This window comes from Lampetra fluviatilis, chromosome 3, assembly GCF_964198595.1.
Source record: "Lampetra fluviatilis chromosome 3, kcLamFluv1.1, whole genome shotgun sequence".
Classification (NCBI taxonomy): Eukaryota; Metazoa; Chordata; class Hyperoartia; order Petromyzontiformes; family Petromyzontidae; genus Lampetra; species Lampetra fluviatilis.
In genome coordinates this window covers 20525865-20772566 of record NC_136277.1, presented here as the reverse complement: position 1 = coordinate 20772566, position 246702 = coordinate 20525865, and the positions used below count along the sequence as shown (strand labels likewise).

Sequence of the window (246702 nt, the reverse complement as noted above, 5' to 3'; positions counted from 1 at the left end):
GTAGAAGCGTGTCAAAATCATTCCTGCCAGCCTTGGGCTGGGATGGCACGCAATGCGCTGCTCGCTAATGACGCATTAGAGAGCTGCTGCTGCTGCTCCTGTTGCTGGTGCTGCTGCTGTTGCTGCTGCTGCTGGTGCTGCTGCTGTTGCTGCTGCTGGTGCTGATGGTGCTGTTGCTGCTGCTGATGGTGTTGTTGCTGCTGTTGTTGCTGTTGCTGCTACTGGTGTAGTTGCTGCTGGTGCTGATGGTGTTGCTTCTGGTACTGCTGATGCTGCTGGTGCTGATGGTGCTGCTGCTGTTGATGCTGCTATTGATGCTGCTGCTGGTGTTGCTGGTGTTGCTGCTGATGCTGATGATGCTGTTGCTGTTGCCGCTGATGATGATGATGCTGTTGCTGCTGCTGCTGTTGCTGCTGTTGTTGCTGCTGATGTTGATGCTGTTGATGCTGCTGGTGTTGCTGATGCTGATGCTGCTGTTGCTGATGGTGTTGCTGATGCTGCTGGTGTTTTTGCTGCGGGTGTTGCTGATGGTGTTGCTGCTGCTGATGCTGCTGCTGGTGTACCTGATGCTGCTGCTGATGCTGCTGCTGGTGTTGCTGCTGCTGGTGTTGCTGCTGCTGATGCTGCTGGTGTTGCTGCTGCTGATGCTGCTGGTGCTGCTGCTGCTGGTGCAAGTTTCAGAATGAGGTGCTGGATGTGTGGCAGGTGCGACGACGGCCCCTCATTGTCCACCGCGGCGTCCGTACGACCCAAGCGGTGGAGTTGCCACTCTCTGATGTCCGCGCAGAGCTCGGGGTCACCGTCCTCACTCAATGTGTGAGACGTCCAGTTCCGAAGGCACTGTTTGTTTTAATTGTGTCCAATTAAACGAGTCTTTGTATTTTATGTATAACTTAATAGGTCGTACGTTCCAATTATTTATTCCAGCCCCGCACTCCCTCTGCTTCGTCAACTATTGCCTTTTTGTTGTAACCTCTAATTCATGGGGGGGGGGGGGGGAGTTTTGCAATAAGTGATCACACCTCCTGTGCTGTTCCTAATATCTGAAACTGATTTCACTTTTGCCATCGTTCCAATTCTCTCCAAGTATGTAAATCTAAGATCTATCCTTTGTAGCATGCTATTTAAATCAACCCTTCGTCTTGCATGCTCATACGTATTGCCCTGCTCTCTGTCGCCGTGGTGGCTATGCACGTGGCCTGCAATCCAGTGGTGGATCGCACAGATGTTGTCATGCTCCCTTCCCGTGGGTATCGAGGGCACATACCCCGGTTCGCCAGGAGAAGGCGGTGCAGCAACTGTGGACTCCACCTGTTCCGTCTGAATGGGGATCGAGTGTCTCCCCTCTCCCCACCGCACACGTGGTTTTTTTTGCACGGTGCTCCGGTATCCTCCCACGCGTGTAGAAACACTCACCGATTGGCTGGACTGCAGAGCTTGGGCAATTGTTGGCGCCAGCTCACTGCGTGGCACCCTTGCAGCTTGGCCTGTGGTTCCTCATCAATCGTGAGATGCAAGTTGCATGAACAACGCTATACAAATATAAATATTACTGGTATTAACGACATTAGTTCACTGCTTTGCCCTCTATGCATTATCTGGGTCACACATGTAGAACTTTTAAGCTGTCCATTATGTTTTGACCTATGTAAACTGCTATTTTATTGGACTGTATTACTGGTCGTGGATGTTTATTTTGACCGGGTTACAGGAATGTTGGATGTACCATGCACTTCTCCATTAAAATGCGCGAGGACAATCAAATAATAATTTATTTTCGGCATTTAATCCTTGCACTGCCACGGTTTGCAGCATTAAAAAAACACTTACTGGAGCTGGATGGGTGGCCTAGGAGCCGTCCAATGGCGATGTTGATATACAGAGACAGGATTAAAATACGAGCGTTTGCGTATGATTTTAAAAAGGTAAAAGGTCCAACTTTGAAAGTACTCGCCCATGCCACTGCTGGTGGAAGGGCCTCCACCAGAGACAGCACTAGAGGGTGTTTTTGGCCTACTCTTCCACGCTGGATAGGCATCTCGGAAGAGCGATACTTTATCCCGCACCTCCGATTAGCACAATTGGCTACGTACGGTGCAATAGAAGTTCAACATGCACGGATGGGAGTGCCCACACTTTACCCCACTATCGATCGCTACCGCGAGGTAGAGAGAGGAAAGGGTTGGGTCAGGGTGTCTAAGACATTTTCTCAATGTAAATCCTATTTAAACAAACTGCCATTGTATTCCACATTAAAATAATAGATGTTGGAGCTGGCTGGCTCAGGGAGAGTATAATGACTGCTCAGTACTGATGATTAAAGCAGAATGTGTTGTTTATTGTAACGAATCGATACTCTCAACCCATTCCGTAATGATTGCATGGGAAGCCACCTTCGTTGGAAATGCAACAACAGTCTGCGACTGCGTCTCAAGATGCTGGACAAAGTGGTAACACGTGCACATTGGAGAGCGTTTGAAGATGGAGTGGGGAGGTTTGAGGTTTTGAGAATGAAAAGTCAGGTGGAGTTTTAAAGGGAGATGAGATGCAATCATGGAGAAACTGCCACGTTTTTGTGGAAACTAAATGTGTTTTGTTCACGACAATCATAACGCAAAGGACGCCCTACATGTTTTCATTCGTCACATCGATACACGATGTTGTTAATCTTGTACAATGGCTCAGCGCGTCACTAAATGATCAGAGTTGTGCCAGGACGATGCTTGGATGGGCGACCACGCTGCAAAACAGGTTGCCATCGGAGGCGGCGGTGGAGGTAGCGTGCTCCTCGGTAGTAAGGCAGAGGGGCAGCGAGCAACATGTACGGTTGTACTATACCTCTATGCTCCACCAACACGCACTGACCAGCGTGGCAAAGTGTGGACAAAGAACCCCCACAAACCGCACATCACGGGGAGGCCCTCATTCAGCGGTGGATTGACGAACGACCTGTACTTATACCGTACGTGTACACTGCAGTACATGAGTACAGCACTGTACGATTATAGGCCTGACGGGCCAGTGGTAGACATGCAGTAGTTATTCGTTTGGTGGAAGGGAGGATATCTGAGCAGAGTTTGCACATTTACTGTGGCTGTTGCAGCCCCAAAGAGTCGATAAAGCACCGCACTTCTCACACCATTGTAGATGTTGTGGGAAGTTGTACAAGTTCATGCCAATAATTTGGAGGAACGAAACCCCTAAGTTCACTCAAAACACGAGTTAGGCCGAGATGATGAGATTTGTTATTAATATTGTTTTTGTTACACTTATTTTGCTCGTAGTAATATCTATTTGCTGTGTATTGTAATTTTAAAGGAGGGTGTGTTTTGATTTCTGAAATACGCGTAAAAATACACGATAAAAAATCATACGGAGACATTGAACTACCAAACCGCGCACACTTTCACGCGCCGAATTCTTCCATATTGCATTTGGCATAAACTTGGGCTACGATTTTGTTTTAATGTTCGGTGCATGATGTGTATCACTCTCTTCTTTTTAACACGACTCCTCATTCAGCTCGCAAGCATATTTGAAACGTAACCGTATGCGTGTTGCATGCGTGTACCTGTATGTGTGTGTTACATGCGTTGCTGTTCGACAAGTCGCAGTTTTCAAAATCTCACCTGAAAGTTGTATATTGTTTTTTAAACAACGCTAATGTTGCTGTAAATAGTAGGTTACTTTGTTCCCCCAACGACATTTGCAGCGAGCTTCACAACCAGTCACGGTTTCCATGAAATCCTGTGGTCCGCGAGAGGAGGGGCGATTTAATATCCAATTTAAAGTATCATTTTATTCTCCTTATTTTGTCGCTATTCTTTTCGGTGATGTTTAAGATGTTTGTTTTGCAACAGAGATGTTGAGTTCAGAATTCAAATGTGCAAAATTTTCACGTTTTGGCCTTGAACAATGACATGGCATACAGTTGACCTACTCTTCTTAACAATGCCACTGAATCGAAACAGCCACTCTGCGGTTAACGATGCATTTCATAGATTTAACATACAACATTCACAACATTACTTAATATCTAATAGTTATTAAGCTTTGAATGCAGTTTTTTTAGCAATATTTTTTTTTTATCCAAATTGAAACCGATGGAATATATAAATAGTGCACATATCATTTATGTGAACTAATTCTATATTCAGGTCTTTTGTTTTCTTTCCAACGATTTACATGAATAGACTTTGTTTATTATTGTTATTACAAAATCTCTATATACTATAATCTGGGCTTTGATGACACGTAGACATGCGTTAATTATAATGCCTTGTGATACGGATTAACACCCTAGTATTGTCATAGTTAAATTTTCCAAGTCATTATTGAATTGAGTATAACTTATATATTTAATATTATTACAGCATTTATATTACAACCTTTAAAAAAGTGGTTCTTGTTTCTGGGATTGAAGCTAAATTATACGTAGGGCAAACATAATTTTCTGATTTTCGTTGGTTATAAAACCAATTAAATAGTAATAGACTTCTTCAATGCTATCATCAATGATCGTCGTCATCGCCACCATTAATCGGGATATAACAAATCAATGACTGTTATGTAAGTTCTCGTTTGCTACGGCACTTTCATTTTTCACATGCAAATATGAAACGATGTATTTCTTCAATGTCTCGTTTTGAACTGCGTGAGGTGAAGTCTCCTAATAATGCAGCAGTGGTTTTCAAACTTTACAATGTGGTCAAAGAAATTGGATTCAACAACACGCAAAGGTTGCACTCGCAAACAACTGGGATGCACAACTCCCATCATGGCTTGCTATGTTATGTCACCGCCACATTCATTGCATGTACATCAGCTCAGAAGAACTGAACTTGTGGCCCGTAATATTGTTTTTAGGCCACCAAATCGAAACATGGAAAATGTGGCCATCCCAGCAGGCTGCAGTGAAACAGTTACAACTATAGGCCTGCTTTGTCATCATTCGAACTGAGTATCGCATCTTCTTGAATCTTCACTGCTGCGTTATCTGGGAGCCCATATATGGCAATGGCTACCTTTATACAATGTGGACCCTATTAGCATTTTCATGAAGGCAACAGTACTTCAACACCCTCTGTCAATGATGAGAAAATCCATCACAACAGGAGTTGGCTTGGTAGGCCCCAAAGAGTTTATTGGGTTTGAGTTTACTGAAAAAAGCTTAAATGATTCCTACATTTAGGTACATCAATAGTGTTTATATATAGAGTGATTATTTTAAGTAAACCTTTCTCAGCATCTCGGCAAAAATCACAAACGGACATGACAGCAAAGTCTGAATAAATCACGACTTATTGACCTCACGGTGACATTAGTCGTGTCTCAAGCATGAGGGCAGCAGAGATTGTCCCAACAGGGGTAGATCGATGGGGCAGATCTTGATTCCATCAGCCCAAGCCCTCCAGTTAATGCTTGGACATTGCTACAAAAGTCCAGCATTGCCTCGGTCTTGTCAGCTCCTTGTCATCTCTTGTTCAAGCCGCATGTGACTTGCGTGTGGCTCGATAATAGAATGGGTCAGTTTTTCTTTTACCCCTAGAGATAATTCTTGTACGGTAGCTCAAAACCAACAACATAATTACATATGTACGAGCTTTTAATAACAAAAAAACCTCACCATATAACCTTTAACATACTGTTTGGGCAATCTAGATTTCAATCTAGATTTGAAGTTTTCGTGACTGCAGGGATCCATACTGTTTGGGCAAGTTCTGTTAGAGAGCACCTATTAAGGCTGGCATGGCACACGTAGCTATGGGCGGCCAGCACCATGGCTGGTCGTCTTAGTATTCTTAGGTTTTTTCGGTAAAGTCACGTAGGTAAAAACATTAAAATAAATAAAAGTCAAATAAAATAAAAATAAAAATCACGACGTTTCGGAGGCTACACAAGCTTCAGTCTTCAGGTGGAACCGTCACAGCCACGACAGCTGTATCAAGTAAATGAGAGATTGCAGGAGCTACCACTCCGTTTATATAATCGTTGGAGAGGGGGGAAGGGCCAAGTACAGCACACTTTTTATTCATATGGTAGGGTGGTCGTCTTAGTTTCACCGGTCCTGCTATTTATATACCACACTCCAGGTAGTTACGTAAGGCTGAGTCGACCGAGGGGAGGTCTAGGACCAGCTCAAATATTCAACGCTGTTACTGGCCACGAGTGGGAATCGATCTCGGGTCGCCAGGGTTCGTAGCGGAGCGCACACTAACCACTACACTACCATTCTCCACATGTGCTTTAAGATGAAGGTTTACTGCTGGGAGAAAGCTCATCACTTTCAACAGAATGTGTTGCAGTATTGAAAGGGAGCCAAGGCAGAAGCAAGAGAGGAACTCGTAAATGGGAAGACACCTGGGAAGCTTGAAAGTAATTAATGGTTTTAAAAAAACACTTGTCTTCACATTGTGCAGATTGAAAACCACTGGATGAATAGGTCCTTTCTAACCCTATCCATTCTAGGGGTTATGATTTGTCTGTTGGATAAATGTAGCTGCTACAATTGTGTCCCACAAGTGTTGTCACACCATATGAGAGTGTATGTAACCACCACTTTGTTATGGTAAGAATTGCCTTGAATGGGTTGAGTGATGTCAGTTAATAAATGAATGAACATTTAATTGGGAGCATGTCAAGATTACTTTACATTTTAAGACCCTAAGAGCGTGTTTGACACGATGCTGCTGCTTAACCATTTTGACTTAAAACTTTCGTGACTGCAGAATTCATATTCTTTGGTTCTTTCGGTAAAGTCATGTAGATAGAAAAATAATCATAAAAATAATAAATAAAGTGAATAAATTTTTAAATACAACACTAATGTAGACTGTAGCCTGGTTCTTAATCAGAGTGAGTGTGCTGGCAATTTATAATGTAGACTGTAGCCTGGTTATTAAGCTGGGTGAGTGTACTGGCAGTACGCTCACTCAGTTCAATAACCATTGCTACAGTCTACATCATAGACTGCCAGTACACTCACCAAACTTAAGAACCAGGCTACAGTCTACATTAGTGATTTTTATTTTATTTTTTATCATTTTTATTCACTTTATTATTATTATTCTATCTACGTGACTTTACCGAAAGAAAAAAGTATATATCTTCTTGGTTCTTTGATACACTACCAAGCTAGTGTCTCATTCTTCACCTGAAGACGGCTGCTTGCGTTGTAGCCGAAACGTCGTGAGAATTATTTCATTTTATTATGTTTTATTTTTATTATTTTATTACTTCCCTTCTACGTGACTTTACCGAAAGAACCAAGAAGATGAATCCCTGCAGTCACGAAAGCTTTAAATCGAAAAAAGTATATACTTAACTAATTGAATGCAATGGGACAACCATACAGTATTTTGAAATGTGTAAATAGACTTCCTTATAAATGTGTGATAATGTTAATGACGGTAATATTGATAATGATAGTTGAAAATGTCTTATTCGAGATAGTCAGGATTCATATGATTCAATGGGGTGCTGTACACATTAATCAATTGTCTTGGGACATTGGATGAATGGCTCATTTGAACATAAAACTGAACTACTAAAAAAACTAAAACTACTGTTACTTTACTAGGTAAGGCCCACTGAACTATGTAGTTCTTTGTCAGAAACGACCTGGCCACTAATGATAGCTCCACGGAGTGGCTTATCGCGTGGACATTTATAGCAGCCAAATACTCTCGCCAAATTCTCTCAACCAGTGTTCTTCATGTGTTCTTCATTGCAAGGCCCTGGCGGCCACTGGTGGCCTTGAGTGCGGCCCCCGACAAAACACAAATGGATTTTCCAATTTCCGAAGAAATTAAGTTGAACATCGCCATCGGGAACGTCCCTGAAAAAATGAACATTCTTGAATGGTTGATCCCACCCCCATCCATCGGTGCAAGCCCTCCAATCAACAACATCTTGCCGTGCCAGTTCAGAAGTTTGGCACGCGGAGCAAAAAATGAGTAATATAAAAAAAAACATTTAAAACACGCTTTAATTAAATGTACCCTACTAGTAATAGCAGAACTCCACGACTCCAGGAAGTGGCCCCAAAGCTTGCCATAACGTAAGTGACCGTGGTGATTTACAGCCAACGTCAGTTGAGCGTGGACAATTAGACCGAAGCCGAAACATAACATATAAAACATAACGTTTAAAGATATATATTTTTTATTTTGTATGATACAATACAGTATCGTCATCAGTATGACATAAGTATACCAAGTCTGCGGTCGATACCACATTGGGAAGTGGGTTACAATTGAGTTACAAGATTTAAGGATACAACGACGACGACGACAACAACAACAGACAGCGTGAGTTCATAGAAAGCGTGTAGTCATAACGCGGACCGCCTCAACACACCCTCTGCGCACAGCTTTCCTACGCGGCAGCGGTCGTGGTGTGATTTTTTTAATCCTTTATATTAAGTTCACTTGCTCGCTTGCTTGCGCGCTTACGACCGTGCAAATCTTTCGGTCGTTTTTTAACCCACTTCCCGTGATCCAATCGAGCTGACATTTTGCACACAGACTCGTTGTGCGTGACAATTTATTTTCGTGAAATTTTTTTTCCATAACTTTACACTTTTTAGGAAATTTTTTTTATATGTAATTACCAATTGCTTAATGGTGGCAGGCAATCATCTGACCCATAGGTGGCAGCCATCTCAAGCCAGAGGACGAGAGGACTCTAGCCGCCACGCATATAAAGGATTTATAGTGAAAAACTTTGTTTTTACGGGTTAATTTTTTGTCGGAATAATTGTGGCTCGGGCGTGAGCACGAGGCACTCCTGCGACGCGAACACGACGAGGAGAAGAGAGCTGCCCCGGTTATTAGCCTGATTAGCAAGTTACATTGTCAGCCCGATTGTTTCCAAGCAACAACCCCCATTTTCTCGGCGCCGAAGATCGGTTTTTTTGTCCTAATGAATGGCTTTAATTAGAAAAAAATGCACAAATGCCGCTCGCGTTCAGGTGCGCGTGGATGTCCCCTCCGAGATGGTGTCGCGTGGCTCACCGGCTTGTGTCAATCGCCTAGATAACTGATTCAATGATTGGTAATAATAATAATGTATACTTTCTTGCGCGTATGTGTTAAACTACGTGCCTCGCCTTTAAACAAGGAATTAGAAAAGCTTGAGCAAGATGTGCAGTGCTACATCGCATCGTGACTTCCATTGAATCCCGCTGTGCTTACGATGATATATACTGTACTGTATGTAGCTAACCTATAAACAATGGCTGGTTTCTTTTTTTAGTCAAAAATTCGTCTTTAGCTCAGCAAAGAACCCGTTTGTGAAAAATGTCCCATCGTGTTTCAAAATCTCATTTTCAAACTCAACCTTTTAAAACATGAATTTGGGTTGTTTGAAACAACAACAACCGACACTACATGAGCGAGCAATGGTACAATGTTCACGGATGTTCTTAGTGTGGTCACACAACCCCGTTGACTAACACGGAGTTAAGAGACCTTCATCCAGCAGTGGATTGTAACGGGGTTATAAATGCAATCCGCTTGCACTGACCATGTTTGTTTAATCTTCATCGTGGGGAATAACGCTCCCCGAATTTAATTTCATAATTCAGCCGCTCATCCCAGCACGCAATCGCACAATGGGACAGTGCATGGTTGACTGCCTCATTCACCCAGATTCTCAGTCACAATGGGGTGCCGGGTACACATGCCGATAACACTCATCGGGGACACCAATCTGGCATTCCACAAACATCTAGAACAAACCCGTGCGTGCGCATAACTCACAGATAATAATAACATCATCGCCGCCCACATTACACGAGGGAGGGGTGGATGAGGTCAAACCTACCCCTCATCTGAGTGGGGGGAGCGGGAGAAGAGATGGAAGGCGATTGTCCGGGCGAGGTGAAAGGGAAAGGCAGAAAGGGGTTATGGGAAAAGCACGGCAGGTGACCAGAGCATTTGCCAATCAACTCTCTCTACGTGTGTGCTGCTCTGTTAAATAAACACCCAAAAATAACAACCACGCGTCTGGAATTTCTCTACACTATAGTAAAATAATTGGCCATGAGTATATTTTATGTTAATTCGTCCTCAATTAGCAAGTCGTGGTGACTTTTAAATCCAGACTCGGCTTTCGCAGGACACTCCACGGATTTCCCACATACCATGTACAAATCACAGTTAATTGAGATATTTGGAGGTACAGTACATTATTTTCCTCCAAATTGAACTGGAGACATTTGGAAGCTTATGGTGAGTTTTACATCACGAACATACATTACAGGTACCACTGTTAACTGTGAAATGTCAAAGGAATATTACATTAAAACATTCTTAAAGGACAAATATTTAAATGTATTATTATCAGCAGTAATGTATCCCTCTTTAACTTGCACTGACCAGCGTAGTGAAGTATGACAACAACAAAAACAACCCCACGACCAGCACGACACGGAGAGGCTCTCGTCCATTGGAGGATTTAAAATGGCTGGGAACATTATTTCTTTATTTCATCCACATAGACCAAGGATCAGCAACCAAAATAACAAGAATATTTTTTTTTCGAATTCGGTAACAAAAAAACCCCCTCAATATTTCAACGGCCGCAATGCAAGTGGTGAATTTCGAGACACGGTGGTCTCCTTAATAAAATAACTTCACGAAAGCGGCTCCCGAGCTGCAGGTGACCACGGGCAAATGAAAATAATTCATCGCGACCGTGGTCTGGCTCATTTGTCGGATCGTAGCGATGGCTGTCACTCGCCAACCCGAGGGCCTTGCCCTGGGCGGTGCGTTACCCAGGCTGACCTTGGCAATCACGCTTAAGCCGAGGCTAAACTTGGACATCAGCTCAAGAGGATTTTAACGGTATGTCCTGTCTCGCTTGATCCTCCAGAACACCCACTCGCTGTCCCTGTCTCACCGTCACGCATGTGGGGGGGGAGGGGGGGCTCACTGGAACAGCCTTATATAAGTTTATCCCATACAAGCAAAATAAGTTACGGGGTTCGCTGGAGTGGATTTCTGCTGCAGATATCGGCGTTTCATTCTACAGAAAAAAAACGAAAAGTAAGGCATCTGAAGACAATACAGCATCATGACAGTCAACAACAATGCACTTCATTTACCTGCTTAATACCTTGTCATTTCTCATGAAAGCCTGGCTGAGTCTCGAGAAAAAAATTCAAGAGGGTCCTCCATTGTGATGTTTGGCCAATTCCATAAATGGGCATGTAGCTGCATCTGGAAATAAATCAAGATCACCCGGAGAAAGTCCACATAAAGGGTACGGATGTGGATAACATTCACAGCTCTGCACAGATAGATTCAATAATTCACTGTTGCACTACAATGTTCCGGCTGACTCAGAGCCCAAACCTAAAACACCTGAAAACCAAAACCAAGCTCAACATTGCTTTGCTAACAAGATCTGGTACACGCAGAGCAATTACAGTACAGTACTGTACATTTGTTTTACTTTACAAAAAAACACCTCTCAGGGTGCCTAACATGATGCACATCCTTCAAACCTTGTTCCCACGGCACAACTGCCGATCACGCAAATGCACCCGGGCGCTGCATTCACCCACCACGGAGCGCGCACACTTTCATCTTGTGAGGATTCGACAGCGTAATGGTTGAGGCTGAAGTTTGCCATGGAAGACGGCTCCACAATGTTGGAACACATTTTGGACAAGGGCGATGTCACCCAGCTTGGTGTGACTGCCAGGAGCTGATAGAGTTCGTTGATGGCGGTGCCGAGATGGTTTGTGTGCCACAAGTTCGGCGAGCTCGAGTGAAGGCACACACGCACACAGCCCTGTTATAGTCCATCGCGGTAGGTCGGCAGATCGCGCGTGGTGTTGCGTAGTGTGGCTACTCACCACCTACGTGACTTTACCGAAAAAACCTAAGAATATATACTCACCACCTTTCGATTTAAAGCTTTCGTGACTGCAGGGATTCATCTTCTTGGTTCTTTCGGTAAAGGCACGTAGAAGGGAAGTAATAAAATAAAATAAAAATTGTCATTATTTTAATATTTTATTTTATTATATTATTTTATCATGTTTTATTTTTATTATTTTATTACTTTCCTTCTACGCGACTTTATAGAAAGAACCAAGAAGATGTACTCCCAACCTCTTTCAAGACGTCTGGCCAGCGTAGAAGAGTAGGCCAAACTAGTCTCTTAGAGGGGCTGTCTAGCGCTACCTCTAGTGGAGGTCTTTCCTCTGGCAGGGGCGTCAGCAAGCAACGGCAGGGCTGCACCTTTGCCTTTCAGAAAGTATTGATTCATTTTATACAATTGAACAAGAGCATCGCACGTCCTGTTACTCTCTTTGCCAGAGATACACCCATCACGACGGAGCACAGCGACCCCCCAACCGATGCTTTTTCAGGTGGCGTTGCAGAATTTACGACAGCTTCGGCTGTTGGAACAATGGTTTTGAATTAAAGTCCTGGAAAGCAATCTGCCCTAAATTATATCAACTGCAGAACCAACAAGCTCCCCCCCCCGTAATAAAAAAAAAACAGATTGCTTTTCACAGACCCCAGCACAAACAAACTGCATAACATCTCCAGTAACTGTGATGATTGCTTTAGTCACATTAATTCCCCAAAACAAAATAGGGTTTGCCTTTTATAATCGCAAAAGCCGACAACACAATGCAGCCAACATCCAATAAAAAAATCTCTTTTCATTCAACAGCCTCGGTATAATCAAGCACAACCAGTCCCCCGATTAAGGACATGCTGCCCAGAACCAGAGCCAGCTCAGCTTTCGCCAGCGTCTGCCGGACACCCACACAGAGCCAACAACGCCAGCAGTGACCTTTGAACTAGTCCTGCCCCCCCACCCACCCCACTCACCAAATCTTATATACCAAGTATGGTGAAGCCTGGTCAAACAACTCCCTATAACCACGACTGACACAGCATTGTGTCAGTCATGGATGAAGGCCTGCCCGTGTCTTTCGGTCATGGTGGGTTTGTATTTTAAACATTTAACCGACAAGGTGATTGAGAGATGGGGTGGTGATGGGATTTTTGGTGAAGTAGGGGTTAGAGGTGGGTGGCAGGAGGAAGAGGACCGCGGCTGGCGTGAGGTGGGTGTAGGAGTGGGCCCTGCACCAACAAATGATCCTTATGGCGGTACCTCGGGGTACCAAATAATACAAAATGTCCGAGACAATGAAATATTTTATTTCTGGGACACTTTTTTTTCCAGGAGTGTACTTCACTCCGCGACTGGGGTACCACTCAATCCGAAATCAGTGCCACTCCGCGATGTCTAAACGCAGCGAGAACTATTGCGCTGAAACCCTGAACGCTCGCGGTACGCACCGTAGTGGTGCATCGTGTACAGCTCGTTGAGATGAGTCGATTGCCGCATCGCCGACCATCAACAGACTAACAAGGACTGCATCAAGGACATTATGCGAGAGCCGGGGTTCTATGGTTCTCTGGGGTACCGCCATAAGGTTCAAATGTCCCTTTCGCGAGTTCACTCCCCTCTGTAACAGACTGTAGGGGCAAGTGCTGTTATCGAGCACCTATGAAGGCCGGCACGGCACACGTGGGGATGGGTGGCCAGCACCGATCCCACACCAAGGGACCAATCAGTTTCAAGGACAATGCATATATTATCATAGTGTGTTTTTTGTTTGCATTTTGACTGCAAGTATCGTGGTTAATGCAGACATGAATCCTCGTAAAAAGGTTTCAGTTTTGTTGCCAGACAAAAAAGGGGAAAAGCCTTAAGACTAGGCCAGTGCTGGTGGCATGAAACGTGCAGCTCAGGTGGACTGACTTCGATTGCAACTGCTGTGGTTGGTGGATCACGCCAGCTTGTGAAAATCCGAAGGCCGTTAGGATTGTGAGGTGGCCGTAAGCTAGTAGTGCCGAAAGTGGATCATTTCCGATTGCATTGTCTCGCGAAAATTAGGAGGAATCAGCAGCTATAATCCGCAAACTTCCGTGCATCATAGTTTTTACGACCCTCCAAAAAAAATTCAAAAGTCCACAGAAACCCGGTGGATTGTAGGGGTTTCGCCAGTTGCCACGAACCTTTGGGCGGCGCGGGGATGGTTGGGATGGGGCACCGCAAATTGTTTTAATTGCAAATTATTGAAGTTCTTCTAGATTAAATCTTGACTTAAAGCTTTCGTGACTGCAGGAATTCAGATTCTTTGGGTCTTTCGGTAAAGTCACGTACATAGAACAATAAAATACTAAAAATGAAAATAAAATAATTACTTTTTTCACTTTAGTTTAATTGTATTATTTTATTGTTCTATCTACGTGACTTTACCGAAAGACCCAAATAATATTTTTCCATATTGTTATTACGCGTTGCATTTTGTAAACACTGAATAGCAACCACATTTTATTGGTCGGTCTCTAAATAGTGACATTCAAAGAGAGAACGGATTGAGATCTCATACATTGTTGTGTTTACAAAATGTCATTACTGTGCCGTGACGGGTGGGATCTGTGACCCCTCTGACAAGATGTTTGCCGGGGATGAGGGCTGTTTGACTTTGGTGATGCCCTTACACAACGTCTCCAACCGGCCTGGCTCGCCGCCACAACACACCGATCATAGTCACCGGTCGAAAGAGATTTAGCGAATCTGGAGGCGCCTCAAATGTCTTGGTAAAAATATTACAAGCAACGCAGGGCCTTGAAATGTCACGGAGAGTAATGCAAACATCAAACAGCGATGGTGTGTTCGTGCGCGCATGTCTGTGTACAGCACACATTTTCAATCCATTTCTGGGTGAGGGCTCCCTACGCCGTGTAGACCGTGATGGATATATGAGCATACTTCACCACACTGGTCAGTGCACGTTGGTGGGGGGGGGGGGCAGAGCAGCAATGGATGTTTCTGCAACTCCCCTTCACTGCCCGCACTAACGACTACACCTGTCTTTAGCACGTGCTGCTCACCAATCTTTGCATGTATGTTGAACTTCTTTCGCACCGTATGTAGCTAACCGTGCTAATCTAAGCACTTTCCAGGCTGAAGCCTGCTTTTAGCTTTTCACATCTGATGAGATCGGACGTATTCCAGGCGAATGTGGTCTTCGGATCAACACTGATGGTCGGAAATGACCTTGTCAATGCAACCCAGCAGGTGATGCCTGGAGACGCCTTGTTACGTGCCGAAGGGTGGATAGCATGAGCGCAATTAGGATCGAAGCACCGATTTGTGTAGGTCTGCAACCACTGCGCATATACCAAAATCCGCTTTGTTACGTGCCGAAGGGTGGATAGCATGAGCGCAATTAGGATCGAAGCACCGATTTGTGTAGGTCTGCAACCACTGCGCATATACCAAAATCCGCTTTGTTACGTGCCGAAGGGTGGATAGCATGAGCGCAATTAGGATCGAAGCACCGAGTTGTGTAGGTCTGCAACTACTGCGCATATACCAGAATCCGCTTTGGTATCCTTCTCTTTGGTTCGTCATCAGGTGATGACGGACGCTTGTGTTGCGCCCGAAACGTCGTGATTTATTTTCTACCTACGTGACTTTACCGAAAGAACCAAAGAGTATGGATTCCCGCAGTCACGAAAGCTTCAAATCAAAACAGAATCCTTCTCTTGAGATACAGGTAAATAGAATACTTTCGCCGTATATCGTCAGTGTGGAATTGTTTCATATCAAAGCAGGAATTTACTTGAATGTCATTGTGTCTTGTTTAGTACAGGAGCCTAAAGCTATGTACAACACTGTGAATCAATGTCAATTGGAAGTGGGAAAGGAGGTAATGGCTCTCTAACGGCTTTGTTCATGCTTACTTCCAGTCGCAGGCCCCTCCACTAGAGGGACCCCTAGACAGAGGGTACAGTATTTGGCCTCCTCTTTCACGCCGGCTACACATCTTGGAAGAGGAGGGCGGGAGTAACCCACACTTCACACCCCCACCACATGCGACCTGCACGATGTGACGAAGTGTGGTGAACCCACGAGCACTGCTGGGTGGGCAGAGGCCCTGGGAGACCTGCCACTTCTTTCAACCGCAGCGTCACGAGGTCAAACCGGCGGCCTCTGGGTACGCAAGTTCAGTTCGCCAACCGTCACACCACGGTGGCATCCAGCATTGAAGAGAAGTCGATTGAAGTAACGTCAGAATCGGTTCTTCAATGAGGCCAGGGATGTAAACAAAATACATTTTTAAAAAACGTGCCCATTGCTTCAAATGCCACTCCGCCCGCCGCGAGATTTAATCTGATGGGCGACCTCTGGATTGCAAGCCCAGAGTGCTAATCACTTTGCCATGGCAGTGTCCTGGGAGGGTGAACGGCCAGGATGCAATTTTTTACCTCGTTCCCACTACCCCCTCGTTCTCCCCCTCCCCTCGCCTCAATCTGGTGTTGTCTCGTCAAGGCGCATAAACCATCACGCGAACCTCCGCTCATCCTCACAGCCACAGCAGCAGCGGCATTTGGCTGGCTATTGATCAAAGATGGTCATCGCATCGCGCGCTTTCAGATGCACTACTGCGGCCGTCTGGAACGCTCTTCTGTCCGATATTAGGAAGCCACTGGAGCTATGCACTTTTACATCTACATTGAGAACTCATTTTTGTAGAACTGCATTTTGCGTTTAGTTTGTTGTCCTTTCCCCGCACCTCCAATTAGAGCGGTCGGCTATGTACGATGCAAAAGAAGTTTAACATATATATACATACACACAAAATCTGTTGATTTTAAATTCAACAACTGATGTTGTTTGTCATGCTTCTGGTTTGTTTACCATATTGTTTCGAAAATTTTAGCGTGTGTAATGGTTCATATGAAAAGCCCAAACCTAAAAGCATTACAATAGATACATGGCCTGGATTTCAGAGGCATTTTAAATCAAGATTGACCTCTGATGAAGATAAACAATTAGATATTTTCGAGATTACAATCGTACCAAGTTAAATTCCTAGACATTACGCATAAAGGCAGACAGTTAGAGTGCTTCATCACTTTATTATATAACAGTGATGCACTGTTGTTGCATGATGCAAATGTTTTTTTTTACAATCACATTTTACATTTTTGTTGGACAAAGAAGCAGTTGAGCAAAAAAAAAACAAGGTAATTTCCCTGCCAGACAATTTGCTTCAAACCACGGAAAATATTCTCTTCAAGGAGATGAGTGCAAAATGTAAATGCATTTTTAGATAATAATAATAATAATAATTGTATTCACTGTATTCTATGGTTTCATTCGGTAAAGTCACGTAGATAGAAAAAATAATAACCGCTGGTGTTGCGATATCGAAACGTCGTGATATTTTTTTTTAAAAAATATTCATTTTATTTGCATTATTTTTATAAATAAAAAATAAAAATAATACAAATATCACGACGTTTGGATGGCTGATAATGGAAATCAGAATCAGAATATCTATTTCAGAATCAGAAGATGTATTTATCCTGGATGAATCCGATGAACTATAAAGCTCTTTTTCACATATGTCCAGTAGATGACTATTATGAGTGTAACCCCAAATTTTCCCCGCTTTTTCTTTTCACCGATCACAGGATGTGTATTACGCACATGAATATGAAAGTTTAACATATTACAAACACTTCTATGTAATTAACACAAATAAGAAAAACAAATAAATTAGAAAAAGCATTGCCCCCTCGTCCTAGACTGGAACATTCTCGAACATTCTCATGTCAAGACAACAAAGCAGTCCATTAAGAAGTGTTAATTTGTTGAATTATCAAACAATTGTGATGCTCAAGAGCATTAAAGAGGTATTGGTTAAAGTTATTTAACTCTGTGCAATCTAAGGCGAAAATTTCACAAGCCGTCAAACATTATCCAATTTTAATTGCGTTTTAATGTTTTTTTTTCTGGCGGTCATTGTGGCTATGTGCCATAATTGGCCGTGTCTGTAGCAGTTGCAATCTCGCAAACAGCGACAAGGTTACGACGCAAAATGCACGAGACCAAGGTTCTCTGCAAACCTCCCGGCTACCATCAAAGGTTTGTACACGAAGCCATACAAATATACAAACACAGACATAATTTCAACCGTGATGATGGGTACAAACTTAGTAATCATTGGAAAGATGTTATCAACCACGCAAAAAAGACTTAATCACAAATTTTTTGGACCATCTTATCTGACAGGCACTATTTTACTGTACTTTACCGAGTGTTAACATCCCCAGTTATTTTAACAGTACTCTCTTCATTGTTCAGCCAGCATTGGTATAAACATGGGCATTTTCGTTCTTTTGTCTATCATGTGTATCAGACCCCCCTCCCCCTCTCTCTCCATTGTGTTGGCGTGTGCAGTAATTGGCCGCTTGCGCACAAGCGCTTCCACGTCCGTCCCCCACCCGTTTGGCCTCGCCCCCCCCCCGCCCCCCCCCTCCCTCCCGATACGTTCCATTCATTGGCTACCATAGTCTGATGAGCTCCCCCTAAGTTTGTACCCATCATCATTTTCGTTCTTTTGTCTATCATGTGTATTAGACCTCCCCTCCTCCTCTCGGCCCATTGTGTTGGCGGGTGCAGTGGCTGGCCGCTTGCGCACAATCGCTCCATTGTGTTGGCGTGTGCAGTAATTGGCCGCTTGCGCACAAGCGCTTCCACGTCCATCGCCCACCCTTTTGGCCTCGCCCCCCCTCCCTCCCGATACGTTCCTTTCATTGGCTACCATAGTCTGATGAGCTCCCCCCTCCCTCTCCCTCCCCCCTCAACTCGCTTTTAAGGTATTACATCTTGAATCATTGCCTCACTTGATACAGCTAATCTGGCTGTGACGGTCCCACCTGATGACGGAGACTTGTGTTGCCTCCGAAACGTCGTGATTTTTGTTTTTATTTTACTTTCTACGTGACTTTACCGAAAAAACCTAAGAAGATGATTCCTTGCAGTCACGAAAGCTTCAAATCTAGAATTAATGCACGTGCTTGTGTGTTTGTGGTGATTAAACGCGTGTTGAATGTGCAGTTCATCATTCTACCACGAGAGGACGCTGTGGCGCACATGATCTCGATATACAAAGACAAAGATCCCCCGTATAGCCTTAACAGGCTGTAGGGGCAAGTGCTGTTAGCGAGCACCTATGAAGGCCGGAACGGTACACGAGGGGGTGGGTGGCCAGCACCACGCCCGACCGCCTTTGTCTCCCCAGTGGCAATGTTTACACACCGCACCAGGTACTCATTTGAGGCTGAGTCGACCTAGGGGAGGCCCGGGACCGGTTCAGATAATCGTCACTGGTGTTGGCCGTGAGCGGGAATCGAACCCGTGTCGCCGGGTTCATAGCGCAGCGTAGCGCTAACCACTACACTATCGCTCCCCAGACTTTCGTGAATGCAGGAATTCTCGATATACACACACTGACACACATACAAAACAAACTTACAACATTCGTCAATAACACCGTGGCATTAAATGGATGGACATATGATAGGCGACGTTTCGGGCAATGCCCCGTCTTCACAACAAATAAATAGAGAGACGGAGTGAATAATAGTTGGGAGACTGCTCTTGTACACCAACGGGACTGACAAGAATGAATATACTCTTGATTTAAAGCTTTCCTTGCTGTGTTTTTCACACCTGATGATGATTGCTTGTTAAATTTCGATTTAAAGCTTTCGTGACTGCAGGGATTCATCTTCTTGGTTCTTTCGGTAAAGTCACGTAGAAGGGAAGTAATAAAATAATAAAAATAAAACATAATAAAATAATTCTCACGACGTTTCGGCCACAACGCAAGCAGCCATCCTCAGGTGAAGACCAGGTCTGTCGGGGAGACAGCGTCATTCATTCAGACGCTGTCTCCCCGACAGACCTGGTCTTCACCTGAGGACGGCTGCTTGCGTTGTGGCCGAAACGTCGTGAGAATTATTTTATTATGTTTTATTTTTATTATTTTATTACTTCCCTTCTACGTGACTTTACCGAAATATCCAAGAAGATGATTGCTTGTGTTGCAGTCGAAACGTCGTGATAATTTTTAAAAATATTTTTATTATTTTATTGTTTCCCTTCTACGTGACTTTACCGAAAAAACAGATAATATAAAAATGAATATACTCGTTAATGCAATCTCGTACGTACAAATCGGCGGCATTGATGCAGATTCAACTCTTGACTTAAAGCTTTCGTGACTGCAGGAATTCATATTGTTAGGGTCTTACGGTAAAGTCACGTACATAGGTTCAAAGAAAATAACAAAAAAACGACGACCTTTAGATCGCAACACAAGCGGCCCTGATGACGACCGCTTGTGTCGCGATCGAAACGTCGTCGTTTTTTTTGTTATTTTCTTTGAACCCATCCACGTGACTTTAACGAAAGACCCGAGGAATAACGCAGATTCGACTGTTGGCGTTCAGCACTGAGAATGCAATTGTCACGTGCGTCGACTTTCCACATCTACCAACAACGCCACGTCAAGGGGCCGTCCATAAATGACGTCATGCACCTAGGGCGGGGGGGAGGGTCAGACATTTGTGACGATGTGTGACGAGAAGGGGGTGAGTTTGAGAAATGTAACGTCACATAGAAATGCGCAACTATAAATAAATATATAACTGTTATAACAACACTACTTGATATAACAACACTCCTACAACATCAGAGTGCAGCGCCACATTAAATACGCACTACAATGACAATAGTTTCAAGCGATTTAAAGCATGTTTTATTTTAAAAATGGAAATATGGTTTTGGGGAGGGAGGGGGGCAGAGCTTTGTGACGTCATATATGAGGGGGGGGTCTGACTTTTTGTGACGCCGTGTGACGAGGGGGGGGGGTCAAAAATCGTCCAAAATCGCGTGACGTCGTTTATGGACGGCCCCCAAGGCTGTCCTCTATTAAAAACATTACGTGCATTTGTCTTCAAGTCATATGAAGTCACCGTTCCGCGGGTCACTTACAACTCGCCATAGCTATGATTCAGAGAGCTTCTTCACAGCTCGTCGGATTGCCCGAGTCTCGTTCAGGAGTCTCATTCTGATGTCAACCAACGGTGGCTGTGGTTGTCGTTTGAGACCGGACACCAATGAACGGCGTCAATCGTTAAACAAATCCGATGCGGTGATGTGGCAATTTTAAATATTCTAGATTTGAAGCTTTCGTGACTGCAAGGATTCGTATTGTTAGGTTTTTTCGGTAAAGTCACGTAGGTAAAAAATTAAAATTAATAAAAGTAAAATAAATTAAAATATTGGCGAAACTACACATGCCCCATTCAGTCAAATGTTTTGCTGATCAAATTCTAAAGCAAAGTCACTCGATTCGGAAAAAAAAACACAAAACCGTTCCGTTTAATTCGAGTGTCAGAATCATTCGCCGCTACGGCTGTCCACTGCCCTCTAGCGGTCACAGCGTTCAACGTCAGAAAGAGATTCCAAGGCAGCCTCCTCGCTCGTGCGGGGGCAGTCATGTTGCGCAGCTGTAGGATGAGCGAGGCGGTACACGTGTCGTAAGACTGGGGGCCGTCCATAAATGACGTCACGCGATTTTGGACGATTTCTGACCCCCCCTCCCCCCCTTCGTCACACGGCGTCACAAAAAGTCAGACCCCCCCCCCCCCTTAAATATGACGTCACAAAGCTCTGCCCCCCACCCCCCCAAAATAAAACATGCTTCAAATCGCTTGAACTATTGTTATTGTAGTGCGTATTTAATGTGGCGCTGCACTCTGATTTTGTAGGAGAAAACATTTATTAAAAAGACTATTTAATTAAGTAGAACGTGTTGTCTATATTTATTTAAAGTTGCGCATTTTGATGTGACGTCACATTTCTCACCCCCCCCCCTCGTCACACATCGTCACAAATGTCTGACCCCCCACCCCCCCTAGGTGCGTGACGTCATTTATGGACGGCCCCTTGAGTTTGTTTTTTATTGTAGGCCAATGCAGAAATATCACAAATCCACTTGTGAATGTGTGGGTGAATATGTGTCACTTGCGCGGCACGAAGCCAAGATTCGCCCGCTCTTTTCTCGCCCAGACTGGGAGACATCCAGTCCCGAAGCTCTGGCCGCACAAAGCTGGTCAACGTCTCTCAGCCACCAGAAGGATTTGCTTCCGTTGGGCAAAACAGGATTGATGCGGCCTAATGAATTGATGAGACGGTCAGCTGCCGGGGGGTGTATTGTGCCAACGTGCATTGCGTGCGCCTCATCGGATCGTGCCGATCAAGTAAGGGGCCGTCCATAAATGACGTCACGCGATTTTGGCCGATTTCTGACCTCCCCCCCTCGTCACACGGCGTCACAAAAAGTCAGACCACCCTCAAATATGACGTCACAAAGCTCCCCCCCCAAAACCATATTTCCATTTTGAAAATTAAACATGCTTCAAATCGCTTTAAACTATTGTCATTGTAGTGCGTATTTAATGTGGCGCTGCACTCTGGTCTTGTAGGAGAAAACATTTATTTAAAATGAGGCGTTGGAAAGCTGAAATTTAGCATAAAATGTACTTGAAAATATTCAACGTTTAACTAAAACTGCAGATGTTCAGAATATTACATTGAAATTCTCTTATAATTATAAAATATTAAAAGTAATTATAACTATAAAAACAATACTTTAAACTTTGTGGTAGAACGAAGCAAAATGGAGAGTACAATTATAACAATCACATATTCATTTCACAGAATGAAAAGCCCTGATAGAATCATTAGAATCAAAATGTTTAATAAGAATCATTACAAAATTTACTAAATTTATGCTTCTACATTCTCCCATGGAGAAGCAAAATGCTCCTTCATGGAATAAAAAAGGTGACCTTAGTAAATTTAAATTATCAAATAGTTAATCATGAAAATTAATCAAAATTTGTGTTCTACCAATTCTATTTAATTAACATTTATTTAAAGTTGCGCATTTTGATGTGACGTCACATTTCTCAAACCCCTCCTCGTCACACATCGGTCCAGGCTGTGAGGATATTTAAATGAACAAACATTGCATTTATACGGTATTCCATTCTTGCGTATGAAGGCGAAATGTTCAGGAACTCAAAGCCAATCTGGAGGTCTTGCGAGCCACGAGAGGGCTTCAAGGAGAGGGTTTGTGTTGTCTTCATATTCCTCCTCCACTCAAGGAGAGCAGACTCCAGTTGCTTACTCGATCATCAATTGTTCGGGCTGCATGGCCGCAGTTGCGCTCTGGCTTGTCGTTTAATGTTCCATTCGTGAAGGAGATGTTTGGCATCGGCTTCTTCCTGGTTCTTCCAACGTCTTCGAGGAATGGCCAAAGCCACGTTGTGCGATGTTTGGGTCTTGAATGACCGGGGTATGTTTATTGTGGACGTCCGCTTTGTTCCACTCCGTTCGTCAGCGTTCTTCCGCATCTGGATGAGACTCGAGTCATTGCTACAGATTGTAAAGCCATTGCTACAGGTGGCTGATGCATTAAATCACAAATGAGAAATAAGGCAAAGCTCACCTGCGCGTCGGTGGCCTTTAGTCATTGTATTTGTCGCTGGTGCTGGCCATGAGTAGGAACTGAACTCGTGTTGCCGGGTTCTCAGCGCAGCACGCTAACACACCACCAACTAGCACGGCTGGCCTATGTACGGTGCGAAATAAGTTCAACATACGTACACACTGCGCCACCGCTCCCCACAATATATATAAGCTAGTGAGATACAGTACTGTATGTAAGTATACATAAGTACAATATATTATATGGCACACTGCTCTGGCCGTGATATCCAGTGTGAGATCCGATTGAACCGCTGCCAGTTGGAAGGTAAGAGGGTTTTTGCTACCATGGCTGGCAAGCTGCCACTGCTTGCGATGGTGGTAAGGGATACATTGCCCGTCTAATGAGTTCTGTTTGGCAAGTTGCCCACACAATACATCGGGTTTGACGCTGTTGCCATGAGAGCGTCCGCAACGCATAAGACTTGGGAGCTGCGAGGTTTGACAGTGTTACAACGTCATCGTCACTTTATTTTCTTCTTGGTTCTTTCGGTAAAGTCACGTAGAAGGGAAGTAATAAAATAATAAAAATAAAACATAATAAAATAATTCTCACGACGTTTCGGCCACAACGCAAGCAGCCGTCCTCAGGTGAAGACCAGGTCTGTCGGGGAGACGGCGTCTGAATGAATGACGCTGTCTCCCCGAAAGACCTGGTCTTCACCTGAGGACGGCTGCTTGCGTTGTGGCCGAAACGTCGTGAGAATTATTTTATTATGTTTTATTTGTATTATTTTATTACTTCCCTTCTACGTGACTTTACCGAAAGAACCAAGAAGATGAATCCCTGCAGTCACGAAAGCTTTAAATCGAAAAGTCATCGTCACTATTAGCCATCGCGTGTTCTGTTCTTGCGTATGATGGCGAATTTGTTCCGGAGATGAATGCCAATGACGAGATCTGCTAGCCACGAGAGGGTTGCAGGAGGGAGAGTTTGTGCAGTTTTGCTATTCCTCCATCGCACCTCCGACTAGCGCGGTCGACTACATACGCTGGGGAAATGTTCAACGTAATTCGTTGGAGGAGCAAACAAACGTCAGTGGCTTACTAGATGGTCTATAGTTTGGGTCGCATGGTCACTCGCGCCCTGTGGCCTGTCTTCAATGTTTACACTTACGGGAGATGCGCGCATCGGCCTGTCGCTGTTCTGAAGCTGTTGATGGTTACACCGGTGTGGGTCTCGAATGAGGTGTTGATTTCTGGATGACTGCGCTTGTTCAACGTTGTCCGCCAGCGTTCTTCTGGATCTGGGCAGACTCCGTAACGGTGACAGTGGCAGCAGCGCCAACTCAGAAGGGAGATGGGCACGAGTCGTCAGTGGCGGGGGGACATTGCTGAGGTGTTGTTTCATGGCTATCCCGGTTGTCGCGAGCAAGAAGACATGTTAACTCATCTTCTTGGTTCTTTCGGTAAAGTCACGTAGAATGGAAATAATAAAATAATAAAAATAAAACATAATAAAATAATTCTCACAACGTTTCGGCCACAACGCAAGCAGCCGCCCTCAGGTGAAGAACAGGTCTGTCGGGAAGACAGCGTCTGTCTGACAGAGTGGCCGAAACATCGTGAGAATTGTATTTTATACTGGTAGGAACGAAGTGGACCAGACCACCAATAGATTATATCGTCCGTCCGTCCGTGTATCAACATCGCCCCCTACTGCAAACACTTGGCATGACCCTGTCCGACAAGATGGCCGCCCGCTCCCCCTGCGATCTGTGAATTAAACAAGATGGCCGTCGCTTCCGGCGCCTCACGGCGAAACTTTTTGATCGACTGACTATGGGCGAACTCATTTATTCTGGTGGGTGAACAGTGGCGGGGAGGGGTGGAGGAGGAATTGATGATAAAAACAAACTTGCACCATCGTTACAGCTGCCGCGACGAGAGATGTGGGAGGAGAAGCGGCGACCGCTGCCTTGCAGGTGAGAGGTGCGTGTGTGTGTGTGCGCGTGTGTGCGCGTGCGTGCGTGTGTGTATGTGTGTGTGCGTGTGTATGCGCGTGTGTGCGCGTGCGTGTATGTGTGTGCGTGTGTATGCGCGTGTGTGTGCGTGTGTGTTTGCGTGCGTGCGCGTGTGTATGCGCGTGTGTGTGCGTGTCTGTGTGTGCGTGCGTGTGTGTGTATATGTGTGACTGTGTGCGTGTGTGTGCGTGCGTGTGTGCGTGTCCGGCCCACTCGAGCGGCGTGATGAATGGGCGCTATTGGGCTTCGGATCGTTATTCACGGCGAACTGGAAGCGTAGCAACACAACTTCATTGCGTGTGCGTGCGTGCACGTGTGTGCGTGTGTGCGGTGTGTGTGCGTGTGTGTGTGCGTGTGTACGTGTATGTGCGTGTGTGCGCGTATGTGCGTGTGTGTGCGCGTGTGTGTGCGGTCGATATCCCTGTACCGGTATTAGTATTATTCCTACCAGCCCACCCCGCAGGGTCCTGTTTATGTTTTATTTGTATTATTTTATTATTTCCATTCTACGTGACTTTACCGAAAGAACCAAGAAGATGAATCCCTGCAGTCACGAAAGCTTTAAATCGAAACATGTTAACTCGTTCGCCGTTTGCACCTTCTCTGCAGAATATTTGGTGGCAGAATATTCGCCAGAACAGGAAGGCAAGGCGATTGGCAGCTGTTTCTGTGTTCTGGTTATCGCATTTGCACGCAACTGCTGCTGCATATACACCCCGTAGGAAAGAATGCCCCCCCCCCTCATGCCGTTGCAATCCCACAAGGGCCAGCGATGCCACAATCCATCTCACAGCCCTGCCCATGCCTTGCCCCCTAAGCGTCGCAGTGGTCATCTTTCAACTCTGACCTATCGCTAGCTGCAGCCCCTTCTCCACCTCCGGGGGTGTCTGCCCCCCCCTCTACTCCCCGCCCAATCTCTAATCAATTATATTTGATGGTGTCAAGCCACGTTCTCATTGTTGGGTGTCCAGCACGTGAGTCGATCTTATCAATTACATCCGTTTTGCATTTGACTCCGACTCTGCATGTTCAATCTTAACATATGAGTTGCTAGGTGAATCCTACATAGTATTATCATAATAATAAAAATATGATGTGAGGAATGTGGCTTAACGGTGTGGGCTAAAGCAACGTTATTTACAAAATGAATTTCGGTCATGAATTCGGTTCGGGCAACTGGATCGTATTCGCTATTGTCGGCATCGGATGACCATGAATAATGTACGGGGATAAAATATTTATCCGAGTTGGCGAGACACAAACAGAAATGCTTAAAATTATAAAAGGCTAGAACAATGAAAGTGTACCCATTGAAAACAAGTGATTGATATGATGATTACAGTATTAATGACACTCCATATGGCAACAACTGTAATCTACGTGCGCGAATCGTGCCTTCATTGCATTTCATAGCAACTCAAAGCGGTGTAAATATTAAGAAATAGCATGCATCGTCATTATAAATATACTTTTTTATTCAATAGATCGTAGAATAATTTAACCAAATTTAATTCCAAACAAAACTGTGACATCCCGTATTTTAATTGGTCTGTGGTAAACGTGGCTTTCAAATGTTTCGAATGCAGATCTTCTGTAGCTGTTTGACCACGGCACAGGTAAAATAAGAGGATGTAAAAATTGAATGCAACTGCGAAAATCACACTCGTAAACGTGAACATATTAAACATTGGACACGTTTGTACACAACAAACCAATGCATTGTTCAAAAACCAACACAACTCGACATTTACCACGCACAACTCACACGAACAATTATTTCAAAGCCCCATGTTGCCCAAAGTCAAGAGCGCTTATCTAGTCGCCATCATTACAATCATATTCATCTCTCCCATCGGAATTGCCATTGTCTAAAAATCTTGAGCAAACTATTTAATTACAGCATTTAAATAAAGTTATGAAAAGCACTCTCCTCAATGAAGACTACATAAACACATGTTGTTATGATCACTCATTCCAATTTACGAGGCACTAAATACACGAATAACAAGAGTAAAATATATTGCATTTGTGAATTCCATGTCTTGTTTTTAGATTAATCGAACGTTCGTGGTAGTGCAATACCACGGGACAATCTTTAAAAACATTGACAGATAAAATAATTTTTTTTAAATCTGTCGATAGACACCTTCACGAAGCTGCACCACGAGCAGCATATTAATTTTGGCACACCAGCATTACCAAACAATATTTTGGAATATAAATATTTTAAATGTAGTCAATGAATGTTTAAAAATGCCAGGAACTCCAATTTGCAGTGTTATAAATGCATAATATTTGACAAGCGCTGCTTTCGCGACAGTGTTGATGAGGATGAACTTACAGTTGGACACACTACACAATAACTATACTTACTGTAATTTGTGTACATTCAACTTGAAATTAATAGTTGCGCCAAAAGTCAGCGAAGGCGTTGAGGTGAAGGAATGTAACACATGCATTACTTCATAAAATGTCTAATGCATCAAAACGTTGGCTTTTTAATCCTTCATTACTGCCGATGGAAAACATTCCATCAAAATGTTATGCTGCAAATAATTGCGGACCACTCCGACAATTTACACAGTAACCCGTCAGGCTGATGATGGCCTATGACACGCGACCTAGATTAATTCAAAGAGTTGCATGTACTGCACGTAAGCGTGTACAAATAGTGTAAAATGTATCTCGTACGGTGTATATACAATTAACCTCGTATATACGTATACATTGCCACGTACCCTGATATTGTTTGCAAAACAAAGTAATTCCCTCTGATTATAGTTCTCCGACGTGTTATGCGGTTGCGTCTCGTGTTATTCGGCACGATGTTCGACGCTTCAGGAGCTGTGAGCTTCTTCAGGACGTGGAGCGAAACGTCGGACACCATGTCGAAACTAACGGGCGGCACAACCCGGACACACGGCGGAAGAGCCGTACAGTCCAACCGCGGAAAACCTACACAGTGGTTTCCGCTTACTCTCAATATGGCCACGTCCTGGCAGACTCGGCCCCCGCTAGCAGGATTTCCCATTAGCCTGGCCAGCCTCCAGGGCGATGTATGGGACACCAAACTCCCACGAGCGCTTGGGCCAGTAGCAGACGCGAGGCTTGAGGTGCGGCACCTCCGTCACAGCTTCAAAGTAAGAGAAGAGCACGCAGCAGTAAGTGCTGGAGATGGCGATCATCACGTGCCTGTAGAGACGAGGAGGAGGAGGGGGAGAGTGAGAGAGAAAGAGGGGATGTGAGCCGGGTGAGCTGGCAGCCGTGGGGTCACGTGCATCCCCGGAGTATGCTGGACAGCAACATGAAGAGCAGATACAGTCAAACTCCTCTTATCTGTGGCCCTATTACCCTTAAATTATATTATACCGTGGTGGATTTAGGATTTGCGGAAACGCTTGTTATCCATGCCCACATTCTACCAACGTATTGACGATTATTATAATCTGCATTTTTTCTCCCATCCAGCATCGTGATATGGATAAAAATCGACCAGGATTTGTTTTTACATATTATCCACGGTTAATGTGGTGATATTTTTCAGATGTGTGCAGAACATTTATGGAGAGCATTGCAGAGAGTATGATCTAGATTAGGATCCGTATTGTTCAGCCTACAGATAAGAGGAGTTCGATTGTATTCCCATTTCTCTATTATCAATAGGAGCAGTTTCAGGCTGCTTTTATTTGAAATACGATGTATTACCAATCGACGGCCCCAAACGATAAATGCATTTTTATACTTTTTCTTAAACTATCAGACAATTGCACGTATCTTTATCATCTTTATCTCATGATCCCGTGATAAGATTGCGATCCTGTGATGCAACAATCCATCCAGTTACTTCGGACCAGCTTATTTCATTGCTCAGCAGTGGCTGTCCACTCGGACCCGTTACATCCCATGAATGGGTGCCACGGTGGCGAGATGTTAACTCCCTCGCCGGGTATACAAGAGGTCGTGGAGTTTGATCCCGACCCTGACACCCTGTATATTTGGAGTTTACATGTTCTCCCCATGGTCGCATGGATTTTTCTCTGGGTCCTCCGGGTTTTCCCTCCACATTTTATAAACATGCACTTAAAGTATTTGGCTGCTATACATTTCTGCGTGATAAGCCACTCCGTTGAGCTATCATTTACGGCCAGGCCGCTTCTGAAAAAGAGCTACGTAGCTCAGTGGCCCTTGACTGGAAAAACAAAATCAGTTGAGTTTTCAGTTTAGATAACCAGTGCGTCATTATTCTTGACTATCGACCCGACCAGTCATCGTCGCACGAGAGAATACTGCCGTGGCGGGGTGCTCGTAGACATAGTAGACGTCTCACCAGATGCTGTGCAGGTACGGGAAGCCCAGGCCCTGCCAGAAGGAGCACTGGAAGCGGTCGCTGATCCAGCAGGCGATGGCCAGGCTCCAAAGGACGACGAGCATCAAGGACAGCCGCAGGACATCGCGATTGGCACACCTGCCAATGGCCGAAAGGGTCACTTGACTAAAAGAGCTCGCGTAGTACGGCGTCTGGAGATGGCTGTTGCTCATCACTGCTGACCCGCTTTAGTGTCATGTGCCCAACGGCAATGTCTTTAGCTCGAACTCCCTCCACTCTGTCCAATCTTGAACTGTCATTTCACTGTACCCCATTCCATTCGAGTAGGATTGCGACCTGTCCTCATTTTCGTCCAGGATAGTCCTCTTTTTGAGGCAGCTGTCCGGGGAAATCTGTGAGTCTTCCCAGAATGGTAAACGTTAAACGTTTTTCGCTTTTGGCAGTCGCTGATTGCTATCTCAATACATTTTGTTCAATGTTTTATATACGGCTTCGTTTTCGATAGCAGCAGCATAAATAGCCCAGCACACCACAGCACATGACAATCAGATGGCTAAGCTAATCATCCCTCTGGAGATGGTAAAATGAATAACACTTTGTGGGAAGTCAACAGCGGATGTCCTATAGTTTGGCTCACCCCCTATATGCCATGCGAAGGTGGCATTGAAACCACTGTCTCAGGGTTTTAGAGAGGAGATGAACAACTCACCATGCTAACTTCAAATAGGGGAAGCGCTTAAGATTATTTTAAGCGTCATTGACCCTTTCCCGGTTTAAATGAGTGCTAACTACAGATGTAACAGATGTGTTTTACTACATCATAGTTTGGATTGACCACAGGGTCAGAACACCGAGCCGGCACTGCTGAGCTCCCGGGTTCGAATTTGGCTTTCAGACAATCGCGTGATTAAACTGATGATTTGAGTACAGTGAGCTAATGGTATCCAATGACTGCACACACAAAAAATCATCATCGAATTTGGATTTAACTTAATTTGGCTTATTCCGGCTCCGATAATAAAAAAAAATTATTTTGAAGAGGTGAACACACTGTGCAAGGGATATCAAAGGTGTAGTATCCCTGGTTTGGACAAATTATCCTATTGAAGTTCATCTGGAAGGAGTTCCCTGATATAAAATTCCAGGGCTGTCCTCTGACACAGGGTAGTGTGCACTGCTATCTGCACGAGTTCCAAGTGGAAACGTCTTCGTTTCATGAAGTGGCACCTACATCACAATTGAAACATAATTGATAAGTAAATATAGTTTGGGGAAAGCTTGTTTAAAGTAATTAGCTCTTACAAGCGGCCTCTATACAACATATATTGTATCACTAATTATCGACCATGAGCAGATACACACTGTGTTTTAATAATAACTGTCAATTTGATTTAATTAGGATGGCATCTGTTGCAGATCATAACATTGTCAGCATCAGTAATTGGTCATTATAACATGATTCATTATTTGAACACTTACTTCGTTTATGCATTTTTGCAATGGACCACCTTTAATTCCAATACAGCACAATTGGCATATTTGATGCTGCAAACTCTTATTTTCCATTTTTATTAAAGTATAAATGTAAAGTATAATCAGTTCATCTGTCATTATTAAGCTTCTCGCATTATAACAATTTATTATTTAATTTACAACCATTACAGCTGAAGAGGATCTCTGGATTAGCAATGTTGATTGTCGAGTCTACTGTATAACGGAATGCTGTTGCTTGAACAATGCATATTATTAAAATATTTGAGTGTCACATTTAAATGTATTCTGGAATTTTTTTTTAATAAATGGAATATACTTTGAGAGCTGTCAAACCTCCCGCAGTGGCTTTAGTTCTTACGCAAAAAAATTAAATCTGGAAACATCAAAGCCACGGCAATTTAGACAATGGCCCCTGCTAACACAATGGCTAATGTTTTGAAAAATTAACGTCACAGAATCCTTACCATCAACAGAATATCCAATTTGCAACATTCCCAGGGCGCTGCACTCAGCAAATGGGGCTGTCATCAACCGTCAAATCGGGCCGGCTTTTCAGCCGCAAAACAACGTGGGGCGCGGTGCTGCATCGTGCTGGAGTTCTCGCTGGGCTGAGGGGGTAGGTGTGTGTGTGGTGTGGGTGGGTGGGTGGTGGTGGGAGCGCACCTCTTCATCTCTGTGACCATAACGTAGATGATCTGCAGGGCGATGCTGTTGAGCGCGTAGGCGTTGATGGTGGGCCGCAGGAAGGAGAGCACGGAGCAGGCCAAGGCGCCAACGAACACGAGCACTCCGAAGTGAAACCTGCACGAGAGGTCACACGCGCCACGACGATTGAGCCCGACTTGGCATTGGCCACCCACCAGAGGTCGCAACCGGGTACCCGATACCCGTACCCTACCCGATACCCGGCTACCCGTACCCGGCCAGGTACGGGTAGCCGTTTGCGACCCTGGTGCGGCCGGGTACGGGTACGGGTAGGCCGTGAGTCACCGGTGAGTAACCGTTTGTCACTCATTTCGGGTAGGATACGGGTACGGGTACCCGTACCCGGCCGGGTATGGGTAGCCGTTTGCGACCCTGGTGTGGCCGGGTACGGGTATAGGTAGGCCGTGAGTCACTGGTGAGTAACCGTTTGTCACTCATTTCGGGTAGGGTACGGGTAGGGAACGGGTACCCGTACCTGGCCGGGTACGGGTACCCATTTGCGACCCTGGTGCGGCCGGGTACGGGTAAGATATCAAAACCCGTTTGCGACCTCTGCCACCCACCCTCTCGTGTGCCGTGCCGGCCTTCAAAGGTGCTCTCTAACAGCACTTGCGCCAAACAGTCTGTTAAGGCTACACGGGGGATCTTTGTTTTTTTGTCTTGTCTCCTCGTGTGTTCGTACGGTTATATCATCTGTGCGGCTCGTTTAGTCGTCTGGACAAAACATTGAGACGAGTCAACTATTGTGTAATTCAACTAGAAACTTGTTGTGAAATGGTATAGTTTAATACATCCATGGAGCGCGTCCACGTTACAGAATGATGTGCTTCCTACGACCGACCGTGGCGATTATAGTAAGCATTTACAAACACATTTGGGGGGGGGGAATTTGTTTTGCTGCGAAAATCAGATTGAACAAACAAATGGTTCTGCTTCGAATTCATGCCCGAGGGAGTCAAGTTCCCTGCTCCTCCCCGCCCAGAGACTCCATCTGTCCACTGCACGTTTCCTGCATTCTCATTCATTGCACACCAGCATGTGTCTACCCCTCGACTCAAACGTTTAAAGCAATGCATTTTTAAAAGAGATATTAAAAAAAAAACATTAGGATTAGCATGGTGAACAAAAGTTGGTCAGTTGTTATTTTCTGATCTGGGTGAAATGTCATAGGTCACCATCAATACCATCGGTCCCCCAGTTCCTTCCAGTCAGAATGACGAAACTCTGCCCGATAAAACTCATGCAAGAGGGCGTTGCGAATAATACGAACTCAAAGATGCACGCGAGAGGTTTATTATGACGCGATTCTAAATAATTAAACGACTGCGTACAATTCAGCCTTGTAAATTCTGGTGGGGGGGGGGATGGAGTGGGGCTTAGCTCCCCCATTGCTGAATGCTCAGCACCACCTCTGCATTATCAAGAACAAGTCAAACATGTAGGCACCCTCGTATACGCGGGAGGGGAGAGCCAGAGGAGAATGTATGATCGACGAAAGCAGGTCGCATCGTTGCGATACGATCTGCTTTGTAGCACACTAAGCTATATATCTTTTTCAGAAGCGACCTGGCCACAAATGATAGCTCAACGAAGTGGCTTATCACGTGGAAAAGTAGAGCAGCCAAAATACTCTAAACGCACGTTTATAAATGTGGAGGAAAAACCCGGAGGCCCCGAAGAAAAATCCACGCGACCACGGGTTAGAGACACGGATCGAACCCACGACCTCCTGTATAGCAGGCGAGGTAGTTAACATCTCATAGCCACCGTGGCAACCCAGAAACGTAGCTAATGTGCAGTGCTGGGACCACTAAAGTGCCAGAAATGCGCCCGATCCTGTCGGACGTGGGTCACTAGGGCAGGGAGTACATCCCCGATGTTCTGCCTCGTTCGACGGGTGGCCAAGCTCGAAGCGAGTGTCATTGTGAGCAGCAGAGGGCAGCAGCAGCATCTATACAGGATTCATCTTCTTGGTTCGTTCGGTAAAGTCACGTAGAAGGGAAATAATAAAATAATAAAAATAAAACCATAAAATAATTCTCACGACGTTTCGGCCAAGACAGACCTGTTTCTCACCTGAGGACGGCTGCTTGCGTTGTGGCCGAAACGTCGTGAGAATTGTATTTTATTATGTTTAATTTGTATTATTTTATTATTTCCCTTCTACGTGATGACTTTACCGAAAGAACCAAGAAGATGAATCCCTGCAGTCACGAAAGCTTTAAATCGCAATCTATACAGGAGTTCTACTCTGACGCACACCGCGGGACACCCCTTGCCAATGAGGCGTGGTTGTTGTTGTTGTTGTTCCACAGCAAGGGATTTTACAAGTGAAAAACATTTCCGGAAATGAGCGATATAACCCCCGTTCACAAAGCTGCGCTGACCAGCGTCGAGTAAGTTATGGGGCCGTCCATAAATGACGTCACGCACCTGGGGGGGGGCGGTCAGACATTTGTGACGATGTGTGACGAGGGGGGGGGGGGTGAGAAATGTGACGTCACATCAAAATGCGCAACTTTAAATAAATATAGACAACACGTTCTACTTAATTAAATAGACTTTTTAATAAATGTTTTCTCCTACAACATCAGAGTGCAGCGGCGCATTAAATACGCACTACAATGACAATAGTTTAAAGAGATTTGAAGCATGTTTTATTTGTTTTGGGGGGGGGGGGCAGAGCTTTGTGACGTCATATTTGAGGGGGGGTCTGACTTTTTGTGACGCCGTGTGACGAAGGGGGGGGGAGGGCAAAAATCGTCCAAAATTCGCGTGACGTCATTTATGGACGGCCCCTACGGCCAGCGTAGGTGAGGCTGTTGTCGTTTGACCGAACGTCACCGTGCTGTTCAGTTCGGGTCGGCGAAGGTGGCACGCGCATCGGGGATGAGTGGGGTTTGCTTCGCTTCACCTGTGCTGCCGAGAATATGGCCGCACAACCCCCAATACGAGAACCTGTTTGTGGTGGTCACCACCCACCATCCAAGCAACATCCAGGCTCAAGCCTGCTCCGATTCTGAGATCTGACAAGCGCTGGTACAGTCTGGGTGATTTGGTCAAAAGCACAGCAACAGCAAATGAACTTGAATTACGAGTTAGTGTTGTGGATATAGCAAACTTATTTTGAAACGTAATTTGAAAATGCTGTCTCGTTACAACTCTTTCTATACATATATCCAAGTTTACCCCATGCCTGCGCTGCGTTTTGAGATGCGGTTATGGTACGGTGAATTATAGATAAAAATTGTATCGTTGTTGAACCGTCTCAAGTCATGAGTCGCAATTGGTGTCTGTGCATATCACGTTCTCTTTATTTTGCAACTGCTGCAATCGTAAAAAAAAAACTTTTTAAAAGTGTGAGTGCATGTTGATGAAGGTAATATTTGGGTGTTTGAGTCTAGGATTGTCCCACGAGTGAAAGGTATTAAAGAAACCTGTTATACCGGTCATTTCGTGTAGCACTGGGGTGTGTTTGTGTCACGAAGGCATTTCTTACGCCTGATGCCATTAGGGGCCGTTCATCAATGACGTCACGCGATTTTGGACAATTTTTGACCCCCCCCCCCCTCGTCACACGGCATCACAAAAAGTCAGACCCCCCTTCGAATGACGTCACAAAGCTCTGCCCCCCCCCCCCCAAAAAAAAACATGCTTCAAATCGCTTTAAACTATTGTCATTGTAGTGCGTATTTAATGTGCCGCTGCACTCTGATGTTGTGGGAGAAAACATTTATTTAAAAGTATATTTAATTAAGTAGAACGTGTTGTCCATATTTACTTAAAGTTGCGCATTTTGATGTGACGTCACATTTCTCAACCCCCCCCCCCTCGTCACACATCGTCACAAATGTCTGACCCCCCCCCCCCCCCAGGTGCGTGACATCATTTATGGACGGCCCCAAACACAACACAGCGTTGCAGCAAATTCACTTCAAATTACTTTGGCAGTTTCCTATTAAACACAAATTTGGGGCGATTTTGAAGAATACCGAATGTGATGTTTAAATTCATTTCCCATGTGGTCTGCAGTAGAAAGGCACATTGTATGATCCGCGGTGTGTGAGGAGCGGTGGTGGAGCGGTTAGCGCGCTGCGCTGTGAACCTGGCGACACGGGTTCGATTCCCGCTCATGGCCCAACAACCCAGTGACGATTATCTGAACCGGTCCCGGGCCTCCCCTAGGTGGACTCAGTCTCAAATGAGTACCTGGTACGATGTGTAAACATCGTCACTAGGGAGACAAAGGCGGCCGGGCGTGGTGTTGGCCACCCATCCCCTCGTGTGCTGTGCCGGCCTTCATAGGTGCTCGCTAACAGCACTTGCTAAATGGAGGATCTTTGTCTTTGTTATCACGGTGAAACGTGTACCCCTCCCAGGGACCATCTGTGCCGGTTAAAAAAAATTAAGGCTGGCCTGCCTACGATGCATCGTGGGTTTAACCTGCAGGCTGGATTATGTGAGGAGCTCACAAATCCTTGAACGATCTGGACATATTCAAGGCTGCATTGGCTGGGTCGTGTAGCCCGCATGCCCAGCTACCGCATGCCCAAGCAGCTTCTGTTTGGCCGGCATGACACGGGCTGGAAAAGAGATGGCCTGATGCGGTACAGAAGTATGTGGAGCAAAGTGGACTTGTCGATGACTGATACCAGCGGTGTCAACATCGGCCTCTATGGAGGAGGCAATCACCCTCCAACAACAACAGAGGGCAAAGGCGTAAATTCTCACAATAACGAGCGGGAGTGCCAGGCAGCAAGTTGGCACAGTAGGGGGCACAGTAGAGGGCACAGCTGGTAGTACATCTGTCAGCCATCTCAGTCAGTCAACCCATGGCACCCGGTTCTGTCCAGTGACCTCCTGTCAGCCTTCGACCCTTCATGCTGCCTCAGAGTGCACCTGGCCTGGCACAGGCGTCGTGGTGACATCACTTGGTGGCGAATGGCGGCTCTTGTTGTTTTCACGGTCTACACTTAGCTCGATCACGCTGGAAACAGGTGAAAGTCACAATGATGCTGCCATGGTGCAATGGGATTGCTGATTGATCAGATTCGATCTCCTGGCACGGCAGTTTCAACAATGGGTAGCAGCGTGGCGGGTCGCGTGTAGTTAGGGTTTATGTGAGAATACTCCTACTACCACCAAGATGCCTCCTTCTAGTGGCGGCCTTTCCGCAAGTAGTAGTGCTATCAAGCAATTGCAGGGCTGCACCTTTACCTTTTCACGTAGCTATTTGTGAATTTGCACTATTGGGGGGCGTGATTTATTAATCCTGAAACTAGTTTTCCGATACAAATTAAAAGTTAAACTAATTATTTGGCGATTAAATTATTCGGTCGCTGCATTGCCAGTGGTGCACAAGCGCAATCAACAACGAAAAAACTCAACACACAACAATACTTGAAATGAAATTATATAATATCTTATTTTTCTCCGTACACACGTTTCCAATGAAGAGGAGCCGTTACCTGAAACGTCACCTATTATGTATTTGTTCGCTTTTAAGGCCACAAAGTATTCTCGATGACCGTGATCCCCCTCGCTGCTCCCACGTGAAATGTGGCGGTCGACATATCTGCTGGTGGGCCTGAGCCAGTGACAGAAACTCCATGTTCCTATGATACGAGGCCAAGTCCACATTACAGATCTGGCACCATGACAAACAGTTGGGGCACCCTTGCTGTGGAGTGAAACCAGTAACCCTCGTGGCAAGTTGTGTGTGATTGATGTGTGGTGACCCATGCGTGTGAGATTACCAGAGGTGTGGACTCGAGTCATGTGACTTGGACTCGAGTCAGACTCGAGTCATGAATTTGATGACTTGCGACTCGACTTGGACTTGCATAACAATGACTTTGTCCCACCTCTGGAGATTACGCAACAAGACACAGTTACATGGCGATGGCCCGGTCATGGTTTGGAGATCAGGCCACTGAGCTGGCACCGTAGAAATCATGGCTTTTGAAGGCGTGAAGCCGCCCACGATTAAACTGGGTTCCCTAGTGAAGTCAGTTGTCAGTTCACGGTGTCAGCCCAGTCAGCAGTGACTGCAGAAACTGTCAAATCGAATGTAGTCTTAAACGTACCATTTGGATCAGTTTAACACGTATGCTTTCGCTACCAATATTATCCATAATAAAGGGTTTTTTGGGTTAGACACATTTATATTTACGCAATCTAACCCAAACAAAACCTTATTATGGATAATATTTATATACATTCCAGCTCAGAGAATGAAAAATATCCATCTGATCGTTATGTAATTATCAACGTCATCGAGGAGAGTAAGGGCAAAATGCAAACCCGGCTGCGTACAGGATAAAGAAGGCAACTCTAAGGATTCTTCCAAGTTCCGTGGGAAAGAAAACCTCTTGGGCAGCCATTCTCCGACACACGGGGTCGTACTGCTTCTCTGTGATCATTCCGAATGGCATCTTCACTTCATGGCGCGACGCCACGCAGCACAATTGGAATAAATAGGGGGGAGAGAATTTCCCAAATCAAAATGAAAGAAACAAAATATAGTTGCATGCTCAACATATTCTTCCTGTAACCTAATTCACTTGCTCGGCTTTACACGTTACATCAATTAAACTGTGAGCTAATCTATTTTTTATTTTACCAGCTGTGGCACACTGAGCTACTTAGCTCTTTTTCATTAAGCGATCTGGCCACAAATGATAGCTCAGCGAAGTCGTCTAATCACTCTCAGCTCGTGTTTCAAATATGTGAAGGGAAAAAACCCGGAGGGCACGGAGAAAAATCCACGCGACCACGGGGAGAACACGCAAACTCCAAATATACAGCAGGCGTCAGGGTCGGGTTCCAGCCCACGACCTCCTGCATACCAGGGGAGGGAGATAATATCACCGTGGTACCAAAAACAACCTTGCTGACCTCACCTGCACTGAGTTATTTGGTTTTGGTCATGAGATAATGTGGAAAGGCAAGATTATAGACTCTTACTGTTAAGGATTTTTTTTATGCGTAATGCAAAGTCAACGAGAGCCACATGTTTTAAGATATTTCACATTCCTATAAAGCATTGTTGACTTTCAAATATTGATCCTGGTCTAGCCAGCAAGGCTGCCTTCTGTGTGAAAGCTCAAATCGCGTTAATCATTGTTTCTGCCATGATCATATTTACTTTAATAAATACTTAAGGAGTGAACCTTAGGGGAAATTAAATAAATAATGGGACGATACACCGCCTTCACATATCTGTCCGTTCACGTCCTTTTGTTTTTTTACACATCCCATTCGCCCCACGGCCTTCCGGGAGTGCATAACTACAGCAAGAACATACACACACTTCGGGAAATTGTCGTTTCAAATGTTAGATTTGTGATTATCTGTTTTGATGTCTTAGACTTGAGTGAGAATATGAACCTTATGGCGGGACCCCGGGGTCCCGAATCAACGGAAGTCAAAATCGTAAATAACAAATGTTTTTTTGGCGACTCCGTCCCACCGCGCACATCAACGCCGCGACCCACCTGGCGCGGATAATTCTGTTGCCGTGTCGTCCAAGCGCAGCAGCGAGGATGAATGCGCAGAAGAAACAAAACTTTGAAAGTTTGACTAGCGCATCGTGTAGAGCTCGTCGAGAGGAATAGATTGCCGTGTCGTTCGCCTTCAACAGACGTAAAATGACGTCGCAACGCAGTTTATGCGAGTCCCGCCATAAGGTTCATATACCGATCCACGAATTTGAGCGGTGAAATTAAACCAGAAGCAGGTGTTGGGTGGATTTGTTACATTGCAGGATCATGAGAGATGGTAGCAGATTTGGGAAGCCTTCATCAACCAGTGGATAGAGCTTGGCTGGTGATAATGACGATGGGCCCTGCCCAAAACTGACTTGAACATGGACATGGTGACCTGTCTACAGTGGGTGTGGCAAACGGAGATGTATGGCAATTAAAATAAAATAAGCACTGTATATGTTGACTTATGATGGGGTCTACTTCAATTTTTGCCTGGGTCGCCATTTAAAAGACCTTTCAGCTTAATAGGCCTTACCTGAAATAAACTGACTGACTTGGAAAACAAGGAAGCAGTGAATTCTGTAGTTGGTTATACAGTACGTGATATGTTATCTACAAATATCCCAACATGAGCTTGCTCGGCCTGCAATGATTCATAGCTTCATGGATTAGAATTGATTCTTGCACTTAATATACACACGTAAAATTGTGCAGCGTGTCATACTCAACTCTTTAAGATTCATATGTATTACATGTTAATGATGGAAACAAGAGATCGCAAACAAGACGCAACACACGACACGGTGATCGGAATCAGGGAGCGCGCTAACCACTACCACGGCTCGACCCCAATAATAATAATTTAGTCTCCTTAAATACCAACTCCATTCCCCTACCGCCGTAGGGCAGCGAGCCCGAACGCCCCCGCACCGATCAATCCCTAATTTTGAGGGTGTGTTGCGGCGAGTTCGTGACACGTGAGGGGTTCCCCCCTCTTTTTGAAATCTACTTCGGGTTTCTAGAATGTCAATTTAAAAAAATGTGTAAACAAAAAACAAGAAATGCAAACTCCAAAGTGACAGGCGACAGTGACGAAACGGGTGAACATCGTGCACGACCTCTCGCTGGGAAATGTGCAAACTTCCCCGGACATTTGACCAAGTGTGCAGCCTCTAGCGACTTCCCCGTCACGGTTGGCGCACCTGTTCCTGTTGAGCACTGTGGGGAAGAGCCTCTTGGGGAACCAGAGCACGTAGGCGGTGGCGAGCACCCACAGGATAGACAGCTCGTCAAGCAGCTGCCCCACGTAGCTCAGCGTCCAGTGGAAGTAGATGGAGCAAGCGCCTGCCGCAGGAGAGGACAACATCAAAGGAATGCCCTCGCAAAATGTGCCGACATTTTCACACGTCCCGATTAGCACGGTTGGCTACGTACAGTGCAAAAGAAGTTCAACACGCATACATAGGCCACGGTGGCGGGAGGTCGTGGGTTCGATCCCGACCCCGACGACTCGATATTTGGAGTTTGCGTGTTCTCCCCGTTGTCGTGGGGATTTTTCCTCTGGGTGCTCCGGTTTTTCCTCCACATTTAGAAACATGCGTTTGTAGTATTTGAGTGCTATAAATGTCTACATGATAAGCCACTTGGTTGGGCTATCATTAGTGTTTGTAGTATTTGAGTGGTATAAATGTCTACATGATAAGCCACTTGGTTGGGCTATCATTAGTGGCCAGGTCGCTTCTGAAAACAACTAATAGCTCGGTGAGCCTGACCTGGTAAAGTTACATTTTTAAAATAGTTTACTTTTGTACGTACATGCACGCGGGAACACTTTGCTCCTTCGCATCCGTGCCTTTACCGTAATCCGCAAGGCGCGTCTTTCTATTTTCAAGTTCACATAAAAAAGAAACAACACGTTTACAGCACCTTCCCTGTCCATCGTGTTTGGAGAACCTGGGCGCTGGAGACACGAGTGGGCAGGTGTTACGCCTGTTTCTCCACCTGCGGGCGCCGTGTTTTCAAGTAGACCAATGATTTATTGCTCTGGGACATTGTTGTTTTGTGAAAGGCGCTATTTTAAATAAATTGACTATTATTATTATTCAGAAAACAAAAGTAGCCCTCCCAACGCTAGCTGCTGTTATGTGCAAGGCTCAGGATTTGGGGACGGGGTGTTTGTCTACGTGCTGCGTCACAAAATACCAAAAAAAAATTGAGAATTACTAAACTCTGGCGACTCTAATCTCTATTACAAAACAAATTATGCGTGAGGTTAAATGGGATTGAATTGACTTATGGACCCAGACTAGTAAAGGGCTCGCCACTAACAAATAAATATACAATGGTCTCGTTGCCTGCTACAAATACATTACAACAAGAATGTATAGAAGTTCGTATCGGCAACATCATCACTGACTGGAATTTCAGTTTGTAGCGGATGGCACAAACATTTAAGTTTCACGATACAGTGCATCTGTTTTAGAAGCCATTCCATTTTACACAGTGCCCATTTTGCACTCGTGAAAATCTAGGATATACAGAGATGCACGTTTATAAATGTACTTACTTCAGAATAAGTACGTGTGATTATAATGCTATGCTTTCGACTGCCTGTTGAGGAAGTGTTATATCTGATCAGACCTCTAACTCGAATCGCAAACCTTTGCCAACTTGTATTGGCCAGGTAAACCTTGACAACCTGTACTGCTGGCCAGGTAAACATTTGACAACCTGTATTGGCCAGGAAAACCTAAAACACCAGTTTTGTACATTAATCAGGACAACCCGCATGACAAAGATAGTATGGAGGGCATCATCCAACAGTGGATGACCAAACGGTTGTACATTATTATTATCAGTGGCAAATTATTTTTGCCCAAAAGGCAGAAAGAGAAGAAACCTTTACAAAATTAACTTCGGGAATGTGGGACTGACAGTGGTGCCATGACTGAGTGCTTCAATGATCTTCAATCGAAGGTCATCAGACCATCAGAAATAAAGGTAATCCATCACTGATATATATCTACAGCAAGGTGATATCTCATTGAGACAATTATTATCTAGTTCAAGAGAAAGCTAACATTTTTAGTATACTAGAGGCAAAGCAGCACCCAGCACTATATTGCAAAGGTAACAGCCAATCCATTAAACTTGATTTGGAGCTTTCGTGACTGCAGCAATTACTCTTTGGTTCTTTCGGTAAAGTCACGTAGAAAGAAAATAAATGAAATAATAAATACGGCGTTTCGATTGCAAATAAATAATAGAATACGAGGTTTCGACTGCGATCGAAACTTCGTATTCTATTATTTAATTTATTTTCTTTCTACGTGACTTTACCGAAAGAACTAAAGAGTAGCCAATCCATTGTTTTCTGCAGACTCGTAGATTTGTTTTTAATTTCCACAAACACCACAAGCACACCCGTCAACCCCTTTATCAGTGGCCCTACCTTGTTACAGACCAATTCAGACCTCATTGGTCACCGCGTGCCCCTTACCAATCTCAACGTTCATCCTACAAAGTCCCATCACGAGGGAGAAACACAGACAAAACCAAAAATGTGTTGCCCGTATTGAAACGGCCGTACGCCGTGTGGATCTGAAAACTTAATTTCCCTCGACAAAAATACGGGTAAACCGTATTGGTTGGTAGATATCCACAAGACACTCGGGGTGAGAGAAAATTGGATGAAAATTTCAGTCAGATGTTTTGAGAAATCAGCAAATGTTCAGGTGACATAAAAGTTCCGGTTCTTTTGTCAACTAGGTAAAAGCGGTGCACATTCATGAAGTTCTCCCCTCTTCTCGTGGCAGCCACAGCCTGATGGTGCATGTGCGAGGGTGAGCTTACCAATGGGCCTACCACCTCTGGGTTGCACCCTGGGCCTAAAGCGGGCTGTCTGTGGGTCTCACCCCCTCCGATCCACACGTTCAAGGACCAAAAGCATCACACAGAAGCCCAATCGACAAAACACCGAGTGGCAGCATTCATCGCTGCGCTTTGCTCATCGACGAATGAACACGATGCGGTGGCTTATTTTAAAGCTATGGTATTAGCAGGATAAGAAGACTGAAATTGTGAACGTTAAGTTAACACGCCAAAAAGCGGTTGCGATATTTCTCTGCGCGCAAAGCAGACTTTGAAGACCACTTGCCAAATTTAAGCGAAGGGCAATTCAGGTTCTCAGCAACGTTAGGCCTGCGTACAGAGAATATATAAATAACCTCTGAAATGAAATGTAATATATCCTCGAACAACAAATGTGCGTGTGGTTTTTAGAGATTGATTACTCGTATAACAATAGAACTCCGCGTTCACATCCACCTGCCATTCAGACGTCGCCAGTGCGGCTGGTGTGGCATAAGGGTTGGTTCAGGTACTGAGGGGCCTAAATTACTTCCACTGGAGACTCCCTGTTAAATCCTTCACTGTCAGCGTAACCGTGCCATCCACCTTTTCTGTATGACCCACACTGACATCCTGTTAACAGCCCATGCTCACATGCCCTGCGGTGCTGACGTCTAGAAAATTGCATTTCAGAAACAGTTTTTTTTCTTCTTCCTTTACAGCAACAAGGCTGATTGACGGGGTAGGGTAGGGACTTTCAAAAGAATGTTTTTCACTTGAATTAAATCAACTTCGATTCTATTCTCGCGTGTGGGAATATGTACAGCAGATAAACGCCAATGTCGAGGTCTGATAGCCACGAGAGGGCTTTAGGAGAGAGAGGTCGTGTGGTTTTGCTATTCCTCCTCCGTTGAAGAAGCGTACACTAACAGTGGATTACTATACGGTCCATAGTTTGGGTTTCATGGCCAATATTGCACTGCGAAATCTTAACTCCCTCGCTTGATATGCAGGAGGTCGTGGGTTCGATCCTGACCCTGATGCTTGTATATTTGGAGTTTGCACGTCTCTCTCCCCGTGGTCGCGTGGATTTAGTCAATGTCCCTCATGGCACACGAAGGGCCATTGCTAGGAATGTCGCCTATTATACATTAAAGGCAGCGTTATTGATGAAAGTGTTCATTTTTGGGGGTATTTGCGCTTGTGCACCATTGCCAATGAAGGATCAGCAAATAATTTGTTGAACTTGGTAAACAGCCGTGTAGATTTCGAGTGTACAGGTGGGGCCCATAGGCTGGAGTGGCCTAGATGATGAGCATCTAAGGGGGGCGGAGGAAGAATTTGACAGGGGTTCCATTTGGTTACGGCGCCACGGTGGCGAGACATTAACTGCCTTGCATGATGTACAGGAGGTCGTGGGTTCGATCCCGACCCTGATGCTTGTATATTTGGAGTTTGCATGTCTCTTTTCGGAGGAACATCGCCTCTGACTGGCGAATACAAAATGTGCTACGGTAAATGATTATTACGACTTGCAATAATAAACAGTCCACATACCAATTTATTCCTAAGAGTCTACGGTGTCCTTTAACACAGAGGTTTCGGGACGAACAATCCATCCGCCCTATATAATGGCAAATGCGCTCAGATTTGAAGGACCTGAATAAAAGCTCTGTCTCTATTTTTAGGACAGATTACCCGCAGCTGACACATCACCGCAGCTGGGCGTGATCATTATCCTGAATTCGAGGACTGATGTTACCTGATTTTCGTGCTGCAAGCTGACTCTTGCCCTGCCTTGTCTAATCCAGGCAGGCTAATGGACCACAGAAGCCTGGATACAAATAAATGCACTCCGAACCGGAGCGTGCGTTAGTGCGCGGTCTTCAGTTTGGGCATTCAGTTCGGTGACAAAAGGCTGTCAGAGCAACCAACCTCTGGCGAGCGCGTGCGCATTTCCGACAGATTCACGGTCGTCACAGGTGTAGCCCTCGGTTTTGTTTCACAAACAACGCTTGGTCCCGGGGTCTGTCATGCTTACATTCACACGAAGTGAAATGTGATGACGTATTGCTGACGATGTATTACGAAGCCTTGAACAGTACGTGAATTGTAGAATTTAATTCGATGTACTTTGGCCAGTGAAGAACCATTTGAGATCCACTGCATCTTAAGCAACAATGTAGTTGAACCACGTAATAATAATAAATGTCCTTTGATTATCTACTGCTGGATGAAGGCCTTCCCACACCATGTCTGTCATGGAGGTTCAAGGGCCATACTTCACCACGCTGGTCCGTGTGGAAAGGGTGGCCGAAAACTACTGCGCACTCATTTCTGCACCCACGCTCCCTCAAATGTTGTCCGCATATTTAATCCACATATTCATTAATATCAAACTGACGCATATTGGATTTCGCTGGAACTAATTTACATGTTTTTGGCATTTTAGCACAGGCGTCTGAGATGGATGCTGGGGGATTTCGTGGCAAGACAGAATGAGCAAATTGCATAATTCTGGAAAAGAACACAGCAGGTGAATATTGCATTTTTGATTTGGCAAAAACGGTTCGGCTGGGTGGGGCGTGTGTGCAGGATGAGGAGAGGGACAATTGTCGAGAAGCATCGGAGTGGTCTCCACGAGCTCTACAACCAAGGGGGGGGGGGGTGGCTGGACCGAAGACCAGACGTGATCAAAACCCAAGCACGTCGGCATTAGCGACTGCTACAAATTAAATTGAAGCAATAATCGTGAATCGTCTGTATCGCTCGCGCTTTTCAATTTTGACTGGTGTCACAGCAATGATGGGCATGGGCCCCTGGTGCAAGTAATAGAATGTGTCCCTCCCTGTCCAAGATCTCCCCTCCTCGTAGCCCGGCGCTTGGACCCCTTCCTCTGGTCCGTGGGCCTCGGTGCAGCTGCACCGCCTTCACACTCGACAGCGACGCCACCGATTTAACATTTTTTTATTTTTTGCATGGCTATGGATGGTTGTTTCACACGCACGTGCACGCAAAAAGAAAACCATGAAAACCCGAAAATGAAAACGCACACTCGCCGCTGGCCCTCCTTACCGACAACCATCATGAGCAGCCAGACGGCGTGGACGGCGGGGCCGCGCTGGCGCCCGTAAGGTGCGAACAGGTAGTGCATGAGCGGCGGCAGCAGGAAGAAGGCCACATTGCTCACCTGCAGCGCGAACAGAGAGAAGAGCATTTCAGGTGATTATTATTATTGTTACACGGCAGATTGCTGTAACCCACACTCACTGCATGTCATGCAAAAGCCAAAGTGATTTGTTCCTGAAATAGACATTAAGGTGGTGTTCAACTCCTCTTTAGAGCCCTAAGCCAGTGGTGGAAATTCTTTGGCAAGCGCAGGGTCTTTCCATAATATGAAGTATCATTACAGTCTCGCATAGGGGAATATAAAGCCAGCAAAGGTACGATCGGGGATGCCGTGCTTGTTCATCCATAGAATGGCAAGGCGAGTCCTGGAGCAGGGGTCGATAGAGAAGCAGGCTGTGTGCTCAATGAGTTTGGATGGGGGCTTTTATCGTGAGCCTCTGAGCTACCATAACCCTCACTCCAACCAGAACCCTAACTCTATACCTTAGACCGGTGAGTCCCAAAATATGGTCTGCAGACCACTGCTGCTCCACAAGGCCATGAATGAGAAGTTGCCCGTGGAATAGTTTCAGATAAATTATTTTTAACAATTTTTATTTTATTTTATCAGGCAAGGCCCACTGACCCATATAGATATTTTCCAGAAGTTACCTGGAAACAAATGCTAGCCCAACGAAGTGGGTTACCACGTGGACATTTGTATCAGCCAAATACTCTAAATGCACGTTGATCCTAAATGTGGAGGGCAAAACTTGGGGACCCAGAAAAACATCCACATGACCACGGAGAGAACACGCAAACTCCAAATATACAGGCATCGGGGTCGGGATCGAACCCACGACCTCCTGTATACCAGGCGACAGAGTTCATATCTCGCCACCTCGTGTCGCCGGAAATGATATCTTTCACAAAATAACATTTTTGTTATTTCATGGTGGGCCACAAATCTTCTTCAAGGCCCTTGAGCAAAACATATAGGTCTGATTCAAGATTAAAGTATTTTATTTGGGCATGAATTGTTGTTAAGCTTATATGCCGTGTGTGTGCAAAAACCAGCACACAACGAAAATAATAACAAACTCATGATAATATATACTTGTGGTTAATTATTCCTTCGGAGTATTGGCGGCTGAGCATATTTTCCCTTATCTGCACTTATGCATTTGCTCAGTCAAAACCACAAGGTCAGCAAGTATGGGCCACAAACATTTATAAGCATGGTGTCCTATGACTGACCAGAGGTAACTATGACAAAAACACAGTCACAATGTGTAAGGGAAGAAAGGAGTTACGAGATCATTGACAGTAAAGATTACAGCGTAAGTACGTGAGTTTAATCCCTAAAGTATGGTAAGATAAGCATAAAACTAATTTGGAGCCCTGTTTCCTGATGATAAAAAAAAACTGATAAAACAATGATTCACAGAGCTTGTTGAGCTTGTGTTAGGGGAGTGCAGTGGTGGTACAGCTTTACAGCTTCAGGGATGATTTAAGGGGTGGTTCAGAGATGGTCCAGCAGAAGAGTTCGTGCTATCTTACCTGGGTAGAGGAAAGGTGAGCTACAATGTAAACACTAAGACTCCACAGTGCACGTTAAGGATATGTTCATGACGGAAACGTCAAGTGGTGTTTACTTTTCATTTACCATCCAATTCTCAAAATATTTTTGACCGTCCCTAGTTACAGCAACGTGAAAACTCCTCTTATCCGTGCCCACGCGGAGGATATACTCCGCGGATCCTATTATCTGCGGGGGGGTTGGAGGTAGGTCCATCCGTGTGTTTCCACTGCGAGAATAAATCACGGACAAATGCGGATAATAGCATTGTTATTGTCACTTCACTCGTCCTATGCTCAGCAAAGTGTCGCGGTCACTGGGAGACGCTGGGACACTGCATCGCGAGAGCGCGAGCCGGGACGGTGCGCTGAGCAGCCCGAGTTGCGCACAGCGGCGTGGGGAGCCGTGCGGCGCGCTCCTCTGGGCTCGCGAGCACAGCCCGTGGCCAGGGCAGCGCCACCCGGGTCCTCGGGCCAGAGGTCGCAAACGGGTTTTGATTCCTTACCTGTACCCGGCCGCACCAGAGTCGCAAATGGGTACCCGCACCCGTACCCTGCCCGAAATGAGTGACAAACGGTTACTCACCAGTGACTCACGGCCTACCCGTACCCGGCCGCACCAGGGTCGCAAATGGGTACCCGTTCCCTAACCGTACCCGTACCCTACCCGAAATGAGTGACAAACGGTTACTCACCGGTGACTCACGGCCTACCCGTACCCGTACCCGGCCGCACCAGGGTCGCAAACGGCTACCCGTACCCGGCCGGGTAGCCGGGTATCGGGTAGGGTACGGGTATCGGGTAGGGTAAGGGTATCGGGTACCCGGTTGCCACCTCTGCCTCGGGCTCAGCGGCCCTTTGCCACGGCAGCAGCAGCAGCACCTGCGAACCCCGCGCTTTCCACGACCCCGCGCTCAGGATGAACGGATTTTCCCCAGACCACTGCGGTCCCGTTGGATAAACAGGAGTTGTCGGTAACACTGTGTAACACAAAAAAAATGTTCCTGGGTACTAAGTGTTATTTTCTAATAGCTTATGCCTCAAAAGTACAGAAATGGCTATTAGTCCCCACAAACTTTGCTTTTGTGACCAGGACAGTGATATTTTGAAATTTACCTATTTTCAATGAGAAAACGTGTGCTTTTGTGTCTTTCGTTCACGTAAAGTCCTGTTTACAAAAGCAAAGTTTCCCGGGGAATAATAGCAATTTTCTATACTTTTGACGCACAAGAAATTAGAAAATAACACTTACTACCCAGGAACAAAAATCGTGTTACGTAGTGTCATTAATCAGTGTAGTTCTACCGGACACACTCACACACGGCTTTGCATGCGCGCTTTGTTTTTACCCACGGGATATATTGCACATCGCTGTGCTACGTTATGCACGTATGTCGTCACGTACGTCACGGCGTTGTGCGTGATAGTGGCGGTCGTGTGAGAGGCGGATAGTCCAACCGCGCGATACGATTTGTTACAGCGCCTGTTGCTCAATAGCAGCAGCTTTCATCCTGCACATTGCGACAGAACTACGTCATGCCCAGCACGTGTTTGTTTGTGGCCACGTGCTGTGCTGATAGCACTGGGATTGTCAATCTCTAAGGGTGACTCGCAGCCGGTACTGACTGTATAGGTAACTTCCTGTGCCCTCAATCAGATTACATCTATCAGCTGCCGAAGACCCCAGTGCCACACTAAATGAGAGTTCACGACACAGAAAAAAGACAAAGGGCCCACTTATAGCCCTAACAGATGTTTTTGGGCAAGTGCTGTTAGCGGTACACGAGGGGGGTGGGTGGCCAGCACCACAACACAGCAATAACCATAATAAAACCACACGGCTAAAGTTGACGGCCAGGTGAGGGAAATTGCAATCTTGATCATCCAAATGTGTTTTCTCAAGTTAAGGTTAAAACCTGGATATTTTAAACCATAATCAGTGCTTATTGAGTCATGTGGATCTCAACGACACTCTCCGATCTGCACCTGTTGCTAAGCTTTGCCCGTCAGCTTCACGTCTCAACTCGTGTGCAGACATAGCGAACATAAAACTGAACACAATCGTCAATAACGCTGTGGCATGAAAAGTAAAAACATTAAATAGGCAATGGCGCTAATAGTACACGAAGGGCCATTGCTCAGAATGTCACCGATTCTACATTTTTGTTCCTTTTAAGGCAGCGTTATTGATGAATTTGTTCATTTGGGGGGGGGGGGTATTTGCACTTGTGCACCATTGCCAACGAAGGATCACCAAATAATGTGTTGCACTTGGTAAACAGCCGTGTGGCTTTCGAGTGTACAGGTGGGGCCCATGGGCTGGAGTGGCCTAGATGCTGAATTTGACAGGGGCCCCCCATTTCATTACGGCACTGCGGTGGTGAGACGTTAACTACCTCGCCTGATATACAGGAGGTCGTGGGTTCGATCCCGACCCTGACGCTTGCATATTTGGAGTTTGCAGGTCTCTCTGCCCGTGGTTGCGTGGATTTATCTCCGGGTCCTCCGGTTCTTCCCTCCACGTTTAGAAACACGCGTTTAGAGTATTTGGCTGCTATCAATTCCCACGTGATAAGCCGCTTCGTTGAGATATCATTTGTGGCCAGGTCGCTTTTGAAAAAGAGCTACATAGTTCAGAGGGCCTTGCCTGGTAAAATAAAAAAAAGTATAAATAGTATTCCTTGCACGAGGGCCCATGCCAGGCATGCTATTCCATTGGTTTAAACAACACAAAGCGAGTGATACAGATAAATTCACCTTGATTCATTTACTTTGTTACGCAGAAATATCTATTTCCAATGGCTTTATTTTTGACAACAGTAGTTTAGCCTAGAGGTCAGCAAAGCATGCCACTCAGCTGTTTTTCCTTTGGCTGATGGCTTAATTACTGATCTAACAGGAAATGAGAATTGTGCGGCCGTACAGGTGCCAGCATTTCCAGCTCAAATATAGAGGAATATGGAGCACGTACACATAATAAGTGGCGAATGTATATTATTTACGTATGTCTGGGGAAGCTTATGCTTCATCGTTTAAGCGAATGCGAAGAACGGGAAAAAGAGTACGGGAGGCCCCATTCCATTGCTTGCACCAGGGTCTATTCCAACCACGCTACGGGTACTGAGGTTGACCTCAGTGTGCACCAGGCACTGTGTATATCGGACGCTGTCAACCTGTTAGCTGACAGACATGGAAATGTATCAGTTGAGAGCTATTGCATTTGTGGCCTGTTTGTTCCAAGGGTGTGTTACAGCCCTATCCCAATCCAGATTGACGTCTCTGTTGAGCCTTGACAACAGGGCTAGCAAAAGCGGTTGATCAAGTTATTACTAATGGTGTTCAGTATATGTCAAGCCAATTGCCTGGTGTGGTCATTCTGGAAACGCCGGCCTGACCGAATGTTCGGTTTAATTATGCAGCCCTGGCAAGTGAGTGATGGGTTGAATGCCGCCGTACATCAGCGAGACACTTAATCCAGCTGAAATGTCGCATGCTGTCATTTGTGGAGATGAGATGTATGTGTGGTGTGTTGGTTACATTAAGCCATTGCAGCATCAGCCAACAACTAATAGAGGCCTTGGTATGCCACTGCCTCCGTCACTTAAAATTATCTTCTCCCCAGACGCCATGGGGAAGGGAGGGTGGCAGCGATAAGGCAGAGTATGAAGAAATTGGTTTCCACCTGCTTGCATTTGACTCTTTATTTATTGCACGTCGTGATCAAATACTTATTGACTCTGTGCCACAAAGATGAACTGCAATCACAATAAATGTACAGCCCTCTGTCAAGCAACCGCTGGATGAAAGCCTCCCCGTACGCCGTGCGGTTGAATAACTCATACTTACGCACATGGTGAATGTGCCAAGCTGACAAGCAATTACGAACTGTCCTGTACGTCAAGAACAGATGGAGCTCCAGCATAACTTTCCCAAACCAAACTGCACGCTTCTCTTGCCTTCACGTCGCTGTGCATAGCGATAACATCGGCCGCTGTGAAAGCTGGATGACGTGCGAATGTTCACTCTGCCCATGAGTTCATAATTGGATGTTACAGGGACACCTAACACGTCGTTCCAAGCACCTCGTGAACACTGCAAATCCCGTGATGCACTTTCTTTGTCCAACACACTTGACTGCGTGAAGCCCAATGGAGCTACGACATCGATTCGCTCGGCACAGTGCCCAAGCAATACACGGCTGACCCAGTTTTGTTCAAAGTGATGCATCGTAAATGTTACGATCAGTTCTCAATCCGCCGCGAGATGAAGGCCTTCTCACATTCGTCATGGGGGGCAGGGAGGGGGGTGTTGAACGATACTGCGTCATGCGGGTCAGTGCAGGTTGGTGAAGCGTTCTTCATGTTGGTGAAGCGTTCTTCATGATGGTAAAGCGTTCTTCATGATGGTGAAGCGTTCTTCATGTTGGTGAAGCGTTCTTCATGATGGTGAAGTGTTCTTAATGATGGTGAAGTGTTCTTCATGATGGTGAAATGTTCTTCAGGCTGATGAAGCGTTCTTCATGTTGGTGAAGCGCCCTTCAGGTTGATGGAGAATTTTTCATGTTGGTGAAGAGTTCTTCATGTTGGTGAAGCGTTGTTCAGGTTAGTGAAGCGTTCTTCATGTTGGTGAAGCGTTGTTCAGGTTGGTGAAGCGTTGTTCATGTTGGTGAAGCGTTCTTTATGTTGGTGAAGATTTCTTCATGTTGGTGAAGAGTTCTTCATGTTGGTGAAGTGGCCGTCACTCGCCACTGACGTTCGCCATGGACGGAAATCAAAGTCGAGTCGCCGGGTTCACAACGGAGCGCATGAACCACTGCGCCACCACTCCCCACCCCCTTATACATTTGTGGAAATTACGTGAATAATTAATGTGAAGTCGGCTCAGTATGAAATGTTTTGTTTTGTTTACCCGGCAAGGCCCACTGAGCTGTTTGCTGTAGCTCTTTTTTCATAAGCGACCTGGCCACAACGAAGTGGCTTTTCATCACGTGGAAATCTATAACAGCCAAACACTCGAAACGCATGTTTCTAAATGCGGAGGGGAAAACCGGAGGATCCCGAGAAAAGTCCACACGACCACGGGGAGAACATGCAAACTCCAAATATCCAGGCGTCAGGGTCGGGATCGAACCAACGAGCCAAACTCACGTGTTTTGGTGGAATCGGTTCGCGAATAAGGTGACCAAGTATTACGAGTAGTGTCAAGGGATTTTTGTTGCACAGCGGTTCTTCTTCTTTTGTTTGGCTGACGTAGATGCAGCTGCGATTCACTTTCAGGTGGTGAAGTCAGATAACCGCGTCAGGAGCGGCGGAATGTGTCGCGGTGCAATTGCACGGGCAGTTTGTGGGTGTTTTGTAAGTCTGGGAATTTTCTGATTCATCTTATTTATAGCCCGTGTGCTTTCAAGCAACATTAAGTGCCACCGACATGCCATTGTGGACAGCGTTATGAACCTGAAAACCTGAGTTCAATTCCCGGCCACGGCTAAAGTCAGTGGCGCATGATATCTCAACGGTCCTGGCCATCCCACCCACTGCTCTTTGCCAACCTGCATTGATCGGGGTGGTGAAGCATGGTCAAAGAATGACTTTGACTGACATGGTGTGAGGAGGCCTTCATTCAGATGAGGATCTGACAAACAGAGTGGAACAATGTGGCCGTCCAGAATTATCACAATATTCGAGTCCCAAACATACACCTCCTGACGTTGACATTCCCTGAAGACACTGATGTACACCAGTGACCACGTCTGAACATCAACAGGCTGACGTGCACATATCCTTCACGAATGGGATATTAAAGACAAGCCACGTGTTTGCCATAGTGGCCATAAAATAAATCACTGTGGTCTGCACCCCTTCAACGGAGGGACAGCAAAACTAGACGAACTGTCTCCTGAAGCCCTCTCGTGGCTTATATACCTCGATTCATATTCTTGGGTTTTTTCGGTAAAGTCACGTAGGTAAAAAAATGTAAATTAATAAAAGTAAAATAAAAAATAAAATAAAAATCACGACGTTTCGGAGGCAACACAAGCTTCCGTCTTCAGGTGGCACGCTTGCTGTATCAAATGAGAAATTTATCATTTGATACAGCAAGCGTGCTGTGACGGTTCCACCTGAAGACGGAAGCTTGTGTTGCCTCCGAAACGTCGTGATCTTTATTTTATTTTACTTTTATTAATTTTAATTTTTTACCTACGTGAATTTACCGAAAAAAACCCCTAAGAATATGAATCCTTGCAGTCACGAAAGCTTCAAATCTAGAATTAGATACCTCGACTTTGGGATTTAGCCCCTGAACATATTGCCACACGCAAGAATAGAACTGACAAAGTTGTAATTGCGAGAGTTGGTATTAACAAACCGTTGCCCTCTCACTTCAGTGAAATTGTAAAAAGGCTAGGAGACAAAGATAGGACACCGCATAGATACCCCATTATGAAATGCACTCTTTGATTTGTGTTTTAAAGCAATAGTTGGAGATGCAACCTTGTAATCCGGTAGGTACTGTATTTGCACTTGACCAGATTTGTCTAACTTTATCGATAACGGTCACACTGGGGTTGTGTCTTACTTTACAGAGCATGTTACAGTCTGGACGAATATGGTAGACAGTATATATTAGAACGAGAAATGCTTGCCGAGTAGTTTGTATGTGTCATTTCCGCAGCATGCTATCGGCTGTAAAGAGGACGCTAAAGATCCTGTGACATCGCTCGCAATATTAGGCTTTCGTGTGCCAGTGTCATAGCCCCAGATACCATCATGCAAGTTTGACCTGTAATTTAACTGTATCATACAAAAACATGATGCCCCTGACGGATTCCTATGTGTGTATGCTTACACATATTCCCTGACTGGGCGAAAATTCCCACCAGGATTTCACTTGGTTAATAAAGGACACGTACTGTACAGATAGAGGACCTATCCGAAGGAGACCTGGCCTTATATGAATGCATCAAAACATAAAACAATTCAACGATGCAGAAAAAAAATATTACATTATAAATACCTTAAAGTTAACGCATTAACATGAGTTATTAAATGGACCGTGTGGGCAACAACTTGGGTGCCTGCATTTTGTTTGTATAACAAATTACCATTATTAATTGCCAACAAGGACGTGGACAACAACAAAGCAAAGCATTGTGCAAATGAGCCGAGCTAGATTCATGATGAGAATAACGCTGAGAGACACGGAGAGGAAAACATGGATCAGAGAATACATTTCAAGTTGTAGACATAATATTGACTATGAAGAAAAGTGGGATTTTGGCAGAAGGGATGATCAATGGTCAAGACGGACGATAGAACGGAAGCCAAAGGGATGAACACGTTTGAGAGGATGACCATTGCAGAGATGGAGTGGTGAGATAAACCATGTGCAGGCGACAGATAAATGTGTTGCCTCACCAGATCACGAGGGATTGATACCTTGGATGTAGGCCTCCATCCAGTAGTTGCTAGCTCATGGTTGATGATTAATTGCCAAATAGTTACTCTTAAGGCCAAATAGTTACTCTTAAATTTACTCTTAAATTTAGAAACGTGATCAGATGGCGTGGATGCAGAATGAATGGTACTGCAATACAAATAATCGCTGTTGTAAGATTACGTGTGCAGTACTGTAGGCAGGAGGCCGATCCTCAGAAACTCATGTGGCTACAGCTATACATAACTCCACTAAGTTGTCGTGCCCCACACTTACCTTCTCAACAGGTGATTGGATACCGTGAGAACGAAGGTCCCATGCCTTACTGATGCAAGTGTTAAAAACATGTAATACGTGTATTGAGATGGATTGCTGGGAAACGTGATGAGGCTTTTGAAATAAAGTCTCGTTTTCCCTTGGGTAATCTCACCCTGTCATTTTAGGATCATTGAAACGAAGTACTGTGCTGTACAGTATCCCGATTCTGCTGATGAGACCCACAATGTTGATGTCTATATTTATGCTTTAATCCACAATGCACCACGACAGCACGTGATGAGTTTGCGTGCGGCATTATATTTTTGTTGCGTTCCACAGGGCCCCCATAGTTTATATGGGGCGCTCTTGCCACTAACATCGGGTACTCGAGCAACACGTGTTTAATAAGCCTGGCTGCTGATGAGACCGAGCAGGTGAAAACTGGTCACCTGCTTGAAAATATTTGTCTGGAAAGCCCAACATGGGCCGATGAACATTTCTATACCCTTTTTCTTCTTGGTTCTTTCGGTAAAGTCACGTAGAATGGAAATAATAAAAATAAAACATAATAAAATAATTCTCACGACGTGTCGGCCACAACGCAAGCAGCCGTCCTCAGGTGAAGAACAGGTCTGTCGATAAGACAGACTCTGGAGAACAGGTCTGTCGATAAGACAGAGTCTGTCTTATCGACAGACCTGAGGACGGCTGCTTGCGTTGTGGCCGAAACGTCGTGAGAATTATTTTATTATGTTTTATTTTTATTATTTTATTATTGCCATTCTACGTGACTTTACCGAAAGAACCAAGAAGATGAATCCCTGCAGTCACGAAAGCTTTTAATCGAAATTTCTATACCCGTACGGTTTCTGCATTTACTGCATTTGTAGAGACACCGATATGGTATGTGCAGAAACTGCATTTGTAGAGACACCGATACGATATGTGTGCGCATGTTGTTTCCTGCCGGCGCTGCATCGGGCTTAGTCGCTTTGTGGAGTCACAGTGGGAGGAGAGGGGAGGTGGGTGGGTGGGGGGTGAAGAGCACGCGGCGGTAATTGATGTGAAACACGACACAGCTGATAAAACAGCGGAGGCGCTGAAGCTCCCTCGCCCCCCCCCCCCGGGTGCACACGGGATATCTCGTGTCGTCTCTTAGCAAACTCTGCAATCTCCGTGGCAGCGGAGAAGCCCCCCCCCCCAATTTAAGGACACGGGTTGGGATTACCCTGCAGGGCCAGTAATAACAAGCTGGCCACAATCATCACCGGCGCCGCTGCTGCTGCTGCTGCCTATTGACACCTGCGAGCATCAGCACGCATGCCGTGCCAGTGCGACGCTGCGTTGGTTGGAAGGTGGCTCAGGCAAGAATGAATAACAAATGAAAATACAACAACAAACGATCGGCACATTCGTCAATAACACCGTGGTCCCTAAACAGGGAACGCGAGCAGATAATCGGTGACGTTTTTAGGGGAGCCTTCTACGCAGCGCAGACGAACTCAGTACTGGGAGCGACAGAGACTCCCCCGCTAAAAAAAACTAATTTGCAGCGGGGGACATTTCATGTCAATGTCTCGGCGTCTTTTGTGACAATCTCAACGAGCTCATCACGAGGCGCTATCCTCAACATCGCGGGGACTGAGAGACCCGCTGCCAGCCAGCGCTGTTCACAAGGCTCGCTCTTCGCTCTTCGACGAGCTGTCTTGTCGAGAAGTGGTGCGGTGGTGGTAGTGGGGGAGGGACGCAATCGCATTACCAAGCAGAGGTCGCAAACGGGTTTTGATTCCTTACCCGTACCCGGCCGCACCAGGGTCGCAAATGGGTACCCGTACCCGGCCGGGTACGGGTACCCGTTCCCTACCCGTACCCTACTCAAAATGAGTGACAAACGGTGACTCACCAGTGACTCACGGCCTACCCGTACCCGTACCCGGCCGCACCAGGGTAGCAAACGGCTACCCGTACCCGGCCGGGAACGGGTAGCCGGGTATCGGGTAGGGTACGGGTATCGGGTACCCGGTTGCGACCTCTGTCACAAAGCAATGTTTCGGGGACATAGCCACGTGAGAAAACCCTAGCTATAAATAGTCAGACGCTTCGGGCAATGGCCCTACCGCAGAGCAGAGCGACAACCTGTTTATATAACGCGCACGGACACAGTTTTTTTTTTTGCGCAGCTGTTTCACAGGCAACGCCGTCTGCGCAATGGGGTGGACAGGAGGCGCCTCTCTGAGCGGTAACAGCCGTGGCGACATTGGAAGGGTGAGCGGTGGCGCAGTGATTGGCGCACTGAACTTATCTCAAGCCGTCTCAACCTCCCCCCCCCTCTCTCTCTCTCCTGCCACGGTACTAATCCTACTTTCGATTCCCGGTCGAGACTAGGCGATATCTGAGAGGCAGGCAGCCCTGGCTAATACGAGCCCGTACGAAGGCGCGCACTGAACTGACCAGTTGCGTTGTTGCAACCTTGCTGACCCCCATGCCCCGACTGGACATCTGTGGAAAAGAGCTTCATAGCTCATCGGATTCCGCCAGGACAAATACACATGCTGCTGATAGCCCTGCGAGAGAGATAGAGAGAGGGGTGAGAGCGGCGGAGGGTAACATCTCGCCGCGATGTTAACTACCTCGCCTGGTCTACAGGAGGTCGTGGGTTTCGATCCCGACCCAGACACCTGCTGTATATTTGGAGTTTACGGTGTATTTCTCCCCGAGATGTTAACTCCCTCGCCTGGTCTGCAGGAGGTCGTGGGTTTCGATCCCGACCCAGACACCTGCTGTATATTTGAAGTTTGCGGTGTCTCTCTCCCGAGATGTTAACTATCTCGCCTGGTCTACAGGAGGTCGTGGGTTCGATCCCGACCCCGGCGCCTGCTGTATATTTGGAGTTTGCGGTGTCTCTCTCCCCGTGGTCGCGTGGATTTTTCTCCGGATCCTCCAGTGTTTCCCCTCCACAATTAGAATCAACATCGAGCGTTTAGATGTCCACGTTATGAGCCCACTTCGTTGATGTTATCATTTGTGGTGGCCAGGTCGCGTCCGAAAAAGAGCTCAGAGTTGAACTTCTTTCGCACCGCACGTAGCCAAACCATTGCTCATCGGAGGTGTCTCGCTTGGTTTAAAACGAACAAAAACGAGTTTCGAGTTTATTAGTTTAAAAATCAGGGGTGTGGAACCTTTTTTTCTGCCAAGGGCCATTTGGATACTGTATTTACAACTGAAAAATTATCCCGTTATATTTGCTCAAGCATTTAATTAACTCGCCCCAAATGCGATGGCTGGAACTGCTTCTCTTTGGGCGAGGCGTGTGATGTTAGCTGCTATTGATGATGTTGCTGCTACTCGCAACTGCTTTTCCAGGTTTGCTCCTCGATTTATTGAATTTCGAGTCCTGCCTGCGGTTGCCTTGGCAGGGCCACACCAAATGATTTCGCGGGCTGCCTTGTACGGCCCGCTGGTCGGACGTTCCCCACCCCTGGACTTTAAATAGTTGCTTGCGCGCGTGTCCGCGTGCGTGCGTATGCGCGCGCGCGTGCGTGCGTGTGCGTGTCCATGTGTGTGCGTGTGCGTGCGCGCGTGTGTGTGCGCGCGTGTGTCCGTGCGCGTGCGTGCGCGTGCGTGCGCGCGCGCGTGCGCGTGTGTGTATGTGTCCGCACTCACCGTGTTGTAGAACTCGGCAATGCTGTTCGAGTGTCGATAGTTGCCCTCGCACCAGTCGATCCCGGAGCTGTGCCGAGCGAACAAGCTGGGCATGTCCGCGCTCCTCCTTATCCTCGTCAACCTTCTGTCTATACAAACTCACAGCCGTAGGCGCAGCGGCAGCAGCAGCAGTAATAAGGACCCCGTTGGTATATAAACGGGGGGGGGGGGGGGGTGCACGCACCGCCGCGCGGTCATTCGCCACGTGCGGAGCTGTGACGACTGAAACTCTTCAAAGAGCGCACGCGCTTATATACAGCTCGCTCGCTCGCTCAGTCGCTCGCTCAGTCGCTCAGTCAGTCGCCTACTCACTCACCACCTACTCAGTCATCACTTACTCACCACTCATTCGCCTACTCACTCACCTACTCACTCGCCTACTCACTCACCTACTCACTCGCCTACTCACTCACCTACTCACTCGCCTACTCACTTGCCTACCCAGTCGCCACTCACTCGCCACTCACCACTCACTCACTCACCACTTACCACTCACTCACCACCTACTAACCACTTACTCACCGACTCACTCGCCACTCAATCACCAACTCACTCACCAACTCACTCACCTACTAACTCACCACTTACCTACTCACCACTCACCTACTCACTCGCCACTCACCACCTACTCACTCACACTCACCTACTCACTCACCTACTCACTCACTACTTACCTACTCACTCACATACTCACCACTTACTCACCCAATGCTGCTATGAGAAGTTGTGCGTCTCTGTACTATGACAGCACATATAAATGTTTTTTTTTTTAATAGGCTACCGATACTAATTCAATCACAACCTCCGTAAATCCACTGTTGGATGAAGTGCCTGGAATATATTCTTCATAATGATTGAAAATATAAACATGCTTAGGACATCATCACTGAAAATTAAATATCACATCGAGCAATACAACAGGTTGAAATAAATCCAACACTCCCGCAGTAATAATCATACACCAACGCTTCTTCAATTAAAAAAAAATCCTCTCCTGCAATTAAAACGTCAAATAATCTCCAATTGAACTGACACACATCTAACCCGAGGCTGCAGCATCAACAACAACAACAACAGCAGGGCTTTTTTTTAAAGCAGCTTCAACATTGGCGCCACGCATGTATCGAGCCAGTGTGGAGCTAACGACACCCTCCCACCCAGCGCACTTGCTCTGCTCACCGGGGCAGGCTGACGACTGCTGCTACTGCTGCTGCCGCTTTCTTCTCTGCCTCCCGCTGCTGCTGCTGTCGATGATGACGATGATGTAGTCATGGGCGTGGAGTGGGTGTGCATGCCGTGCCGGTGACAGGCACGCAGGAGAGAGAGAGTGGTGGTGGTAGGGGGAGAGTTGCCAGGTATGTTGTAACACCTGTTTAAAGCGGCGAGGCGGCGTTGCTAACGCGACCGGCGAGCGCGTTGGCCTCGCCAAAGCACAACGCAGCCGCAGCACCCTGACCCACCACCATTCCCCACCCAACCGATTGTCTGAGCCGACGAGCAATGATATCGCGATCAAAGCCGGGTGAGCCCTGCTGCCTTGCTCTAATGGGTCACCGTGGTAATAATTGTATACATTTCTTTTATATTACGGTTCCGAAGCACAGGGTCAAAAGCTAGCCCCTAAAAAAATAAAAAAAATCGGCAAGCAGCCAGCTAAACAAACAGCACTATTGAGAGTGTGATCGATGAGCTAAATGCGTTTCTTGAATTGGGAATGTCTGGCGGTCGATTACGTCTGTAATCCGTTAGAGTTTGAGGAGGTGTCATCCCCTCGGCTTGCCAGGAGCAAGGTGGGACTCCATCTGTTCCATTTTCATGGGCTTTCTCCGGATTTTTTCGGGTTCCTCCTATGTGTAATTGGCCTAGAACGCCTTAATATATAGAGGACTGCAGAGCTCTGGGGGTCATTTGGCGCCAAGGTTCCTTCTTGCGCCTCTCAGAAGACAAGTGGGAATTACACTGTGTAACATAATGTTTGTTCCTGGGTAGTAAGTGTCATTTCCTAATTGCTTATGCCTCAAACGTATAGAAAATGGCTATTATTCCACACAAACTTTGCTTTTGTGACCAGGACAGTGATATTTTGAAATTTTTCTATTTTCAATGAGAAAACGGGCCATTTTCTGTACTTTTGAGGCATAAGCAATTAGGAAATAACACTTACTACCCAGGAACAAAAAAAATGTGTTACAGTATAAAAAATATATACATTTTTTTAAATGACAATGTGTACACTGTATCTGCTTAATATTTTAAAGACTGGTAACCAGAAGTCGGGTTTGGCATCATCCTCCACGGGGGAGGAAGCGACTTTTACTTGCTCCACTGATGCTGAGCCGGCCCGCTGAGTAAAATCGATCAACCTCCGGCCATAATTTCTGGGAACAAAAATTCGTAAATGTTGGCTTTGTGATGTTTACATTTATAATGAATCATAGACTCGAATATGTTTTTGCCAAATGTCAGCTTTCAAGCCTTTTTGAAACGTAATTAGAATGGCCATCAGCTCGCTACTCAGTTGGTCACAATCGTTTATAGTCTAATTTACTCTGTTAGATGACTAAGATCAGATGCGATGTATAGGGCCCTGGCGATAAAGACACGGCGTCAAAAACAATTATAAACTGAATTTCAAAGGTAAAATATTACAGTGGCACACGTTTTTAATGTACGATTGTGGCGGGTACTTTGTGAACATGGCGTGATGCAGAGGTGATGATGGCACACCAGAGTTCGCAATCGGGTACCCGATACCCGCACCCTACCCGATACCCGGCTACCCGTACCCGGCCGGGTACGGGTACCCGTTTGCGACCCTGGTGCGGCCGGGTACGGGTAGGCCGTGAGTCACTGGTGAGTCACCGTTTGTCACTCATTTCCCAACGTCTTGTCTCTTCTCACAATTCAAGTTCCTAGAATCAACCCACCCGCGCCTGCAACATGGCTTCATCCCAGAGGTCGCAATCGGGTACCCGATACCCGTACCCTACCCGGCCGGGTACGGGCAGCCGGGTATCGGGTAGGGTACGGGTACCCGTTTGCGACCCTGGTGCGGCCGGGTACGGGTAAGGAATCAAAGCCCGTTTGCGACCTCTGTGGCACACACACAAAAAACCGACCACACGCACTGGGTTACATGCCTACATGTTCATGGCACGCATCCTGCACGCCACTTTCAGTCTATAGGACCCTGGGCAGTGGATGATACATACTGCAGTGGGGCAGGCTGTCTACATGAAAACAAGTGCTGCACTATCACGCACTGTATATGAATGGGGCTAATCGTGGTAACACGAGATGGCGTGTTACCACCTTAATTGCCTTTCTGCATAACTAAGCACACGTCCACGTTGTTGACGCAGTCAAGCCTGTGCGTGGTGTAGCAAATATTTAATTGCACGCAATTACAATGTCTAAAACAGCAGCCGAGGGAGCATCGTTTTAGATTTAGAAGGATGCAATGAATGTCGAAACATTTGTCCATCCACTGGCGGGATGAACGCCGCCCCACGCATTTGCTGTTGGTCATTGGATGGGGGGGGGGGTGTGCGGTGTGCTTGATTGAACACACAGCAATACCCCGACTTACGTCGCGGATTGCGTTTTCTGGAAAGTGCGACGGCCACTATGGAAACGACGTAAGTCCAAAGCGATTTACTGGGTCAGGTGGAGGCGAAGGCCGAGGCGACGGATACGAGCAAGGAGGGACGATGCTGCCAGGCGACTTCAGCGTGGGGTAGAAGGCGACGCGAGTCGGGCAGCGGTGTTACAAATAAAGTGACGGCGGATTTGCGAAGCGACGTAACAGGAGGAGACGTAAATGTGGGTGTTGTTGTCCTACATCACGCTGCTCTGTGTGCTGGTGAAGTGTTGGAGAGGGGGGGGGGGTGTCTTTGCTTCGCCTTATTAATATTTCATTACAAAGTTATTACATATTTTTAAGGCTCGAAAAATTCACGAGACGTTCCTTATTTATGCTACGTCGTAGACCACACGCTGGATGCTGAAAATCGCAGAAAAAAACCAGGCATCGTGCTCTCATCAACTTTCTTGACGTCAGAGAACTACCACTGAACAGGAGGAACTTTACCAAGCATGTAAAAAAAAACGTCGGAGGAAAATGCATCGTGATATGCATCGATGCCATTCAAATACAGGATGCAGAATCTGGTGGTGGCAGAAACGTTCTTGAAGATGGCATCGCAGCCTGCAAACAGTGTGAAGTGGGGAGCATCTGGGCCACGCGAGGCGTCATTTGTGCTGTTGCACAGTTAGCTAACACGTTGGGAAATGGTGCGGGGTCAGTGAACACAACAAGATTCATTTGGTGAGTGCAAGCCGGCTCTCCAGAATGCCGACACGCAACATCGAGAAGAACTTCCCAATGACAATCTTGTCCCAGACAAACACGAAACGGTGGTACGGGGACGTCTATCGTTCCGTTGACACCGACACGATCACTTGCAGGCAGGCGACACGTCAGCACGAGCCACGTGCAAGGGCAGACACTACGCGGTGCGATCGTCAAAGAAGCTCCGGACTTTTCGATTTAAAGCTTTCGTGACTGCAGGGATTCATCTTCTTGGTTCTTTCGGTAAAGTCACGCAGAAGGGAAATAATACAATAATAAAAATAAAACATGATAAAATAATTCTCACGACGTTTCGGCCACAACGCAAGCAGCCGTCCTCAGGTGAAGAACAGGTCTGTCGGAAAGACAACTTCGGACGCTGTCTTTCCAACAGCCCTGTTCTTCACCTGAGGACGGCTACTTGCGTTGTGGCCGAAACGTCGTGAGAATTGTATTTTATTATGTTTTATTTTATTACTTCCCTTCTACGTGGTGACTTTACCGAAAGAACCAAGAAGATGAAGCACCGGACTCTTCCAGCCACAGATCTTGCACCCGACGCTGGGCGACCAGGTGGCCCAGGCCTTGTCGAGTGCCGATCCGAGGACCTGGAAACCCCTGCAGGCTGTGGTCTGGTGCGCTCCGAGTCCCAGTGTGCTCATGAGGGGAATGCTTTCCCTGAAGCTCATTTTATCATTCAGCATTTTACCTGAATGTTATCTTTAAATTAGGATGTTTGCATTTCCCTTTAAGTGGACGGTGATATTACATTTCAAATAAAACCTTTAAACTTGTAGTTGACTCCTTGTCTTTTATTCCAGAAGCTTGCAGCCCCTTGCTTGTTCCCACACCTTCATACAGGCGCGACTCGTTTAACGAGCGAGATGCGTTCCGCAAAAATCGAAAACTCGTGAAACGACCATAGTTTTCCAATTCACTCCTCCCATGTTAAAAACTGAGCTACGTTTCAGCCCCAACATTTGACACTCTTGAACAATTTTTTTTATGTGAGAAATACAAATTATGATTTTAAAATAAAGTAATAAGGCCGGAATACACATGAAGAGCCACAGTGCAAATACAAAGATCCCCCGTAGAGCCTGAACAGACCGTTGGGGCAAGTGCTGTTAGCAAGAACTTATGAAGGCTGGCACGGTACACGAGGGGTGGGTGGCCGCCTATGTCTGCCGAGGGGCGATGTTCACACATCGCACTGGATATTCATTTGAGGCTGAGTCGACCTAGGGGACGCCCAGTACCGGTTCAGATAATAGTCGCTGGTGTTGGCCATGAGCGAGAATCGAACTCGGGTCACCGGGTTCGCGGTGCCGAGCGCGAATCGCCGCTCCACCACTGCTCCCCTCCCGCAATGCACCCCTTCGTGTCACCACGAGCCCCCCTTTCCGTACGCCACCAAACACGCGGGCAGTGCACAGGAGAGCCGCTAAAAACAAACAGCTGCGGACCAACGTGTGCCCCCTTCCACCATAGGACGCACATTTATCAGACTCTGCTCGATAAGTGAACACTTTTTCTTCTTGGTTATTTCGGTAAAGTCACGTAGAAAGGAAATAATAAAGTAATACAAATAAAACATAATAAAATAAAATTATATAATACAATAATATAATACTTTATTTTTTTATTACTATTTTATTATTTCCCTTCTACGTGACTTTACCGAAATAACCAAGACGATGAATCCCATCAGTCACGAAAGCTTTAAATCGAAATTTAAGTGAACACTTTGCTCGTATTGCGAACAAATGGGTCTAAACACGTGACGTGTTGCGCCACAGCACCCCCCAAACGGACGCTCAAGCCTCGGTGTTTACAACATCGCCGTACTTGATACAGCACAGTGGTGCAGGCTGGAATACGATTAGTTCCATGCAGAGGTGTGGACTCGAGTCATGTGACTTGGACTCGAGTCAGACTCGAGTCATGAATTTGATGACTTGCGACTCGACTTGGACTTGCATAACAATGACTTTGTCCCACCTATGAGATGTGGACTCGAGTCATGTGACTTGGACTCGAGTCAGACTCGAGTCATGAATTTGATGACTTGCGACTCGACTTGGACTTGCATAACAATGACTTTGTCCCACCTCTGGTTCCATGCACGAAAAATATGTCAAAAGCACTCGCCGTTTGTGCATTATGCAAAAACAATGAAGTGCATTTCCTGAACAAGTGCATTGTGGTCCTCTCGTCTTCGGTCACCGTAGAAAATGAATGAGCAAATGAGTCCAAATAATTGCGAAACCGGTCTACAATCGTCCATCTCCCTACCACCGCTGCCTGTCGGGTGGTCACATTTGTTCAATTTCCATTGTGTAATTACCGCGTGTGGTCCTGTGCAACATCAATCAACCTCCCTCCCATGCAATGGTCTGAAGGACGCAGCATTCAAGCTGCACGGTGGCAATATTTTCCCATTATTGTTGTGCGCCTCGCCCTTCTCCACCTGGGCGTGCTCGTCATGTCAGCGCCCTTGGTGGTAGCCTGGCGTCATTTTAATTACTAAATGTCATTAAAATGCCACTGAAACGTAACTGACATTGTGCCTTATGAAGTAATTAAGCGCCATAGGCTGCACCCAAAAAACATGTCCGTAACTGCTGAAATATCCTCAGCAGACACGGGAAATAGTTAACTGCAAAGCAGTCCAAAGGTGCTCTCCGTACCATGCCCTGTCACCCTGTTTATGGCACGTGCAAACATAGCCACGGTTTGAGAGTATATAATTTATGGAGAGATTATCTCCGCGGCAAACTGCCACTCGGTACACTCGTTTAGTGACATGGCACCAGATGAAGCAAACCTTGCATGTAATCGTATTGCCGATAGCATATAAATGGGGGTTGACGGATCACTAAAAGATTAGACAACCAGCCTTTACTCACTTTTCGCCCAAATTATTGATTACATGGACCGTATTGTACAGCTGGGCCCTCGGTTATTTTGTGAATTCCAAGTATTGCTGTGCAATCGCGTATACGTAGGTAAGCTAAATATTGACTTCTGAGTGCCATGTCATACGTAATCCATTGTTTCAGGGGTTCATTTGCGGGCTGGCCTGGCCTTAACCTCCCATATCGACCGCTTGTAAAAATAAATCCTCACACGCGTGCCTCGATTTGTGAAACATTCACAAGAAATATCCGTCCGTGGAAAAAGTGGCGGATTGCATGGGCCCTTGTTTCAGTGTTCGTGGTGTTTGCAACTCCGAAAGACCCCGTCCACCCATAATTTCAACAGCAAACGTATGCAATGCGTGTGGGTGCGAAGTGCAAGGGGGTGATGAACTTTATTCTGACAGCAGCAACATGAACGTGGAAAACGCAAGACATATGCCCGCACTGAACCCATCCCCCGGGGGATAACACGGCCATTAAATGTCAGCAATAAGCACGGAACGATGTGTTGATTCATCGAAAGATATGGATCCTGTTAGCTGTTATAAAAAAAAACTTAAAGAGAATAAACAACGTGCATCGAATTACATGAGAATTAAACATTTTCTGTGTTTTTTTATTGTGGAATGGGAGGTGCCACCATTAACCAAAACAAAAAACACAATTCTTCCATCGATTGCGACCATAAATCGTGACCTCGTTCCAGCCCAGTGAGCACGCATGTCCACTTCCATGTTTACACCGTACGCGACAAAACACTCGCATTCTTTAACAGGCAACTTTTACGAACGACAGTTTAAGAAGTCACGCCAAGCAAGAAGAATGTACGCGCAATTACTGTTTTGGCTTTATTAAAACTCAAGACAAAGCATTTCAAGTTATCAAACCCGCCACGTGTCGGTTCAAAAATGGACACGACAAGCTGTACAGAGAAGCCATCGCCAAGTGCAATTTGTACTGCAGTCACCATTGTATGTGATGCCTAGGGGATTCCATTCACTGTTTAAATCTCACCTTCAAGAGCGAAACTGCCCTCACCCCCCCCCCCCTAAGCATGACATATCAGGTAGAAAAACCAAGCACAGTTAGTGGAATGCAACAAAATAGTGGTCACATCTCCCTAAGCTCTACACAAGTTTAATCAACTGAATACGCGTGCGTACACACACACACGCGTCTATACATGCTACGTTACAAACGTACATTAGGTGAAATGCAGCAACAAATTCGATTGATAAATGTGTATTTGGTCCTGCTGTGCTACATAGAACTAAATGAACGTGTAACAATATGCTTTCCACTTATTGACAAATGTGAAAATCATTTGAGAGAACGGTTAACAAATGACCGAGCGAGAGATGGAAGACCAGCGCAGGTGGCTATGTGTTTGATTTCAGCAGAATTAAAGGAAAAAAACACAACTACATTTAACTTGCAAGCTTTATGCGCTGCTGAGAATGAAATTCACGTGTTTAAATAAAAATGCGGGCAGCCTGATTGCGGCATAATTGTAACACAAATAGCAAAACAGACAAATTAAGCGACAATAAAAATACTACTTCATGCTTCAGGTCGGTAAGAACCTCGCGCTCACATTGGGTATTGCTGCGGTACGAATATAACGTCTGGTCTACACAAGCTAATAAAACACGGGTGTTTCGGACTGTAACAAAATATAGCTTTATTCCTCACAAGGGTATTGCACTTTTCGCAAGTCTGAAGAAGCAATGAAAAGTCTCCTTTATGCCATCCTTAAGTCTTTTTAATAAGTGCCTTTGATGATCAACGGTCTGGTTCACATCAGTGCAACTATCAGACGCCAGTCAACATTGGCCCTGGGTCTTCACGCAGTTGCACGTCATTTAAACGATGCTCCTCCGAGTCACTCCATGGTGAGAAATATGAAGCATCAATCACTGCGCCCTTTATGATCTTCTGTATGTACACACATCAGCGGTCAACGTATGACGGATTCACTCCCGTTGCATCTCCCCCTGCGCCTCCACCCTTTCACTCTGACGCTGCACAATAGTGGTCTCGTGTGATATCGCTTTGCAGGTGAAATGTCAGTCTTCCACAGCACGACCAAGACGTGCAAATCCCTTTGCTAGCCACGTGGGAACAGGGGGCGTGCGCCAAGCTGTATTGCCGTGTTATATGGTCTGGTCTTAATAACGAGAAGTGGAGACACGTAACAACGTGCACGGGGGACCGTTGCCTAGCCAAGAGAAGCCTCCACTTACAACAGCCTCGAGTACACTCGCCGTCACATCCAGAACAGAAAAAACGGACTGTAATTGTTTTAATGATTTCCATCACCTGGATTATAGCGCGATCTCCATTGATCAACAGTGCTTCATTGCGAATTACGGAAAAGTTAATTGCTTGACAGGACATCTCCACTGCACCAAATAATGAGCGTGAATTAACAAACCCCACTGCACCTCTCCCCACCCTTGAGATTGTGGTAAGCATAGTCACACTTGCTAGGGATGGTACGTGTAGGAAGGGATATATGTCACTGCGTACACAGGGACTGACACAACAGAGGAAGCCAAATTAAGTGCACCGTGCCATTGAACAAGTGTCTGTTCGCAACGAGAATGTCAAGACAGCAGGGCCCACGTGGGAAATGTACCTGTAGCTTGAGAGATGGCCTTAAACAGAGGTGGGGGGGGGGGGTGTTCTGTGTTCAGAAAGTCATTTGTATCAATTCTCATCACAACAGCGCTGTCCATTAGCTCACGAACTGCTGTCTCAAGTACGCAGCAGTCTTCGTCTTACTAAAAGCATTGAACAATTATAGCAGCATAGACTTGTGTAAAATATTTCACTGTGCCGATGGAAAAAAATAAAAGAACATACTGTTGTTATCATGTCCAGAGTTGAGTCAATCTATAATGCAACCTAGACGAAGATGTTTCTCTCTTAATTTTAGAATTTTGTACAGATGATTTATCCACATTTAGTCATACAAAACATTTACAGAGATATTGTGTATTGCAATCGAAAAACTAACGTTCAAGTTACAATACATGACGTTAAATGCATATACTTAAAGAGTACAATTGTACCAATGTTGCATCTGAACTTCCGTGTGAAAAATAAAGTACCTTCTCTATACATGTGTCGTAGACTGGACAGTCGATCACTATTATAACATTGTGAATGAAACTACTATTTGAAACCAACGCTTTTTGTTAAAATGAAAATAAACCAAACATATAAGGCTGCTTGTGGTGATAAGTGTGCATCTTTAAATAGGTTAATGCAATAAGTACTTACGACACACTACCTTGGATGACCACATATAAATGATGACCTCCTTTTAATGTAGACAAATAAATTCTCAATTGCCAATGACAACCGATATAGTCATTAATAAACCATGACACGCTGCAGCATCCGCCAAATGCCTTTCAGCCACAATGACAACAGCATCGGCCAATTGTTTCTTGTACTCCCCATCCGTATCAAAGTAACATTACTCCCTTTGATAATTTACCTTCCCCAACGTAGGTTCTGTCCCACGCGTTCAACTAAACCAACGAAAATCAAAGTTTTCATTGCTAAAGCTCCAAATCTTCCACGGGCTCCAAAATATCACAACAATCTGTACAACTGTTTTTTTTATCTTGCACAGTTAGGGCAGGGTTTTAGATTTTTTTTTTATATGCAACACTAAGTTTTACTGCTATACAAGTGATCACTTTCTAAATAAAAAAAGATATTTCAATTGTACACCTCAAAGTGTAAGAGGGGTGGACCCACTCCTCACACCTCACACCTGGATCTCGAGACACGCTCACACAAAAACAAGTCTCTGGCGTAAATAAAACCCGAATGGACCGTAAATTATGCCAAGCCTTCGGGACAAGCTGGGTGGGCACATTTTGCCAAGTGATCACAATACAAGAATCACAGCTTTATGAACCAGTACCCGGGATGCACATGAAAATGCCATCATCCATTATCAAAGACTGATATAATTGGGCAGAAGTTGGACAACGCGCTTCTTTGATTTTGGACGTGATGTGAAAAGCTCGAGTGACCTTCAATAAAAGTGTTCTAAACAATTACACTCAATATGTTTGCAAACACCTGGGACTTTCTCAAATCTTGATCTGATGCGTGTGGCATCAGATCAAGATTTGGGCATATGGAGGGGTTCAGAGGGATGATCCTACTGAGTGTGTATGTATAGTTTTATTGACCGGGTTCAAACTGCTGTCTAATTATAATTATTTAAAAACACACTGCAGCTTTATGGACAATTTGCAATTCCTACTGGCATCCTCTGCAAATGTGAACGTCATAAAATGAGAAAGTTAACCTTCGAGGGACGTATCGCTTCTGCTAACCTGTGGAAACAATATATTTGTAGGTTATTTGTCCATGTGGCAGAGCCACATGAACACATTACATTTGATTAATTACCTGTAAGTTCTACGAGTTATAATATACTTGGTAAATCCACAGGGCTTTCTTTTTCTGCTGCTCAACACATCTCCCCTTTGCAAATATAGTGACAGTTCAAGTACCAAATCATTTTAAATGCCCCCACCGTGTGCGCTTGTGCAAGATGTGCTAGAAAGCTTGTTGACAAGGACACCAGCCCCGTGAACATATTCCTCATTTGTAAGTGACGAAGTAAGCAGGACCAACTAACACTAATGTGAATTCACCAACCCTACTCGGAACACACCTCTCTCTGTCGCACGTGTGCATGCACGAGCGCAGTGGATGGGTGCGTGCGAGCGCTCGCCGCGCTTGTCCTCTGCTAGAGTCGCAGTTCCCCGAAGGCCTGGCGGCACGAGGAAGCTGCGGCGCTGGGCGGCAGGTCGTAGTTCAGCAGCCGCCCTCCGTTGGTCGTGATGCGCTCGTGTTCCCGCCGGTACTCCTGATCGAAGACATCTGACGAGTAACAGGGCCACAGGCGATGACGGGAGTGAGCTCTTTGGCGAAGGGTATTGTAAAGGGGCACAAGCAAGCATATGGCCTATACAATATTCCCTCGTTATTCGCGAGGGATACGCTCCGGATATGCTCGTGAATACCACATTTTGCGGACACAATGATATTGGCCTACAAATATCATACACGCAATGTCTGCAGATGCTTCTAAAGCTTCGAGAAGTTATCTCTCTCCCTCGCTTTCTCGTTTCTCGATATAGTCGTGTAGAGTTCGAGATGCAATTTGCGGATAGCCTAAATCGTGGATAGCAAGTTCGTGAATAACGAGGGAACACTGTACCGACGTGTTAATTTGTATACCTGGCTGATAATCGCATACAGGGACGAAGCACCTGTGTCAAAGTTGAAAAAGTAAATTTGTATCCATGGGCATGGAGTAATGCTGCTAGCAGCCCTGAGGCTGTGATAGGAATGTTGCTTTCCTATTGTGGGGGTCCAGGCTGAGTAATTTTCTCTCCTCCATCCCACACATTTGCTCCACACATCACAACCTCCCAACATGCTGCCATGTTCCATCCAGTTTATTAGTAATCCTGCCGTAAAATTGCATTCATTATCCACATGCATCTAAACTGAAAGGCCAAAAGCTTCACGAGTGTAGTCCTCTGAGGCATTCAACAACAGACATCACATTCTGGCCCCAAACATCAGTCTCTAAACAGTAGCGTTGACCCCTCTCCCCTTCCAAAGTTGTTTGTAAATTCAACCTATAAAACAAACCAGCTCAAGAAAGCTTCAAGTATATTTACAAATAAATAAACTCACATATATATAGAAAAAAATGATATTAATAATTTATGACCGCAATAACAATGAAAGTGAAGAACTGGTATTTCAGAGTCGACTGGCTCTGTTTTCAGTACAGGGGTGTTGTCTGTATGCATGATTCCTGTCCAAAATAGCTGCCTAAACTGGTTACTTTTCTCTTCCCCAACTCAACGAAGCATGCATCACGGATTCTTAAGCCTCGGATGGAATGCATTTTTGTGTCAATAACCACAGAACGTGTGACAGGCCCACGGGGCAGCCTTGAAAGATGATATGACACACCGATATTTTTGTTTGTCTAAAAAAATCCTGACATTATTGGTGCTGCAAAATTATAAGTAAATACGCTGTGGATGTGAAAACATCCTCAAATATTGTAAAAAGCAAGGACAGGCCAGCTGGGTGATCAAACAAAGAGAATGTTACGTGACATATAACCGGCAGGCTTTACGACAGGTTGCAATGAAACATGTAAAAGGTGACAACATGGGATGACAGCAGAGGACATCTCCAACCGTTCGTGGCTCTTTTGCAAAAGCATCTCATTTGAAAAATGCAAATGTAACCTTTGTTCTCCCTGAGAATAATGCTGATGACATCTCATAATTTAAATTGTTCCGTGCAATTTAATTTATTAGTGGCCTGTAAACTACTGCATTTATGTTGTGCTGCGTGCGGCGTTTGAGCGCTCATTTCCAGACATGAAGTAACTGTTTACGCTTTTGGAGTACGGGTATTGCGCAGTGGCTGTAGTCCTTAGTTCATAATTTAATTATCTTAGAAGATAATTGACATTCAGGACTTGTGCAACGATATCAGCACACAAGGTACCCTGTAATTACGATGAGATTATGAATGTTCAATGAATGGATGGTGGTCTGTCTTAATTCCCTGTAGGAATTACCAGGTGCCAAGGAGAATGAGTCAACTTTTCTAGAGACGTAATCGTATGCGAGAAATGCTGAATTAGTATTCTTGAAATGACGAGTAAGAAACACTTGAGCACTTCTTTTCTGGGACATAAACGATTTTACTCTTTTAACTATATTGACTTGTCATGTGATACTTGGTGGCGAGATGTTTACTTCCTCGCCTGGTATGCAGGAGGTCGTGGGTTCGATCCCGACCCTGATGCCAGTATATCTGGAGTGCGCATGTTCTCCCCGTGGTCGTGTGAATTTTTCTCCAGGTCCTCCGGTTTTTCCCTCCAGAATTTGAATCAACATGCGTTTAAGAGTATTTGGCTGCAATAAATTTCCACATAAGCCAATTTGCTGAGCAATCATTTGTGGCCAGGTCGGTTCTGAAAAAGAGCTACATAGCTCAGTGGGCTTTACCTGGTGAAATAAAAATAGTAACAGTGTAGAAGTTTCTCATTGTACTACAAAGTTTGGTATCTACAAAGAAAAAAAAATACTTTGTAGTTGGTATCAGAAAATGCAGGGCATCACCTCTACGGGATCTCAAAAGACATTTCAATTGGACAATTTGAAAAACATTTTTTTTCTCAGGAATATAGGGGCCCGATAGAGATAAACCTATCTCTAACCAAAGCCTTGGTATTCCAAACAATCATTGAGATAACTGGATGTGTGCTGTCAGTATTGCCCAAGAGAAAGTGATTGATTTTGTCAGTGGGTAATCTGAGGTTCCATTCTCCTGCATCATTTTCAAAGAGGGTCAGAGGATTGAGTGTTCAATTGAAGGAGATTGGAAAAGTCCAGGATTTTAGCCCGATTGATGAACCCCGAGTCAATATTATTAATGATAAAAACCGTCAGCTATTACTATTTAGAATTCACGGCTTAAAATAAATATTCTCTGTCATTCAAGGGGCAAGGAATAGTCGACACAGCATGAAATGACAAAAGGTTAACTCGCCCTTTGATCAACCAACATTTAAGTTTATCAGATGTTTTTATATCCCGCAGCAAAGTAAAACTACATAGAAAAGCAAACCAGACCCACGAGCACACACACACGAATATACATGAGCACAATGCTGCAGGTTGGCATAACCACCGTTACTCACTTATGTCAACATTCTCAGCTCCCATGGACACCAGTGAGAAGAACAGCAGCTCTCGGTATAGGCTCCTGGATGAAGTAAAAGATCGCAAGTGTCACCGTCACAAAATAACAGGCAATAAATATAACAAAGCCATTCCGTACCTTGCAATCACTTTGACGGTTTGGCAAATGTAACAGTTACCCAATGCGAACTCCTGTATCGTGCACCACAAAGTATGAATGTACATTATACTAATAGGGATTTCCCCCTTTTTTCTGGCAACAAAACTGACACCTTCTGCAAGGAATCATGCTTACATTAACCACAATACTTGCAGTCAAATGTAAACAAAAAACAATACTCTGATAATTTATGCATTATCTTTGAAACTGATTGGTCCACACCAGAGACATGTACAAGATTAGTACATGTGTGTCTCGCTTAACGAGTGAGATACGTTCCGCGAAATATTGCTCGGCAAGCGAACACTCTTGAAATGATCATCGTTTTCCCATTAACTCCCACGTTAAAAGCTGAGAAATACGTTTCAGCCTCAAAATGTTCCATTCAGGAACAACTTTTTGAACATGAGAAATACAAATGACCGTATAATATTTTTTTTTATAAAGTAATAAAACATCAAATTTAACTTTTACCACAAATGAAAGAACCACAGTGGACGTTCCCCAGTATAGCCTATTATATCACCTCCTTACAGCCACATATGTTAAATAAACACTCACGATCAATCACACAGCCCTCTCCCGCTCTCTCCATCCCCCCAAAGACAAAGATCCCCGTGTAGCCTTAACATACTGTTGGGTCAAGTACTGTTAGCGAGCACCGATGAAGGCCGGTACAGCACACGAGGGGTGGTGGGTGGCCAGCACCAACGCCCGGCCACCTTTGACTCACGAGTGACGGCGTTTATACACCGCACCAGGTGCTCAAATGAGTCTGTGAGTCGTCCCAGGGAACGCCCAGGATCAGTTCAGTTTATCGTCACTGGTGTTGGCCGTGTGCGGGAATCGAACTCGGGTCGCCGGGTTCATAGTGCCGTGCGCTAACCGTTGCGCCACCGTTCCCCACGCCCACCCATCACAACAGTACCACCACGAGGACCCCCCCCACCCACCCCTCTCTGCAACCACCCCTATCGCGCGCTTACGCAACACAGGAGAGTGGTAAGCAAACAGCTGGGGGCAGTGGTGGTGCCCTCCTGGCTGATAGATCAGTCTCCACTCATTACGGGAACATTTGTGCGAACTGGGCCAAGTTAAAATTGCTCGTTATAGCGAATTATCGTAAAAATAACGCTCGCTAAGCGAGACACGCCCGTAATGGCTCTCAGCCTTCTGTGTAAACATTGCCGGATGATGGCTTCCACCCCTGTTTTGTCAGTCATAGAGGTAATTTGGTCCATACTTTACCACGCTGTTTAGTGAGGATTGGTGAAGGAGGGGGGGGGGGAGACCAGAACCGGTTTAAATATCACTCGCCACTTATATATTTATGTTGAAGGACATCTAACTACACGCAACAAAACATGTTAGTTGTGACCGGGAATAAAGCTGACGCGCCAACAACCGCTGCACCACTGCCCTGATGTATAGAACAAATATAACAATGAGTTGATAAAAATAACACTTAGGTTCCTTTTGCAAGCAGATGTAGCTTGCTGCAAAAGCTGTTGAAAGAAACACATGCTTATTGCCGCATTCTTCTGTTGTTGCTGAAAGTGCCAAGTAAACATTCCAACGGAGCTTCGAATACTAATTATAAAGATATTACTTATCGTTGCAAGTACTCACTGTAGCCAGCAAAGAGAATGTGGAGGAAGCAACTGAAAGTTTGTTTCGTTTGGCTGTGTGCCATAGAACACGCACACTATTAGCCATTGAACAGGTTCGTAGTAGGAATCACTGACATTGCACTAACAATGTGTCACACTCATGCCAATCTGTGACTCCAGGCTTAATGTGCAAAGGTACAAGACAATAACAGTTGTACGGTGTCAATTCTATCTTGGACTTCTGAACCAACAAAGCGTTGTGTGATCATATGTTTTGCAACTAAAACCAACCAACTGACCCAACAAACACTGTTGGATAAGACTATTTTGAACCTGGAAGACCATTTTGAACCTGGAAGAGCGATTATTTTAGGTGCGTAAGAGAATGCAGTGGAAACTGATAAAAGTGTGTTTGGCTTTGCGTCATCAACAAAGACAAAGACCCCCCATATAGCCTTAACAGACTTTTTGGGCAAAGTGCTGCTCAAGAGCACCTATAAAGGCAGGACGGTATGGCCAGCACCACGCCTGGCCGTCTTTGTCTCCCGAGTGATGTTTTTTATACACCACATCAGGTACTCATTTTGAGACCGGGTCGACATCGGGGATGCCCAGGACCGGTTGAGATACATCGTCACTGGTGTAAGCAGTGAGCGGGAATCCAACTCGGGTCGTCGTATTCAGAGTGCAGCGGCGCTAACCGCTACACTACCGCTGGAATTGCGCAATCAACACACAGACACCCACTACTAGTCACTCATCAGGTTCACACAGACAGGTCGACTGACAACGTCGGTAAACATCCACGCGTTCGCTGATCTGTGACTTGCCGCTCTGTTGTGTAAAGCTGCAAAACGTTAAGAGTAAGCAATTCCTTCAAATTGTGAAATTTTCTATTTAGAACTCTTGTGGGAACAGGTGTGCACGATCATATTTTCGCAACCTCGCCCAAACACCTGTGAGTCAACATTGGCTGCGAGAGCAAACAAGCAACGCCGCCCACCCCCCCGTCATTGGGAAACACTGGGGAAGCAAGGCAAGGCTACAAGGCCACTTGCATCGGCTGTCGCTGTGAATAGGAGTTGATTAACTTGGAGAGAGAGAGATGGGTGCATTTTTGGACGAGTAGTATTGTCACAGAATCCCCATGCATATCACTGGGAAATGCTGATGGTAGTGAAGAGGATGAAGACCGTGCCAATTGTCACAATCCGTTGTACGATGGGTATCCGTTATTCACAGCAGCAGCATTACACAAGCAGGCTCTGAATGATTTTATCTACAGGGCACATTTGTATACGTTCATAATTTCAGAATGACTTTTGTTAATTTTCACAACGTTAAAAAGGCAGGTATCTTTTTAGTTATGGTGGGCAGTGTGTTTCATTACATTGGTATTATTATCGCCCATTATATTCCAACTGTACCATTAGTCTAGTAATGAAGGGGGGGGACTGATTTCCCATGTTTGTTCGGGAACAATTCAAGAGGATGACACCACAGAACCACTGCCTGCGTCTTTACAATACAACTCGCGCTTGTGCAGTCACAACATGACAGCGTGAAAACATGTGGTTATACGTTCATGAGCTTGTTTGCCACAACCTTACAGAGTAATTTTTCATTTAACGTGCTAAGCCGAGTTTCATGCTTGTTTCGAGCCAATAACGTTATTTTTTTTATTCCGCATGAGACACAAATTCAGGTTGGCACACTGACAAAACCTGATGTGACTTGTGCAGCAGGTGAGCTTGCAGCAGCGCTGATGTGCGATAAGGTGTGAAACACACACAAAGTGCTCATTCGAAGTAGCACTGTCCATTGATTAAAAACGCATAAATCCAGCTATGCCTATTTAAAGACCATAGAAGTATTCAACTCCGATTAACACGGTTGGCTACGTACGGTGCCAAAGAAGTTCAACATACATACATACAACATAGTACGGATAAAGATGAAAATGTATTTTTGTGATCAATTATGCCTCCTAATGCCTCTCAATAACTATTGTAGCATTGGAAAATGTTAAGAATGCTCTGGAACAGACACGGGGTAAAGGTTTAGCAATAAGTTAATTTCTCTTTGCAGGACATGAGCAAGCTCGACTCAAATAATGTTCACTACAATGCAAAAGTAACACTAAAGAGCCCTGTACATGCCCCAGCTTTACACGAAGCTCCTTTCACCTGCAATGCTCTGTGTACCTTCTCATGCACAATATGTATGTATAACCTATTTGAATATATGCATGTATATTTAACTTCTGTTGCACCATACATAGCCAACCGTGCTGATCGAAGGTGTGGGGGGAGGAAAAAACACTCTAGACAAAAAGCAGTTCGAAATAAATTTAGTTTTTAAATTAGAATGTAAAGTGCATAGCTGCATTGGCTTTCAAATATCGGAAGGTAGAGCATTCCAGACTTAACTATTTCTTATTATACCAGGTAAGGCCCACTGAGCTATATAGCTCTTTTTCAGAAGTGACCTGGCCACAAATGATAGCTCAACGAAGTGGCTAATCACGTGGAAATTTATCACAGCCAAATACTCTAAACGCATGTTTCTAAATGTGGATAGAAAAACCGGAGGACCCAGAGAAAAATACACGTGAACACAGGGAGCGAGACGTGAAAACTGCAAACATACGGGCGTTAGGGTCAACATCGAACCCACGGCCTCCTCTACACCAGGCGAGGGAGTTCAAACATTTTTCGATTTAAAGCTTTCGTGACTGCAGAGATTCATCTTCTTGGTTCTTTCGGTAAAGTCACGTAGAAGGGAAATAATAAAATAATAAAAATAAAACAATTTAATAATTCTCACGACGTTTCGGCCACAACACAAGCAGCCGTCCTCTTCACCTGAGGACGGCTGCTTGCGTTGTGGCCGAAACGTCGTGAGAATTATTCTATTATGTTTAATTTGTATTATTTTATTACTTCCCTTCTACGTGACTTTACCGAAAGAACCAAGAAGATGAGTTCAAACATCTCGCCACCGGCCAATGGTAGCGCCTGCTTTCTGACCTGTGTCTGCGCAGGTTGCGGTTGCGGTGGCTCCAGGCGTCCAGCAGCTGGCAGATGGGGCTGTAGACGTCGTTGCCCTTGATGTGCTTCTCCATGCGCTCCAGGTCATTGCGGCTCAGCTTCAGCTTGCCGGGGTTTTGGCCCGCCTTGCCGGGCGAGGCATTGCCCGAGCCAGGGCCGGGGCTCGGAACGGGGGCCGAGGGGGGCTCGACGTCTGGGGCTGACGAACCTTCCGCAGACACTGCAGACGGAGAACGAGATAATGAAGAAAAAAAATTTCGCCAACTCATCTGAGCGAGTTTCTCGCTCAATCTCCCTCCCTCCAGCCATCCATACTGCTAATTCCCTTCCCCCAATTAAAGTTGAAAATCAAGAACTTCATCTTCTCCGCTGCCTACTGCTGACTGTCTCCTCTATACGAAGAGTTTTTAAAATATTTCTAGGAGTCCCCCTAGTGCACGCGACGTCTAGTTTGTACGGCGCCTTGAGTTGAATTTGCACTAAGACGCAATATGAAAAACTAAAAATTGCATCTCAATGAGAGTAAAAACACAGCATTGCTGATTTTGAAAGCAGCTATCGCCAATCCATATTGAAAAATGTGTGCTTCCACATAATCTGCCAAAATTCTAGATATGAGAATTACAATATCACTACAATATGATCAAGACAAATCTCAGAGTAAAGTGTGTGGGAAAATGTGTCCCGTTTGTGTAAAAATGGCACTTAAAATAAGCTTTTGTTTTTGGAGGTTCTGTGAAAATCTCTTGTGCAGCTGTTTTCGGACACACGAAGCCACACCACTGCGAGATTTCTGAATGGAATGTGTTTATCTTATGACACGATGACACAGGAGCACACTGGCAATACAATCTGGAAAAGACTAAAAATTCTTCCTTTAAAATCCCCTGCATACAATATAAACCAAATTAAATCTTACACTTCCATCAATAACATTGCACATATAGAGGTGTAGAGTTTGATGAGCGCATGCTGCATAACATGCAAAACCTCTCGGGACATGTAAACATTTCCGGCTACTTTGGCATCCTGAAGAGCGTTTAATTGCTACACTCTTGCTATTTTTGTTCATTTTAAAGATACATTTCACATATCAGACGTTTTTTTTTTCAAGAATATAGCCACTACACATCCATGCTTCAGTTGTAAAAAGATGAGAGCCTTATGTGAGCATATGATTAGGACAAAACAATGTAATTAGATTTGAAGAGGCTCAGATAAATATGCTACAATCTGCCTCATTTACTGCGGCCACGTCCAGAATTTCACTGCTCTTGCTTCACCGCTGTAAAGCGAGAGAACGTGATTCCTGCATCAAATAGAGGTAATAGAGGTGGTGTGGGTAACAACATTCTGGGGTTCGTATTGTTCTTTGGAAAACTTACTATTTGTAAATGTAAAAAATATATCTTTTTATTGAAGAAACACATTTGATTCAAAATAAATGAATTTTACTTGGAAGCAGATGAGTGTACGTGGAGAACCAAGTACAGTATCTTTTGGCAATGGTGACCTGACATAAAATGCATCATCATCGTTAGCCATGACCAATCCAGTCCGAGATGAAGGTCTGCCAAAGCTACCGCCAACTCGCACGAACCTGCTACCGCCACTCGAGCTCAACTAAAACAATTTTTTATTTCACTAGGTAAAGCACACTGAGCTATATGGCTCTTTTTCAGATGCGACTTGGCCACAAATATTAGCTCAACGAAGTGGCTTATCGTGTGGAAATTTAACGCACATTTCTAAATGTGGAGGGAAAAACCAGAGGACCTGGATGAGAATCCAAGTGACCACGGGGAAAGAGAGACACGCAGACTCCAAATATACAGGCGTCAGGGTAGGGATCGAACCCACGACCTCCTGCACACCAGGCGAGGTATTTAACATCTCGCCACCGTGGAACTGATTTCATCGCTCTACCTCTTCAGTGGACTCCTCGTTAAATGGATGCGGTACATCCCCTGGCTCGCACTCCATCATTAGTCTATCCCGTGGTCCATCATCCCTGGAATGATGGCCCACGGGATAGAACACATGAAGACAGAAAATAGACGGCATTGAAACTCAATTTGCTCAAGTGCCTGCGCTGACAGCAAGGGGGCTTTGGCAGTGGGAACAAACGCATTTCTCACCGAGGGTGTCCCACAGGACATAGAGCGGTTGCTCCAGGTCCTTGTGCAGCTTGCGGTTGTCCCAGAGCGTGTGCACCAGCACGCGCTTTCCCTCCCGCGGACCCCCGCTCTGCGGAGTCTGTGTGCAAAAAAACAAAGTGTCCCCCTGTAGACTTAACACACCGTTGGGGCAAGCGCAGTTAGCGAGTAGCATCTATGAAGGCCGGTACGGTAAACGAGGGGGTGGGTGGCCAGCGCCATGCCCAACCGCCTTTGTCTTCCTAGTGGGGATGTTTTTCCACACCGTACCAGGGTACCCACTTCAGCCTGAGTTGACCTAGGGGAGGCCCAGGACTGGTTTAGATAATCACCACCGGTGTTGGTGGCCGTGAGCGGGAATCAAACTCGTTTCAAAGGGTTCACGGCAAAGCATACTAACCGCTACACTTCTGCTCCACACACACACACCAGGGTCACCACGGGCCACTGTTAGGAAAGACATTCTCTGGCTTAGTCAAACTGTTGAGGTTTTAAAAAAAAGTGCCTTTAAAAGTGGAGGCGTGTAATTTCGTAAACTTGTGTTTGCGGATACTATAGTTTGCAGCCCTTCTCAATCGGGCTTTCAGTTTGCTCCTTTGAACTCTGCTAATATTTACGATGGCATCATTGTTTGAGCATCAGGGTGTGGTTCTTGTTTGCATGCAATTCGTTGTTTATATTAGCACATGTAAGCCAATGTCTGTACCTTGAATCCTATTTTTTCTCATGAAACCCATTTATTTCTATTGTCTATTACACTGGTCAACACACTTTTTCTGGCATAAGGTATTCCAACGGTTTTAAGGTAATTTTGGGGTGCTGATTCCAAATCTGGCATCAGTTTTTATCTATCACATTTTTGAGATATCAAATATTGCATTTTCAATAAAAACTGCAGAAGAAAAATATTAAATAAATGTGGATATTTACATAAAATGATATTATAAACACACTATCCTAAAAATACAGCACCATATTTTAACACTAAAGCAGTCACTGACTCGCAACAACTTGCAATCAAAAGTGACAGAGTTAATTTCGGGTAAAATCAATGAAAATGGGATATGCCGATAACATAAAAATGAGATGTGATAGAGCAAATCTGAGATCAGATTTGGAAGCAGCACCCTGAAATTAGTTTAAAACAGCTGCAAAAGTCCAGGCCAGAAAAAAATGTGTTTTTTTTGTTGACCAGTGTTATTTGAGGACTGCTTTGACAGGTTTGTTCACACCTGATTTATTTCATAACACGGTACATGAATTCATCTTTATTTATACAGAGCACACCTGCATTTTTCATTTTTATCTAACATTTAATCCCATTTCACATTTATTAGATTATATTCTTTATTTAATTTCAGACGATAGATTTTACAATGCATCCGTTGTTTTGTTGCAGTACTTATATTGGCTGCATTTTAAGTGGTCTTGCAATGCTAATTTGTTCAACTCATTACATATTCCACTAAACGATCAAGTTGTTTTCTCCCCCGTCAACCTCAATCAATAAATCCTGCATTGCAATGGGCATTCGCTTGCTAGTTCCCTCCGTAGATAACTACCTCGCTCCCGAGCTCACTATCTCACTCCCTATCTCGCTCACTAGCTCTCTCCCTAGCTAACTAGCTCGCTCCCTAGTTAACTAGCTCGATCACTAGCTAACAAGCTCGCCGACTTGACACACCTGTGCGCCGGAGTGGCCGAGCCGTGACAGCAGCAGTAGCGCGGGCAGGTGGCTGGGCAGCTTCAGTCGCTGGAAGTACCACAGCAGGTTCCAGAAGAGGATGGGATGCTGCTGCAACAACGCGACGGAGCACACCGTGCGATCGCCCTCATCCTCCATCAGCCGTTCCAGCTCCTTGCGCAGAACCATCGGGGAGAGGTATGGGACCGACAGGGGCCCTGTCGCGTCCGCTGCTGCAGTCGCTGCCGTGAGGCCCTCTTCACTCGAGCTGTCGGCCTGTGCGCCGGCACGAGAACAATGTTTCCAGCACGACTGGTGTCAATAAAGTACAATGATATTTTACAGACTTTTTGTCAATCCACTCCTGCACGACGGCCTCTCCATGCGACGCCAATCAAGGGGGTTGATTAATAAATGTATTCTCAGGTTGGAACTGAATTCAGTTTCTGGAGAATCTCCCAGAAGGTGTCACGAAACATTGGACATTATGTCAAACAACAGGTGGTACAACCCAACAACACATTAGATTTATGCAGTGTAACCGCAACAACCTTCACAGAAATACCACAGAAATTGTTTGACTTGTACATCATCCAGACTGGGGGTGGGGCTAGGACTGGTTCAAATATTACTCCCCACTAAAGTTGGCCGCGTTTGGGAATCGAACTCAGGTGGTCAGGTCCAGAGCTTCTGCATCACTGCTCCACGCCAATACAATTCCTACAAATAAAGCAGTGTCGTTTTAAAGGAAGCCCTGGGGGTCAAATATATACATCATTACTGCAACACAACAACACCGCAACACAACACCACCGCAGATGTGAGCATCACTAATGACCAGTGCCATAACTGGCCATGCAATTAAATGCACTGTTTAGCAACAGGGGCTGCTTGGATCACAGGGCCTGTAATCGGTTGTGATGTCTACGGTAACCATCTACAACCAAAGTCCGTCCCAGTTATACAAATATACATTTTAAGAAAAAAATTAGCCAAGTGATGATGCGAAAGCCAAATGGTGTGAAATAGTTGCATGCGCATCCGAAAGACTTCTCTACCGGTGGAATACGGATATTGTGCGACTGTGACGGGAAATTCCAAATGGTAGTGATGTGCAGCACTGAAATCTCTTTGAAACTTTAAGCCAGCTTGATCTATTCACAAGTTTAACTATTAAAGTACATGAGAAAGAACCCCTTGTGCTCTAAATATCCATAAGGGCAACATTTGTACGTAATTGTTTTTGTACCGCATAATTAAATCATGTTCAGCCAACTCCACCATCAGTGAAGCTCAAACATTCAGAAGAAAAAATAACCTGCCTTATTTCCAGACCACACAGGTTTTGCAAAAAATAGCTTTGAGTAACGTAATAATCAACTCTAATCAACACACATGATGATGTGCGATAAGCATGCATTGATCAAATATAACTCTGCAGTAGTAGACATGTAATTAAATGTACCGACATTAGCAAGTTTAAATAACAGGTTCAACCTTTCTCGAGGTGTCCTTGGCTAATAGGTGCAACCACGTGACTTCGCGAACAACTTTAAACCGGCTCCCCATCAAATCAAGATCGCAGTACAAAAATCTCTATCCCTTGCAACGAAGCTCTCTTTCAAGGTCTCCCGTCATCGCCCTCCACCCTGCTCCACCCAGCGACTACAGCAAACCGTCGCATCCTAGGGAGCACGTCGAATAATCTTCTCATTGTACCCAGAGCCAGTACCATCTTGGGCTGAGCGGCACTTCTCCGTAGCTGCACCAGCCATCTGGAACTCTCTCCCTTCGCACATTCGATGCATCAAAGCTTCATCCTCCATCAAGAAGCAGCTCAGAGCTTGCCTATTCAGGCTCTCACCTGTTCAGCCTCGCCTGTCCAGGCTCTCACTAATTCAGGCTCTCACCTCTTCCGGCTGGCTTACGAGAAACGCGCCTCAGAGTTCTCCATCGAAAAGTGCGTTCGATTTGGGAAATATGTGGGTGTTATAAATTGTGTGTATTATTATTCATACTAATGTTGACACGTGAACTGTGACTTACTACACACCGCTGTATGTATTTTTAACTTCTTTTTAACCGAACGTAGCCAACCATGCTAATCGGAGGTGCGGGGGAAGGACAACAAACTAAACACAAAAAGCAGTTTTAAAGAAATACGTTTTCAATCTATATTATTTAAAAGTGCATGGCTCCAGTGGCTTCCTAATATCGTAAGGAAAAGCGTTCCAGACGGCTGCAGAAGTGCATCTGAAAGCGCACTAGTCCCAAAGCCACTGCGGCAAGGGTGACCGGAGTTCACGTGATGGTTTATGCTCCTTGACGAGAGCAGCAAGGTATTGCGGTTGATTTGTGGCGAGCACTTTGTGTGTAATGAGTGCAACCTTAGAATGTATTTGTCCGCCGAAACAGGTCACAGAGTTGCTTCTGTAAAAAGCTATAAATCATTACAAAACACAGATCTATAATAAATGTTTATATATTATGAGGACGATGGAACAGAGCCAAGTAGGATATTAGGGCAATAAAGGGTTGCCATGGGGAAAATAAGGAAATGATAACCACGTAGATTGGTGGCTCAAAAAAACGATTCGTTGCACTTATGATCTGTGGTTATTGTGCACGCTTGCATGCAATGTGACATCCTAACTAATGAGCACTTTAAATTACAGGTATTATGCAGTCGTGTGGACAATTTCTTGCTTGTTTGAGTAACGAATGGCCCCCCTCTGGAAGGAGATGTAGAAATGTCAATGTGTATTATTTTTTTGTGTAAAGATCTCTAATTATATATTTATTCACATTAGACACCGAGTGGGGGTTAGTGGTTAAGGCCCTGCACATCCAAACTGGTCCTGGGCATCTCCCCCCACCTTCACCAACCCACACAGACCGGCGTGGTGAAGTATGGTCAAACAACACCATAACTGACACGTGAGGAGGCCTTCCTCCAAGGACTGTACATTAATATTGTTGTTTACTACATAGTGAACGGTGCTTTATACATAGGCTGTTTTCTTAATTATTCATATGAGAAATTATAGTATTTTTAATCACCCTATATTTCCAATGACGGCAATTTGATGTTAATAATATTTAAAAGACTTTCCACAGTAGCATTTCTCAAATATTTTCTATAATTGCTTGTTTACCTTTCAAGTTAACATTTACCGTATACGTTGACGTTACGTTAACATTTATTGCACAAAATTGTATTCATCATTTTTTCTATTGAAGTCATTGTTCATTGCAAACCTGGCATAAAATGACATTTTCACTGTTTATTGCTTTTTTTCAACTCATGTTATTGTACACAAGTATGTATGTTGACCTTTCGCGCCGTATGTCGCCAACCGTGCTAATCGCCCCCCCCGTAAGTAGCCAATCAATGTATCTATCCTCTCCGGTAATGTCGTAGCACAGAGTGAACAACAGAGTGAAGTTCACCCGATCAAGAGGAGCACAAATGCGAGAGAGATTTCTGCGTGCGAGTGTTCCGGCCCCACCATTCGTCTGTGGAAGATATTGGGCAGGCTGCCGGTGGGGACGGCGTGGATGTGCGCCAGGCCAGGTGCGGCGCTCTCCGTCTCCGGCTTGCCCTCGGTGAGCGGAGTGTTGGTGCTGGCGCTGCGGGTGAGCGTGGGGGTGACGGGCGGCATGAGCTCGTTGCCGCGAGGCGGTCCTGCACTGCCCGCTTGTTCCAGCTCCCACTCGCTACTGCTTCTGCAAGGTGGAAAACAGCCAAAACGAGGCACGCGGACGCAGCTGTGGCAATGGTTGTTTCCTACGGACGTTGATGAGCTGTCTTCAACCCGTGAGATAAAACCTCACAATGTACTATTGTGATGTAGTAATGTACGTGTGAATTTGTACGTAGCGTATAGAAGAAAGAAAAAAACATTAAAATGTCCAAAAGCAAAAATTACCATTTAATATTATAAATGAGAAAGGCAGTGGGGAAAATAAATAATGCGCTAAATGTCTTCTATAATCTGCAATAAATATGTTTAAGAAAATCTGAAGGTCACGACATTTAAGATGAAAGGCTGTTAACACAATGAATGGAAGATGGAACAAAATAAACGAACGTGATAAATTATTTTAAAAAGCCTCAACTCATAAAGGAAAGCAGACCAGACTAAAATTAGTTTAGAGCAGAAAAAAGGCAGTAAATGATGTGCAGCCTACAAATGAATGGGAGAATGCATTTAATTAGTGTATTCAGGGCAGACATGACAGCTGATACTGCACTTAATACAAATTCTAAATGATTGAATTTTATTAAAAGTTTGTGCGTTCAAGTGAGGCAAATCAATCGTAATTGGTTGTACCGGGAATTCAACAACTGCTCATGCACTACTGATTACGGATCTGGGCTAAGAGCGTGTTGCTCGAGGCCAGAGGTTGGCAACCCGCAGCTGCGGAGGAGCCCCATGCGGCTCTCTAGGGGCCCGCTTCATCACGTTATTTATTAAGGACCACCGTCTCTAGTATTCACATGCAATCGTTTGTTTTTTATACCGATTTCGAAACAAACGGCTCTTGTTACTTTGGTGGCCGGCCGACCCGTGCTCTGAAAGGACTGCCAAGTGAGTGCAAGGTCATCAGTCAGCAATGCACAGGGAGAAAACAACAGTGGCATCAGATCACCAGTGTTGTAAAGGCGACGTTCTAAATAAACCAAATATGTATGTTTATCTTAAAGAATGGAAGGGAAAAAAAAGAGAACGGCAGAGACTAACTATTTCTATTTTACCAAGACAGTCCCACTGAGCTATGTAGCTCTTTTTCAGAAATGACCTGGCCATAAATGACAGCTCAACGAAGTGGCTTATCATATGCAAATGTATACATTTATTTATGCATGTTTCTAAATGTGGAGGGGATAAAAATTGAGGACCCTGACAAAAAATCGACACGACCACGGGGAGAGAAACATGCAATCTCCAAATATACAAACAGACGTGAGGGTTGGGATCAAACCCACGACCTCCCGTATACGAGGTGAGGTAGTTAACATCTCGCCACACGTACTTCCCGCAGCTCCTGCGGTCGCTGATCTCTATGCTGAGACACGGCACGAAGGTGGAGTTGCAGAAGGGACAGGCCGTGTTCAGGTTGGAGTCGTCGGCTGTCCATCCGGCCATGATCTGCTCGTCGTACACCAGCCCCTCGCACGTGTGGCACTGCGAGCAGCTGGAGATGCGCACCTGGCGCCCAGACATCAGCAGTCGCGAAGATCATCACATAGACGGAGAGAGAGAGAGAGAGTAGGAAGAGATTGGGTTTACCGCGAAGGATTTCGTAGGTGTGCTGTGTACCTACTCCTAACGCGTTTTCAGGTTGTCATTGTGTGTTATGCATCTATGTTGTATGTATGTATATTGAACTTATTTCGCATCGTACGTGACCAACCATGCTAATCGGAGGTGCGGGGTAAGGACAAACTACGCACACAAAAAGCAATGCTAAAGGAATTAGTTTTCAATCTCGAGAATAGCTATCGTGGCTTCCTAATATCGGAAGGAAGAGCATTTCAGACGGCTGTAGAAGCGCACGATGCAGTCACCAGCATGGTGCCCAACAGCCGGAGGAGGATTAAGAAGAAAAAGAAGAATCTCTCAAGTGGTTTGTGGTTTCAAAATCACATTCACTGCGAGGGTTGTACAGTCTTTGGCCAGACTTTTGCTCTGCTGCTGCTAACTGCCGGCCAAGTCGCCCCTTGAAAAGGAGTTTCCTAGCTCAATGGGCTTTACTCAGGAAATACTCTTCAGTGTCTGAAATTACACGGATCTCACGTGATCTCGTCAGATCGCAGAAAATCAGCAATGTTGAGCCTGAAAAGTCATTGGATGGGGGATTCATCATGCATAAACAGGTGGTATAGGCTGTGGTTCTTCTTTGTGGGCAGCATAGAAGAGTGAAGCAAAATCCATCGTTGCACTGTACTTCTATGTTCTCTTGTTCATGCCTCCCGCCTTCACCAACCTGCACTGATCGGCGTGATGAAACGTGGTCAAATAACTGTCATAGCTTGCATAGTGTGGAATTGGATTGAGAAAGGGTGTTACATGTGGCAGAGCAGTCTGCTCACAATCGGAGGATTATAACGGTGGCCCATCATCTCAATGGAATCGTAAAGTGAGAAGCAATTTTTGAAGCCAACTAAATTTGTTCAATGGGGTAAATGGGCTTGGGCAGACAAGAATGAGAAGATGGTCCAAAATAATGACAGACTATCAGCCAGAGAATGGAACGCGTCCAAGAGGATCAATAGCGAGGAGATGGATGTAATAACATCATCTCGTGAGCAGTTGCTTGGTGAATTATTACTTTTCAGGATTGGAAAATATGGCTGCGGGTTGAAGAGGCCTTCATCGAGCAGTGGATTGGCCAGAGCTGAAAATGATGGAGCAAAATGGCCGCACCAAAGGAAAAGTTCGCCGATTTAAAGCTTTCGTGACTGCAGGGATTCATCTTCTTGGTTCTTTCGGTAAAGGCACGTAGAAGGGAAATAATAAAATAATACAAAAAATTCACATCATAAACTAATATAATAATATAAAATAAAATAAAAATATTATATATAACGAAATATTTTATTTTTTTATTATATTTTATTTTATTATTATTTTTTTATTTCCCTTCTACGTGACTTTACCGAAAGAACCAAGAAGAGAAATATTCACCGCTCGCTCTTAGTTTGGTCAACAAAAGATAAGCACCATCCTACGCATGTGTGAGCGGGAAGACTAGATGATGCTATAGGACTCACCTCAACGTCGGGCCTCTGGCTGATGCTGCAGCTGCTGGCATAGTGAGGGGACCCAGGCTCTGCCCTGTCCACAGTCAGAACCGGTATATTTCTGGTCGATGGAAAACTCCCTACAAGAACCGGCAAATACAGCACAGTGCGCATCATCGTGAGAAGTCATTTAATTTAAAAAGGCAGCCCTGGAATTACCTGCTTCAGCCACTGCTGCCGGAAGGGACTCTGCTAAAGGGAACTGCACAGAGGGTATTTTAGCCGACTCTTCCACGTCACGGATGATGAGAGAGTACCTGCACTTCACCCCACCACATGTGACCTGCCGATCAACTGTGGTGGTGCACATTTATACCGCTGGGTGGGCAGAGTGGTGGTGGGGGAGGGGGAGTGTTAAGAAACGTTCACCATTGTTTCAACTGCCGCAACAGGAGATCAAAGCAGAGACCTCTAGATTGCAAAACCAAAGTGTTAACGATTACACCGCGAAGACTTCCCTCGTGTTCTCATTATCATAACACACATCGATGTGCGATGAATACCAATATGTAGATGGTACCGATAAGAAACACACAATGAATATGAGAATAGCTGTTGCTTGGAACCAGCGGATGGATGGCATCCCGAGTGGCAGGGCGTGTGCATTGCGTGTGCATAGCGTGCGGGTGGGTATGGGATCACGAGTTGCCGTGTGCCAAGTGTCAGCTACCTGGTTGCTTAGTGCTGGGTGCTGCCAGCTATATATAGGTCATGTGGGTCATGAGCTTTATTGTTTAAACAAAGTGCTGATTGCTCATACAGTCTGTCACTAAGACCAAACCACAGGGGTCTACAAACGTGGCTGTCCATAATTTAAATGAGGGTGGCCATTTGCAGGTGTGTGTATAAGCACAAACCAAACAATTGCCTCACCTTCCTCATTAACACTTAGTCTTAAAAGAAAAAAATATACGACAGGTAGGTGTTTCAACAAAAACACTTATTATTCTTCTTCTGAGCAAATGAATGCCCTCCTTTCTACCTAAAGGCAAATTAAGGCAAAGGTAGAGGGGTTTTTTGTTGTTCAGTTATGCTGTTTTTCTACACCACCTAAACACCGCTGCCATTAACGAAATGTTTCATATTTTTCAAATGAGAAACAAAATTTAGGATGGTCAACAACGCCAAGTGTAACACCTCTACCCAGCACATTAGTTTGATCTTAAACGCTGAGCTACAATTTCTGAAAAATCGACAATGCTTGTTAGTTTAACCATTTCCCATTCCAATGCAGTGCATCTACGTCATAAGTTTTTCGAACGTCATCAGAACGAAACCGGAAGTAAAATGCAATTCAGGAGGGCGTGTGGCACAGTTTGGCGCCGGCTATCAGAGTGCGGCCGTGTCACTACACTTCTCAGCGGTGAGTACAATGTCTTTAAAAACAGCGGTGCTACGCCTCTCTAAATGAAATTAACGCTAACTGCTTGTGCGTTCCGAGATTCAACGGTGAACGGGACACCCACCCTGCAACTTGCAGATGTCTCGGAACCAGGAAAGGGTTCGTCACGTGCAGCTGTTTCAAGCCATGAAGGCATCACTCAGACCAGTTCATTTTACTTTCAGCTACCGCAGACTTCAGCGCAACAGCACCCCCTGCAGGCGGATGGGCGTGCGCGGGCGAAGAGCTTTGCGCTTTTGGTGGTGCCCGCACAAATCTCACCGATGCTGGAGGGAGCCCTGCCTCCGTCTGTGCTGGCCATGCTGGCCAGGCTGCTGCAGCTCTGGCCCAGTCCATTGGAGACGATCTGCGGAATGTTGGACCTGGATGCCTGGTCGCGAACCTCCTCCTCGTCCTCTGCCGCATCCGAGTCCGTCACGGAGCGCCGCTCAGAGCTGTCTGCTTCCTGCACACAAGTGGTGGAACACAGTCATATGTGTTCACAGTGTAAGTGGTGAAACACAGTCATACGTGTTCACAGTGTCTGCCTCCTGCACACAAGTGGTGAAACACAGTCATACGTGTTCAGTGTGTCTGCCTCCTGCACACAAGTGGTAAAACACAGTCATACGTGTTCAGTGTGTCTGCCTCCTGAACACAAGTGGTGAAACACAGTCATATGTGTTCACAGTGTCTGCTTCCAGCACACAAGTGGTGGAACACAATCATACGTGTTCACAGTGTAAGTGGTGAAACACAGTCATACGTGTTCACAGTGTAAGTGGTGAAACACAGTCATACGTGTTCACAGTGTCTGCCTCCTGCACACAAGTGGTGAAACACAGTCATACGTGTTCACAGTGTAAGTGGTGAAACACAGTCATACGTCATTGGAACCTCATTTGCCAGTAAAAAATATGATAATTGTTTTTTTACCCTTCTATCTGGCAACAAAACTGACACCTTTTTTTACAAGGAGTCATGTTTGCATAGACCACAATACCTGCAACCATAATGCAAACAAAAAACACAACTCTGATAATGTATGCACTGTCCTTGAAGTTGATTGGTCCACACCCGTGACAGCTTTCCTTAGAGCCTAGTCTCACATGGTGTTGGACCAGATGACGCCAAAAGGCGCACAACTCAAAGACAATGCACCTTCAGAGTATGAGAGCCATTGGAACCTCATTTGCTAGTAAAAAATATGATAATTGTTTTTTTTACCCTTCTATCTAATGGTAGCGGTTATTATTTTTAATGTATTAATTATTAGCAGGGAATTGTTATTTGCCCATCAGCCGCAACGAAAATTGTTGTATGCTTATGTTGGTGTTTGTTCCGATTTGTCCTGAAATGTACGAAACATCTCTTGCGATCCACCCATGGATCGCGATCCTCATATTGGCCACTGCTGATGATTGCATGTTTTTCCATTAATACATGAATATTTTAGGTTCGGGCATAAAGTGGATGGGTAACAATTGCTGGCTAATAAAATAAGAGACCCCCACAGTAACCTCTCACTGCAGGGGCAAGGGAACACTGTACAAAACATGAATGCAACATCATGGGACCTCCTTTGCCAGCACCAAAATATGAGAATAGGTTTTCCCCTTTTCTCTGGCAACAAAACACGTGTTAAGATGGTAAAACAAAACTGAAACCTTTAACAAGGAATCATGTCTGCATTATCCACAATACTTGTGGTCAGATTGCAAACAAAAAACGTACTCTAATAATATATGCATTGTCTTTGAAATTGATTGGTCCACACCAGAGACAGCTTTCTTTTGAGCCTAGTCTCATAACGGTGTTAGACCAGAGGACGCCAACATACTCTGATAATATATGCATTGTCTTTGAAACCAAAAGGTGTCCTCTGGTCTAACACCGTTTTGAGACTTGGCTCAAAAGAAAGCTATCTCTGGTGTGGACCAATCAGTTTCAAAGACAATGCATATATTACCAGAGTATGTTTTTTGTTTGCATTCTGACCACAAGTATTGTGGTTAATGCAGGCATGATTCCTTGTAAAAGGTTTCAGTTGGGTGTTTCAACATCTTAACACCCGTTTTGTTGCCAGAAAAAAGGGGAAACCCTATTCTCATAAACGCAATGCACCGTGGCGTAGCTGAAATGAAATAATGGACACTTTCATCACTTTCTGACTTGTGTTAGCAGCTCCCTATAGAGAATTTTGTGCACGTAACCGATGGAACATATTATTCGAAAGAAAAATATAAAATGGCAAATTATTTTATAAACTATTTAAAGTAAAGCAAAGGTGATGTTACGAGAATTGGCCATTTATTATAAAAATGGGCTCCCCTACACAGATTTCCATTTGAATGTTTAACCTGCACAAAGGAGGGTTAGAAAATTCCACTGAAACATAGATCAAACACTGTTCTAAGATTTTTTGCGAGGAATATATGGTATGCTAAACACAAATTTAGATTTCCATTTGTGACATCCAATTTCATTATCAAACAGGTGCTGGCGGTCCATGAGTTCAAAGGATATAATTAGTACGTGTAGTATTCGCGCAAGTCTTAAAGCGCAAGGCTACCGCAAAGGCACTAAAGAACAACGTAGTCTTTGGTATGGAGCACCTGAGCCATCATTTTAAGGGAAATGAGGAGGAATTCGAGGCCAGATGGTCCTCCCACCTTAAACAGCATCTGAAATAAGTTAGCAGATGGAGAGTCGGGGCTATAACCCCTGCAGATTAAACAGGAGCCAGACTCGGAGAGGTGGAAGGAAAACATGTGTGTTCAGGTCGCCTCGTGTGTTTTCTTTTCTTCATGTCAAGCGTGTTGTGGTTATATTCCTCTCTCCCCTGGGTCATCCCCTCCCCCTTACTTAAAAGAAGACGACCTTTAGCCCTCACAGTGGGACTCCACCTGGTTTGGGGCAGCAGGTCCCATTCCCCATCTGTCTATACCCTGACCTTGTATTACTGGTTTAGATCGTGTTGGTGTATACGTTGTGTACGCGCGTCACAACGCGATATAATGGGCCCATGTATCGCCTCAATAAAACAAGGAACAGCCTAGTCTGCCAGCTAGTGAGTTCAACATCATCAAGCAGATGTCTTCAGTTATCCCGATATTCTCACACAGGTGGGCTGCTCCTAACGTTAAATTGGTGTGCTGTTCCTCAAATATTTGAACATTACCAAAGGCACATTCTGTGCGTTTGATAATGTAAAAAAAAAATTATGAGAATATATTTACATTTCTGCTGTTGTCAGAGACACATCTGGGGAATTCCTTCCTGATCATTTATTTACGAGATTTTACTTTGTTTTAAACACATGCCAAGCTTGCTTAAGTAAGTGATCCGGTGAAATATGTGGACAAACTTTCTTCAAGAATTAATTCACAAATTAATAACGTTAACGATGAATAATGAAAACTGTGATGACAATGCAAGCATGAAGCTACTTTTTAAATAATTATTAACCCGATAATTATCCCAATTGGGCTATTAACATCACGTCCTGAGTTCGAGTATCCATGAACTTCATGTGTTTCCCCACATAAGCAGAAATTTTTCTGAGATCACTTAAAGTGATTTTTAAAAATCCACATTAGGGGGCACATATTCCTACATATCTCACAACAAACAAAAATGTTCATCGCATGGCAACCCAACCAATATTTATCATTTTCCAAAGCTGGAATTTAGCCAAATTAAGTGGGATTTGTCTTCTTCTAATCTCATGTGTTTTTTATGCATGTCATCATCAATGACCAACCTGCGACCATGAACTCACTATAGTTGAGAACCCAGCTTAAACCACAGGTGTCTGCCCGTATTCAAACACCCAGGACTGTCGGCACTGCATCAAGGCGCCATTGGACACGCATTTACGAAGAACTTGCCTTTCCGTCGTCCTTGGTCGGTGTGCCCAGGGTCCCGATCCTATTGTACAGCTTGCTGGCCACTCCGGCCATCCCACTGGCCGCCTGTTTGAGGGCGTCCAAGCGCGCTGTGCCCCACTGCGGCGTGCCGGGCAGGGAGCTCGCTCCGGCGCTGCCCGTCGCCGAGCAGGGCACAGACTGCAGACGTCCTCGCGACCCTTCCATGCTGGGAGGCAGCGTGTGCAGTGTGCGCGAGCGAGCCACCGCCGCCTGCGTTTCCGGGGAGCTCGGGGTCTGGTGGGAGAGGTACGGCATGCTGAGCCGCCGAAAGAGGCCGCGGCGAGCGCGAGAGTGTGCCGACGCCTTGCCGTCACTGCCGCTTTTCCCAGCCGACAGCTGAAGGTCGTGCAGGTCCTCCGTGAGCCTCCGCATGGCCTTAGGCAGCCGTGAGCGCCCATCGACGGACCTGTCCTCCTGTTCGGCCGCAAGCAGCGAGAGGGGGTCACAGCCCACGGAGACGCTCGTCCGCAGGACGGGCCGGGGCATTGAACTCGTCCGCTTGTGTCTCGTGTTCTCACGCCGGGAAAACTCCGCATCGGAACTGTCCACAGTTTCTGAACTTCCGCGCCAATTTTCTCCGCTGCCGCCGAGTCCTTTGTCATGGGAAGGGTGAATATTTTCACGATGAGTGCTTCCCGCTCGCTTGTCCTCAATGTCAGAATAAGAGCGGCTGAGTTTGAGGCTTTCTGTCCGGTTCTTGGTGGAGCTGGGTTTTTGATCTCGTTTCACTCCATTGCCAAGGTGTTTGTGTCCGTCCGTGCCCGGAACTGTGGGCTCTACAAACACAGAATCTTCTGCCACATGGCCGACATGTGTTGACAGCTCTGCAACTTCTACAATGTAAGAAAAAATGCGAGTTACAAATATGCTCAACATTAATGAGAATTCTGCAGAACAACCTAAAACATACCTATATTTTTATTATGCATTTAATTATCTAACGTCACGTTAAAACTTTTTGTAATCGACTGAATGCAATGGACTAACCAGTCTATGAACATTGTTCATCCCATATTACAACTGGCTCCTACCAGAAAAATGTGGAATTTTCCCAAATGGCTCAGGCCCTTTAACAGAGAGATGAGTATCACCATATTCCTTTTTGAGGATGGAAATTCTTTGACTACACCGATAAGGCACCTCTTGGTTATTGAATTTCATTTCGCAGTCTCTCTCCAAATATCCATCGTGTTTCTGACACTGCTGTTGTACTACATCAACAGCATTTAAACACAGCGCCAGAGGTGGCTCTTACCAGCGATGTCACCGACATATGTGATGGGCCTCTCCTTCGAGTTGGCCGGCAGTTGTCCAGACGGAGGGATGTCACCAGAACTCTCCGTACTGCCGTGGCTGCTGTTGTCCTGCCCGGCTTCGTCTTGAAATCCACAAACGGGGATCGTGGGGTCAATTGCAATGAGAAATGTACACAAACAGCCCTTTTTTGTCAATCCATTACTTAATGAGGGCCTCCTTACACCGTGCAGGGTCATGGAGGTTATTTATACCAAATGTAACCATGCTCAATCCTGGCTCAATCCTACTGTAATGACATAAATGGGTCGTTCAATGGCTACAGTGGGTGTACTATACACAAGGGCTCCCTAGGGGGCAGATTCCGGATGTCACGGAGGTCAGGTCAGGACATGACACTCTGGGTGAACCCGCGAGAGCACGTGACCGGACTAGGGGGCACGGGGGCCCCCAGAAGGGGGCGAGCGGGCCACGTGATGTGGACCCAGAGTCTTCGCGAAGGATCGAGATGGGGGCGTGACCAGAGGCAGAGCTCGGTTACGCCACAGGAATTATAAGCCGAGTCCCGAGAGGGAGCGTGGCTGTTCAACCCGGGAAGAAGTCGTCTTCTCCAATCTTCGCTCTTCAGTACGCAAAGACACGACGGCGTGTTGGCAGTTCTAGTTCAACCATAGAGAGAATCTGTTCAAGTGGTTAGGTGGTTCGAAACGGTGGCCACCACCTTACGTAGTTAACCTGTAATGTACATAGTCGCTCGGAATGTACATAGTTAACCTTGGAACGTTGAATAGTGTTGGTTGTGTTAGTGAATAAACGTGTTGCCTCCCAGTCTTGGTGTGCGCCTGATTAGAACCCACTACACTACCACTAGAATGGCAATGGCTGCATATTGAAACTAAAACTATTACTGAAACTATTTTTTATTTCACCAGGCAAGGTCGACTGAGCTACACAGCTTTTTTTAAGAAGCGGCTTGGCCACAAATGATAGCTCAATGAAGTGGCTTACCACATGGAAATGTATTGCAGCCAAATGGGTCCATCAGCACACAGCATGCTAGTCATCAGACTCATTAGAAAAATTATGCTGTTTACACTAAATGGTGACAACAGGGAGGGTGGAAGGCAGGAAAAGGGCCATGACATAATTTGTGACTTCATCAATTAGTTAAATCTGTTATCCTTCAGTGTCCCAACTGCATCCCCTTTATTAGGTTTCGTACCTTCAACATTCCATTGTATAAAAAATGTATTGCATGTGAGAGGTGGTATACGTGAGGCCTGTGAGACTGTCACACCAGTACGAAGTTTATTACCCAAGTCTGTGTGCGGTGTGAGCTATGGTTACTAAGAGCATGCTTTTAATAGTTATTTTCAATGTCATAGGAAGAGTCATCTTCTCTCCAAACTACTGGACACCTGTGAAAAATAACTTTATAGCTCATCGGATAACTCCAGAAGAAATATTCTGATTCTAACAAACCCATCTCCGTGACCCAGTGCAATCTGGTCTCCACGAGCCAGTACAATCTAGTTCCTGGCACAGTCATTCTGCTGGAACTGCTCTGCTACGTGACGTAAATGCCCTTCTTTCTCTCCTGAAACCGGGGATCATTCTACCTCCCTTCTGCTGTATTTGCCGATTGTGACAACGCAACACATTCATTAAAATTAACTAGACTTTGTCCCTGCAATGTGAGTTTGGAATGTATCACATGAAGCTAGGGATTTAAGGGTCACGCTAACCAAGGTTTCCTGCAGCAGCCGGTAACTCCCCTCCTTCTTCCTCAGCCCCAACAGGTTCTCGTCACAACACTGAACTGTCGCCATTACCCTGTCTCAACTACCCATCGACCAATGAACCCCCAAGAGTCTGACGTTTTCCGATGCAGCAGCTGTGAATAAAACCTAATACGTCATTGTTTCTCAAAGTTGATATTATAAAACTTGCCTGCCGTTAAAAATGCCCGTGGCAGATCACATGGCTGCTCTTAGTAGCTGTTGCATGCTCAATTAACGTCCAAAAATTGCCTGTCCACTCGAGTCTCTGCTAATGAGCTACAAATTATAGCACTGACTAAACAGGCAACCCTTGATTATATCGGCACAGGATTATTAGTAAGGTGCAACTAATAATTGAATCGTGCGTGTAGATTGTTTTCTCTCGCATGCCTGGTGAAATCTGCAACCCAGATAATCTGCCCACGGATAACCGAGAGTGAGCTTCTATTTAATCTCCTGGCATGGCAGATTGAATAAAGATCACGTTTTTTTACGTCCTCCCACCTTTACACGCAGAAGTGTAAATCGCTACACCACTGCTAGTCGATCGGCAGGTTCTTCGTCGTGAGATAAAGTGTTTGACTTGCATCCCACTGGGATTTGTGCACACAGCGTTGAAATGCGGTGTTTTTTCTGCAAGACTTTGCTGTTTTTTCCAGGATTTTTTCTGTTGCGCGTAGTCACTTTAAGATGTTTCTTGTTCATGTTTTTAATTTTGTTGCGGTTGCACCCGAGTCTAGAGCCCCATGGCTCACAGGGTTATACCTAATAAATTAAACTGAAACCTTTCAAGACGAGCAGTCATGTAGGTTATGCTGGGAGAGTAATCTAGAATCAGAATCTTTCGTCATCCTGGGGTCCAAATAAGCTCGAGAGGAGTTGTCTAAGAGATCACTCTCATGGAGGCCCTTCTACCATCATCGGCGTGAGCAAGCAATTGTATGCCTTTATTTCTACCTCGTATAATCTTGACACAAATGTAGTGTCCTAAACAGAGGATATTATTGTGCATTGTAAAAAGAGACATTCCCCAAAAGGTTCTCAACAAGTAATACATGGTAAAAAAAGTATAATGACCAACATCTGTGTTACAGCTGCCTACCAAATGAAAACATCTTCCAATGACCAGGCCAGTGACGGCGCTCGGCTCTACATGGGGAAGGCGCTCACCACAGACGCTGGAGAAGGACCGTCGGCGAGGGTGCTTGATGCCCTGGCGGAAGCACGCGACGGCGCGCACAACGTTGCGGAGGCGGACCCAGAGGCAGTACCCTCCGCGGTTGCCGCCTGGCCACGTGCTCTCCAACAAGGCCTGCAAGTGTAGGCCACGGTCAACAACACGACTCGGGAACCCAAAGCATCTTTTCCCAAACAATCGATATTGATAGCGGGATAAGTAATACTCTTTGGTCACTTTACCGAAAGAACCAAAGAGTAATTCCTGCAGTCACGAAAGCTTCAAATCAAGTAGGATAAGTATTATTTTCATAGGTTTTATTACAATGCAACGCGAGCACGATACAAAGCGTCAGTCACCGAAAGAAGTGGGGGGGGGGGGGAACAAAATAAATGCGAACAACAGCCCAAGTTCGACGCTACAGGGCCTAGCAAAAGGGGAAATAAATAGCGGGGTAGTTTTAAGCTGCTGTCGGAGCGGCGTCGCAGTAGTTTTCGCACTTCACAATTAATGAAGAGACTTGAGTTCGCCCTCCCCCCAAACTCCACCGCCCCCTTTTTACCCTTTAATTTTGTTCCTCTTCCCTTGCCTTCCCTTCCTCATGTAAAAAAAAATAAACTACGTTCCCGCTCGCAGTCCCTATGTGAGTGGGGCAGTGAACCCAATCTTCTCCCCTTCCCAGAACCCACGAGCACCGAGTTCGGACTTTGATCCGTGAAATTTCTGTACCAGCCCCCCCACCCCACCCCCATCTCTTGTTATGGTTCTCGCCTTTTACCGGCCTCTTGTCAAATATTAAAAAAAAAAGCATTTTAAAAAACGTGAGTTCGATTCCCGGCCGTGACTGACACCAATGCAATGGTATCTTAACCAGACCTGGCCATGGCTCCCTTTACCAACCGGCACTGAACAGCGCGGTCAAGTATGGTCAAAACACCCCCATGACCGATATGGTGTTGGGAGGCGTTCGTTCAGAAGTGGATTGAGAAAGGGCTGTAAAATTGCGATTTTTATTTCTTACTCTTACATTTCAATTGAAATCTAAGAATCGATGCTCTTGCTACCTTTACCATGCAGTTGCATTATTTCTCATGAAGCTTGAAATTCAGCACAGTTGTAGGCAACGTTTACATATCCTCATTACTCAAGTCAATCACGTTAAATAGTCCCCGTGTTAATGAGCCTCCTCCTTACCTTTCTAAAATGCCTTTACTTATTATTAATTTCATTTATTTTTGTGCACGGTTGCACTTTATTTTGCTCAGTCGGTTAGCTACGGAGGAGTTTCTTTTTTCTCATCCCTGTTGCTGTATGCCCCCCCCCGTGTACCAATCCTGTTCTGCTGTAATGTGCATTGATGCCTACTTCATTGAGGGCGATATTGGCACATACATTAAATATTGATCGACTGGTAACCCCTGCTAAGGCTCCAACTTCTTCCTAACATTAAGATTCGTATTTAATGCCCTTTTAACCACTCTCTTTTTTGTTCCTTACTGCCCATGTTTCTGCAGCATATAACAGCACCGTTCATATTTAGTTTCAGTCGGACTGGGTCAGGTAAGTGGAACAGTTACCTAACTGGAACTGGAACAGTTAGGTAACTGTAACAGAAACGTACTTATTCAGCAAGTGAAATAAGGTAAGTGAAACTACGAGTGACTGTATTAAGTATGAGTGACCGAAATAATATATAATTGCATTGTCATGTTTTATAGTTCAAGAGCAGCTTCGTTATCCAGAGAATTCAAGCCTTTATAATCCCGCTGGCAGGCTCGGAGACACCGCACCGCCGCGTAAATTACATACAGTGGAGTTTCTTCCTTCCCCAGTCACACAGCGAGCTGTCGCAAGACCCAGCTGTGGTCCCCTATCTTGCGCAGCCCCTGGCCACAGCAGGAGCTGTAGAGTTGCACCCACTGACACCGCGAGTGATCAAAGACGGGTATTTGCGTGGACGTGCTGCTCACGAGCAGTTGGTTCTGCACATCCATCAGCCTTCACTCCTCACCCCCAGGGCAGTATGGATGCCCCGCAGAGCGTCTAGCAGTCAAGTGTTGGCTGATTGTGCCCATGCAGACACCCAGTGCTATGCAACAGAGCAACTCAGTAACTATGCAAAGTGTTTGGACACGAATACCCTACGTGGAGTCACCCCAGCAAGTAGGGAGTTCCGTGAGCACACTTTAATTTTAATCTTCTCGTGGTGGCGTCAAGAGATTGAGGCTCCAACCCAGAGCCACTCCAAGAAAGACGGCCAGCTCTGAACTAAGCGTATACCCGGCTCTGGCATTGTGCACGTGAACAGCACTGGACACTGTCTTACCTGTGCTTGGCTGAAGTTGTCACATGCAGCAATAGTCCTCAATGCTAAAGAAGTAATTGTTCTGGCTAGAAAAGTCACAGGTTTGCGATACGGGACAAACGTCATTTGCATGCGCAAATCGATGATAAATGCACGGGAGGCAAATCGTAAATGAAGATGTTGAAAGGTTTGTGGGGGCATGCTTCGAGCACAGAGGCAAATCGTTCAATTACACCTGCAAAGAGCTGACCTTGTCATTCACGTATACTCAGGAACACTGACCCAAGAGGAGAAGCCTAATGCAGTGCACTTACGAGCGCAGCAGGAACACAATGCGGCGAGGTTCCCACCATGTCCCCCCCCCCGCCGCCCAACCGTAAGTATTCGACCTCGCACGGAGAAATTGAATCTGCAGCTTCGCCACCGAGCCCATTATGATCCCGGCCAACATGTGAACGCGCGCGATTGCCCCCACGGTTTAGAAACGGAATGGTCTTGCACAGCTGAATATCCCTGCAAAGCTCAGTGACTTTGCACCACATTATTGAAGCTACGCGTACATATTTGGACATCTGTGAAAAAATAGCTTCAGAGCTCATTGGTTCCCCGCAGTATAAATATTCTGATTCTGAAAGACGGCACATTTTACCAATACTATACATGCCGCGCCAACCTTTGGTCTAATTAAAAAAGCGTAGTCCTAACCACGAACCACCCACCAGGAAACAACGGTACAGCGTGCTTATGGCATATAATGATATCGAACACCTGAGCCATAAGCTCAAGGGAAAAAAGGGAGGAATTTGAGGTCAGATGGCCCCCCCCTTATGCAACACCTGAAATAAGTTAGCAAGATAAAGGGTCGGGAGACGGGGACTGATGCTAAGGGGCATAACCACTGCAGATTAGACATGAGATAGATTCGGAGGGGTGGAAAGAGAAAATGCTCATTTAGCAGGCTCTATGAAAAGCTGTCTCGGGTGTGGACCAATCAATTTCAAGGACAGTGCATACATTATCAGAGTTGTGTTTTTTTGGTTTGCATTCCGACCGCAGGTATTGTGGTCAATGCAAACATGACTCCTTGTAAAAAAGGTGTCAGTTTTGCTGCCAGACAAAATGGTAAAAAAAATATGATCATATTTTGCTACTGGCAAAGGAGGTTCCAATGGTGTAAATGCTTACCCCGAGCTCTCATACTCTGATGGTGCGTTGTCTTTGAGTTGTGCGCCTTTTGGCGTCATCTGGTCCAACACCATGTGAGACTAGGCTCTAAGAAAGCTGTCTCGGGTGTGGACCAATCAATTTCAAGGATAGTGCATACATTATTAGAGTTGTGTTTTTTTGTTTGCATTGCAGGTATTGTGGTCAATGCAAACATGACTCCTTGTAAAAAAAGGTGTCAGTTTTGTTGCCAGATGAAAGGGTAAAAAAACAATTATCATGCTCATTTAGGTCACCTTTTATGTTTTTCTTTCCTTTATGTCAGGTGTGTTTCAGTTATATCCTTCTCTCCCCTTGTCATGCCTTCACCCCTTACTTAAAAAAGCGACCCTATCCCCTCTCGGTGGGACCCTGTCTGGTTTGGTTTAGATTGATGGGTGTGTACGTGCGTCGCAACGTGATGTAACGGGCCCGCACATTGCCTCGGTAAAAATAACTATTAAAAAAGTCATTGTCCTGCCCTGTCAATCTATGTTTATGAAAGGGGAAGAGGGGTGGGTAACACTCAGTTGTCCTCAAATACCCACAAATGAAAAGTCACGAGGACCAAGCAATTGAGGCACCTCGTGATGTGGGACCTGAGCACTCAATCTGTCTGTATCGTGCCTTCCATGCCGGCAGGTGACCCGGAACATGGGCCAAGGAATAGAAATTGGTTTCGTAACCTCTCAAGGCAGCAAACCGCACGTACATGACCATGCCTTCCCTTCCACTGCACTATACAAAAAAATGTAGGGCAATCTTTACGGCGCTACATTGACACCATCGTAAGTAGCGACATGCTTTTAAAAACACAATTTTTTCAGTGCCCAGTTATTTTCAAATGTGATGTTTTTGAGAGAGATGTCGCCTATTACCTATTTAATGCATTTCTTATACCAATTTTTTACCAGGCTTTTCAAATGGTTTCTTACAAAACAGCTAAGGTGCACCGTTTCCCAGAGCAAGCGCTACATTTTTTTGAAGATGATAGAGTGAGATCAAATACTACGAAAATTCCGTGCGCATTAATCTCCACGCAAAACTACTGCATGTTTCATCTGCTCTAACCTTCCACATATGTACACCACCTAACCCACACTGTTTCGACTACTACCGATACCATAAACATTGCCAAAAGCCAGAGGTGTGGACTCGAGTCATGTGACTTGGACTCGAGTCAGACTCGAGTCATGAATTTGATGACTTGCGACTCGACTTGGACTTGCATAACAATGACTTTGTCCTACCTATGAGATGTGGACTCGAGTCATGTAACTTGGACTCGAGTCAGACTCGAGTCATGAATTTGATGACTTGCGACTCGACTTGGACTTGCATAACAATGACTTTGTCCCACCTCTGCCAAAAGCACATTTCGTGTGCGTAGAAATTATCGTGATGCACCGAAAATCCGTTGCGATTGTGAAAGGAGCTTTAAAAAAAATTCATCTAAGGCTCCACTAGAGGGCAGCAATGGTAAACATGTGGCTGACAGTATGAAAAAAAAACCTACGTATTTGAATTCAGCAACAATGCTTCAGTTTTACCAAATAAAAAAATCATTTGGCTTCCGAACAAAACTAAACAGTGAACATTATTAAAGCATAAAATAACGTAATGTTTGACATTCCACTGAGAGGTCACCTCTGCTTCTAAGATCAACGTTGAACTTATACTCCCAACATTGAGAATTTAAGGGACCATTATTATTGTTCAGTCCCTTCACAGCAGATACTCGTCCGTGGTATTCCCCACTGGCAGTGCAAACATTCTTGGCAAAGACAGTTCTGATCACTTAGGAAAAGGAGATTTTCGTGTTCAAACTGGAAACGTTTTATCATTATTCCTATATGGCAAAGAACACGATAAGTTCGTTTTTTGACCTCGAATAAATCTTGGCAGAAGTCGATTGCGTAAAAACCATAATGTTGCAATGTCTGCTGAATTCTGACATTGCAAGTGACACTCATGCATAAATGGTAAAGTAAAATAGTGTCGAGCAGAATTCTCCTCATGACCATTCACACGACACCAGTCGAGAAATGCTGCTACATGTTTGCCAGGTCGATACTTCTCGACTCCCTGGGGACCTGCTGCAGGGCTGCTCAAACATTACCCATTTATTGAAAAAGTGTGTGTGAAAAATGTGTTTGCTTTCCGTGGTATGGTCAAACTAGCTTTCCAAATAACGCCATACTCCTCTATTCCAATTCACATCAACAGAGAGCATCGTTTCCCAAACACTCACATCATGTTCCTCTACATTTTCTCTTGCACAGCTGAACCTCGATTTACTAATAGGGTTTTTCCCCTTTTTTCTGGCAACAAAAACTGACACCTTTTGCAAGGAATCATGCTTACATTAACCACAATACTTGCAGTCAAATGCAAACAAAAAACAATACTCTGATAATTTATGCATTGTCTTTGAAACTGATTGGTCCACACCAGAGAGAGCTTTCTTTAGAGCCTAGTCTCATATGGTGTTCGACCAGATGACGCCATATGAGACTAGGCTCTAAAGAAAGCTGTCTGGTGTGGACCAATCAGTTTCAAAGACAATGCATAAATTATCAGAGTATTGTTTTTGTTTGCATTTGACTGCAAGTATTGTGGTTAATGTAAGCATGATTCCTTGCAAAAGGTGTCAGTTTTTGTTGCCAGAAAAAAGGGGAAAAACCCTATTAGTATATTTGGTACTGGCAAAGGAGGTCCCATGATGAACCTCGATTGTTCACCAAGAACTATTTATTTCATTGAATCACCGACGAAACTGTGAGCATTTATGTTGATCTTCGTTGACACAACCACGTATTTTATATCCTATCTTGGTTGTATTTGTTCTACGTATGCGCCTCTACACTTTTTAATACGAGGGAATCTTTCAAATGTAAAAATGCTGATAAAAGATTTATTTTAAAAATATATTTTTACTGTGCAGTTCTGACCAGCCTTCCCCTCACACCTTGTTGTAGTAACCATAGGTGATGGCATTCGGATGAATCCCGGCTTTCTTCATTTCAAACAGCACCTTCACGGCAAGGACAGGGCGCCCGTACTGTCCACACACCTGCATCAACACGCGGTAGCAAACCTGTGGGGCGCGGGACAATGTCGCAATCAAGATGGGTTCGTCGACAAGCCCGGCCACACTTCTTGCTTCAATCAGTTCAACAATGCAACCCCAGGCATTTTTGCTCACTGAGCGTGAACATAATTTGCTTGTGTTTGGGCAATCCATCAATTATTACCGCTGTAACACAATCCAATAACCGTGGCATAAACACACGAGGGCACGCAAAACATGTGGCTGTGTAATATTACGCTGACTGCTCGCAGTGGTGTAGAAACACAGGCTGAACGTACTTTACAAAAGAAAGTAACTGTTTTAAAATGTAATTATTCGTCTTTAACTTAAAAGGTAGCTTTAGTTACAGACGATAGAAGAAAAATACCTTCACCACGAGTGAGCACTTAATAGTGCAGAGAGTGAATGTGGCAAATAATTACGTTTAAAGGAAGAAAAAAATAGACATACATTACGTGCATTGTTCAGGTCATGCTGGTGCAAGGTTTACCAAGGACATTTAGTCTATTCATTTTCATCTCACGGGCAGACTTCTTCCCACTACAATCTACAACCAAATAAACGTACTAGATGGGCATATGCAACGGTAGTGAAGGCCAATCAAAATTTCAACTGATTTAATTGTAAAATAAAAAAAATACTATCCAAACGAATGCAATGGTATTTGCAAGGTGTCTCACTCCAGTTATTGTTAATATCCCTGCTGTGCTGGCCTCTATAAGAGGCAAGTAATGAATCGCATACTCGTTACGCGTGTGTAGTGGCATAGAATAGTAATGTAGCAGCATAGCGCTCACTGCTGGCAGGGAAGGGAACCTGCGGCTTACGGCAGCCCTGACGTCAACAGGCCACGTGACACACCAGAGGGGGATCTATGGGAAAGGTCACAGAAGGGGCACACCAAGAACCCGCTGGTAGGTTCTAGAAAGGGGGCGTGGCCGGGGGGGCAGAGCCAGGCCATGCTGACAGTATAGGAGGGGCTGTTGATTGTAAGTGGGATCCCCGTTGTGCTGCTAGATATGGTTAATTTCCCACTATGCTAGCTTATACACAAGTCAAATTAGGATCAATCGATTTATCAGATCAAACAGACCAATTCATTTCATTTAATCTGACAAACCACTGGCATTTACGTTTCTCTTCCTCGCAAATAATGGTTCTCTTCGCGTGCAGCGTGAATCACAATCGACACCATCAACGCTTTTAGGGTTTTCTTTCAAGACACACGCTCGGACACACTCGGACACGCTCGGACACGCCGTCGCTCGGCAAGCCGGGCGGGTACCTCGTCGGGGCACTCGAGGCGGTGCTCCTGCATGCGCAGCAGCACGGAGTAGGCCGTCTCCAGCACGCGCAGCTTGGAGTGGCGCGCCTTCGCGTATGCCGGCAGGCAGATGAACCACAGGCTGTAGCAGTTGCCCAAGAGGCACATTGCCCACAGGTTGGGCACCGCCGAGAACTTGCGAGCGAGTTTCTGCGCAAGCTTGATCTCCTGCAGACGGGGTCAGGTGACAAGGGGCGCGCGTGTGTGTGGCTCGCTCACAACAAGCGGAGCGCTGGGCGACTAAAATGCAGCAAGTTGGCAGAGTAGGAGGTACAGCTGGTGCAATCTGCCAGTCATTTCAGTCAGCACACCCATGGCACCTGGGTCTGTCCCGTAACCTCTTGTCAGCGTGCCTTCGACACTTCACGTGGCCTCAAGGTGCACCTGGCCTGGCATAGGCGCAGTGGTGACGTCACCGTCACTTAGTGGCTCATTACACCAGTACGAATGAATGATACTTAAAATGCACGTGTGTAAAGTGCCTCCTGTAAACACTCGGGATAATGGATAGCAGACTATAGGACTGACATTGAAAAATAAAGTTTAAAAATTAAAACACATGGTCAAAGTTAAGTCAGTGTTTCCATGCCCAAGCTACCATGGTGCAGCATACGTATCCAATGGAAACCCTGAGCGAGTGGGTGGAAATTCCACAACCCGATAGCCAGGGTCAGTTTCACCAAAGGACAATCAACCGGTGATTTCCCACAAGTACAGAGTTTTGCACCGTTGAAGGATAATGGGCTAATAATAAACTCTACTAAGATATGTGGCCGGCATAGATGAGTAGGCCAAATTACCCACAAGTGGGGTCTTTTAGAGCTCTCTTTAGTAGAGGTTCTCGTGCCAGCAGTGGCATAGGCGAGCAATAGCAGCCCTGCACCTTTACCTATTTAACCAAATTTCAAAAGCATCTTTAAATGGGGCAGAGAGCAATTTACATTGGATCTCCAAGTCGGATTTGAGCTCGCAACTTTCCGACGGCGAGTTCAAGTGTTCTGCCAACGATGCTTTCCGCTTTAACCATGTGTTGTTCGGCAATGTTCCGCTCATTAACTCTCAGCTGTCCCTATCACCAAAATACTGACAAAATGCACAAAAGCGCAAAAAACAGCCCTTTAAAAAACATATATGAATATCAGTGGTTTTCATTGGTGGTCACCGACACACTCCGACTCATCACCACCGCGAGGTGCCTAGCGCAAGATTAAACTATTTTTTATTTTACCAGGGAAGGCCCACTGAGCTATAGAACACTTTCCAGAAGCAACTTGGCCACAAACGATAGCTCAACGAAGTGGCTAATCATGTGGACATTAATAGCAGCCAAATACTCTAAACGCACGTTGATTCTAAATGTGGAAGGGAAAACCGGAAGACCAGTAGAAAACACCACAGAACCACGGTGAGAACATGCAAACTCCAAATAAAGAGGCGTCAGGGTCGGGATCGAACCCACGACCTCCTGTATACCAGGCGAGGTAGTTAACATCTCGCCAGCATGGCACCAATTGAGAATGGTGCTCAATGGTGACCAGTCAAAGCGTAGGCCGGTGACAGCCGCATGAACAACCCCGAGCGAGGTGGTGCGCGTGCGGGCCATTGTTACCTGCTGAGTCCTGCGCGTGACGAGTGCGGGACTACCGGGGACCCCGGCGGCCCTGGGAGCCGCCTGGCTCGGCGGGTACGCAGCGCCCCCGTTGGGCCTCTCCAGCAGCTCGGGCTGAAGCGCAGGGAAACCGTCGTAGCTGTAGGAGGCGAGCGGCTCCGAGTTGGGGCCCGACGGGGCCGGGGGCGGCTCGGGCGGCATGACGAGCACCGTGTGCTCGCCGCGCAGCGACTCGTCAAACTCGACGAGCCGCGTCTCCTCGCCGTGCTCCACGTCGACCTGGCGCAGCAATAGCAGCACCAGCAGCAGCATTAGCAGGCGGTAGCAGTGGCAGCAGCAGCAGTAGTGGCACCACCATCAGCAACAGCATAAGAACCATCAGTGATACCACCACCAGTGACGCCAGCAACAGCAGCAGCATTAGCAAGCGAAACAGTGGCAGCAGCACCAGTAGCAAAAGCAGCAGTGATACAAGCATCAGCATTATCAGCAATGGCAACACCAGCAGCAGTACAAGCAGCACCAGCAGCAACACAGATTACCTGGTGGGGCATGTTACGGTTGGCCTGACAATTCTATTTGGGGTCACGATTCGATTCAACAATTCGATTCGATTTCAACTAATTTTTCCCTTCCCATTTGCATTGTTTCTTATTTTGCCTGTGTCGTTTTAACAGATTATTTTGACTTTGTCATGAGCTGTACATTGTGAACACAACAATAACAACATTGCTCACACGTCAGTGCATTGGGCTGCCTTTGTCGATGGGAGGAGTTGATGTGGGAAGTAAGATCACCCGGTGGAGGATGGCTGACGGGCAATGAGGGGGTGAGTGAAATGAAAACTAAACTATTTTTTTTTATTCTTGGTTCTTTCGGTAAAGTCACGTAGAAGGGAAATAATGAAAATAAAACATAAGAAAATAGTTTTTATTATTATTTTATTATTTCGATTTAAAGCTTTCGTGACTGCAGTGATTCATATTCTTGGTTCTTTTGGTAAAGTCACGTAGAAGGGAAATAATAAAAATACAACTATTTTATTATGTTTTATTTTTATTATTAGTCACAAAAGCTTTAAATCGAAATTTATTTTTATTTTACCAGCTAAGGCCAACTGAGCTGTATAGCTCTTTTTCAGAAGCAACCTGGCCACAACCGATAGCTCAGCGAAGTGAGTCATCATGTGGAGATTTATAGCAGCCAAATACTTTAAACGCACGTTTCTAATTGTGGAGGGAAAAACCGGAGGACCCGGAGAAAAATCCACAGGCGTCAGGGTCGGGATTGAACCCACGACCTCCTGTATACCAGGCGAGGTAGTTGAGATTTTGCCACCGTGGCACCCTGAAGTGCCAATGGATGCCAGGGAGCAGGAGTGTTTCTAGTTTCATCTGTTCTATTTGTCTCAGTATAACAGGAGCATACCATGTGCACAATCAGATGATGGATGTATTGTGAGCATAGGAATCAATTTACATTGATGAACTAATGCATTGTTACACGCCTATGAACTGCTATTTGAGCCAACTATTTACATTACTCAGTGGTCTCATGGCTTGCTGCCAGTGCACATTGCTGGGTAAAGAATCAAGGACAATGGAATGAAATATAATACGCATTTGTAAAGCTTTCTTCATGGAAATCCATTGAGATGAAAACAACACGTGCTAAGCTGTGATAAATGAAAATAAACAAGTACAGCTCAAATCACAGGGAAGAGACTTGTTAAAAATGTATCACATTAACTAATGACTCTGCAAAACCCAATATAAAACATGGAGTAAATGCGTAAAAGCAATGTAAATGTTATTCTGAGAGACACACTACCGGAATGAATAAATTAATCTCCATATATTTAAAAGGCAAAGTTGTGAATGTGTGTCTGTTCAAAATGTTTAGCGTACTTCCTGACATGCAACAAACTTGAAATTTGCCATGTGGGTACTTTCCAGACTGTACACCATGCAATAATTATAAAAATACACTTTTTTTGGGGGGGGAGGGGGAGCTCAATAATGCAAATATTTTTTGCACGGCAAGTGAGCTGTGACGTCAAATCTGTGATGTGACCAGCGCATGTGGAAGAAGCGTAACGCATTGTAGTGTAGTGTAGTGGTTAGCGCGCCGCGCTACGAACCCGGCGACCCGAGTTCGATTCCCGTTCACGGCCACCACCGGTGACGATTATTTCAACCGTTCCTGGGCCTCCCCTAGGTCGACTCAGCCTCAAACGAGTAACTGCTGTGGTGCGTGAACATCTCCACTGGGGAGACAAAGACGACCGGGCGTGGTGCTGGCCACCCACCCCCTCGTATACTCATAAACGCTGCACACATTTTTTATCCAAAAGTGTAAATTTTAGGTCACTGGAGAAGCTTCCTGGCTCAACCGATGAACCTTTTGTGGGAAAGGGAGGTGGGTGAATACCTTTTCAACGCAGTCGTCAAAGAATGCAAGGCTCGCATTCTTATCACCAGCAAAGGAGCATTCCTCGATGAAGCGGATGAACATTTGCGTTTTGGTCAGCTGAGTGTAAAACTTGTGATAGGACCGGTCACGGCTCTTCAGAAACCCTAAAAATAACATTCCAGAGACAAGGCAGAGCGCAGGCAATGTGTTTGTCAACGTTTGCACAATTAATAAATGGTGGTCCAAGGTGTGTGTTTTTTTAGTTGTGTATTACAGTGGTTTGGAAGTTTAAAATGACTCAGAGGAAATGTCCCATGAAACGAATATACCAAAGAATACTGTTTAATAATGTTTTGCCAGTGTGCAATTTTTATTTAAGTTCCAATCATATATGTTAAACTCATCGATGCAGTGGCCACGTCCTGGGGATGGAGTCAGCGAGAGGATGAATCTGCAAACCTGAGTTCAATGGAGGCAACATTGCCTCAATAGTTTGAACTGGCCCGGTAATTACGCAGGTCTCAGGGTTGGATATGGCATGGATCTATGTTCTTTCGCACCGTACGTAGCCAACCGTGCTAATCGAACGTGCGCGGAAGGACAACAAACTAAACAGCAGCTCTCAAGAAATTAGTCTTCAATCTAGATTTACAACTGCATAGCTCCAATGGCTTCCTAATATCAGAAAGAAGAGCTTTCCAGACGGCTGCAGAAGCGCATCTGAAAGTGCGCGATGCAGTGACTGCCTTTGTTCCACGGCTAGCCGAAAACCGCTGCTGCGAGGATGACCGGAAAAGCCCGGTCTGGCCTCATGAATCGTGAATGCTGTTCGCTTCGAGAATTAATCAGCCACAACAACTTTGAAAGCTAACCAACCGACAAACAACCGAGGGGATATTGACAGAGATTCTGTGGATCGGAAAGTTAAAGTTCACCTTGCAGGTCAAAGAGCGAGCTCGCGTCCGTGGCCTTCTCGGAGGGTGCCTGCGTGATGGGGCGCAGGTAAGAGCGGTAGCCCTTGAGGATGGAGGCCATGAAGCGCAGGAAGGCCTCCTGGATCTCCACCTCCAGGGTGTGTGCACTCCGGCAGCGCACGCCCGCCACGTCCGTCAGCGAGTCATCCTTCCTCTGCTGCTGCACTGCAACCGTCAGGGGTGAGGAGGGTTACAGTCATGGGGCAGCAGAGCAAATGTTGATTGTAAAAGCCTCGGCACAGATCAGCAGACATTGTACGTCTTTAAAATATGGAAAGCCCTCGCTTACCGCGTTTTCATACAATGTGTTTTCGCTACAACGCGATTCTTCTGTTCAGGAAAACTTTTCACACAACGTGGAACAGGCACCGTTATAACGCAGTTTCTGAGCGGTCGACGACGAACTACGTTCTTGAGATGCACCGGCTAAGCAGTCAAATACAGTGCACGGAATGATACAGTACGTGGTGTACCCTCACCTAATTTCTTTGTCCTGCCAATAAAATGTAATTTCACCACCATCATCGGCAGCCATAGTCAATCCACTGCTGGATGACATCCTTGCCACCGCCACCGCTCACAATCCCACAATGCAGTACTCCACTATGGAAATAGCATTTACACAAATATTACTTCCAAATGGATGTATTGTATTCTTGGTCGACTTGGCATATCTTCCCTGTGGGGCTGAGAAAAATGAGGCTCAAGACCTATCGTTCTACAGGGGTACTCGTTCCCCCGCTAGGAATGGGGAATTTCCACCACCAGCTCAGGACTGCCAACGGATGCACGCGACGTTGCTGTGCCGCGCCGCGCTCATCTGACCACGGAAGACGCTTAAAAGACTTTCAGCACAACATAATCCTGCGACCAAATTCACAACCCCGCAACTAAATAATTGGTTCGAGCTGAAATGCGAGGCAGGGTGAGAACGCGTGCGACCGATTAATTGCGCTGGGAAGTCACAGTTCCCGGGCTCGCTGAGCCGCTCAGACAGAGCTCAGCGGAAGCGCAAGGGGGGGAAAGAGTCGGGGGGGGGGGGGCTTAGACGGCGCGGCGGCTCGGCCCAGCGGAGCGCTCGCCGGGTTAACGCGTGCAACGAGCACATCAGGCGTGCGCCACTTGTCGTGCCAGCAGATCTCCCCTGAACGTCGTCCGTGTCTCTAGACCACGGGCACGCGCGCCGGGCGGTCGCTTCACTGGCGGCGGCGGCAGCGGAGAAAGCGCAAAACGCAGAGGCACTGTGATGCCGAGCCGCGACGTTGTCGCCGGAATAGCCGTGTATTCTTCGTGTTGTGGGGTGTTGGGTGGGTTCACGACACATTTATATTTCAACAACACATTTCCACTTATATTTACGCGATCCAACTCAAAATAACTTTTATTAATATTTTTCGTGAAAACCTACGCGTTAAAATGGCATGTTGGCTTTTTTACAGCGGGACAAAATTGCCGAAAACCTCAATCACCGCATATTGATTGATTAATCATTCCTTGGAAAAAAATTGGATAAAATAAAAATTAAATTATTCACCTCTGGTGTTTCGTTATAATTTCCAAATAAATATTTAAAATCAGAGATACAAGCATTTGACATTCATGAGAATAATTTAACATGACGGAACGCTGATACTCAAATCCATTGTATGAATACCAAGTGAATATGGATACACTTCACGTAGCAGGAAATGCAGGTTTAACCTAGATGCATAGATTTTCATGCGGGTGAAATCGCAACAAGTGGATAACATCCCTGTGCACACTGCAACCTAAGATATTCGTTTAACATTTTATCTGGGCAGGCAGTTGTTATAAATTTGGACTTATCAACTGTCATCAGAGCTATACCACCATGGAACGACTCATGCGAGATACAAACAGTAGCAATATTATATTTGTGAACATGCTTTCTAGCTTCTAGAAACCTCCCAGGTTGGAACATAGTTATCTGCCCATTATTCGCAGGGGCAAAACGAACCACATTTCTTCTCGTTATCTTCACATCTCCAAGAATGCGGCCAGAACCATCGATACATCGAGGCTAAGGGAGCAGAAGTGGCCATGTTAGTGAAACCCCAGCCCGTTAATGCAGAGGCACCTAACAGGGAAATGCAACTCAGAGAGTCGGAGATAACAGCTAAACGGCAGGGAAGAATGGAAGCACCACAGCAAGTTACGACTTTGCTTGGTTACTAACGTCCTTCCAATGATTGCTCAGCTTATATCCATCTTCTCGGTTGAAATTGTCTCTGTGTTTATATATCTGGATGGCTTCATGGGCAAATCTTTGATGGTAGCCCGAAGGTTTGCAGAGTACCTTGGTCTCGGAAGAAACAATATCGTGCGAGCCCACTGCGTTATAACAATGATCAGCCACTGCAGAGGTATTGGTTCTGCCGTGTTTCAAATATGCCTTATGTTGGCGAACACGGTCCGAGACATGTCGTTTCGTTTCCCCAATGTAACTGCTGCCGCAGACACAACTTAGTTTGTAGACACCAGGGAATTGCATGTCAGGAATGACATCCTTCACAGATGGGATCTAATCACGGATTTTGTGTACTGTATTGAATCGGACCTGGATCTTGTGTTTGTTTAAGATTTTGGAAATATTTTGGTAACACCTGCTATGTATGGCAAGGTAATGGTTTTGATTGGGTCCTCAGATGGTTGTCACCCCATGGTTGGAGCTACAGTTTTGTGGATTGTGCAGTCCGAGTATCCATTCATCTTGAGGGCTTGGTGTACATGCTCCAGTTCACTGGCTAGGTGGCGCTGGTCGGAGATGCAGCGGGCCCTATGGTGTAGTGTTTTGATGAGGGAGTTCTTCTGGGCCGGATGGTGGTGGGAGTCCGGCTTTAGGAATCCGTGTGGGTGGCTGTCCTGTAGACGGAATGTCCCAGGTCTCTTCTTAATCAAAACATCCAGGAATGGTAGCTTGCCATCATTTTCCACTTCTATGGTGAATTTGATGGATGGGTGTATGGAATTGATGTGGTTTACATTGGGGTTGTGTTGCTGAAAGGTGCGACAAATATCTAAACAACGTAAACCAAAGCAATTTACAGGGTGGATAGAGGCAAAGGATCAGGTGACGGATTTGAGAAAGGATGGATGATGCTGTTAGCGACGTAAGTGTGGGTTTGGGGCGACGTATGTCAAGTCGTGCATTAATAAAGTGACGACGTATTTGCGAAACGACAACAGAGGGAGATGTAAATTGTTATTGTATATTAATGAGAAATTAAATTTATGAACTACAGTTCTTTTAAACTTTTAATGAAAAGCATGTCGTAAACTGATAGAGTGGTTGGTTGGGACTCACTCTGTAGCTCCTGGTAGAGACGAGTCAGCCCGGCCAGCAGGATCTTACAGGGCTTCTTTGGCAAGGCCTTCCAGCTTGTGCCCTTCTTCTCCTCATTCCTGTATGAAAGAGTAAGAGCCACACATCCCCCATCATCGTCAGCCAACATCTATTCACTGCTGCATGGACGCATCCTCATGGCGACACCATCCCTCACAGTCAAACGAAGAAGCCACAATCCGTCTCATTCCTGTACATGAGCAGATTCCGATACTTCACCCGTGTATGTATGTTGAACTTCTTTCACACCGTATGTAGCCAAACGTACTCATTTCTACAAAGGTCTTCTTCATCTTCTTTGGCATGTTCTCCGCTTTGGCTAATATTTCATCGCAAGTCTTGTCCATGGGGCGTGTGTCTTGCCCAAGCACACTTACTTTTTTTAGCAGCCAGTACGGTGGCTCCGAGTTTTACGTTTTTCATGATCCACATGCTTTTTTTATTTTGTCTCTTCGAGTATGTTTATTGTTGAACTTATTTAGCATCGTACGTAGCCAACCATGTCAATCGGAGTAATTCCCAACGTGCATCTGCCCATGCTTTGTTGCACACTTCTCAGCTTTTGTTCTATTCTCCTTCTCAAAGTCAATGCTTCTGATCCATATGTTATAGCAGATGATATACACTTTGGCATGTTGCTCCAAATGGAAATGAGTTACAGGATATGATCAAAGAACGTATAAAGAAGGCTAAAAAGTCAGGGCCGATATAAGTACGAGCAATAAACCAAAACAATTTTGAAAGAATGCGACTGGAACACACAATCAGAATACGCATCGCTAGGGAAGGGGAGAGAAACTCATGGTACGTGGAAACACAAGAAGCAATTCTAAATAAATAATTTTCCATCTAGATATAAAAGTACAAAGTTCCAGTGGTTTGCTAATATTTTGCAGTCAGCTGCAGAAGTAAATCTGAAAGCGCGCCACTTAACGTTATACAGCTCGCCGCTACATAGGAGCTACCACTTAAAACTGGTCCGCAAACTGGAAGTATCTCACAGCAACACTAATCGGATGCTCCAGGGGAATACAACAGACCTAAGAACACTGTCTGGAATGCTTTGCGGACGTCTGAAACGCTCTTCCTTCCGATACTAGGAAGCCACTGGAGCTTCCTAAGTTGAAAACGAATTTCTTTAGAACTGCTTTTTTTTGTTTAGTTTGTTGTCCTTCCCCCACACCTCCGATTTGCACGGTTGGCTACGTATGATGCAAATGAAGTTCAACATACATATTGTGTTTATCATTTTTAGAACATGTTGTCTTCCAAGTATTTTGAGCAGTGAGTGTATACAGTCGTGGTGTGGTCAAAGTTCAGCATCAATGTGTGGCCAACCAAAGGTGTTTGGAAATTCTATTTGGGCCATCAGTAAGCAACTAATGAAGGCAGATCAGGAACAACATTTATTAAATAATTGGCACATCCTAACGCTGAGGTACCACGGTGGCAAGATCTTATTTCCCTCGCCTGGTACATAGGTAGTGGTGTGGGTTCGATCCCAACCCTGACTCCTGTATATATGAAGATGTCATGTTCTCCCCAGAGTCGAGTGGAGTTTTCTCTGGGTCCCCGGGTTTTAGCCTCCACAATTAAAAACGTGCAGCTCGGTTATTTGGCTCCTCTTGTAGATTCCGTACATTTTAATCCACTTTTATGAGATATCATGTGTGGCCAGGTCACCTGTGAAAAAGAGATTATAGCTCAGTGGGCTTCATCTGGTAAATAAAATAGGTTTAATTTAAAAGCTAAACAACATTGGTTTGCATTATTCTGATGTTTATTTTTAACTGGTCTTTGCTAATTGGTCAACCATTTTCAATCTACTGTTGGATAAACATTTCTTCATGTTGTTGCCACGATGATCGAGCGCAGTTACGAGCCATCCTTTCCTACATAGTACCAGCAATTTATTATTTTATGTCCAAATTAGTCATCCTTTCCATTATATTACTTATCTTGGCTACAATTCTACTGCTAGTCCTACCCATCAAATGTAATTCCTTCTGGTTGTTATGCACTCAAGACAACCACGAGCTTTACTTAACAACGGATATGACTGATTCTGTGAACTATTGTTTGTCCTCTAATCCATGCACTTCTCGTTTCGTCTCTTAGGAGTTATTTCAAGCAAATATCTTTCCATGCTACTTTGTGTTGCTAGGCATTCAATCTTATAGAATAAATTCCGAGTACAAATGCTACGATTCCACGTCTTGTCTGGAAGAAAGATTCTTGACACTATAGTCTAGGCCAGTGTGCTAATTTGTTACAATGAAAATACATTGAAGTGAATTAAAACCACAATAAAGTTATCTACCCACACGGGTTCAAGTTGACGAAAATGAAAGCACAGGCACGGACAAATGAACACTTTCTACTCCTGCAGTAAGACAATAAAATTTAAACCCACCACAGTGGAATACCCTCATATTCATCATGCTCTTTTCCATTCATAGAATTATCTGTAGATGCGAAATGGTAATAGATAATGGATGACAAATGTGAAAAACTTGCAACCATGAACATCCTCCCCATGGATGAAGCCGTGACATTGTTAAGTGACTCCAACACTGGACAACGCTCTACGGTCCAAGGCAGTGTACTTGGCTATGCATTTTAAGTGCAGCAATCATTGAGAAAAAAAACTAAGAGGCGAGCAAGGTGCTTATCCTAATTGTAAATGTCCCCTTACGATCCCCGTATTGCCCACGAGCAAAAAAACAGGTGGAATAAATAAAAGCTATAAATGTGTCACATGACAGAGTGGGTCCATGCGCCATAGTCGCTGGAGTAATACATTTATCATTTCCACTGGTCGCGACGAACATACTAATGACGAGAGTTTCCTGGCCATGGCACCCAGACGCAGCAGCGCTTAAATTCCCAGCCGATGCATGGGGCACATGGCCTTTTAAAAAAAAAACTGGCTTTAAGAACTGCTCTTCCCAAGCCTTTGCAACCAATATCAGCAAATTACTAGGACAAATCTCATTACAGAGAACCACATTTTTTTTAATAGAAAATAGAATGATGCATCTGAAAATAAATTGCGTAATTAGCATGGATTGATTGCAGACATCAATGTGCTGTTAGCAAGGAAATATTCCAACCAGCATAGATCACAAAGTGCTGCAACAGAGTCCTTTGTCATGCCTGAACACATCGCTTCACAACCACAAATATGCAGAAAAGCTTTTAAAAAAAACTATTATTTTGGGAATTTTTGCGTTTTAACAAGAGCTCGGTAAAGGGCAGCACGAGCAATAAAAAGGGGGCACAGATATTCCCCGAACAAAAAGTCCGGGGTCCGGCACGCGCGCCGAGTCAACTGATCGTCAATATGAATCCCGAGGAGTGATGCATTGAGAGTCCGTCCCCCCCACCATGTGCATTCTTCAAGCCGGGTTCAATAGCAACGGGGACGATCTGGCCTCACACTCCCGCTCCCTGCCCTCGACTTTATGGCTAAGATGTTCTGTTGCTGCAAGGGCTGGGAGGGTGTTGTGCGCCACAGCTTCCAAGAGGGAGGTTCGTGATTTTTCCAATTTTCTTGGATGGTCTTCCTCGCGGAATAATGTTAGTCCTTAATAAACTAGAGCAGACCTACAGGCCATGTGCATCAGAAGCATTGTTGTTGTCCAGTGTGCTAACCAAGCCACCACCCTCCATTAACACACACACACGTGACAACAAGCAAGGCACCATCACAAGCTTCATTCCTCCTGCTTCAAAGGTACTGCATTAGCATGGGCTTGCTAATAAGTAGCATTTCACCAAAAATAACGTGTGCCGGCAACATTTAATCATTTTACTTTTAACATAAATTAGTTTATTTCATTCAGCATTTTTTATTACTGAAGGGTGTGTCTGTTACTCAATAGCTACTAATAGGTAACTAATCATATGCCAATTTAAAAACAATGTTCATTTGCAAACACATGTTCTCAATATGTTCATCAGGCCCCATGGTGTCAAGTGCAGTCTCTAACTCTTAGCCACTTTACCTTTCTGGCCTCTCTATTTATGTGCTATGAAGGGTCATTGCCTGAATCATCACCTATTACAGGTTTCCCTCTCTTCATGCGGGTTCAGTTCCATGCGATCTGACGTATACGTGGCAAACCTATTTCGACCCCAACTTCGCCCTCTGTGGTTTGAATTCACTCACATGCGGTGACGCAGATGGACGTGGGACAACATTGCTGTGTGCACCGTACGCGCTACTGGGCAGGCAGCTGTTACAAGCGCTTTCGCGTCATTTTTTTTGGAAAGCATCTACTACCGCGTAAAGCGAGGGAAACCCGTGTATACTTTTCCTTCGAAGGCCACAGTGTTATTACGTTGAACTTCTTTTACACTGTACGTAGCCAACCGTGGTAATCGGAGGTGCGGCGGTAAGGACAACAAACTAATGACACGAAAATTTGTGTTGCGTTTTTATGTTTGTTATTATTTAAAGGTGTAGAGAAAGTGTGTCACGCACTGGAATATGGTGTTGGTGTCGAGGTCAACGCTGACGATGTCCAGCGGGGGGTCGTACAGCTCGAAGTAGCGCGAGTCGACCCCCACGATGAAGGGGAACGGCGCGTTCAGCACGGTGGCCAGAGCGAGCGGGCACAGTGGGACGTACGGGCACTGCCAGTGGAACGGGAAGATAACCTGAAAGACAAAGACAAAGATCCCCCCCGTATAGCCTTTAACAGACTGTTGGGGCAAGTGCTGTTAGCGAGCACCTACTCACTTGAAGCTGAGTCGACCTAGGGGAGGCCCAGGACCGGTTCAGATAATCGTCACTGGTGATGGCCATGAGCAGGAAATTAATTCGGGTCACCAGGTTCGCAGCGCAGCACGCTAACGGCTACACTACCGCTGCCATTGCGCCACCAGCACACAGATACGCACTGCTATTCACTCACCGACTGACAACGTAACGAAAGAACACAAACACACACCTGTGCACAAACACTTAGAACCTCAGAAAATTAGGCGACATTTGCATCTCGAGGAATGTTTCTCTATTTCACTGCCTAGTCAAACCAAATATCAATATAATGTTTGTATAACTGGAATTGTTGCATCGGTTATCTGGCAACATTAAGTAGCCTGCTTTCAATCACATGATGATTAAAGCTGATAAGCTAACATATGTACGTTTACATGCACTTTGTATAACCACACACGCAATTTCAGTGTTATCATAGCGAACAAAACACGTGACCGGGTTGTAAAATGCACTCGTGACTTTTTTTAGTTGACTCTGTCATGTAATTAAAATACAGTACCCCTCGTTAGTAGCAAAGCTCGCGATTTTGAAATTTCGCGAATAATGATATTGGCCTAGAGAAACATATATTTTAAATGAATTACCTTAAATAAATACGTAAATAAGTGATTACATACATGAAAATTATCATCTAAACAAAAAGAAAATTACACTATGAGATCTCTTTTACCAGTGGCAAAATATAATGGTAGGTTTTTACCCTTTTAACTGGTACAAAACTGACACCTTTATTCAAGGCATCATGTTTGCAATGACCACAACACAAGTAGTCAATAAAGCAAACAAAAAGAAGCAACTCTGATAAGGATAATAATATGCACTGTCCTTGAAGTTGATTGGCCCACACCCGAGACGGCTTTCTTTAGAGCCTAGTCCCCATTGGTGTAGGGCCAGATGACACCAGAAGGCCTACACCAATGGGGACTAGGCTCTAAAGAAAGCCGTCTCGGGTGTGGGCCAATCAACTTCAAGGACAGTGCATATTATTATCCTTATCAGAGTTGCTTCTTTTTGTTTGCTTTATTGACTACTTGTGTTGTGGTCATTGCAAACATGATGCCTTGAATAAAGGTGTCAGTTTTGTACCAGTTAAAAGGGTAAAAACCTACCATTAAAAAGAAAATTGGTCAATGAAATTAAATATTCAAGTATCCCATCACTTTATCTCATCACTTTCTCGCATCACATTCTCTGTCATCACTTTATCTCATCACTTTCTTTCTCTCTCGATGCAGTCGTGCAGAGTTCCAGATGCGATTCGCAAACAGCCAAAATCGCAGAAAGCAAGTTCGTGAATAACGAGAGAATACTGTATTTATGTTGTCCGAAAACTCATTCCTGAATTTAAATGCACAATACTTCATGCTAAATGGCTTGGAAATTATTATTATTATTTTAAAACATGTTTAATCCACATGCTAAAAAGCAGCAATTTCCCAGGACAGCCAGGCAAGGAATATACAAAGAATATGAATTAGATAGTGTAATTCCCACAGAGCTCATGCCAGAATAAAACTTTAATATCAAACACAAAAGCCACAGCAAGCTAAATTGCCAGTAACAACAAAACAAATCTATTTGATCTAAGTTTGCTTTATTTTATATCGTTAACCCTGTATTTTAGAGCAATTTTGGTTGAGAAATCTGGAGCAATTTAAGGTGACATGGTGGTGGTAGTAGTAACACTTGTGCCCCACAGCAAGAAGGGCCTGGGTTTGATTCCTGACTCGGGTATGTTTCTGACTTTTGACGGTCCCCCCCACCCCCCATTCTACATGGGCTTCCTACAGGTTCTCCAATTTCCTCCCATAGCAAAAAAAAAGATTAAAATGTAACTGGTATTGGCCAAACATCCCAATTATGCAAGATGACGTGCAAATTACCCAATTGGGATGACACCTAGCAACATTGCCCCCTATTGAAATTACTTGGCATAGCCAAAATAAACAGCTAAAATACATATATAAGTAGACGCAAGTATCTTTCGATTTAAAGCTTTCGTGACTGCAGGGATTCATCTTCTTGGTTCTTTCGGTAAAGTCACGTAGAAGGGAAATAATAAACTAATAAAAATAGAACAATAAAATAATTCTCACGACGTTTCGGCCACAACGCAAGCAGCCGTCCTCAGGTGAAGAACAGGTCTGTCGAGAAGAAAGAGTCTTCACCTGAGGACGGCTGCTTGCGTTGTGGCCGAAACGTCGTGAGAATTATTTTATGTTTTATTTTTATTATTTTATTATTTCCATTCTACGTGACTTTACTGAAAGAACCAAGAAGATAGACGCAAGTAGATATAATAATAGGGCTTTTTCCCCTTGTTTCTGGCAACAAAATTGAAACATTTTGCAAGGAATCATGTTTACATTAACCACAATACTTGCAGTCAGAATGCAAACAAAAAAACAACACTATGATAATGTATGCATTGTCCTTGAAACTGATTGGTCCACACCAGAGACAGCTTGTGTTGCAATCGAAACGTTGTGAGAATTTTATTGTTTTATTTTCATTATTTTGTTGTTTCCGTTCTACGTGACTTTACCGAAAGAACCAAGAATATGAATCCCTGCAGTCACGAAAGCTTTAAATTGAAATTTGGCATGCAGCAGTTATACAGAGATAGACCATTGTGGATGGGTTTCATCCTAGGACTCAGTAATTGTAACTAATGTTCACTGCTGCAATGTCTGCCTCTCCAAGCCAAAGATGAAGAGTCTCCACTGCAACACTATGGGGGGCTCATAATTTTGGAAAATGCTAACCATAACCAAAGTTCGATCTTAAATTTGGAGCTTTCGTGACTGCAGGAATTACTCTTTGGTTCTTTCGGTAAAGTCACGTATAAAGATAAAATAATTAATTAAATAATAGCATACGACGTTTCGATTGCAACACAAGCAATCACCATCAGGTATAAATGAAATAGCAACAAAATCTAACCAGAAAACTATAGACAGACATATAAGCAGACAGATATCACCAAGATACATAGAGAGAGTAACACAGACACAGAGAAGGAGATCGTCTCTGTGGCGAGGCCTTAAATAGACAGAGGGGGCGGGGGCGGAGAGAGGGAGGGGTTAGAGAAAAAATTAACATGTCAATGAGTGCGGCGACGCGTGGTCAATTACGCAAGCTTGAACATTAGGGAAGAGGGAGAAAGAACACACTAAATTAAATAACCTAGCAAAATATCGAAATGTTATGTAATACAACACAGAGAGTCGGTCAACACACAATTAACGCATAGCCTGGTTGATTACGTATTTCAAAGATTGCTAAGTTAGAATTTAAGTGTGAAAATTCCAAAGAGAGACAAAACATAAAACAAGAGGAACGGAGACACACAGACAGAGCAGAACATAAGAACGACAAAAAACGAGTGGAGACAGAAAAAATACACTAAATACACAGGCAGAGAAAGAAAACAAAAAACCCAGAGAGAGAGAGAAAAAGATAAACATGAAACTTCCCCGTAGAAGTGGTTCGATCTTAAATTTGGAGCTTTCGTGACTGCAGGAATTACTCTTTGGTTCTTTCGGTAAAGTCCCGTATAAAGATAAAATAATAAAATAAATAATAGCATACGAGCATAACTAAAGTTTCCAACGTTTAGTTTCAACTGTTTACAACAGCTGCGAGTTTGACTACTTAATATAAAATGTACACAGTTTGTTTCAATCGACTCCACCATTGGCCCAAACAGTCCCACTCGTGTGAATATTTTTGTCATATTGGCAGCCATCTTGCACCATTCTGGCTCTATATTTTAAAGAATATTATAATCGGAGTGCGAACCATTCACCCCCCAAAGACCCCGAAAACATTCAATAAAGTTACAACAGTTGGTAAATCGCACAAAATTCAACAAGAGATATGCACCCAAGTATCATCACCACCAGATGAAAGGTTTTTTCACGTTGCCAATGTGCAACAAAACCCAGAATTTGCCCTTGGCAATTCATCTGAATTTGCTTACTGCAAGAACGTGCCATTGTGGTATTAGAAATCAAGTATTAATGTTCTCACAAATGCTACAAACAACAATGCCTTTTCGATTAACATACACAAGATAATTTTTGGACAATGGTCTTTATATGTTTCTTCTTTATCTGCTCTGAGGGCAAGTGTCCAAAATGAAAACAACAGCTGTTCAGATATTTAAGACAGTGTTTGCTTTTTTTAACCATGAAGGAAGTTGTATTTATAGTTTGTATCATCACTAAATATATTTATATTTCAAACACTCTGGCCAATGGTGGTCCAAGAAACATAATTTGGAGTCTAAAATATTTATTTCACGGAGTTTATGTATTACATGCCTTTTGTTTTTCTTGGAAAGCATACTGAATGTTCTGCTTGAATGTCATACCTGCTTAATTAGCATACTTTCAAGGAGTTAATCAGTCATAAACACACGTCAATATCTGTGCTAAAGTAGACATTATAGCCCCTGTGACTACATTTATAGAAACAGGCGATTGCATAACCACGTGTTGATCCCAATTCATAAGCAGTAAAAACACCGGATGAACTCCATACATATCTGGCCAAGTGGTGCTGTGGTGAGATTGCTCAACTCACAGTCGGAAAGTTGTGAGTCCAAATCTTGGACAGGGGGTTGATTAAGCCAATAATCATTATGGGATCGTTAAATTTAGTACCACTTTGTGGAAAATCAACAGTGCTCACCCTATGGAGAGTTTGACCCCCACCATGGGCATGTGGCTTAAGGTGTTGCCCCGATGGAGATTAGAAGAACTCCAATGCTCGTTCGAGCAGAATGACACGTCCACTTTCACTGATATTAACTATGTAAACTCAGGGTTCTATTGAGAATATAAATATCATCGGCTGCTCACCAGAAATACATGGCATAATTAAGGATATACTGCTAATGTAAAACCTGTTTCTCCCACAATTAAAATGCTGTGTTGAATTGGCCTAGCACCTTTTTCCACATCGTAGAACACGGGTCAGCGATAACGACGGCTGGCTCAGGTTTCATTGTGAACTCTGTCATGTCAAAACCTAACCTTTAGTTAACAATCCTAATCACAGCAGCACTGGTTACATTGATTTTGCATGTCAGCTTAACAGCATTAATGGAATCACCACCAAAACTAACGTCAGATGTGCAAACACACATCTGAAGATAAATATTTAAAAACTAAGCCCCCCCTCCCCTTCTCTCCTCTCTCTTTGTTTTTCCCCCTGCCTTCCCTTCCCCTTAAAAAAATCATTGCTCCCGTCCGTAGTGGCGATGTTAGTAGGGTAGCGAGTCCACCTTCTACCCTTTCCCCTGCCCCGTGAGCAACGAGGCCTTGGACTTTCGTCTGCGCAATTTCTATTCCCCATTCCCTTTCCCGTCGCTCGTACTCTCTTGTTAAAATAAATAACATATCAATAAAAATATTTATTGTATTCATTATTTTTCCCAACTATGCCGCTGCTTGCGTACTGCATTTCATTTCGTAATTAAAGTGCGGCTGAGCTCATAATCCGTTCGGCGGGTTGTTCCAGCGTTGACAATGGAAACGAGCGGATGTAAATGGAAAAACGCAGAAACATAAAAAATGACTGGAAACATTGGTGCCGGGCCAGCATATTTAAACCGACTGTCAAGAAACCGTCGATAGGCAAGCTATAGACACACAAGGATATTTTACTTTGGGGTGTATGCTGGATTATTCCATTCAATCATCGAGGTGTTGTGGTAGACATCTGAGAGGTGTCAGTGCATTGGCATGGCGTTTCCTACTTCGTTATGGGAAACTGCATTTGCAAACGTATCAATTATGAATTTTTGTACGTGCAATTTTATTGTCTTGGTGTAGTCTGGGGGACTGTTCATGCTGTTGTTTTGCTGCCTTGCCCAATATTTGAAATTGGTGTAATTATGTAATTTGAACTTACATACTTTATCTATCTTGATTTAAAGTTTTCATGACTGCAGGAATCCATACTCTTTGGTTCTTTCGGTAAAGTCACGTAGGTAGAAAAATAAAATAAAACCTAAAATAATATTATTTAATTTTGTATGAAATAAAATAAAACAAAAAATAATATTATTCACTTTTTCCACCTACGTGACTTTACCGAAAGAACCAAAGAGTATATACTTTATCTATTTTACTTATTCATTTATAGTGATTTTCTTTCCTTGCCTATATATTGCACTCCTATCGTTTTATGTATTGTTGGTTGTTGTAACTTTCTGACCGGCCCTTGCTGGAGTTCTGTGAAAAAGAGATGTATAGTTCAACACTCGTACCTCGGATTAGCACAGTTGGCTATGTACAGTGCAAAAGAAGTTCAACATACATACAGCCGTACCCTTTAACACTTTTAAACGAAGCTCAAAAGCGTTGATGTATGAAGGGGTCGTAATAACTATCACGAAGATGACCAACTATAAAAGGTTTCAGTTTGGTGTTTTAACATCTTAACAGCTGTTTTGTTGCCAGAAAAAAAAAGGGGAAAAACCTATTATCATATTTTGGTACTGGCAAAGGAGGTCCCATGATGTGGATGCTCACCCCGAGCTCTCATTACTCTGATAGTGGCATTGTCTTTGGGCTGTACGCCTTTTGGCGTCCTCTGGTCTAACACCGTTTGAGACGAGGCTCAAAAGAAAGCTGTCTCTGGTGTGGACCAATCAGTTTCAAGGACAATGCATATATTATCAGAGTATGCTTTTTGTTTTCATTCTGACAACAAGCATTGTGGTTAATGCAGACATGATTCCTTGTAAAAGGTTTCAATTTGGTGTTTAAACATCTTAACACCTGTTTTTCCAGAAAAGAATCAAGTTAAATAAAACCATTGATAAAAAAGGGGAAAACCCTATTATTACAAACAACATTTTCGCACAAAAGTTGTGAAGCCATTATTGACGTATTGTTTAGAAAACCAGTGATATTAGCTTTTTAAACAATACGTCAACCAACCTGGACGTTATTAAATTTCGCAGTCAGGGCAATGACGTCACGGTGTGCGGCATGACGAGATGAAGTCACTACATGAGCAGAATGTCACGTCACAACATCACTCACCATGCACCGCGTGTCTTTGTCGCGCGGTTTGGAACGTAATGCTATTACCGTAAAGCAAAAACTTCCGAGGTCAACCGTAAGTTAGAAAGCGTGACAGAATCCGTGCGTGTGCGTGTTTTTTTCTTCCTTTTTTTTTGCAAGGTCAGGACGCTATACTCAGCTTTCCCCTATTTAGATTTCGTGACCAAACAGTATTTTCCTTCTAGATTTACATTTTCAAACTGCTATTGCCAACTAAACGAATTCTACTACAGGAAACGCACAGTAAACCGAGCGAACCCCTGTATCACATGAAGATGAGACACACACCGTGTTCTGAATGCCTCTACAACAAAAGCTGTGATCAGCACTTCACCCTCCAGAATTCTCTATTAACCGGCATCTTGCTGTGCACTTCGGGACGCTGCCGAGTAGACTCGCCCACGGCAGCCTGTACGACGTACACTCCCGTATACTCTAAAAGGCCCCGCTGCTTTTCTACAATCAACTTAGAATGCTCGAAAACTGACCGTTGAGAACCTCTGTAAAATATTCTATTATTTCTAATGTCGTGGTAAAAATTGTAAACTTACGTTTCTTTCTCTAAAAGTTTTACCTACTTGGAAGAATATGGTGAACCAACCACAAGTAGAACTCTCGGATAAGCGGGCACACACTTGATTAACCGTCACCCCCCCCCCCCTCCATTCCACCCAGTGGATGCCGGGTAACCGAGCTCTTGCCGGACACTTAACGCCGGCCTCACCGACACGAGGGCCTCGGCCACGCTGGTCTGGATGGCTGGGCGCAACGAGTGGATGAGGATCTTGTTCTCCATGAGCGCCGCGTGCAGGAGGGCAAGCAGGTGCTCGGGACCCAGGTTCACGAGCAGCATGGAGAAGCTGGCTCCACTGCGGAACAAACGCACGGAGCACGGCGGCGTCAAGCGTTAATTTTTATTTAGAGAGGCATAGCGCGCCGCTGTTTTTATAGACATTGTAATCACCGACCTCTTATAAAATGTCTGGCGGAAGAGTAGGCAGAACACCTTCTGAAGGGGCTCTCTAGAGGTCCCTCCAGAAGAGGCCCTTCAGTTAGCAGTGGTGTGAAAAATGTATTGCAGGGCTGCACCTTTACCTTTAGTTGGTTGCTAGATTTTTCCTTCAACCATAACTTGATTGTTAACATTTATTTTAACTTAATTGTGGAAAATGTTTTCTAACCGATGTCTTGTTCAAAAGTGAAAATTCCACATTACTGTGGCAGGGGAAAGTTTATCCATAAGATAACCACTGTCGACTTCTCCACAAAGCGGTATTCATTTATCAATGCATGCGATGATGGGCTGATTCATCCCCCCATCCAGGACTTGAACTCAAAACTATTGTAAGCCGCTTGGCTCGACCGCTGAGCCACCTGGCCGGATATAGCCTCCCGTTTCATTAAAAAAACCGCTACGTATTTCCATGACGCAAGAGACTTGATGCACTTGCCTAGGGGACTGACTTAGGATATTTCAGAATATAACACAAGTTTCTCTTGTATGTATGTTGAACTTCTTTCGCACCGGATGAAGCCAACCGTGTGGATCGGAGGCACGTGGCAAGGACAGCAAACAACACAAAAAGCAGTTTTAAAGAAATGAGTTTTCAATTCACGTTCAAAAATGGACGAGTAACCTAACGTAAAACACGCAATTTATGTGAATCCAATAGGAGACAACTGTACAAAGATGCACAAACAAAGACAAACATCCCCCGAATAGCCTCAACAGACTGTTGGGGAAGTGCTGTTTGCGAGCACACACATACAAAACACACGTACACAAAGAGTCGGAAAATTACACGTGCCCCCGCTCTGCAGCGAGCGAGTCACCCACCCCTTCCTTCCTCTCCCTTCTCCCCGGCCTTTCCTCACCGCACGGGACTCCCACGCAGGCCTCTCTTCCCCTCCCACCACGCCCCCCCGCAGCGTGTAACCATTCATGTGTTGTTGTGCACGGAATTGGGAAAACTCGCCAGTGCGAGAAAAATCAGAGCAGCCTGTTCTCTCGTAACATTTCATATATCTACGTGTCATTTGATACACATAGTTAGTGAGGACACCTCTAAAAATGAAAAAAAATACGGATATAAATTCTACGTATATAAATTATAAAAAAATATATATAAACCTGTATATTAAATATATAAAATCGCAAATCTGTCTGTCTGTCTGTGTGTCGCCGGACCATACGCAGTTTCATTGGACGACCGGCGCGGACCACGGCGGTTGCTCCTGGCAACGGGTAGCGACGCATTCGCTGCGGGGTGGACGCCATTTTTAATTCCCGTTAAAAATATGCGCACGCATTAACACGCGACTCTGAGGTAAATTCATCAAAGTTTCACGTCCTCTTCACTCCCCCCCCCACCCCAATGTGTGCAATTACTATTATAGGGTCGGTAGATAATAAAATTATTGCGATTAGACAGTATTATTGTAGCGCGGGGGGGGGGGGGTAACGGCCCCAGTACCCAGCCTCAGCCGGGTGGGCAATCTAGGCGAGGCCGGAGGCTCTGCACGGTACTAGGCCTCGACACCCCACCACACTATAGGCCGTACATATTACTGCACAGCGGCCGAGGAGATCGTTGCTGGGGGGGGGGGGGGGGGGGCAGGGGTAGCAGCCCATCTGTGTATATATGTAAGGTTATTAAGAAATATATTTTTCACCCTGGGCAACGCCGGGTACTTCTGCTAGTATTAAATATGAATACAATGTATATGAATAATTTATAATGTATTTATATAATCTTGATTATATAAAAACCGCCGAGCCACAAAAACCAACAATATCATCACTAAATCGACTTCTCTAATCGATCAGACCAAGCAGAGCTCCCTTAAACCTCTGGCTGCTAGACCACCCAGATTTTATGGCCTTCCAATAATCCACAAAGTAGGTATCCCGCTCCGTCCTATCGTCTCCACCATTAACTCACCCACCTACAAACTGGCCCGATTGCTGTCTGAGACCATGCTTCCTTTCACGGGCAAGTCCACCTCAGCTGTACTTAACTCAGCTCACTTGGTTTCTCTAATCAAGGACATCTCACTGTCTCCAGATGCTTTGCTTGTCAGTTTCGATGTAGTCTCTCTGTTCACCAATGCACCTGTACTTGACACCATTGCAATCATTGAAGACTTGGTCCAACAAGGACTGAATCCAGATGTACCAACATTGGTAAGGCACTGTCTTACCAACACATACTTCACCTGGAATGGTACATTCTACAAACAAAATGAGGGTACCCCAATGGGTTCTCCCTTATCGCCAGTGGTAGCGAATGTTTTCATGGAAAAATTTGAGACAGATGCCATCCAGACATCCACCCTACGTCCTTCCTTGTGGAAGAGATACGTAGATGACACGTTTGTCATCTGGCCACATGGCCTGCCAGCACTGAACCAATTTCTCAACCACATCAATTACATACACCCGTCTATCAAATTGACCATGGAAGTGGAAAAGGATGGCAAGCTACCATTCCTGGATGTTTTGATCGAGAAGAGACCTGATGGCTCATTGGGACATTCGGTCTACAGGAAAGCCACTCACACGAATGCCTATCTAAAGCCTGACTCCCACCACCATCCAGCCCAGAAACATTCCCTCATCAAAACACTACACCATAGGGCCCATTGCATCTCCGACCAGCACCACCTAGCTAGTGAGTTGGAGCACGTACACCAAGCCCTCAGGATGAACGGATACTCGGACCGTACAATCCGCAAAGCTGCCTCCCCAGCCATGGGGAGGCAACCTTCTGAGGATCCAACCAAAACCATCACTTTAGCATACATAGCAGAGGTTACCAAAAAGATTTCCAAAATCTTAAACAAACACAAGATCCAGGTTCGTTTCAACACAGTGCACAAAATCCGTTATTTAATCCCATCTGTCAAGGATGCGATTCCTGACATGCAATACCCTGGTGTCTATAAACTGAGTTGTAGTTGTGGCAGCAGTTAGATTGGGGAAACAAAACGACATGTCTCGAACCGCGTTCGTGAACACAAGGCAGATCTGAAACACGGTAGGACCAATACCTCTGCAGTTGCTGATCATTGTTTTAACGCTGTGGGCTCACACAAAATAGATTTTTCCAAGATGGAGGTACTCTGCAAACCAACCGGCTACCTTCAGAGATTTGTTCATGTAGCCATCCAGATATATAAACACAGACACAACTTCAACCGAGAAGATGGGTACAAACTGAGCAATCATTGGAAGGACGTTATTAACCAGATAAAGTCTTACCCTGACTGTGATGTTTCCATCCTACCTGCCTATGTCAGCTGTTATTTCCTACTCTCTGTGTGTCTCTCTCTATGCCTCTCTCTTAGATCTCTCACATGCCCTTTGGATTTCACTCTCAGGCTCACATGCCCTTTGGATTGCACTCTCATGTTCACGTCCTTTGGATTGCACTCTCGTGGTGCTAATCTCTCATTAATACTGCTGTTGTGCGCATATGCGGGCATGATACTCTTATGCGGCGAGGGAAGCTCATTCATGCTAATCTCCCTCCCTAATCCCTCTCTCCCTAATCTCCCCCATTAACTCAACTGACGTGCTTGCGTCCGTGGATGGAATTCCTTTCCAGCTCAGACCCCGCTTGCTTGCCCATCGCCACATATATAACCTCTTGTTGTAACAGCTCTCTCACTGGTTCAGCAGTTCCACTGCTGGATTACATTTTGTCCGCCTGAGGACGACCACTTGTGTTGCGATCAAAACGTGATTTATTTTATTTTATACCTACGTGACTTTACAGAAAGAACCAAAGAGTATTTATATAAACATATACATTTCTTTGTATGAATTGTATACAAATGATATACAATTTTAATATAAATTACATGATATATAAATGTAAGTATATATAATACATTTATATTACATCTCATTATACATAAAATGGATATATAAAATACATATATAATTTATATAAAAGCAGGTGATGTCGTCGGAATCATCAATCATCGTTAGCTGCCCCCAGTTTCCATCAGTAGCACCGTCGTCTTGATAACAACTAAATTAACACATTTTCACATCTTCCCCTCTTCTCGATCTCTTCCCAGGATGTTAAGTCTCTTCTCAGTCCCTTTTCATGGGAGGTGTAACAATGCATCAATTAATTTCGACCCATGAGACTTGCATGTATCAAACAGCGTGCGCAAGAATCGATGTCTTTTAATTTGTAGATATTGCGCATATTTGTGGCTGTTATATTCTACACAAAGTAAAAAAACCTTAATCAATTCTTAAACAGAATTCTAACAGATTCACAACGTTCCATTGAATTGCTCGGTGGAAGGGAAAATTTATATATCCATAGTTTTGAAAATGTATTTCCACAATTCACTTAACTATCCTCTGCATGTCCAATTTAACATTAGTTTTCTTTCCAGCTTCTTAAACGGCCACACAATCGTATATTTACGACTTCAAATGTTTCCCAATTTTTCAACTGCCACCATCTCTCCGATCGCCGGATATTTAGTTCTTTCTCTCCTCGTCTCCTCTACAATACTCCTGCAAATTCCATTTACTTTTTCATCCTTACTTAGTCACTGTTCTTGATTCTAAGCGTATGGAAAAAGTATGAAGAAGTACCAAATACAAAGCAAAAAGTGCATCTCTATGTAAAAAAAAATGCCAATTATTTTGGTTTACAAGGCCTGATCCACTCCCCAGATCAATGTTTTTCCAGCAAGTTTAAGGAGGTAAATACGAGATTCGTTTTTCACTTGAATCCCCATCAAAAGAGTCATATCTGTTAACAAGTGCTGCCAAGTTTCCAGATGTTACAGATTTCCACCATCACAATGGGTCCATTCAGCACAAAGGACATTTTGTAACGAATTGGCTTGCGACTCCTTGCAATCGGTTTCCCAGGCCATTTCCGAATTACTTGAAAATCCGTATTTTTTGGTGTTCGACTGGTAATTTTTATTTTATAGTCCTCCATTTTCACTTCTTAAACATTGCACATCATTAAAAAGCAAATATCTTATGACCTTTACTATTTTAATGCAAAAGTTAAAATGTACCCTTTGGAGCTTCGAACGTCATTCCAAATGCCTCAGGATTTTCTTTCCATATATCCACCTGCTTCTTATATCATTACCTTCCCCAGCTACAACGTCTACATTATCTGTAAATGGCCAAGCTTGCCGTACTTAAGGATGTTATTTCACTCAGTTCTTATAACTCTGCGATACTTTGTCCACAGCAGTGGTGACCGCCAATGTTTTTTTTGCCTTAGCCCTCATATAATATGGGACGTACGAATAGGCGAAGGATATGCAAACATACCTTTAACGTGTGACACACGTTCCCAGACTATCCTGAAAGTCTAAAAGACTCAATAACACTTTCCGAGGTAAACATTGTGAATTAATATTATGAAAAAAAAAATTCTACCATAAGTGTCCACTGTCATGCGAGTCATTATCATGATGTTACCTTTGACCTTGTTACCCACAGCAAACCATCCTTTCCATTCATTATATACATTTGTACAAATAAATGCACCCTCAAATTAGCATGTGTTTTTATGCCCTGTAACGTATTCCCCACTTAACACGTTTTCACCTAACGTGGCACTTTTCAGGAACGCATCTACCGGGTTAAACGAGGAATTGCTGTACAACAATATATGCATACCAGTACATCTTTTTTTCTTGGAATCAAAGCTGTGTTTCTGTTCTGAAATATTTCCACGAATTCTCACTCTGCTCTTCCTTGTTCTGTTCTTCCTTGCATGTCCCCCCCCCTCTTATTCTTACACCCACCGGCTTGCCAGTATTTTTCCTCGACCACTTCTGCTTTTGCGCCTCCTCTGTCGCAGCAACTGAGTGATGTTTAAACACCGTCGGTTTTCAAACTTTGTTTACCCCTCCCCCCCCGCGATTTCCCCCCAGACCTCTCAATCAAAGCGTGATTATACTTTTTTGCACGCTGCTATCTGCAGATCGCTGAAGATGGGAAGACTCGTTTATCGGTTTACTCCACAGATTATAGGATCCATCTATATAGCAGGATATTAGATTAGAGTAGTTCACAAAGATGTGTTCGCACAATACCTATGAGTTAAGCTCATCTATGAATAGTAGCTATATTTGTGTTCAGAGTATTCTACGCATGCATTATCTGTGTATATTTTTTTGTTAGAGAAATGAACAAAGTATACTTTTACAAAAATTACCACCAACATCCTCATACTGTTGCATTACATAAGTGTATGTGACTTACATGTTCAATAGTTTTTTGTGTTTAATTTGTCCATTCCCCACAACTCCGATTAGCATGGTTGACTACGTACATTGCGAAAAATGTTCAACATACAAACATCCTTCAAAATAGAAAATTCTGCTAAAATGTTTAGTTTGCTTATTATTTTTGGAGCAATGTACTCATTGGCAGAAATGAAGTTGTGCACGGCCTGCACATTATATTGTAGGGTCTGCTACTGTCAATACACAGCTGAGTTATATAAAACAAAACAATAATAATGCCAATAATAATACTTAACAGCCTTGTGTGAATATAATGCTGGATGAAGACTTGACAGTGAAACACGCTTTGGTATTTCCCTACACAAATGTCTAACAATAATATGGCCCATGCATATAAAAGCACACGATACATTGCCAGTGATACAGTACGCCAACATCTGTTTTGTTGGTCAAATTGTGAACTGAAAAATGCCGACTATTGTGGTCAGGTTTCACACGCTGCTTGCATTACTAAACATTCCAGATTTTTTTGGTTTTATAAAATGGTCAAGAAGTGCAGGAACCGCAGAATGTGAGGATTTCCGAAATGCCCACTAAGGGTGTGAAGAATTCATGGAGAACATTCAACTGCTGCTCTGTAATCTCTGAATCATTTCAATAAGCTGAAGCGGCTGTTGATAAATTAAGCAAGACACCAACACAGCAAAGATTAAGATGAATATACAGCGGAAACCTCACTAAAGTAAACAAAGATTATTATATGGAATGGCTACGAGAAATTAATTATCCCCAGAATGAGCAGACTATTGTTTTGTATGAAATGCAGTGATAAAGAAACAATTGTGAAAATCAGGATCATGAACATACATCTCAATCGTAAACATAAAGATACATTTTACATTTCAGTCAGACGATTAAATTAACCGTAACTTTTTATTACCTGAGAGGCAGAGGAGAGGATGCAGGCTGAGAGAGCGTGAGAGAATCGTGTGGAGAGAGCTGAAAGCAAAAACACCACAATGCATCATTAATCACAGCAAATGACCCATGGACTTGGACACTCGGAGTGTTATAAAACGATCATAAAACGATCGCAGTGTTCGTCATATGAGAATGCCGGTCTATTATAAAGCCGACTGTATCATGGACCCTCCCTTGCCGGTATCAAAATATAAGAATAGGTTTTACCCTTTCTGGCAATAAAACAGTTGTGTTAAGATGTTAAAACAGCAAACAGAAACCTTTTTGCAAGGAATTATGTCTGCATTAACCACATATACTTGTGGTGAACATGCTACAAAACATGCTCTGTTTTGTGTTTGCATGTTCACCAGAAAGGGTAAAACCTATTCTTATAAGCTGACTGGAATTACAAAAGGAAAGAAAAAAATTCTAAAATTGTTGTCATCAATACGCTTAAGTATATAAAAGTTATTAGCAAAGTACATATATGCATTACTGTATTCTTACATCTCCATTCAATTCGTTAAAATGTGTAATGCAGACATGACAGTTCCAAAAATATATATTGGGCAAGGGCAGAACATAAAAACACAATGACATCTGGAAAGATAATCTGTTCACTTGCAAAAAAGTTTCCAAGGTGGATGATAATGTGTGCCAATGCTTATAGGATGCTGCCATGGGGTAATGATTAGCACAAGAGCAGTTGAAACACATGGCCCTGCCTCTGTCCACCCAGCAATATAAATAGGTACAACACCGTTCGTCAATCGGAAGGCCGTGTGTCGTGGGGTAAAGTGTGGGTACTTCCACTTTTTTCCACGATATTTGGTCAATTGCACGCCTAGTAAAAAAATACGCATTTTATCTTAAGGGTTACATTATAATTGCGGTTCTGAATATGCTTTTAGATTTTCTAGGAGCTAATGATGCTGCTCTCACCTGCACTAAGATGCGAGGTCTCTGGGGCGACGGAAACGGCGTGTTGTGCATGAAGTGGGAAATGTGTCTGAAAGAGACAACAAGCCACAACGCACGGTTCATTCTGCAGCAAAACATCAAGTTACCGCACTGAAAGCGGTTATCAAGAATGAGAAATAAACAAACAACTAAATACAAATAAACACTTCTCATAGACACCGCCCGAACAGTAACTGTGGGGCTGGCCGGCCTGGTCACAGCTTACTACGCTCGATCGAGATGGATCATTTGGGAAGGAGGGCAATTGGACCCTTTGCCGGTCGAGCACAATAGTAGCAGCAATTTCAAGAGCTAGACGTCACCGTGGCCAAAGGCGCTGAATGCCACCACAGCTCGCTTCCAACACTTTCTATCCCCTGCTAGATCTGCCAGCTGCTGCCGCCGCTGCTGCACAGTAAACACGTGACCTACGAGAGGCGCCCAAACAGTATCCCTCCCCCCACCATGTGGTCCTATGTCTACCCCTTGTTCGCCAGATTCATATACAGTGGTACCCCGGAGATCGAACTTAATTCGTTCCAGAAGGCCATTCGAACACCGATTTGTTCGAGTTCTGGTGTGTTCGATCTCCGAGGTTCTACTGTACACCACTCCAACGCATGTGGTAGCAACTCTCCCAATGCATTGGAGTAAACAGTACACACTAGAAAAATATGACACAGTAAGCTGACATTTCTGCTAATGGTCCTTCCTTTATTATCATCACGATCCATGGGCAGATAGCTCGTAAGTGTCCACTGCACATGTCGTCATTTGTTTCCACTTCCGTCTATCTTGTGCTAAGATGTAGTGCACATCTTTCCGGCACCCATCTCTTACGTCCTTCCTTAGGGCATTATTTTTATCAACACTAGTTACTTTTACTTTGAATCATTTTTTGTACCCGTGATTTGACTTTCTCAGGGTTTGTTTGACGCTCAGGGTTTGCGAATAGAGAGCTGATCATTGTTTACATTTATCTGGGGGAAATCTCCTGCAATAAAGTCAGTAACACTGCTCTGCCATCTCAATGCTATGTAGGAGGGTCAAAAACTAACATTACAGTCTAATGCATATTTTCTAAGGCAGTGTTGTTTTTTTTCTTTCATTTTATGATGGAAATATATATATTAAGCAGTCAACAAGAAACCTGCATATACTCAATTACACCTTTATATGTTAAACATAACAGGAAGCACATTTTTATTTTCCACTGTGGCATTAAATGATGTGGAAATATGAGAATAATATTAATGCTAGTTAATAAATAAGGCAATGATTCACAAATTTGTAATCAAAATACAGTAAACGGGAATCATTCAACTAACAGCACATGCAAGGTCCAATTCTGAGTACACTTCTTACCAACAGCGCATTTACTATGTTTGTTTAAAAAAGCATGCAACACTTCACGCCTCAAACTGCTTTCCATCACGGTTCAAAACCTCTCTGCTCAAGCGATTATTCTGCAAGAAAGCATGTGTCCATTCGCGTCGTGCAATTAAACTAGCCGAGAATTTGCAGTTCATGTCAATCGAACCGATAAGCTTGCACATTATACGACACGCATATGAAAGCTCAACATCTCATTACACAACTACAAACGATATGCTCTTCTTCTGGCTGTAAACACGAGGCCTGAGCAAAAACAAAACTCGTCGCTGGGCGGCCTCACTTCTCGATGGGGATGAGGTTGGGTCCAGACACGGAGAGGCGATACAGGAAGAGCAGGAACTTGTGAAACGCTTCAAAGAAGGGCCAGTGCGACAGCAGGCAGATGCTCTTGCTGGCGTGTGCCACCTTGCCAGCAATGGGCTTGTGGTCCACGGCGCTCAGCATCCCCAGCTGCGTTTTCTGGCGATCTGTCAGGCGCTCGCCCGGGTACGCTTCGAAGAACTGGATGGCGGCACCGTAGACCTGTCAAGTGAACCAAGTGGAGAGGACACGTGTGTGTGTGTGTGAGCATTCAGGGAACACGTGCGCTATTCACAAACACTAGGGCCTCATTTTACAGCTGCCTCCTCTCTTGTGATTACAATTCAGACTGGGTGCCAAAATAAGGCCACGTGGCAGCATGGAGTCCCAAGAAAATTTCCACGGCGAACTTCAGGTTATTCGAGTCCAATTTAGACATTTTAAAAAATTGCAAAAAACGTAATCTCCATGCGATGTGCATTTTCCTATTTTCTCAGAATATCTCGCGGTTTACAGTTGTGACTGTCATTTTGCACACTTGTATCTGCAAACCACTTGGGCTTTCTTCACAGTAGGTGCAGCATTAACTGAAAGTGCGCAAAGCACATAGCCATGGAAAGTAATGCATGACTTGTGAGGCGATGAGAGAACATTCGTAACCTTTCATGCTTGAATAAAGAGGAAACCAAAGTGCAGTCACGATTAAATGTTGATGCTAATGCTCTCTAAAGAATCAGACTCTTTATTTATACTGGAGGAATCCAATAAGCTATAACTCTCTTTTTCAGAGATGTCAAGTTAGGTCAGAAAGTTACAACAACAAACAATATGAAAACACAATAGGAGTGAAAAATATAGGAAAGGTAAGCAACTCTCTAAAAATATACATCTATATATAGCTGTGCTTATATTACCAGGTAAACCAGACTGAGCTATTAGCTTATTTTTCAAAAGTGACCTGGCCAAGAACGGTAGCTCACCAAAGTGGCATATCATGTCGAAATGTATAGCAGCTAAATAATCGAATCATCTCAATGCATGCTTACAAATGTGGAGGGAAAACCAGAGAACCCAAAAACAAATATCTTTGCTCATGATTATGGTCAGAGAAAGCATAAATGCCCCCCAAAATTTCACAGCCTTAAATAAACAAATAAATAAAATATGTATGGAAGAAAAGGCTTTATATCAAAATTTAAAACACTCGTTTCTAGGTATAATTCGTTTGGATATAAAATAATACCGTGTGTATTGCACTGCAATTACTATTTTAAAAAATATCCTCTCCTCTCCTATTCACTACAAATATAAGTAATTACATTTCAAGATTCAGGTAAACACCGTCACAAAAAACCTTTACATGCACCTGCAAAGAGTATTTATTTTTAATGGCGCAAAGCCAACACTGTCAAAAATGAAAAACACTGTAAAAACTAAGATATTAATACTCTTTCAGAAACATTTCTACTCTTTGCCGAGTTTGTTAAATGTTGGAATATAATTTTTTTAAAGATGTGGGGAGGATAGTGACACAATGGAATGAACCCAAGCTTTGGCTAACAGATGTAACAGGCTGCGCACAAGTGCATTCTTGTGAGTCTAATGACCCAGTGGAAGAGACTGCAGCCAAGAAAATCAAACTCAATTCCCATAATGGAAATAATTATCCGACCAAAGAACAATGGGCAAGACAGGACAGTGTAAAAATGTACAATAAACAACAATGTTTAAAGATTACTAAAGATGTATTAATTCAATGTAACATTTCAACTGTACGGTAACCGAGGTATTGTTTTTATTCGGGGGTTTTAGAAGATTCACATGAATAAACACCCAAAAATATGTCGTTCTTGGTGTACATATGCATCGGGACACCCATGAAATAGAATCTAACAGCTCATTGGAGTCTTTCCGCTGAAATTAACTCAAATCTACAATCCGTAATATAGGTTTTTTGTGTTAGATCGCGTAAATACATAAATGTGTCGTTAAACCCGCCACCACCTGACACAGCCAACTAGTAAGATTTGTGACGTAAACAGAACATGCCAATTCGTTACTAGTACAGCACACAAATGTGTTGGAGAGTAAAGAGACAACATTTACAATCTCCAACACACCGGTGCACTGTACTAGTAACGAATTGGCATGTTCCGCTTACATGACAAACCTTACTAGTTGGCTGTGTCGGGTGGTGACGGGTTTAACGACACATGTATACATTTACGTGATCTAACCCATTCCTAAAGTACTAGGCAGTGATGCCAAACTCTCTGGTCGCTGGGAGAAGAAGACTTACCTTTTTTATATTCACATTGGAAAAATTGTTCTTCAATTAACGATAACTCTCACAATTTTCTGTAAAAATACAATTCGCCTGAACTTACTGGCTCGCAACGTGGAAAAAACAAAAATTAATTCAAGAAGTGGCCAATTGGCTCAGAGGCCAAATACCACATCAGTGTACTCAGCCAGCACCACTCTGAGATCCGGGGTTCACGTCTGGGAAACCACCCATGATTAAAGCAAAATATGTGGCGATAGAGTGCGTTGGCAGTTGAGCACAAGCGCAAATAACACAAAAACTCAACACATGAATCCATAACACTGCCTTTCAAATATTAATATAAGAGGTTACATTTTGAGCAATAGCCCTGTCTTAACAGCACATTGAGAGGCCAGAGGGGGGTAAAGCAGGCTCTCAGGGGCGGTGAGTTGATAAACTAAAACAATTTTGTATTTTACCAGGAGAGGCTCACTGAGTTATAAAGCTCTTTTTCAGTAGCGACCTGGCCACAAATGATATCTCAACGAAGTGGCTTATCACGTGGAAATGTATAGCAGCCAAATACTCTAAACACATGTATCTAAATGTGGAGGGTAAAAAAAAAACAGAGGACCTGGAAAAAAAAATCCAAGCAACAACGGGGAGGGAGAACATGCAAACTCCAAATATACAGGTGTCAGGGTCGGGATCGAACCCCTGACCTCCTGCACAGCAGGCATTGGCCTCAGCCTACTCATCGATGACTGCTCAAAACTCCCATTGTATTAAATTAGATTTTTCACATAATTTGCCTTGTACAGCTGTGAGGATGAAACAGATATTTGGGCCAACTGAAATGCAAAGAAGACTATTTCAACTCTAATAATAATACAATAATACAAATTGCGTGTTCCTGCTGTGGCTGAAGAGATCTAATAAAGAAACATGACTGAAGGAACGTGACATCATCGTCTGGGTCATTCCACTTACACAGGGTAGTGCACAGTTAGCGAGGAGAGGTTCAACAAGAAAGCTTGTTGTTGAATGAATGTTGAACTTCTTTCACACCGTATGTAGCCAACAGTACTAACTGGAGGTGAGGGGATGGCATTACAGTACTCCAGAAACCGTTGGAAGACCATGTTGAGCAGGGTGCGGTCCGTGGCCTGTTAGGAACCGGGCCACACAGCAGCAGGAGGTGAGAGCGGTGGGTCCGCGCGTGGAACCCGCCCGTTATTTTATTATTTACCACTTCCATCCGCGCCTCTTTCCCGCACTGCGCACTTGTCTCAGTCACGGTGTTGGTAAGCCCACAAAAGCTCTAACCCCTAGTAGCCACAATGAGTTAAAAAAACAAACGTCGCTGGAGAGCTTCTTTGAAAAGGGGGAAAGAGGGAAAGACCCAATAATGAACCCCCCCCCCCCACCCCCCGGTCCGTGAAAAAATTGTCTTCAACGAAACCGATCCCTGGTGCCAAAAAGGTTGTGGACCGCTGATGTAGAGGACAAAAGAGAAGAATTGCGATTCCACACACGATGCTCACCTTCTCAGCAGAGGAGCCAGTGAGCACAAACGTGGAGAAGATGGGCATGGGGTACTTGGTGTTGGCCTGCCAGCATTCAATGGTGGCACCCAGGGGGAGGCAGAAGAGCGGAACCAACTCTGGCAGCTGGAACGACTCGTAGTCTCCGACGGGGTACCTGCTGATGAGCCCTGGAACAAAAAAACCAAGTGAGGAATCAATATGTCCATGCTGTCGGGGTTTTCGTCGCCACACTGCACAACCTGAAGTTGGTACATTTTCATACAACGCGTGTTTTCATGACGCGAATTGGATATAACGCAGTTAATGTATTAGGGAACGCATTTTATAACGCGGATGCGAACTGGATATAATGTGATTGTGTGAACAGAACTACTTTGCGCGAGTAGGAACAAGCAGTTGTACGGCTGCCTCAGCGTAACATCACAGAAGCGGGCTGGATGCTGCTGGATGCTTCTAGATGCTACCCACGCGCCTCAGTTTTTGTCCACTCTGCATACGCATCTCGTGTGTTATCGCAGACTATGCGTTACCCAATATTATTTACTATAACGCGATTTTCCCATAACGCAGTCTTCTTCAGGAACGCAACGACCACGTTATAGGACGGACTGTATATGAATGATATTAAGGTGCTGACTGAGTGATATGGAAAACCAGTCGGGCAGGACAATCCAAGACCTGGCCAGAACCACCACTAAACTCAATCTAATGTGGATACTGAGCATTTATAATGTTTGCATGATGAAATTTAATAGACAACTACAAACGAGGCAGTAAAGGAGTAAGTAATAAAATGTTCTTTAATAATGTATGCGTTCATATTATTATTTCGCATGATAATTTCACACCACAAAATTTGAAAGGCATTAATTTATAACTCAAATAACAGTTAAAAAGGCATTGGTATGAATGCCTGGATGCCATAGGCATCCATCAGCTTCAACTTGTCTTGCAACTATGTTTATAATAACGTTTATAATAATTGGCCATCAAGGTTGGATTAATCTATACTTTGTTTAAACCCAAGTCACCCTGAATGTGCCTCATCTCATTAGACCTCCGCAGCTGAGCAGGTAACTTTTGCAGTCAACCAGATGGCACGTCTTGACTTTACACAAGATGGATTTCTGGGAAGTCCTGCTGCAAACTGCACTGGCCTTGTTTGAAAGTAATTTAAATACACCCATCTCGACAACACACGTGACGCCATACCGGCCTCATACATCTTCATACTATATTTTCCTCATTTAGATAGTTTCCTTTCATTTCTCGTTAAAATCCACTGGAAATGGAAACGAGCTATCATTTGCGGGGCGTGGGCACTTCTGAAAAAGAAGCTCATATCTCAGTGGGCTTTGCCTGGTAAGATAAAAAAAAAAGTTTATTTTTATTTGTATTTTTTTTTCAGAGATTTGCTTACCTTTCCTATACTTTGCACTCCTATTGTGTTTTTCTATTGTTTGTTTGTTTAAATTTCTGACCTGCCCTATTGGACATCAATATAAATAAATATTCTAATATAATAAGTAATGGTGTTTAAATTAGTCAAAATAAAATAACATGAAACAATATAAGTACAATTTCGATTTAAAGCTTTCGTGACTGCAGAGATTCATCTTCTTGGTTCTTTCGGTAAAGTGACGTAGAAGGGAAGTAATAAAATAATAAAAATAAAACATAAAACTTCCCTTCTACGTGACTTTACCGAAAGAACCAAGAAGATATAAGTACAGTACTGTTGCGTTTCAAGGACAATGCATATATCATCAGAGTATGTTTTTTGTTTGCATTCTGACCACAAGTATTGTGGTTAATGCAGACATGATTCCTCGTAAAAAGGCTTCAGTTTAGTTGCCAGAAAAAGGGGAAAAACCTATTCTTAAATTTGATGATGAAATAAGCCTGTGTCACCGCCGCCTTACAAATTGCACACGAATGGATGCAATGAATATGACGTCGCGGTCTGCTTTTCGCTTAAATGTTTCAGATTTACTGCAATACACCCATCCTTGGACGGGCTATAGGCGAGTTATAAATAGTCATATGTCACCACAATATTAAAACGTCGTAAATGTTTGATGTTTACGAAAAGGTACGCCGGTATATATAACAAAAAACAGTAGACCCAAAGAATGAGAAGCTGTATACATCGAAATATCCATGGAAAATCACTTGTGCAATTCAATATCCTTGACTTAACAGGCCAAAGTCTAAACACTGGAGTGATAAGGTGCCCACTTTCAATATACTTTTTTCAAGAGCCTATGAGTAATCAGTCATATTAAGACACCAAAAATGTGTGTTCAAAGTAGCTGGTAGTAAAAAATAATCCAATTTAGTTTGGGGCATGGTAAATAATATCTTGCTATCAAAGATGAGATTGCAAAGGTCTCGAACAACCACTTTAAAAGGATCAGTCATATTAAGACACCAAAAATGTGTGTTCAAATAGCTGGTAGTAAAAAAATCCTATTTAGTTTGGGGCATGGTAAATAATATCTTACCATCAAAGATGAGATTACAAAGGTCTCGAACAACCACATAAAAGGATATGATGCACTTGTTATTTTCGCAAATAAATGTTCTGGTTTGTAGCAGCAATGAAACTGCTGACACGTTCAAACTGGGTCAGTGGTAAACAAGAAAACAACTGTGCTCAAAATTGTCACCAAATTTCGTGTCAGCCAAGAGTATTTGAGCAGAGACTGTATAATTAAATTTTCTAATGAGCACTGTGTTTCAACTTTTTCCAAAAGGGTGGCCCAGTTCAGATATACTTTTATTTTTCTGACGTATACGAGGACAGGTTCAAGAAACACTTGAGTTAAGAGCACACACGGCATGTGCATTAGGCACACCAAAACCTTTACGGGGCCACTCAATACAAGGCCATTGATGTGTGGCAAATGTTCCACTATCGTACCACATGTGCTCTTTGACCAACGAAAATTAAAATAATTGCCATTGGACTGAAATGTTTTGAGTATGTCTGGCTACATATGACCAACATTTCTGGCTCCACAAGCATTCATTCTTGTAAACGTGCGTAATAATCCCCCAGTGATAATTCAACAATAACAGCCAGGGTAGAAAGTTTGCCAGGCTCAGCCATGCTCCGACTCGAAACAGATTTTCATCAACGCTGTACTTATGAAAATATTTGGTGATTTGGACTTTTTTTTACAGTGTTTTGACATGACACATACCTCACAAAATTATAAACACACGTATTTTCATTATCATGTTGCTTGGTTATCAAATCTCAAGACTCTTTTAAAGCACAGTTCTGCCAAAATTTTTACAGCAGGGGGCAATGTTACTATGTGTAATCCAAATGTAATCATCAAGGTAACGTTTGAGCATTGGAATATTTAAACAATACCAATTACATTGCATTTTTTAAAAATTTCGCTATGAAAAAAACCTGGAAAACCTGGAATAAATCCATGCAAAATATGAGAGCATACACAGTCCACGTAAACATGTATCCGAGAGGAATCAAACCCAGGTCATTCTTGCTATGAAGCACAAGTGTGAACAACGATGCAACCCTGCCACCTACTTCCATATCTTAGGTTTACTTAAAACATATTTGAAATTTACTGACAATGTTCATGGTAATACGTTTTTGTCTTAGAAATAGATGCGTTTCTCTACTTCCATTCCAGGATTCCTAAACATAACCTCAGCTGCAAAACACAAGATTGATGGTATAATGCATGTTGTGTTACAAACATCACTAAAATATTAATACGTTTGGCTGAAACGACAAGACACAGGATTTGCATGAGCCACTACACCCACGGGAAGAAAAGACAGTTAAATAGATTCATCTTCCCTGAGAAATCCTTGCAGTTTCAGGTGAAATGATTCAAAATTCAGTTTGAAAAGCACTTTTGCATTGTTATTACATTTATTTTCGGCTTACACTGTCTCGATAATCCCATTTCATATCAGACTTTTCTTTCAATATCAATAAACATACTGTTAGTCGGGCAGTAAGCTCAGAGCCATGTGCTTTAACTCATACAACGCATGATCTATTTATGTTCTATAAAATAATTTCTATAGCTTTGTTTGTTCTCCCCCCCCGTTCTGCATGGGTTTCCTTCTGGTCCTCCTGGTTTCCCCCATCCAAACAAAAAAAAAACATCAATCTTTGTTCAAATTAGCGAAACAAATCTCACATATCACTCACATAGGAATCATTGGAATATTGTCCATTGGCGACCAAGGTGCTCAGTCACCTTGTCCTGCATAGGGGTGAATGTCAATAGGGAGGATCTGCGCTTTGAGATGCTACGTGACACAGAGCAATATAAATGGAAACTCCCTCGTTGAATTGCATTTGTAACGTAAATGTCAGCACATGTAATGCTTTTGTGCAAATGTCCTGTTACAGAATGTTCACATCCTAGAATACTTTTGAACAAAATACGATTGAGTGGGCTCTCACCTGCTTCTAAATTAAAGACTCGTGTTTATTTAATAACCTCAAGAAAAACAAGTGGGATTTGCTTCATGCATATTTTCATGATGCAGTTTTTTAGAGGGCAGAGGCATTTCCACAGCCACATTAAGAATGAACCAGCTGGGCCTGTATTCCCATGAGATTTTGCTGTTTCATAAACCATTTCAAAGGCACCAACCCACGTGCCATTGTTTCTATGGCCACCCAGAACCAGACTCTGCTGGCCTAGGTAATGGCCCTGGGCACACAATCCTCGGTCCCTTCAGTTATAACCCCCCCACCCCGCCCCAATCGTCTTGGCGCTCCGTAGGCCCAACTCTTCCATCTCCCTGTCCCTGTGGCCTTAATAGCGAAGCTGAGGTGGTGGGGTAAGATAGAAACAATCTTGTTTTAGAACTATTTTAACTTATTCTTTGTCTAGTTTATGTTATGGTGAAGTCATCCCCTTCTCAGTCCTGCTCAGTTTCTCCTTATCCCTAACCGCACGTTTTTGTAGAACCTGTTCTTTTAGTAGAAACTCCTGTACTTTTTGTATAGTAGTTAAAATCACTTTTTTTTGCTGTACATTTTTAACTCAACACGAAGCAGGCAACCCTTCATGGTGGAAGTGTCTCATCCGTCAGTAACCCCGTGATATCATGATCAACTCAGAGGTTGGCCTAACTGAAATGGGGGTAGCACTCGTCTGTAACCAGGCTCACAGAGAACCAACTGTGAACCATTCCTGCTGTGGCTGGTTCACGTAGGGACAGCCGGTTCATCGGCTATATCCATACCCAACACATTTATGAGCGGTCATGGAGATGGAGCATACATTGCCTATCCCAGGAATGACCCAGCTAGAGTGCATTGTTCACTTCCCTCTCAATTGGGTTTAGAATCCCTGCACCCAATATGTACATCTGGGTCTGTAACCACTCGGCGTGGCCTTGTTCCCAACGTTGGCCACTGGTGCTCATACACTCGCTCCCACTTCGTCTCCCTGTCTACTATGGCATTGAGCAAGGTTCCCTGGGGATAGAGTCCTCCGGTCAGATGCAGACCCACTGGCTTCAAGCGTCCCTTCTGTTACTAAACGTCGACACAAAGGGGAAGTCAGCACCATCACAAGCTCCCCCCCCCCCTCCCAAGCTCGATCACCTCCACCTGCTAGAAGGTGGCTGTGCCTTGTTCATGGGCATGACCTAGTAGTGACCAACCCTCAATATGTATGTTAAGTCAAAGTTTGCACGTGTTCAAATGAACTTCGGATGGTGCTTATTAACTCTGAAATTTGCTAAGTGAATTAAATCTATAAAATTCACTTTAAAGTCCGTGACGTGCTTTAGTGATCCTCATAAAACATAACACTCGACAAAAGCGATCAAAATAACTGCACATGGAGACAGATATCGTGTGAGCTTGCACTACCCACTAGGCGATCTCACCGTTTGTTTTACATCTTGTGTACATATATATATAAAAACGCAAGGACAAACAAGCTCTGAGAAGGACACTACGACCATGAAATAAAAGAAACATGATAGTAAGCCCATTTTTTTTAAAAAGTGAGATATAATAACAACGTGCACCAATTCCAAGGCGACACAAAGTGAACAAACTACTGAAGTAGCAGAATAAGTAGGTGGATTCATATTCTTGGTTCTTTCGGTAAAGTCACGTAGAAGGCAAGTAATAAAATAATATAAATATAAAACAATAACAATTCTCACGACGTTTCGACTGCAACACAAGCAATCATCATCATCAGCAGTCACGAAAGCTTTAAATCAAAAGTAGGTGGATTGTTACATTTGACTTTTGGCAAGTTTTCGCAACTGATGCAGGTTCCCCACCCCCCCCACCCAAAAAAATATTGCCACCTCACCTTGCCATAGGCAATTTCCCTGAGGGCCATGAAGGCGCAGTCACACGCTTGTTATTGAAGACCATCACTGAGCCTGCTCAGCTTCGCTTGCCAAACAGTGCACACTGAGGCTGGTAAACAACAGCCAAACGCAGCTCCCACGTCAAGTGATATTTACAGACATGTGGTCTGGACACGCACATGCGGGGTCAGTTTAGACCAGCTCACAGTTTTGGGAACGGCCGGTCAAAATAGGCTCATTGTTATGGTTAATTGTATCAAATATATCCTTTGCTGCGCTTGGTTCGAGTGCTTTTGGTACTTAATTGCACAGCAGTAGATTACACTGCATCGACAATGTTCAAATTGTTCCACTTTAAACAAGTTACACCAATGATATTTCATTTCCCATACCATATATCGCCTATGTATATTGAGCATGTAAATAAGGTAATACAGTAGAACCTCTGGTCACGAACGCTTCGGACCACAACCAAATCGGGTTCCGACCAAAAAATTCACAAATTTTTGAATCTGGTGACGAACACAAACTCGGGTGGCGATCAAATACGGCCGCGGCCGATTTCCCCTTCCGCGCCATTTTTTTTTGTAAGCGCCAAATTTCCTGTTGTTACAACAAACAACACAAAGCGTAACAGTTATGTACATCACTTTTGTTGTATAAAATTCCTAGTAAGATATTAATTTTCTGAGTGTAGTCATACCCCTCCCCCCTCATTCAAGCCATAATTTAGAGAGCGAAAGCGCCGAGTACGTAAATCGCTAACATAAGAACCCGTTAATCTCTTCTCACATCATTCATACGATGATGCGGTGAAGTAACCGTTCATACGATATTACGGTGAATGCTTCTAAAAACAATACTGTACCCAAATATTACTGTTAACTTACTTTCAATAGAAACATGAATTGCTCATACGAATATTCTCTCTCAGAATCGACCGACTGATGTAGCAGACGAAACAATCATCTTGTTGAACGATTCTAAACCTTGACACGGCAATGTTAGTTTTCTCTGTTGTTCAAGGTTTTCTCAGTGTTATTAAATGTTTTTACATTCAGTTTACTATTACACAGTGAATTCTATGGCATAATTAACAATTTTGTGCTTAAAAATCTTTAAAAAACAATATTTATATACAGTTTGTAGGAGTCTGGAACGGATTAATCGTATTTACATACAATCCAATGGGGAAATTAGGTTCGAGTCACGACCAAATCGGGTTGTGACCAAAGTTATGGAACGAATTATGGTCGTGACCAGAGGTTCCACTGTACAAACATCCAATTATTCCAAGTAAATTAACTATTGCATCATGAACCACGAGCTTTGCATGAGCCATACCCAACTCCCAAAATTGCCACTGAAGATGCATCAGCCTGCCAAAGCTTAATGTGTCAATGAAACATTTTATTGACAGATATCTCACTTGCGTCAGTGCAGAGTGCCAATCAAAGCAGTGCAGGACAACACACGTTCCTTCTAACACACTCTCGATTGGTGCCTGGTACAAAATAGCTTTGGATACATTTTGTAATGTAAATCGATTTTGTGGTGTCTCGGTAGCGAGATGTTAACTACCAGAGGTTTTGGATTCGATCCTGACCCTGGCGCATGCATATTTGGTGTTTGCATGTTTTCTCTGTAGTTGCGTGGATTTTTCTCCGGGTCCTCCGGTTTCTTCCTCTACATTTATAAACATATACGTTTTAGAGTATTTGGCTGCGATACATTTCCACGTGATAAGCCACTTTGTTGGGCTATCATTTGTGGCCAGGTCGCTTCTGAAAAAGAGCTAGGTAGCTCAGTGGGCTTTATCTGCTAAAATAAAAATAAATGCTTTAAATGGTAACAGTAAATAGAGTATACACCAAGGATGAATGAGCCAATAGCTTCCGTTTCTACAAGTTGTAAGAATCTATCTTCTATGAATGGAAAGATGTAGTGTTACTCACAATACGTCAATTGCATTTACGAGATTAATTGCAGATGACTGAGATTGAGATGTGATCCGCTACTTCACTGACTTTTAAGCTTAAATCAACGACCTTAGTTTCGTCAAGAATCATACTTTTTTGAAATGTTAAATCGATCCATGTTTAACTTGCAGATTTATATTTGTTTAGGGTCCAAGATTTAAAGTATCAAATTACTGATGAACTTGCACAACTTTGAACGGCCATCAGTTTTAGTCAAGTTATTATTGGGGGTTGAACTTTAGAAATATCAATCGATTCTTCATGATCTGCATGAGGAAAACACGCTTTTGGTGAAGACATCTTCCATAAACCTGCAGCCATATCAAAACACATTGTAGTTATGTTTACAAAGATCAGCTTTCCAATAAAAAAAAAGGATGCCTTGAACTTACCAGCTTTGTAAGCAATGGCATTTGACTTCACCAGAGACTTCTTATAACAGAGGTAAACATCTGAGCCCCACTGCAAGAGAAGATAAATAAATCAATTCAAGATACCAAGCTGCACCAACAACACAAAACCTTAAAAATGCAAAGCACTTGCCCAACACATATTAGGCTCAGTTAAGCCCAAAATAAATCACTCCAGATGCAATCCATTCACATTTCCTGAGCAAAAAACATTTAAGCACGAATGCAGAGCAAATGTTTAAAATCCATTTACCACGTGCACCAAAAATGACACCACAGTTGTCTGTGAAATGAGCAGGAAACGAGTTATTATTCCAGATCGATTACGATTAAGCGGAGGAAGCAGTTTGTGCTTGGATGGATAAAAAAAACAAGCAGTACTCTGGGGAAGGGAAAACAAAACGCGAGCCTTTCAACACATGCCACAATAACGGATGATGAGAGGAAGCATGCAGTGCTCCGTGGTACTCTGGCCCTGGCTTGTAGTTTGCTTGTAATAGTTCATGAATTCGTTTTTTTATGACAAGCCACTTTGTTGACCTATCATTTGTGGCCAGGTCACTTCTGAAAAAGGGCTATAAAGCTCAGTGGGGGCCTTACCTGGTGAAATAAAAAAAACAGTTTTGTTTTTAGTTCAGTTTATCGAGGTGGCCTTGTGTGAACTGCATCTCAGCCAGACTTGAGTTTCCTTTTACAGAAAAATAGCGAAAAACGAAAGAAGGAACCCTTCCAAAAGCTGCGGTTAAATGTTTCGTAGAAAAGTGCATTTTTACAGTTTACATCTATGCAAAAGTAAGATCAATAAAAAATGAACCCGTAAAAACAAAGTTTTTCACTATAAATCCTTTATATGCGTGGCGGCTAGAGTCCTCTCGTCCTCTGGCTTGAGATGGCTGCCACCTATGGGTCAGATGATTGCCTGCCACCATTAAGCAATTGGTAATTAAATATTAAAAAAAAAATCCTAAAAAGTGTAAAGTTATGGAAAAAAAAATTTCATGAAAATAAATTGTCACGCACAACGAGTCTGTGTGCAAAATGTCAGCCCGATTGGATAACGGGAAGTGGGTTAAAAAACGACCGAAAGATTTGCACGGTCGTAAGTGCGCAAGCAAGCAAGCAAGTGAACTTAATATAAAGGATTTTACAAAGGCTTGCACTTGGTGCGAAGTTCAGAGTCCATGGAAAAACTGGCCCCTGCCATACTAATGTGGATTTTGACCACTGGCTCGGAGTCAACAATGGCGATGAGCACCATCTCATGGTGATTTTGGTAGGGAGACACTTTGATTTTTGACCGAATATGCATTAAATTTCGATTCAAGAATACAAATATGCATTGTCTAAGTATAGATTTCACACACTTCAAAAAACAAGAGTAAGAAATTATACAGTATGCGATGGCTATCATATTTATTGGTGGTCATGTACTTTTTGTATTTGTTTTACAAAATATTAACACATAACTACATACAAAAAAATATGACGAATGTCCCACTCTAAACAGGAAGCACCATATTCTATTACTGAATGCTGAAGTGTTGCAGTTGATATGTACATGTAGAGACAGCCCTTTTAGAAATCCACTGCTGCATGAAGGTCTTCCTATACTGTGTGCGGATGGTATGATTATGTTTCCCTATTTCACCACGCTGGGCAGTGCAGGTTGGTTATAGCGACAGTTGATCTAATTTATATTATACTCATACGATGACTTCCTGGCCAGGTATTCCTCACAAAAAGGATTTTAATCTTCACAGGTTCCCCAAAAGAATTATTACCTTTAGAGCAGTGTTTCTCAAACTTTTTCGGCCCATGTACCACTCAGCCGATGCAAACATTGCCCAGACCACCCAGTTCCCCCCACCCCTGGTGACAAAATGCATTCACGTCTCTCTAAATACTAGTAACACAAAATGATTAATATTATCTGGAACATAAAAATATGTTTTATGCAGCTATAAAGTTTTTTTTTGAGGGGGGGGGGGAGCATTTAGATCTTAGGGTTCAGGTAGTTTAATCAGGGTAATTTACGTAATTAAATGTATTGATTAAACATCATGAGTATAATATGAATTAATGTCCAAAACCAAGGGTATAAACATTGGCATTATTGTCCGAATCAACCTGCGTTTGCATGGACCACCTGAAGGACCGTCGTGGACCACACTGAGAACAACTGCTTTAGCCCAAAAGGAAAATTACAAATGAGGCTGAACAAACAACAAAATATGATTGTAAACCCGAATAATGCTAATTTATGAAACTGCATAGGGTTTAACATGAGCCTTAATGGGCACAGATTACTTCCCTTGCTATCTACAGAGAAGAAACAAAGAGAAAATCAATATATGCTTTTTTACAACGTGAGGCCAACACATGTTCGCGTGACAAAGAATCATAATACTTCCCAAATCAGGTCACGCACATACCATATAGTAGATACGTTAATTCCTGAAATAATAATACAAATTTATACTGCCACTGAAATGTTAAATGCTTTAATAAATCCACATAGGATTAACTAATGATTAGATTTAACCACAGTGGAAATAAATATATACAAGGATTTTGCAGATCAGTAGGTCAAAGGCTTTGGCATCAAGCTGCCGAGGAAGGAAATGCTTGACCCTGCTAAATGGGAAGCACCCAAGCTGCTTTTGATCTCAGGAGTTGACCGCAAAACAGCTGTGGCTGCTGCCTCGGAATTCCCAAACATGGGCGCAACATGAAACGCGTTCCATGTTTTGAAACCGACAGGGCAAACCCAACACGACCCCAACGCTTATTTCCACCGATAGAATCGAAGGAAGATAATTTTGTAAATTTGCAACACATGCAGCATCAAGTGTTTTGAAAGTCACCAGATTAGCTTTTCCTTCATTGAAATTAATTACATCTTTTTTTTATTTTTCCAGCGCAATACAGAGTGCAATATCAGGCCCATTATTTACGCGAATAGATTTTGGATTCGTTTGAAAGGTTTCTGTGTTCACTTTCACGGTCTCTATCGTCAAGGGAAGATGCATTTACATTTTCTAATCACCAGATGTGAATCTTGCTGAGACACATGTTAGACTTAATGACTTCCCATAGTCCAAGACCACCTATATTCTCAAGGTAATCGTCTCTTTGTAGCATTCTGCATACAACATTGATGTAAGTCAGTGTTACATTCACTCCTCTGTGATGCTTTATATCAGAAGATCATGGTGGTCGTGTAACATGGACGCAGTGCAATCAACTCCACGTTTCAAGTGTGCAGTTTGAATCGGCATGATTCTAGGGCTACATTTTGGGCTCGCATCCAATTATAAAGGGGATGGTAACGAAACTCAAAATTGCACCGCAGAGATAATGCAGTGCTGTTTTGTTTACATTTCATGTTCATTAATGATCTCAGGTTACGTTATTGTACGACACATACATTGTAAAAACACAAGGGTGAAGATAAATATTATACGTTGAGATGGGTGGACTTCGATGGAATCACTGGGCGAAACTACCACACGATAATAGCTACTTGTGACGGTGGTGGTCATTACAGTAGAACATTGCATATTTTGCCCGACCGTCACTCACATATCCGCCCTGACCAATTAACTGCCAATACCCAGTGCAGCATTTATGCATGGCATAACCATCACCTTCCACAGATGCTCACAAATCAAAAACTTTTTCCCATACAGTAATGTATTTTTAATGGATGTATGGACGTTGAACTTCTTTCGCACCACACGTAGCCAACTGTGATAATTGGAGGGGTGGGAAATCATGTGTACAAGTGCTTGCTTCAAAATTACAGTCAAACATCTTCCCAATTATCAAACAGTTTGCGCATCATTTGTGTCCAGTGACCTCATTGTAAATGGTTCCAAAATTTGACCTCATCAGAACCGCCTATTCCTCAATTCTCTGCCGGTCGGACAACGCAACGTTGAACGGTGTCGGTAAAAGTGAATGCTGCAAAAAATGATTGATTAAAAGGCGGGCGTGCAAAGTATATATATTTACCATGCCGGAGTTCAGGTTGCGGTCAACCTTGCAGAAGGTGTGAGGTGGACTCTCCCCCTTGTTCGCCACAATGACGCATATGTCGGTGACGGCCAGCGTATTCTGGGTGTTCTGGTCGGTGGCGCGACGGAACGTGAGCAGAATGCGCTGGGACACGGCGCTGCTGTTGTTTACGTTGGCGCAGCGTCCGTATGGGGTGGTCTCGACAAGCTCGCAGCCCGGCCTCAGTCGGTCCTTCCACTCGTACAGGACCCTGCAGGCAATAACAGCGACGACGATGACGACGCCATTCGCTTGCGAGATGCTCTGCTCGAGTCCAGCCAAAGAGGTTCGCTTGGAAACAATATTTTTGTTTTATTGTTCGAATTGCATACAGAGGATACGTACACAAACGGAATATATCGGTTGAGCGTCAAAACAACGAGCGATGCCTCAAGGCAGCAGTCTGTTAGGAGTTTGACATTAAAATAATACATTTCTGTTTTCTGTGACTGGTTGCAAAGAAGATCAAAAAAATATAAAAAGAAATGTTTAAAATTTTACAATTTTAAGGAAGACATTTGAAGGAAAATTTGAATTACCGTTTTTTTCTGTTGAAAGAAATTTCATACATTTAAATTATTTTTATGAAAGGAAAAAGGAATTCTTTTCGAACCATAACCCACGGAAGAATGCGTTCCAGTGAAGTACATTTTTTCTGGCGGCTGGAAACTACGTTTTATGGTGACCAGCTTCATCATCGCCGCAACCATCGGGTCAACGCATGCCAGAAGAATTGGGTTACCAATCAGACAGGATAATTAAAACCTCAAGCTTTGCCTCCCTATAAAAATGCCTTCCTGAACCATATATGTCATACACTGGAAGGCCTCTAAGACTGCACGTCAGGATATCCTGTATCCTGCTTCAAACTCCTACAAACATTCCACATGTGCCTATAAAAGTTAAATATGCACATTTGTTTGAAAGCTGATTTTTTTCAATGCTGAAATCAAATAAATCACATGTCTACTTGGCCTTTAGCTACAGAATAATAATTGTACGCATGCCATCAGTCTGAATGACGTGCATTTAATTACAGTGCATGAACATTCAAATATAAAGGTTCCAAAAATCACTATACAGTATCTTCTTGGTTCTTTCGGTAAAGTCACGTAGAAGTTCTACGTGACTTTACCGAAAGAACCAAAAAGATGAATCCCTGCAGTCATGAAAGCTTTAAATCGAAATACACTATACAGTACTTATTATAATGAGATACAGTACTGTATATTCAACATTTGTGTTACCTAACATACTACTTATACAAAACGCTCACATCTCTCTAAATTAAAAGTTTTAAATTATTATCTGAAATCAACACTTCATTCAATTGAAACCTCCCAAAGATGTATTCTTTTGTTAGTTCCTTCCACATACTCTTTGCCAGAGTCCTGCAATAACACGTAGCTTTTAATTCACCCCCCCCCCCGCCCCCCATGTATTGACCTGTTTTAGTGCGAGTAGTACTACATCATAAAAGAGTCTTCCGTTCTCAGAGGCGGACCTTACTACTCAAAGGGACATCAAAGAAAAGTCTGCCCCACGAGAACAAGCTAGGGCAGCATAGAATGATACACTGGGAGGTGTGGCACTGCATGTAAAGCTTGGAAAGCACAGCAAGAGGTGGGGAGTGAGGCTCTGCGAATGTTATTGTTCCTCCTTGTATGTCTTGTGCCCTTTCACAAGTGAATGGCAACGATAGGACCACTGAGACATTACCAACTCTCGCGTTATGTAAAGTAACACAAGTCCACCACTCCCTGAAATAATAAACCCTACGAACTGACGAAGCGGGAGGACAGTAAGTGGGATCAGCTACAAATTATATCCACACGTTTCGTTAAAGCCTTTAAATGCAAGAAATGTATACATAATGAAGACTGCTTATTAGGTGTTGGATGACCTAACTGTGTGTGCTTGAACCGAGCTAGTTTCTATGGAGGCAACAGTTTAGTAATGTGGTGAATCACTGGTGTCTCTCCTGCCGAAGCACGGTTTAAGCACGAAAGAAGTTCAGCATACATGCATACATGGTTATTGTAGACCTCCTCTCATGAGCAAGTGTTGGTCATTGTGTACCATGTAAGACCAATCCTATGTTTGAAATAACCTGAAACTAAGCTGTAAAAAAAAAGTTATGATTGGCCAAAAGTGCGTTGTTAAAAACTTTCTACGTTAAAAACATAGTTTTAATCATTAAAGGAATATTCATTAACTAATCCTGAATATAAGTAAATATCGAATCTTATTGAGTTTAATTTAAAAACGGCACATGTCCATGTAAATGTGGGAGATGCGCTCGATATGCACCAAAGCTCAGATTACAACGAAAACAATTTTAATTTATTACAATTGCATTATGCTCATAAATTGACATTTGATTTGGTTTGAAGTGACATTTCATACCTCGCGCCTATCTCCTTTCACCGATGCAGAAATAACAGTTAATTTTATTGATCACATACATTATGCATCATTGTGTTAGACATTCACATTGGGAAATGGATTACTCCTTAAAACAGAAAGGTGATCTACCAACTGATTATAATCTCAAATATAAACAAGCGTAAAATAAAAAAATTAAAAATTGGTGACTGATTCAAAATTGTAAATTAAAGGGCAAGCATTGAAGACCTTCATCTGCAGAGATGTGCATCCAGGATATAATATGCTTGACATTATGGAACGTCATCTTTTCAAATTATGATTAACTAAAATTTGTGGATTTTTTTTTATGTGCATTATTCAGCAAGTACATCATTTGTATATATCGCTCACTGGTTTTATTTCACGCTTAAACATTTCCTTAAAATAATGCATTTCACAATTTGTTATTTTGTAGTGTTGTTTATTTTTCCCATGGGTGATTTATTTATACGTACATATTTACTCCAGTTGTTAAGCATGGTTGATAGTAAAATCATGTTGACGGATAATTTGAGTGGGTGCCAGTAAAAGTTCGTTAACATGACCAACATAACATGTTAGCGGTGATGCACATTCCGAAGACTGTGGCCACTCTGTGACCATATCAAGAGCCTAAATCCCAAACTACAGAATTAAACAGAACTAACTTGTAAACAAAATCCAGCGGAGAGGCATTGTGACGGAGCACTTGACTCCCAATCGGAAGATTATGAGTTCAAATCTCATTCAGAAAGTGACTCAGCCCATCATCTCTCTGGGGTTAAAAAATAACTACCACTTTGTGGGAAATCAAAATATAAGTTCCACCCAATGTCCATTGGACACAATGTGTAAAATGTTAGACATTCTAAAATGTTAAATAACTGCTTACAATAAAATAGAATAATTATTTCATTATTTAAATTTGTAACAGGGCACAGTATTTACTCAGTCTTGGTCAGTGAGAATATTTCGGAGGACGTTGAAAATATGAGGCAGCCAGGTGGTGAGGTGTCAATCAATTAATAAATTAATTTATTACTTTATCTTTATACGTGACTTTACCGAAAGAACCAAAGAGTAATTCCTGCAGTCATGAAAGCTCCAAATTAAGATTGTGTCAACAATTGCCCATGTATTAGTAGGTATAAATATGAATACAATTTTAAGATGTTTTTAGCCAATTAATGAGTGTGCATGCACGTGAAATGAAACCAGAGCACCTGGAGAAACCCTACGCATAAGAGGGGGCAACACTATCCCATACAGATGTAACAGATGGAGTCCACATTTGCTGTACTGCCTTCTCCTGGCAAGCCAGAGTGGCACCTCAATGCCCATGGGAAAGGAGTTTCACAACATTTGTACTACCCACCAACCCACAAGAGTAATAATTGTTCGTAACTAAAAAATACAGAAGTTGTCGCTTGCAAAATATGAAACAAAACAATCCTTACGCATGTAATTCCACTGCTGGATGAGGGCATCCCCACACTGTGGATAGTGGCAGTTAATGACCATACTTCACCACGTTGGTCAGTGCGTGTTGGTGTTAGGCTGTACATATGACCATGGTTTTACCATGCTTCAAAACTGGATGCTTTCCGAGGTCTTATGAATTCAGGTGATGGTGTTTTGGTCTCCGATGCGTTTTCGAAGTTTCAGAAGAAGCTCCCATGTACGCATGGAAAAACTGCACACCGCAAACGTACGCAGCATGTTATCCCACCCCCGCCAATGTTGACTTGATGGAGCAAACTCACCCAAGGTCGGTGAGCGGAGGTTTGTCCCTGCCCCTGCGGTAGCACAAGTAGATCTGTGGACTCTTGAGGCTGCCGTGGTTGAGGTCGGCGGGCAGGCCCAGCGGCGTGCTCTCGATGCACGTGAAGCCCTGCGGCACCTCCTCGCCGTGTGACTTCACGATGACGGCCACATCCGTGATGGGCGCCTTCGGCCGGGCGGTGCGTGGTCCCCCGTCCGATTGGCTCATCTCCTCCTCCAGGGGCCGCGACGTGTCCGTCAGGCCGGCCAGCACAAAGTAGTCTGCCACACGGGGGCCCTTTTCTTCCAGCATGCTGGAATAAAGGCTGGCGATGAAAAGGGTTTCACTTGTTAAAACAGGAATGAACGTATCCTTAGTACATACACGAGCGACTCTGCTGTGTGTGGTGTAATGGTTAACACAATAGGCTTAGAAGTAGAAGTTCTGAAGTTATGAGAGCTGAAACAATGGAGCAAGTTTTTTTAACCCCCCCTCACCCACCTATGCCTATGTCCACCCAGCAGTTAATAGATGAGTAGGTTGTGTGTGATGGATTAAGATCAAGTGGAGATACTCCCACTTCTTCCGAGAGCAGGGCAAATACACTTTCAAGGGGCTCTGGAGAGCTCCCGCTAGTGGAGGTGCTTCTACCAGCAGAGGCGCGAGAAATAAAATTGAGGGGGGCACCTTCATTTTTTTACTTTTGCCGGGAAAAAATAGGCAGCTGTGCAGTGTTTTTGTTTAGCATGCATAATGCACAAGCGCTATCTTGACAAATTAATGCCATGGTCCATTTGGCAACAATAAAGCACTTAATTTGAAAATTTACTTGTAACAAAATTTGCAGGATGTGCTACCTTAACCACGGTGTCTCGAGGTCACGCCAGACCACGTCACACACTCGTTTTGATTTGAGTTTCATTTTAAAGCCAATTCTTAAAACCATTATTAAATATAATTGGTAACTATTATGACACTGAAGTTAGCATCACGATAACAGTCCTAATACTTTAATTCTAGAGTTGAAGTTTTCGTGACTGCAAGGATTCATACTATTTGGTTTTTTTTCGGTAAAGTCACGTAAGTAAAAAATAAATAAATTAAAACAACTAAATACGTTTCGGAGGCAACACAAGCATCCTTCATCAGGTGTAAAAAAGGCACGGCAAAATAACTAACTCTCGCTACAGTTATTTTACTGTGCCTTTTTTACACCTGATGAAGGAAGCTTGTGTTGCCTCCAAAACGTCGTGATTTAATTTAGTTGTTTTCATTTATTTTATTTTAATTGATTGTTTTTACCTACGTGACTTTACAAAAAAAAACAAAGAGTATGAGTCCTAGTAATAGGTTTTTACCCTTTCAACTGTTACAAAAACTGACACCTTTATACAAGGCATCATGTTTGCAATAACCACAACACAAGCAGTCAAAATGCAAACAAAAAGAAACAACTCTGATGATGATAATGATATGCACTGTCCTTGAAGTTGATTGGTCCACACCCGAGACAGCTTTTCTTAGAGCCTAGTCTCCATTGGTGTTGGACCAGATGACGCCAAAAGGCGTACAACTCAAAGACAGCGCACTATCAGAGTATTGAGAGCTCAGGGTAAGCATTTACATTATGAGACCTCCTTTACCAGTGGCAAAATATAGTAATAGGTTTTTACCCTTTCAACTGGTACAAAAACTGACACCTTTATACAAGGCATCATGTTCGACACCTTTATACAAGTATGAGTCCTAATACTCTTACGACCCCCCAGGGCCTGTGGTTCTGAGACTCTCTTGAGACCGTGACGTCACACCAGAAAGTGCCCTGTTTGCATCCGGCCACTCGAAGCCACAGTCTGATGCAATTATCCCAATTTCACCCTCATCTTGTTCACGTGCAAACACGCGGGAGATGAAGCGAAAGGGTCCTCTCCTCTCCCTTGTCCAGAAGCCATGGCTCAGGCAAAAGGAGCAGTCCGTTCGCAGTCACGTTCAACATAACACCACTTGAGGCACCGTGGCAATTTGCACCTCCCCACTGTTTTTCGGAGCAGATAGGAATTGCACCACCGGACCTTTCTCACTGGAGCGATGAGGAATATGAGTCGTGCTCATTAACAATGAATATAAAAGTGGGTGATGCAACCTTTTTGTTTTGTTTCACACAGACATAGCTCCGTGTTGTTGGCCCATGGCCAGCCACAATTCGCAAGAGACCCATGTCTCCCGCTTGTACACAACAGAGATGCATTATGTTGTGCTGGCTGCTCTATTCTAAGTGCCCCCCCCCCCTGGCTATAAATGAACGTTTTTCTTATCCGTCACTCTTTTTATCTTGGCATCTTTAGGGGAAATGAGCATTTATTAATAATTACAGTTTGCGGCCGCTGCCTGCTGCAGACAAAACATTTTAATATAAAAGGTGAGGAAAGGATACTGCCGATTATCTTTGCATCCTCTTTATGTCATAATCGAAGAGCTATTAGGCAGGTAATACCCCATCAATTATTTACTGATTGGATGTAAATGCATATTTTCTTAAAACTATAAGAAAGCTTTTTCTCAAATCCATTTGACAGTAAATATTCAGGCAGATTTTAGAGGACATCATCTAGCCACATGTTCGTCCTTACAAACCTAAACTGTGCAATGCATTGGCTTTTATGTGCGCATGATGCAGACTACGTGATGAGTGCAGCTCAGTCATTCAGAGGCCTCATTTACACCTGGAGAAAACACTGGGTGAGCAACTGTACAGGCGGTGAACCCACCCGTGATGTCACGTTGGTCCCCTGGCACGAAAACTAACGCTGAATGAGCTCACAATCACACTGCTATTCTTTACAGCTTTGGTTTTACAGCTGGGCAGAAAGGGAGTAATGATACTGACAACGCATGCATCCACACGTAAGGATTCCCATAAATACACACAAGTTTACCAGCATAATTGCCAAGTGGTACGAATTTCACCTTCATAATGGAGACCCCTTTATATGGAAATAAGTGGCAAAAAAATAGATAAATTAATACATTAAGATAACAATACTATGTTTTCTTCTCTCTACCATTGCAGCAGACGAGCACATTAGAACCGGTGATGGGGGCGCTGTGGGCTCCATCAATGAGCAGATAAGATCATGAGTAAGGTGGTGGCAGCAGCAGCAGCAGCAGCCACTCACTGACATGCTTTAGCATCTTTGAAGACATGGTCTGCGTGTGTGGAATGTCATGACCTATCACTGTGGAATGCCATGTATCCCAGTTACCTGGCCAACACGGACTCAGAGGAACTACAAAAATAAACGGAAAATGTTGGTCAAATGTTTTTCGATCAATGAATAAGCATGTTGAAATCATCTAATGCTGACAGGTCAGCATTGGCGAAGTGAGCTGTCAATGTTTAAACCACATAGTTTGCACGCCATTGAATTGTGATGACTAACAGGAAAACCCCACGGCAGGGCTACACAAATGTTTAGAAAGTGCAGTTAGCTGTTGCTATGGGACTGATTTTTTCCAAAGACATTGGTATGTGAATCAGCAATGAGTACAATGCTTAATCATAAAGCACCTCCAATTAGCACAACTGGCTACGTACCGTGCGAAAGAAGTTCAACATATACATGTATGTCATTAAAACAAGTTAAGTTACTATCGTACAATCCAATCAAATTTGGATGTATGGAGTATCTTAATAAAGCCGCAGTTCAAACTGTTGTACAGAAACGGTGAGCATATTTTACTTGTGGAAGCAGTCAGGCATAGGCGGAGGTAAAAATCGAGCTCTTGAACCAGGACTTGAGAAGGGGCAAGGGAGTCAACAGCTCAGATGGGTCGAGGAAAACAAATTCCAGACCCATTGGGGCAGTGGAGTGTTTACAGCAGGGGTTTGCAACCCTTTCCGAGTGAGGTGCCACAATGAGAATATCCCAGCTCCCAGTAGGATGAGAGGGCCATGTGATAACTTAACAAACGTGACGTAGTGTTGGTGAACAATGTGGGTGTGGTAGCCAGTTCATGGTGAACAGCCCATCGAGTGTTTGATTGCCACTCTTTGGTTCTTTCGGTAAAGTCATGTAGATAGAAAAGAAAAATAGCTAATAGATCACGACGTTTCGATAGCAACACAAGCCTTCGTCTTCAGGTGAAACAACACAGCAGGCAGACTGCTGAGGCAGGAGAAAACGTAGCGAGAGCGCTACTGCAGTCAAAGGTTATATACGTTTGTGGTGGGTACAACCCAAGGGGAAGTCGGCGGGGCTAGGGATGGAATTTGCAAGTAAATGTAAGGCGAGCAAACCTCGGCTAATCCGAGGGGGGAGGGAGGAGAGGGGGAGGGGATGCTGTAACGGGCGAGAGGGTGGGGATGACATTTACAGAGGGACCAAGGTGATAGAGAGAAAAAAGCTAGCAAACTTAGAAATGTAATGCAACTCAGAGAGTCGGCCAACACAACAGTTAACACTATACCTGGTTGATCAACGTCTTCCAAAGATTGCTAAATTTTGCATCCATCTTCTCGGTTGAAGTCACGTGTGGAAATCCTCCCCGTAGAGGCGGTTCAATCTGGATTTGAAGCTTTCGTGACTGCAGGAAATAATACTCTTTGGTTCTTTCGGTAAAGTCACGTACCCTTGGATTGTACCCATCACAAACGTGTATAACCTCTGGTTGCAGTCGCTCTCTCGCTACGTTTCCTCCTGCCTCAGCAGTCCGCCTGCTGTGTTCTTTCACCTTAAGACGATGGCTTGTGTTGCTATCGAAACGTCGTGATCTATTAGCTAGTGACCAATTGGCATGTTCTGTTTACGTGACAACCCTTACCAGTTGGCAGTGTCGGGTGGTGGCGGGTTTTAACGACACATTTATATATTTACGCGATCTCACCAAAAAAAAAACTCTATTATGGATGATATTGGTCGCGAAAGTCTACGTGTTAAACAGAGCTATGTAGCTCAGTGGGGCTACCTAGTAAAATAAAGAGTTGAGTTTCTTTCAGTCTTCGGCCTGTCAAAATCACAAGGTCGGTCGTATCTGGGCCACAGGCCACACCCATCGGTATATACAGTGATATGATTAATTTTACAAGACTAATCCAAGGAGAACATGGATAGGTGACCGTCTGGACAGGTTATTCAAAAAGACACTTTACATTTACAAAAAAGCCCCTTATTTTGCATACAATTTGATGAGCATGTGTAGGAAATGTTATGCAATCATAAGCAATCGTAACCAGTTAAAAGGCACTGTTGTAAGCAGGCACACTACTGCCTTAATGTTGAGCTGTCTCACCCCATCTGGATAAAAATCCGACAAGCAAACATGAGCAATACAGTAGAGCCCACGGCTTTCCATATGCATTCTTCCAGCTGTGTATCTAAATACTGAGGCTGCCCCAGGAATGCCCCACGTGTAGGTATACATTAGTCATGCAATGATTCAACCCCTTGCAATCCCATGCAATCCCATGCAATCTCGAGACATGACCCAATAATTATACGCAACATTTACGAATGTAAAACAATCGCTTCTTTAGCATACAATTTAGTGCAAACATCGCGAGTGGAAGAACATGTATTAACCGATTACTCGATATTTTGTTACATGCTTATTATTTATACTGCAGCATACAGCCTATATTGGGGGGGGGGGGGGGAGTGGCCCAGCAGTTAAATGCCCTGCACGATGAACCATACAGCCTGAGTTTGAGTCCCAGTGACGACTAATATCAGTGGCGAATGATATCCGAATCAGTCCAGGGTCCCCCTTTCACCAACCTACCCTGACCAGCAAGGCGAATTATGATCAATCCCCATGACCGAAAAGGCATGGGGCGGGGGACTTTACCACATATATTAAGTTATAGTGGATACAACAGCACCGTTCGCTACTAAGTGACGGCCACGTCACGACAGTGATTGTGACAAGCTAGGTGCGATTTGAAGTCACGTGAAGTGTCAAAGACTTTCTGGCAGGAAGACACTGAACAAACCCCACGTGTTGTGAGTTCATGAAGATGACTGCACTGACTAGAAAAAGCTGGATTTGAGCATGACCTCAGACACACAAGCGCTACTCACAAAAGGAAGCAGGAACCTTTTAAGCAAGAATCATAATAAACAGGAAACAAATGCTTGTGGGTGGTGCCTGCGCTGGTTGCCCATGTTGTGACCACTGCTATTGATAACCTACGGGGGTTCAATAATAAATAGTACTGCCACGGGCAGCAGCAGGCAACATCAAGACAGCACACAAGTGCTTGGAATGAATTTGACAGCAGCAGGCAGCTGCTGCACTGTACTCTGACATGCAAAGACGTATCCCTTTTTTTTCAAATATAAGATTGTTAAAATCCATTCCACAAACGTTCCGATTCCAAAGCAATTGCACGTACAATTGTTTGCATATGTACTGTTGTAAGCTAGATCTAAAAAAAAAAATTATCAATGGAAAAAACAAGATTCACAATGTAAAGAAATAATAATCCACAATACTACAATGAAAGGAATGCTGACGTGGTGTAATGGTGAGTACACTGGACTGGCAATCAAGAGAACGCTTGTTCCATCTCCCAGCGCAGCAGTTGAAACAATCAGCAAGTTCTTAAATCTCCCGACTCTGTCCACATGGCAGTTTAACCAGGAACATCACATACTCTTTGGTTCTTTCGGTAAAGTCACGTCGGAATAAAATAAAATAAATCACGACGTTTCGGGCACAACACAAGTGTCCGTCCTGATGAAGGATGCTTTACCGAAAGAACCAAAGAGTATGGATTCCTGCAGTCACGAAAGCTTCAAATCAAGGTACATCACAGTTTGTCTCTAGGCTGGTCGTGTGTGGTGGGGTAAAGTTTGGGTGCCCCCATCTCTTCCAAGACATCTTGCCGGCGTGGAAGAGTAGGCCAAAGTCCCCTCTAAAGGGGCTCTTCTAGTGTCCCCTCTATTGCAGGGGTTGGCAACCAAAATAACAAAAATAGATTTTTTTTTTAATTCGGTAAAAAACACTTCATATTTCAAGAGCCGCAATACACGTGAATACGAGAAATGTTCCTTAACAAATAACATCACGAAGCAGCCGCAGGTTGCTTACCCCCCCCCCCCTGTTCTGTTGGAAGCCCTTCGGCCAGCAATGGAATGAGCAAGCGATTGTAAGGGCTGCCCCTTTTCCTTTACCTGTTACTGCAGGGCAAGCACACACACACACACTTGAGTTAAAAATGTTTCTGCTAAAAGATCTTGTGTCATATATAGTATTCTAAATATTTGAATACTGCACGTTTGATATATATGATTGTATATTTCAATACTTTGCATTGTTATGAATTATTTGACATTCCGGCCTGGCAAACTCATCAACCGAATAAGCTCGTAGATTTAAAATGTAATACTGCTGTAAAGTACGAATCAAGAAGTTTATGTTCCACTCAACAGGCTTTCTTCATCCAAGCACGTCTCGATGAAGCGTGGGACATTGCTATTGGATGTTACTGCACAGGGAAGCCAGATGACACAATCCAAAAAGTGTTCAATACACTTGCCTGTGCCTCAGCAATGTTTAAGTGGCCGATGTGGATCATGAACAGTGGAATGCACCAAACTTTATGTAGAAGCCTTGCACCTCTTGCCAACCATTCTACCCATAGTTGTGTAGATCAACCAATGCCTCCGTCAAGACTTGGCTCTCCATGTGAATGCAATTGCCATGTAAGGTATTGTAAAAAAAATAGAAAGTTTTTGTTAACTAAATGAGTGCTAGTACTTGGACAGAAGAGTAGAGCTCACCTATCCACTGTTGCACTGTGAGTCACTGAGGACTGATCCTAGACACAATTTGGCAAGGATGAGGCTACAATAAGGCTTGAGCATATCTCAACTTGTGCATCAACTATCCAAGTGCAGCAGAGTTGATGCATTAATAAGCAATCTTGATTTGAAGCTTTCGTGACTGCAGGAATCCATACTCTTTGGTTCTTTCGGTAAAGTCACGTAGGTAGAAATAAAATAAAATAAATCACGACGTTTCGGGCGCAACACAAGCATCCGTCATCAGGTGGGAAAGCATGGCCTGCTGCTGATGCAGACTGTTTTTAAAGGTTTGAAACCTGCTGCATCAGCAGCAGACCATGCTTTCCCACCTGATGACGGACGCTTGTGTTGCGCCCGAAACGTCGTGATTTATTTTATTTTATACCTACGTGACTTTACCGAAAGAACCAAAGAGTATGCATGAATAATAATTACACGTATATATAGATTTTCATCAAGGATCTCAAAGCACTGTACAGGACACAGCAGCAGCAGACACTCAGAATAAACATTATTGAATAAGTAAATAATTGGATTGTATATGACAGATCCGCAAGTGACCTAAGTTAGATTATAAGAGCTGAATCATTAAAAGCATGTCCTATTGTTGAAGCTTCATTACTTTCACTCATTCATCATCAATTTATTTCGAAGGAGAAATAAAACACACTGTATATCATACGCTCGCCTGTATTCTAAGGGTCCAATTAATGTATTGGCAAATGTTTCTTGTCGTCAGATTTTTGGCCCAAATGTGTCAATGTCTCCATAACTCGCAATGCGGCAAACTGGCAAGGCGGTGTTTTCGGTCGCATTGTCAACATGTAAATTGGGATCAAAATACTGGTATTTTTTTCTCTCTTCTGAGTCTGGGTGATTGCATTATCTCATTCAAAATATTGTATTCATGTTGAAATCAAGAAAAATCAACGTGTCACATATGCAAGTTTAAATGCACCTTCAAAGAACCTTGCTATGCTCTACAAAAAGGATCCAACCAGTGGCGTAACGACATTGTTGTCAGCTCAGGGGGTGTGGAAATCGGTCAAGTGGGGCCCCAATATTTGATTTGTCTCGCACGGTCGCACCACCGAGGCTCTCTATCGCGGCTGCTCTTGCCTAATCACATCATTAAGCATTTTCGTTTGAAATTACTTTTTATTCTTTTACACTGCTGTCGAAAACATATCTCACGGTAATTGTCAACGGGGCCTCAACTCGTAGCTATGGCAACCAGGAGGTGTGTGGGGGGGGGGTCAAGGCACCTCCTCTGCCTCCACGCTAGTTACGCTTCTGGACCAACCTGGTCATGTCCAGAAATATATACAGACGCGTATGTGCTCATCTCGCTTTAAATAGGGAAATGTAATATGGGATCACTGTAAGGTTTTAATTTTCAAACTTGCCTGCCAGGCCAGCTTGTTGCCGTAACGTCAAGCTGGGCAAGACCTTCTTCCTGCGTCGTGCTGGTCAAGGCCGGAGCGGTGAAACATCTGTTTGTGGTTTGCATCTTGACTTGTCAGATATTGCGCGCGAGTTCAACTGCGAAGGCTGTTTGTCGTGGAAACAAAACAGTGTTTCGTTGTGCAGTCAATTCTGCTTACAACATCGCTTCTCGGTGCCAGTTCATGTGTTCGCCCCATGCCTCACAGTCTGGCTTTGTATGTTTAACTGTCCTCTCCAGTTACAGGCTTTTTTTGGAAACGCAAACGATACATAGCTACCATTTGCTTAACAGGAAAACGAGTGATATTAAGGGATCACATGAGCAAAGGTGTTGAGCCAAAAGCAGACTGCTTGAAAATGGCGTACACATTCAAATTTACCATCCATGTAATAAAAGACTAATCTGTGTGCATGTTTGTATAGAGACCTCGTCCTAGAAAACTCTACAAATTTCAATGAATGAGGTGTAATTTGAAAGCCCATGATACGCATCTTTTGCAAATGATGTTAAAATTAAGACGTGAACTTTGGCCCGATAACTTGGTTAATTAAGATAACACAGGCAGACCTTGCTTAGCACCGTGCAGTAAAACTCTTGATTCGTTATAGCACTCTCTGTTCGGGAGAAAACGTGTGCTGAATAAAAATCAAATCAAAGTATCTATAAAGCGCTTTCCGAGTGAGAACACGCAGCAGCGCAAGCCAGGGCAAAGGACCCGCCCCCAACATTCCATCAGCCAATGAGAGCAAAGTACGCTGAGCCAATCAGAACCCACCCCTGGCGATTCGAGTATCACGATTCGATGTCACAATTACATGAGAGAAAAAAATCGATGTATTTAGCCAGGTGAGAACTCACACGAGACCAGCATCGAGTCTCGGGCTCCACCTAAAAAAAACCTCACCACAGACATTTCGACTGAGCGCATCACTCAGATCACGGAGCTCTTCTCAGCTTCCCCACCGTGGCCTTGTACGAGTACAGTACACAATACCTGCTGAAGTTATTTATTCAATCATGTTTACCATACTCTTTGGTTCTTTCGGTAAAGTCACGTAGGTATAAAATAAAATAAATCACGACGTTTCGGGCGCAACTCAAGCGTCCCGTCATCAGGTGGGAAAGCATGGTCTGCTGCTGAGGCAGACTGTTTTAAAAGGTTTGAAGTGGGTGTAGCCTAAGGGTCATAAAGAAGTGGCCGGGGCTAGCGATGTTAATGTGAGAGATTAGCATGTAACTGTAAGATAGAAGGAGAGTGGCACGGAAGTGGCTATGTTAATGTGAGGGATTAGCATGATGTTAATGAGAGATTAGCATGATGTTAATGTGAGAGTTTAGCATGTAACTCTAGAAAAGGAGGGTGAGCATGAGAGATCTAAGAAAGAGGCATAGAGAGAGACACAGAGTCGGAAATAACAGCTGAAATAGGCAGGTAGGATGGAAACATCACAGTCAGTTAAGACTTTACCTGGTTAATAACATTGTTCCAATGATTGCTCAGTTTGTACCCATCCTCTCGGTTGAAGTTGTGTTTATATGTCTGGATGGCTTCATGAACAAATCTCTGAAGGTAGCCGGTAGGTTTGCAGAGTACCTCCGTCTATTTCGTGTGAACACATGGCAGATCTGAAACTGTAGGACTAATACCTCTGCCGTTGCTGATCATTGTTTTAACGCTGTGGGCTCACACGAAATAGATTTTTCCAAGACGGAGGTACTCTGAAAACCTACCGGCTACCTTCAGAGATTTGTTCATAAAGCCATCCAGATATTTAAACACAGACACAACTTCAACCGAGAGGATGGGTACAAACTGAGCAATCATTGGAAGGACGTTATTAACCAGGTAAAGTCTTAACTGACTGTGATGTTTCCATCCTTCCTGCCTATGTCAGCTGTTATTTCTGACTCTCTGTGTCTCTCTCTATGCCTCTCTCTTAGATCTCTCATGCTCACGTGTCCTTTGGATTGCACTCTCATGCCTTTGGATTGCACTCTCATACTCACATGTCCTTTGGATTGCACCCGTTGGGTTGCACTCCCTCGTCGAGGAGGCCGCTCTCCTTCCATCTTACAGTTACATGCTAATCTCTCACATTAACATCACTAGCCCTGGCCACTTCTTTATGACCCTTGGGCTACACCCATTTCAAACGTTTTAAAACAGTCTGCCTCAACAGCAGACCATGCTTTCCCACCTGATGACAGATGCTTGTGTAGTGCCCGAAACGTCGTGATTTATTTTATTTTATACCTACGTGACTTTACCGAAAGAACCAAAGAGTATGGATTATTGCAGTCATGAAAGATTCAAATCATGTTTACCATCTCTATTATTATAATTAGTGCTGTTACCAATACCCCAAGGAAGCCCTCATATATTCCTCATATAGAAATAAGTGGGTTCCAGACATGAATACACGAGTTCAAACACAAGGTAAGGTCACCTGATGTCTTTGGCGTCAAAAACAAATTGTGGTCCCCGCCTCAATACGGCGATTTAAAAACACATTCCTGCGGAGGGAGTGGGTAGGAAGGTTGGGTTGCTCGGTCAATGGCCAGGGTCAACGGCGGCGTGGTGTATTCCGCAAATATGCCCGACTATGAGGGCGGGCACAAGTCGGCGTAAGTAGGTTAAAAGGGCACTACGGGGTGACCAGCCCCTCCCCACCCAGCCCCACCCCTCCCACCCCCCACCCAGCCCCACCCTCCCCACCCAGCCCCTCCCCACCCAGCCCCTCCCCACCCTCCCCTCACCACCCAGCCCCACCTCTCCCATTTTTGGATGCACGACGGACGGACACAATAATCCCCTGTGGGCTGGTGTAATCAGGAGGTTCCGACCAGTATAACCTGCCCTGGCTCAGGATCAACACTGCCCGAGCACTTCTGACAGTAAGGAGACACTGACATTAAATCCAATAAAGTTCAAAATTTGCTTCAACGAGCCGAGGATTAACATTAAAAACACACGGTGAAAGATATTCATTAAACATGGGAATTTGTGTACTAAACCACACAAGCTAGAAGCAACATTAACAAGCAACTGCAAGTAAAATCTTGGCACCGCGATTAAAACAATTCCGGAAGGCTGCTTTTTTATTCTAATCAGAGACGGCACGCTGGGTGCTTAAATGAGTCTTGTAAAACTGCTAGACAGTAGACACTAATCCATCTGCCACTTTACATGCAAAAGATATACCACCATACAACTTACGTCACATGTAACGATCACTTATTTTCGACATTGTTTTCAAATTATAAACGGTGACTTTATCATGCAAATCCCCAAATAGATGTTCAAGATTATGAATAAGCGTCCTGTTAAAGTGAGTTTCTATCCAACTATAAATTCACGAAGAATAATTTAATTTAATCTTACATTATTAACAGTATCTAAGAAACCCTCTTCAGAAGTAACAAAACTGTTGAGAAAAGCAAGCGGGCTTGGGCAGATGTCAAGAGAAGGGATGATGGCCGATGGTCAAGACGACAGCCGAGGAATCGAACGAATCTGAGATGAACGTCAAGGGAAGATCAACTCGCGTGCAGGTGCTTGGTGGATTATTACAGCAGAAGATTGTGAGAGATGGCGACGGCTTGAGAAGGCGTTCGTCCAGCAGTAGATAGATGGTGGCTGATGACGACGACGAGGATGACGAAGAATAACTCGGAAGCGCTAGGTTACCGCTTTGTGTGCACATGAGCCTGCACACACACAAGGGATCCACTGAATATTACTTCTTGTGAGACGCTGGACACTGAGTACCTTATTAGGTGTCTGGCCAGAGCTGAAGCTGAATAGCACAGTATATTTTTGGAGGAGAGTGTAGCGGCTTCATGGAGAGTAATGAGTCCTAATGTGGGGCGAGGGGGCGTGGGCATTTTAGGAAGCTTAAAAGGAGGGGTGTGCGTCGACCGGCCTGATTGGAAGAGTGGGTCAGTGGGTCATCCTACGACCAAATCCGTCAAAATATGCCCCACCTCGTTCGATCTCAGAAACTGAGGACCAAAGCCTGTTTAGTAATAGGGATGGGTAACCACAAAGGCTTGTCAGGTGTTGTAGATGGGGCTGTGAGGTAATCAGGAGATGGCGGTGTTGAATGTTACTCCGTCATATGTGTGGCTTTTCTCTGCATACTATAGTTTCCGCCCACAAGCCAAACACTCATTAATGGTATTGGCCAAATGTCCAAATGCAGGATCCTGGAAAAAAAAGTACTGAGACTCAGTGAGGCTTTCCTAGTTAAATAACTGCCATTTTTACCAGGTAGACACATAAATACATGCATGAACATGGGGAGAGCTATCTAGGCAAACAGGAACAGAGTTCTGCAGAGAAATGTGTGGGAAACATGGGACATAGGGAAATGGGAGTCACAAAGGAACACATGGGGGGGACATATGGAGATGTGGGTGGATGCAGATGAATGCAGGAAACAGTGAGACAGGTGGCTACCACCACCCACTTGGCAGTCTGGGCCACTTTCCAAATCAAAAAGCACATCCTTCTCAGCAATAGTATCACTACATAATCAACATTAAAAATATTAAAGACAGCACTATTTTAAATAAAATACAAAATCTCAAGTTAAATAAAATAAGACTTTCCCCCATAGCATAAGTGTCAAAATCCTCAGTTTCAAATAAACCCAGAGCTTGAGGGCAAAATTACAGTGGTAATCAGCAACAGCTGAATTTCAAAGCAGTCAAAAGTTAGGACCTGTGAGTTTATGGTTGGTTGGTTATTTGATGACAAGACAAATGAAAGATATGATTTTGGTTTGAATATGAGCTTACAGATGTGCCGCAAGCCATACATTTCTAAAAACAAAGGCATGAAACTCAGTTCAAAAGAGAACCAGATGTCAGGTTTCAGTCTACATGTGTGACTACAATGAGATGTTAGTGAAATCAGATGCAGAAATTTTATATTTTATTTAAACTAAGCTATATAGCTATTTTCAGAAGAGACCTGGCCACATATGATAGCTCAACAAAGTGGCTTATGATGTAGAAATGTATAGCAGCCAAATACTCTAAACCAATGTTTTCAAATACAGAGGGAAAAACCAGAGGACCCGGAGAAAAATCCACACGATCACGGGGTGAACATGCAAGCTCCAAATATACAGGCATCAGGGTCGGGATCGAATGCACGATCTCATGCATACCCGGCAAGGTAGTTAACACGTTACCACCGCGGCACAATTTCATTGCATTCCAGGATTTAACAATAAATATAATTTCAGATTATTAACAAAATATAACTTTAAGCAATTAAGGAACTGTAAGTAATGGAGCCTCCAATTTTTTTTTTAAGGTTTGCTAAAATAATCTGATGAGTAGATAAAACAGGAAAACATCTTGGCTTCTATTTTGTGGTTCAAGTCTAAATATAGAAAATGCATTTCTAGAAGGACCATTCATGATTGCAAGCTCATATTAACTTCATAAGAACGATAAGAGGACACATTAACATGTAAAATGCCTCATTTTCCAAATGGTACCACAATTTTTCCGTGATGTGCTTGCAAGGCGGCCAGAGCACTGGTGCAGAAAAAATTAGATGACAAAATGTAGTGGCCCTATAGCTCAAGACTGGCATCATCCATTAGGAACAAAGCATATATTGTAGTAGATGGATATAAGCACACCCTTTGGGAGCAAGTCCCTCTGTGCTTATATCAAAAGTAGCGTGCTTGGGGGTCAGACGCTGCCCTTTACATTCTCCCCATCAATATAATGTAGGATGTGTTTCCTATATCAGAATTGGGCTTATCCAAGGTGCGGTGATATCTAACATCTCCCGTACAATTTTTGGTTTCATATAATGGTTGGTGCCCTGGATTTTCAAACCATAGTTCACTGGCTCACCAGCTGCCTGGCAAGTAAAAGAGTAGGCCAAATAACCTATGGGAGAGGCTCTTTAGTGCTCCCTCTAGTGTTGGCTAGCCATCAAACAAAGACAGTCACTGCATCGCACGCATTCAGATGCGCTTCTACAACCATCTGGAACTCTCTTCCTTCTGATATGAAGAAGCCATTGGAGCTAGGCACTTTTAAATCTAGATTAAAACTAATTTCTTTCTAAAGGCTTTTTGTGTTTAGTTTGTTGTCCTTCCCCTGCACCTCCGATTAGCATGGTTGGCTACATATGGTCAGATACAAGTTCAACATTGATACATACAGGCCCTTCTGCCAGCAGTGGCTTGAGCAAGCAATTGCAGAGTTGCACCTCTGCCTCTCACATAGGCATCATTTGGTGACACACAAGCAAATGCACACTTTCAAGAGGACCCTTGCACTTGTGTGTTTGGCTAGATCCTTTGTGAGTATTCTCCAAAATGAATGAAAGCACACGCTGCCAAACCGTTTCACATTTGCTCATTTAGAAACCAAGGTGACGGTAAACACGTGAATGCGATTCCGATGTTTCATCACGGTAGGATGAGGCCTTTGCTCAAAATCTGCAGACCAGCTGGGGTCACATGCAATGCTGTTACTGCGGAATAACCACAGCTCTTTGCTTTTGCAGACTTCCTGGCCAGTCTGCTTTCCTCACCAAGGCCTACAGCAAACATTCAGAGTCTGCAACCGTTTGCACACAATAGAAAACTCGGTTTGCAACAAGTGGGTAACGTGTACGCAAAAGTTTTAGCTTGCTATACAAAGGACACTGATATTGTTTCTTTGCATTGGTTGTGGTGGAGAGCAAAAATGTTTAGCACTTTTATTTTATGCAGGTTTTAAATGAGTTCCACACAAAGGCTTTCCACTTCCCTCTAAAAGAGTTGTGCCCATAAACACGCAATGGGGACGCATCCAAGACATTTTGTGCGGGGCTTTTAGAAAGCACTATTGTTGCCCCTTCTATTTAAAGCGGGAGAAAAATGTTAGGGGACAAGTTAAACACAGTTTCTGCAACGTGGCATACTATGGCTTGAGAACATTTTTTAATCTGAGCACATTTTTTTTTACAATTAGTGTTTCACCATGGAATATCAATGAGGCCCCTCTGTTTGTGTTTGTGTGAACATTGCAAATCATGAGCCACTGCACATTTATAGGACATTGTTTGCTGCTCGTTCTTTACCATGGGTGTGTGATAAAATATTTCTTGGCAAATAGCGGTTTATTTTGGAAGGAGGAAAATGTCACGGCCTGCTAACGCATGTGGCAAACTGACGCATTTGACCTTGTGCATTATTGCATGCTGAGCAATGTACAGAAGCTGTTTTTAAAACGTGTGCATGCATCACATCATAATAGATGCAAGTATTTTGTATTTCAACTTTATTGGGAAATATTTCATGTAAACACAAAAAAATTTGCCTGGTAAATTAACTGCAATAACATATCATATCAAGAAGAGAAAAAAAGGTTGTCAGGTATAATGCTATATTTTCTCTTCCATTAAATTTTTTTAACATTAATGTAAGAAAAAAAACTTTAAATATGATCCGAACATGTACAGCCCTTTGGTGAAGCCACTGCTGGGTGAGTGTCTCGTCGAGGTTATTTGATGACACTTCACCACACTGGACAGTGCAAGGCTGGCCAAAGGCTTGGAGGGGCATAGACGGGAGCTATAAAAGTCGAGTACAACAACGTATCTTGTGTCACTGCTCTACGCTGCCGACAACTTAGCCCCTGCAACAGCCTATAACACCTGGCGTGCATGGTGATCACTCATCCAAGCACGATCCAGGCTCAGCTCTGCTTAGTTTCCAAGATCTGATGAGATCGGATGCATTCTGAGTGTTTTGGTTATTGGCTACATGGAAATAAACGGCCTGCAATATACATATACTGCAAGCAAACAGCTGTCAGCAATATACCCTGTGAATTTGTAATGATAAATGACTACAAATACAGCACATGTAGCTCTCACTATCAAAGGATTGTTTTACATAAACCCTGATTTTTAAAAAAATCAATAGCTCAGAGACAAGTATTTTTGTATGAATGTTAGGTAACAACCATATTATATAACAATGATGACAGTATCTTATTCCACACAAATCATTTTGGTGGCTTGTAGAAACACACCCATCCCCCTACCTTTATTTTGAAACACTGACAAAATAACCTCGGGGAAAATCTAAGTCAATTCCTGGCAGTAAAGAAATGCACTGTTACCCTTTGATAGTAAATAGCATGATGTCAAGGGCAATATGCAGGCATTTGTAAACCCACTTCAAAATGCAGCATCAAAACATAAAATTACGTCAATAATGGAAGTGATTATGAAGATAATACTGTAGTGACAATTAATAAACTCGAATGGTGGTGAATGATTAAATTAGCAATTATCACATTCATATATCAAGATTACGGTCGTATGAATACAGCTTTAAATTTAGAGTTATTGGAATTCTAGTTAAAACAATGTTATGGCGATTTGAGTTTTTTTACACTTTCATAAAGTGTGGAGAATTTCACTGATAAATGAATACTTGTGCCCGACACAGAACTTGTAGAACATAAGGCAGGTTTTTTTTTTAATGCTCACCTTCTCCCAATGACATAGGAAATAACCAGCAGTGTACTACCAATGAGACACAAAGCCTCAACTGCCGAGTGAAAGTGACTTCCTGCACAAATTAATGTACGGTGGGGGCCCCTCTAGATTGGCAGCCCCAAGTCAGTGATGGAAATTATAAATTGGTTTTCACAACGCATTTACAAACCCAGTGACCTGATTCCACTCCCAGCCACAGCTATTTGCCATCAATGGCGATGCATTAACAAACCCATTGACCTGATTCCATTTCCCAGCCATGGCTACTGCCATCAATGTGATATCTGAAGCGGACCTTTGCTCCCTGCTTCAACCTGCACCGACCAGCGTGATTAAACATAGCTCCTGTGACTGGCACGGCAGTGGATTGGCCAAGGGTTGTATGTTCTCATTAAAACACCGAGGTGATGATTATATACTGAAATATTGTTCCATTTCTAAGAGGATGTTTTTCAAATGTCCCTTCACTGATCAATATTCAATCACAAAAGCATGTCCGTATCGTTTAGGGTATGCCTTTCCAGTAGCACCTTCTGCACATATCTTTATACTGCACATGTACTCTTAAGTTAATTCAATATCTTCACAATGTTTATCATTTAAACAAAAAAACAGGTTCACTACTGGATAATGTATGCGTCGCTATCCCTGCACACATATGTATTTCTTTTAGGACTCCCTATCCCAACTAATATTACCACCGAGTTCTCCCCCTGGGTTAAATTAAGGAAGTAATCTTGTAACATAAGAAGAGAAGCTTGCATGTAGCTCATTTGTGAGAGGCCGTCTGTTCTCCGCTATCAAGACACATTTTTAGTCATCATTAATAATGTTCCAAAAAAAGTGTTTGGCACTTGCATACAATGGCCTACTATTTGGAATAATAGACCTTTTACATCCGCGGTAATAAGACGGCGTATGTCCTCTCCCAAGAACGGCATGCTTATCTGACAACATTCCAGTAACATATTATTATGGAGGACAGTCGAGATAAGGATGAATGTTTCATCACTTTCAGACTTTATGTCAGCACCCTATATATGCGCCCACGTGAGCCAGCCACTAGGAGAAAGCAATCACATTTGACAGTCCCAGTGAAAACAAGTTAAATGTCTCATCTTAAGGCCACTTCACTCGGCAAGTAATTCCATGTGGCGTGCAGACGGCATCATGAATGGCCACGATTATAATTAAGTCCATTCACGGCGGTAAACTGTTGAATATTAATGTTGTGCGTTCTACTACTGGAAAGTATGCACACAATTGGGATTTTAATAATATTCACCAAATAAAAATATAAAATCAAACGATAAATATATTTCAATCATGCAAAGTGGATGAAATTCAAACTGTCGTTTTTCAAAGACAGCTATTGCACAGCTGAGCCAAATTATTTTCTTCTGTAACAGATAATTTTCATAATAACGTCATAAATTTCGATTTAAAGCTTTCGTGACTGCAGGGATTCATCTTCTTGGTTCTTTCGGTAAAGTCACGTAGAAGGGAAATAATAAAATAATAAAAATAAAACATTATAAAATACAATTCTCACGACGTTTCGGCCACAACGCAAGCAGCCGTCCTCAGGTGAAGAACAGCGTTTTTCCGACAGACCTGTTCTTCACCTAAGGACGGCTGCTTGCGTTGTGGCCGAAACGTCGTGAGAATTGTATTTTATTATGTTTTATTTTTTTATTTCCCTTCTACGTGACTTTACCAAAAGAACCAAGAAAACGTCATAAATGTTTTACACTCTATTGGGCTTCACGTACTAACAATATCCAGCATGCACATTAAATAAGGGAACATCGTTTTCTTGTGAAAAGCTCAGTGATGAAGCAGCACGTTAAAATTGATTAGCAAAGCTTCAAGGGCAGGAAGCAGTGGCAACTCTTTCACAACATGTGGAAGGGTAAATCAGCATGTGTCATGCAAGCACTTCCTGTTAAAGGCAAGATTGAAAAATGGGCCTGATACATTGTGTAGGTTTTACCATCTACCTTGACAAGCTTCAAATCTCCGGACCGAGAATATCTTGCATAGAAATGTGCACGATAGAACGAATCACTGCGAACTGAAACTACATTATGAACTGAACACACCTTAGCAAGAATAAAGACCCATAAAAGTGATCCATTATGCACTTTATATTCTTTGGGCATTTCGGTAAAGTCACATAGATATGTTCTAGGAAAATAACAAAAAAACTAAGTTTTTTTTCCTGACGACCGCTTGTGTCGCGATCGAAACGTCGTAGTTTTATTGTTATTTTATTTTAACCCATCCACGTGACTTTACCGAAAGACCCAAAGAATATGACTTCCTGCAGTCACGAAAGCTTTAAGTCAAGACTTGTGCACCTTATGAAGTTTCGCTGCACATTTATCAGTGAGGAAACTCGTGTGACCAACACGACCGTATCCGGTACTCCAGTGTGATATTCTACATGCCTCCACGAAACCCCACAATTGCTTGACAGGATGCCTATTAAATTTTTAATTTCTTGCTTCACGACAAAAATACAAAATGCTGCTTATGTGTTTTGTTGTTCTATTTTTAGTTGTGTCCAAATATTTTTTTAGATTTAATATGGGTTACCACCACGTAGAAACTGATGGCATGCAATACATCTGCATGCCTCGGGAAATGAAGGCCTGCAACTATTTTGAACTGACTCAAAATCTGTTACAGATGAAAACAACTTCATACGGCACAGCATCGTTTTTCATTTTGAGGCTACACATGGATGACGGCATGCTGTGTGCTGGTGTGAAGTGGTACGAGAATGTGTGTTCATATGAACAAGGTGAATTAAGAAAATCAAACATTTAAACTAAACAGCCAAATACTACGAAACGGTACGTTTCTAAACGTGGAGGGAAAAAACCGGAGGATCCAGAGAAAAACCCATGCGACCACAGGGAGAACATACAATCTCCAAATAGACAGGCGTCAGTGTCGGGATCGAACCAACTAACTCCTGCATACCAGGCGAGGTGGTTAACATCTCGCCACCGCGGCGCCATTTGATTACTCCAAATCCACTTACAATCTGCTTGCAATAAACCTGCTCCAAGTGTCGTTTTAAATTAATGCACCTAGTAAATAGCAACCAGATGGACAGGAAAAACACAGGTTTGTGCTTCCAGAGGCATTTCCACAACATAAATGCTGAATAACAATATTGTCTTCAACCCAATTATATGTCGAATGAGCCGATTATTGGGATGGCGTGCTATTTCCAGATAATCAAGCAACACATTACTTTTATTATTTTAAAAAAAACAGACTTCTAGTCAGCTACCCAAGTAGGCGTTTCATATGATAAACATCAAATTCAATGTATACAGATACAGTAAAGGGATACGAACGAGACAGCCAATTGGTTATTTTCTGGGTCAAGTGGTTCACAACAGAAGTGATGTAACTTGTACACTTACAAATACCGTACCAGCTATAAATCATATACTGTGAAACGATTTTACTTAACGTACCCATACATTTATAGGTTTGCTTTAATGTGTTCATCTTACTAGTCTAATTTATAGCATTACATCCAACTAAAACTTTACATCGCCTTCTCTTTACGAATGTATGCTTTTTTGCTGGTCTCTTCCCTTACCGCTGACGAGATGTTGATGCTGCAATGCTGTGCAGTGAGCAGTCTTAACACACTGTATGATTCACAGCGCATCTTCCGCTTTAGCTAATCTTCATTACCAGAAGCCACCTCCTCGGCAACGCAGTGGGGGTTTCACAATGACGGCCGAATTAAACAATTAATTCCTGAATGTCGAATTTCAATTTAATTTGTTGTTTGCACCGTTATTAAGGAATACGCAAATTGTGTACCGATTGTAACTCTGCATCGATTAATAGAGTCTGAAGCTCACGATACATGGTATTGAATTGCGTGCGTAGTGACTTTTTTCCCTTTATGTTGCCTTGGTTTCATGTGAACCCTCCAACCAATAGCGACCACAACATTCACCACAATGTAAAAACATTATTGGGACAACTCATTGGATCGCAGGGGAGGTGAATCATTGAACCCTTCATTCTTACAGCGTGCGACATACTGGAAATGAATTAACAGAATTTTAAAGGCAGAATTTGTGAATATCACAAATGTTTGATGCAACAATTTGCATTTCAGAACTATCCAGAAATAACTATCCAGAGGCCACTGGCTTACTTACAAAAATGTCATGCAACAAAGTAAATGCGCATTACACCGTGAAATAGAAATATATACATTCGAGAACAAATGCATGTTAGAGACATGACATTGACTGTTAAGAAAATTAAGTGGCACGGGTAGACCGTGTTGGTAAAGACGGGTTTGGTAGCCAGTGGTTGAGATTACCGACAGTGGCAGCCCAAAGGAAGGGAACAAAACAACCGGTGAAGTCGATGCACGTCGGTGATGGAACGAGAGAATCGGGCTGTGTGAATGTGTGCACGGACTGGTGTGTTTCAAGGCCAACAAGAGATTATGACGGCTTGGATAGCCCTTTGTCCAGAAGTGGACAACAGCATGGCTGATGATGATGATGAACGCAAGACGACGCGTAAACACGAAGCTGTGCTATTTAACTCAACGATCAAAACAAACAATTGTTTTACAGCAATGGGCGTCTATGGTTGCACCCTGCAATGTGATGCCTGCAAAGAACAAAACACACAGAATACTACACAGTGCACGTGTGTTTGTATGTACTTTCTTGCATAACGACGGTGCTTTGTCGTGATATACTTGTATATCCATGTACACACTCCAATCCACGAAGTCTTTGCAGTATTCAGGGGTAATTAAATGACCTTCTGCAACACAGTGCACGTACAGTACGGTGGGCATTGTTCTTCTCATCACGGTGCTATTTCAATAATGCTCAAAGGTCAGCCTGCAGCAAACGTCGTTGATAATGCCAAATAAATCTACCACGTCCGCAATTACATTAAGGAAATGCTAATGAATAGACCTGCACATTTGGCTTTGACATTGGTGGCGCTCCGTCACACACGCACGATCGTTTTGAACGTCGATCTCGCCCAAGACAACACGAGATCGACGCAACGAATGTACCCCCTGGTGATTGTGCAAATCCACCGTTCCAACACCGACGCAAGCGAAGCCAACGATGACCTCAGCAAACACCGCTACCTAACACTCGTTTCAAATGACGTGGATAAAACCACAGCTTGGAACGGAATCAAAAACGTTGTGATGGAACACTCTGAAGAAAGTATATCCTCGGTGCATTTATATTCGTACGGGAGGTGCTTCTGCCATGCATTTCCAGAAGTCGGTGTGCGATTATAAATAGAAGCGTCACCCATCGTATCCCCATATATCTTGCCTATATAATTAGCCTAGAACGTAATGTTATACAAGTGTATGGTAGCGTTCATCTCTGTTGGAGATCCCAAGTCACTCACTGGTTTAGAGTCTATATTGCAATGGTAAAGGCCTATCTGTCCACAGACAACCATTGTTGTATTCTGAGCTAAGTCAAATGACAACTCACACACATTTTAATAGATATAGTTACATCAATGTGAACAATTGGATATGTACCGTACTTTGACCTTTAATTATTCAGCGATGTGACAGTACAATCTAGGGTTGCTCAAATTATTGCTGACAAATATTTGGGTCTCTTTACTGCAACTTGGGCAGCTGCTTTCAGTCAAAAAATGCTAACATGGAACCAACCCTACATCTAAATGAAGTGTTATCTACCGGTGCAAAAGTCTACTGGGGAGGAAGGAAGTAGATACATCCATGGAGTACTACAGGCATGTCGGCAACCTGATGACCATTCTGCTGCAATTGACTGAATTGTCCCAGAGTTGTATCCTGCCGACATAAAAATGGAAACTTCCAGCACATAGCTACGGTCAACAAGAGACTCATGCCTAACCCACGAACCTTACACCGTTTAACAGGGAGACTTTCGCGACCAATATTGTGGCATGTATTTTGGACTTCTTTCGCACCGTACGTCGTAGCCAACCGTGCTCATCGAAGGTGCGGAGGAAGGATAACAAGCTAAACACAACAAATAAGAGATGTTTGGCTTAGATCGCGTAAATAAAATAAGTGTCGTTAACCAACCACCACCCGACAGTCAACTAGTAAGATTTATCACGTTAACAAAACGTGAGCTGAAATAGTAACTAATTGGCACGTCTTATTCACGTGACACATCTTACTAATTCACTGTTTCTGGTGATGGTGGGTTCACGACCCATTTCCGCGATCTAACCCAAACAGAAACACATTATTATGAATAACCTTAACAAGCTTCTTCCAGCAGGCAACTTTTATTCTACTGGCAGTAAATGGAAACCTTTGCACAGCAGCTGTCTCGTTATTTTCAACGTCACCGAATACACCAGGGCTCTTTATTTCCCAGATGTAGCATTTTACACTCAAAACCATCACTGACACTGGGCGATGTTGACAATACAGGCGAGTAAAATGAAGAGCACATCACAAAAACAATTGTGGCTATGACATTGCAGATACACACAATCTGGCGGTCAGCAAGCTGGCCAATTTGCCGATGGCAGAGCTTGAAGTGATGAATGATCGTGGTGTTATTGACGATGTTAATGGTGATGGCAGCATGTTTTTCAGGAGTGACGTTGGTATTGGTGGTCACCAGGAATTGGTGTTGCTAGTGATGTTGTTAATCGATAGTCTGGTGGTGGTGACTATTGGCAGTAGTACTGGTGAAGCTCATGGCAGTCAGTGGTGACGGTGCTGGGCTACTAATCATTGTGACAGCAATGTTTGGTTATATTGCTGCTGGATTGTGATAAGTGGCGGTGGCGCTGATGATTGTGGTGCTGCTCGTGATGGCAGTGATAATGAGGTGTTGCCAATTGCGCTTAGGAGCCGAAGGTGATCGATCGCTGGCGGTGATTGGTAATGAAAAATCATGACGGTGATATGATAGCGTTGTTACGGTTCAAAGGGCGTTTGGAAAATCTGTCAGTGAGTTGTGTTCGTGGGGGTGATGGTTGATGGGTGACACTGGTGATGGTTGATGGGTGGCACTGGTGATGGTTGATGGGTGGCACTGGTGATGGTTGATGGGTGACACTGGTGATGGTTGATGGGTGGCACTGGTGATGGTTGATGGGTGGCACTGGTGATGGTTGATGGGTGGCACTGGTGATGGTTGATGGGTGACACTGGTGATGGTTGATGGGTGACACTGGTGATGGTTGATGAGTGGCACTGGTGATGGTTGATGGGTGGCACTGGTGATGGTTGATGGGTGGCACTGGTGATGGTTGATGGGTGACACTGGTGATGGTTGATGGGTGACACTGGTGATGGTTGATGGGTGGCACTGGTGATGGTTGATGGGTGACACTGGTGATGGTTGATGGGTGACACTGGTGATGGTTGATGGGTGGCACTGGCGATGGTTGATGGGTGGCACTGGTGATGGTTGATGGGTGGCACTGGTGATGGTTGATGGGTGGCACTGGTGATGGTTGATGGGTGGCACTGGTGATGGTTGATGGGTGGCACTGGTGATGGTTGATGGGTGGCACTGGTGATGGTTGATGGGTGGCACTGGTGATGGTTGATGGGTGGCACTGGTGATGGTTGGTGGGTGGCACTGGTGATGGTTGATGGGTGGCACTGGTGATGGTTGATGGGTGGCACTGGTGATGGTTGATGGGTGGCACTGGTGATGGGTGGCACTGGTGATGGTTGATGGGTGGCACTGGTGATGACGACGTTACTGGTGATGTTACGGCTGGTTGGTTGTCACGATCACCACCAATACCAAACAGCACGACCGTCAGCAATCTCCAGATTGACCTCATTCATCGGCCCGGGGCCTCCTTACCTGCGACTCGGCTCAGGAAGCGGGGAATCTTCAGCAGAAGCAGCAGCAGCAGAAGCCACCGGAGGTATCTCGCATCCCTCGCCCGAACCACCACCACCAACCAATCCTCGGCCTCTCACTTATTCTACAAAATAATTATGCTATAAAAAACACACAACAGTGATAACCCGTCAAGGGAGAATGAGGCTCTACGCTCAGTGGCAGAGCGTAGCAAATGAATAAAATGTGGAAAGAAAAGCAACGATTCTGAGTCGCGGTCCGTCAGGAGGCAACCACCCCGCTCGTCCTCCCGGGGTGTTGACGCTAAATGTGAACGAGTCCGCCTCGGAGGCCCGCGCCGTGTGGCCCGCGCCGTGTGGTGACGACGACGACGACCAGCCGAGTCGCTCTTCACTCGGGGGGGGGAGGAGGAGGCGCGTGGCGGCGCAACGAGCGCGGCCCGAATGCGCGCCGGGACGCGGCCATCACTCCCCGCGGTGCAACGGGGGTGACGGTGGTGGGGTGGGGGGGGCGAGGGGGGGGAGGGGCAGGGGGGAGGGGCGAAGGGCGGGAGGGGAGGGGCGAGGGACAGGGGGGAGGGGCGAGGGACAGGGGGGGAGGGGCGCGGGGCAGGGGGGAGGGGCGAGGGACAGGGGGGAGGGGCGAGGGACAGGGGGGGAGGGGCGAGGGGCAGGGGCGAAGGGCAGGGGGGGGAGAAGGACAAGAGGTGGAGGGGCGAGGGGCAGGGGGGGAGGGGCGAGGGGCAGGGGGGGAGGGGCGAAGGGCAGTGGGGGGGGAGAGGGACAAGAGGTGGAGGGGCGAGGGACAGGGGGGAGGGGCGAGGGATAGGGGGGGAGGGGCGAGGGATAGGGGGGAGGGGCGAGGGACAGGGGGGGAGGGGCAAGGGGCAGGGGGGGAGGGGCGCGGGGCAGGGGGGAGGGGCGAGGGACAGGGGGGAGGGGCGAGGGGCAGGGGGGGAGGGGCGAGGGGCAGGGGGGGAGGGGCGAAGGGCAGGGGGGGGAGAGGGACAAGAGGTGGAGGGGCGAGGGACAGGGGGGAGGGGCGAGGGATAGGGGGAGAGGGGCGAGGGATAGGGGGGGAGGGGCGAGGGACAGGGGGGGAGGGGCAAGGGGCAGGGGGGGAGGGGCGAGGGACAGGGGGGAGGGGCGAGAGACAAGGGGAGGGGCGAGGGACAGGGGGGGAGGGGCGAGGGGCAGGGGGGGATGGGCGAGGGACAGAAGGGGGAGGGGCGAGGGACAGGGGGAGGGGCGAGAGGCAGGGGGGAGGGGCGAGGGACAGGGGGGGAGGGGCGTGTAAGGGGAGGGAGGGGCGTGGGGGGGGGGCGTTGTAGGGAGCGGTGGCGTTGCGGTTAGCGCAAGGGTCGCCAATCCTGCGGCCTGCTTCGTGACGTTGTTTATGAAGGAGCACCGTCTCGTATTCACGCGCACTTGTCGCTCTTGTAAGGGGCTGTCCAAAAATCGATTTAAACTATTGTCGTTGCCGTGCGTATTTAATGTGGCGCTGCACTCTGATGTTGTCGGAGAAAAATTTATGAAAAAGTCTATTTAATTAAGTAGAACGTGTTGTCTATATTTAAAGTTGACGTCACATTTCTCACCCCCCCCCCCCCTAGGTGCGTGACGTCATTTATGGACGGCCCTAAATGTATTGAGGGATTTTTTTGTTATTTTGGTTGCCTACCTCTGGCCACCAACAGCGGTGATCATCTGAACGGGTCCTGGTCCTCCGGTAGATCGACTGAGCCTCAAATGATTTGCCTGGTGCGGTGTGTAAAACATCGCCAATTAGGGAGACAAAGGCGGCCGGGCGTGGTGCTGCCCCCCCCCCCCCACTTCGTGTGCCGTTCCGGCCTTCGTTGGGTACTGCTATTCGCAAAGAGCACTTGCCCCAACAGTCTGTACAAGCTATGCGGGGGAGCTTTGCCTTTGGAGCCGAGTGGCTTTTAAGAGGGGGGGGTAACGGGGGAGTGGGCGGAGTCGTGCTGCACTTTACATAGTGGGGGGGGGGGGTGTGACGTCATGCCACCAAGGCGACGTGGGGGGAGGGGTGCAGTGAGGGGCGGGGCTGTGAGGTGAGAAGGCGGGGCGATGGTAAAAAAGGGGGGGGGGCGTGGTTATGAATAGAATTAGAATCTTTATTTTATCCTGGAGAAATCCGACGAGCAATTAAGCTCTTTTTCACAGATGTCCAGTAGGGGCGGGTCAGAAGGTTACAACAACAAACAACACAAAACAACGATAGGGAGTGCAAAGTATAGGAAAGGTAAGCAAGTCACTAAAAAAAGAAAGTGTGTATACGAGATAAAATTGCATAAGTCCATCAATTACTCCCGATTTTTCAACACTACTTTAAATGCAACATCATCCGGTCCTCATGCTGCTGCGTTGGCAGTGGTGCACAAACAACACTCTAAATCAAACTACGTTCATCTTAACAGGTATGGCCCACTGAGCTATATCGCTATTTTTCAGAAGCGACCTGGCCACAAATGATAGCTCAACGAAGTGGCTTATCACGTGGGAATTTACAGCAGCCAAATACTCTCTCAATGTATCTTTATAGATGTGGAGGGGAAAACCCGGAGACAAATCCACGCGACCGCCGGGAGAAAATGCAAACTCAGAATATGCAAACTCAGAATTCGTTAGGGTTGAGATCAAACCAATTAACCTCCTGTATACCATGCGAGGTTAGTTAACATCTCGCCACCGCGGCCCCCTGATAGGAGTCCAGAGTATAGGGGAAACACGGCTGAAGACGGCCGTCAATTGGTTTATTTAGCGTGGTGCGTTTGAGACCCGCGTTTCGTTTGAGTTGGAGCTCGCAGAATTCGGTCAACTGGCTGGATCATTTAGCATTCTCGGGAGGGGACCGGACACTGACGAAGGTCAAATGGCCCTAAGGGGCCGTCTATAAATGACGTCACGCGATTTTGGACGATTTTGGACCCCCCCCCACCCCCCTTCGTCACACGGCGTCACAGAAAGTCAGACCCCCCTCAAATATGACGTCACAAAGCTCTGCCCCCCCCCCCCCCCAATAAAACATGCTTCAAATCGCTTTAGACTATTGTCATTGTAGTGCGTATTTAATGTGGCGCTGCACTCAGATGTTGTCGGAGAAAACATTTATTAAAACGTCTATTTAATAAAGTAGAACGTGTTGTCTATATTTATTTAAAGTTGCGCATTTTGATGTGACGTCACATTTCTCAAACCCCCCCCCCCCCTCGTCACACATCGTCACAAATGTCTGACCCCCCCCCCCTCCAGGTTCGTGACGTCATTTATGGACGGCCCCTAAGTGTGCGCACTTGTGCTATGTAGAATTAGGATCATTGGACGCAACGTCGACGATTGCATTTCTCTATGAAGGCAGTGCTACAGAAGAGCATGTTGAGTATGTTGGAAGGGGACGGTGTAGAGGTCACTCCAAGTGTCACCTTTGACTCCAATAATTCAATTGTCACACTGATCACGATTCCATTCAAGGTTATATTATCTGGGGGGATGGGGGGGGGGCTGCAGTTTATACGGTAATCGCGTAATGATTTCCATTGAACAATCACGCGACGTATGAAGATGTATGCGTATGCACATGTACGGCATTGCTGGTTGAGAGAGACACACCCAATGCTGCATGGGGATTATATGACCATACTTCACCGCGCCGGTCAGTGCGGGGTGGTGAACGCGAGGAGCGTGGACGTGGGAGCATAGAAGTCCAAAGGGAGAAATGGAGTTTGCGGCACTGCCCTCTGCTGCCATCACCATATCCACGCAGCAGCTTCGCACAACTTGCATGAAACGAAAATGATTGATTGCTCACGCACAAGACTTGGGGTTTAAAAAAGACGTGGTCAATCGCAGAAGAACTCAAAATGAAAAGTCCGCAGATAAGGGAGCAGAGATTAACTCTTGGAATTACATTGAAACAAAGAGAAACACTCGCATTACAGATGTACAGTATATTTAAATATTCAAACCGATCAGGGTAACAATCTTTGGCAGGACACGTCGCTGGAAGGGATCGTAGACAACGGTTCGAACTAGAAATGGAAACGGAATGGCAGCCAAAGAATAGAAGGCATCCAAAAGAACGTCCGCCGAGGAGATGGAGCGATCCTTTAGCCAGAACGTTACTCAGAATCTGGCGTGCTGTCACAGTCAATCCAGTGCTCCGACCAAATCCTTCCAAAGCCACACCAAGTACGTTTCACTTAAACAATTATCCAGCAGATGCCACCCTTGATGTGTCCTTCGGTGGTAGCCAAGTGTGCTTATTACCCCACTCCAAGAAATCTCGGGGTCATCATGGACAGAGGCCTGACCTTAAAGCCCCACAGATCTGTGAACAAAATACCAATCAAGAATCGCCCTGCGAGAGTAATTTGCAGGATCGACCGAGAGCATGTCAGCTGATGCGCTACCAACTTTCCACATTATCACTGATCTCGTCAGTGGCAGAGTACTGCGTGCCAGCCTAGTCCGGGAGTTCATACACAAAACTGCTCAAAGCACCACAAAATATCTGAAACTGATACCAATCCCCTGGCTTCTGCCGCAGAAATGCAAACTTGCAAAATAAGTTTGCATGGCTTTTATGCGACGATAACCACCCAACCTTGAAATAAGACCTCAACAATGTTTCTCGCCGTCGACTCAAGTCTCGATCCTTCTCCTCGGATCGCGCTGCTGCTATCATCTTTCTAGAATCTCACCCAGATCCGGAAGAACGCTGGTGAACAGAGCTGAACAACAACAATTCTCGCATCTCCTGGCGTTGACATTACTCGAAGACACCGATGGAACCATCAACCCCATCAGAACATCAACAGACCGATGTGCAACATCTCCTTCATGAATGGAACATTAGAGACAAGCCACAGTGCGACTGTGACCGTGCAACCCAAACTGTGGACCATATGATGAACCACTGTAATGTGCCCTCAACTTCAATGGAGGTGGAATCGCAAAACTACACGAACTCACTCCTGGAAGCCCTCTCGTAGCCAGCAAAACTTCGCGTTGGCATTTAGCTCCTGAATATATTTCCATCATACGCAATAATAGAATCCACTGCTGGATGAAGGGCTCCCCCAAGCTGCCACCATCTCTCACGGTCCTGTTGTGTAATAACTCACCCATAGTACCTGCACGTGAACTGATCTAATCGCTCCATCTCCACCGCGGACGTCCTCTTGAGGACACGTTGTGCTAATGTGTTGCGGAACGGGGTGACGTCATGGAACACCGGCGACGGCTCACTGTGGGTTGCAGTTCTACATACCAGATCAAAGGTTTCACCTCTCCATGTGAAACCTTTTCTCTGCAATGTTTACAAATTTGACGATTTAGCGCTACACACATTCGCCAATAACGCTGCCTCGAAAGGGAATGTACATAACATGCGACGTTTTGGCCAATGCGACCTTTTTCAAAGCAAAAATAGGGATGCCCTTTTCATGTTGCCAGAAGCGGAGGTTTTCCTTCTATAAGCAGGGATATGTTTGGCAATGAATTTCTAACCTGTAGCCGGTTGCATAAAATGCCCTTAAGTGGAATTTTCCACTGGTTTGTACAGTGATTTACAAGTTAAATGTTAACAGTCCTAATAAAACATTACGGTTAATAATATACAGCCAGACGTTCGTCAACATGCTGCTAGATAAATGGTCACGGCAGTCATGGGGATTGTTTGACCATACTGCACCAAACTGGTCAGGGTGAGTGAGTGAGTTGGTGAAGGTTGAGGGAGTTGTGCTGGACTAGTTCAAGTAGATATTACCTTGCCACTGTTGTTGGTTATAGCCGGGCATTGAAATCAGGACACGTGGTTCAAAGCGAAGTGCACTAATCATCCCAGCAATTCCAGATCACTGTAAATATATAACTGTTAATTTTAAGTAAAAGTGGGCGTTACTCTTTGACAACATGCCCCAATATCCAGGCCAACAGTGCTTCCATCAAGTGAAGTAGACAGCCTGCATGATAGGAGAGTCCTGTTTCACTCATTTATGGGCTCATCAGCTTCCCATACTCAGCGTGGGTGCCACGCATCTCACAACACAGCTAAGCTATTGACTCCTGAAAACTGCAGCTACGTGCATGACGGAATGTACGCAAATCTAAAATTAAACATTCATAAACAAGACTAATGCCAAAATATAATGCTGTAGCGGAAACTCCATTTCAATTCCCGCACTCACGAAAATTTTAAGTAAAATTTTTACTTATGATCAATAATCATCCTCCAGATGTGTTGTTTTGGCGTGGATTTTTCTCCGGGTTCTCCGGTTTGTCCCTCCACATTTAGAACCGTGCGCTTCCAGTATGTGGCTCACACATTTTCCCATGATAAGCCACTTCGTTGTTCGTTGAGCTATCATTCTGAAAAAAAGAGCTCTATATCTCAGTGGGCCTTACCTGATAAAATAAAAAAGCAAAACAACAAGAGGCCCGGTACCAGACATAAACCGCAACAAAGGGAGAGAGGGTACACAAACTCCGCCAACTAAATCTAGAACTCAGCACTCCTGGGTCCAAAATGGGGGCGTAAATAAAAAAGAGTTTAACAGTGGAGGAGTTTAATATTGTGGTGTTTGTGTTCCCCCTTTCCTAGCAGAGGAAGTGGTGGAATTTTCCAGAGTTCCGTGGCTAGAATTGAAAAGTCTGCCCACATGAAGACTACGAGCGATAACATTTTAAGTGATTAAGTCTTGGACAGTGCAATGTTACAAGGACGTCAACTACTGTACTAAAGTCTGTGCGATGTCATTTGTGCATTTATAATCCAGCATCGTGAACCATGGTCAAATGGGCCACGCGACTCGTATGGTGTGGGGAGGGGGGCACATTCACGACCATCAGTGTGTCAGCATGGTCATCCCGCCCTCTTGTGGTCAAGGACGATAACACAATTAAGAACGAACTCAAACCCGGAGAGAAATGGAAATACTGTACCGCATGCTGCTAAATATCACTGATTTTAAATACATAGACTGATTTTCCTCCTTATTTAGCACTCACCACTCCTGCAAAGTTTGCCTCTGGGAACCATATATGTGAGATCCCTACTTGCAAATCAAATCTGTTAATTGGTGACTATAATGCACTGGTGAGTCCTAATAATAATACAAAACCGGTCTATGTATGTATGTTGAACTTCTTTCATATCGTACGTATGTTGATGGTGAGCTCAGACAATAGGACCACAGTATATTTCTTTACAAACATCTAGCCATCCCCACCCCCCAAATTAAATAAATAACGCAATTTTCTAGTGTGGACTGTATCTTCAACTCATAACCTTCATAGTTTCTGGCAGAACGTTAAGGGATACAGGTCTAGACGGTATTGCTTGAATACTTTTATCTGCACCACTTCACAACGACCCTCAACGTTACAATCTCCGCATAAATTTTAGCCTCACGTTTCAGGTACGTGAGTGGTAGTCTGGTATTTCAAACTGGCAACACTTTCATATTTGAGCTTGCTCATTCACTTCTCGAGTTGAAAGGGGTCTTTTGTAGTGATGGACTTGACTGGTGTGTGTGTGTTAATGTTGCGCCTTACCAAAGGCATTTGTGCTGAAAGTGCTGTTTTGCACTAAGGTGCACCCACCCAACTTTTCTTGCATGAGAGTAGGATTATCGGGGAGTGTTGGCAGAATTGTGTGATCCAAATGTTCCAGCTTTAATTATTACTTGAGCATGATCCAGATAGACTTATGTAGGGTTTTGATAGATTAACATTGCAGGAATAAAATCGCATGCAGTTTTGACATTCCTGAAATCAACATTTCAAAAGCTGTTATTTGCATACACTTCAAAAGTCAAAATGTGCTTATAAATTCAGCATGAACTCGGCCTCATGTGTATTATAGTACTGTACGTGCGTGTTTTGCTGTGTAAACACGTGTGTATGCATGTATGTTGAGCTTATTTCGCACAGGAACGATTGTATAGCCCTTTGTCAATGCACTGCTGGATGATGAGGGCATCCCCATCCAATGTAGATAATGGCGAGGGTCATTTGACCACATTTCACTTCACTGGTCAGTACTTGATTTGAAGCTTTAGTGACTGCAGGAATCCATACTCTTTGGTTCTTTCGGTAAAGTCACGTAGGTAGAAAATAAAATAAATCACGACGTTTCGGGCGCAACACAAGCGTCCATCACGTACATCACCACCTGATGATGGACACTTGTGTTGCGCCCGAAACGTCGTGATTTATTTTATTTTATACCTACGTGACTTTACCGAAAGAACCAAAGAGTATGGCAAGTACTTGTTGGTGATGGCGGGGGAGCATAGAAAGTATTTAAAATAAACTATTTTTGTTATTTTACCAGGTAAGGCCAATTGAGCTCTTTTTCAGAAGCGAGCTGGCACATTTCATAGCTCAACGAAGTGGCTTACATGTGGAGATTTACAGCAACCAAATACTCTAAACGCATGTTTCTAAATGTGGAGGGGGAAAAAACCAGAGGACCCGGACAAAATTCCACCCTACCACGGGGAGAACATGCAAACTCCAAATAATAATTTCAATTTCTAAAACTTATAGGCGCCAGGGTCACAATCGAACACACGACCTCCTGCATACCAGGCGAGGGAGTTAACATCTCGCCACCGCAGTGCCCTGATACTTTCATAGACATGGGTGTATAGAAGCACAGCACAATAATGGATATTTGCGAGCTGTTCTGCTATCTACCCCATGGCTCTGCAGCGTATAACAACCTCTTCTTATCCTATATAGATCAATATAGCCCCTCATTCCACGGTGCGGCACAGCAATTATTAAATTGTATAAAAGATGACAGTGGTTGAGATAGAGAGTGGGATTATTAAAAGTGGTGGTGTAATTATAGTGACGGTTAGGAGAGCAGGCCATAAGGAGGGGCGCCACGGTGGTGAGATGTTAACTACCTCGCCTGGTACACAGGAGGTCGTGGGTGCAATCCCGACCTGATGCCCGTATATTTGGAGTTTACATATTTTTCCCATGATCGCGTTGAATTTTCTCGGGGTCCTCCGGTTTTTCCCTCCACATTTAGAACATGCGTTTAGAGTATGTGGCTGCTATACATGTTCACATGATGATAATCCTCCGAGTTGGCCTATCATATGTGGCCAGGTCGCTTGTGAAAATGAGCTATATTACTCAGTGGGCCTTACCTGGTAAAATACTTTAGAGATCAGGTGCATTATGGATGATTTGGTCAACGACAGTGTAATTGCACACACATATAGTATATGTAATATATGTAAGTATATATATAATTATGTGTTCGTGTATGTCGTGCATATTTCAATTAATATTTCGGCATGCTAAAACTGGACATAGATGAAGCCAATCTGAAAGGTCACGTTCCTTACCTGTGAGTAAATAAGTCAAGGGGCTGGGTAAATGAGAAGCTTGATTCTCATTACCTGGTCAAAAAAAATCCTAAGTGACTCAAGTATTTAGATATCAGCTTTAAGCACATCATTAATCATTACACTGATTGTTGATTTGCATGTGCACCCAGGGCTGTGAACTTTCGTACACATGTTACGTCTTGTTTGAATCCTCGAGGCATGTTGCGTATACTACTGAAAATATTGTTGCACTGTACCTCTTAATATTTGCATGCGTTTAAGTAAAATAAGTATTTTAAAGGAGCTCTAACGTTTGTGCTCATCCGATTGACTTTTGAAACCTATCTTTAAATCCAATAAACGATTATTCAAGCAGAAAAGCTCCTTGGAAACCCACTGTCTGGATGCGGTTGTATAAATATTATTGTGTTCAGTGGGGTGCTTTTTTAAGTAGCTATATATTTTATTTTTATACTTTAATTCATTTTCCGAATCTTTTTTTTACTGAACAACAGTCATTTCAATATGCATCTTGAAATGCAGCCGTATATTAGTTTCATAATGTATACAAAAAAACCAAATTGAATTATAAAACAAATGACTCATTTCCACGTGTTTTATTCACGATGGCCTTTTAAAAGATAATTGCTGTGGACAGGCCCAAAGACCCAAAACCGCAAGCGGCCAGGAACAAACAGCACTGTCAGAGTTGTAATAGAATTAGAGTTACTGTAACACATTTCATGAATTTAACAAGGTTGTAAGGACTTGGGAAGAGACGTTGGGAGGGAATTTCAAACTCATGCAGTACGAGAGAAGAAGTAGATATGTGGTTTGACCTGCAGACAACCAGAACAATTGTACGTATGTCTGTTGAACTAGCCAACCATGCTGATCGAAAGTGCGGGGAAGTACAACAAACTAAACACAAAACGCAGTTCTAAAGAAATTAGTTTTTAATCTAGATTTAAAAGCGCACAGTTCCAATGGCTTCCTAAAAATCACTGCCTCATCTCAATCCTCTCATCAATATGTTTGAGAACAATCTAAATCGCAAATCACTCATTTCATCTGAAAATATGCCATATTCCGTCCTAACTAATCTGTTTTTTAAATAATAAATGACTATATACCACAGCCTCTACGTTACTCGATGTGCTTGACTTTATCTTCAACAGTCTTGAATCTCGTCGTCATTGTGTTATCCTATTCCTCGACTTCTCTAAAGCATTTGACACTGTGGATCACGCTGTAATGTTGTAAAGGCTAAAATGCATTTTATTTTTGGATTGTGCAGCTAGCTAGATTTACAACTATTCTGACCATTTTTAATGTGTCTCCATCAATAAAATATCATCTGAAAGTACCCCCATTGCTAAAGGAGTTCCCGAGGGCTCTGTGCTTGACCCTATATCCTGTTTACTCTGTACGGCAACAATATTGGCATCTCTAATCTGCACTCAGGCATTATTCATCTTTATATTTATGACAGAGCCGTGATGGTCTCCGAAAATCCCATGGGTGAGTTACAACAGCATCTAACAGGTCCCTGCGGGGTGGGCTGATAGGAACGAACAAATACGATACGAAGGGAGAGTTTGAGGCCTAGTTCTAGGCTTTAGGCCTAGCTGTAGGCTTTAGGCCGCTGTGAGTTAATTTTTAATTAAAATGTTTTAATTATTAATGTAAAAGCTTTAAATTTAAATGTTTCTATTTCAAAACATCAGGGAATGTAACATTGTTAAACATTAACTCCCTTTCACACACGCGGGGTTACGATACGAAGGGAGAGTTTGAGGCCTAGTTCTAGGCTTTAGGCCTAGCTGTAGGCTTTAGGCCGCTGTGAGTTAATTTTTAATTAAAATGTTTTAATTAATAATGTAAAAGCTTTAAATTTAAATGTTTCTATTTAAAAACATCAGGGAATGTAACATTGTTAAACATTAACTCCCTTTCACACACGCGGGGTTACGATACGAAGAGAGAGTTTGAGGCCTAGTTCTAGGCTTTAGGCCCAGCTGTAGGCTTTAGGCCGCTGTGAGTTAATTTTTAATTTAAATGTTTTAATTAAAAACTATCTCAGGGAATTATAAGGGAATGTTACACTTGTTTAGCCAGGAAAGCCTCACTGAGTCTAAAGGTTTTTGTAGGGTCCTGCCAAGTGTTTGCAGTAGGGGGCGATGTTGCTACACCTAATTGGACATCGGACGGACGGACGATATAATTTATTGTAGGCTGGTTCACTTCGTTCCTACCAGTAAAACAGGACTTTGATCATCTTCAACTGAATGCCCTAAACATGGTCCTCAATGCTAAAAGACCAAGACAATGTTATTCTCAGGCTGCTTCAAACCTGCGTCGCCACCTATGCACATGGCTGCTCTGAACTAACACCTTATTGAGCAGATCAATATCTAGGCATTAACCTGAACTCGAAATTTCCTTTCAAGGCCCATATTGATCACATGGCCATTAAGATAAAAACACTCAATTGGATTTCTTTACAGAAACAAACTCTGTAATCTACCTCAACTCCACCTGAATATGGTATATTTCTACCACGGGGTGGGGGGGGGAGTTCGTTTTTTTTGGGGGGGTGGACAATTGTTGTAAACCTGTTGGATCAACTTATTACCCCCACATCTGGCTGGGGGGTCCACTTTATATAACTTTTTGATTCAGACCTTCTGAAAGGCTTTTATCATTTAGATGACGGACAAACGGAACGGCGGGCTTTTATAGATGAGACCAAAATACAGAACTTACTTGCACATTGCACCCAACTTTTGTATGGCTCCCCTTGCGCTCATATTTGTTGTGTTTTTTTCGATTTGCCTGTCTTTTGTTTACGATTGTTAAATACCGTCTGTTGGTTGTGCAATATTCCTTCAGGACCGTGTACTTGCTCTCTGCAATATTAATGTTTGTATTTTGTATTTGTTGATGTGCCGTGCTCACACACCACTGGATCTCCCTTGTAAAATAGCTGGGAAACTGGCTAAACTGGATCACCCGTGTAACAAATCAAACAAACGCAAATATTGACGTCGTCTCATTACTTAGTCTCTACATTTAAACGTAAATGCAGTTAAAGCCGAAGTGCCCCAGGACCACGCCTGATGCAGACCTGGTTTTCCTACCTGGGTCCCTGCACCATCCCAGGGAAGGTTATTTGGGTGAGATCAGAGTAAACCCAATTGACTCATATTCAGCCATGTGCTATCCACTGCTGGATCAAGACAAATAACGTCTTGCATTTGTGTTTGTTGCCTGACATAAGCATCCCCCTTTCTGCTTCAAAGTGTAATTTCAAGCATCCAATGTCTTGTTAAATGCCATGTTTGTACTTAAATATCACAGTAAATGTAGTCGGTGTGAGATGACGCGTGATTAATCACACGTATAATTGTGCACTCTGCAGCATATGGGAACCGAATAAACCATTTTGCGCAGCTATGGAGAGCCAGGTGCGTTCTGTTATTGTTTAAGATCATGCAACGGTGATCAAAGATTGGCCCCAACATGCACAGTAGAGTAAGAGGCACGCCACACATTTATATTTGGGCTTCTTTCAGGACCGAGGAATTCCCCAAATTTACATTTGGGCTATCTTCGGGACCGAGGAATTCAGCTGTTGTGACGTGGGGGGTAGAGGACTTTTGAAATAAAGTTTTGCAGTTTCACAAACCCCCCCCCCCCCCCCGGTGTTCAGCTGTCGTCGAGTCGCCCACTTCTCCACAGGACAGAACACAACGCAGAGTCTATTGTTATCTCCACCTCCCCCTCGAAAGGATTCACGACGGGAGGAGACGGGACAGGGCGAACCGGCTGCATGAGAATAAAGTAAACACAGGAATAATTAACTTTGCCACTTCCTAATAAGAATCGTATTTACCCTGGAGGAATCTTATGAGCTTTGAATCTCTTTTTAACAGATGTGCAATAGGGGCGGGTCAGCAAGTTACAATACAAAGTAAATAAAGGATACATACTCTTTGGTTCTTTCGGTAAAGTCACGTAGGTGAAAAAAAAATAACTAAATAAAATAACGACGTTTAGGAGGCAACACAAGCTTCCGTCATCAGGTGGGACAACCACAGCAAAAAAAACAATTACTGTAGTGGGCATACATTTCTAAAATTACTTCCGAGGGCAAATGCATGTTGGAAAGTATTACAGAAACCATACATATGCATTTGTATTAATGTAACAATGACATTGGCCTTTTTATTAACGTTTGCACTTTCCTGCTCAAATGATCATTGAAGGAGTATGCATCTCCTGTTTAGAGCCCTCAGCCAAATGTCTGACTATGGCTGGGAGCGAGCCAATTCATAGGAATACTGGTGTAAATAGTTGTCAAGCTGTTAATTCGATTTTTTTTTTATATTCGCGTATTTTCCCTGTCAACTAGATTTTTTAAGCCCTTTTTTCACTCTCACTTGTTTAAGCAAACACTCAAGACCGGTATCCCTCGATTTACAAAAATGTGGTTTACGAAATTTGGCGTTAAAGCACTTTCAATGTTACTAGTTCGGTAAGCCTTTCTTTGCCAGGCAAAAGTTTTCAATAAATAGAATGATGAACCTGATATTATTTTTTACCATCTGTATCTCCGATCAGACACTACCAACTACTCAAAAAAAAATTGTATTTTTCTACAAAACTAAAAATGTTGACGACTTGATTCAACTTCTTGTGTTTAAAGACATATCCATTGGAAACTGATACATTTAAAGATTCCGTTCTTTTTTTATTATTATAAATAATTATTATAAATAATAAACATTTATGAACTTAATACTCTGAGGGGAAGCTCCTATCTTTTACCCTTTTCGAATTATTCAAATTTTAACGTAATAAAATGCGTACTTTTTCGTTCTAACCCGCTTTAATCCGAAATATATTAAAACAATACAATATACAACAATGGTTATCGCTTTAATTTTATTTGCTGTTTAATGCTCTATCAAACGAAAAAACTCTGCAATCTTACATTTTGAACGGGTTCTGAATGACACCAGGCACAAACATGTGTATTGGCAACATAAAATCGAGATTTGGGGATCTTAAAACGAAATATTTCAGATTTTTCAGATTGTTTCTGTTGTATCCTAAAACTACCTATGTAACACATTTCAACTTCCTACCTTGTTGGGAAGTACCCTAGAGGTTTGCAGAGGTGTGGACTCGAGTCATGTGACTTGGACTCGAGTCAGACTCGAGTCATGAATTTGATGACTTGCGACTCGACTTGGACTTGCATAACAATGACTTTGTCCCACCTATGAGATGTGGACTCGAGTCATGTGACTTGGACTCGAGTCAGACTCGAGTCATGAATTTGATGACTTGCGACTCGACTTGGACTTGCATAACAATGACTTTGTCCCACCTCTGGAGGTTTGTGAGACATACAGATTAAGGTCATTTATTATTTAACGTCAAACAAGAAGCAGCTCTTTTGGCGAGTTCCCTGCAAATATTATTTTCGTTTTAAATATAGATGTTTATTCAATCGTTTCCATATTTATGTTCGTTATTAATATTATATTGTTAAAAGTGATATGGATGTACAGTGAGGGAAAAAAGTATTTGATCCCCCGCTGATTTTGTACGTTTGCCCACTGACAAAGAAATGATCCGTCTATGATTTTAATGGTAGGTTTATTTGAACAGTGAGAGACAGAATAACAACAACAAAATCCAGAAAAACGCATGTCAAAAATGTTATAAATTGATTTGCATTTTAATGAGGGATATAAGTATTTGACCCCCTCTCAATCTTAAAGATTTCTTGCTCCCAGGTGTCTTTTATACAGGTAACGAGCTGAGATTAGGAGCACACTCTTAAAGGGAGTGCTGAAGGTTCGCGTTGCCAAACGTCAGCCTAGAAACCTTAATGACTTGGAGAAGATCTGCAAAGAGGAGTGGGACAAAATCCCTCCTGAGATGTGTGCAAACCTGGTGGCCAACTACAAGAAACGTCTGACCTCTATGATTGCCAACAAGGGTTTTGCCACCAAGTACTAAGTCATGTTTTGCAGAGGGGTCAAATACTTATTTCCCTCATTAAAATGCAAATCAATTCATAACATTTTTGACATGCGTTTTTCTGGATTTTATTGTTGTTATTCTCCCACTGTTCAAATAAACCTACCATTAAAATTATAGACCGATCATTTCTTTGTCAGTGGGCAAACGTACAAAATCAGCAGGGGATCAAATACTTTTTTCCCTCACTGTATATAGTTGAAATCACTGTCCGAAATATATCCCTCAGTTTTTGTATTACATTCATGGGAAAAGCCATTCCGATTTACGACATTTCGTTTTACGCGTGTTTTTGTAACTCAACTTGTCCATTGTGATGTGGAGAACCAATATAGCAGAACCGGGGTTATCGACCATTTGACTTCACTTATCCATGGAAAAACGACGGTTAACAGATATTGGGAGCTGTGTCTTTGTTTGCGTTGGGAGCTCTCTGAAAATGAGTTTGCACGGACCCTTCAGCTCCTGCGGATAAGAGGAGTCACAGACAATATGGTGGTTAATAATGTATCACTTTGATAATAAGAGTTGTGGGTAATAGGAGTCACAGATAAGAGTTATCCTGCTAGATGAGTCGTGGATTTAGAGGCGTTATCCCACGGATAAAGGGTCGCAGGTAAAGGGAGTTATCCAGCGGACAAATTATCCCGTGAATAACAAGAGTCGCAGGTAAGAGTAATTGCGGATAAGAGGCGTTATCCCGCAGATAAGAGAAGTTATCCCGCGGATAAGAGAAGTTATCCCGCGGATAACAGGAGGACCGTGTCCCTCCACCACGCGTTCCTCATAGGCACGTGCGCCTCTTCGTGACGTCATCGCGGGGTGGGGGGGGAGGAGCGAATGGGGGAAGGGGCGGGGCGTTCTACACGCATGCGCAGTGCGCGCCAGGCAGTGTTCGTCGTGTCTCCGAGTCGCTGTAAAGAACGCCGCAGCCGCCTTCAGCCTCCCGCGCCTCCTCCCATCGTCTCTCGTCTCCTTCCGTCCCTGCCGCACCTCGCCGGCTCTAACCATGGCGAGCTGCGGAATCTTGTCGTCCAAGACCGTGCTGGTGTTCTTGAGCTTCGTATTCTGGGTGAGTGGAGAGACGAGAAACCCCCATCCCCCCCTCGGGGCACCCCACCCGCCCGTGCCGCTCAAGGGCGATTGCGCAGCAGCAATTCGCTGCGCCACGCACTGAGGGCGCACGGGGAGTGGGGGGACAAGGGGAGTGGGGGGACTCGCGACTTGCGACGAAACTAAAACGACGGCCCGCTACGCAGCGCGCTATACATTACGCAAACTCAACGCACATTCGTCAATAATCCCGCATTGAAAGGGGACGACAACACAATACAACTTTAAGAACGGGCGGCGATATAAACTCGTGGAAAAATAAAATAAATGTCAAGCGACGTTACGTGGTGGAAGGGTGGCGGGGCCCCTTGTCCGTAGCGATGAGAGAGATGTTACGTCTGGGGACAGCTGTTGTGTTTTGACAAAGAGGTGCAAAGCGTGCGTTTAACTTCGTGCCACTTCTAATTGTTTTATTGTTTGGATATTGTTGTTGACTTGTTGTAGTCTTAGCCTTTAATGTGGATACCGAGTCGTGTGTGCAAGAAGCCGCCTGCGTTGGCTCTCTGCTGTTAAACCTCCTTGGATGTGGCACTCATTGTGGGCCCCTTTTTAGAGGGATATATTTAATTAGAATTTAAATTGAATTCGTTACATCGGTTCCAGTAAACTTGTCAGATTTGTTTTAATGCAAACCACGGGGGGTGGCCTGTGATGTTGTAGAGCCGAAGCTGGAAAGACAGGTTTTTGTTGTTCCATCGGACAATGTAAATTAAAGGATTTCGTGACTGCAGGGATTAATCTTCTTGGTTCTTTCGGAAATAAAATAAAACAAATACTTATGTTTTATTTAATTGTTTCCCTTCCACGTGACTTTACCGAAAGAACCAAGAAGAAAAAAATGTAAATTATGTTTAAAGCAGTATTCTACCGAAATGTTTCCCAGTAAAGCCATGGAATTGAGACTATTTACAAATTGCAGCGCTTTAAACAACACACCCTTCTCTTAACAAATAAGGTTTAGCGGTTGTAAAGCTGGTTAATTGACTTTATTTAAAAGGTATGTTGTACTTTTCCTAGGATGTGGACATTGCTGACCTTAACGTTTACTTGATATCGTACGATAATTATAAAAGCCACAGTTTAGTAGTGGCAGTCACGGCGAGGGTGACCCAAGGAAGCCGACTCTAAAGCCGGACTCGACTTATTTCAAAGTCGTTTGCACCATTAACGAAACGGCAAAACGCAACCCATACGCAGCCCGGATTCTCGTACCTTCGAGTTAATAAGGAATTAAAGGTTTTACCGAATGTAGACTAAAGTATAAACCCAAACAAACGGCGGCAGGAAATTTCGGCAGTGGTCTACTGGTGCTCAATTCAATGAGGAAATTGCTGAACATTTGCTCACAAATGTTGGCGCGCAACCAAAAGTTAATTTGGTTCTTTCGGTAAAGTCACGTAGATAAAAAATAAAATAATAAAAATTCTAAAATGAAAGCAATTCATTTAAATAATTTTAATCTTTTTTTTTATTTTTCATCTACGTGACTTTACCGAAAGAACCAAAGAGTATGGATCCTTGCAGTCACGAAAACTTCAAATCTAGAAAAGTAAATTTGCACTCCCGCGTTGGCCAAGTTGATTTTAATGTCGTTTAACTTTTTTTTCCTAATACTGTACAGTACAGAGTGAAATGAACGTGCACACTGTGCAGCTCCTCAACCTTTAATCGTCAAACGAAGGTTAAACGTGGGCTACAATGCCCCCCATTATCACACCGACCAACTTGTATAAGAAAAATAAATATAGACTGCAGATTTTATGTCAACGACACCGTGGCCGCTTTGGCCTCTAACCACCACAACAATCGAGGCGTTTCAATAACCTTTAACCCACTTCTCGGGATTTGTGAGAAGCCAGTCGCTGCTATTGTGTGAACAGAGAGGAAGCCAAGCAAGCAAGCAAGCATCAGCTTCGTCAGCCTTGCGTGGAATGAGTAGGAGAGGGGGGATGGGTTCGAACGCCGGTGTTATGTTGTTGCTACAGTTAAGATCATGATTTAGTAAGCCAGCAAATCAGCCTTGTTTGTGTGAACCTACCTAGTGGCGTGGGTAGTAGGGGACCTTTTCAAATGTCCACAGGACATCACCCACGTGAATAGGAAGGCTGCAGCATTAGCCATGTGTAGACACGGGGCATGTTGGGTGATTTAGAACGGACGCACTGTGTCCTGTTGTTTCTGCTTAAGATGAGCGTTGTTGCCTTTACGTTTCCGTAACCCGTGGTCTACCACCCTCCTTACCTACGGATTGGCGATGCCATTTTGCAGAATCCGACGTTCGTCATTTCGATTTCACCCCCTTTTGGAGCTTCCTCTCCATTTACATCTTAAACGTGCTTTCATTATGGAGTGGCTTTGCATATGGATGGCGTTGAAGACCCCTGTCTGCATGTCAATGCGAAATCCATGAAATGCTTTGACAAACCTATCCGTAGTGTTTTTGCAATTCATTTTGAAACCAAATTCTGCGAATGCACATAATTGGCGAATATTTTAAACGTGTATAGTACAGTATACCCTACAGATGCTGTGTTTTTTTTTATTGAATGCTACTGAATGTAATTTATCAACCGTGACCTTGAAGGCTTGTCAATAGACTGCTTTGGCTTTTCAGAGTACAATACAATTTTTATATACTGTGTAATGCTACGCAGTTATTGCCATCACATTTACGATTACTGTACATATTCCGTGAGCGTCCTCTGACCTAATCGCTTGGAATGTGCCCAATTTTGTCAGAAGATAAAGTAAATAGTTGTTATATAGTCTGCTTTGGATTACGTTGTGGGCAGCAGAGCACAGCGCACCAAAATCCATTGTACTGTACTTACTCCCACCTCTATGCCCATCCGTATACATTTTTAAAGTGTATTTACCTTTCGTATACTTTGCACTCCTATCATGTTTCTGCATTGTTGTAACGTTCCTGACCTGCCACTACTGGACATCTGTGAGATTAAAAACATCTTGTGTGGTTCATCGGATTCCTACAGAGGGGTATGGTGAAGTATGGTCAAATGCACGGTGTGGGGAGGCCCTCATCCAGATTGCAAGTGTAGTTGACAAGTGGTGGTGGTTAGTGGAGGGACAATGTAGAGGCTGTGGGGTTAAATATGCTGCACTGCGCGAGGGTGGGAATGGGCTTCCCATCATAGCCTGTGGTGTCCCCGATAATGGAGCCCGCACAATAAGCAAGGGCATCGGGTGTAATGTTCTGCACCCTTGTTTCCCTTTTAGTCGATGAGCTCGCTCCGCATAGCATAAACATTTATGGCAAACAGGTTGTTATATATATAAAAAAATTTTTTTTACCAGGTAAGGTCCACTCTGTTACAAATACATCTCTTTTTCAGAAGCGGCCTTGCCACAAATGATAGCGCAACGAAGTGGCTTATCACGTGAAGATTTATAGCAGCCAAAAATACTCGAAACGCACGTTTCTAAATGTGGAGGGGAAAACCGGAGAAAATCCACAAGGAGCGCGAGAGAGACACCGCAAACTCTAAATATCCAGGCGTCAGGGTCGAGATTGAAAGCACGACCTCCTGCATACCAGGCGAGGGAGTTAACATGTTACCGTTTTTGGGGTCTGTGAAGTAAGCAGCAGAGTGCGGTGCATCAACCTTCATTGCTGTGCTGCACTTTTATGCTGCCCACATCTGTTGCCCACTTTAACCAACTACACTAACCAGCTTGGTGAAGTATGCTCAAAGAATCCACTACATGGCATGCGGGAGTCCCTTATCCCGCAGTGGATTGTAAAGGGCTGTACACGTACATATTTTCAATTACAATCCAAAGTGTGTGTAGAGGTGAGCTTTGATCATCTGCCGATTAGTATTCCTTTAGGTACTAGAATTGTTCAGTTCAAACCCTGCACCGCCCCCCCTTCCTTTTTTATCAATTCAATGCGTGTCTACCGCTTCATTGTCTGCTTCACATATCATTTGATGATACATGGCCTGTGTGTGAATGGAAACATCTCATTTATATGGAAAGCAGGGGGCAGCAAGGTAACACAAGGACTTCGGTTTAGACTTGCTCTATCAGGACATCTTTGCTGAATCGAAGAAAACCCTATACATTTCTACATAAACATTTATGACTATATAAAGCAAACACTGTTGTGCAACGTTTTGTGATATGTTGATTTAACGTGTACTTTGCTGTTAGGTTCACACTGATATCGCAATATAACCATACTGTATAGTAAAACAACTAATCCCAAGTTAATATGTATGGCTGTAAAGCTGGTATACTGAAACCAGTTTTTTTCCATCGTCACTGGGCAGGAACGCTTCAGGTAATGAGACTTGGTTACAATGAAACTGGATCGAGGTGGTCTGTAATTTCATGCATTACTCTAATTAATTATACAGGAGCTGGGGAAGGTATTTATCTACTTCACCGCTTGGCAGTGAATACCTTGCTATTTCATCACGTGGGATTAGTGTATACTCTGGTGGTCATTGCCCTCAAACAACAGTTTGGAGAAGACAGTTCCATAAATGACTGCATAAAAAAAATGTATGCGGTGTTTGTTCATATGTGTAATTAATTATTTACGTTAAAATGTTTTTTAAACACATATTGAAATTAAAATGTGGACCTTTGAACAGATTACGTGTTTAATACGTTATTAATTTAGCTTTTTTTGTCTCAAGTTAAACAGTTGTTTGTTCATTGCTTTCTCATTGTTAACTCGCATTGAGATTATGAGTTTGTAACTGTGGCATAGCATGGTATGCTCAGGTACCGAACCTGCCAATTTAAATTTCGGAATATTACTCATGGTCCCCGTGGCCATCTACAGCAGGAGCAGCTTTAACAATTTGAGCATATTTCCTCGGAGAGCATTGAGAAACAATCATGTGTTTTGCGAGCCTGGTGTTTTAAATATCAGTGTCCAGGGAAGATTAGGCACATGCTATTTTTAAAACACTAGGCGATTATTTCATGATGTAGATGCTGACCCCGAGCTCTCATTACTCTGATAGTGGCATTGTCTTTGGGCTGTACGCCTTTTGGCGTCCTCTGGTCTAACACTGCTTGAGACGAGGCTCAAAAGAAAGCCGTCTCTGGTGTGGACCAATCAGTTTCAAGAACAATGCATATATTATCAGTGTTTTTTGTTTACATTCTGACCACAAGCATTGTGGTTAATGCAGACATGATTCCTTGTAAAAGGTTTCCGTTTGGTGTTTTAACAACTTAACACCTGTTTTGTTGCCAGGAAAAAGGGGAAAAACCTATTAACAGGTTACTGTAACTTATTACATATCGCGGGGGATCGCTCCACTGAACAAAATAGTTCCGCGGTTCGGTTCACAAGTGCGAGTTCGCGTTTGGAAGTCAATGTTAAAAATATCTCATGGAAGTGGGTTCGTAAGTCGAGGACTTCATGTATAACATTTCACGTCCCTTGCGATTCAGAAAGTCGTTTCTATTCACGATTGTGGTTCTATTCAAGAACAATTATTTTTTTAACAGTGGTGAATGTAGTGGCCTCCGCAGTCGCTGAAGGGTTCACAAGAACTTGACATACAGCATATAGTAAAGGTGCTGTGAAGTAATGGTTAGCACGCTGGACTTGCAAGGCAGAGGTCGCCTCTGAATCGGAAAACATCAATTCGTACGCAAGCAATTAGATGCATGTATTGTGAGCTTACAAATTTACACGAGTCCATGCGTCAGCTTATCGTTATCAGTTTAACACGTAGGCTTTCGCGACCAATATTGTTATCACCTGTCCATTACGTTACACAGTTAGTGCTACTCCACCACGACTCCCAAATAAGCAAAAAATATTTTTTTCCCCTGCTGCGTGTGTGATGCAGGCGGCGGCAGCGGTGTTCTGCTATGCTGGCGCCTACGTGTTCATCACCTACGACCGCTACGACCACTTCTTCGAGGATCGCTACACCATCCTGCCGGCGCTCGCCATCATCGTGGCCGGAGCTGTACTGCTGCTCATCGGCGTCATCGGCTGCTGGGCTGCCGTCAGGGAGAGCCGCTGCGCCCTCGCTACCGTAAGCGTCGCTGCGCAACGCTGGCGAGCAAGATGGTGCCCCCGTGCACACCCGCTGTGTAACGTGATGCTGTTTATACTGTCACCTAAGCTAGAGTAGCAGTGGTTTGGAGCGACAGCCCAACATGTGATCTGCTGCTTACAGGTTGCTAATGTAAGGCAGGGTTTCCCAAACTCCATTCCTTTCCAGCGCCAACCATGCTATGGTATTTATGAGTTCAACAATGTACCTTCATTTGAATTGTGTCGCTGCACATGCATGATGATTGCTCAACACTGCTTAAGTGGTGAGCATTTATTAAATTCAAGATGGAGATCTTGTGTGTTTGTCACCCACATGACGTTGTAGAGAGTGCTAAATGCAATTTGCGTGCTCTTTGGCACGTGGGACGTGTTAAGCAAGCATCGGGTGCGTTGAGCGTTTAACCACAAATTTATTTTTTAAAGAGAGAATTGAAAAAGCTTGAAAAAACCTTGCGGGTCACGAGGAAATGGAGTTTGGGAAATCCTGTGCTAAGACAATGTGCAATAAGTGTTCCCATTGGTATGAATGGTGGCTAAAGATAACTTGGCTATGAGGCAACTAGACCATTGGTGTACTGCATCTTATTTTCACTTGACTCTCGCCAATGCTTTTACCATCCTACCTCTATTCACACAAGTAATGTAATTCACGTGTTACATCTAAGCAAATTTAAAAGCTGAAAATATCCTTTTCTGTGGGGATTTGTTTGTATTCTACCTATAAGAAGTGCAATAATACTGTTGCTTCGCTGACACGTTGGAAATGCTCACGTGATTTGACGTTTCCCTCCTCCCCATGGTCTGCTGCTGTCAACAGTTCGCCCTCCTGCTCCTCATCATCTTCTCTCTGGAAGTGGCTGCAGTGGCGCTTGGCTATATTTACCATGGCAAAGTGAGAACTCCACCGCCACCTTACCACAACGCCGAACAGCACATGCACTCCCTGTGTGACCTATTTTCAGATCCTTTGCATGCACTGATTAATTTGATTCTATTTATACGTCACATTTGTACCCTTGCGACACATGTCACATTTCATTGTGGCTTCAAATGTTGGTTTGACCGTGTTATAGTTGACTTTCTAACTGGTAATTTGTTCATTCGACATTTTTTGTGGTTCGTTGCACGGTTGGCTACGTACGGTGTCAAAGAAGTTCAACATTCGTTTAAGAAATGTTAATTTATATCAGGAGAAAGTGAGGTTTTTGGAATGGTGTAGCAAATACATCCTTTAACATGTTCTTTTTTTTCAATATACAGTCATTCATAACTTCAGTGAGATTTAATCAATCAACTGCCAAAAATCAGTGGAACGTAACACATGCAGTTGGTGGGATGGTCCCATCCTAAAGCGGTTTGATTGGCTGTCACATGTTACGTGATTATATAAAAATATCACCGTCATTTGTCAAGTATTTCCCAGATAAATGTTCTTGTATGCTGTCAATTGCACCATCGTCCTTATTTGTTATATATATGCCGACTAAAATTTAGTTCGTCTTCGTTATAAAGCTTGTCACTGAATACGAAGAGGAATACAACCTTGTTTAAGTGTGTGTTTGGTGGTTGCTTTAGATGTTTGTGGGATACATTTTCTCCCAACATTTGACGTTTAGGTTGAGGTTGAGGTGCAACAGAAGATGCACAAAGCTTTCCAAAACTACATGGGGCCAGATTATGACCCTGAAAGTCGTGCTGTGGACTACATGCAGAAAGAGGTAAACGTTGCAAAAAATGTCTTCCACCAGCTGCACCTCGTGCGATGTGTACTTTCAAGGCTTCACGTGCACTGACATTTTTTTACGTGAAAATGTGGGGCGTGCTATTGGTGGATCATGTTCTCCATATTTATCCTTGAAAATTACTCTCTATCAGTGTTTTTAGTCTGAGGATAAAAGCAGATATGATGAATTTGCTGTAACTTCTGCGTGTCGACTTAAATGTGGAAAAACTCAAATATGAAAAGGCAGTGCGTAGAAATCTGAATTTTTGCTCCTGTTGATTAGTGATTATGTATCTGAGCAGTGTTTTCTATAAGTGTTGCATGTATTTGTTGGTCAAAACGTCATCGGCACGCCGTAGAAAGATGGAAAGAAAAGTCCTTAAGTAAAATTTATTTAAAATGTTTCGCTGTTTTCTTAGATCGTCTCTGTTATACCTTAAATAGGAAGGATCGTTTCATCCGTTTGTCTCTTAACGGGTTAAACGCTCTTCGTGTGCAACACGCTGAAAACCGTCTTGTCGATTTTATCCGTGCAGCTGCAGTGCTGCGGATTTGCGAACTACTCCGACTGGAACACCACTGAGTGGGCACGCCACCACAAGTACAACAGTGTGCCTGTCAGCTGCTGTAAGCGCTCTGCCAAGAACTGCACCGGATCGCTGAGCCAGCCTGCCAAGCTGTACCAACAGGTATTTCTGGTTGAGCTCACAGTGGCAAAGACTTTGAACAACAACACCGAGGTGTTTGCGCCATTGAATGCAAATATGACGACGTCGGCGAATGTAACAAGTTATTTTTGCTTGTGCCTACTCTGCAACTAAACGGTAATGGAATGTGCCCTTAAGGGTACACGGGAATCGATATTGAAATTAACCCCTTTTGAATTGAATTGCTCGAATGATCATATCGATATGATCGTGTTGGTTTAGGGCTCAGTTCATTGCACTATAAGTCTGGTGACCTGAGTTTGATTATCCAGCCACGGTAGACGTCCGTGGTATTTGAACACTTCCTCAATCCTCCATGCTATCCCACTCCACGACCCCAATGACCCGCACAGAGCAGTTGGGTGAAGTACAATAATTGAAATACCCATGACCAACAGCAGTTGGATTAACCGAGATCGTTACTAGCTACGAGACAACACTTCTCTGTACCTGTTAATCCTTTTGTCAATCCACTTTTATGTCCCCATTTATATTACAATTTTAGTGTGTTTTTATCATTGCTATTGAACATGATGCGCATGATTACGGGAGTAATACAATTCATTGCCGGAGTCATTTTCATCTGAAAATAGAATAGCAAAGGGCAAATATGTTCACGTTGGAGACGTGAAATATGTTGGGTTTGAAACAATAATAGAACTTGTACATATTTTGGGGATTAAACATAAGCAGGATGTGTGACGTGCATCAATTGTGCAAAGCCAGAGGGGAATGTTACATCATCCTCATCGTATGGATTCCAACATCTACTATTTTCTTTCCACCTAAGGGTTGTCTGCTGAAGCTGGGAGACGAAGTACAACAGATTCTCACCTACTTGATCGGAGTGGCCGTTGGATTTGCATTCTTGCAGGTACAGTGAACCCTTTTTTAAATTGCATAACTGCAGTTCTGTGCTATGCTTATAAAAAATGACACGGTCGCGCTCATTACACACAAAGTGCTTGCCTCAAATGAACCGAAATACCTTGCTGATCTTGTGGCATATAAGTGGAAACGTGGGTTCATTCGTAATGTGCTTATTTCATTAGCTGTATTATTTCATTACATCAGCATTAGAATGCACAAATCATTGGGTGCCAACACTTTTACACAAGGCAACGATTGAAACTTTCCCAGTCGTTTTCTTGTCCTACATCATAATTGGTAACTGCATATATTGGCAGATGTATTTCTGTTGCTGTGTACTGACGCCTGGCAATGTACTGACGCTTGGCAATGTTGCAGGTGATGGGACTGGTGGCGGCGTGTGTGATCGCCTGCCGAAGAAAGCACGATGCGAATGAGCGCGCCTACGAGCCCCTGCTGTCGGATGGAACCTACGCATAGTCTTCTATTGCATTCCAGAGCCCACGTGTACTTCGGCACATGGCGTTGCACATGACCCCGCGGGAAGGGATGTTTAAGGTGTTGCTGCACCTTCGTTGAAAAGTTATTTTAAACAATAGCTTATTAACCACATGCAGGATTTATACTCGGTATAAAACTTTGATAGTTTCAACACTGATGGTCTGAAAATTGTAAGTCTAAGGTTTGGGCAATGTTAAAACGTACGATCGATTCGAAATCAGAACTTTGAGAGTACTCGTGCAAAGTGGTAGAGCACTGCGTGACAACCATATTCTCATTTCGGTGTAGATTTCTCCATGTGTCCAGAGTATTTAGGAATGTTTTACAGGAAGCGAAAAAGCATAACTCTTCCTGGTCCGACACTGAATGTCGGTACGTCCTACTTAACAAATATCTTCGTTTTGTTTCTGATCAGTTGCAATGCCCAATCCCAAATGTTCTGAATTGCATAGACCCAATATGCTGATTCTACATTGAGTCGTGCGAAGTTTAGTCAGTGAACACTGCATCATCGACATCTCTGGTGCAAACAAATCGCTAATCCGAGCTGCTTGGTCCCCGACTGCTCTAGATTATCAGAGTCCTACTCTACTTTTATCTTCAATGTTTTCATCGTGTTTTCATTAATGTGGGAATGTGAGCTATACGAAACACCTTCATTTGGGAATTTTGTAAGTATTGCTTCTGTTTAAACAAAAACATGTTCACTCATTTGTGCTAAGAATTTAAGATAATTGGGATTATTGGTCATTAAAAGTAATTATCCTTAACTTTAGGTCATTACTAATTAAAATCATAATTTGTTCGCTATTCAATGAGAGCTTACATTTCTTATTTGTACACTGGTGGTTAGATGTCTGATATCCTAAATCTCATTTGCCTGTAAATATAGTATTAACCATTAGTAAAGATTCACTGAAGATGGCAGTCTCATCGAATAAATGTGCGGCGGTGGCATGGTCGTGATGGACCATGGCAGTAACGGATGGGAGCCGACTTGTGGAGCGCGTACTGCCAAAGCATCGTCGTCTCCACGCCAGTATAACCATGACATCACCCTTTGTCCCGCGAAAATAATCTGTCATTACTTCTTCTCAATCGCAAGTCTAATTTGAATGCATGAGATCGGCTGCTCTTGATTTTAGCTTTTCCTGTATCGTTATTGAGTGCTTCCCTTTGTCACGTCCACTGTCCTTAGGCCTTGTTCTATCACATCCTTCCATGTCACCCTTAGTCTCCCTTTACTCTTGTCCTTACCTCCCAACTAACACACTTCCTCACTACTGCACCTAAATACCTAAAAACTACTGACCTGCTGGCTGTCCATCCCTCTCCTATCCACAACGTGTGCTCAGGGCATTGGCATTTTAATCTCCTCGGCATACTTTCCTGCCATCTCACCAAACCTGGCTTGCACCTCCCATTTTAAAATCCGTCATTGCCAAAGCAGCAGCAGCAAACAAAAGCTGCCACAGATGCAATGGATTGAATATGCTGATCCATGGTGTAACCCCAAATCTTAAACTTCCAATGGTTCCACCCTGTCCCCCAGCCGTTGTCTTTATCTCATTGTACATTTCCCTAACTATGCTCGCCTATTTCTCCTGCACTCACTTCCTCCACAGACTTCAATACGCATCACCTCTTGGCAGTCTGTCATCGGTTTTCTATCATGACGGGCTCTCAATTATCAGGTGACTGTCTGCTCCCCGTTTCACCGCAACGTGTTTGCAGCCAGCTCCCAACTCCAGTTCTGGCGTTTAAGTTGCACGGTGGCCAGCATGCTGGTGGTGCCTCATAAAAAGGCAGCGTAAAACATTGCTACTACATTAGGCACCTTGTGATGCTGCCAATATGGGCACGTTATTTATGTAGCCAACGCTCCTTAATGCAATGCTAGTAATATTTTCTGCACTTTGGTTTATAAATAGTCGACTTATAACAAAGTATTTTGTGCAATGTCCTTTACTCCCACTATACCATGACACCAGTTTATTTGCGTTTGAGCAGAAGTCAAACTAAAATCCATTATGTTCATGATTGCGAGTTCATGTAATTTCATTTCGCTCAACACCATACATAACAGGTTACCATGAAAATCATACCTTATTAATTCCCCAAAACATGTTTTTACTTTAATCATGCTTATTATTTGGTTGTTTAGAATTGTATGCATTTGAATAAAATTGTGCGTGCTAAATTTTTACTTTTCAATCAAATACAAATGGATTTGGCATTTTAGTTCAACGTTCATTTATGAGAGAAAAATACTGGTTTAGGATTTGGTATGGTGTGCATGCAGGGTATAGTAACGTTAGCTTTTGATGTTTCCCTGTGTCTTACGGGACTAAGCTATTTGCTGAGCATGACTCGATACCAACAGCAGACATTCCTGAGATAAAGGAAATAAATACTGGGCTGGCTGAATGCAATGCAGAATACATGTTTTGCTTTTCCTTTTAACACTGTTCCATTAGGTATTCGGACTGATGCTCATGGTCACACTGGGCAGTACTTTTATGATAGTTGTGATTATTTAAACTCTTGTTTCTGGGTTTTGTTTTTTTCCAAATATATACTGGTGTTGTTTGTAGGTTATTAGTTTCATGATGTTTGTGTTTATACCTCCTTGCAGTAGTTACAATAAATATCAAACACCCACCCCGTCTGTGTTCTTTATTTGTTTTTAAATAATTATGAATACATTACAGTAATGTGCAGACGCAATACATTGGAAACACAATTAAGTTGGAATTTTCTGGGATTAATCGTGCATGGTTGGTTGTTGAACAAATGTTGGACCTGCTTTGTAAGGCGTTGTAGGTAGTTAAATTTAAAGTTAACCCTAAATGGCAGGTTTTTCCGCCTTATTTTATGAGTCGTGAGGTTCATTTAACCATACTTCAAGCTGGTCAATGCGACGGTGAAAACGGGGAGCATCGACTTGGAAGCGCGTTACAATACCGTCGTGAATTGTGCTGCTCTACTGCCCACCCACCATATAGCATCAGCACTGTGGCCAACAGTTTTGAGTGGTGGGTCACCCATCCAAGTACTGCACTATCAAGGGTCAACCATGCGAAGCTTCCAAGATATGATTGGATGCAGAATAGTCTGGGTGATTTGGTAATTATTTTAAAGCTGCTATGACAGGGATGGTTTTTTTTGTCTTGCAATGTCGCAACGATGAAATGTTGCTAGATACAGCATTTTCACACGCATGACCTGGGGTATCGTAACTGTTGCATTGCAAAGTAGTTTAATAAAGTAAATTAAACATGTCGAATAATAATTGGCTTTAAATGGTGCACTCACATTTACACTTGTATGTAGAACTTCGTTCACACCTCACATAGCCAACCGTGCTTATTTGGCAGATTATATATGCTCGGGACAATCACCACAGATGTATCGGATGTCCTTGGATCTTTATAGAAATTAGCAGAGTTGAGCTTGGTTCGTACATGGATCGGTGACAATCGTGGCTTTTCAGGTGTTGATGGGCACACATGGATACGTGAGTCGCCTCTGGGTACGTACTCCCTCTGCCTCCCACGTGTCAAACAATCGTATTTACCCAACTTATTAAAGCTGAACCCTGCTGATAGAGTGGAGATGGGTTGAAGCTTTCCTCCGCTATCTTATTTGGATTAGAAACATGACCACTGAGCATATCTGATGAACCGAGATAGGCAGTGATGGAGATGACATTCCTGTAGAAACGACTAGGCAGGAATAGATCGGGAACGATTATATCAACACTTACCTTGTAAAGAACATTGCAGACAAAATTAAGCGACGAATATGCCATCGACTTCCAGCACAAGCACTGGCCCACTATAATTGAGGGTAATTATTGATAAGGAAGGCCAAGAAAATAAAGAATCGAGGGTGTGAGTGGCAGAGTCATTGGAAAGAATTGAAACTTCATGGACAGCAAGCCAGGAGCACGTTTATGACCGAAAGAATCGCCAGACCCAGTGTCGAAAACAAGCCATGTATCCAGTGGCCTCCAGAGGCTGGGTACAAAATATGAATTGCAGTAACACATCCAAGCTAGACTTCAAGTAATATGGATTCTGGTGTAAGCTGGAAAGGCCACCTTAAATATATAATAATAAAACAATAACAAAAACCCTCCGACTCCAACACTGCACACGATTCTACATCAGAATATTATCCTCGAGACGTCCGATGAGCTATGAAGCTCTATTTCACAGATGTACAGTTGGGGCGGGTCAGAAAGTTACAACAACAGACAATACAAAAACAACGATAGGAGTGCAGAGTATGTTGTGTGTCTCTCTCTCTCTCTGTGTCTCTGTGTTGTCTCTCTGCTTGTCTGTCTGTGTGTCTCCGTGTCTGTGTTTTGTCTCTCTCTCAAAATTTAGTTCTACCTGATGACGGTTGCTTGTGTTGCAATCGAAACGTCGTATTCTATTATTTAGTTTATTTTCTTTCTATGTTACTTTACCGAAAGAACCAAAGAGTAACTATAAATAAACTAAACTTTCTATTTTACCAGGCAAAGCCCACCTGGCTATTCTTTTTCAGAAGCGACCTGGCAACATCGCTCAACAAAGTGGCTTACGTGGAAATGTATATGAGCCAAGTAATGAATCTAAACGCATGTTTCTAATTATACGTTAAGTAGGATATGGCGTACAGCTCTTTGGCTCACTATGTTAAAAGTAATTCGAGATGTCCTTGTCAACACCGGGAAATGCAAGAAGCTCTTCCTAGCCAGTGAAAACACTGAACAATTTGATGTCAGTTTGTTCAAAAGCAACTCTAATGACATGTTGTTTGAAATTAGGTGAAACGATTGCCTTGGACACCATATTCTGTTAGTACTCCATTTGCTCTTAACATTCATTTTGCAAATAAATACGCCATGTCGAGTCGTCAGAAACACTTCTCAACTTTGCACTTCGGATTCATGGCGTTGGTGACTCAGATTAAACTACAGAATTGAGTATAATTAAATAGAAAATATTTAACAGTTAAGTTATTACGTATTCGGTGATAATTGCATTTGCATTGAACGTAAATGTAGTTATGTATATTTCCAGGGGTTCACATAACTGGTTTGCAGGTGCGCGTGCGTGCTGAAAAAATGAATGAGTGGACTTAAGTGTTAATAGACGTGGATGCATTGCACAATGGGGTGTTCTTTACATGTTTTGGTAGCAGAATCTTCACTTCAATACGTCTGATTTATTTACTTTGATGTCAAAATCGTAATACGTACAAATCTTTCAATTTTAGACTGAACCATACTAATCGTGATTGTGAAGAATTGAATGCCTAATTAATTAAATACGCAGCTACATTGAGTGATTTATTTAGTCCTCCAAAGAAAATGCAATCTGAATTGGATTTCAAGAAACGAGCATTTTCAGAAAAATGGCTTGGAGCCCATATACTGGATATACTAACCCTGAGCGGACAGAAATGTGGTGTAAATGTTATCGTGCTCGCCCAATTATTGCAAACACAACAAGCGTTTACAGCAAGGGTGCAAGGAACTTCAGCCATCCAGCGTTTTAAAAACACGAAAAGAGTGCCGAGCGTGTCAACGCTATGTCGGCTGCCAATCTCATCCAAAAGATCGCTGTCCGCTCGACCGATGGCACCTCCGATGACCACGGTTGGCTGCGTACGGTGCGAAAGAAGTTCAACGTACAGGAAGTGAAGAACAGTGCCACGCTCTTAGTACCACGCTCTTAAGAATGTTTTACTGGTATTTCATGACGCCAAACATGCACGTCCTATGCGCAACTCCGAAAGAGATTCGTAATTTTAAAGCGACTCGGTGGATACGTTTGAAGTGCTCGTCACTGATGCTCAAAGGGGGTGCATAGATTATTAATTCAGCCTCGCAATCAGAATTTAAATCAGCCACATTCTTGGGTCTGATTTTGGACGAATCAGCGGACATAACTCGAACAGAGCAGGAAATGGCGTTCATGTACATTGTGAATGTTTCGAACAAAGTTGAAATTCTTCCTTGGTTTGATTCAGCTCGATGCAAAACGCTGAGCTCAGGATATTGTGAATGGAATTGTGAACGCGTTTGACGTTTCGGGATTAAGCAATGAATGGAATAAAAGCAAACTGGTGTCTGTGTGCCCAGATGGTGCCCGAGTAAATGTTGGCATTAACAACTCATCATGGATGCTTAGGGCAAGGGTCGGAAATCTGTAACAGACAAAGAGGCAGAACGTACTCGTGAGTTCTGCAAAGAACAAAGCGTATGTATGTGTGGGTATATATTGACAGTTTTTGGCACAACACGGGAGACATTCATTATTCTCTGCTACTATGATCGGAAATGTTCTACGTTATGCCCCTTTGAACGAGAGACGCATGTGGTGGATTAAAGAGCCGCGTTCGGCTCGGGAGACGTCAGCTGACCACCGCTGCCATCGGAGGATGATTCCCTTGTGCATATTTTGTGCGCTCGAAAATTGCTCAAAATCAGCTGATTGCATTGAGATATTAAATCGCTGTGTTGTTGTCGGGGTACTTAGTTTATATTCGCTAAAAGGCCTTGCAAAAAATGAAACGTAAAAAAATATGTGAACAAAGGGGCATTTATTTTGTACATCTGGGAAAGTTTCACAATGTCAGGTGGTCTGCATGGAGGCATGAAACACTGCTAAACATTTGGAGAGTTTCTTTTTTACCAGCTATTCACGTCCAAGTTTTCACAACTGATGCCATGGATTTGCAAGAAAATAGTTCAGTGCATTTTCAATGTCCAACTACTCATGGGACTAGTTGGACAATTTACAGTAAGTACAAGAAAATAAACAGCTGCACATGCAGATGCTGACAGGGGTAGTAAAGTCTATATTTCGAGAGCTATAACTGCTGAATTTGAAACAAGATTTCAATCTCTAGATTCATCCAATACGTTCTCGCGTTTGATCCTTCAACCTAACCTAAAGACGAGCGAGAGACATCCACACTTTTGGCGAGCAAGTGCTTAGTGATATGATTCAGAGATATGAAGTCACTGTGTCAGTTGATACAGATAGCCTGTTTTGAGGGAATTGGTGCGTTTAAAGGAAACAGGGAAAATGTCTGGTCAATATTGTGATTAAACAGCAATCCGGACTTCGACTTAAACATTCATACACTATTGCTGTTGTCTCTTACACTGCTATTAAGCAATGCTTCTTGTGAGTGAGATTTTCCACGTCAATATTTAAAAAAACACAAAAGACAAATCCTGCCTATCAGCCTCGTGCCTTTCTGCTCTTATGCATATTCACACGTGTAAGTTGACCACTGCAACCTTCTGAACCCAATACCGCAATTGAACTATGGATGCAGTCAGCACACCGCAGGCTCAATCAGAGCTCCAAGACGGAAGACCAGAGCACAGCAAAGCACGTCATCTCAATTGTTTGAACTGACAGAGGAGGAGGAGGTGGAGCGAGACAGCGAATGGATGAAGATGCCTTATGGTACCAGCCCACTTCTTCTGGCACTCATGTGAGAACCTAATGAAAAAAATATGTAAACCCCTGTATAAAACATATCGAGGAGGCCGCTCGCCTTCTATCTTACAGTTATATGCTAATCTCTCACATGAACATCACTAGCCCTGGCCACTTCTTTATGACCCTTGGGCTACACCCATTTCAAACCTTTTAAAACAGTCTGCCTCAGCAGCAGACAGACCATGCTTTCCCACCTGATGACGGACGCTTGCGATTTATTTTATTTCATACCTACGTGACTTTACCGAACGAACCAAAAATGATAATATATCAATGGTTTAATTGTTTTAATTATGCCGGAATGTCCTCCCACAATCGGAAATGCTCTTCTCCCAGTTGCCTTTGAGAGGCTTTACTATGACATGAATGCTTTTGTCAAACAGCAGCTATTGGGCTTTGCCACCACAACTTCGGCCCTGTGCATATTGCTTAATGGCATGGATGGATTCAGTTCCACGAGGTAAGACGCCGGACGGTTGCGGCTATGCACGCCTGTAATCTACCACTGCAGAGAGGGTTGGTGGATCACGTCCGTGTCGTGAAACTCCCCGCCCGTGGGACTCGAGTTGCATTACACCTGTTCCATTTGCCGCCTCTGTGCCCTCCGGTTTCCTCCCACACGTGCACACTCACGAATTGGCCCATAACACCTTAATATGTAGAGGACCGCAAAGCCTTGGCAATTGTTGGTAGCGCTGGTTCACTGAGCGGTTGCTACCACTCCCTCTTGTATGTATGTTGAACTTCTTTCGCACCGTACGTAGCCAACCACATTAATCGGAGGTGCGGGGGAAGGACAACAAAATAAACACGAAAATAATTTCTCAAGAAACGAGTTTTCAATCTAGATGATTTAAAAGCGCATCGCTCCGGTGGCTTACGCACATCGGAAGGAAGAGCGTTCTAGAGGGCCGCAGAAGCGCATGTGATGATAATTATTGACAAGCACGTAACGACATGATTCCAATTAAGTATCCTGTCAGTTTAACACGCAGGCTTTCGCGATCAATATTATCCATAGATCGCGTAAATATAAATGCGTCGTTTGTCACGTAAACAAAACGTGCCAATTCCTTACAAATAAAATAAAATAAATTATTTCATTTATTTTCTTTTTACGTGACTTTACCGAAAGAACCAAAGAGTAATTCCTGCAGTTTTGAAAGCTCCAAATGAAGTTTTTACTAGTTACTACTTTAGCACACCGTTGCGTTGGAGTGTAAACCCACAACGATTTACAATTGGCGTAGGGCGTATCTCCGGCGATTGCAACCAGCTTCATCAGGCGGCATATCGAGAAGTATATCGACTGCGAGCTCAGGGGCCATACATCGAGTAGGTCCGCAAAAATCTGTCAAAACTTGACCCCTACCCCTCTCCCTGTACGCACGCGGACCTTTTACACCCCCCCCCCGAATCCTATAGAACTGCCGTTATTTAATCCACGCAGAAACGATCAAGGATTAATAATAATAATATTAACGTGTTTAAGCAAACAGAGAAGTCCACCGCCGGACTATCTGATTCATTTGAAGGCCAATGTAGACAAATTATTGTCAGTAGACCCCCCATACGCAAGCGTATGCATTTGGGTTAAGGGGCCGTCCATAAATGACGTCACGCGATTTTGGACGATTTTTGACCACCCCCCCCTCCCTTCGTCACACGGCGTCACAAAAAGTCAGACCCCCCCCCCTCAAATATGACGTCACAAAACACTGCCTCCCCCCGAAATAAAACATGCTTCAAATCGCTTTAAACTATTGTCATTGTAGTGCGCATTTAATGTGCTGCTGCACTCTGATGTTGTAGGAGAAAACATTTATTAAAAAAGTCTATTTAATTAAGTAGAACGTGTTGTCTATATTAATTTAAAGTTGCGCATTTTGATGTGACGTCACATTTCTCAACCCCCCCCTCTCGTCACACATCGTCACAAATGTTTGACCCCTCCCCCCACCCCTAGGTGCGTGACGTCATTTATGGGCGGTCCCTAACCCCCCCCCCTCCCCACGGCCCCCATCACCACAGTCAGAGTCGCCCCCTACCGTCAGAACGACGCCGACGGGTGAAGTTAAAAACCCACGAAACAACCAATTCTTGGGTTTTCTCTCTGTCGTTTTCACAGCTGATGATAATTGCTCGTGTCGCAATCGAAGATAACTTCGTGAGAATTTCTATTAGGCGTTATTCTCATTACTTCCCTTCTACCTGACGGCTTTACCGAAATAACAAACCCCAAGAATACGAATTCACGCGGTCACGAAAACTCCAAATCGAAACACCCACAAAACAACCTCTCCCCTGGACGCGTGGCGGCGCAGACGAGCCTCTTGCCGCCAGTCTCTGGCAACAACAACTACAGCAGCAGCGGCGGCGGCGGCGACGACGACGATGATGATGATGGAGGAGGAGGAAGAAGGGGGAGCGATGGAGACGAAGGGGATCTGCGTGAAGGTGGCGGAGCGTCTGAGTGAGGGCCGCATCGCCTGCCCCGACGTCAGCCTCCAGCACTCGGCCCTCGCCGCCAAGGAGGTCATCGCACGTAAAATCGACGTGGCCCCCGTGCTCATCGGTACGACGTGCTGGGGGGCCCGTGGCTGATGGGCCGTCACCGCGGCCTTTCACTGTGGCCCTTCATTGTAGCCTTTTGTTGTGGCCGTTCATTGTGACCCTCTATTGTAATCGTTCATTGTGGCCCGTCACCGCGGCCTTTCATTGCGAACTTTCACTGCGGTCCTCGACTGTAACTCTTCATTGTAAACCCTTCATTGTAACCCTTCATTGTGGCCCTTCGCTACGGTCCTCGACTGTGGCTGGCCCTTCATCGGGGCCTCTCATTGGGACCCTTCACTATGGCCTTTTCACTGCGGCCTTTCGTTGCGTTCAGCCATTGCGGCCCTTAACTGTGGCCCTTCACTGCAGCCTGCCATTGCGACCTTTCACTGTGACTATGCACTGTGGCCCTTCACTGCAGCCTGTCATTGCGACCTTTCACTGTGACCATTCACTGCAGGCCACTACACTGTGTTTGGCCCTTCACTGCGGCCCTGTCATTGCGATCATTCACTGCGGCCCTTCACTGCGGCCCTTCACTGCGGCCTGTCATTGCGGCCTTTCACTGTGACTATTCACTGTGGCCACTCACTGCGGCCCTCCACTCTGTTGGGCCCTCCACTGCGGCCCTTCACCGCGGCCTTGCATTTGTGCCGTCGTGTGCTGCTGGTTACGGTATTCACCCAGTAAACATGCCACGTTGGCCCCACGTTCCATGTGAGTAGCAACAACATTGCAGCAAACTTCGTATGTGTCTGTCATCATCAGCAGCATCAGCATGAGCCATGGTCAATCCACTTCTGGATGGAGGCCCTCCCAAACGACGTGTCGGTCACTGGCGTTCTTTGGCCATACTTCACCACGCTGGTCAGTGCGGTTTAGTGATTGGGGCCAGCGACTCGGGGACAGGTTCAGGTATTGCCCGCCACTGATTCTTAACTGCGGGCCGGAATCAAACTCAGGTCACCAGGTACATAGCGCAGTGTTTTGCTCACCACTGTGGCACCGTGCCTCGTTTGTCTAAAAAATGATTAACAGTAGTACTCCTGTTGTGCAAGAGTCACTCCTGTGTTTAGATGCAGCATGTCCAGTGCCGGATTAAGCTAGTGTGGGGCCTGTAGCATATGTTATTAAGGGGCCCGAAATAAAATAAAAATATTAAAACACATTTTTAACTTGCGTAGTAAAGTAATTGTATTTTTTCATTTGCTATACAGCCAGATAATACGACAAATCGCTAACCTTAAACACCCAGTCGTTCATAACAGTTGAAGGCAGTATAGTACTATAGTGATAGAGCAAGTGCAGAATCACTGAACCGGAATTGATAGCTCGAAAACATTTAGCGTGGGGCCCTTGAAAGTGCGGGGCCGGTAGCAACTACATGTAGTAGCTGCTGTATGTAGTAGCTGCTGTATGTGCAGCTGCTACATGTAGTAGCTACTTTTGCTACGATGATAATCCGGCACTTAGCATGCCGTTGTTTCCCAGCCACGTGACTCTTTACATCTTTCCGACCATAATTTGTCTCTCGTGGCAACTCTGCTGTCCAACCGGGGTTCGTGTTGTTCCACTCACGCGTGTTTTGATGGGAAGCCCTGGCTCGCACTCTCCCTGCCACGGCTTCGGGTCAGGGGTGAGTCAGCAAATAGGCCGGGACGACGATCTCTGGTAGCCCCCCTCCCGTGATACGTGGGATCAAACGGGGATCACTCGAGGCACCAGTGTATGGCAGCGAGAGCAGTCTATGAGAATGCTGTAGCAAGAAGTCACGTTTGGCGCAATGGCCCTTCGATGACTATGCATAATGAGTTAGTGATTGTTTATCTCTACCCGCTGGTGCATGATAAGAGAAGCAGTCTTAAGGTACTAGTGTCCCTAACCATAAATCTGAACTAACCCAAAACCTTAATCCCAAAACCCGAACCATTAACAAATAACCTCTAACCCTAATCGCTAGCCTTCAACCATAACTTAACATCCTAACCCTAACCTTTAGCCATAAGCTTAACCCCTAGTTTTAAACAATAACCTAACGTCCTTACCCAACATAACCTTAACTTCTAACAATACTCCCATAACCCTAATCCCTAAACTGTAAACATAACCTAACCTTAAACTGTAAATGGTATCCCAAAGCCTAACCCCTCGCGTTAAATCATCACCTTACCAAATCTATCCCCAACCCGAATCCACAAAACCCTAATCCCCAGTCTGATACAAACCTAACTGTAAACCCTAGCTGTAACTGTAACCTATAATCCTTAACCATACACACAGACTACAGAAGCAGCCTGCTTCATATTTCATCAACTCATCCCTAAAGAAGCTGAGATTGGCAAGGACACCTAATGGCTCAACACAATTCAAGAAGGCCTGTGATTGGAGGAAAACCTGGTCTATAATTGGATCAAAATCTGCAGGAACAGCAGTGCCGGAAACTTAGTATCTTTCTTATAGCATTGTGTGCGATTAGCATCAATTGTACTTATTTACTGTAGTGTCGAATGTGGATTTTCAGGCTCAGCTCTGTTGTAGTTGAGAGTGTGTGTTTGTGTGTTTTGCATGCTGCGCCCACTTGTTTTGCAGACCTGGTGTTCTGCGGGAAACGGCTCCAAGACAGCCAGAGCCTAGAGTCGTGTGGCGTGCGGCCCGGGGCCACGGTCCACGTCCTGCGGAGAGCGTGGCCTGAGCCCACGGCCCGCCCCGGTGTGTGCTCCTCTCGATGAGTCGTTCAGCAGCAGTAGAATCATCAGAATCAGAATGTTTCTTTTTATTGGAGGAATCCGATGAGCTATAAAAAAATGTTTGTTACGAATGTCCAGTAGGGTCAGGTCAGGACGTTACAGCAACAAACAATGCAAAAAAACAGGATAGGAGTGCAAAGTATAGGAAAGGCGAGCAAAATCACTAAAAAAAAATAAAAATAAACTTTTGTTTTACCAGGTAAAGGCTACTGAGCTATTAGCGTCACTTTTCAGAAGCGACCTGGCCACAAATGATAGGTCAACGAAGTGGCTTATCATGTGGAAATTTATAGCAGCCAAATAATCCCTTAAAAATCTAAACGCACGTTTGTAACGACAAGCGAATGTGCCTGCAGGAGAGCCTGTGTGTGACGGCGTGTGTGACGGCGTGTGTGACGGCGTGTGTGACGGCGTGTGTGACGGCGTGTGTGACGGTGTGTGTTGCAACTCTGTCCAGAACCGGTGGACAAAGTGGAGGCACAGAGGGCATTGCGGTTCCTGCATTCTGCCATCGCTTCCAGCCTGACTCACAGGGAAGCTGTGAGTACATTACTACCTTGATACTAAACGAGTCATCATTTTATTTGTTTTGCTTTGCACATTCATAATTTAACATGTATATGTTTTTAATGAAAATCATCGTAATGTATAGTTGCTCATGCAGTTTGTTTCATTTACCCATATTTTAATAGATGCTGGTTGTTATTTCAAAGTTGATATTGTTCATAGTTCCATAGGCAGTCACATCAAACATGTCTTAGAGTGTACTCTTCATAAAAAAGTGACAAATTCCAAAAACCATGTGAAGACGTTACAAGATTGAATTTAAACTGAAATGTGTTGTTATTTTATTCAGTGCAGTCACCTTAAAATGACTTACACATGTTTTGTACTCGAGCATAAATAACTTTTGCTTGTTTGTCTTCAATCATCTTCATATAACATGTATAACTGTGTTGGTGGCCATCTGTTATTGAGCATATGGTAAAGTGAATGCATGATGTAACACGTTGCACATCTGCTTGTGTTCTGTATAATACCACAGTAAACCTTCGCCTCTGTGACAGATATTCAAAACTCTGAATAGCAAAGAATCATTGGATCAGCTGGTCGTTGCAACACCTGGACTCAGCAATGATCCAATCGCCCTGGGTGAGGAGCGTGGCTTTTCCGTTTACATCCACTTCACTTCATCATGAATGGAAAATTAAAAGACAAGCAGCATTGCGACTGGCCATGCAACCTATAGTATGGACCATATAGTAAACCACTGTAGTCTCGGTTCCTTCAGTGGAGGAGGAAACTATCCTGAAGCCCTCTCCTCGCCATCAAACCTCAATCAATATGTATGTTGAACGTCTTTCTCACCATACGTAGCCAACCGTGCTAATCGGAGAAGCTCCTGAATATTTTGCCATACGCAAGAATACAATTTACATTCGCCTCAATAGCTACACCGGCTCGTCGATCCACTTATGGATCTGGGCTTCCCCATGCCTTGTGGGGTTATTTACCACACTTCACCACTCTGGTCAGTTTGGAGAAGGTAGGGAGCATATATGAGAACATGTAAATACAGCTGCCCTCTGCTGAGCCAACATAGCAACACTGCAGCCTATAAAACATGTGCATGCTGGTTCCCTATCTAAACACTATCCAGACTGAACTTGGCTTAGCTTTTGAGATCTCACACGTTTGAACGTATTTTGAGTGATTTGGTCAGAGGCAGGCTTGGTAGTCAGAAATTGGGTAGGAGCAATATTGAAAAAATTAAGTTTTCAGTTTATGAGGTGAAAATGTGGCTTAAAAAGTAATCGTATGCTAGGTAGGGCTTTTGAAAGATTAGTACAGTTTTTGTCTGTTTGGTTGGTCATAGACCAGGGGACGGCAACCACGATAACAAGAAGAGGCATTTTTTTTCGAATTTCGAGAGCCGTACAATGCACGCGATTATGAGACGGTGATTCCTTAATAAATAACTTCAGGAAGCGGTCCTTATAAAGAGCCGCATGCAGCTTCGGAGCCACAGGTTGCTGACCCCTGCAGTAGACCAATATGGCAATGTGGTCAAGTGAGGCAAGAGACATCACGGCACACGAATGACTTGCCATCGTGAGTCCCTTGATGCCACTGTTTTCTGATGGCACTCCGGGTGTTGAGAACCTGGCGTCCTCGTGAACGAGCGCTCGCCTGCCACACACTGGCAACACACATGACGACACAGGCCATTGCTCCAGCTCGCTTCTGGTTAACCATGGCCAGAGTGTGTACGAGGGGGAATCATTGTGCACCTTATAAAGTGAAATTGTTTTATGAAAATACTAAAAAACTCAATACAATGATCAACACTGCCTTAAAAGGAAAAAATATATGATTCTTGATTTTTGGGTATTGGCACTTATTTATAATGCGTAACTGATGCCATTGAATACACAGTCAGTGATTGCATGATGATTTGTTCAGTAATTGTGGACATTGATATAAAGGCCTGTAACTGTTGATATTATTTCCCAAGCAAGTATAACTTTTACAAAATAGATAAGCGGGCAATATGTATCCTTTGTATAGCTGTTTTCTTTTTTAAACATTATTTTTTATTATATGGTAATGTTGTGTTTGAACTTTTACAGCAGAGTTAATGTTTGTATGTCTGGGATAACTTATGCTGTGATTGAGCCTACTCGGCCCATACCATCAATCTGGAGTCCGTGAAATGAGTACAAGGTGGTGGGCGCCAATTATGGTTGTCTTATGGAGATGCTGGTTGTCCCTCAGGAATGTGTATTTTCATCACAGTCACAGGATTGCCAAAAGTGATGAGCAATGCTATTTATTTTTTCATATATATGATAGAATAATATAATCTCAGTTCTATAATAACCGGATGATGTGTCTGACATTTTCAGGAGTACTGCAAGATAAGGATTTGTTTATGCTGTTTGCTGACCCCAGCTTATTGGATAAGTACGATGGTCGTTTTTTTATTTACCAATTACATGTACATGTTTGTTTTTTAATACAAACTGACATCTATTTTTTTGTACTCAATTAAGCTAGATGGTATTGTATTCGGAGAAAGCGATGCTTGTGCTCGTGAACTTTTATCCCCTCCACACTTGTGCACCCAATATACAAAATTGCACTGGATCCAAATTTAAACTGGCACCTAGAATCGGATATCACCTCCAGAGGGCTGCCAATTTAAACTGTTCACATGATGGACACGGTAATTGGTATGTTTCTCAGCACATTCTCTCTGGGGTGCTGCTGCCATGGGTCAATGCTTAGCTCACTGGACTTGGAATCCATACGTTGCCTGTTCGATCTCCCGGGCCTGTTGACCCAGCAGTATAAATGAGTGCATCGGTGTGGTGGGGTAAAATGTGGGTACTCCCATCTTTTCCAAGATTTCTGTCCAGCATGCAAAAGTAGAACCAAAATACCCTTCCGAGATGCCCCCTCTGGTGGAGGCCCTTCCCATCAGCAGCGCCCTGAGCAAGCAGTTGCAGGGCTGCGCCTTCACCTCCTGACATTCTCTCTCGCTCGCCGGCGGCCCGTGTGCAGGCTGATTGCGTCGCACCCAGCCCTGGTGAACGCCATGGTCCTGTTGCTTCACTCAATCGTTGGCAGCACGCCGCTAACTGGCAGCGGGGCCTCCACTCGCCAGCGTACTACGTCGGCCAGCTACGACATTCCAGGCAAGTGTCGTGGACACGATTTTTTTTATGTCTATTGTTTCGTGTGTCCGTGTATATACTTGTGATTGCGTGGAACACCGCGGCGGCGAGATGTTAACTACCTAACCTGGTAATACAGGAGTTTGTGGGTACGATCCCGACCCTGACACCTGTGGATTTGGATGGAGTTTGCATGTTCACCCCGTGGTTGCATGGATTTTTCTCCACGTCCTCCGGTTTTTCCCTCCACATTTAGAAACATACGTTTAAGAGTATTTGGCTCCTATACATTTCCACATGATAAGCTACTTCGTTGAGCTATCCTTTGTGGCCAGGTTACTTCTGCAAAAGAGCTCAGTGTGCATTACCTGGTAAAAAAATTTTTTTTTTTGTTTTTAAAATGTTTCGTTTTTCCGTCTGTATGGATTAGTCGCTTGACTTTTCTCCAGGTCCTTTAGTTTCCTCCCACAAGTAAACACTCGCTAATTGACCGCAAAGCTTGTGTAATTGTTGGCGCCAGCTCACCACGTGGCTGCTTTCCTGCTTGTCCGTGGTTCATTGCATCTCTTGAGTCTTTTTCTCTCTCTTCGAGAGTTGAGCGAATGCTTTGCGCTGTTACAAGTTGGAATAATTGTTGTCATCCCTGGCCACCTTGTTTAATGTCTTTCAACCACGGAGCCATGTAGCTTCAGTCTATCCTTGATATTAATCTGTCATGTTGATATTAATCTGTTGTGTTCAAGTAATAACGACATCTGTTTCTTCTTGCAGGTGGCTTCGCATTTGATGGTCTTTCTGACGATGAGGAGGGTGAGCAATCGCAGGTAAAATATTTCTCTCGGTAGAATTTTATTTTAATTGCTATAAAGTGCAGTGTTTTAAAGTGTGAGGAAACGGCACTGTATTTGTATTTCAGCACTTAAACCTGTGTTCCGTGGCCATGGATTTAAATGTTTTACCATTGGTAAGTCACATCAATTTAATTGATAAACTTTGATTCAAATCGCGCAAAGGAATCGAAGGTTGTAGATTTCTTTAGAATCGGCTATTCCCGTTTAATCGATACCACAAACGCTCAGCAGATATCGATTATCGCCAGTCCTGTATGCGGATTGATGCCACACACTTCATGGTCATTCCCCCCCCCCCCAAAATACAAAAGTCTATTTTAATACTTTTTGCATTGTGTACAGTCTGGAAGCTACCCACATGCCAAATTTAAAGTGTGTTGCATGTCGGGAAGTATGCTAAACATTTCGAAAAGACACACACATTCACAAATGTCCCTTTTATATATATGGGTATACATTAAGATGTTCCTGTAATCATGCACAGTAGAACTCCTATTGTCCATCACCCTCTTACCCACGTAAACTCGCTGATTACCCCGCTCATGATAGGATCAGCAAAACTGCGTCTCCAACATCACAATGGATTAAAGGAATTCTCCTCCATGCCACGAATTACATTAAATCACACATACACAGTGCTGTCGCGCAGTGCGATCTGCCCATTAGTTCAAGAGTCACGGCCAGTCTTAATCGGTTACGTGAAGATGTATTTTGTTGTCCGATTTCCCTTCGCACGCCGTAATCGTATGCCGGCACCCTCAATGCTCACTCATTCCCGTGTTCGGTGTCCCTGTGGCACTCCGATTCGTACCACATCGTCGGTTGCAGTCCGGGGCACTGGACCAGCAAATGGTGGGAACGTCACGGCCGAGCAGCTTGCGCTACGCTGGCTCCTCCGGTCCTCGACCCATCACCCAGACAGAGTTGGCCACAGCCCTAGCGCTTGCCAGCACGCCGGGAAGCAGCGCTAACACCCCCACGTCCGGCCTGCAGGTGACGGTTTAAACTCTTTCGATTTAAATCTTTCATGACTGCAGGGATTCATCTTTTTGGGTCTTTCGGTAAAGTCACGTAGAAGGGAAATAATAAAATAATAAAAATAATAAAATAATTCTCACGACGTTTCGGCCACAACGCAAGCAGCCGTCCTCAGGTGAAGAACAGGTCTGTCTTTCCGACAGACCTGTTCTTCACGTGAGGACGGAAGAACAGGTCTGTCTTTCCTGTTCTTCACCTGAGGACGGGAGAACAGGTCTGTCTTTCCGACAGACCTGTTTTTCACCTGAGGACGGCTGCTTGCGTTGTGGCCGAAACGTCGTGAGAATTATTTTATTATGTTTTATTTTTATTATTTTATTATTTCCCTTCTACGTGACTTTACCGAAATAACCAAGAAGAAGGTTTAAACCCTCTCGTACGTGAATGAGTAAAAGCAAAGAGCAAACGTAATCTTTGATTTCTTTTAATGTGAGATTAGTCAAAGGAACACCCCAGATTAAAAACAAAAATGTCATATTAGTTATTCACAAAATAGCATCTCCATTGCAGTGGACACTGAGCTGCCATTGCCACCATCACCTTGAATACCCAGCTCTGCTTTACCCAATATGACCCAATATTTATGTCATAGTCATATTTTCCACCACTAGGACATCACACTGATTAGACGAGGTCCGGTGGAGAGGACTGCATGCACCAAGAGTGTTGAGGCAAGTGTACATTGGCTGAAATGCCAAAGAAATAAATTAATCTAATTTATAAAATGTTAATAAAATAAGATGGCAAATTATATAAAATGGCAATTAAATTATAGCAGTCCACCCCCAGTGGACATGATGCATGGGAGAGGAGTTACAGGAACTCGTGCTGATTGATTTCCATGATCCTTAGCCTGAATCACAAATATTGGAATTAAATGTGTTTTATTTTGAAGAATTGCCAAAGCATGACGTCCAGCGATGATTGCAATCGCCGCCATTCATTTTTATTGAGATCCAGGAATCGACATTGAAATGAATTAGCATTCTATGGACAAGTCCGAGGCTGCAATTCTCCGTAGCAGCTTCTGGTTATTCTGACGATCCCATGAGAAATTTCCATGAGATGACATCTTGACCCTGTTAGAATTCCATTTAAGTGCATTAAAATGTTAACACCATTGGAATCGCCCGTGGAAAAATGTCAATTCCTGCTGGATTCTTGCAACCGCAGTGGGATCATAGAATTGTGGCCAGTGTGGCACACTCCTTGTGCCCCATACAGATGGTTGCCACTGGGGGGCAAGACTGCCCAAGGCAAATGGAATAGTTGAGATGAGGTACTTTGAGATGTCGAGGCATTTAAGCACCCTGTAAATGCAAATCCTTAAATCCTTTACGATTCCTGAAACCATTTCCTAAGGCTAACAGGGAAATACAACTTGGTGACCCAAAAATTACAATGCGGTTACCATGGCCAAATCCATTGATGCCACCACACCTCGCAAATGCTTTATACCCTCTGCCAGATCACGAAGCTGCTGCTGCACAGTAGGCATACGACCTACCAGAGGTCATCATTTTAAACCCATGTTGGCCTATTTATTTAATTCACCGGCCCATTAAAGGAGAGGCAAAGTATCGTTTAAGCGTAAACTGTAGCCACGTGTCATTCCACACATTTGCCTCCATGTGCTCGGAGCTACTTCGGCTCGGTTCCTGAAGAAGCTGGCAACACGTGGAGCAAAACCTCGGACCGCATGTCAAACAACACGCAGTACAACTCGAAAACAAGTCGGAGAGCTGTGATAACACAACCGCACAAACCTACTCGGTAGCAACCTGTTTCGTGGCATGATTTTTGTTTGTTTGTTATTTCCTGTGGTTGATGCCAGGCCTCCACAGCAACCTCACCAGGATTTGGAGCTGCTCAGCCTTCCACGTCTACCGGTGCCATTCGTCCAGAAATCTTTACCCATGCTCTGCAGCATGCTCTCAGAGCAAACAATCTTCCCTCTGCACAGGTAGGTCGTCGGGTGTACATCCAGCTTTTATTAATTGCCTGTGCATCCATGCGTGGGGAAAACACAAGTCATTGTGCATATTCCCATTGTTATTGGGTGGTCCCACTAGCTTAGGAGTGGCTGAACCTCTGACAGACCAAGAGCCAAAAAAGTACCCATGCATTCTGCAAAGCGCCAAGTATAGATATCTATCTGTATGTATGTGTATAAACAGTATTTCGGCACAGCATGGGAGACATTATTATTTGCTCCTGTGATTGCGTTATGCCCCCTTGATAGAGCCGCGTGTGGTGGATTAAAGAGCTGCATGCGGCTCGGGAGACGCCAGTTGCCTATTGCTGCATTAGCTTATGAATTGAAATGATGGATAATTACTGTACAACCGGAGAAGGACACGTTGCGATGTGTCTTGATATTCGTTTAAGGTATTTTTTACAGCTTGCTCCATGGCTTAAAGTATGCGTGTGATTGCTTTGACAATTGACGTAGCATAGAAACCTTGTCATGAGTGTTATGGCGGGACTACTTTGAGTTGAGTTTAAACATAATGTGGTTACATGTGTTCACACCACCAGTGGAACTTAATTTTCAGATCACATGGTGTGTCACGTGGTATCTGGCGTTTGCAATAGAGCCCTTTCTTGACCCCCTTTTTTGTCACTCCAAACCTGCTTGCCTGCCACGTCACTTTAAACCGTAAAAACTTTTATTTGACCAGGTAAGGCCTACTGAGCTATATAGCTCTTTTTCAGAAGCGACTTGGCCACAAATGATAGCTCAACCAAGTGGATTATCACGTGGAAATACATAGCAGCCAATTACTCTAAACGCATGTTTCTAAATGTGGAGGGGAAAAACAGGAGGACCCGGACAAAAATCCACGTGACCACGGGGAGAACATGCAAACTCCAAATATACAGGCGTCAGGGTCGGGATCGTACCCACGACCTCTTGCATACCGGGCGAGGGAGATAACATTTCACCACCGTGGTGCCACTTCACATTTCAATAAGTGTAACATACTCAAGATAGCACACACGTAGACTTAAGTGAGCTTTAAGTGTCCGTTTTATGACGTGGCATGATTGATGTGATCCGGTGTGAACCCAAATTAATTCTGTTGGAATGAACAACACATTTTATCCAATTTGTTTGATGCTGCGATGGTGTAATATTCAGTGTGCTGAACTAGCAATCCAGAGATCGCCAGTTCACTCTCATGGCTCCCCAGTTGAACACATGCCAAGTTTATTAAATCCCCCCACATCTCTCCACCCAGCAGCATCATTCGGTGCCTCGCAGTTAATCGATCGGCAGCTCACGTGAGACGACATGGAGCGTAGGCACTCCCAACTCTTCCACGGTGTCTTTTTATTCGTGTAATTTGTGCGGTGTGGAAGAGTAGGCCACATACCCTCCAGGGGGGGACTCTGTAGGGCTTTCCCCTGGTAGAGGCCCTTCTTCCAGCTGTGGCAGGAACAAGCAATTGTAGGGCTGCTGCAGTACGTATGGATGTTGATCTTTTTCACCGTACCTAGCCAACCACGATAATCGGGAGTTGCAGTACATACCTTGTGCGGATGTTCAGTGTGTACGCAATTGAATCTGTTTGCGCTGTCTCTGACCGCATGCCATGCCTTGCCTTGACGTTCCGTATTTCAGCCAACCCAGTGGAGGGCGCAGCTGCAGCAGCTCCGCGCCATGGGCATCCACGACGACGGGCTGAGCCTGCGCGCGCTGCAAGCCACGGGAGGGGACATCCAGGCCGCGCTGGAGCTCATCTTTGCCGGAATGGCTCCGTAGATTGTGGAAGGTTGTACGCAGCATCTGAGGCTGCCCTCCAAGTGCACATCGACTCACAGTGTCCTGTTACTGTTTAGATCACTTGTCGGTCGCATGTGCTCATCAGCTTGTGTTATCTACTTATATATGTATAGCTTTTAAGATGCTGTGGACTGGTGACAGGTTCAAATTGGCAGGCAAGTAGCAGTGGTTTTGATAAAGTAAGTAATTGCTAGCAACCGTCACTTCTCATGTATATAATTTAATAAAACGCTGTCAAGATGATTTATGTGTTTTCATGAGCATTGATCTATCCACTGCTGGGAGTAGAACCCCCACCATGCAGACACCGTTTCTCACATTCCTGCGATGCTACAAACTCCCTCCAGGACGTGATTTCTTGATCTACTCATTGATCGTCCTCTCGGCCGGGTTCTCTCCTCTGGCTACCGTTCCATCACCAGTTTCGTCCGTTGGTCATCCCTCCTCGTTTGTGTTCAGTGTTGCTCATTTGTCCCTTGGCAGATTATTTTGGAGGGATGTCAATTTTGAGGCACTATTTGTCACCTCCCTGCACTTTAAGTGGTGTTTAATAGCTTGGAAAAGCTCTTCCTGTGGTTTCCCAGTGAAACTAAACAGATTTTTTTTTTTTTACTTTACCAGGTAAGGTCCACTGAGTTATACAGCTCTTTCAGAAGTGACCTGGCCACAAGTGGCTTAGAATTGGCTTATGTGGAAATTTATAGCAGCCAAATACTCTAAAACGCGTGTTTCTAAATGTGGAGAGAAAAACTTGACGTGGAGAAAAATCCACTCGACCACGGGGAGGACATGCAAACTCCAAATATTCAGGCATCGGGGTTGGGATGGAACCCACTACCTTCAGGCAAAGCAGTTCACATCTCATCGCTGTTGCGTTGGTTACGATGGCTCTAGGCATCCCCACTTATCATCTCCTTCAGTTGCCCTTGCAGAATTGTATCCACCAAGCACTCGTCCTGCTACTGTGTTCACATGGCCCAACCACTCCAGCTAGATTCCACCTCTTTGCCGCTGCTAAAAGAGGCTCATATGTTCCGGTTTTGAGCAGTTGTTGAGCAGAGTGGTTAGTCTTGAGTTTATAGCATTATAGTATTCAAAGTCCATTGTTGTGCACTCATCCCCCCCCCCAAAACCCACATTCACCAACCTACACTGACAAGTGTGGTGAAGTATGGTCAAATGTCCTTAATATGGTGAGGCCCTCATCCAGCGGTGGATTGACAATGGACTGTACATGCCCTCTGGGGTTGAAGGTCCGTTCTGTGTTTGTGCTTTGTCCAGCCCTGATGCCTCCCTGATCCTCTGCAGGCAACGTGTCCGCTTGACACTTCAGCCGCATTTTCGGTTTATTTCGGGTAAAACCCATTCAGCGAATAACTTATTTTCAGTGGCGACCCTGCCAAGGCTGCAAGCACGTTAAATGGGAAGAGGGGAAGGGCTCACAGATGTTACACAGAACAAAAGCAGGGGCAGTTTATAAACGTCACACATGATAATAATACACACCCAGAACGATGCACAATGGAAATCTAGTAGGCAATTCCAAATAACAGGCATGACATTTGGTGAGAGGAACTCATTGCATTTCAAATAGCATTTATAACGGCAAGAAATACGGGAGCATGTGCAGTCAAGTTTGCATTGGGTGACTTGATTCGGCTGATGGTGGGGTCGTTTTTTCACCGTCGGAGGTTCCCTTCAGAATGGGGGTCACAATCGACCTTGTCAGTAACATTGTCCAACTTATTCTTTCGGTAAAGTAACGTAGATGGTTAAAAGAAAACAACAAAATACGACGTTTCGATCACAACACAAGCGATCGAAACGTAGTTTTTTGTTATTTTCTTTGAACCATCTACGTGACTTTACCGAAAGACCCAAAGAATATGAATTCCTGCAGTCACGAAAGCTTTTAGTCAAGAATTGGCCATCTTCCTTACCGGTCCGGTTTCATATCTTGTGACGTGTGTCAATGGTGGCATCTCCATTGTTCAGCAGTTCAGAACGAATGTCAATTCCTGCTGATTTTCCATCTTTTGTTTTTATTGTATTTATATCGATCAATCTGTGGAATGACAACATCCATCAATTAATAAAACATTTTGAACGAGAACATGAAAACGTCCAAAGTTATGCGCGAGTTGGTGTTATGGGTGGCAGCGTACGCCTGTTAGCCAGCACTGTGGAGGCAGCGAGGGGGTTGTTGGATACCAACAAATAAACTGGATCCGTCTTGATTTGAAGCTTTCGTGACTGCAAGGATTCATATTCTTAGGTTTTTTTCGGTAAAGTCACGTAGGTAAAACATTAAAATTAATAAAAAATAAAATAAAAATCACGACGTTACTTGATACAGCTGTCGTGGCTGTGACGGTTCCACCTGAAGACGGAAGCTTGTGTTGCCTCCGAAACGTGATTTTTATTTTATTTTACTTTTATTAATTTTAATGTTTTACCTACGTGACTTTACCGAAAAAACCTAAGAATATGGATCCGTCTTCCCGTGGGCGTCGAAGTGCCTAAACGTGGGCTCGCCAGAAGGCAGTCGATTAAGTTAACTCATCGCCATCTGTTTCCGTCTGTACGTGGGTTTGCTCCAGATGCCTCCGGGTTTGCTCACACTTGGAAAATAAACTCGGCATCAATTTGCCGAATACATCTTTTAAAAAGTAAATTTTAAAAAAAATCTACCCCCGGGCCTTGTGGGCACCTTGTCTCTGGCTTGTCGATATCTGTACCCCCCTCTCCCCATCGCTTGTGCTTTGTACCGGGGTCTTGTTTCATGAAAACAAATAAAAAAAAACACCCCCATGCAGGGAACGGATGATGGTCGTTAAACCTGCGACCACCCGACACTTCATGGGCTGTGTCGGGTGGTGGCGGGTTTAACGACACATTTATATTTCGATTTAAAGCTTTCGTGACTGCAGGGATTCATCTTCTTGGTTCTTTCGGTAAAGTCACGTAGAAGGGAAGTAATAAAATAATAAAAATAAAACACAACAAAACAACCCTCACGACGTCTTGGCCACAACGCAAGCAGCCGTCCTCAGGTGGAGAACAGGTCCGTCAAGTAGACAGGCTTCAGACTCTGTCTACTTGACGGACCTGTTCTCCACCTGAGGACGGCTGCTTGCGTTGTGGCCGTTGTGGCCTAGACGTCGTGAGGGTTGTTTTGTTGTGTTTTATTATTGTATTACTTCCCTTCTACGTGACTTTACCGAAAGAACCAAGAAGACACATTTATATTTACGCGATCTAACCCAAAAAAAACCCCCTTTATTATGGATATTGGTCGCGAAAGCCTTCGTGTTAAAGTGATGATGGCGTTGCTGATGATTGAAGACGGCGTGACAGCCAAGGAATGGAAGAGCCAGCAGCAGGCCGTAGTGGAGATTTAGCAAACAGCTTGTTTGCAGGTGCAATGTGGATTGTTTTGCATTGCAAGTCCGCAAGAGATGGACGTGGCTGCGAGGCATTCAACAGTGGATAGGTCATTGGCTGATTGCCAATGAGTTTAATAAAGCCGGAGTTAAATGGTGATCTCGTTGAATGAACCCCAAAAATAATAGGCACTTTTCTGTTTCAGCCCGTACAAGTAAGTTAGTTATTTTCTGCAAACTTTAAATCGAAAGTTCCCGTTGCATGATTGCCAAGAATTACCACCAGGGGGCAGTTGTACGTTGTGTTGCAGTATCATTCATGTTCTACGAAGGGCCATTGCACGAAACGTCGCCTGTTACATATATTTCTCATTTAAAGCAGTGTAATTGACGAACGCGAGGTTTTTTTGTTTGTTACTCGTGATGGAGGAGCGGTGGCGCAATAATTAGCGTGCTGCATCATCATAATCCCCCTCTGGTGAGTGGTATCTGTGGGTGTCCCTCGCACCCCCCTCTCCGCCATGGTCACTGGGTGGTTGCTCCCCGGCTGTTGTACTTTACAACTCCAGAATGTTGACGGGATGAGAATCGTGGATTCTGAAGCAGCATTTTTTTTTCTCTCTCTCTCTCGCTTAATGTTGACTTACCTTATTCTCCAGATTACACAACACTGGAAAGTAAGGTGCACCAAAAAATAGTTCCCGGTATCAATTAGGTTATACACATCTTGTGACGCACAAACACACACCCAACCCTGTCGGATTATAAGACACACTTCCAGCATTTTGATTTAAATACGGGGTGGGTCTTATAATCCAGAGAATCCGGTCATTTTCAGCGTCTTATCATCCAGAGCATCCGGTAATTATAGAATTACGAAATAATAACCGTCGGAACTGCGAAAGATGTTTAAAGGTTTTATTGTGGTCTTGGATTTTGCCCTGTTACATTCTGCTTCTCAGCGTCAAAGTCTCTGAAGTCTGGGGTGTCATGATGGGGAGATGTGAACTACCTAGCCTGATGTGTAGGAGGTCGTGGGCTGAATCCCGACCCTGACGCCTGTATATTTGGAGTTTGCACGTTCTGATCATGGTCGCTTCCGAAAAATACCTGTACAATTTTAAATATTTTAATAGTCATACACAGCTCTGAAAATCCGTAGCCTGCATCTTTGCCCAGGGGTTACGAGGTTAGGCTGGCACAGGCTGTGAATTGAAGACCCCTGCGTCAAATTACTTGGCTTTCTGGAGAAGATAAACTGAATAATGTATTGACTGATTATCCAGTTGGGATATTACCTTTGCCCAGTTTGATTCATTTTAAATACAGTTTGATGTAGCCAGTTTATTACAGTACAGTACATCGAGTATGTTGCTGACCTATCCATACAAATTGTTTAATATAATCCTCTCATTATTTTTCCATTCAATACCCAATGCAAGACCCTCCTGCGAAATAGTCTTGAAACGCAGGCTTTATTGGCTAAAAAAGGAATTGTGTAATTTAATACAGCAATGATTATGATTGTAATGTATGATATTATTGTAATAGATGAACATTTGATGCATGACTATGTGCTATGAAGAAGGGCCTTTGCAAAAAATGTCACCAATGATATTTATTGCTCCGTTTAAGACCACAATCCCATGCTGGTGTACTATGTTATCATAAACCACCAATTCCAAATTCATCGGTGGATGTCAAAGTAATTTAGATACAAGGCCATTGTCAATTATAAGTGGTGGATTACTTTCCAACAATGTATAAGTTATGCCTTGCATAAGTTACGCATTTGATAAGTTATGACATTTGAAAACTATGCAATAGTGTTTACCCAGAGAAAAGTACAACTATTGGAGGTAACTGGAGAAACCAGAGGAAACTCATGCACAACAGGGAGAACATACAAACTCCACGCAGAAAGGCGCCCGAGTCGTGAGTCGAACCCAGGTGCGTATTACTGTGAGTTGCGGCCACTACGTCTGCAAATTTGCGCGCGTTACAAATTGAACTATTATTATATTATTACAAGTGTTAACACTGCGCCACCCTGCCGCCCAAGGTAGAAAGTTATTCGCTTCTTCAGCTTATCGGAATCAACCACGGCCCTGTCACCAGAACCACGAACTCTCTCAACCATGGCCTGCATCACGGCCTGACCTAAATAGTACATTCATGCGTCTTAGTATTTGATCCCAGCTGGGCCGTCAGTGTCATGTTACGAAGCACATTTTCCAGACACGCTTTTGGTCCTTAACATGTTTGGGCTCAATGACAGTTGTCCGCACTAAATAAACAATCAAAAATTAACCCGTAAAAACAAAGTTTTTCACTATAAATCCTTTATATGCGTGGCATCGGGGCGGCTAGAGTCCTCTCGTCCTCTGGCTTGAGATGGCTGCCACCTATGGGTCAGATGATTGTCTGCCACCATTAAGCAATTGGTAATAAAATATTTTTAAAAAATTCCCTAAACATTGTACAATTTTGGAAACATTTTTTCAGGAACATTAATTGTCACGCACAACGAGTCTGTGTGCAAAATGTCAGCTCGATTGGATCACGGGAAGTGGGTTAAAAAACGACCAAAAAATTTGCACGGTCCTAAGCAAGCAAGCACGCAAGCACGCAAGCAAGCAAGCAAGTGAACTTAATATAAAGGATTTAAAACCACAATACATACAGCGCATGCATTGCTTTCGTGGTAACCCATCTATTAAAAACAACAGTGTGTTTCCATGAGCGTCGATGTCAACTGTGATTGATTGACATGCAACAGTGGCAAGCCTAAAAAATAAGGGGCAGTCACGCAAACAGCGAGTCACACAAACAACAGCCCCCTGTGCCTTTCGGTCAACGGCATAAAAATAATCCCATGAGGGAAGTCAAATGTCAATTTCTTAAGTTGGTTCTTTCGGTAAAGTCACGTAGAAGGGAAATAATAAAATAATATAAATATAAAACAATATTTCAAAAATAATATAAATATAAAACAATATTTTTATTATTTTATTATTTCCCTTCTACGTGACTTTACCGAAAGAACCAAGAATATGAATCCCTGCAGTCACGAAAGCTTTAAATCAAAATTTCTTAAGTTGTGTTTGCGTTTTTGACACGCGAGTCGGGAGTACATCCATTCACGATTACATTTCACACGCACCCGTCCCTGTATTCCAATGAACCATTCGCAAGTGCTGTCATGTGTTTTTGTGGTATTCCTTGCATCGTTATTGCCTCCGTGATATTACATTGACGTGTACCTTGATGTTTCAAAATACTGTTGAGCAGTTTTTTTCTAAAATCGAATTTTTCTTGTTTTATTACAATCTGGCACCAATGTTGAGGACTCTGTGTCTCATCCATACTGTCCTGGACTCCAACGCCACAGTGCTGGTCACAATCACCTCTCTTTCTGCCTCTTCCCTCGCACTGCTCAACTTGTTCCCCCAATCTATTTTAGGATAACCTTGCTCACTTCCAAGAAACGTGCTAACTCCCGATATATTACATCTTTTCGACAGTGCTGCTTGTTTCTGGCCGTGTCATGTCGATGGGCTTTTGGGCCCTGTGTTCAGCAACTGTGTTAAAGAAGAAAAAACCTGAAATTTATTCAGTACTGGCGGATTTAAATAAAAGCACGATTCAATTCACTGCTCGTCTGAAATACAACTGAAGCGGGGTGTGTTCTGAAACATGTGCGGCGGAGTTAGGTTGTAGGAAGTTGTTCTTCGACTTCAAACAAATCCCATTGGATCTGCTCTTCAGGGCTTCCTTGCAATAAGCTCACGGCTGAATTCCCGCACTGTTACTGCTACATCTTTAAAGAGACACGAAGCCAGGCCGGATTATGAGTATCTGTCATTCTCGTCTAAACACTTTTTGCCACTTCGACAGAGGCCCCGTAATGTGCTTGCCTAGGCACCTGTCTTCACGGAGCTTAATGATGGACTCACGAATGATACACGATGGACTAAGAGACGTGGCCTTTAACGTGCACAGCCTTTGAAGTGAGGTCGCTCCTTTTTTGTGCGCATCTACACGCCGCTACAGTGGGTGTAATAACCAGCTATCGGCACGTGGGACTTGCAATCCAGAGGTCGCTGGTTCTATACCATCTCCCGGCGGCCCTGCCGTTGAAACAACCGTGCAATTTTCTTAAATAGCCCCCCATCTCTGTCCACCTACAAGTATAAATGGTTACACCACAGTTAGTCAATCTGGCATACCACCTTTGGTGGGGTAAAGTATGGGTACGCCCACCCATTCCAGGACGTCTGTCGTGAATGGAAGAGTAGGCCAAATACCATGTTGAGGGCGGGGCGTGGGGGGCTCTCCGTAGCTCCCTTCTTTACTTAATTTGGAGCTTTCGTGACTGCAGGAATTATTCTCTAACCCCTCCCTCTCTCCCCGCCCCCGCCTTTCTCTATTTAAGGCCTCGACACAGAGGCGTAGTTTCTCTTTGTGCCTATGTTTGCTCTCTCTCTCTATGTATCTCTGTGATATCTGTCTGCTTATATGCAGTGGCGGCTCCTGCAAAATCTCTCAGGGGGGGCAAATGTCTGGATGATTGATAAGGATAAGGTCCACCCATGCAATGGATAAATTAACAGCTTAAGCATGTAAAGGCAACTTCACTTCTTTAATATTAATGAAAAATAAAGTGACTCTTACAATACATCTTGTTTGTTTCTATACTCACTATTAAAACAAACCACTCAAGTTTATTTTATTAAAGATTCCACTAGGTGGCAACAAATTATATTGTTGGATGAAACGTGCTTACGTGTGATGACGTAAGCACGTATGATGACGTAAGCACGTTAGGGCGAGCCCTCCCGGAAGCCATAGAGAATGCATTGCAGCGCCCCCGTTCGAAAAAAAACATCTTTGAATGTTAGTCTATGGGACCACTCGGGGCGATTCTCAGCTGGAGGGAAATCGCCCAAAAAGAGGCGGTACTCCACAGAACGTAGCATGACGCTGATTGGACTATATCCAGAGGCACAGTGACGGCTAGCGTGACTCTGTGGTTGAATGACATTGGTGGTGCGTCGCCCAATCGCCCTAATGAAGAAACCGCCCCTGCTTATATGTCTGTCTATGTTTCTGGTTCTGTGTTTAATCTCTCTCTCAAATGTAGCATTCTCAGGAAGAACGTAATCAACCAGATAGGGTGTTGACTTATGTTATCCGACTCTCTGTTGTATTACATTACATTTCTAAGTATACTAGATTTGTGTTTCTATTTAATTTATACCTGATGATGATTGCTTGTGTTGCAATCGAAACGTCGTATGCTAGTATTTAATTTAATTTATTATTTTATCTTTATACGTGACTTTACCGAAAGAACCAAAGAATAAGCCCTTCTTTGTTGTTGTTGTAACTTTCTGACTCCGTCCCTACTGGACATGTGTGAAGAAAAGAGCTTTATAGGTCATCGGATTTCTTCAGGATAAAAGACAGATTCTGTTTCTGCCAGCAGTGGCGTGAGCCAGCAGTTGTCAGGGCTGCGTCCGCGACATTGGGCTGCAGCCCCACACTTTCTCGCAAGCAGAACAAAAGCCTTGTTCGTGAAGATGTAAAACGTCGAGGCGCCTTTAGGGCCAGTGCTGTTTTACTGTTTGAATGGGGAAAAATGCGCTCGCTAATTGTGTAGGGTAGATTATATGGAGCCGGAGGGCATCGACTAAAATCTTTATTTGGAAAAGAAAAAGCCGTTTTTCCACTCCCTGAATGAAGCTTTGACTTTAGCCTGTCCTTCCAGTTTCTCGGAAATCTGTGTGTTTTTTGTCTTTTCAGATGCTCGCAGCTTTCAGTTCAACTGCCCAATGCTCCGCCCAATGCGTCGTGGGCCCGCGCGGCCCCACGCATTTCAAGAAAGTGCGCGCACCTCATTTTGGCAGCGGCAAATCCGTGGCGCTTTAATTAGTCACAGCTGACATCAGCACTTATGAAAACGGTGCTTTGCTTTTAATCGTCAAGTGACCCCGAAAGCTATACCGGCTCTTTATTTATCATTGTTAAATCATTTATTTGGACAGCTGTGCCGAAAACTTCCCTGGAGCCCAAGCGGTGCAGGTTTTAACCAGAATGGATCAGGTTTTGACCGGCGCGGAACAGGCTTTACTGAACTGCCACTGAGCCTTGCCAACATTTCACAGCCAAGTTTACGTGCTTCGAGGGACAATCTATCACCCTTGTTGGTGTGTACTATTACCATCGTGAGATTAAATCGGAGTTTTTCATAAAATGTTCTATAAAACGCATTGTTTTAATACAGCACATCCCGTAAACATTTCCACGAATTTTGTTTTCCAATAACTGTGGCTTTGAGCCGGTCAGCGCATGGGACCACAGCCCGGAGAGCGTCGCATTGGAGTCACGGTCTGACAATTAAATGTGCTAAACGAGTGAATGATGCACTTGGCAGATAGGATGCAATGGTAACAAGTGTGCGAAAAGAAAACAATTGTGAGTGGAGGAAAAGTCATTGGGTTCATAAACCCGAGTTGCAATTTCCTTTCCTGGAATATGTGTCCAGGTGCCACTTAATGTGCAAATGGAAAAAAAAAGTTCCAGTGTCCTTGGAATGACACCCTCCTCTCAATTCGTGACTTTTTGCTGTAAAAGTCAACTTCGGAGAATGTCATTCTAATCTAGGGTTGAAGCTTTCGTGACTGCAAGGATTCATATTCTTAGGTTTTTTCGGTAAAGTCACGTAGGTAAAAAATAATAATTAATAAAAGTAAAATGAAAATAAAATAAAAATCACGACGTTTCGGAGGCAACACAAGCTTCCGTCTTCAGGTGGAACCGTCACAGCACGATAGCTGTATCAAGTGATACTTGTGTTGCCTCCGAAACGTCGTGATTTTTATTTTATTTTTTATTTTACTTTTATTAATTTTTCATTTTTTACCTACGTGACTTTACCGAAAAAAACCTAAGAATGTCATTCTGATCTGTCTATATTTAGCAGTTGATAAGGATTACTCTATACCCTCCCCTTTTGCCTCTCTCCATATATGCCTTTACTATGCATCTATGTATTGACCGTAATTAATTTTTCAACTCTGTTTAGCGACCAGTAAATATTGAGGGATCGTATTTAAACTCGCAGTGACTGCGATTTAACGGGCAAATGAATAAAACAAGGAGGCGTGACCTTAAAAATAACAATCTTGAATTTGGAGTGGCACTGTAATGTGAGTGTTCCTTATAAAGGTACCCAAACGCTGTGCTGGCCCAGCAGTGGAGTGACAAAGGGTTGTACGTAATTTGTTTTAATCATTTTACTTCTATAGGATATTGTCAGTTAATAGTTGTCAGGGCAGGGCAGAATGATGGCCAGTGGACAAGACTGGTGACAGAATGGCAGCCAAGAGAGAGGGAACGTGTCCAAGATTCCAACCACTGCAGGTGTGGAGTGATGATGACATCAGCTCAGGTGCAGCAGTGAGATGGATGCTAGAAGCATCCACCTCGGGATGGCAACGGTGTGGGTAGGCCTTCCTTCGGCTATGGACAACGGCTGGTGATGGTGAGCTAGGAGATTGGTGTGGAAGCGCAGTAGCTATCATTCATTATTACGATGCTTGTTTATCCAGTAACGCCTCACTGTGTTTGGTAGTAGGGGCAATTCTGCTCCGCTTAAATCCCAAATTAGTTATTTGTAGGTATTTAAAAAAATTGGGATGTTTGGCCAATACCAGATACATTGTATGTTTTTGTTTGTTACAGGGAACCAGAAGACTGAGGAAACATTTGTGACAGGGGGAGAGCGTACACACTCCACACAGAAATGCGCCCGTGTTGGGAATCGAACGCAGGCACTTCTCGCTGTAAGGCACACGTTTTATTATCCGAGTAAATGACCCATTGGGCTGTACAGCTCTTTTCAAAGGTGACTCGGCCAGTAGTCAGACGTAGCAGCTAGAGTTAATAAACAAGATATACAATTTCGTGGACGGCTGCTTGCGTTGTTGTTTTATTTTTATTCTTTTATTATTTCCCTTCTACGTGACTTTACCGAAAGAACCAAGAAAAAGATATAAAATATGAAAACTATAAAGTAAATAAAGCCAAATAATGTTACAAGACAATTCCGTGCATTTGCATTGTGTCAGCGCTGTGCCACCCTGCTGTCTGCTATACATGTTTAGTTGATTACGATCCGTATAGGCAATATTTGCCACGTGGTCACTTGAGTGTATAAAATTGTCGACAGGCTAAACTCAGTCAACATTGTGTGCCTAATGACTGACAGACCATGGCATGTTTGCAGAGTGCTCTCCTCTCTCTAAATTCATCAGGTCATTAAGCAGCTGTTTCCAGACTCAAGCCTTTATTTCAGCTGCTAAGGCCCATTGAGCTAAGCGGCTCTGTTCAAGGACGACCACAGCCCGAAGAGCGTCGCACGGTGGTGGCAGTTAACAGGACATTGCAGGCCTGGGAAGTGCAAACTAACGAGAGCGAAAAACAACATCATCTACACATAATGATTCACACACGGCTAATTTACACTGTATTACTTTACACGCTCTTTCATGTTGAACACTGTTTACTGCATGAACACGACACATTACAGTACTGTACATTATACCCCCCATCAGCCACTGTGTGAAGCCAACGCGTGCATTTTTGTGTGGGTACATACATTGCGTTTGTCCATTAGTTCCACCCAGAGGGCATTGCGAGGCTAAATTGGCGCGACACCAACACACTCATTGCGCTTTGTAAGTACGACAAAGGACCATTGACCTGATTTTTTTTTTTCACATAGTGGAACGCCACGTTTGTACATTCAAGTATACATGTGACCAAATTACATGGAATGCCTCGGATCTATCGTCGGATCTCAACGCCTGGGAAGTGATTCGGTGGGTTGACCACCATGCACAGCACAGGTGCTGTAGACTGCTGCTGCGGGACTACGTTGCCAACAGAGGGCAAGTGCAGCAATATCCAATGTTGTACTATTTAAACTATTACAAACGCATTGTTATTTTACCAGGTAAGGTCCACTGAACTACGCAGCTCTTTTTCAGAAGCGACCTGGCCACAAACGATAGCTCAACGAAGTGGCTGATCACATGGACATTTATAGCAGCCAAACGCATCTAAACGCGTGATGTTGATTCTAAATGTGGAGGGAAAAACCGGAGGATCCGGAGAAAAATCCACGCGACCATGGGGAGAGAGACACCGCAAACTCCAAATATACAGCAGCAGGCGTCAGGGTCGGGATCGAACCCACGACCTCCTGCATACCAGGCGAGGTAGTTAACATCTCCTAGCCACCGTGGCACTCACAGCGAACGTCGGTGGGTAGTAATATTTGGATCGATCATTTCCTTCACCAACCCGCACAGACCAGCATCACTCATGGCTGACATGGCACGGCGACGCCTTTAACCAGCAGGGATGGACATTATTATATTCATGCTATTGTAATGGCATCGAATAAAATAACAGGCGAGGGAGGGAGTACTGTACTATGCCCCCGCATTCATCAAACTGCACTGGCCAGCATGGTGAAGTATTGCTGAACATGTAAAAAAAATCTTCATAGCTCATCAGATTTCTTCCTGATAATTGAAGATTCTAAATCAGAAATAAGAAAAAAAAACTTTACCCATAACCGGCATGGCGTGAGGAGATCTCCATCAAAAAAAGTTGGCAGCAAATGATTGATTTTATTAACGGGGAGAGGGGGACCCTTACCCAGTCCGTACGGAGAGAGATTAAGCGGAGAGGTCCCTACCACGCAATGAAGGCCGTCGTGGTGCGGCCAGGCGATGAAACCCAACAACTCTTTGAATTGAATTTGTTGTGTTTATTTTATTGTTTGGCGGCAGAGGCAGCACTGAATACAATGTACACACCACGCACCGAGAGTGCACCACCAACACACGCTTAAACAACTACAGCCATT

At 44.0% G+C, this 246702-nt stretch overlaps 4 protein-coding genes across 9 annotated transcripts; 2 read left to right on the top strand and 2 right to left on the bottom strand.

The window, feature by feature from the left end:
- Positions 1-26878: 26878 nt before the first annotated feature.
- ACER1 (alkaline ceramidase 1) lies at positions 26879-60581 on the bottom strand. 3 transcript variants are annotated; one of them, XM_078884804.1, is made up of 7 exons: positions 60543-60581; positions 59325-59452; positions 46359-46473; positions 40637-40778; positions 31906-32043; positions 29749-29886; positions 26879-28613 (listed from the first exon to the last, which is right to left on the bottom strand). In XM_078884804.1, the coding sequence occupies exons 2-7, from the start codon at positions 59415-59417 to the stop codon at positions 28436-28438; spliced, it is 804 nt and encodes a 267-aa protein (XP_078740930.1). In that variant the 5' UTR covers positions 59418-59452; positions 60543-60581; the 3' UTR covers positions 26879-28435. The 3 variants fall into 3 exon arrangements, with proteins under 3 accessions (XP_078740930.1, XP_078740925.1, XP_078740918.1); XM_078884799.1 differs by having other exon boundaries at positions 59325-59461; positions 60543-60578; XM_078884792.1 differs by lacking the exon at positions 60543-60581 and adding an exon at positions 60408-60532.
- A 6784-nt stretch (positions 60582-67365) lies between these two features.
- Positions 67366-185302, bottom strand: LOC144954224 (C-myc promoter-binding protein-like). Of its 3 annotated transcripts, XM_078884776.1 has the most exons (28): positions 184826-185302; positions 159177-159500; positions 154966-155218; positions 150934-151003; positions 142221-142390; positions 138391-138632; positions 136698-136764; positions 135733-135791; positions 128272-128416; positions 120169-120344; positions 115644-115741; positions 112280-112483; positions 111363-111508; positions 108933-109211; positions 107285-107491; positions 105877-106005; positions 99394-99535; positions 96444-96566; positions 95146-96021; positions 91542-91721; positions 89849-89958; positions 88108-88283; positions 86580-86796; positions 83071-83346; positions 81369-81486; positions 79210-79450; positions 74410-74474; positions 67366-71549 (listed from the first exon to the last, which is right to left on the bottom strand). In XM_078884776.1, exons 2-28 carry the CDS (start codon positions 159485-159487, stop codon positions 71416-71418), a joined length of 5214 nt encoding a protein of 1737 aa, XP_078740902.1. In that variant the 5' UTR covers positions 159488-159500; positions 184826-185302; the 3' UTR covers positions 67366-71415. The 3 variants fall into 3 exon arrangements, with proteins under 3 accessions (XP_078740902.1, XP_078740904.1, XP_078740909.1); XM_078884778.1 differs by lacking the exons at positions 120169-120344; positions 128272-128416; XM_078884783.1 differs by lacking the exons at positions 142221-142390; positions 150934-151003; positions 154966-155218; positions 159177-159500; positions 184826-185302 and adding an exon at positions 141667-141687.
- A 15799-nt stretch (positions 185303-201101) lies between these two features.
- Positions 201102-213873, top strand: LOC144954212 (tetraspanin-3-like). The gene is made up of 7 exons (XM_078884770.1): positions 201102-201318; positions 207197-207388; positions 208229-208303; positions 209028-209129; positions 209671-209823; positions 210632-210715; positions 211090-213873. Exons 1-7 carry the CDS (start codon positions 201256-201258, stop codon positions 211189-211191), a joined length of 771 nt encoding a protein of 256 aa, XP_078740896.1. The 5' UTR covers positions 201102-201255; the 3' UTR covers positions 211192-213873.
- A 7082-nt stretch (positions 213874-220955) lies between these two features.
- On the top strand, positions 220956-236135 carry UBL7 (ubiquitin like 7). Of its 2 annotated transcripts, XM_078884759.1 has the most exons (10): positions 221006-221298; positions 223869-223988; positions 224484-224566; positions 225094-225178; positions 226933-226990; positions 227591-227724; positions 228475-228527; positions 229383-229547; positions 231427-231555; positions 233218-236124. In XM_078884759.1, the coding sequence occupies exons 1-10, from the start codon at positions 221118-221120 to the stop codon at positions 233356-233358; spliced, it is 1149 nt and encodes a 382-aa protein (XP_078740885.1). In that variant the 5' UTR covers positions 221006-221117; the 3' UTR covers positions 233359-236124. The 2 variants fall into 2 exon arrangements, with proteins under 2 accessions (XP_078740881.1, XP_078740885.1); XM_078884755.1 differs by lacking the exon at positions 229383-229547 and having other exon boundaries at positions 220956-221298; positions 233218-236135.
- Positions 236136-246702: the final 10567 nt, after the last annotated feature.

What these genes read in the sequence shown, in the direction of transcription:
- ACER1 (XM_078884792.1), bottom strand. Translation starts at nt 60,483, where the DNA reads ATGCGTGGCGCCAATGTTGAAGCTGCTTTAAAAAAAAGCCCTGCTGTT. An exon ending in TTGCCGAGTTCTACAACACG is followed by an intron (nt 46,474 to 59,324) that starts GTGAGTGCGGAC and finishes TTCGCGCTGCAG; the next exon opens with GTGAGCAATGTGGCCTTCTT. An exon ending in ACAGTGCTCAACAGGAACAG is followed by an intron (nt 32,044 to 40,636) that starts GTGCGCCAACCG and finishes CCTCTCGTGCAG; the next exon opens with GTTTCACTTCGGAGTGCTCG.
- LOC144954224 (XM_078884776.1), bottom strand. Translation starts at nt 159,487, where the DNA reads ATGCTGGAAGAAAAGGGCCCCCGTGTGGCAGACTACTTTGTGCTGGCC. An exon ending in TCCTCTCCTCTGCCTCTCAG is followed by an intron (nt 128,417 to 135,732) that starts GTAATAAAAAGT and finishes TTTGTTCCGCAG; the next exon opens with TGGAGCCAGCTTCTCCATGC. An exon ending in GACACCAACACCATATTCCA is followed by an intron (nt 115,742 to 120,168) that starts GTGCGTGACACA and finishes TCTTTCATACAG; the next exon opens with GAATGAGGAGAAGAAGGGCA.
- LOC144954212 (XM_078884770.1), top strand. Translation starts at nt 201,256, where the DNA reads ATGGCGAGCTGCGGAATCTTGTCGTCCAAGACCGTGCTGGTGTTCTTG. An exon ending in GCCGCTGCGCCCTCGCTACC is followed by an intron (nt 207,389 to 208,228) that starts GTAAGCGTCGCT and finishes TGCTGTCAACAG; the next exon opens with TTCGCCCTCCTGCTCCTCAT. An exon ending in GCTATATTTACCATGGCAAA is followed by an intron (nt 208,304 to 209,027) that starts GTGAGAACTCCA and finishes TTTGACGTTTAG; the next exon opens with GTTGAGGTTGAGGTGCAACA.
- UBL7 (XM_078884759.1), top strand. Translation starts at nt 221,118, where the DNA reads ATGATGATGATGGAGGAGGAGGAAGAAGGGGGAGCGATGGAGACGAAG. An exon ending in CAATGATCCAATCGCCCTGG is followed by an intron (nt 225,179 to 226,932) that starts GTGAGGAGCGTG and finishes TGACATTTTCAG; the next exon opens with GAGTACTGCAAGATAAGGAT. An exon ending in GACCCCAGCTTATTGGATAA is followed by an intron (nt 226,991 to 227,590) that starts GTACGATGGTCG and finishes GCCCGTGTGCAG; the next exon opens with GCTGATTGCGTCGCACCCAG.